This window comes from Rhyacophila brunnea, unplaced genomic scaffold (genome assembly GCF_057557595.1).
Source record: "Rhyacophila brunnea isolate RB1 unplaced genomic scaffold, BYU_Rbru_1.0 scaffold_7, whole genome shotgun sequence".
Taxonomy (NCBI): Eukaryota; Metazoa; Arthropoda; class Insecta; order Trichoptera; family Rhyacophilidae; genus Rhyacophila; species Rhyacophila brunnea.
The window spans coordinates 46,063,946-46,294,408 of NW_028233339.1; the positions used below are offsets into that span (position 1 = coordinate 46,063,946).

A 230,463-nucleotide genomic window follows, 5' to 3' on the forward strand; every position below is an offset into this window, starting at 1 on the left:
TTTTTCGATACACAGTGAAATAGTAACATGTCACAAAAATGTGGGAAAATATTAAATGCAATGCAAAAATATTTCAATAATTATTTTATGGAATTTAAGATTCGTTACATAATTGCAAGCGTGCATGGATCCACATGAAAACACGCTAAGTGCTGAATCTTGGGTCATATGGGTCCAATTACAATTCTAAACATCTTCCTTTCAAAGATGTCCTCAGTGATTTTGAAATATTTGCATTGTGATCAGCATTTTTTTCTATTTTCATGAAATGAAGGACAAAAAATAGTTTTTTTTTAAAATTACTTCTGTTCCGTTACAGCTTTAAAACTACTTGACTAATATTGATGAAATTTGCACAACTTATCAACTATATTGTCTGTACCTACCAATTTAGTAAAGTTTCATCTCGATATCTCTGCTCCTCGGTTAAACAGTTACAAAATGAATGAAAATAATGTGCTTGCAACAATTCATCATAAATTAATAGGTAAACAAGTCATCAGATAGCAGTGATGGAGAGATGAGGTGAGGGTAAAGTAGAGCATGTCTAGAGGTGCATTTAAATCCAACCGTTGTTTTTTCGATTGATAATAGGATGAATTACATTCATATTGAATTCGCATTCTGTATATTGTCCACATTTTTTTCCGGTATCCACGAGGGTGAAATTGCGAGTGATCACTAGTTCAAATTTTACAAATGACTGTTTTGAATGATTTCAAGACACCTTTCTATTTGATATACCGATTTTATAAAACCTTTTACAATAACTATACATTATTAGTATTAGATAATTACGGATTTTAAATCAGTATTTTATTTTAAAAGTGTATTACTCTACTCCTGCGAACGGTTCAATAGTACACTGCTATGAAATCATGTGATCATTACTGTACCTGTGTGCAGTAGATTTTTAGGTCTGTAGGTAGCGGCCGCGGAAACTGCTCTCAGAAAATTCTCACAGTTGACTACTAAATTTATTTAGTTTTAAAATTGGCAAAAATTATATGTTATCATGAGAAATTATTTATTACAATATGACTATAAACATAATATATTCATGAAACATAAGAGAGAAGGGTAGAGGTAGGCTGTTCAGATCCGACATAAATAGTGTTTACTAAACTTTTTCATTCAAACGTATTTGTTTTCATTGAACTAAGACTATAATGTGTAGATAGTGTTTGTTAATTCTTGTTTAGGCAGGGTTTAATAATTGAATTTTAAAAACTAGCCAGCACCATCTGCAAACTGTATGCTTAGTTCAATGAAAACAAATAAGTGCAACTAAACAAGTTTAGTGTAAACTATTTATATCGAAGCTTAACAGCCTACCACCACCCCTTGCCACTGATAAATAATCGGCTTTTTATCAAGAAACCTGAAAAATTAATGTGACATGCGTAGTTATTGGTTAAAAAATATATGTGTATATATCGTCGGTGTTTTGTAAAAAGGGCGAATCAACCATTTTGGCGAAATCGAGATTTTAATGAAAATACAATATGTACCCCACTAGCTTTGTTGTGTAAAAACGGCGAATTTTTATCTCCACAGGAAAGTACTTAAAAACGATAATCGACTAAAATTAAATTAATTAAAATTACGAAATAAAAAGCAAATGTGACATATTAGGCCTTTTAAAATATTATATAATAATACCTGTTATAATGACAGTATTCTTTCTAAGCTTTATTATAAATTTGTTAAATATTTATAATCATCTACAGGTAAAAAACAAAGAAATGTCAAAAGTTAAAAACCCTCCTCCTGTAAAGTAGCATTTTGGTTAATTCGCCCTTTTTACAAAACACCGACGATATGTGGTACTGGTGCATTATACACATACATACAGTTTAATCTAGCCAATATAATATAATACATAATATCGACACCTCCTACATATAAGTCCGTAACTGCAAAATGGTACTTTTCAGTTTTATGATTTTAACAAATTTTAATGACCTAATTTTTAATTCTGAAATCGTAATTTTTTAGTTGATTGACATATTATATTGATTGAATTTTCGTTTTTTCTTCGATTATCATTGTTGTATCATCTTTTAAAATTATTTAATAAAAGGGAATCAAGTCAAAATAACCAAAAAAGCAGTTACGGCCTTTTACGTAGGTGTCGATATGTACTTATTTTTAAGTGATGTTTAGTTGGATTAAATAATCACATAACATGTTGTGTCAGTATAATGCACTAATATCATTTATTTCTAAAACAATTAACACGTTTTCTAATATTTATCTTATCAGTTCGAAGACAATTCATTAACGTTTCTTTTTAGTTCCCTGACGATAATTCCAACATTAAAAAAAATGAATATGTATTATTTTAGTTTCAATGAGCATGGCTTATTAAAACTCGACTAGGACATTCCAATGAAAACACCTTAGGTACCTATTAAATGTGATCTTTTAGTATTTTTTTTGTGATCCAACAACTATCAATTTAAGAAGTGTCAAATAACATCAAAAGCCAAACTTTGTTTCAGTTTCAATACTAATGAAAGTTGTTCCTCAAAGCCAAAATAAATAAACATTATTGTAACATTATAACATAAGTTATACTTAATTTATTGTGGATAATGTATACAAAGAAATAATAAATAAATACAGTATGTACTATGAATGTTTTATTTATTATTTATTTACACAAAAACTACATAAAAATTTTACACTACTTTGACTATTCAGTATTTTAAAGCCACGATGTCTTTGCTGTGTAACCCTTATATTTCTTCCTGTACTTCAAGCCTGTGACAATAGTTGAAGACTTCGGAAACGCAGAAACTCCCCCAAACATTGTGTCTGTTTCTGAAATCATGAATAATTACCATTTTTATAATGTGAATAGAATTTAAGAATCGGATATTAAGAATTGTGATGTGAATTTAAAATTGATGTCAGTTCAAAGAAAAATAATTTTCGCATTATAAAAAGTTATTTAAATAATGCTCTATCGAGATTTAAAAATTCTATTCTGAAAAAAATAGTTTATATTATAATCAATACAAATTAAATATGTCATAATTTCACATTCTAACCCATCACAATGACGAAGGTAGGCTGTTAAGATTCGACATAAATAGTGAAATGGTCTTTGTCGTCAGACATACATATTATTTGTTTTCATTGAACTAAGACTAGGTACAATGTGTAGTGTTTGTTAGTTTTTAAAATTCAACTGAATCCTGCCTAATCCAAGCCATGTCAAAAATTGACTAAAGCGTCAATTACATTGAGCTTCTTTACGAGCTGTTTGTTGGTGAATTTATAATCTGCCTGTAAAGTCGCATAGTGTAGTCATCGAACAAGCTAATATGTTCGATGATTACACTGGGCGACTTTACAGGCAGATTATAAATTCGCCAACAAACAGCTCGTAAAGAAGCTCAATGCAATTGAAGCTTTACACACAAATTGAAAAACTCTATGTGTACTTGCCAGACCCAAGATTCGAACCTGAGACCCACGATATTATAGGCAGACGCTTAACCAGCGCGGCCATCGTAGTTAAATAATAACTTCATTAATTTATATTCTACAAAAATGATGTAATTTGCCAATACCTGTCTGTAGGTATGTATTATTTGACTGCTGGCACTTACGTAGGTATGTAGCTATTATAAGAGACACACAATGTCAAAACAAGTGTCATACTATCATGTGACCTGAGGCTTTAGGAATTTAACCCTAATTGGCCCTCCAGTCCACACAATGTTTGTAAAATTATACTTTCATTTTGACACACTTGCTCGATACCGAAACCGTCTTACGGTCTAAACGCCTGACTGCTGTGATATCACAACTTTTTATCCCAGGTTTGAATCCACGGTTAGGTATTACCTTTCTTTAATATTTATCTTAGTGCGTGTTGTCTTTTTTTTAATGTAATATCTATTATAAAAATGTAAAATAATATTTTTTGTTCAGTAAAATATTGAATATGAAATTCAAATTCAAGTACTGTAAATATGGCTGTCCTAAGATTTTTTTCCAGTTATCTACCACAGCTTACCTACCTTCAACGGACACCCTTCGCGACTGCAATAGGATGCCAACATAACGATCTCACGAGCAACCACTAGCTGAGCCCTTCAGGACTGTATAAATTTGACGACACAAGTGTGTTTTGGGATCGATCAATATTTTGTTTATTAAATTACCTGGATGGAAACGATGATATTCGTACTGAATGTGTAGATTCTTCGGCAGTTCAATGGACTTCATTCTATCCAGAGGCACGGTTACATTAATTGGTGTGTTATAGAAATCTAGCAGATCACCTAAAATGTAAAACACGTTATAGATACACCAAGAACGGCATTTTTTTTTTTATTCATGACAATAAACAGAAGATTTTTAAAATGCAATACATTTTTATTGAAATACATACAGGAAACTTTTAATCGAGTGAGATTTGAACATTTTGTCTTTTGCTTTGGGTGTTCTGACTCAATTAATAATTTCGTGTTTCCTGGGTAATATTTCTTGTGTTCATGTTTTGACGAAAATGAGATACTGGTGAGATTTCTATTTCGGGTTGTCAACGTACATTTCTCATTTGTCTTTCTTGACATATTGGGCTAATGTATTGAAGTGAACAGTTGAACTATTGAACAGTACACTTTAATATTTTATGATCTCTTGAGAATTGCATCTGCGACGACCCCCAAAACGTCAAAGAAATAATAATGTAACCACACGGTGACAACTCAAAAACCAAATACGATAAGAACCACCCGTGAAAGTCTCTAGTGATACATGATATTTTAATTCTATAGTCGTACGGACTACTGTTTTTGTTATTGTATAAAATTGATGTGTTGTTGCTGTTGATATGTGACAATAAATAGTTCTTTCTAATGGTACATTTACATTTGACACTTATATTGTCATATTTATGTATGACACCATATTCACTTAGTGTAAACAGTAATTATATTTGTATCAGCCACTTATTTTGCGTGTGTCGATACTCACCTGTCATTTATTCTAACTACTTATATACGCAAATGTAAACACCGCGTATACGACAAGTCCAAACTTGCAGCGATATATCATCGAAGTTGAGCTGCCGTTTACTTTTATGTCAAGCATCTGACACATTATTCGTAGTTTGACTGCTGGTGAAGTTGATATTATTACGGAAACAGTATGCAATAAATTATTATCCATGATGAGTGATATTATTTAATATTATTAGACTTCACGGTAAAAGTGCACTAAGTATTCGGAACGGCCCTCAAAAATCAACTTTTTTAAAAGTAACTGCTATAAACACTAGATATATGGATAGAATGACATTTTGGCGCTTTATAAATATACTCAATTCATAAGGAATAAGCATCAATTTCACGTAGAAATATAGTTTCTCCAAGTGGACTCATCAAAATGATTGATTTTTGAGGGCCGTTCCAAATAGTGCACTTTTATCGACTTCACATTTTAAAGTTAATTTAAGTGGGTAGGTAGGTATGTAAAACTATCGATTTCAAAAACTATACCTAATTCATTAGTTTTTCTTAAATTTTATATGTAGTAAGTACATATAATATTTTATATTGCCAAGATAACTCTCCTTGAGAACTGTCAAAATATTCTCAAAATTCTTCTCGTACATCTTTTGCATCCAAGGAATAATTTATTATTACTTCCTTGCTGTTCTAGAGGTAAAAGGTTATGTGTTGATTCCTCATTTCGCCAACTTCCATTTTCTATTTCACCTGTTTCGATATTCTCTTTATCAAAAAATATTGATAAGAGAATACAACTGACAACGTTTTTGAGAAGTATACGAAATAAATGTCCGAATAATTTACAATGCTATATGTAAACACCGCATATATTTATTCCAATGTTGCCATTGAATAAAGTGTCGAGACTTTATTTCAACGAGAAGTATACGAGAATTTTATATCAGATCCCTGCAGGTGTAAACAGTAAGTGATATTTTATGTCAGACACATAAAATAAGTATAACGGTATAAGTGTCAGATGTAAACGTACCATAAGGCTACATTTTCATAATACTAGATAACACAGTTAATTTGTTTAAAAGTGTAATTTTGTAAATGGATTGGTTCCAGTACACAACGTGTCCGGAAATGGTCATGTATGTAATATTTAATAAAATAATAACATACATTTGCAATAAATGCAATTTTTAGGGTTTATCTTGGAATTCGCTGCATATTTAATTAATAAACTTTTTTTTATTCAGTGAATAATTCAGAAGATTTGAGAGTGTAACATTCTTTATTGAACATACATAATTTAAAAAATCTCTCAAATACTAACTACACACAAACCCACGTTCACTGGATTCGTGCCAATGTGCTATACCAATTAAGCCATGTCCGTCCTATCTAATTATCACGATGATATCACGCAGTTTTTACACTTTTGAAGAGAATCATAAATTAACTATGTTGAAATCGGATTTTTGACAAATGCCAGACGATAATAGTGTGAAGTTTACTACAAATTAATAAGTTTTGTAAAGCAACTTGTGGCTAATTTACGCATTAGTCTAACAAGCTACGTCTACAATTATTCGCTTTCGTCTTCAACTTCAACTTTGAAAGTGATGAGAGAGCATACGTTCTGTGATGGGTCTAGTGAACAAAAAATGCATGAATATATCGAAAGTTCTTTTTTCGAGCATGACTTTCATCGTGTCCGGAAACTTGTAAGCATGCAGTTTGCCGCATCACACTTCACCGTGAAATGATGTATCGGAAATATATGGCCGTATATTAAAGATCGTCCAATCTCTTTAGGTCGTATAGTACTGATATAAAATTCATGTCTAAATACAACACGGTTCTTATCGGTTTACACTTTACAGGATGTCAGCAGCAAACAAATTTTCAAAAAGCCGATATACTGGATTATTTGTTAGGTTTTCATTCTTGAATTCATGAATTTTGCCCGTATAGTATACGGTCATCTCTTTCCGATAAGAAAGCTCATGGTGGCCACTTTCATAATATGTGTATATAGGTTCCGTCTAGTAAGGATCGTATTCTTCAACAAATGGACTTCTGAAAAGAATATAGATTGAGGAAACAAAATATTCTCAACAAACGCAACTCACCCACTGTTTCAATAGTATGTAAGATTGAGTTTGGTACACCGTGATGAAATTCACTGTGGCAATCATTCAATAGTGAAAACCTTACAGCAGCATCTTCAATAATTGATGTCTCAGGATCTTCACTCACTCCAAACTTCGCAAAAATGCTTGACAAAATACCGCTGACATTTGCTGGGGGATCGTAAGGCTTCAGAGATCTTAAAAATCTGAAATTAGTAAGTAATACTTAATAATAAATAAAACTATTAATAAATCGAGTCTTGTCGGCTAATTAACTTTCAGTCAAATTTCATTTTGCTGAATGGGAGTATAAATTATGCTATAGTACATGTTACGGCGGATATCTTAATGACAATTAATTATCAAGGAATAATAATATAGTTATTATTTGTAAAATCCGTACCCCTTTGATGCAATTGATACACGTGTTGGTTCAAATTTAACGTGTTGACCAGGTTTGAGGTCGTTTTTACCACGACCTTTTACAACAACCTTACTGTGTTTATTTGCACATAGTCGGACGGTTACCTTTGGAAATAAAGTGAAAAATATTTATTAATTTATCATTTTTTGAATAGAGGTGTTTCATAGGCAACATAATCTATAAACTTACATTTCTAGAAAGAAGAAAACTGACAGAACTAAGCCGTTTCAAAACATTCGCCATGATTGATTGTCTCTGGTGTCGCAAGGGCAAGAATGGTGGTGATATGTAGAAACTTCATTGCAGTGTCAATAGTAATTAGTAAATTTTGTTATCTCTCTCTGTCTATAGTATGAAAATAACGCGACACGAACAGCGTACGTATGTCTTACCTTGTCGTCGTAGTCGTGAAAAATTCCACTTTCTACCGCGTATCGGCAGCACTATCGGCTTGGCTTGTTGTTTCCTATCCGCCATTTTCCAGTCGCCATTGAAAGGTGAAAACTCCTCTGGATGTTCGCGATAATTTCAAAAATTTAAGTGGTTTACTTTTATTAATAACCGTGTTAAGTGTTGTGAAATGAAAATGAAGTGTTTAGGACTACCATGACGCATCAAAACCACCCAACTAACGGTGCTAGTTTGGAGGACTGCCACACAAACTTCTTCGCCTTGGTAAGTTACTTTTACATCGAAGAATAACTGACTTACGTACGTATTTCGAAATACAGTACCGTTCTTTCCCGTGCGTTTTCGTTTTCCGCTCATACCATTCTGAATGGAAGCTAATGCGTACTTTATATTATTTGTGATACGTTAACTGTCGCCTGGTGTCATGCGGGAAGGCCGAGTCCCTAATATCATTTCACTGTACGCAAATCTCACCTTTTGAGAACGGTGCCCTAGTTTGACGAAACGTTTAGATTTCTGTCAGAATACCTAATCTCAGGGAGCATTGTGCCGTTTGCGTGCAATATAGTGTAATTTTCCAAGCGGAAAGTGTTCACAGTGGCTGCTAACGTACTTACGTTTCGGATATGTCAAAGCATTTGTCAAGTATGGCCATATTATGCCTACAGCTTATAGAGGTCATTTCTGTTGGCTCACTTCACCTGGTCGGAACTAGAACCGCTACTCTCGCGACGTTAGGATGTCGCGCGGTGGAAGTGAAATTTCATCGAGGAATGTTTCGTCAGAATGTTTCGGTTAATTCGCAGCGAAAGGTCCTCGATCGTTTCCATTATCTTATCTGCCGTGTATTAGATTTAGCATTGCCGCGGCGGGTCGTTGACGCTTCTCCGCCGATGCCTAATGCTTTAATAATTTGTGTTATTGTATTGGAGTGGACGTCTTTCGGTGGGTCGGGCCGTGTGTGAGTCGTAATTATGCAGGATCGCATCAACCATCAACTGTCAATTTATATGTCGTCAGAATAGTCAGTTTAAAAACAGTCCGGCGCGTACACCTGGCGACGTTGCCGGACCGCTCTCTATAGCCGCCTCTCTCTCCTCTCTCCGCACTTCTCTTGGCTAAATTTACGGAATTGTCGTGGAATTTGGAATGTCGAAGTAAGCCAGTCAAGTGAAGTGATGATTTTCATAATGTATTTTTCGCTTACCTGTGCAATACAATCGAAACGAATTACGGTGCATTAGTTTCTTTTATAATACACGCAACAAAGTCAACCGGTAAAACAACACCTCGGTATCTTTAGTTTCAAATATATCGTATTTCAAACGATGTTTACAAAAACGATCCTCGAATATGACAATCCATAATATTATATTTTGCATTATTGTAAGTATTTAAAAATTAACGCAGTTTTAACAATTTTATTTGCTTTTTACCTAGTGATCTATTAATAATACCCACGTATCATTAGAGACAAAGAAATCCACGCACATACCTATGTACATACATATCTGGCATTTGATGAATTCTTATCTGATCTTTTAGATACATTATGTTGTGATCAAATATGGGAATATAGACAAATTCAAATATCATAATTTTATTGCAACTATATATTTATTAAGTAAATACATTTTATATTATATTAATTTACAAACAACATTCTTAGGTAATATAGGTACCGATGCATAATTTTTAATGCATGTACCTAGGTACTTCAATAATTGTATTAGGTAAATTAGGACATCAAAAAAACATTCAATGAAATGAGTTAAAATAATAATAATATACCTACTCTACTTATTGTGAAAAATGCAATGTTATCAGCTGCCAATTGCTTTCTTTAAATAGTTTATATTAAACAATAAAACTGACGTTTTTTTGTAATTCAACTGATATAAGATAGGTATAATTATTAATTTTTGCTGCAGGCCGAGGTATAATTTCCTCACAATACAATAATCATCCGACTTCTTACATTGGTAAACAATGCTTTTCAAGTTCAGCGGTAGCCCAGTAGCCCGCGAAGCTATTTGTAAAAAATTCCAAAATCTTTGACGTATTTTTCACCATCTGAGAGTTTTAATTGCAAACATAATAAGTTGTCCTCTCAGTGGAACTCGTATTTTTTACACTCGCGGCGGCATATCGCACAGGCTAAATTTCTCAAAGGGGCATCAAACTTCTCATAAAATACGAACTTACTTATTTAATGTTTTATTTTTATGTACCAAATTATGAAATTAAACTTATAAGTTTCTTTAAGTATATATATATTTTTAATAAAACCCCTTTCGTCGCAGTAGTGTGAATTCGCCTAATCGAACCGAATCTATATCTATTCTGCCTACTTATACTAACCAGAAAAAATATATTTAAAAAAAGCTATCCTAGGTAGGTAGATCATCGATACAGTAAAGTGAATTTTCCTGTCGAATCAATGAATTGTTCATATGTAGTGGAAATGTTCATAATATTGTTTATTAGGCGGCTCTCGTGGTGCAGTGGGTAAGGCGCTCGCCTTCCACCCTAGAGTTCCTGGGTTCGATTCCCGGTCATGACAAAAACATTTATGTGTTTTTCTCAAAGCCCTGGGTGTTTGTGATTGTTCAAAATTACTAACAACCACCTTGTACGAAAAAGCAAGGATATGGTTATTAATAATTCTAAAAAAAAAAAAATATTGTTTATTATGTACCTATATCGTTCTACTGTATGAGAAGATGTCGATTTTCTACTGCTAAAAACATCAAAGAAGATTTCTATATTTTTCTTAGGCAATTAGATTTTAGAACGTAGGTACCTATCTTGGTTAGGTACCTTTATTAGTGTTATAAGACGAATAGTAGGTAGATTACTGTACTGTTGGTGTTGCCAACCGTACTATAATAATTAAAGTACATTGACCTACCTATTATAATTTTGAAGAATGTTCCTGTACTGTTGTTTTTTTTTTTTTTTTTGAAATACTACTTAGGTATAATGTTTTCATCTTTGTATTATAATCAGCTTAGAAAAAAATGGCAACACTGAGTACCTAAGTATGTGATTTGTATTAATATAGGTTCATACCTATTATATCGTTACAATGTGGATGATATGTATGTTTATCTGCGTCGTAAATTATCAACAGAAATTTCTTATCGGTTCCAAGTGGCTACTGCATAAACACGAATACATACTTCAATAATAACAATGCATTTTTTTGTATTATACTGTCATTGCCCGGTATTAATTCGCAATTATTAAGTACATGTATTTATTTTGTTTTGATAGATTTTATATTATTTTGTAGATTCTAAATTTTTTTCACACTTTCTGTGTAAGTACCTACATATTAATATTTATATCGTTTATTATAATAATCGTTGACCTGCATCCAAAATACAGTCTTTCCCACGGCTATGGGTTTCAGTGGCGAAGTGTGCAGGTAGGCTGTTAGGATCCAACATAAATAGTGACCACTAAACTTTGTCAGTCAAACTTTTTTTTCTTTGAGCTAAGATCCAATATGTAGGTAGTGTTTGTTAGTGTTTGCAATTCAATTAAACCTTGCCTAATCTAAGCCATAGTAGATAATAGTCAAAAATATTTCAAATTATGCCATTGAACATTGCCGACTCAAGTAGAAAGCCGATACATTCACAACGACTGGTCCTACTTTTTCCGCCACTCCCTTTGTTGTATATGTATGAACTGTCATTGTTCTATCTATAGGGTGCTCATGCTGACGCGTCTGTCATGTTCACACAGGGAATGGTTTGATTTGAATAGATGGATAAGTTATATGATAAATATAATACACTAGCATGAACACACCTTCTACAATTAATGAAATGCTACATATTCTTTGGAAATCGATATTACCACTGGTTTTTGCGTGTGGAGGACTAGTCTGACTTTGACAGTGCTGATGAATAACAGGAATGTATATTATTTATTAATATCGCTGATAGTTAATATATATTTGATTGAAGATTTTTTATAATTCAATTTGAAACGAGAAAGGGCGAATCAATATGTCAAGCAATCTGGGATCTGATTTTGACAGCTGAAAATTGGACCACCCGTTCGTTGTGCAAAAAGTTATGCACAGGCTTTATTAATCTAAAGATGGCGCTGCATTGAACCACTCATAATTTTAGATACTTTGTAGATAGAAGAATATTTTTATCCACAATGATTTGGTTAGGTTAGGTTAGGTTAGGTTAAGCTTTTAATGAATTTGCAAAAACTAACCAACGCCATCTTTAATTCTTGTATTCTTGATTCAACGAAAACAAATAAATATGAATGAAAAAGTGTGCACTATTTTGTCGGATTGCCAAAAGCAAACCCAAACTATTATCATTTAGTTTAGGCAGGGTTTAATCGAATTTTAAAAACTAAGGGCACCATTACGGCAAATTGTATTTTAATTAAATGAAAACAAGTATGACTGACAAAGTTTAGTGTGCACTATATATGTCGAATCCTAACAGCCAACATCCACCTTTCGCCACTGATGTATTTACTGATAAGATTTAGCCGTGGCCAAAAGTAGGATTCATTTAGGTAGATTAAATTAAAATTAAATAAAACTTCAGATGTTTTAAAATACATTGTTCACTGTGTGTAATTATTATTAATTGATTTTGTTTACGATATCTTCGCCACTGGTAGATCGTCAGTGACGAATTGGCCGCGGCGAACAGAGGACTTCGTTCTGAATAACTTTAAACTTTCCCCGGCTTTGAGACAGTCAAATTATCTTTTACGCCAGCCGGTCTATCGAATCGATTGTAACTTGTTTCGCACTGATTCGGCACCAAGTATGCGTGCGATATAAAAACGGATAGAGAGTGAGAGGCCGCCCTCCCGGTAGAGATAGCGAAGTGTCAGCGGGCAGAAGTTGATAAGGAAACCAAACCGTGTCTGCGCCGCGATGCATGGTTACCTACTATTATAATACAGTGGTGTTTGCCAATCTACACTAAATCTCTCGCCATGTTATTTAATGTATTATGATGGAGTAACGTCTGCTTTGCAAATAATAATACTATTATTTCACAACTGAACCGTACGCTAACACTAACCAGTGTTGCCAACTGCCGTTGATAAAAACTTGTCAGACGGGGTAAGAACACAAAGTTTTTGGCAGGAAAAAACGCTAGATTTTGTGAGAGTAAATTTATTTATTCTACCAAGAAAGAAATCAATACTTTTTCTTTCGCGTATCAAAGAAAGTGCAAAAATCTCTATACATGTAAAAACCACACATTTTAACAAACACGTTTCAAAATTGACAACAAATGCCTGTATTGTGTCAACGCCGTTTATGTTTCGTGTCACGTCATACCGATAATCGTCAAACCGATGTCACATTCAATTATATTAAGATACCATTTCACTACGAGGCTCCTATCGTTTCAACGTGTTAAATTATGTTGTTTTATATCTCACGCTACTAAAATAGGTACCGACCTACGAGTACCAGCATTAAGTAGGTAGGTATCTGATATTCAGGAAGTTGATGCGCATGAAAATAAATAAACTAAATATCTAGCGTACTTTCAGCACATTTGAAGCAGTTGGAGGCATCAAAAAATGCTAGTAAAAACGCCACAAGTCAGATGCATTTTTTTACAAGCTAGACGTGTATCGCGATCCGGCAAGGAAAACGCTAAATTGGTAACGCTGACACTAACCCGACTTATGTCGTCATTTCTCGCATATACATACCGGTTTATTATAAAGTGGATCTGTTCCATGGGTATATTTAAACTTGTATCTAGGTATAGATTATATTTGATAGGTAAATCGTATCTTAACATCTTACGGGTAACAAACTAACAAAGGGTTTGGACTATAACTTGATAGAATGAAAATATTATTTTAACGGTATGGTTGAATTGGTAAGTAACCAACTTGCTACAGTGGAGGCACCCCCTTATGCGATAAACCGCCATTATAATACAACAATAATTATGTTGTGAGGATTTTTTATGCTTAAATTTATTTTTAAACTAAGATGTTGATAGTTTCTTTACCACAACATTATCTGCTTTATTGAAAACCGCTACTGCTCTCAAAAGTTGTAATATTTATATTCGTTCCTTCATTCGCCTCCCTTATGCAACGCATCACCTGCCTACCCCCACGGGATGTCACTGCCCACTAGAGTGTGCGTGTTTCCTATTATGATTTAATCTATTACGGTCAAGCAAGAGAAGAAGGGCCTGGCTCGCCTGAAGACGCCACAAACTTTGGAAGCTGATGAATTATTCCTCGTAAATACGAAGTGGCTATGGTTAGTCGGATCGACGAGAGATGCTCTTCTGTTTCAAGTCTCAACTGACATTATTATGATAGGTAAACATAGAAAGACGGGTGCAAAGTCTTGGTCGCTCAAAAGATAATTCTAACTAAGATGGTCACGATTTTCAGCCATGAAGGAACGACCAAGAAAAGAAACATAGAAAAATCTTCTCTGCTTTGATGGCGTCGTTTGTAAAAGAAACTGGCGGTCTGTTTTGACTACTTCGCACCAATGACGTTTAGTCCATAGATGCTGTAAATGCGGAACATGGCTAAAATAATCGATAATGTGGTATTGTGTATTTATTGAGCTATTCTATGATTAATTTGACTTAGCTATAATTCCTCTAATGAGTAATATGGTTCCATAGTTGTAATTGGGTGAGTAATACAGTATGTATTTTTCAAACATCATCCCTACAACTAAAAGTCACCGCACGCCTCATTTATGTCATTTTCGATACAATTTTAACTTTTATAGGCTTGTAATAATTCAAGACATTTTTTTATCTCACTGCGGCGTGAATGTTGCTACAAATTAATCCGCAATGGAATTTCATGATCCCATGTATAATTCAGATTCCACCTTCATAAGGTTGTACCTACATACTTTAATGCCTAGTGCTAGTATTCAATAAATATGTCATCAAAACAATTGAAGGACGGTGTAGTAAAAAGTGACTGCTATGTACATCTTTATCTTATGTAATTGTTCAATTATTGCCTTCGCCTAACGTTTTTGATTTAAAACAAAAAAACTAAACGAAAAAATAAACGTCACGAAGCAAGACTACCGGTGATTTCAGATACTGAACAGATTATTGTCTTAAAAATATGTATTTTTTATTGTGCAATTAGCGGCTTCGTTTTTATGAGTTTTTTTTATAAATGTCAAACAATGCAACTATAGTTATTTTAAATGTTGATATAAACGGACGACGGTACCTACCTGAATATATTTAATGATCATTGCGATCTGTAAAGAAATCATCTTATTTTTGTCATGTCGACCCGTAATTCCTTATCGGAAAGTCCAACAAAATATTTCACTATCAGTGTTTCTCACTATCGGAACTTTCCCAATGATAATAGGTGTATTCTAAAAAAATATTCTATGATAATTATTATTAGGTACTGATAACGTCCCTAAATAAATAATATGTATGTGGGAAGTGAATAGGCGTTGATTTAATATTATTTCACGGGTGTCCTGAAATTTCCACTAGGTATGCGACAGGTATCTAATTAGTAATTAGTATCTATTGTAATGTAATAATCCAAGTTGTTTATTGATCATAATGAAAATGATAATAATATTGAGTTAATAACGGTCTGGACTACCTGCTATTCCAAACACATGTAATAATTAATATTACCTGTTCAAAATTACCACAATATTGTCACCGACAGGGACGTGTTAAGTGTTTCGCACTATGTAAGAATTTGTCCAGGTATCCCTTCCTGGAATTCTCTGTAGAACTCTCAACATAATCTAAACTGGTATTGAACTGGAACGCAATCCTAGTAATATAATACAGTGTATGGATCTTTAAATAAAATTTCTCGTGAAGTTCATGAATATAAATTTTGCTGCCAATGCTTACTGACAGCCACGGTGTATTCGGAAGGGTGGTGAAAAGAAACCATGTGAGACCAACAGAATGCTCTCCTTAAAGCCCCTAAATCGCTAGCTTGAAACCTGCTACGATTGTAATTAACGTGTTGTTTGTTCAATGCGTTGATCGTTGATCCCAGAGAATGATATGAATAAATGACTATAATAACCTCGACGATTTTCCATGAAACAAATGAGGCGGTCCGCTTCATCAGAAAGTATGAAAATCTTAAATCGATGCCTCTTTTTCACAATCAATTGAAGCATAAACCAACCAAAAGTGTAAAAAATCCGGCACCAATAATATTATTTCTGTATCTGTAACCATGGCCCCCACAAGGGGGGGCTGACAGGGCTCTAGCCTGGGGGCCCCGCGTGGCGCGTCTACATTATCAAGTGAGATAAACACTCATCACAAATTTGCTCTAATGGTAAAAAGTCGCCTGCGGCGCTATTTTGCTTTAAGAATATTACCATTTTAAAATATGTTATTGCGTGATGCAAATTTGGAATATTATGTGTCGATATTAGAAAACTTCATAACACAAAAAAATTTATTGAAAAATACAAAAAATCGATACATTTAAAACCCTTAGTTTTACCTGGAATATCATTTGGAAAACGTTTCTGTAGAGCGTCTGTTTTTAACCCTAGCGATAGATAGGGGGGCCATGTCTGTAACACATACTAATATTAACTATAGTTTATCGCAGATACAACATTTTCACAAGTATGCCTGCAAACCTTGCCTTCAATGTCTCCGCTCTCGTAAACACGTATGTTAGGTATTAATTGAATTAACTAGGTAGGTATAATATACTTTACCTAGGATGACTCACATATATATGACACTTGTGTAAAGTAACCTACGTGTATTTAAATATTTTACAATAAGCTACTTTTATTTTTTAATTTTATTAATGAAACCAGAGTAGATTATAAAACAGTCGTTAAATTATTACATTGTTATTCACTTGCCACTGGAGAATGCGATCTATCCGGATAAGCTTATATTATTTGAATCTCGGGGAAAGGGAAAGAACTTTCATTGGTACATTACGAAACCAGCCCAACTCAGGTGTGTTTCTTTAGCTGTTATAATATTCGAGTACCTGGGTGTGTTTCCGAGTTGACATTTTTGCGGAGGCTTACCGGTGTCATCCTTTTCCGCACTGGCAGGCGCATTTGGGGCGAATGTGAACTTTGTTGTATGGTTCTGTTCTGGGTGGGGGAAACAGGGGCATGTCACAAAAGATACCTGTGCCCCGTGCTTCCGTGCGAACGATACAACGCGGCTATTTGAAGAGGTGTTGGATTAGGGTTGCCACAAACGTGTCCCATTATGAAAGGAAAAACCCTTTGGAATCATTGGTACACGATACACCCTCCTATTCATTATCTCTAACACCAAAATGGACACGTTTTTCAGAATAGGACATCTGACGAGCATTTATAAAAACACCTCATTGAAATGTAGGTAAGGTTAATTTTAGAAGTACCTACAAACAATATGCATTTTTTATAATAAAATCTGCTGGTCGATAATAACGGTGTATTTTAAATGAACGTAGATTCGCAAATTGACTCTTATCGTAATGAAGGCAGAGTTAATTTCTCTTCGTTCAAAAAGTTTGCGGCATTTTACGGCGAGCGAGAAGGTAGGTATATTATCATTGAGGATTGTCCGTAATATTATCAAAATATAAATCACGCACACTGGTGCACGCTAACCAAGGTATTGGGAAAATGCTCCTTGGACACTCAGCATAACTTTGAAGGACGTCAAACGTTCGTTACACAACGGTATATAATAAACGGTTTGTAATGTTTCATGCCGTGAACGTCTTAAACTTATAATTTGTAATGTCCACAATACATTAAAAAATAAATTGAATTGAATGCCTGCGTAATGGGCGTGGAGACAAGGCGGGTGGTGGAGGGAAAGATAGGTTAATTTTTCAAACACTTAATCCCTATTTGTATGTTTATGAAATAATGACATTCGTAGGAGCGTATTCGGGTAGACTTCGTATGGGACAAAGGACCCTCTTAATTTTCATATTTCTTAATCTCTCTGCTCTAACTTCTTTCATCTGGGTAGAATCTCCTGTATAGCCCAGCCGTCTCACTTTAGATGTTCTGACTGTCTTATCGATTTTGGTTTTGAGTGCCTTGATTGGGTGCCGTTCATTCATTCTTAATAAATAGTAAACAATCGACGGATAATAATTATTATACAATCCAAAGTTTCTGATTCCGGGCTATATACTATCTCTGAAGATGATTCCCAATATAATCTAATGAAACCAAAGATGTTGAAAAAAATCTTATATACGAGGGTGGGTCAATAAGTCCTTAGAAAAGCCGACAGGTGGCGCGACTAGTACTGTAAGCGGTTTGTTTTCATGCAGCGGCACTACCGATTCAGTATGCTGCGAAGTTTCAATCAGATTGGTCGGGTTGTTTTTTATTTTCGTACATTTAAAAAAAAAATTTGCTTGTTTACAAAAATGGAGAAAATTGAGTTTAGAGCTGTTATTAAACATTTTAATATAAAAGGGTTAACAGCAAAGGAAATAAAAAATGAGTTGGATTTAGTTCACGGCATATCTGCTCCTTCACTTGCAACTATTTATAACTGGTTAAATGAATTGAAACGTGGTCATACATCAACAAAGGATGAACCACGCTCAGGACGTCCTGTAGAGGTGACTACACCAGAAATGATCAATAAAATCCACGATATGGTGTTAAGTGACCGAAGATTAAAGTTGAGTGAGATAATTGAGGTTACAGGGATCTCAAAAGGTAGCGTCATTTCTATTTTACATGACAAATTGGGCATGAAAAAAATTTCTGCAAGATGGGTGCCGCGTTTGCTCACAGTCGACAATAAACGCAATAGGGTGGTGGCCTCTAAAGCCCTGTTGTCGCTCATGCAACGCAATCCGGATGAATTTTTTCGTCGCTTTGTGACTGTAGATGAAACATGGATACACCACTATACTCCCGAGACGAAAGAACAGTCAAAGCAGTGGATTGCGAAAGGCGAACCATGTCCAAAGAAGGCGAAAACCGTAAAATCAGCTGGTAAGGTTATGGCTACTGTATTTTGGGATGCACGTGGAATTATTTTCGTTGACTATTTGGAAAAAGGAAAAACAATAACAGGGGATTATTATGCATCTTTATTGGACCAGCTAAAAAACAAAATTGAAGAAAAACGGCCTCATTTAAACAGGAAAAAAATCCTCTTTCATCAGGACAATGCCCGTGTTCACACATGTTTACGATCAATGGCTAAAATTGAAGAATTGAAGTTCGAATTGGTCGACCACCCACCGTATTCGCCAGATTTAGCCCCCAGTGACTTTTTCCTTTTCCCAAACTTAAAAAAATGGCTAAGTGGACAACGTTTTTTTTCAAATGAAGAAGTCATCGATCGGACAAATGCTTATTTTGAGGACCTTCCGAAAACTTATTTTTCTGACGGTTTAAAAAAATTGAGAAACGTCTAACCAAGTGTATTGAGCTCCAAGGAGATTATGTTGAGAAATAAAAAAAAATACAAAAATAAAAACTGTTTTAATGCTTTTTTCTAAGGAATTATTGACCCACCCTCGTACCTACTTCGAGCAGGTATAAAAAACGACTCAAATGGAATAGTACAGAACTTGAATCCATTAGAATTTAAATTCAAATTCCATCAAGTACCGTCAGTCGATAGTATTAATATTTAAATTAAGTTACAATTATTATAATTGTTTAATGCTACGGTGTGGGCAGAAAAAGTAAAATTCACGATGATACTAATTAAGACGTCTATTCGAATGAAGTATACAGTACATAGATATATATATATATAATTAAATAGTTATAACGCAACGTTATATCACAAGGTGAGTATATTAATTTGTCAACGATGGATTGATAGCCGCATTGGCAACCCTACACCTTGGCGAGAGCATCTCGAGTCTCGACGGGCGATGGCTGCTGAGTTGAGTGCAGATTAGTCGCGTTTGCGACGCACCGCTCGCCAGTGGTCGTTCTCCCATTCACGCCGCCAGAGACCTCTTCGCTCTCGGCCTGCTCACCTTTGCCGCGGCATAATAGACACCGGGTACTAACCAGTTACTTACTTACCTGTCTGTTGGGTGAATGGGATCGAAAGTCTGGTCTCGTGCCGTACACAGACGGGCCCTTCCCTGCAGGTAGTGATGCGCGACATTGCTGAATTATTAAGATTAAAGCTACTTCAACGTTTCATTGATCGTTTTGTATAATATATTTTGGTGTTTTGTATAACGTTGTTTGCTGTGCATTCATCATTACCTATTGGTTGGTCATTTTCTACGAATACTATTATTTTTGCGATACGATTTAAATTTTGGCCCTTTTGAGTGAAACACACGATTCATTTAGGTAAAACTGGGATTGGGATTTAAAAATATATATTATTGGTTATCCGAAAATTAAGTGGGTGCCGCTGAATGTTCGGCAATTTTAAGAATGTTATGCAATCTTGATTCATTCCGCTGGATGGATGGCGGTCATAATGCAATAATTGCAGTGTGTATTTTATGTGAACGTTTTTGCATCAAAAGAGCATGCTTTAAATAAATTACTCTAGATTAAATTAAAAGAACGATCGAGTACCTAGTGCTCTAAAATAGACGTCAATTTCAAACAATGCTTTCTTTAATGCTGCAAGGTGGCATAATATATTATTATGTAGTTACGTTGCAAAATAACTGATTTTACCAGCTGTAATAATATTATTATGATCGTTAAATCTGGTTGAGTTTTACATATCGGTCAAGGAAGAATATCGGTCATATTTTCAACGATTTAGCTTTACTAAGCTGGGTTTTCGGGGGTATTTTTAAATGTATAATTTGATTTAATTTATCCAAGAAACTGTTGAGTAAGATTCCCACTAGTGGCGAAGGGTGGAGGTAGACTGGAGATCCGACATGAAAACTTTGCCGGTCGTACTTATTTGTTATTGAAATTGCAAATTGTACCTATGGGTTAGTTTTTAAATTTCAATTATACTCTGCCTAAAGCAAACATAATAAATATAAGTTTAAAAAATCTTCTTTATGGTCTATATTATCTAACAAAGTTTTACGTGTACTATTTTTGTCAGATCTCCCCAAGCCTATCTCCATCCTTCGGCACTGATGCCTGCTAATTGGTATTACCCATATATGGCGCTATGAAACGAAAACGTTTGAAATACACTGGGTTATTCTAATTCAAATGCACATTAAAAGTATGATTATTTATTGTTCGACTATAGTTCATTTTTTACCGTTGTAATGTTCCAGATACCGTCACGTGAATTTTACTGAAATTAATGAGTGGATTCAGTATCTTTAGTTCTATTTGATAACTCGATTGTTTATTTACATTTGAATTTAAAATATCCAAGACTGTTTAATACTATCGAAACAAAAGATCCGATGGTATCGGGGTAGACAAAGAATAATTTTTAAGCGATATTGACTACAGTATTTAGTAAGATAGTTACGTTAAATGGTTTATCATAACTGGTTTTGAAGTAGGTTCACATATCCAAGTTAGTTATTGTATCGCTACTTGCCCCCACACACAAATTCGTCGCGTGGCGCCTTCGGGTGTCATCGTGACGTGACACGTCTTCCCTTGTATACTGCGATGCCACCACTCGACTCAGTACTGTCTGGTGTTGTAGTTTTTCAAGCGAGAAGAAACACGTTGTCAGTGTATGGCTGTACTAATGTTCACCTGAATCTGATCGATTCATGAGAAAGCCTAACTGAAGCTCACATGGATTGTTTATTTATTTGACGATTAATAAAACTCTGTTCTTCCATGACAACAAGTAGTTATATTTTCCCGTTCCCAGTCTCGTCACGTCTTTAAGTATACTTTAATTTATTATTTAATGTTCCTATGGGTCTTTTCCATACACAAGGCGGCTATCAACGGTAGTTTATCATATTTATGTATTGGGGTGGTTAAAGTGTTACAATAAGTTAACCGTCTAAACCACAGAACAGATAATAAATAGAATTCCGATAGGCTATATACTATACCAATACAGTAAATTTTGATGCAGGGTTTTTAATTTGTGAGTGTCCTACGAAAATGAATCACACATTATAGACGTGCAATAGTGTGAAATACACCAATATTAAACCATAAACCGAGAGCAGTTGTCAGTATTCGACGTATTCTTGACAATCTTGACACGTGTCTAAATTTATCCCGCATTCTTCCTTACTCGGGATCCGTTGTCTGCTTCTCCTTACCCGTTAGGTATTTCAGTTCCCTGGTCTAAACTGTCAAAAAGTGCTATGTTTTAACAACCCCTCTTGGCTGTGTTGACTTTTAGAGCGAGATGGACAGTTTAGACGGCTAACTTATTGCATCAATTATAATTAATACCTCAATACATAAATATGATACTACCGTCGACAGCCGCCTTGTGTATAGAATAGCTTCGCTGAAGTGTCAACAAAGTTTAAACAATATTTATTAATAAGTACCTACATGTATTATAATATTCGTTTTATAGTTTGATATCAGTGGCAAACGTAGCAGAGGTCGACGCCGCATTTCGTGGCTCTTAACAAACGCCGTGATTGGTACGAATGCAGCTCCACTGAACTGTTTCTTGCAGCAGATGATAGCGCAAAGATCACCCTGATGGTGGCCGACATCCGTAAAGGGGGGCGCTATTAGAAAAAGAAAACATAGTATCATAATTAATTATACGTATAGGTACTCATAAAGCTCGATGGATGTACGTGGCAGCGAAGAACTAGGAACCGAAAAGAATGGAAGGAGCTAGGAGAGGTCTTCTCAATTAAACATTTAATTTTTTCATTGTCTACTAATCTCAAGTATATTTTTCTATATTTATGAAGAATTGTTTTTGTTGCGGCATTATTTTGAGTTTCGTCGTATATTGTGTGGCGTATATGCCAAACACTGCAATTGTTCAATATTTTATTTAATACAATAAACAAATCGTACAATTAACTTACTAGGATGTGGGTGTGAAGTAACATTGTCCTTATAAGTTTTGTAACTCAAAAAGTTTAAAGAAAACTCGGTTGCATTACTTACAATGGTATTATATTATTTAATTATAAAATGTAAAGCTATGCTCGTTAACATACAGATGTCTCCGATTTTCTGGAAACCGACATGGCTGCTTGTACTGTCTGTACATACATGCAGACTTTGATAAAATATATTTTTTTTAAATAGCCGTCGACAGTGTCAACGTTGCATCAATTTATTTATAGTTTCGACGCACGCGGCACTCGGCGAATACGCATTTTAATTATGTGACACAAAACCATGGCTTACGTCGTACACATACTCACCGACGGTACTTGCTCGCTATCTATGCGTCGCTATCGGCCGCTTTGTCAGTCTGATATGCCGGCAGGAAGAAGCGCTGGACATGCTAATTTATCCGTGTGTCATTTTTTTTTTTATTTCTCCCGAACGGCGTTACTCAAGGAACTGCCGCGCCCAACGTTTACTTTTACTAGTTCCATTCGATCATAACAAAAACTCAACAACGAAATGCCAATTTTTCGAAATAAGTTTTTTTTTTTACATCAATCGATTCTCTATGAAATTTCCAACATTTCTGTATAAACCTAAATGCATATGATTATATTGAATTTAAGAAAAAAATATTTCCATGTCTAATCTTATCAATTCATAAGTATTCTAAGTGACATTATTTGCCAATGTATTGAGTTTTTTATAAATTTGCACATTTTATGGTTTGGCGTTTGGGATAGTTCAGAATTGAATAGCCAGTGTTCAGAGCCGAATTTAGACTTGAAGAGGCACTCTCTTAATAGGTACCTACAACCTACATATCGGGTGGTCCAAAATATTGTTACATTAAAAAGTATTTATAAGCTCTTAATTTTTTGTTCGAAAAATCACACATTAAATTTAACGAAATCTAATAAATTCAACAATCTAGTAATCAATGTTGAATTGTTACTTGAATGATTTCCAGTTGGTGGCAATCCGTAAAAATACATCACACTTTTCAATTAAAATGAAAAACCATAAATATGTTCCCGATTTTCTTGGGGCATAGGGCAAGCACAAGTTCGCGCCACTTCCCTCGATCCATCGCCAACTCTTGCGCCTCCCGCCATGCCAGACCTGCAGCGCGTAGATCGTTTTTGTAGCACGATAAGGGTGAGAGAGGGCCGGCCACGACGACGGAACCCTTCAGGCTGTGCCACAAGGGTACGATGTGTCGCACTCTTTGGCGGCATTAGATAAGGGCTACACGCAGATTATTACTTTAGACGAAATCGTGGCTGGATACACCATTACCGTGAGACCGTACGTGGCTGCCATAAATTTATATTATCTACAAGCATCTTGATAATGGTGTTCCAACCAAAATAGCTAACGACTTAAAAAACATCTTGAATAATTAAAATTGTAATTTATATTATCATTTTATAAAATGTAATTCTCCTCAATTAATATTTTCATTTTGCAGTAAATTGCATTAAATACGATCATTTTTCGCATGAATTGTATAATAGAATTGTGCATAGGTACACATCGTATTTGATTTTTTCACCTTACCTTCTCCGTAATTTGTAATACAACACCGTGCAGCATTTCAGGCATGTGGAGTAAAACTGTAATTAAAATTTGTCGACTTCTCAATTTCACGTAACACTGAAGTTATAACGATTTGCTAATGACTGTTAAATTCAAATTATACATTTAATATCTTGGGATAAAAGTTTTAATCGCGTTTTATTAATTGTTAGTAATAATATTATGTTCTACCAGAGTTTCAACTAAATAGTGAAACTATCGAACTCAGTATTACACCACTTTATAGCGATCACAGGACGACCATTAGTATGGTTGCATTGTTGCATATAATAGTTTATGTTATTTACTGCTGACGGTACACATCGTATTTGATTTTTTCACCTTACCTTCTCCGTAATTTGTAATACAACACCGTGCAGCATTTCAGGCATGTGGAGTAAAACTGTAATTAAAATTTGTCGACTTCTCAATTTCACGTAACACTGAAGTTATAACGATTTGCTAATGACTGTTAAATTCAAATTATACATTTAATATCTTGGGATAAAAGTTTTAATCGCGTTTTATTAATTGTTAGTAATAATATTATGTTCTACCAGAGTTTCAACTAAATAGTGAAACTATCGAACTCAGTATTACACCACTTTATAGCGATCACAGGACGACCATTAGTATGGTTGCATTGTTGCATATAATAGTTTATGTTATTTACTGCTGACAGTACTGAATATTTATAGTAAATAAAATGCGAATAGCTGCCTGCTTTTTTTCTTACATACTTTCTGTTATTTGCGATTTGGCCATAATAAAACTAATACTATTTCGGGTTAAACATTGTGGCTGTGTACCATTGTATTACATTGTCTATCGGTACATATGTACAAAATTATGTTAGTGAAGTGTATGTACCTGCACATTTCACAGGGGGAATCGCCGAATGCTCACCGATAATAAATAATCAATTTTTGTTGTCATACGCAATCGTAAGAACATCAGAAAAATATTAAATTCGTTCATTTAACCAGCTAGCTGCTAGACGTTCTGGCACGCGAATGGCTTCTAATAGTCAGTGCCACGGAAGTGCAGGCAGGCACTTGTTTCTACGCCGAATTTTATGATTGTTATCTTTTCTTAAATAAATAAAAAAAACTGTTTTACTTCTACGTTATTATCTATATTACAATATTATTTACTCCATTTAACCCATGTATGTATTTCCAAGATTGAACGTACACAATATTAACATTAAGTTTCTTAAATAGTATAAATTATACAAGACATTTTCACCGATTTTATCAATACTATTTGTATGAATAACATAACATTGCTTCGGGATTTGATTTCCTACTTGCGAACTTGCGATCAGCCATGGTATTAATGTTCCTTACCCGGTGCTTTTGTGCTGGTTTACTACTTGGAATCCTAAACAGTGAGAAGAGATTGGGGATTTAATTATTGTCATTATAAAACCTTTTCACTGGTATTCTTTTCTTTTATACTATCCCGAAGCCGGGTAGGTACCTACTTATCAGTACTTTTTCTTTCGTTGTGCCATCCCTACTTGCACTTCCACCTTCTTTGTTTACAAGTGTGGTTCGCGGTTAGACGAATGCTAGTGTCAAAAACAGGACTTAATAAAAAATATTAGTTTATTGAGGAAAACATATATTTTTATAAAATGATAATTTCATTTTGTAAAAAAGAATTCTACCTAGTGAATTTGGGAGATTTGTAATTTCATTAGATAATATTATACAACCGCTGCTTTTATATTTTAATCAAATATAATCCTACCTGTTACTAACCTTTTACTTAAGGTGGAATCCCACGACTGTTATAATACTTAGGACAATAATATTTGTCACTTATCTCGTCCCCCTGGTTGTCTGTATGTTGAACAAGTCACAGTACGGTGAGTAAAGTCATGACTTCGGCACGAATATTTCCCAAATACATCAGCCGTGGAACAGTTCACTTGTCGCCGTTTTAAGTTATAACTTCCACGTGATATTTACCTAGCTATTGATTAGTTTAAAACAATTGAATTACCATTAAGTATCTAAATATACGTTGAATCCCATGAAAATATGTGTTATTTATTAGTATGAATGAGCGTGACACGGATCCGTATGCAGCCACATCCCTCCGTCTCCGAGGGTCGGCCCGTTGTCAGAGGGACGCCGCTTGCTAACTTCTCGAACTCCACAACCACCCGCCCCATAGCGAATCGACCCCCCTCCCGGCGATTTGTGCGCGAACTTTTCGCTCTTCCACCCCTTCCAGTTGCTTCAATTAGTTTCTAATTTTCGAACAAACTCAGTCAAACTGGTCAAGCGGGGTTTTTTAATACCGGTACCTAGCCTTCTTGGTTATTTTCCCTCGACCGTTACGTTATCACGAAATTAATTTATTTCTACCAAGCACTACTGCAAAGTTTACTGTCATTAATTAATTTTAAAGACAGTGAAAATTGAATATCCAAATTAGTATGCTTGCTCACTTATACAATATATTAACGGCCCACGTGCTCGTCGTAGGTCAAAATTGAGTTTTTATCGTATTTTCAAACCATGATCCTGGACACTCCTTAAACGTTGTAGATAATCTATTTATATAATTTTGAAGCCTTATTATCCTTTATAGTTATTTTAAACATTTGATGACTGCATAAAGTATTTTTGTTACATAAAATAGTATTCTTTTAAACCTCTCGCTCTAATGTTTTAGAATATAGTCATATTTCGGTACATAACTGTGCAGTGGTGTTAAGATTTTTTACATTTATTAATTTTTAAACGCATTTATAAAACCATTAGTATAATTTATTACGAGATAATTTTTGTAAAATATTCACGATAAAAAATTATATTGATAATCTCTGTGATCCCAAATTTGACAAGAATTAGGCATTTTATTATTAAAAAAATCGGCAAGATTAACACATTTGAAGATGATTTTAAAGATACTTATTATAAGCTATGTCTTTGACCATTCAAGTGTGATAAACATCTTATGAATAATGATTGCTTTATAATAATTATTGACCTAAGAATAAGTTAGTGTTTTTTTGAAATACGCCATTTCTTTTGTCATTCCCCAGTAGTTAAGCTACAACATACGGCCGTAGCCATAAATTGACAAACTAAAATTAAAGTAGGGAGTAAAATGATATTGACGCGCGTGTTTGTACATGTACCGTTTAAAACAAAATAAAAAAAAATCGGTTATGTACATGTTCAAACACGCGCGATAACTTAATTTTACTCCTTACTTTAATTATAGTTTGTCAATTTATGGCGACGGCCGTATGTTGTAGCTTAACCACTGGGGAATGCCAAAAGAAATGGCGTATTTCAAAAAAACACTACCTTATTCTTAGGTCAATAATTATTATAAAGCAATCATTATTCATAAGATGTTTATCACACTTGAATGGTCAAAGACATAGCTTATAATAAATATCTTTAGAATCATCTTCAAATGTGTAAATCTTGCCGATTTTTTGAATAATAAAATGCCTAATTCTTGTCAAATTCGGGATCACAGAGATTATCAATATAATTTTTTATCGTGAATATTTTACAAAAATTATCTCGTAATAAATTATACTAATGGTTTTATAAATGCGTTTAAAAATTAATAAATGTTAAAAATTTTAACACCACTGCACAGTTATGTACCGAAATATGACTTTATTCTAAAACATTAGAGCGAGAGGTTTAAAAGAATACTATTTTATGTAACAAAAATACTTTATGCAGTCATCAAATGTTTAAAATAACTATAAAGGATAATAAGGCTTCAAAATTATATAAATAGATTATCTACAACGCTTAAGGAGTGTCCAGGATCATGGTTTGAAAATACAATAAAAACTCAATTTTGACCTTCGACGAGCATGTCCCCCCTTAAGTAACAACTTAAAAATTATTATGAAATAATAGAATGATTTAAATTAAATATCAATTACTTACCACGTTCACATGTATTGAATAATGTTGTGTTCATTGAACTGACCTGTTGTGTACGATGTACGTGATTGAACTATGATTATATCGGAGAATAGTAAACACAAAATCATGAATGTCAGCGAAAAATTTACTCGTAACTTACCATGTAGTACAGTGATGGCGAACCTATGGCACGCGAGAAGATTTTGCACGGCACCCGAATGTTTATGTTCGAGGAAAAAATAGATATATTTATCCGTATTTTCTTTTATGGTATTTAATAATATTTTTACCAATAATATTTACTAACGACGAAATTCATGCCTAAATGACAGGTCGCATTGTATAAAAAATAGCAGGCAGATACTCTTAAAGAATAAGGATTACGTTTAATTTGAATTGCATATGTCGGTCCTTAGGTTTTATACGTCACACATAATATTATCGCACTGATCTCGACAGGCGGCGCGGGAGACCCCGCCGTGAACCTCTGATTTTGACCGATTTATAATTATTACAATTAATGCCCTATCTGAGCGTAAAGAACCAAAATAACTAACACAGTAATACTCAAGAACTCAATTATATATTTTTTAACTTTTTTAATAGAATCCTTTTAACCATTTTTCCTTTTTTCTTCTGCTCGGCACGTCATACAGTCAAAAAATAATATTTGGGAAATTTTGGCACGCGTGCGTAAAAAGGTTCGCCAACCCTGGAATAGTGTAATGTATTTTGCAAAACGTGTTGGTAAAGTATTGTCGCGTCTGTTTTGTTTTATTTATTTAATTAAAGTTAAATATTGCACTTTTTTAATCATGGGTATTAATGAAGAGACTTGTCTTCCTGCAATGTGGCATATTATTAGATAGTAATAATAGTACCTAAACTATCTAGTCACTACTCACTATGTGGATGTATCATTGCAGACCAACGATTAATCACTTATTTCACACACATCAAATATTGCGCGGTCACGGGCATGGGTCCGATGACGTCACAATACCTAATTGAAGAGCGCATCATCCCGAATAATGGTGTGACGTGTCAAGGTCGCCGCGGTGCACCGAGCCCCGCTGCAGCTACTTGCGGTGCGCGCGGCTGCACTTCGTTGTTGCGCATCGCTGCGTGCGCACTTCGGGTGCATATTTTGTGCAACTTCTCACTCCGTATGAGGCGTTCACTGCCGGTGCGTACAGTGTACACCCTGATGAAGTTACATTTTTTATAATATGATAGTGCTGGCTTTTAAATAGGTTAGAATATTATCGGCAGCTGCTCTCCAGACCGGACAGGAGGAAAGTGTCTGAAATATTATATCTATTATTCTAACGCTAACCAATTCAATAGTGGTCAGAATTCAATAAAATTGTTTTTTTTTAATAATTGCAGAATGTTGTTTTTGACTTGTATCGATAGTTTGAATGTTTTTCAATGCACACAACCATTTTCAAGTGTAACGGTTGTTAACAGTATTGGCATATTATGCCGGGTCCACACTGGCAACATGTCGCGCGACAACCTCGTTAAATTTTACGATAATTATCATAATTGCTTAAGAAATTTTACTATAATTATCATACTTATCGTAAAATTTAACGAGGTTGTCGCGCGACATGTTGCCAGTGTGGACCCGGCATTACGTTTTGCGTAACCGGAATTATCGGAACTTATTTTACTTTCATAATAACCCAGCGTCCCTATTGGATCGGCTTGACAGACCATTTTACTAAACTAAACACGACTAAATTTGTCTGTTCAGACACGGTTTTTTACGAAATCACTCGCTACTTTACTAAATCACTGGCATAGTCCGTACAAGGCTTATGTCACAGTCGATACATTTCATTAGAGGAAGTCCTTATCTTAAATTGACAATTTATAATTAGTTTACAGCTAAAATCGACGACTAGTAACCGGTATTATGCAAGACTTTTATTTACCAATGGGTACAGCGAATGACCAATAGAAAATCTGAAAAGGTATGTCGAGATAACCTGAAACCCTATAGGTATGCTCCGCGTTGAAGCGGGTATAGCAATTTACTTTTATATGCGTTCTTAAAGAAGTTAATTAACTATTTTGTTGTTGAAACTGCATCGTATAGTAAGTATGAATCTAACCTAACCCAAGGTCTGAACAAAAACAAACAATAAGTGCAAGTGAGAAAGCATTGGCACGCTTATATCTCCGCAATATACGTTGGAGTAAGATAACATTTCTACGGCTGTATTTTTTTTTTTTTAGAATGACTGCAGTCATTAAAAAACTGTGATGCTGAAATTTATTGTTTTTGTGTTAAATATAAAGTTGGTAGTAATTATTTTTAGTTAATTTAGTAGAAAATATGGTTAACTAAGGTAAATGTACCAATTATCGGCACCAGAAGGAAAATGTGGTCATGAGATCAAAATAATAGGCTCAGCTTAAATATATTTGTATATTTCTTTTTTTTGTATTTATATTTACAAGTATTGTTAACAATAAAAAAGTTCAATATCAACAATATTTTAAGTTAATTATTATTTTTTTTATGTTTTAACAACATAAGGCCAATTGGTCCTATTATCGGCACCTGAATTAAATTTAGGTACTAATTTCCGGCACCTTATGTTCGTATTATCGGCACAACTAAACTTATACAGGACATTTCTATAAAGTTAAAAAAACTTAACTGAAAACATATGTTTAAAAAATGTAGGTACAACAATTACTTTGTAAGTAACATTTGTATTTTTCTTCATTCATATTTTGCTACAATATAATATATACAGTAGAACCTCGATAAATCAAAAATCGATAAATCAATTCAATTTTAACCCCCAAGAATCATTTTTCATACAAAAAGTTCGTTATAAATCGAAATATTCGTTATTTCGTAATTCGAAATGGAATTTGGTCCCAAAGGCCATTTTTATCCATATAAATCGAAATAAATAATAGCAAAATACTTATTTTCTTGGAAAGTAATAAATTTAATGACTGCAATTAAGTAGGCAAAAACCTGCAAATTTACTGATGGAGGCAAAACCCCAAGTTTAAGTTGTGGAAATACCCAAAAACTCCAAATGTACTATGACACCAATTGCAGTGAATGTCAATCAAGGGTTCATTTACTTGTCATTCGTGTAAATTCAGAATCCATTATTTTATTAATGTGAAAAACATGTTGTTTTACAAGGTAATCTTAGCACATAGCCATTAAATGGTTTTCAGTGAAAAAAAAAATATTTATTCACAAAATTTCGTAATTGTTAAGTACTTAACTAACTTGTGACATTTTTTTATCACTGACAGAATTACGTTTTTAATATTATGTATTTTAATAAACAATGAGTTTCTTTTCTTTTCAAATTTAAGTTGATAACAACTGAATGTTTAGATTAAGCTGACAATAATGAATACAGTGACCCTTTGTTTGACAGGACTAGTTCACTAATTGACTTAATGAGTTCACTTGACATTTTTATTATTGTTTATAGAATATTAAAGAATTTTATTTTAAAGCGGCTGCTGCTGTATAATTTTCGCACCTTCTTCATCATTAAAATAAAAATGTTCCAATTATCGGCACCATTAATGCCTATTATCGGCATACATTGTAATCGTATTTTATAAAGTAAACTATAATTTAGATTTTATTTTAAAAAGTTTTAAATTAAGAAGGAACAGTATTTCTTCCTAAAATATCTGCTACTTGTGTAATCAAAAATAATTTAATAACAGTATTTAATATTTTTGCATAATGATCGATATCTCTTATTACCGGCACACTATGTGCTAATTAACGGCACACCAAATTTTTAAAGTTATTATTCGATTTTAAAAGATTATTTCTGATTCTCCTGATATAAATTTGGTGTGCCGAAAATTAGCCAGGCGATTAATTAATATTTAAATAATTTAAAAAGATTTTAAAATATTAAATTATTTAATTTCTATCCAACAATAATGTGCTTTTAAAAGTTTGTTTGCATGTCCCTATTATCGGCTTTTTGCCGATAATAAGAACAAATGCAAATCGTATCGGTGCCAATTACCGGCAGCAAAATTTACTTGATTTTTAGATAAACTAACCGCTAAACACACAAAATATTTTACAATTTCGGCAAAAAAACAATTTAAATATTAAAATATAACCATACATCTAATACTTCAGCTTAAAAAATGTTTTAAAATGCTTAACACTAAATATTCTAAATGTTTACTTACTTGTCAAGCTTTTGTCTCAAATATCACAGTAGGTCTAAATCACTCGACATGTGGCAGAAAACTATCAAATTTCACGAAGTACTTACAAGCATTTAACAAAAACTTTGTATCTTTCTATCGCATACGAAATATGGATTTCGGATAACACATTTTTACAACCATAGAAGTCTTGCCATTCTTATTTTTTTGAATTTCTTCTAAAATTGCCGATAATTGGAGCAGTGACGGAAATTGGTACATTTACCTTATGTTGTGTTTAAATTTGGTAGCCGTACTAAGAAGCAACATGATAGTATAACGATTCGTAGTTAAATTGATAATAATACAATTGAGGTTCTACTGTGCGTTACACGCAAGAAACACGGCTTCATTTTGACGAATAATACCCACTCTCTTTGAAGTATTACTCTGAGATATAACCTAACCAGACTTCTTGTTAACAACTAAAGCTTAAAGCTGATCGACTATTCGTATCTTTATATTTCGGTGTATCCATGTTTCATGAAAATGTATTTATACCTAATCTTACTTATTCCACACACTCTATAAACACCATGTGAGTATTTGTTGTTCGACGATTCGTCTGAAAAAAAAGCGTTCTATTTGCATGTACGATAATAAGTGACTATAGTAGCCGTAACCATGCCTGGGGATTACCAACCAACCCCTTTATCGTACAAACGGTGTGGGCAGAAGCCCGGTCGCGGTTGGGTTGATGTAGTCAGCCCGTTAAAATTCTATTTGCCACCATTTTAACCCCCTTTAAACGGATTTGACTGGCCCTTTTCGTTTGACCGCGTGGCGCTTTTTTACTCAAATATTTTTTTTTTTTACTTTGAATTATTTAATGATTTAAAAATGATAAACCTGCGCGACTGATGATGAGTCGTTGTTGCCTTAAAAGTTATAATTACAATGACATCCTACGTAATTCTAGGAGAGAGAATAAATGCACCTGGCATTAGTTTCATTTGCATTGCGAACTAATTACATATATGGCAATATTGCGCTGAGCATGATGTAAACACGTCCAATCTAACCAAGTATATGTTGCGATGGGCAATTAAACATTTTCGTAATGAATTAAACTCAAATTTTACGCAGTTAATTAATTAATCAAAATATAAACTGTTTGGCGCGTGTCGAAAGGATTAATGGAATATGTGAGATAATATAAGGATTTCTTTTTAGGTTAGTTCTGCGAACATTGAAGATCATATTAGGATTAAATGAAAACAGTCATTTTTTGGTCCATGGGCATAACTATGATATTCGTTCTTGGTAGCGTTAACATAATATGTATAAAAAAATGTAATATTTGTGTGATTATATGCGTGATTGTGTGCGTACATTGTATCCGGTAACTTGTCCGTGTTCAGTTCGCCGTATCACACTTCACCGTGAAATGTTGTATCGGAAATATATGGCCGTATATTAAAGACGGTCCAACCTCTTGTGTCGTATATAGTATCTACTGACAAAATGATGTCTAAATAAAACACGGTTCTTGTCGGTTTACAGTGTTTACACTTTACAAGTTTACAGGAAGCCAGCAGCAACAAATTTTGAAAATGCCGATATACTGGATTATTTGCTGGGTTAGGACGGTTAGGTTATGTTAAGGGGGAGACGCATGCCAGCAGAGAACCTAGCGGAAATATACGAAGCTTGCAATTTGAGATTTTTTTTTGATAATTTACAATTTCAACTGTATTATTTAATAAATATGTATCCGAAAACATCAAAAAGATTTTTTATTTTTTTTTTAACTTAAAGATAAACTGTAACAATAATTGTAAAAAAATGTAATAAAATGTGAATTCGTTGCAGGGTCAAATCTTATTATTGCATTATATTTTATGGTCATAATTATCATTAAAATTTAGTTTATTAAGTTTTAGATTTTATGTGGTGTAGATTTTTGACTAATTCATCGTTTTAATATTTTTAATATATATTTTTAAAAACATCGATTTTTATAAAAATATAAATGTGTATACCTTAAAATCCTTTTTATTTATATCAACTCGAGCTTCAATATTGTGACCATGCCTAAAATAAAATTTGATATAAATAAAAAGGATTTCAAGTTATACACATTTATATTTTTTTTTAAATCGATGTTTTTTAAAATATATAAAAAAAATATTAAAACGATGAATTAGTCAAAAATCTACACCACATAAAATTTAAAACTTAATAAACTAAATTTTAATAATAAATATGGCCATAAAATATAATGTAATAATAAGATTTGACCCTGCAACGAATTCACATTTTATTACATTTTTTTACAAATTGCCAGTTTATCTTTAAATTTTAAAAAAAATAAAAAATCTTTTTAGTGTTTTCAGATACATACATATTTATTAATTACTACAGTTGAAATTGTAAATTATCAAAAAAAAACTCAAATTGCAAGCTTCGTATTTTTCCGTTAGGTGCCTCTTTTCGCCTCTGATAGTATAAGCATCCCCCTTAATGAAAATTGATACAATTGACATGTAACCGTGCGTACATATCTGATAATACACTGAAAATCAGCTAAAGCTGTGCTATGGTGGTGCCGCTTAACAATTAAAGTGTGCAGGTCCGACTTCTTCCCGTGAGCAGGAAGAAGACGGGAATTCTGTGTTTGTTGTATATGGTGACTATACGCCCATATTACAGAAGAACCACGTTTATAAGGATGCAGGGGAGAGTAGGTACGCAATTTGATAGATGTTGTCAACTAAATGACAATTAATAATTGACAGGCATGCCACTCGGAGTTGATGACCATTGGTCAAATGACGGTATATTGTATCCAATAGTGAGTCCCTAAACGGTTTAATAACGCTGGAGCGACCAAGTGGCTCGTTTCGCCTTGATGATAATGACGTCATATTTAACTATATCTGCAACCCCTTTCGTATGTGCATAGACTCACTACATTGCGAGCGTATTCGTCCCCCATTCCCTATGACAGCAGAGTTACACATTTACCCCAATTCAGATCATATCACGGTACCCACACCTAACTATAAAAATGCCTACTAGCATTGACAATGCGCGCTTGTGCATATTTTGAGCGTATTGTGCAATCACCTCCAGGGAGGAATAGGTTAATTCTATATTCGGATGACCGTGACCCGTTCACTCTGTTGTCAACACAAACTTCTCGAGTGCGGTTATTAAGAGACCCTGTAGTTATGTCGTACGCGATGTTATAATATAAAACATTTTCTTTTGTTGGGACGGTCGATGGTTGGATGGACTTGTTTTATAAATTCTTAAAATGGACTCTTGATTCTTCAGTATATTTCTTTATATATACTTATATTTGTTATCTCACTATTTACATTGTGTTTTTTATTTTTCATGGCATACTGTGTACCTACAACTTGAACTTCTAATTTATAATATTCACTCGTGTACTCTACTTAAGGACATACTGAATCTTTCCTTATGGTAGTGATAATAAAATGAATTTTCCGATTCGTTTTCTTCTGGATATGTTATCAATGCAATTTCTTTTTATTTCGCGGGTTCATTTACAAGTACTGGCAAATATTAATTTTCATGTTCCCACCAATATTACTCGTAACTTTACGGTCTTCATGATACCCCGTCGACCCCATCGCAGGACGGATGTGATGTTTCATGATGCTGTGTATCGTGCGATTAACTTATATATAAAGGTTGATTTATTTTTTTATTAACTATATCATGTTTGTGGACATGTTAAATAAGTTAAATTTATAATTGTATTTATCATTTTTCTTTAATATCTACACATACTTTCTTGTTATATTGGTTGTTATTTGTAATTCAGTCATTTTTATAAATTGTATTTATTACGTATTATGGCGCATTGACCAATCGCTGTAATTCCTTAATACTCAAATGAATAAATAAATTAATAGATAAAGAAAAATCTTACATTTTTTTTATTCGATGAATAATTCACAGTATTTAAGAATGTAACGTTCTTTGTACATACATACATCGGAAACAGAAAAAAATCTTGGGTAAACTATTTAAAAAAAAAAAAAAAAAAAAAAAAATACAAATCTTGCCGACATACCTATGTATTCTAAAAACTTAAATGAAGTTTGCACCCCACGGAAAAAAACGAAAACGTAATTAATGTGAGAGATAAATATATTCACTGTCTCATAGGTTGTAATTTTGGATCTCAGTCGCTAAAATATTAAAGGGTTCCCATCACTAAAATTATTGAGAGACGCTTGTATAGTTATAATATTTTTCTATCTATAACTCGTCGGTGTGGTGTTATCACGGTATAGATAATGTTGGGGGTAATTGTATGATGAGGATAAATTTGGCTCTCGGTAAAATATTTATTCAGGAAATACGAAGGCTCTCAGACGATCACTATTTCCACAAATACGCATTTGGTGTTTTTTACAGATCCACTGAACAATATATAATTTCATACAGTCAATATTTAGGAACTTTGAACTGTAAGTTGGCAACTTGAATAACCATACACACACGGTGTGGAATGCGAATCGATTGCACTTTACGTGGCAAGTTGATAACAGGACTTTCGAGTGGAACAATGGATGTTTGATCTGGATCACAGACAATTTCGCCTGCCCCAGATTTCTATAATCACATAGGCAACATAAAGAAAACTCACTTTCCGAATTTTTGTTTTCAATAATTCATTCAGGTGCTGGCCTTCATCCAGTAGATTGAGACAGGCTGATGATATCAATTTTTATGTGGTTTGTATGTTTTTGAATAAAAAGTCAACCGTGATTTAATGTACTTATGCAAGTTTAGTGTGGCTGTTTGAATTATGAATATTTCAATAATGATCTTATATACAAATAGCAATGGTTTTAAAGCGTTTTTTTTTATTAAAAAATCTGTGGATTTGTTCTTTTTTGAACGGTTTGTGTTTTGAGTGAGACGCGGTCAGGTGAATAATAGTGGTGGTGATTTGGGAGCGGGTTCGACAACCTCCGAGCGTTTTTTGATTGTCTTGGCTCTCGAGTAATTTTGACTCGGCTTTATCAGCGTTTCTATTCTTAATGACAAACTACGTGTAGCGATTGTTTTCGGTACGAAGAAAAATACCAGAGTCAAATAATACTTAATAATTGTGCCGTCGACACTAATGACACCAAAGGGAAAATATCACGGCTTTGTGCACTTGTGATGAATTGTCAGGATTGTGAAAATAGCGCGCTGCTCAAGTGCTCACCTGAGACGATTATGTATTAAACTCTACCTGAACAATACGTTATTTGAAGGAAGAAAAAACCATATAGAATAACATGGGCAGGGTGGGTGCTCGTATCACAAAGTTTGTAGTCATTTATTGGTTGAATTTGAAACATTGAGATAGCGAATAAAATAAACTTTTTGTATAATAATTATAATTGTTCACTTTGTAGGTAAATCGTTTTGACCGGAAAAATATATCCAGATTATCCGGATAGTATTCGTTTCGGGTGCCTACCACCACCTTGAAAAACGTGGTAACCTGGAAAATCATGAAATGTATTAACTAAAACTGTCTGAATATTTTAGAAGTAATTTATAAACATACGTTGTTACTTTATATGCAATATTTACTGTACAGTGTACACAATGTTTAATAATCGGAATTCTTGTAATTGGAAATATATTAAGTACTAAAAATACAAATCCTAGAAAAAAACTTGGACTACTATCTCTGCTGGTGAGTGCTTCATCCATGTAGCTACTGAACTAGGTTCTAACCACTAATGGATAATGAAAGTCAGGATTTTCCAAGATTTTTCTATATGGTGTGTTTTTGAGACTAAACTTGCACTATGTATCTATTTCACATTAAAATGTCGCAGTCATTGGTTGTGCAACTATGTTTTGTCACAATTGTTTATTGCTTGATTTTTTCTCGCGTTGCGCTAGCTAAAGAGAAAATGTATACTTAATTTTCAATGTAGTATTTACAAATTAGGTTATAGGTACAGGCAGTTGTTTGTTTACCTAAATATTCTTAATTGAATATTATAATATCATTTTGGAGGACCATGACATCGAGGGCGCGACATGATACTTTGATAAATAATCGTTGGATGTCGTATTAGTCAATGCATTCCAGACTGATTGGTGGTGTCGCGAAGGGTGGACAGTGGTATATGATTATTGATTACATTATAAAAGTGGACGCCAATGCATCGACAAAAAGTAGTATAATAATGTTGACCGAAATGTTCTTTCTTTCAACCAAATAACAAACTTGTGAACAATAATCGACGAAACCCTTCAACTACTAATAGAAACTCGAGGGTTGTAATTCTATTTATAGGTACATTATATTGTCGTGTGCCGATAGAACCTATTTCAGTATATATTTTCTTTTTACGCCCAATTCTTTTTTCATGTGGTTATAGTATAGTATAGAAATCTACATTAAATATAGGCAGGCATTGATAGTTTGTAGTAATGATTTATATAACATAAAATGCTGATTTTTATTTATAAATTTGATTATCGAATGTGTAGAGCTAGATATTATTTAACTTATTTTTTATATATTCGGTGTGGCGTTTACAGAGCTGTGTATATATTATATGTGTGAGCATGGTATGCCTTGGTGGGGCCGCGAGATGCCTCCGTTCGTTTGAAGTGCCATCCGCGACCATCTCCGTCGCGATTCGCGCTCGCCGATCGATGCGAGGGGGCGCGACGGCTCCGGCGGGCACCGTCGCTCGCGCCCCCGGAGCCCCAAACCAGCGCCCCGCGGTACAGCGCGATGCACTCACTTGGCCGTTTTTTAGTGTGTGCAGCCGCAGGTTTTGACTCGCCCCCTTCGACCGAAGTAGCCACCCTGCATAATACGCCCCCCGTCATTTCGTGTGGCCTGCGTCTTTTGCCATTCCTGAAAATATTCCCTTTGTCAACGACTGTTGTTTGAGATATTTTAATAAATCGTTGCGAGAAACAGAATTCTATAATAGGTGGTGGTAGTTGGTGGCAACATTTATCGTGTTTTGTACATGTTTGCGTTGATGACTATTCTCTATATTTAATGTGGATTCTTCCTTTGTATGGCCCGCGCAAGGAATACGTTCCAATACAGGGGAATAATGTTACTAATAACTAATTAACGGAACGAGAGGAAATGTAGTGCTGAATGATGAAGCTGGGGGGGGGGGGGGGCACGCCAACTTATAGAAAACAGACTTCTAGTTACATGCAGATAGTAAAACTTTATATTGAAATTTGTAATTGACTAGTAATTTGGAATGAATAGCATTGAACCATTTTAAGAACCATATTAATTTGCTACATACCCTCGCTATTAGATTGTTTTTTTTTAATATTATAATCTTAAATTGTTTTCTTTAGCGTTCAATAGTTGTATCTGAATGCACCATGGTAAAAAAGCGAGAATTTTTTTATAATATAAAATATGATTTTATAATGACACGCGATTTTCCATTTATTCTCGTCTTGAAATTAGTCTTTCCCATCGTCTACCTACAGCACTGATCACGCCCGCGCCCTCCATATAGTTATGGAATTCCCTGATACTTTCTGTATGAATATTACGAACAGACTTCTTCAGTGACTGTTAATAATGTGTAGCTGTAGATGTAGATGCATTAAAATTACGTAGTGAATTACATCAGATGCATTACGAACAATCGCGCAGTATTGTAAAAAATATATTATATTATTTAATAGCAAGACATGATCAAACAATAAAAGCAAGTAATAAAATCTTAACGTAAAATATGCAAAAATTCTCTTGTTAAGTGTAAATACTTGCACGCCAGTGCACGGCCTGCAGATTAGAATGATTAAATACAAACTTTGTAGGTAAGGTATTATATATGAGGTGTCTAATTACAAAAAGCGACAAGTCCACAATTCAATATTTTTGGGAAACAACGTTTTTATGTTTCAAGCTTAAATTATTTGTTTTAACGTGAGATTATTCTTATAAATATAAATAAAATATTTATATTAATATAAATAAAAAGGATTTCAAGTTATACACATTTATATTTTTTATAAAAATCGATGTTTTTTAAAATACATATAAAAAATATTAAAACTATGAATTTGTCAAAAATCGCTTAGGTGATGCTTAGAAAACTTAATAAACTAAATTTTAATAATAAATATGACCATAAAATATATGTAATAATAGGGTGCGGACCGATAGAACAAATTCACATTTTATTACATTTTTTACAATTGTAAGTTTGTCTTTGACTTAAAATAAAAAATATTTTTATTTTTAATGTTTTCAGATACATATTTATTCATTAATACAGTTGAAATTGTAAATTATCAAAAAAATGTCTCAAATTGCAAGCTTCGTATTTTTCCGCTAGGTGCCTCTTTAAAAAAGGCTCAGTGAAGAATTCGCCTTAATTTAAAATTTTGAAATTGTAAATGTGTCTGAAAGTGTGCGAACGGTACCATATAAATTTATAATAATAATTATAAATGAATAATTATTATGAACTTTAAATAATTTATCAGTTATTTTATCACATTTATTTTATAATTCTACTGTACGAAAGGATAGAGTATTCCCAGTAAATATTTCCATTTGGTGGCAATACATACTGTTATATTATGACTAACTTCACTTCAATCACTTCTATTATGAGATGTCAAAACGGAATAAAAATATTTTGTAAACAGCACGACTAGGAACTGTTTTTAAAGTTCGCAAATGTTTTACAGAGTCTACAAAATTAACGAGGGCCTCAAGCAAACGTTTGTTGTAATGAATGCATTATTTAAATGACATTTGAAAGTGACATATAAAGCAGCCATTTTGAATGTGAATTGACGGTTAATACTTTGGACGCTGAAGACGCACCTGGCGCGTAATGACCAGGCGGCCGATCGATGTAATTGACGTGCATTTTAAAGGTGGTAATTAAAAAATCATTATCTTGTCAGCAGCGAATGAGAATTATATATTATAGCTTATAAAGAATTTGGGAATCTCATACATACGGCCCATAGTAATGTCGATTTATTTCTCTCGTCCATAACACCAACAGCATCTTAACAATGGTATATATTAAACATGCATAATTTTGAAAATACTTCTGAGAAAATATATACAATATATCCAGTATTTTTTTTTTTTTAATACGACACCCAGCAAGATCGAACCTGCTTCTCTCGAGATTCGCGCTGACTCATCGACCACAATGCTATATGCATCCTATCTAATTGCGACAAATTTTAACTAATGGCTTTTACAATATTCTCAGCGCTTTCCAAATTGATTTACTATCGGCAATCGGCTTTTTTATTTTAAATCAAAGTAGGTATTAATTAATTTAATTACGAGGGTGGGTCAATAAGTCCTTAGAAAAGCCGACAGGTGGCGCGACTAGTACTGCAAGCGGTTTGTTTTCATGCAGCGGCACTACCGATTCAGTATGCTGCGAAGTTTCAATCCGATTGGTCGGGTTGTTGTGTGTTTCTCGTACATTTAAAAAAAAAAAAATGTTGCTTGTGGAAAATGGAAAAATGGAAAATGGAGAAAATTGAGTTTAAAGTTGTTATTAAACATTTTAATATAAAAGGGTTAACAGCAAAGGAAATAAAAAATGAGTTGGATTTAGTTCACGGCATATCTGCTCCTTCACTTGCAACTATTTATAACTGGTTAAATGAATTTAAACGTGGTCGTACATCAACAAAGGATGAACCACGCTCAGGACGTCCTGTAGAGGTGACTACACCAGAAATGATCAATAAAATCCACGATATGGTGTTAAGTGACCGAAGATTAAAGTTGAGTGAGATAATTGAGGTTACAGGGATCTCAAAAGGTAGCGTCATTTCTATTTTACATGACAAATTGGGCATGAAAAATATTTCTGCAAGATGGCTGCCGCGTTTGCTCACAGTCGACAATAAACGCAGTAGGGTGGTGGCCTCTAAAGCCCTGTTGTCGCTCATGCAACGCAATCCGGATGAATTTTTTCCTCGCTTTGTGACTGTAGATGAAACATGGATACACCACTATACTCCCGAGACGAAAGAACAGTCAAAGCAGTGGATTGCGAAGGCAAACCATGTCCAAAGAAGGCGAAAACCGTAAAATCAGCTGGTAAGGTTATGGCTACTGTATTTTTGGATGCACGTGAAATTATTTTCGTTGACTATTTGGAAAAAGGAAAAACAATAACAGGGGATTATTATGCATCTTTATTGGACCAGCTAAAAAACAAAATTGAAGAAAAACGGCCTCATTTAAACAGGAAAAAAATCCTCTTTCATCAGGACAATGCCCGTGTTCACACATGTTTACGATCAATGGCTAAAATTGAAGAATTGAAGTTCGAATTGGTCGACCACCCACCGTATTCGCCAGATTTAGCCCCCAGTGACTTTTTCCTTTTCCCAAACTTAAAAAAATGGCTAAGTGGACAACGTTTTTTTTTCAAATGAAGAAGTCATCGATCGGACAAATGCTTATTTTGAGGACCTTCCGAAAACTTATTTTTCTGACGGTTTAAAAAAAATTAAGAAACGTCTAACCAAGTGTATTGAGCTCCAAGGAAATTATGTTGAGAAATAAAAAAAAAAATACAAAAATAAAACCTGTTTTAATGCTTTTTTCTAAGGAATTATTGACCCACCCTCGTACTAACCAACGTCACGGATCAATCACTCCAAGATTTTTTGTTGTAACTTCATCTTGCTAATACTTAAATTGACATTTTTTATTTAACGAATAATTTACAAGATTTAAGAATGTAACATTCTTTTTAAAACTTAAAAAAATCAAAAAATACTTAATATTGGTTATAAGTATATTTTCTCAGAAGTGTTTTCAAAATTATGTATACCTATAATAAAACGAATCTTGTGAATTATTTGATGAATAAAAAAATAGTTAATGGTTTGTAATATGTTTGTGTTCAGTAGTGTAATATGTGATCGGCAAAACTTGTCTTAAGTATTTATTTTGGTCGTGCATTAAAGTTTTCCTGCAGATAAGAATGAACACCTCATGATAATTATTTAAGATACTATAACGTGATGGTTATGGCATTGGTAAATAATTATTTTTATTGGTTATTTATCTGTTACATGCGGTTTCTCTTACCGCATTATACTGATTATTTTTCAGTACAAAACAACAATATTATTGTTTATTCCATCACTACAGATATGTATTAAAAATAGTATGCAGTTATTCTTCTCTACGTAACACTTTTTTTATTCGTAAATTAATATACCTATAAGCTGTTTAAGCCAGCCTACAAGACGTAAAGATATTATATCTATTTGCTTCGAGCCGAAACTCGGGATTTATATTTTCTTTATTAGTAATCGCCCTCTTCTCCGAGTGACTGCATCATAGGACGGGATTAGGGTATTTACTGATTCCTGTCTCTAACTCGGGTCTAGGAAGATTTGGCACCGGACAACTGGACGCCACGGAATTCGAAAATAAATAGACGTTAGGTACTTATAGGTACATTACAAAAATATATTCAATGTTATTATTTATACTTCAATGATTATATTATGATTTAATAGTTAGTAAGAATGTAAATATGCAGACGTAAACAATGATTTAATCGTGCATATGTTGAAGTTCCAACAAAAAAAGGTTTTTTATTTAATATAAAGCCTTAGGCATGGTAATTCTCAATCCGCGATAAAGAATACATTATATTAAGAGTAAAATAAATTCAAACTACTAAGTAGTAGATAGAAATTGATTAAAATACCTCGTCTACACGTGTCTACGACAGTGCGGCGTCCAATCGTCCAGAGGCCAATCGTCCCATTCCCCTCTAACTCTAGTTCCTATTTTTTATTCGATGATCTTTGTCAGTATATCATATAGTTACGATCGATATTTTAGTAGTTTTTTTTTTTAATACATACTCTGATGAATGTCTAGCATAGCTAATCAAATCCAATTGCATATTTTAATGCAGCACTTGTATATAGATATACATTTTTGTCTGATTATTCACGGATATCAATGTGTAGTGTCATTACTTGTATGTTTTCCGTTGTACCCTTGCCTTCAATCGCGAAAATTCGTCAGCACATTGTCGGTATGCGTTACTAATCTTAAATCGCCCACAGTGGTTGAACGCTCGCCTCACGCTACGTAGGGTCACGGGCTCGAAATCCTTCACGTCGTGTTTTATTTTGTAATCAATCATTTAGATCAGGCACATTGTACTGGACGAATGGCCAGCGACCAGACCCACTCTGGTAAAAAAAAAAGCTTTTACACTTGAGGACCATTTCATCAACACTTAATCTTTATTACGTAGTTGTAGTACTTAACCCCGATATAAAGGACTAATGCGGGTGGATGGGTGTTCGTTAAGCCGAAAGTCCATTATATAAAAACACAAACCAAATCCCGTTTATTCGTCTTCAGATGATATATTTGAGTGTCACCTTTATCTACTTCTAACCATTGTAAACTTATTGAATGGAGTAATAAATGCATCCATTCACTTCGAGTAAACAAATTAAACTGCTGTGCAACTGTGTGAATTAGCGGCCAGCGTTGCAAACATCAGGACCTACTTTATGCTCAGTGTACGAGCATGACGGCATTATGACACGTTTTCTAGTGCAAGAGGTGTGATCATGCGCTGAACATTGTTTACAAGCGGTGACACTTGAATTTAAACATGTAGGTACAATATTGACAAGTGTTTTTTTTTTTTTTTTAATAATTTTCACATTTGATAATATATTTTGTCCGTTATATCGAGGTTCTATTTTACCAGAACGATTTGATAGACATTAGGAAAATTATTCCACAATACTAAAACCACAGAACATATTAATAAGATAAGATAGCTAGCCAATCGCCATATGCCATGACTTTGAAGTCAGATTAATTGATTTATGAAATAGACAAATGCAACACCCGCTTAATGTCCTAAAATATTTACCAATATTTAATTCGCCTTTCGTTTGCGTGATAATGCAGACGTAAATATTGGAAATAACATATGGCTACTCTTTAAAGCGTGTTTAAGTTTATCAGCTCCCTTATTTTTGTGTTTCATGACAAACAAATACTCTGCTCAGACCAAAGGTATTGTGTAGGGTTGTAGACCGAACGGCGCGTCAGTTAGCAATGAGCATAATTCATGTCCCAGCAGCCTTGCCTTGTAGGGTTTCGCGTCCATTTTAGGGTAAAACCACATACATTTGTGCTGTGTCGCTGTTTGTATACTATTTTATTCTCACGGTACACGTTTTAAATATTCTATCTATATTATTATATTGGGTTATAATAATTATATTTTTGTTTACTGTTTGTTTTTTGAATTTTACATAAATGCCATAGTTCAAAAACAAAATAATGGTTAAGTCTAGGGATTGCAATACCGAATGAAAATACCAATACCGGTATTCGTGAAATATATAAAAAATAGAAGTATCCAGCAATAAATATAGATATAAAAATATTAATATGTATCATATTAGGTATAACACAGATTATAACGTAACCCTTTAAAAATTGGTAGAGGTGTTGATATTTACAAATACTTAGTATTTGAATGATTGGCACTTTCTTCTTCGAATGATATTTCACCTAATTTTTTATTAGTCTATTGCACTTTTTACACTTACACGTCTGGCAACGGAAGTAAACTAGACATCGCGTAATCCGACAAAAATGTACAGTCCTGGTAAACTTTTATGTTAGATAATACATTTTGTCCCAAATTTCAATACCGAATTTATCGGTATTGTGTGATTTTTAAAACCGGTATTTCGATATCGAAAAATACTGAGATACCGGTTTTAAAATACTGGTATTGCAATCCCTAGTGAAGTCAAAGTAAAAAAAAAATAAGCTCGAAGCACAATCGTAGTATCATTTTTTTTGGAAATTAAGGAAAATAAACGTAACACCCAAAACATGTTACCTCAATGGAAACGATTTTTATTTATTGACGATTAAAAAAACAACACGTGACTGACATATTCGCGTGATTTGAACTCATCGCTGATGTGTCAAAGCGAGGGGTTAATTATCCGTACAAAACTACTGTTGAAACTACAAAATTTATGGAAAATAATAAAAAGGGTCCCAATTTTATTCAAAACACGAGAATATGAGTTGTTGGATTATTTATTTTATTTTTACTAATTTTATGGAACATTTGTATGCCTATGTCGCAAACGCAAGACATGTATTGTACCTATATTACGTTTTTATGCAATGCAACTAACTCAATAAAGCTTTTTATAGAATGATATCGGAACGGCTATACGACTTTTTTTTATCATGGCGTGACATCTAGGCAAACCGGTGATCAGATGTATTCATTCAGACAAGCGACACAGACGTTCTTCAGTTTTAAATCAAAGATCTTTGAGGAAAACAAATCAAGACCAGAGTAATAACGTCACGCAATCTTAGGGCGGAAGGAATTATTGCAAAATCGTTTTTCCCCGCCCACTTTCAAGTGGGTTTTTTTCTCTCGATATGAATTTATTTATTTTGTTACTTTGAATGTAAATACGATTAGATTCATCGTCAAACTAAGGAATTTCGAGTATTTTCACAAGAATGGCGCTTCAAAAATTTCATTCTTTCTTTCGAGTCATTCTGTAATTGCTTAACACTTTGAATAAATTCTACTGAAATGTATAACGTATGAATGAACTACCTACATATAAACTACAAATATATACCTAATTCATAAAGAATGAGTAACAATGGATATCGTCAGACATTGTGAAGTATTTTTAACGTGTTGTAACTCGTGCTTCCCAAAATATATTCACGTTCTATTCTAGTCACTCTATAATCTATATCAAATTTGCACTAGGTACGATAAATTCTGTACTCTAGTCTAATATTAGAATATGACGTATTGGCGAAGGATTAATTGGAAATATTGTATGTATTCTTCGAGTAGTTTGTATCAATTTCCCGGTACTGGATCGATTTTAATGGGTTATCGTATAATTCTCAATCGTTTGCGTGTATAGTTAGTAAGTATATCATGTATGATTGGAGATTAAATGCCTTTCCTTGAGGACTTTCTACCATCCATCAGGCTGATGACAACACTCTGGCATGAATTATTATTACTTATAATATAGATTTATTAAGTAAAGAGGTTTAGCGTGTATCTATAATCCATGCTTGACTGCTGAATTAACTATTTTTGACAGTATGCTTTTGTGTCAGTGACTGTGGATTTGTTTCTGTGGATATTTCTATATTATCGTTCATACGAGTGATTGAAAGAAGCGAAAATGAAAACGGTCCACTTCGCCAATCGCCAAAACCTACCACAGATAAATTCGAAGAATTCTAGATTAAATCTGCCGGCGCAGAATTCGTTAGTATTCAATGCCGAGTGTTGCCAACTTGTCGCTTTTCCGCGAGGGGGCAAAAACGTAATTTATGTGTGTAGGAAATTGCTTCGCACCTCTTCTGTAATATAATAATAACAGTGTTGAACGGTGCGCGAGCTAGAATCGTGTGCTAGAATCCGGCGTGAGTCACCGATTCATAGTCTCTGAGACTAGAGATGAGCACGGGTAGGAGGCGAATCTGTGTAAAAGTGCTGCCGGCAGCCAAGTTTTTATGCGCGGGTCTGCCCTTCGTAGCTGACGACTATCGCGACTCATCGAAAGCACGTCTCTGGCGCTTTCTCACCCGTTTATATTTTTTTGTTAGGATTCAAATAATTTTTCTTTCTCGACTGTAAAAACGCTATACATACAAAATAATTTAGGTGGTAAGGATTAAAGTATTAAACCAATGCAAACCGCACCGGTAACCAAATTGAGAAAATTCTACGCAACCGTTTTAATATTCTGTAAATGAGGTCTCGTTCTCAAATGAACCCTGATGTTTCGAAAAAATGTTGATATTTCTATGTTTGGAAGATCAGTCAGTCGAGCCAAAATATTTAATCTAGGTAGATATATACGGTTTTTATGAAAGTTTTAGTGACATTTTACACATCGTGTCCATGTTCGGATTAAAATATTTTTAATATTAATACTATCGACCGAAGGTACTTGATGGAATTTGAATTTAAATTCTAATGGATTTAAGTTTTGTATTATTCTATTTGAGTCGGTTTTTACGACCCGGGTTTCGCCTTTCGGCATCTTCAGGCACTGTGTACACTCACCAAAAGGCAAACACACATTGTCTGTAGAATATTTATTATAAAATTTACATGAATCTTGGTTTCACGCGTAAATAAGTGGGTAGGTAAGTATGTGGTGATTTGAAAACTGCCCTAACTCACTTTAATTACATACCATTTAATGGAATGGAATGGTGAAAACGAATAATCTGCTCTAGGTGCTGCTAATTATTATTTTTGTTAAATGGAGTTATTCAATTATTGTATCTATTGATATTTAATATGACATAAATGATTATAAGCACATGTTGGAAAATTGTACTTGAATAATAATAAATTTACGACCAAGTCCGCTTCCATGGGACGATGTCATGCCAGTCTCCCATGGCCGCAACTATATAGCGACATCATAGTATTTACAATCAATTGACGAATAAATCATGGATTCAAATTGCGCGTCGCTCCCGGGGACTTGCCTAACTCCTCGTGCGTTGTCTCCGGATGACCAGGCACCGCAGAGCAGCGCCATTGTCCCTGCCTAATGGGCCGCGGCCGCCAATAACTTACTTCCCCACCTTTATTGGGTAATATTCAGGTCGTAAATTATCCTCGCTCCTGGTCGTACACGGGATCGGTAACGTATCGACTTAATTAAGGGTTACATAAATTAAATGCGGCCACAGCGCGCTGATAACCGCACGCGTGATAGTACCGCCCGTTCAAGTCTAAGCGATTATTTAACTTTTACCGTAAAACATATTTAAATATTATGAGATTTGGTAGGTACATCGCATTACGTGTTACTTCTTCTGTTCATCGCTCCAATAAAATAGCGACCTGTGTTGATTTTAATCAGTGACGTCCCTAGACAAAATGCTGCCCCTGGGCAGCGTCAAAATGCCACCCAATTTTTTTATACAGTATTTTTTATCACCCATGTCGTTTATGTTTACAATGGACGTCGAAGGGCGACGGACGTAAACTAGACGTCGGAAACCCGACAAAAAATACTGTCTTGTTAAACTAGTGAGTTGAACTGTTTAATGGAAATATATTTTCGTTACCTATTACTAAGTTTAGGTAGCTATTTCTCTATGTACCAAATGATTCTCCTCGATTTGCCGCCCTTCGAGTAACTGCCGCCCCCAAGCGACGCTCAATCTGCCTACCCCCACGGGACGTCACTGATTTTAATAATGGTGGTAGATCAGTGTTTCCATATTTTTGTCACCGGATTATATATAGTACGCAGACATACTAGTTATAGTATTTCGGCCTAAAATATGGTACTCGTTGAATAACCGTTACTTTTCTGCATTTTCAAAAAATTACACAGTGATTAACGAGCGCTTTTTTTAGATAAATTCTTACCGGCAAATTGAAGAGATTCGTTTCAACTCAGGGCCGAAAGCTTTTTTTTGCTCTCCCAAACAGCTTTACTCCTACATTTCATCTATTGCACACTTTTTCCAAAATTTAAAAATTATAGTATTTTCGGACTTTAATATCGTACATAGATCGCAGGCCAAAAGTATAGTACAAATATTATAATTATTGTACGGTTAGCAACACTGGTGTAGATAACCTTGGCGAAGGGCGTAGGTAGGCTGTTAAGATCGGACATAAATAGTGCATAGTAAACTTTCGCAGTCAAACGTATTTGTTTCCATTGCACTATGACTACAATGGATAGATACTGTTTGTTAGTTTTTAAATTCAAATTAGAATTTAAAAATTAAAGAAATTTAAAATTTAAATTAGTTTAATAATTCAATTAAACCCTGCCTAATCCAAGTCATAGTAGATAATAGTCAAAAATATATTCGTTTAAGTACATATCTATAAAATATCTAAAATTATGCCATTGTACCTTCACAATTTTAGATATTTTTATAGATGGAAGAATATGTTTTATCGATTATGGTTTGGTTTGGTAGGGATTAATGAATTTAAAGAAAAAACTAAGCCATTTCATCTGTGACATGTATTATTAATAATTGAACGAAACAAATGAATGACTGACAAGGTTTAGTGTGCACTATGTACGTGGAATCTTAACAGCCTACCTCCGCCCTTCGCCAAGGTTATTTACACCAGTGTACTTTTTGTATTTTAAAATAAATCCATTTGAATTATTGACTTCTCGGCACTTGTTTTCATAATATTATGTAGCAGTGATCGCGGCCCCGTTTTGTGGTAGCCAAATAACATGTGACCTTACGCCATTTTGGATAAATAGACATCAGGCAACACACTAAAAATAGTATTAAAAAATATCATTTAATTATATCAATCACCACATCACATAAAATTGCATCGCACGGCCACATATTTTAGAATCCTAACTATTTTAGTAAATGAGCAAATTCGTGATGTGTTCATCTCACTCAACTTGTCGACCCGTCACGCCGGGCCACCCTTAAGCCCGGTCCCCCAGGATAGAGCCCTGTCACCCCCCCCCCCCCCCTTTTGGGGGCCATGGCCATAATATTCATTTAATAAATAAAATATTGTTTTTTTGTTAATTCTACAATAACAATTATTGTTAAGGTTATACTTCAGTTGAGGCATGGTCTAAAAAGATCGTGGCTAGGCGATGCGCGGATTGTGTAAATGACGCGTGCCGAATGAAATATAATTTGTCATAAAAATCCAACATGCGTCCATTTAATGTTATGGTTATTGTTATATTACTAATAATAAAAGTATATTCAATGACATGTTTTCTTTTTTAAGTACGTACGAGTTTTTTAGTCATCTTTACACGATTTAAGAATATTTTCATCCGACCGAGAGAAATTTTGTCGCACCTACTGTTGGAAATTATTTGCCGTTCCACTGAAGTACGCTCGCTCTTAAGGGGGGACATGCTCGTCGAAGGTCAAAATTGAGTTTTTATTGTATTTTCAAACCATGATCCTGGACACTTCTTAAACGTTGTAGATAATCTATTTATATAATTTTGAAGCCTTATTATCTTTTATTGTTATTTTAAACATTTGATGACTGCATGAAGTATTTTTGTTACATAAAATAGTATTCTTTTAAACCTCTCGCTCTAATGTTTTAGAATATAGTCATATTTCGGTACAAAACTGTGCAGTGGTGTTAAGATTTTTTACATTTATTAATTTTTAAACGCATTTATAAAACCATTAGTATAATTTATTACGAGATAATTTTTGTAAAATATTCACGATAAAAAATTATTTTGATAATCTCTGTGATCCCAAATTTGACAAGAATTAGGCATTTTATTATTCAAAAAATCGGCAAGATTAACACATTTGAAGATGATTCTAAAGATATTTATTATAAGTTATGTCTTTGACCATTCAAGTGTGATAAAAATCTTATGAATAATGATTGCTTTATAAGAATTATTGACCTAAGAATAAGGTAGTGTTTTTTTGAAATACGCCATTTCTTTTGTCATTCCCTAGTAGTTAAGCTACAACATACGGCCGTAGCCATAAAACGACAAACTATAATTAAAGTAAGGAGTAAAATTATGTTAACGCGCGTGTTTGAACATGTACCTAACCGAATTTTTTTTTATTTTTTTTTTAAACGGTACATGTTCAAACACACGCGTTAATATCATTTTACTCCCTACTTTAATTATAGTTTGTCAATTTATGGTTACGGCCGTATGTTGTAGCTTAACCACTAGGGAATGACAAAAGAAATGGCGTATTTCAAAAAAACACTACCTTATTCTTAGGTCAATAATTATTATAAAGCAATCATTATTCATAAGATGTTTATCACACTTGAATGGTCAAAGACATAACTTATAATAAATATCTTTAGAATCATCTTCAAATGTGTTAATCTTGCCGATTTTTTGAATAATAAAATGCCTAATTCTTGTCAAATTTGGGATCACAGAGATTATCAATATAATTTTTTATCGTGAATATTTTACAAAAATTATCTCGTAATAAATTATGCTAATGGTTTTATAAATGCGTTTAAAAATTAATAAATGTAAAAAATCTTAACACCACTGCACAGTTATGTACCGAAATATGACTATATTCTAAAACATTAGAGCGAGAGGTTTAAAAGAATACTATTTTATGTAACAAAAATACTTCATGCAGTCATCAAATGTTTAAAATAACTATAAAGGATAATAAGGCTTCAAAATTATATAAATAGATCATCTACAACGTTTAAGGAGTGTCCAGGATCATGGTTTGAATATACAATAAAAACTCAATTTTGACCTTCGACGAGCATGTCCCCCCTTAATAACAATACAATTAACGGCACACGTGCTCGTCGTAGGTCAAAATTGAGTTTTTATTGTATTTTCAAACCATGATCCTGGACACTCCTTAAACGTTGAAGATAATCTATTTATATAATTTTGAAGCCTTATTATCCTTTATAGTTATTTTAAACATTTGATGACTGCATAAAAGTATTTTTGTTACATAAAATAGAATTCTTTTCACGATAAAAAAATTATATTGATAATCTCTGTGATCCCAAATTTGACAAGAATTAGGCATTTTATTATTCAAAAAATCGGCAAGATTAACACCACATTTGAAGATGATTCTAAAGATACTTATTATAAGCTATGTCTTTGACCATTCAAGTGTGATAAACATCTTATGAATAATGATGGCTTTATAATAATTATTGACCTAAGAATAAGGTAGTGTTTTTTTGAAATACGCCATTTCTTTTGTCATTTCCCAGTGGTTAAGCTACAACATACGGCCGTAGCCATAAATTGACAAACTATAATTGAAGTAGGGAGTAAAATTATGTTAACGCGACTAAAACCTGTCTAGGTAATAATTCTACGATATGCTGGGACTTTCTAGCATATTTTTCATTTAGTCTGAGCTGTAGGTTATGCTCTAGAATTGCCATCAAGTTTCTACAGTTAAGTTTATAGAATTGTGTGGCGATAGAAAAGGGTAACCTATTTTCAGAACGAGACAGCTGGTAAATTTCTGTATGGGGTGGGTATATCTAACGGGAAAGACATGGAAGAGTGGGATGAGACAATGTTAGGGAAACATTAAAAAATGTTTTCATTCCTTTTTTGTTTTTTATTTTACTGGTTTATTTAAGTTTATCAATGTTAGTGGAGGTAGATGAGCCGATATTTACTTTTACATGCTAAATAAAATATAACATAGTCCATTTAGGTTACTAATATAATATTTTATTTTTATTTTAATGTATCAACATCAGTGATTCTCTGCGCCCGGGGCACGCCTTTTAGGGAAATACTTAAAATAAAGCAAACACATAATTTCGAGAAAACTTTTCCTATTCGGAAGGTGGATCAATAAATGCTAACTGAAAATCGCCAGGCGGTACCGTACTGTACGATAATACCCAAACAGCTGATAAAAAAATAAATTATTTGCGACAGGTAAAAATGCGCGAGATTACGATTGTAGTTGTGGGAATTGTTGATATTCGCCTGCTTATCGCTTTTATGTGGAACTTGAAAGTGCAATTTTAACCAATAATGGAAACTATTGAGTATATACTAATGACTCTGTACCATTGCTATGCAAAAGGTCCTACTTAATTTATTTAGTTAATATAATAGTTTCTGTACCATGATATTGTATATAGGGTGAAGTAAGGTTATTTGGTGATAATTTTTATAAAATCTCAAATTACAATCTTATTTGTTTGTATAGAAAAATAAAAGACGTCGAAATATCAGGACAATATATAATTAAATCCTTACAATAATTACATATTACACAAAAGCCAGGGAAATACACGATTTTTTTTTGGTTAAGTAGTTAAGAACAGTATAAGTAATTCGGTGATAGCATAGGTAATTTGGTGATGGTGGGTATTTAATTTGGTGATAATGTATGATTTTGAGTCTTTTTGAAGATTTGACTACCTATCTACCTATTTATAATGCAGCATCATAATTTTCACAAAATTGCACATGAATACGTTGTCAATGGCACCAGTTTGACATTTTTCATGATATTTTTCCATACAAAACAACATTCAATCCATTTTGCTCCATTTTTTACTTAGTGTCATGAGAATTTGTTTTCTCAGATATTCCACAAATTCATTCTTCGTCACTTTGTTGTGATTGGTTTTTTGAAGTCGCTTGCGGAGGAAGTGAAGAAACTCAAGAGCATCCATGTTGTTTTACCACAACTACTCGTTCTTCTGCAGCTACGTTTGGCTGCTCCTCTCCAACTGGAGTTAGGCATTTTGCCGAAGAATATATTTTCTTTTTCACAGGCACACGCACTGATAAACTATATCTAGCTCAGCACTCGAAATGGAAAAGTTTACGAACCGGAGCGCTCGACAATTTTTCTGAAGATATTTACATCGAATTAGGTATCAAATTTTATGTGTACTTTATAAAAGTTATGTAGCCTATCTAGCTCAAACGGTCAAATAATTTTTTCCACGAGACGGAGCGATAATTTTACCGAGTTCACGAACCGGAACGGCGCTCCGGTGCGCTCCAGCCCATTTCGAGCCCTGATCTAGCTTAAAATTGACTCCACCACCACTTACTGGCTGAATCACTTTCCGAGCTTAACAAAGCATCGCGACCCACAGACTTGGATTTTTTATGAGCCATCTCCCTTATCTCCAAAACGGTCAATCCGAAGCCCAACACCTGCATATTATTTATATATGTGAACAATTTTTGCTCATTTTCTACTGTCAATGGAAAAGGCCTTCCTATTTTTTAAAAATTCTTCGTTGAATTTCTGTCTTCTCCCTCGTTCTTAGAAATAAGTTGTTTTAAAGACGACCATGGAATACCCATGGCTTTTGCCGCTATATATAATGTAAATTTTTGATCCCTCACCAGGTCTGCCGCTTTTTGTATATCAACAAATGAATACGTTCGGTAACATTTGTTGTCACCTTCACTTCTCTTTCCTCATTTAGGTGCAAACAAAAATGTGGTAGGTAATTTGGTGATAGTCTATATAACCTGGAATTATCTTTTAAAACATAATTAAACACCCGTAAGACAATATAAAATAATTTGTTCTAATTTTTTTCACTGGATTATTCATTTTTAAAAACACCTAATAGTGGCCTAAAAATGAACTGTCGAAAAATGACAAATCTAAAATTTCTATGATATTTGTAAGCATGTAAAGTTTAAATTCACTAAATAATAACAAAATCGTATTAATGGAAAGATATAATAAGCCATGCACTATGAAAAACCATTATAAAAACATAAATAGGGTAAATATTACCTTGATATAGCTTAAATGTTGGAAAAAGAATGATTTTATTTGAAAAATGTGTCAATTCTCCGAAAAGCGTTCTATTCAAACACGTGTACGTCAACTTATAACTGATAACACTTTGAAAATATTTTTTTCAAGTCAAAGAATAGTATATACATCTATGACTTATTCTTGAAAGTTTTTGGACCGCAGGTTATTTGAATACACGTTATAATACAAACTATCACCAAATTACCTGTATCACCACTTTACCTTACCTTACCCTATTATTATTAATATAACTGATATCAAGATACGACATACTGAAGTATGTATTAAATTAAAATTTATAAATAAAAAAGGTACATAAGTGATAATGAAACAAATATTTTTTAAATAGTCTCTTGAACAATTTTAATATATTATAATTTATAATATAGCAATTTACTCATTAGAGTTGGGCAGCTTAACGGCGAATTTGAAGTAACCACCGGACAAAAGTACGCCAAAGCTTGGATTTTATCGCGGCTATCTTCAATAAATCGTCGGATGCATTTAACAATGTCTATATTATGTATTTCCTGACTTCGAAATGTATATTTACACTGATATTGTGATTCTAACTCATATTATGAAAGTTATATTTCAAGGCCGCTGGAGGAAGTGGTTCATATTGTGCAGTGCTACGATAACCAATTGGTTAGTTATGGTAGGACGTTCTTTATACGAGTCAATTTTTCATTGACATGTAAAGGTTTATTTATTAATGGTGATAAACCGTTAACGTAATCATTTTGTCAAACCATATATACACATTCTAGTTCATACAGACACCATTAAATTATAATCTTCTGAAAACTATAATAATATATAAAATTGTAGTGCTTTTCGATTAAGTCGCGGTTGTTAATTTAAATTATTAATTTCCGATCCAATCTTAACGGTAAAATGTAATTAATATATATGTAGATTATATAGTAGTTATGAGTATGTTTGAGATAACATTGTATTATTACTAATCATGTGGTACCTAGACAAACCCGCGTCGCGACGACCTCTACGCGTGATCGGCGTCGGAAAACTCCGCCGGGGCGCCAATCCAACTACGTAGACGCTACTTTTCAAGCGTAGCGTCCAATTGATGTTACTGTCACACGATTGTTGCGCATTTTAGATGCGATTTGTTCAAGTGTTAATCCAAAATCTTTGGAGGTTTAAAAGAAATAATAATTTAATGGCTAAATTATAAATAACTTTTGTTTACATTTAACTTGTAATGTAACTTACCTTGGCGGGCCGACGTTGGACTGTAAAAATGCCCCTTTGTATGAGTAAAACCGGTTTTGATATATATACCTAAAACGATATAAAATGGATATTGTTATTAAAAGTTTCAAATTTCTGTAGGATAGAGGTACTGCAAATTGAACGTCGCTGTCTAAGAATCGTCACAATATGTCGAAATAGAATAAGTATAGAATGAAAACTTGTTATAAAATCATTTTGAAATAATTCCCGTTTAAAAATTATAACGTTACGCCATTGAAGTCAGTTAGCTCAGTTTCGCAAGATTCCCCGAGAATTTGAAATCGTCATTGATCCACGTATTGCAATCTATGAAGAATACAAAATACCTATATGTCATATAGGTACATAATCATCCGAGTCGTCTTGTGTCTCATTTAAAATCAAGTGCAACACGGCCTGCAATCGTTCAGTCAATTCAGGGTCACTAGTAAAGCTCGATCGTACCCTTCAAAATACATACGACAGACTGAATAAAATTATTTTCCTATCTCTCTGTGGTATTACGTCATATTCACTATTCTCATTAAACTATTAACAATATGTACCTACATATTAACAACATAATTAATTTATTATTTGATGAATTTTAATTTTACAGCATTCATTTAATACGGTAACTATTTTCTTGCGATGGTTGGGCAATAATCTAGACATTTCGCGGTTGATAATTAATTGTTATATGTTATATCTACTTTAAATGTGGTTTGCGGTTCTGTTCTACAACTGTAACGTTGTTATAGCTTCTAACCCATCCCGTGGAAGTCTGATAATAAGTTAATTGTATTTATTATACTACATATTAACTCACCACTGGGGTAGCTGCTATTTTCCTTCAGATCTAATGTCACTATTGGACACCTTTAACTATGTACCCAGAGACAAAAATAATAGCGAAAATCCTTCATGGATACTTAAGATTAATATTTAAGGACTAATTGTCGTATGTTTACGACCCATGTAATTGTGTGATAACTACGAGGTCATTGATCGCATTTAATCGTGTAGCTTTTTATTACTCCCGGGTAATTATTCTTCAATCATTCGCAGTGATAGATTTATCGCGCAACTTGTCGAGAGATCCCACCAGAGTCCAGTTAGAACGAGCGGCGAGCAGCTGTCAGTGGAAATGCCACTTCATCCGTCAACCCGTTTGTCTTGTCCCACTTGTCAAGGAGGAGGTGCACTCACTAGGCACGTAGCATTGCAATACTTTGCATAGGCGGCGGGGGTCCGGGACCGCGCGATTCAGAGGGCGGGGGGATCGCGCCGCGGGTCGTTGGCCGCTACGCCCCCGCGACCCCACGTTACTCCTCCAATGTTTCGTCTAGCGAGCGGCTCCGACACTTACCTCGTTCGACGCGTCTCGGAATACATTATTTTTTCTACCGATTTCGCTCTGCAATGATATGTGAATTTGCAATGGAAAACGCACGCCATTGTTGCGCTGTGCAGGGGTCTACTAATGTCGCGTCGGCTGGTGACGCGTAGCTCAGCGGTCCCAAACCGTGAATTATCATTCCAAATAGAATCCTATTTTATCAAATCGTCAGCTGAATGCAGAAATATTCTTACTCATATTTTTTTTTAGAAGGGAGTTCTTTGAAACAACCTACTTCAATTATTTATTATGTACCTATATTGTATATAAATAAATGTATACATAATTTACTAGAACTGCTGATGAATAAAATGTTGTATACATTTGTTTATATAAGTAATAAATAACTTAAGTGGTAAAACACTTGTGAAAAAAGAAAGTGTGAGTTTGAATGGTTCTGCGCAACTCCGCGTAACATTCAACCTTAATTCAAATTATAATGTAAACCTTGCAACCCAACATAAAACCAATGTGGTGGTCCTTTATTAGTGCCGTGTTTGTCCAAACTTTATATCTACAATATAGAAGCAAGAAAATACCACCACTGTGTATTATTCATCACTACCCGAATTTACCATATCACACACACACTCAACGCAACCTTATAAATAAGATAATCTTAACATCGGGGCTACATCAGCATCCTCGATAACCCTCGATAGTATAAGTCAAACAAAGCTCCTGTACGCGGTGGTACACGTTATTGACTACCGGGGACTTGATTAGTTTTTTTCTGGAACATTCCCAGCACAACTTTGAAGGGCACCTCTTAATCGTTAGGCCACGGCATATCTGAAATAGTGGAACAGTTTAACCTTTAAATTGCGCAGATTGCGATTTCATCTACTGCGCACGAAGTACATAGGGTAAATTAAATTATTGGTACCTACCGTTATTATTTCTACTTTGAAACAGCTCTTACATTAAATGAAGCCTATTGCATCGTTTTCTTTCGCTCGGCATCGCTCTAACTACGTCATATTATTTTCTGTTTAATCCATCGAACTTCATGCGTTTGTGTTGTTTATAAATTGAAAATTGATTTTTTGTCAGTAATTTTTTTTTATAATCGCAGACAATGGTGTAACTACACTGCCAATTAATTAATAATAGTTATCCTACTATTCGAGAGATTTGACATATTTTACTATTAACGGGGGGGGGGGGGGGGCTGTATAATTATTATATTACTTTAGCAATTTAGCTACTAGAATCAATGCTGTTTTTTATTTAACCAGTCTTCAAAGTACTGCTTGGTTAACTAGTATTTATTCACATTTTGTCTCAGTGAAATCTAGTGATATATTCATGTCTCAAATGCTTCTACATTATTTTCCTATTGCTTGTGCCGAGGGTTTATGATTCTACCCCATATAATAGGATAAAACATGACACCTGACCCAATCGTAGTGTCAGTTACATACATATATTTAACATATTTTGTGAACGTCGCCCCTTTACTATTTACTGTTCATAAGACGATACATAATCGATATGTACGACAGTCGCACGCATCCTATCGGTGGGCGTCCACTGTCTTGAACACCGCTGACTCGTAGTGCTATTTGACGATTGAATAAATCAGTAGCACATAAGCATTGTGACGTGTGCTGTTGTTTTATTGCTCTCCGCTTGATTGCAATAAATTTCAAGCATTTTTCTACTCGTTAGGGATCGTTCAGACTGGATTTTTTTTGTTCGCTTTAGAAAGCAGAGCGAACTCGAATTTTATTCTGTGAACCCAATATTGATAATAATTAATGCCTGTCGATAATGTTTTTAATATGTATTAGAAATAATTCACTCAATATGTATTTAATCATATCATATAGATTATAGAACATACTTGTAGGGTAGGCGGAAAGAAAGATCATTGTCACATTAATTCAGTTTTGAGATAATGTGAAATACTTAATAATTTCCTTGTTGTTATTTATTCAACTTCAACTAAAAGTTATCTTACATGTCAATTTAACATTAATTACAATCACAATTCACTCTTGTTAAATATGTAGTTTTGCACAAAAATTATTATTATTAATATTCTTCGTCTATTAATGTTTGTGATTGATAATGATCTTTCTTTTGAATTTCAATGTTTTATTTCTGAGGTCAGTGTTTGGACTAAGTATGTCATCTAATAGATTACAAAATTCTCCACAAGAGGGCATCATTAAATAATTTTGCTATCTTTGTGGACAATGATCTTTCTTTCGGCCTACCCACACTTATTATAGCCGATATCATGAAACTCTCCTACCAGGCTTTCGTGGGTATTTCTTTTAGATCATCCTCTCAGTCAGCATAACATTTTGACCATTTAATAAAGCGCATAGGTAATTAATGTAATAAAAACGTCTTGTAAGCCAACGAATTAGCCAATAAACAATTCTCATCAATGATGATGGTGTATTTACAATGATTTAATCATTGAGTTACATTCAACATGTATTTTAAGTTATTCTGACATAGTAATCGGTCGCCACACTTTGCGAATTACGATGATAGTGCTAGATATTGATTATCTTCGAATGCGACGCTGTAACCCGTTCGCAAGAAATGAAGTTTTGTCGTTCAAATTATGACAGTTTATTTCCAATATGCAACAATATTATAATCGTATTGTAATCGAAGTATGAGCAATAACTAGCACTACCATCGAAGTGTATACAGTAGCTGCAGTTAAACTAGTGCAGTACGAGCGCGTTATTGTCATTGTTTGCGACAACTGAACTATAGATTGTACATACTAGAAACTCATGACATGCTAGTTACTAAAATATAGTAATTAATAAAATGATTTCTTTTTCTCTCCAGACCGAGTTATGCGGGATAAAATGGCGTAAGCTGATATGGGGCGGCGGCGGCGGCAACTGCACCTCGCCCATGGACGATCCCGTCCTGAGCAGCTACTCGCGTTGCCTGGCCGTCGACGTGTTGTGCGTGTGGCGGAGGGTGGCCCACCAGCCCAGCCACTCCTCGCTCCACCACCAACTGGAGCAGCACGGCGAGGGGCACCCCTCCGCGCAAACCCCGCCCGCGCCGCCGCCCCTCAGCCTGCAAGCCGCCAAGGAACTCTGGATCTTCTGGTACGGCGAGGAGCCCGACCTCGGCGACCTCGTCGCTCCCGAACTCATCGCCTCAGGTGAGTCTTTATATTTTTGTCACACCATATCTAAAAAACTGAAATGAAAAGTCAATGTAGAAAGGTCTTCCCATGACAATTCAATAAAAAAAAAAATCAAAAATATCTTCAACGGGTCATAAAATCAAAGAACCCTTTCTGGGATTAGTCATTAATTCATTTATAAACAGAATTGTCTGGGTTGATTATTTGTTAAACTATAAAATTTCATTGTGCATTGCTAAGATCATTTGAACTAAACAAAAGCACTTACTCCAAAAATCAATACTTTAACGTTGAAATGAAAATTTGTGCACAAATTTCAAACACCATTTATCTTAAAGACTTAGAAGAAGGTATTTTGGGTTGTTTCCATAAGAACTAAGGTATCGAAATAATGACTAAATGTAGGTAGATGCATAGATGTTGCCGTTTAATAAAATTTAGCTAATAACGCCTGTACATGTGCACGGATTTACTGGCACCAATAGTGCGTCAATTAAACTATCGCGATAATAACTGGTTACACGTAAACGTGCCGACTGCCTCGCCAATCTCATTCTTCAAGCGTAAGCGAGACGCATTGTTGTCATTGTATGGGTGCTATTTTACTGGTTTTGAAAAATTTTAATCGTCAAATTGCTCTGCACGGTGTAATTCGTTTTTTTCCCGGTAGATTCGCCATTATCGTTCTACTGCGCAGACTACTATATCGCACAAATTCCATCTGTCGTGTGAAAATTCAGAAGCTGCTGAACTTTTTTGATCCATGCATGCAATCTTGCAACTTGCACGATAATACGTGTTTACACGTGTAATTTCTTTTTGTGGCTGCGTTGATACGCATTGTCAACAGTAAATTCATGCACGTGTAAACGGGGTAGTTATAAGGGCCAAATGCTTAGTCATACTTATGTACCCACATACGTCGCCCTAATTGCAGCGCTGCTACATTTAATAACACAATCGGGAAACGTAAATGGCAACTGCTCTCAAATTAGTCAAGTATACTGTTCACAGATTTCAAGCAAAAATAGTATAGTATTTCATTTGAATTGTACACATTCTAAAAAAGAAGATACCTACACTATGATTAAGCAGGATGTACCTATTCGCAACATACAACGAAATTCAAACAAAATACACCATTATGTTTGCTTAATCTCTGTGATGACCTGATGATTTTGACTGATGCCACTCGCATTTCTCAATTCCCCCATCAACTGTGGTAGCGTTAGTCGTGTGCAATGTGTAAGGTTAGTTTCGTTGTAAAAATAATGTTTTCAATAATTAATCTTTTTGCCATGAAAATTCGTGGTATTGCGGATCGCCCGCCGGTCTAATACTTGGCTAATGAAACCTGAATGAAAACGCGAAAATGAGTAACACCTACGACGATAATATGTACAAACAAACAAACATCGCGTCGTTTTGGCGTTACGTGGTGGTTGTAGTCGTTTCGCCGCGTTGCCGTGGTGTTACGTTAGGAATTGAAAGTGTGCGGCTGGCGTGAGGCAACTGCTGGCGCGACCCGCTCGCTCTCGAACCGTTTCCGCGGCCGGCCCCTGACCCACTTACCCCGCTCTACTCGTATCGGCCGGCCCACTCGAGATCATCTTGTATTGTTGTTTTGGTTGCTGCTAGTTTTTTCTATAATCGTAGTCTCTAGTACTAATCGTTTTTCAGTACAAATTGTACCATAATATGATACCTATGGCAGTGGCATAACTATCGACAGATAAAAACGTTAACGTAACCACGAAAGTATATTTAATTAATTATTTTTGAAACGTTGTCAATATATTAATTAAAAAAAAACTAAGCAACGTATAGTACTTACCACATATTGTGTTTTACGTTAATTAATACAATGTATTTCCACCAAGATTTGACAGTTATCACGTAAAGAAGATGTCATGATGTCAATATTATTAACTGATTCTGGGGCTGTGTTCGATCCTTATTCTGGAACTTTGCCCTGACTCTAAGATTATACATACACTAGACCAGTGCTCCTCAACCGGTGTGCCGTGAGACGATGCTAGGTGTGCCGCGGCGCATTGTGTCAAAAAATGCAAATAATTTTGTATATTATACAATACTTAATGGCCAAATTTGCGTGCATGGCTGGTAATATATTTGAGCACCTGAATAAAATTAATAAAAAAAATGCAAGGTCAGAATGAAAATATATTGATATGCTTCACTACCATAGGGATATTAAATAAATTCACTACCTTTCAATGGTAGTGAATTTATTTAATCTTAATTATTTATTTAAACAAGCAATGAATTTTGGGTCCGGCCCAAAAACTTATAACTTTGCTGCAAAAGAAATTTCATCATTACTTTCATACAATCAATACGACTGGATTCGAAACCCTTTTGCAAAAAATGCCGGAAATTCTATAGAAGTACTGTAATTATTTTCGTGAGGAATTTTGTTGAATTGAGGAACGACGTGACGCTAAAAATGAATTTCGCCGATGTTCCATTGGGTATTTTCTGGATTTCGGTTAATAAAGAATGTCCTCGGATTTCCGGCAAGGCTATCGCAGTTCAGCTCCCATTTTATACGACATATACCTATGTGAGCAACTTTTTTCAACTCAAGCTATAATTAAAAATGATAAGCAGTCATACTTGACGGGTGACAAGAACTTCGGGTTTTTCTTTCATCAGAGCTCTAGTCTGGGGGGCGTGGCAGATCAACCAGATAAGTGAGATAAACACAAATTACAAATTTTCTCTAATGGTTAAAAAAAAAAATATTTTTGAATATGGGATTGGGGAGTGTTTGTATTAATAAATACAAAAAATAGCTAAACATACAATGAATACCATTAATTTTACCTCGAACACCATTTAAAAAACACTACCTACTTTAGAGTATCACACTGTATTTAACCTTAGCGATAGGTAGGGGGCCCGCTTCAGCATGTGGGGTCCATATTTTGATGTATAATTTGTTTTACCTGTGGTGTGCCGCGGAATTCTCGGAATACCTTTGGTGTGCCATGGGTTTGAAAAGGTTGCGGAGCACTGCACTAGACGACTAGCAGTGGCGAAGGGTGACTTTTGGAAAGAGGTAGGCTATGGAGATCTGATAAAAAGAGCTCACTTGTCTGATACGTACGTACTCTGTACGAGAATAGTACGATATTTACTACTAATGAATAGGTACACACTAATAAATGACAACGACACACTAATTCAAAGAAACTTCAAAAACTCATTGACGACATAAAAATGAAGGATGTGTTCAATTAATTACGTATTTTTCAAAACATTTATACCCATCAAAAATCATTAGATAAAATTTATTTTTATTTTTAAAGACAATCTATACTTCTTATTTATTAATCTTCGATGTCGTCGTTGAAATTATTTTTTTAATTATCTAATTATTAATGATTTTGGACAATGTGCGCAGTCGTGACAACAATATTATGCGCGAATGTTTTAGGCTCTACGATAGGAGCTTACCTTATTTCATACAATCCAACAGACTTGCTGAGGTTACGAGACGTAAAGTCCTTACGAAAAAAATTCAGAATTATTTCACACATAATCGGAAATTTATTTACGTCCAAGATAGATGGCGCGCTGTGGTATATTTTTTAATACCTTTTCAGATTGTTTTGTAAACTGTGTAATACTGTAATACATTCCTACATATACGACATCTCTCGTCGGCAAAATAAATTATTTTTATAGAACATAAAATAATGAAGTAATAAGTATATAAATATGTCAATATGCAATTAAAAAATATTTTTCTTAAGAAGATAGGCTTTAAATAATCGCATAGTATGGAGTCTTGGCCACTGAGAAGACATATCTAGAATAGAATATCAGCTGATTAAGATACCGCTTTCGTATTACAATAATATTGTATATAATTTATAGTAAAATGACCAGCTAAAAGATCACATTCAATTCTATACTAGAACTTCTTGTCTACGTGTTTAAACTGTGGACTAACAATCCCCTCCAGTACATTTAATTGCATTTCTGTTTTCAAAGGAGGAACACCCTCAAATTATTCATTTGATTTTACGCTCACGTGGTGTACGGATCTATCAATTTACGTAAATTTAAGCTTTTTTTAATAATAAAAATATGTCTAAAGCAATCAGAAATGATTTTAAAATTATTATTATATTATATATTTGTATTTAAACAAACCCCTAGCACGCGTTGCCGCCGTGACAGGTACGTCAAAATGCAGTGTTGCAAAACGCGACTACAGCGTCTTCCTGCTATCACCAAGATCTTGTTGTCGGACAGTAGTTCGTACATTTTTGGTCACACAATAGTTCTTATAACTTTAGATAGTACTTGATAACACACGTTATTCGGATTTTTTTCTCTACTTAAAAAAATATTAAATTGTCGATACGAAGAGATGGCAAAGGTTTTTAGACAACATTCTTCAAAAAGTTAGATTAGATCAAATGTTAGGAACTTACAAGTATCTTTTTATTTATGTAACTACCTACTGTTTAATAATTTTGAAACGGGTTTATTAATACAGGAAACTTTGTCCCGCAAATAAGGCTGCGAGACCTTTGTGAGTAGTATCGAGCGTATTAGTGCAGGATCCCATAGAATTTTCGTATACATAATATGCGGAACGCATTCTGACAATTGGAATAGGTTTTAGGGGTCACCAAGAAATATAATGTCGATGTTGCCAGGCGATATTAGTGGTAATTTTTTTTTTATTGAGGTTTTAATTTTTTTTCTTTTAACCCACCAAAAATTGTTCTGAGTTCTTATATAAAACCAAGACGGGATCAGGGATTGATTGAAAATGCAATAATTGTACCATGCCATCGGCATGGTCGTAGAACGGTCCGTCCCGTTTGAAAATGTGTTCAAAATTATCGATTCTTAGGACCCTTCTTGGCTTAAATTATATTATTTAGTAGCATTTTTGTATATAATCACCTAAATTGGTTTCTTTACTATATCTATGCATATGACATTCGTTTTAGTATTATGGTTAATCCAGAAACAGTGTAGGTTGCATATATAGGTAGGTGAATAAATGAAATAACGATAACCACTAACCACACTAAGTACCTACATATTTATTAAAAAAAAGAAACAAGAAGTCAAGTGTTCAAACTGCTTTAGGTATCATGATCACAGTTTTTACAAACAATACTTACACATTTGCACAATGATATTCGTGTCAAAGCCGATTTCTTATAACTACGTGATAATGTACGGCAGTTAGAATTACATTTGCATGGTTTAACCAAATAATTTGGCAGAGGTTCATTCGTCATTTGTCTTGGATACAAATTATTTTCTCATAATTGTTAGAAGTTGTAGGAAATCAATAGGCTCAATAGTGGATCAGATGAGCTTTTCCATAAATAAACTTGTGCTGCAGCCCTTAAACAGTGTAAATGCTTATAATATCTAAGCCTTGGAGATTGTCCCTTAGTGTATGTAGTAGGAATGTGGTGGATTAATTGCAAAGATTTTTTTGTGAGCCCTCAAAATAAATTACAGCTTGTTAAATGTATTTGCAAAAATGCTCCCACATTTGCAAAAATCAACGGGAAAAGTGAGCTGTACATTGTGGTGGATTTGACGACCCCACACAATGGTTTAAATTGCAGGGATCAATTTTCACTGACGCCATTGATTTAAAATCAAAATCATTTAGAAGCAGACTCTGGAGTCTAGAATGTTCTGTCATATATTTCATGCTGTAAAAATGCAAAATTTGGAGATTATCACAGTCCCGATACAGATGTTTTAATTTTAGGCATTCATTTCTGGAATAAACTTGCAACGATTGGTTGCCATGGATTATGGTTTGTGGGATCTCAGAAGAAATTCCATGTTTTAGAATGCCAATTGGCAGCTGAACCTCTTGGCGAAAATATTTGTAATATTATACCAGCATTACATTGTTTAACCGGCTGCGACACCACTAGTGACTGCATATGTACAAAGAAACCAGCTTTAACCATCTCGTCAACGAGTTTTGTTCAGGATGCACTTTCAGCTTTAGGAAATGGTTTATTGGAGACCACAGCAGTTTCAAGACCTGGAAAAAGTTTGCACTTACTTATTATATAAACAAAAACCAATAGCGAATGAGCTTCGGCATAAATTTATTTCCCAAAATATTGAATTTAGTTTAAATTTGTCAAGAGTGATAGGCACATATGATTCATTGTATTTACACTGTTTAAAGCCTTCAGCATAAGTTTATTTACGGGAAAGCTCATATGTTCCACTATTTGAGCCTCTTGATGTCCTACAACTTGACTATGAGTTACGAGAAAATAATTCGTATCCAAGACAAATGACGAATGAACCTCTACCAAATTATTTAATTAAACCATGCAAATGTAATTCTAACTGCCGTACATTATCACGTAGTTATAAGAAATCGGCTTTGACATGTATATCATTGTGCAAATGTGTAAGTAGTGTTTGTAAAAACTGTGATCATGATACTTAAAGGAGTTTGAACACTTGACTTGTTGTTTCTTTTTTTTTAATAAATATGTAGGTACTTAGTGTGGTTAGTGGTTATCGTTATTTCATTTATTCACCTACCTATATATGCAACCTACACTGTTTCTGGATTAACCATAATACTAAAACGAATGTCATATGCATAGATATAGTAAAGAAACCAATTTAGGTGATTATATACAAAAATGCTACTAAATAAAATAATTTAAGCCAAGGGTCCTAAGAATCGATAATTTTGAACACATTTCACTACCCGCTATTTTTATTTTTTTAAACGGGACGGACCGTTCTACGACCATGCCGATGGCATGGTACAATTATTGCATTTTCAATCAATCCCTGATCCCGTATTGGTTTTATTGAAGAACTCAGAACAATTTTTGGTGGGTTATAAGAAAAAAAATTAAAACCTCAATAAAAAAAAATTGACCACCAATATCGCCTGGCAACATCGACATTATATATCTTGGTCACCCCTAAAACCCATTCCAATTGTCAGAATGCGTTCCGCATATTATGTATACGACAAGTCTATGGGATCCTGCACTATATATGTATAATGTTTTCCAGCCGCTTAGGAAAACAAAAATACATCGTCATTTGTATCTGTACGTATTTAAGTGTTTGGAAACACTTTTCATTTGTTCACCGAACCGGTGAATCTTGGTCTGGACTAGTCATACGTAATGTTACTCTGTCGAAAAACAATTATTTGGATTGTACGGCCTAATGCCAAAAATATATATTTGATTTAGTCTGTTTACATTACCAAAAGCAATTTATGTTCTTGTATTTTCAATAGGTATAATATTTTGAATCTCTAATGGTATTACGAAGGATCACAGCAATAATGCTTTTATCAATTTTAGTCAAAACCACCCCCGCTTTTCAAATATCAATTGTTCAACAATCGTTTTCCCCGTCGAATCGAATTAACAAGCTCTCCCACCTGTTGAATCGGATCCATTGATTGGTTTTAGTATTATTTAACAGGTGGGGTGGCTAACCGCGGATTATCTACGCCGCACCTAGCGCCCTCGCCCCCTCAGCCCATTCGGAGCGCCTTTTGTTTCGCTCGGTAGCATGTTTTTGAAACCCCCAGAGGGGGCCAAGAGCCACTTAATTGACCCACATTTGCAACGGCATATTCCTCGCATTACTTTATTGTATGACGAGCACAATCATGACTTGGTATAGTGCATTATTTTATTCTCTATGGTCATGTTTATGTTTTATGTCATTTAACCTTTACAATATAGAAGCACAAACATGCGTATTAAACAAGGAACACGTATATACTGGAACTGTGGTATGTCTGCACTGTGGTATTATACCTTTAGTTAGATTTTAAGTATTTCATAATTTAAAAATAAAAGATTGTGTACTTAACTGATCAGAATTCATTACGTTAAATTTTAAAAAATACTCGTTACAATAATATTTAGTACGTTACCCTCAAATGAGAGAAAAATATTAACATAAATAATGTTTTTTCTTTTATTTTGTTAACTGTCAATTCATGGTGGAACTGCATTGTATTGTTGTTTAATTTAATGAAACGCAATTTTTTTGTAGTACTTATTCCACTTTTAATCAATAAATTAGAACCGGTTTCGTTTTCGAAATGTTGACGAAACCGGTCCTACTTTATTGATTAAAAGTGGAATAAGTATTATAAAAAAAAATGCGTTTTATTAAATTAAACAACAATAAATAATGTTAACAATTAGGTATATAAAATAGGTTAGGACGTCACTGGAAATGTCGTCTTACGTCATAGGGAGCGCATTGTCTCGCACTATTCGCTAATGGTGCCTGATAAGTCAAGTCTGGCTTAAGGAAACTGTTCTGATCTAGAAGAAGCCATGGGCTGCGAGATCACCCGGTTGGGAATCTCAGGATTAAGCGTTTATTTGTTGATTAATTTGATTTAGTCATGATGATTTATTTCCTAACATCTCTATTCCGTGCCAGTTGGGGGGGAGCGATCAAATCAACCAAATCGTTTCAGATCATGTATGGCAATACAACCTCCTCCACTCTACCTTCGCCGGTCTCCAAACTTATCCTGGACGATCCAGATATCTTAGTTTTTCGCCGTCCATGTCTTGCATTCAGCCACATAGTACCTACATAGTCCCTCAGATATTGATTGATATTATATTCCACTTGCGTGAGGTGAGTTTAGGTGGACTAGTTTTATAGATTCTTAAAATAATACGATCCATTCACTCCCCACTCGTATTCCGCGTATTTTTGTATGGTTTATATTAAATGTTCCTACCCTTATATAATCATACCACATTAACGTGATGTTTGATTGTGTAAAATCAAGACATAGTCGGAGCGGCGCCGAGTGAGTGAAAGCGATGCAATATGCTTGATGTTAATGCAGGCAAGAATAGCAACCGCAACAATAATCAAATTCTCTTTGCCTAACTCCTGTGCACCAGAATAAATGGCGTCTTCGCATGTTCAATACTGTATTGATTTCTTTGTTTTTTATGTCATGTTGCGAACATCTTATGCCGGGTCCACATTGGCAACATGTCGCCGGCAAACCTCGTTAAATTTTACGATAAGTAAATTATCGTAAAATTTCTTAAGCAATTATGATAATTATCGTAAAATTTAACGAGGTTGCCGGCGACATGTTGCCAGTGTGGATCCGGCATTAAATTGATCATTTATTTTATACTGTTCTCTATTTAAGTGAATACATTTTAATTGTAACTTGTAAATTTTATTGCTCTCCTGAATTGTCGCATTACGTGGGTCTTTTTTCTACCACATACATATTGACAATATTTATTAGTCGAACTTGGTTATTACGAGGAAGATGGGACCGACTCAATTTGCTCGTTATAAGCGTTACTCGTTATTTCAGAGAATAGGTATTTTTAAATGAGCGGTCACATAACACAAAAAGTCTAAAATAAAAAATCTGAAACCATCGATTGACAATATTTATTAGTCGAACTTGGTTATTACGAGGAAGATGGGACCGACTCAATTTGCTCGTTATAAGCGTTACTCGTTATTTCAGAGAATAGGTATTTTTAAATGAGCGGTCACATAACACAAAAAGTCTGAAACCATCGTAAAAATCCCTGAAACCAAGCATGGCATTCATAAACCACAAAAGAAGTTGTTTATTGTAATGAACGCTGGTAGGTACCTACTGACTTCACAAACCTTAGATTTTTTTACTTATTTCAACCATATGCGTGGATACTTTTTCAATATTGTCGGCGAAAACACAAGTTAGGTAGGTACTTAGACACTTAACTTGTGTTATAAACGTAATGCGATCCCGGCGGCATCCTGTCCGGTTGGATTGTATTGCTTAGGATCGATATGTTTTTAAACGGTCAACGTTAACAGTTTTAAGAAAGTTTTTGACCATATTTAAGCTCGGTATATCCGATAAGTTGCTCGTTATATAACAGTGAAGAAATGTATGGAGAAAATCATAAACTAAAATGTGAACGAATGTTTCATCGTTACATCCGAGATCTCGCTATATCCGTGATCGTAATAACAGAGTGTGACTGTATTGCATAAACTTTAAATGTTGGTACTCATAACTGAAGTAAAGCCAGTGATAGTAATGATGAGTAGGTTAGAATGAAATCGTCAGAACTGGAGATTATTCGGAAACCTCGTCGATTTGCCAATTTTATTTTCCACTCTGCCGGATTTCCCTTCGCGAAGAGCCGAATCGCTCGGAAGCGAGCAACTAAGTAGGCACCTCCGTCCGGCTTTCTTCGTGTGCATCTTAATTATTGTTAGCGCTCTGTTTCAAAAGAGAAAGGAGGCATCTGAGTGGAAAAAACGTCCGCGACGAAGTGGGGTCGAAATGCGCGTTGGCTTAGAAAGTATCGCGAATCATACCATCATAGGCAGACCGACGAAAATGGACTCCATTTTAAATTCATTCTCGGTCTGCTATGGTGGTCTTACTCGGGCTCTACTGCCGACTTTGACCTAATATTTGGGACGGGGGGCAAATCACCCACCCCGTGACGTATTTATTCCTTGTCGCCATTTTTACGGCACAGATATACCTACCTACCTATTTCAAAATTGTTTCGTTTCGTCAAAACGTTAAATGGCATTCTTAATACTTCATACGCCGAATTTATTGATTGAAAATAAATATTAAGACGATACATCAGTGAAACGGCAAATAATTTTCAACTATAGGCGCGACGAAATTTTGGACTCGCTGGCAATCGGAGAGCGAACGTTGAGGTGTGAATACGTCAATTTGTTTCGTGATGGCGACGGGGGTATTAATTCTTAAATCGTGTAAAGATGTTTAAAAACGTTACCCATTTACTTGTAAAAGAAATATCAATGAATATATTATTATTGTTACTAATAGAACAAAAAACAGAACATTAAATGGACGCATGTTGGATTTATATGACAAATTATATTTCGTTCGGCATGCGTCAGTTGCACCTGCAATCCGCGCATCGCCTAGCCACGATAGCCTTAAATATAGTGGCCGGGAATTGAACAAAATATATTTGAATGAACTTTTTAAAGGGTTCAGGTGGGCGGTTCATTTAAACAGATGCTTTTACTCTTTCACAGAAATAAGAGTCGATTTTATTATAAGGTGGTTTTAGGCAAATTTTGGTAAAATAAATCTCTAATGTGCATATGAAACGTTGACTGGAAATATTGTGCACATCACTGACGTTTAAATCGAAATGTTATCATTGTTATTGGTACATATTTACCAAGACCTTGTAACCGGAGGGAGTTTTCTGACCATTTTCTACACGGCAACCATATAAGAAATGAATGTCATTTTATGATTAACTAGTGCAGTGATGGCGAACCTACGGCACGTTGATTTTGAATAGAAAAACATATATAAATAAGTATGTATGTATAATATATAATATAAAAAAAAAATGATGACATGCCATGCGTATTTTCTTCGATTTTTAATAATATTTTTACCAATAATATTTACCAATCGATGCATAAACTGAAACTATGAAATTCATGCATAAATGACAGACCGCATTGTATAAATCATAGCAGGCAAATAGTCTTCAAGAATAACCATTAAGTACGTTTAATGTAAATATATAACACCCACGGTGGCCGCGCGGCTTAAGCGTTGGACTATCACGCCGTGGGTCTCAGGTTCGAATCCTGGGTCTGGCAAGTACACATATTGTTTTTTCAATTTGTGTGTGAGTCAGGGTATGCACCTAATAGGTTGAGGAAGTGGCTGACATCCATTTCTCGTAAAAAACAAAATATGTTAATACAAACCTCAACCCTGTGGAGGCCCATATGATCCTATTAGGATCAGACATGGTCGGGAAAAAAATATATATAGGTATATAACCAGATAGATTGGATAATTAAAATATAAAAATATTCAATCAACAAACCTAATGAAATTTATCGGCAGTCATTTAAATATAACATGTAGCCACTTGTTATTTTGCCTCAAATATTTTAAAATAGAATTCTTAAAAAATATTTTTTCATTTTTACCCATTAAAAATTGGGCACGTCAGTCAAACAATAATATTTGGAAAATTTTGGCACGCTTACGTAAAAAGGTTCGCCAATCCTGATCTAGTGTGTATGATATGACTTATTCGCGGTATAAATGAGTACTCTGATATCCAGTATTGACTTGTGTGTCCCTGATGCAGAACTAACCAGCCATTGTTGATGCCAATTGGGAGGGACAATAACTCTGCTCAAGTTTATTCCATCTACGAAGAATGAGTATGGGTGGACGTTGAATAGGATTTATACTTATTTTTTTTGTATTTACTCTTTATACATACTGTTTTAATACTATTTTCTTTGTTTTTAAATGTCATGTTGTGAACGTTTTAAATTTATAATTTGTAAAGTCACTATATTTAAATTAAAAAAAATAGAATTCTAAATGATATCTATTCTTTTTCCGTTTTTTATTGTTCATATAAATACTACCATTTATTCATGACAAATTGATATTTAAGTGTTCATCGTGGCAATAATATATTGAATTTACGAATTAAGTGAATCTAAAATTGTGTAAAAATGTTTTCGGTCTGTGGGTAGATTAATGTGAAGTTTACAAGATAGCAATACTTGATTGTAAACTATATAATTTATAACTTTGTAAAGTGGAATTCTACCAAATACCTACCTTAATTTATTCTAACTCAGTAAATATAAATATGACGTTTGTTACACAGTAATTTAAAATGCGAAATGCCATACAGCTTATTTAATTATTAGGTTCATCTTATCTTCGTTCATCGTAGGTGACATTAATTCGATCTCCCTTTCGTTTATTTCGACTACATCTATAAAACGAAGGTTTTCTTCAACCTTATTAGTATATACCTACTCCCCAGTGTCTACATAATATTATTATGTTATAATATTATGTAGTGTTAGTTAAGAATGCTTTTGAAAATTTAATATATTTCCTTACGTTATTTTATTCACATCGTGACCTACGACCTACACCACACAACCACATAAATGTGTAAGTTTTTCAGACGTACTTATTTGTCTATATAAATACGGATAATAATTTTTATCATGTTGCGTGTAATACTGCTCACCTCACCTCCCCGCAAGCCACCTTGCCCCAACTCCGCTAGTGATAATTTTTTACCTCGTTGTCGATCTACAACAGTATCTTGCGTAAAATATAGTTATTTTCAAGGCCTGACTAAAGTTATAGGGCCTTGAGTTATTTTTTAACCGTCTGGCGACTGGGTTGAAATTTCACAGCCTCGAAATATTTTCCGTTCTCGTATGGCAATTTAAAATTATCCTGATTGCGATCCGTCCGGATATTTGAATTTACTACGTCTATCTTTACAACGTTGAAACTAATCTCGTTAATCCAACTGATGTATCGCACATTTAAACTGTCACCTCGTCCGTGTCTATGGAGAGTAAGATCAATAAATTTCTGACCTTCATTAGATTAAAATTACCAGAAATTCTGTAACTATTTCTACAGAGATATATACCTATAATGGAAATATTTTAGCTTACAAACTGTAATAACTATTTCGATTGTGTTTTATCGGAGTTTGACAGTTGTCACCCCTTTGTAAGAAATTATAATAGGCATTAGGAATTTTTATTGCGGTGATTTAAAGTTTGACAGTTGTACAGTTGTTGGGCACAGTACCAGTATCACCTGCGTGTATATCCTATCCAGCCAATTCGATAATTATTCACCATACTATTCCACGGCGAAGTGGCATAGCTTCCCTAGAACTGACGGCATGTGGTGTAATCCGAGTGATCGTTTATACTCTATTTATATACCTATTCAATTTAGTGTCGCCAACTTTCAAAATCAGCTAAGTCCACCTTTAGGTATTTTGACTTTTTGTGAATTGCTGAAGAACTACTGCTTTCTAACATTTCTGCATTATCGAAATGTGGCACTTATTAATTTTAAATGCTTATTCTATAATCGAATTAATACAAACTTTTACCCTCATGACTGTGTACCTACTTGAGAAAACAAAAAAGCTGTTTTCTCGTATTCATCCATTATGGACATGGCTGATTTTGAAATCTAGCGACACTCTGATATCACTATTCGCGAGCAGTGCTGCTAATCTTCATTTTTCTAACGGAAACCGATTAAGTGCAGTTTGTTGCGTTAGTTTGTATGTAAAAATAATCAGCTTATTGGTAAATATAAATCCCATACTAGTTTATTTTAAAGTATTTATTCTTCACGATGAGATCATTGCATATTATAAACTGAAGACGTTCACAACATGACATCAAAAAACACACTGTAAAGAAATCATAAAAAATAAAGAAAGTATAGTTACCCAGCGGGTTGACCCTATTTTAATAATCTATAAACAACGTTAACCCAAACTACCCCACACGCAAGTGGAAAAATCAGTATCCGAAGCGATTTGGTTGAACAAAGTTATTGTCCACCCAGATTGCCATCACCAATGGTAGGTCACCGTGTCAGAACAAACATTGTTTCTGACAATGTTTCTACGGTGGTCGGATTGTTCCAATGGTAGCAACAAGTAGATTGATCATCTTAGCCAATTATCAACTTTAACTTTGATTTCATACATTCTAACGACCATGGCCACACAAGGGAGGGGCTGACAGCGCTCTAGAGCTTGGGGGCCTTGGCTCAAGGGGGGTGGTGTGGCAGGTCAATCAGATAAGTGAGATAAACTTACATTACAAATTTTCTCTAATAGTAAAAAAGTTTCCTGCGGCCCTATTTTACTTTGTGTGAGTTTATGATATTTTAAAACATGTGATTCTGGAATGCAATTTTTTATTGCTTCAATACTAATTATTCCTAACCCAACCACTAATCATAATTCAAGTGGAAGTATTGAAAAATATAAAAATACACTGAATACCTACCATTAATTTTACCTGAACAACTGTTTGGAAAACGCTACTCTAGTATCACATTTCTAGCAATAGGTAGGGGAGCCCGCTAAAGATTCTGACCTAGGGGCCTTCTGCAGGATAAAACATGATAATGATTTTAAAATAAATATGTACTAAAATGCTCAAATGTCTTTTATTAAATGGACTTGTATATAAATAAATTGGTCCATCTTTTTAATAAATAAAATCTTAATTTTTTCAATCACAACAAAATTGAAATTTGGTGCAGCCACCAGACGTTTCCATAGAACTGTTAACGTCAATTGTGCGGCCACATTTAAATTTCACGTGAGAACTACTTGTGTATACTATAATGGCATGTGTATTGAATTTTACTTTCGCCGTATTCCTAATTCTCACAGAGAAAGGGGGTGTCCTGCATTCGGCACTTTGTGTTGCAAGTTGGGTCATATTGTTTTTCTTCCGGCGTTGTGGATGTGGGTGGGGCGCCACGTGCCGCTCGGGAGTGACTTGGACTCGCTTCCTCGCGCCTCGGAGGCAGGCAGGCGGGCGGTGTACCCCTCCCTCCCTGCGTATCCTCTTTCCTCCGCATACCCTTTTGTGCCAGCGCTAGCTGCAGTGTTCTGCGTACAGTCAATGATATACATATTTAACGCACTTCCCTTATTTGTTAATTTAGTAAGCAGGTGTTCATATAATTATAATATGATGTGAAGACGTTACGAATATCGAATCGTGACATTCAGTAATCGCTAAGCGCCTTGTACCTACATAAGTATAATGATGCTAACTATTTGAATGTATTCGTATATCTATATATGTACCAGTGGCGAAGGGCGGAGGTAGGCTGTTAAGATCCGCCATAAATAGTGCACACTAAACCACCCGTCCGCCAAGATGCATTTAATTACAAAACCTTAGGTAAATAATATTATGTAGTAGGTACCTCATTACTTAGTATTTTTTTAAAGTTTTAAATATATATTATGTATATACAATATACATATTATATATTCTATTCAGCACTACAACGGGCCATAAAGCCCAATGACAGTAGTGTAGTAAAAAAAACTAAAACAATCACAAACACGCTTTGAGAAAATCATATTAAATTAATAGGTATACTGTGACCCAGTAGCGAAGGGTGGAGGTAGGCTGTTAAGATCCGCCATAAATAGTGCACACTAAACTTTGTCAGTCATACATATTTGTTTTCATTGAAATACAATGGTGTTAGTTAGTTTTTAAAAATAAATTTAACTCTATGAAAACCAAGCCATAGTAGATAATAGTCAAAACACTCGTCTATCTATAAAATATCTAAACGTATGTACTTAATTAAATCATACATAATATTGGATACTTTATAGATGGAATAATATTTTTTATCTATTATAGTTTGGTTTAGATAGGGCTTAATAAATTTAATAAAACAAACCAACAATATGAGCAGTATGTATTCTTAATCCAACGAAAACAAATAAGTATGAATGAAAAAGTGTGCACAATTTTGTCGTATTGCCCAAAGTACCTATACCAAATCTATTATGGTTTGGGTAAGGCAGAATTGATTTTTAAAAACTAACTAACACCATCTAATCTTAGTTCAATAAAAACACATACATACGACTAACAAAGTTTAATGTGCACTATTTATGGCGGCTCTTAACAGCCCATCTCCACCCTTCGCTACTGAATGTACTAATTTGTCATATATTAATTGAAACGAAACGTTAATACCCCAAGACAAGCCATAATCCTACACTGCTTGGATGGAACACAAGATGACTGAGATTTTTAGACGATTGGTAGGAAACCAATCTCTCACTCAACCCGCTGCGACTTTTATTATAGCATTAATCTCATGTATTTGTCATGCAGCTTCTTGATGTAGTTTTCAGGGAACTATTTTTGGATTGTTATGATACCTGGTGGGTTTATAGGCCGAACCAACTATCAAGGTAAATAATTAAAACAACAAAATCAACTAAAAGTAACTCCTTTAAAAAGACTCCTAAGTAGTATTTACAAATATAATTAATTTCTTTGTGTTTATTTGTTAAACTGTCAATTTATTTTTGGTGGCATGACATTGTTTTAATTTAAAAAAAAAGACTATACCTATACATGATTGATCATCAGTTGATTATGTGTAATACATAAATGAGTAGTCAATAGTGTGCATTATTTCAATTAATATACAGTCGATTTCGCCTAATTGGTACACATTGTGCATAGAGCATTTTGGCATAATTAAGCGGTTGCTAATTCGACAATGAATATTTTTATTGATAATCCAGCTACATCATATCTTTTGCCTCCTAGTTAGTCACAGGGACAGGTCTTCATCTATTTTTTGAAGTTTCGCTTTAATGACCAACAATTCCATCTTTCATTTTCAGAGACTTAAAGATTATGTAACATAATATTATGTACCTACCAGGGAACTCATAAATAATGGGAACTGAAATACATAACGGGTAAGGCGATAGCAGGTAACCGACTAGAGTAAGGAAGAATCCGGGTTTAACTTACACACGTGTCAAGAATACGTTTTACGTCTAATACTGAAAACTGCTCTCGGTTTATGCATTTACGCTCATTTAAAGTTGGTGTATTACACACACTATTGCACGTGCATAATGGGTGCTTCATTTTCGTAGGACACTCACACATTCAAAAGCCTGCATCAACATGCGGCGTATTGAATATAGCCTATCGGTATTCTATTTATTATCTGTTTTATGGTACCTACCTTAAATTTACTGTCCTAATTAGGCGATGTAAATTACTGTCGGTTTCTTGGTTTGGTTTATTTTTTTTTGAGACTTGGCTCAAAGAAGCAGCAATTGAGCGGAATCGTTATTATATTATTTAATAATAAGTACCTAAATGAACTGGATTGCCAGGAATAGGTCTTTGAACCACCTCTTCGTCTACGAGTTTACGTTTTGAACTTTAAAGAGTACCTACTAAATATGTATAACATAACACCTACACACAAAGCAAACAAATGGTATAATAATATGTACAATCAATATATAGGTAGGTACTTATATATTTTTTTTAATGTATACGCCTTCCAACGCACAGTGAACAATACAATACATTACATTAGGAGGACGAATCTCTTTGCGGGAGAGGGTAGATTCGGGGTAGTTTTTCTTTTAAATTATATACTTTATAATAATATTATTTCGATTTTTGTACAAGAAGTCTAAGTGTAATTGAATACAATAAACAAAAAGAACGTTTCCATTACAAACAGAGAAAAGGGACAACGATATAATGATTAGATCAATAGTTTAACTTATTTATTGAATGTTTTTCATAATTTTATTATTTAACACCAATACTTATACGAGGTATAAATGAGAACTCTACCATTCTGGGCAGTGTTGATCTGTGTGTCCCTGATAACTTTATTTTTTGTAAGTACGTATATATTTTAAATGTACGGATAAACATTTTATAACATTGTTGAAAATAATTCTTGCTATTGATATTAAATAGTTGAATTTTAGTGTTTCAAAGAACTCTTCTATACACCGTGTAATATGTGACGTAGTTCTTGCGAATTTCGAAAAAAACTCTGCTGCATTATTAGATAAGTTTACGAGGGATGCACTTGACTCATTGCGACATGACATTTGTTGCAACCGCACCAACACAGGCGAAGGCGATCGCAATGTCGCGCCGGCACCGCGCTCGGAGGGCGGCTTCGGCGTCGTCAATTAGAGGGCGCCGCGGCGCGGCTCGACCTTGCCCCACATACCGCCGGGCGTGGGAGCGGGCCAGCGCCGCTCGCCCCCTCTCCCTCTGATCGATACGAGACGCTGCGCCCTCGTCCTGTCTTCCCCCCGCCCGACCCCGCGACCCTCTCTTTCGCTCTCCGCCGTATTATTATGATGCCGCTGGTGTATTTTGATTTTGCCGCTCAATATCATTTTGTATTTCGATTACTGTACTTATTTGTAATGGTTCGGTGATGACTGAGGTATTGTCTTTTCGGTTTCTATCGAAATGAATACCTTCTATCAAATTATTTACATTCAAGACTGGAATGTAGCATCATTTCAAATTATGTTGGTAATGTCTTTAAATTAAATCACAATGAAGGTAGCCAATTATTGACATTATCATAAAACCCAGGATAGCGTGGTTGTTAAGTATTATTCCGAAAAACGATACTTGGGTCGGTAGTCTAATTGGTTAAGAGCACTCACTGAAGCGCAACACGTGTGGTCGAAAACATTTCGATGACCCAGTATTGAACGGTAACAAGTCAAAAATTCGACATTTCGCGATATTGGAATCAAAATACTCGTAAAAATGAGCTCTTGTCGGTTTTGTACAGAAACGATTCGAAAAAAATAATTTAGATACCTTGAGAGCCAAAAATCCTATATGAAATTTTACAAACTTTCAAACAAACCCAGTTTTGTACAGAACCATTTCGAATAGTTTCCATTTAAAACTGGCGATTGACCATAAGTTTCAATTTAGAATAGATAAATTCTGACATGTATCCTTTTAAAACTTGTCAAATCTTGTGTAGGTATTGTAAAATATTCAAAATATTAAAATACGATTATCTCAAAACTACGTTTTTTGAGTTGTTGCTGTTTAATACTGGGTCATCGATTTATATTTTATACTGTCCAAATTTCAGATAATACGTAATATATTTTTAAATAATATTTTTGTGGCCGGCCCTCCCTCACCCTGCAGCGGTGCTACAAAAGCGACCTACGTGCTGCAGGTGTGACATGGTGGGAGGCGCAATAGTTGGCGATCGACCGAGGGAAGTGGCGCGAACTTGTGCTTGCCATATGCCCCAATGCTGGGTCGTGACAGGGTGGAAGAAGAAAGAAAATAATCAATCCACTTCATCACGCTCTACTTCGTCAGTCTCAGATAATTTAGCCGACCCTTCTTACCATATGCACAGGCACGGGGTTGTGTTGATTGAAAACCCGTGGCACTCTTGATTTGGTTCGTCCATCTTCTCCGACATGATATGACCTGACCAAATATCATGATGTTTTCCAGATTATCATCCTCACTTCAGTAGCTGCCAATTTATTATGTAGCTATTTCGGCTGTTTCACTGTTGTATCTATTATAAAAACAAACTCTTAAATAATAATAAATATATAAGTTAATTTCGTATTATCAATACTTATTATACTGATGTAAAATGAAATTCTACACGGTAAATCTTATCTCAAATAATACAAATAAACTTTTTTTTGTATTTAAATAATAAATGATTTCAATGTGCTTCTTACGAATAAATAAAGCATTTTTTTGTAGATCTTATTGACGAAAATATTTTAAACAAACATAATTATTGTACTGACTCGAATGGCAACTATCCCAAATAACTGTCTCGTTCCTTAAATTTGATGCATGGAAGTGCAGTCATAACAATACGCCGTTAACTTTGCGTACCAATAATAATTATAGTCATACAGTGTTGAATCTTGGGAGGATTATAAGCAGCGCGCGAAAACTAACTCGTTCTTCCCACGGTTATTATAAAATTATTTGCCTTCTTGTCTACTCTTCTGATACCAGCTGAAGGGGAAACAAACAGGAGAATAGATAAACAATTACATCTGTAAACTAAACTATTACATTTCGCACAAGGATAAGATAACGGGTAACAGTGTTGCTATCTTCTTATACTAGTGACAGGGGTTCGCAACGCTGCTCGTTGATGGTAGGTATAAATACACCAGTAGCGTGCGATGACTTTTGCTTGTAAGTATTCTGTGGGAAAAAAATACATATTGGTCCTGTGCGTAAGGTTCTGACCAGGGGACTCAGAAATATTGGGAACTGAAATACATAACGGGTAAGGCGATAGCAGGTAACCGACTCGAGTAAGGAAGAATCGGGGTTAAACTTACACAGTGTTAAGAATGCGTTTTACGTCGAATACTAAAAACTGCTCTCGGTTTATGCATTTACGCTCATTTAATGTTGGTGTATTACACACACTATCGCACGTGCATAATGGGTGCTTCATTTTCGTAGGACACTCACACATTCAAAATCCTGCAACAAGATGCGGCGTATTGAATATAGCATATCGGTATTCTATTTATTATCTGTTCTGTGGTTCTGATCGTTCATTCCGAGTCTCCGTGTTCGATCCCGGTGAGGTCACAGCAGTGACGAAGGGTGGAGGTAGGCTGTTAAAATCTCCAATAAACAGTGCACACTAAACTTTGTCAGTTATACGTATTTGTTTTCATTAAAATAAGACTACAATTTACATAATATGGTGTTGGTTAATTTTTTAAATTAAATTAAACCCTGCTAAAATCAAGCCTTAATAGATAAAAGTCAAAAAATACTTGTCTATCTATAAAATATCTAAAATTATACAATTAAATCTTACATAACATTGAATATTGTATAGATAAAATAATATTTTTAGCTATTATAGTTTGGTTTCGGCAGGGCTCAATGAATTTAAAAAAAATGAACCAACAATATGTGTAATATGTATTCTTAATCCAAAGAAAACAAAAAAGTGTGCACAATAATTTTGTTGTATCGCCCAAAATATAGCAAACCTATTATGGTTTGATTTAGGCAGGGTTTAATTGATTTTTAAAAACTAACCAATACCATCTGTAAATTATAATTTTAGTCTTAGTTCAATATTACTGACAAAGTTTAGTGTGCACTATTTATGGCGGATCTTAACAGCCTACCTCCACTTTTCGCTACTGGGTCACAGTATACCTATTAATTTAATATGATTTTCTCAAAGCGTGTTTGTGATTGTTTTACTTTTTTTTTTACTACATTACTGTCATTGGGCTTTATGGCCCGTTGTAGTGCTGAATAGAATATATATGTATATTGTATATACATAATATATATTTCAAACTTTAAAAAAATACTAAGTAATGAGGTAGATACTTACTACATAATATTATTTACCTAAGGTTTTGTAATTAATTGCATCTTGGCGGACGGACGGTCGATGGAGAGAAGTATAGTGTAGGTATGCATACTGTATGATATTGCATCGTGGTAACTCTGATACTATATCGCACACTGAGATCTATAGGGTCATAACTGCAAAAAATCCCAAAAATGACTTATGAATGCAGTTCGATAGAAAAAAAATCCATGTTTTAATGCTATATGGCATTAACTGCTCTTGGAAGCAGTGATCTCCGACACAATTGTGTCCGTGGTTATTTTATATTTAAAATTTTAATTTAGAGCTATATAGAGAGCATTATCTTACATGAGGCCCTTTTGCCTAAAAATATTTCATCTTTGGTACAATATTTATTGTGCTAGACCGCCATATTTTTCAGCAGTCTACTACAATTCATTAATTAGATTGTAGTTAATAATTATTTAACATTCAAACTCAAATTACTCAAGATCATGTTATTTTCAGTTATAACCCTATATATCTCAGTGTGTGATATGAATATTTACGTAATATTAATTATATAGAACCTTTATAAAGGAAGTGTTTGAGTAAAATCTACCATTTTATTTATTGCAGAATATTATTAATTGCTCAAAATAAATAGTGAAATTACCTCGTGTTTAACAATAAACAAAATGTATTCACCTACAGTCCTACATTACAATCATCTCTGCCACTGTCGATCTGCTGATGGATGAACGTCTTTACTTTCTGCCTCCACTCTTCTGAACATTAGTCTCGTTGCTACGTACTTTCGATTCATCGGACTCTTGATTGCCGTTTAGGTATTTTAAACATCTCTTCAGTACCACTAGATAAAGTAATTTGTCTATTTCAATAAGGGTGTTGATAGTGACAATTCGCGTCCACGTATGTCCATCAACGCTGTCATATCCTGCTAACGTGTCCCATTTAAAATTTAATTATTCCTACATTACAATAACATCAATTCTCATTCATGTCTTTGACCTAAAATGGTGAAACTGGTAAATGGTTTTGTTTTTTATTTGTTTGCGTGTTTGCAGTGATGTTTGGGGTTTTACGGAATGTTTTGTCTCTACCCAATAAGTCCACAATATTATCATTAATTCGAATTAAATATCGGTACTAATTAAAATAACCGGTTTCACAATCCCTAAGACGGCACATCTGCATGCCGCCGTGTCAGAGTGTAGATACAGCAGCGGAAAGATGATGATCCGTGTTTGCGGAGATTACATCTTGTCGGGACGGAATAATACGCGATGTCGAGCTCGCCCGCCACATGTTAACACCGCCTATCAATTCGTTGTCGCCCTGCCGGATTGCTTACACGCAGTCATTGCCAACCTAGTCGACTACGAAACTTGACATTATTTTTGGTGTTCTTCGTCACTTCGGGTTTATTTTACTTATTATTGCAAAATGACAATTTTTACTGATTAATAGTGTAAAGTGCATAGAAATTTTCGAAGTTAAGAATGTGGTCAGATCATGGCCCCCACATCCTGAAGTGGGCTCTTAGGCTAAGATCTTTATCGCCCCCCCCCCCCCTATATATCGCTAGGGTTAAAAACAGACGCTCTACATAAACGTTTCCCAAATGGTGTTCCAGGGAAAATTATGGGTATTCAGTGTATTTTAATATATTTTTTGTATTTTTCAATAAATCCACTTAGCTATGAAGTTTTCGAATATCGACACACAATAATCAATATTTGCATCACACAATCACATATTTTAAAATGTTAATATTCTTAACTTAATGTCTGACTTTTTTACCATTAGAGCAAATTTGTGATGTATGTTTAGGTAGGTAGACGCGCCACGCGGGGCCCCCCAGAGCCCGGGCCCCCAGGCTAGAACCCTGTCAGCCCTCCCTTTGTTGGGACTATGGGTCAGATCACACTTGAAAAGAATGAGCGAAACTAGGGTACCACCAATGTCTGAACTAAAACTAACCATAAGTGCGAGTGAGAAAACATTCAGTACGCGTATAAGTCTCCACGATATAATGTTAGAGTAAGCTAGAAGATTTATGAATAAAGGAGTTGGGTTTTACAACGTGAATCCGGTAAATATTAGTTTGACAGATGCGCTTAGGGCAAACACTGGGAGTACGTGTAAAAACGGTTAACTGTGTTATGTTAAATGTTGCTATCCGTACTGACAGCAAGTGATAGTAAATTAATAATACTACCTACTATTAGGACCATACATAAGTGAAACGGCAAATAATTTTCAACAGTAGCTGCAACGAAATTTCGCAGTCGTCGCCAATCGGAGACTGACCGTCGAGGTGTGAGCACGTCAATTTGTTTTTTGATGGCGTCGGAAGAATATATTCTTGTAAAGATGACTAAAAAACAATCCGCATTTACTTGAAAAATAAAACATGTCAATAAATATACTATTATTATTACGAATACAATAATAAACATAACATTATAAGGACGCATGTCGAATTTTTATGACAAATTATATTTCGTTCGGCTCGCGTCATTTGCACAATCCGCGCATCGCCTAGTCACGATCTTTTTAGACCATTAAGATTTTACTGTGCGTCATACGCAAAGAAAACGGCTTCATATAACCGGACAATACCTTACCCAAATGATAGATATTTTGGGACTTTCTTTTCGCAAAGATTTGAAGAATCATAATGAAAACAAACCTAACAGTCTATTTTTTGGCTCTACAAACTGATGTGGATTTGACTGCCTCATGAAGAGATTTCGTGACATATTTTTGTTTTACGAGAAACGGATAGCCACATGTTCAACCTATTGGAATCATGCTCTGGGTCTGGCTGTGGGCTTGATGGAAAGACATTGTTTTAATTAAAATAAATCACTTACGTAGATCTGTTTTATTTTAATTGATGCGGAGAAAGTTAACACTTTTAAAAGCTTTTAGCAACATATAAATCAATTAAGAGACGTAACCAATTGAACACATCCACGACAAGTTAAATAATTTAAGAAAAATATGTAGATTAACCTCAGTGGGTAGAGCTATCAAATAATAACGCGAAACACAATCGCTCTGCAATGGTGTTATCTTGAACAATATGTAAATGACTATTTTCTTACGAGTAGGAATAGGACTGTAAATGATTTCACGAATAATTAGAAGGAAACTGTGTGCGATAAATATCGGGAGATAAGTTTCAAACCCTGGTAATTTGTAAATTTCACACATTGATGATTTGTTCCTATTCAAAATTGTCCAAAATTATATTTCCTTTTGGCTAAATCCAATCACCACCATTTTGTAAAATGAAATTCTTCCAAGTAGATTCTAACTCAATTAACTTCTTTTGGTTGTCACAATAAGTAGCAATCTGAACGTTTTTCTGTTCTGCTCTAAGAGTTTTCTCCTATTTTCCGTGTACGCAGAGACTTCCCTATTTCGCAAATGCGGTAATAATACATTCTATTAAAGGTATTTTTAATGACTCCATTGATCTGAAACCGTCACTGGTGGGATGGGTTACAAATATAAATGTAATTAAAAACTTGGGTGTCGTCGATCTATTATTCGAGATAACGGAACACATTGCATTAGAACGTGTCGTCGTTTTGCGTGTGGAACTGCCACTTGATGTTTACTTATATCTTACTCGTTACTATTTATGCGTATACTATAAAGGTGTCAGTAAATTAACGAGTAAATTAATTATAATACTGTACCTTTAGCGGTGGGACGGGGGGGGGGGGGGGTCGTTAGTAAAACCGCGATCACGGTAAACAGAGCGCCGAATAAACTCAGCTGCCTGCGAAACATCCGGTGTCACGTAAGTTTATCAATAAGACTTCTCGGCATTATAACAGCGCTTAAAATGAGATTAAGACGATTACAGACTTTTTAAAATACTTAAATAGATACTTTGCAGTAAGGAGCGCAACTTTAATCATTTTTAAGCTGTTTTATAATAGATATTTGATAATTAATTACTGTTTAATCAATTTTCATTTCGACTACAGATTTATATTTTTACTATTTTGTTCACATAAAATAATGTAAATGACATTTTTTTTTAATCTAATTTAGTGTTCCGTGCTCAATACGCATTTTTTTAAATAATTTTCTTCGGTCCAAAAGTAACATTTAAAATAATTAGTAAGTTAACATTTTCGTTTATATGTAGTAGTAATTAATATAGGCTTCCACAGTGTTGACTTTTTTGCACGGGGTCCAGTCCGCTTTTCAGCGAATAGTGATGATGACCATACTATTATATTTTTCTCTGTGGTTAGCACACACGTGTGTTTACTTGATTGCATCAATTATGTACCTATAAAAATATTAATCGAAATTATAAGCTTACAAAAGTAGGAATTACTTGATGGTTTTTTTTGCGTAAAATATTCGACTGCGCATTACCGCAACAGATCTGCTTAAATCCCCGTAAATCCACTCCTTAATCCTTTCGCTCGGTATGGCCATCCGTCACGATAGTATTTTGCATAAGCATTAAACCTCCGAGCGCTTTGCAGACAGAATCTGTCATGCTCTTCACTTCGTATATTTTTCTCGACTCTTCATACAAACATCAACTGGCGATATTATGTGAGTACACCACACGCGCCTTGATTGATTATACATTCACCATTCATTTTATTGTTATACCACATCTATGGTTATACCTTATCTTATCACTTACATATTCGAAGCTTCGAGAGTACATATTTTGCGAATTGACTGACTGGATTGATGATTCAATTTAAGAGGATTCGTCATTCGGAACACGTCAAAAAAATTATCAATAGGTCATGGGTCTGAGATGAGTATCAACTATCATAACTTTTGTTTTGTATTTGAAACAGTAACAATGGAGAATAAACAATCCTTTTAACCTTCTCAATAGATTCAGCCGTTAGTTGGTGCTATTTCGTGATAATTTATTAATTGATATCCCATTTTATAAAATCCTTTTAACTGTTAATAATAACTGACAAAAGGGAACGAATTACTTTTGTAATGCTGGCCAAGTTATGAAATTCTTGAATACTTTGGCGGAATCGAAAATGTTTTGAATAACTTCCAAATACACGTGGGAACAAGTTCACAATTTTATTGTTGGTATATTTGTCAATTATCGAATACACTAATCGTTGGATTCTGCCTTTCTACGTAATTGGGCTGACCTATAGGTACTTCGTCTAATTGAAGCAGGTTGTTATGTAACATGCGGCCACCGATTAAATGAAACATGCAAAATAACTAGCATACCTACCCTAATAATTATCTTGAATATGTTTTCAGTGAAACATGGTAAAGGGGGTCGTCCATAAATGACGTTACACAATTGTCGGTTTCTTTGACCTACACCACGCCTCGGCACAAAATCTTTAACCTATCTGTCTTAATTATTTCACATTTTTACAAAAAAAAATAATTAAAAAAAAATGATGCGATTTCAGAAATATCGTGAAATTCCCAAAACCACAAGTGCCCAGTTATTATAAATGTTATTAGCATCGAGTGCAGTATCGAGTTGGGCACAGGTACGCAGGGGCAATATTGCGAAGGCGGCAGGCAGGTGAACGAACCTACGTGAGATGATCCCCCCCCCGTCCAACTCCCTACTACCCGGCGGTATTCCAAAGAGATAATAAATAGCCGCTAATGTCCTGCATCCATTGTCTCCTTGCCTCGTTAGTAGATAGTGTTTTATATACCTACATCACAATAATTCATCATTGCTCCAAGATTTCGGGACTAGCTGATTTGATGTGATAACGTACGTCACTGGTCACGGGCTCCGCGAGAATTCGAATAAATTCTGATAATTTAATATAAGATGAAGATGAATGAATAAAAAAAATACAAATTGAGGTCAATAATGCACCTCTCCCATTATAAACGTTTAGTTTATGTGAAAGTGCTTAACATATGTACGCTGACGTTACAGTCACATATAGGCTACAGCAAAATATTGATTTATTAAGGTTTAAGATAAGTACTTAGTGTAGAAAATTAATATTTTTTTTTCAAACGTATTATGTTATCTTTTACTGGTGATTGACTGACTTTCGCCAGTGATGTCTTGTGTAGATAGGTAGATCATACTTAATTTATATATATCTACATTATTACGTGGCGGAAAATTAATAATGGAATTCAAATAATTCTTTTCAGAGTAGATTCCGTGGCAATAACGATAATTTCGCCTGAGTCGCTAACATTCGTTAAGTATTTGCGGATGTGTAGATATATAAAAAAATTGTGAAATTTGTTTAAAAATAAAATGCAGAATGTAATGAAATTATTTATATACAATGGGGCTACGGCGCGGCATTTTATTTAGGGATATAAATACTTGCTGATTACAGACTCTTTTGTACCTAAACCCTTTTATATGTGTCACCCGGGGAGGGCTTCCCGAAACTTGACAAAATGCATCAAGGTTTTTGCGAATCAAAAATAATGGAAACCACTGGATTAACGATTAGAAGAACGTAGACGTTGGGCCATTAGGCAAGTGATCTCCTCATAATGTGCTTACGGTATAATTAAAATAAATAACATTTACCTTGACCATGGTAAAGCAGAAAGCTGCTTATTCGTCAATTACATTGAGCTACTTTACGAGCTGTTTGTTGGCGAATTTAATAGCGGGCGATTCAGCTACTGCGATTATGGTGATGACACACAAAACTTTCCATTCGCTGAGAAGCCACAAGCCAGCGACTATTTTGACAGAACGTAGTTTGTTTTTTCATCGGGAGATTGCTACTGCGCAGACGCAGTAGGCCCACACGCCGGCGTGCAGCGTGTAAAGTTGACCGGCTTTCAACTTTTCTCGGTAGAGTTTTTACAATCTGCCTGTTAGCTTGTTCGATGATTACACTGGGCGACTTTACATGCTGATTGTAAATTCGCCTACCAACAGCTCGTAAAGTAGCTCAATGTAATTCACGCTTTATCACTGTCCGCTTTTATTTCCGTAATGAAATTGCGAGAAAATTATGAATACTTGAGAATGTTTATGAAATAAAAAGAAAATGTGTGCCGTAAAATAAAAATAAGTGCAGTTCTACTGTTTGGAACCGATACGATTGCCGCTGATGTGTTGATAAGATAATAACCACACAAAGACAGCAGTAATGCGCCAATCAAATTGATCCAGATTGATATTGCATATTTACTGCCAGTGTCAACACAAAGAAAGTGGAAACATTTGCTGCGTCGGTGTGTTCTGTGTGTACACAAACGGCTGTTCGTATAATGTTCGTACTAAATGATTGTATGTTTGATGTGTAAACAAATAGAATAACACAAACATACTAATGGTCGGCGCTATGCAGAAAGCCCATAACCCACACACTCCCTCTGATTTGAAAATAAGTGAAATAAATATCCAAGATAATGTTTATTTTGATGGTGTTAACTGTCAATTATGGATGGAAAGACATTTTATTGATATACATGATTATTCCACACATTCAAAAAATATATTTGGACCGCTAAATAATAAGACATTCTCATCAGTTGATGTTAATTCCTGCTAACAAAACCGGCCGTCATCTTTTTTTAAAATTATGTGGAATAAGTGTTATAACGTGATTTATTTTACATATTAGGTAATACCTTCATATATTTTGGAAAAAGCCCGCGGGATCATGGTTAAACTCGGTTGCTTGGTTGGAGCAACCGTCTCTTCAAGCAGTTCGTCGTGGTTCGAACCCGCGTTTAGCGACAAAAAATGCTTCCAATCAATGGGATAACATTCTCCTAATGAACTCTGTCAATATAACTTACACTTCAGAAGTTTCATATGGACAGCTTAGTAGCGAATATGGCACCCAGGTAATACTTAGAATTTAGAATGTTACGGATTTATCACTTTGCCTTTACCCCGAATGTGTATACACATTTCGTAGTATGTACATACTATACTTTTGAAGAATACAATACTGAAAACGTTTTTCGGTAATTATACTACTTATATTGTTTACGTTTACACCTTTGTACTATATTATATACTCAGCATCGAAAAAGATGGCAACACTGCACCAATCCGCACGATTTTAGGTAGAAAATAACTGTTTTCGCTCCAAATCAGAGCATAATGTCATTAGAAATCTGTCAACCGTATTGTCCAAATGTACCTGAAATAAAACAACAAAAAAAATCGGTGTGTGTACTTATGTACGCGCGTTAGAAGCTATACTTCTTTGGCGTAACAAAACAAAATAAGCCGTTATCTGAGTATTAATATTACAGTGAATTAGGTTGATGAAAACGCACGTGATTCATCTGTGTCTCATATAGCACATGATAATTGTAATTTAATTATTGTATTGGATCAAAACTCAAAAAACAAAAGTGTCTATGATGAATTAATAAAAAATCAAATTTTAATATATTTTTTAAATTATTTACCAACTCAACATTCACTAAATATATTTATTTATTGATAGCACATGATAATTGTAATTTAATTATTGTATTGAATCAAAACTCAAAAAACAGAAGTGTCCATGATGAATTAATAAAAAATCAAATTTTAATATATTTTTTAAATTATTTACCAACTCAACATTCACTAAATTTATTTATTTATTGATATATAATTTTACTCATAAATAACACTTACATAAATATAGCCTCAAATCTTGATATACAATATTTACATTGAAAAATAAATATACACTCCAATATATTTAAATAAAGTTTTATGAATATAAATTAACAGTGTAGAAATATTGGTTATGTTTACAACACGTGCTGTTTACTTGGTTGTATTGAACGACTAACTAAATAACACTGCGCATGTACCCTCGAGACCGAAATGAATATAATCATAATAATAAATTGTGTTGCATCGGCGCGCGCAACTTCGTCACACGACAAAAATACACTATGATCATTAGACTATACTCTGATCTGTTTTCCCAAACGCGCGTAAAGAAGTATAACTTAAATTAAAATTATGTCTTCGGAAAATGCGTAAAATTTTGCTTTTGTTAGCTAGTTCATTTCTGCACAACGCCGTCCGCTTGCACAGATAAATGGCGATTTAACTCGGCGCAATTGATTCGAAGCGGCTACTTGTTGGTTTTGTTATTGTTATTACATACCTGCATGCACTCCTTACCGAGTGCAATGTATTATTTTTTACCGCACTTTTATGCCGTTTTTTTTCTATTTATGCCGCGAATTGGTATGCAAAACTGTTATCATGAATAGAAAGCAACATTGATAATAATAGTATAGTATGTAGTGTCTGTTTTTTTCTGATAAAGCGTTCGTACGATTGCCAATTACCTGTTGAAGATATGCAGTGATTTTTAATTTCTGTAGTGTTAACTTATCTCCTTCTACATATTGTATTGATTTATTATTAATATGTTTAACTCTTAGTTCTTGGTGTCAAGCTATCGTTATATTTATTAATAAACCACGACACAATTTTGTTTTTAACCTGTCCCGATATTTTAGTTATTCCTATTTCATCGATAAATCAATTAGGAAATAATGAGTAATATTAAAGAATTTTAAAATAGGCGCTGTTCTTGAAATTGGTAGTTAATGCTTCTTTTACTTATTACAATTTTGCCTCTATGTCTCCGTTAAAGCACACTTGGATGCTTGACGATGCCAGTCTTGGGTAAGTGCTTCCGAGACATTCCCAGTAATATAAAATACTGATGCTTCACATCAAATGTAGGACGTAGGACCATGCGATACGCTCGACTGAGAACGGGCGTGGTTTGGTTGACATTGCCAATGTGTGATTTTTCTTATAATAAATGCTAAAGAACTAACTACCACTTGACAACAGTCGTGTTGTGTATGAAACTCATTAATGGCGATACTTTGAGCTCTGAAAACTCTTATCGATTGCGAAAATTATCTGATACATACCTATGTTAACAAATCAATCGTATTATTCATTTAAACATATTAAACCACTATACTTACTTATATTTATTTATTTATTGAATTTTATCTCTATCCCTCCTGAATAATACAGCAACCATAACGAAAACATTAAAAAATCGCGGAATAAAAATATTATTATTACTTTATCTGCATTTTCTACGGCGGAGGTTATTTATTGGTGTTATGAACAATATTACGTTCCAGTAAAAATAGTTTTGTATCGGCCGATATTCATGTTTGAAAATAATGCACAGTAGTGGATCCATCAGATTTGATATTTGGCTCATATTATCGTTATTATTGTATCGGTAAAAAAATATCAGTGTCGGTCGATAAAAATACATCGGCGGGCGTATCGCAGTTTGATCGACAAAACTAAACGGCCGCAGGGCAAGAGGGGAAGCCGACCGGCTCTCGATCGCTAGTGCTAGTCATCAACGTTCCGTACAAACGTCAAATTTCAACAGAATACTCCTCTCCAGCGTTGACTGTAAACTCGTCGTATTCCATAACCGTTAATAACCCATGCAAATTATCGTGTTATTCAAGCCGATCGTCTGGCTAATCTGTATCGTCGAATTATTACTAATATTTATATGTACGCGTACCGTGAGAACTGACATCTGTCAAATTATACTTTTGCACTGATTTAATAATATTGATTCCACACATCCTGCACGTTTCGCTGATAGTGGTCACATTAGTTGTGAACATTCGACAGGCGAATCTAGGAATATTAAATTGTACTATTTATGTATTTATTTACTGAAATCAATAATGCAATAATTACTTAAAATCACTTTTATAGTACCTTCATCCACGCGTAGCAAGCCTGTGGTTGCTGTCTTACCTTCTTGGTCGTTACTTCGTGGCTGAGAATCGTGACCACCTTGAAATTCTGTCATCCTTTGAGCGACTAAGACTTTCCACTCCTCTCGATCCTCTGCTTCTCTCAGGGCAGAGTGAATGCTGCCTCCGCTTCGCCTTCCCTGGAGGCTACCCCAAACTAGCAGGCTTTCCAGGTTATCCGGTCCGTGTCGAACAACATGTCCAAAGAACTGTAGGATGTATCTCAAACGTATTGTGAAAGCCGTTCCTTTGTGTCATATCTATAACTACGTAATATGTGGATGATAAATAACAATATTTAAAATATTTACTTATACTTACACACTCACTTAAACATACCATTATACATACCTACTCAAAATTCGGTAGTTAAAAAATAGATTTGATGCGAAATAACAAAATATTAAATGATGGTTTAATTTAGTAAATCTAGGATATTTTCTATATTCTATCAATCTATCACAAGGTTTGGATACCTACTCATCCAGCGTAAATTTTCGTGGAAATGCTTTCACCGATACGGTAGCTTTATTGATCCGTTATTTTAGTAATATTTTCGTCTAATTCATAGGTATAGCTTACAATAATAATATGTTCATGGTGTTTCGATTTCACGATAAATGTTTCCAAATGCAATACGTATTTAACCAATCAGTAGCTGTCGGATAGATACGTTTTGAATGCATTCAAAATACTTCCTGCGTCAATATTTTTAACGCGATAAGAAAGTTTTACATGTTAATCGATATTTTATACGGCATAGAAAATAGTATTTATATACAACTATCATGCATACATTATAATCAGGGCCTATGAGAAATGCGGAGTCAATATTTAACTTCTAGATAGAAGCTAGTATGCAGTAAATTATATTAAATATAAATGTTGTCAATTAATCTGTGGTTACTCATGCTCATTTATACCTGAAATACCTACACGTTGTGTGGGTGTCGTCGTATTTGAGCTGAAACGGTAATTACTTACTTAGTGGAGTACCTATCTGACTATCTATTTCTTTTTTTTTATATACCTAATACTGTTTCAATAATATTTCTTTGTTTCTAAATGTCATGTTGTGAACGTCTTACATTAATAATTTGTAATGTTCACTATATGTAAAAAATAAATAAAACATTTGAGTTTGAATTGAATAACTATTTCCTAGTTTATGCGCCATAATAATATTATGGCGCATAAACTTGCTTTTCCCTCCACCACCCGCCACGTCTCCACACCCGTAATTCAGGCGTATACCGTGGCGTAACGAACGATAGGCGCTGTTCATTTGTGCCGAAAGTGTCCCAGGAGCAACTTCCCAAGACCTTGGTTGGCGTGCACTAGAGTGTGCGTGATCCCTAATTCCATATAATGTATTACGGTCAATTCTCGATGAGAAAAGACCTTCTCGCTTTGCCGTATAATGCCGCAAACTTTTTAAAAGCTGAGAAATTTTCCCTCGTAGATACCAAGTCGCAATGGCCGACCGGTCCAACTGAGGGTCGGACCGACTTGAGAAGCTCTTCCCTTTCAACCGACATATAGGGACACTCCCAGAGGATGTGATCGGCATCCTGCAATTCGCCACATAAGAAAGTCGGAGATTCTATTAGGCCAAGTTGACAGAGCTTGGAGGCAAAACCACCGTGTCCGGTTAAGAACTGAGAAGTCCAATGGTCTGGAGTCAATCTGGTTATCTCCATGCGCCACTTAATATTAGGAAAGAACAGATGCGTTTGTCGGCGCATAAACTACTATAATATTATTATGTTACCTAATATAATTTCTATATATTATTTTTATCCTCATTCTTTGATTTTTAAATGCAATATTACGTGACATTCCGACTGTTGTATGCATGAAATTTAATGAGGTTACATTTTAAAATTTATATTCAATATTGTTTATGTATAATTTTGTTTTTTTATTACTGCAAGTCGTTACGTCATGAAACTAGCAATTTGCTTGTACATAGATAAGGTAAATCGAAATTTTCCATTCATTCATGATTGACACAGTAAAATCTTCAGAATATAAATAAGAATGCCCACCTTGCCTCGGAATATTTTAAATTGTAAAGTGTAACCCTCCCTATGTCTTTTTCTGTCTCGGCTGTCTTGATAGACTTCTGAAGTAGTCGCTTTCATCGCGCATATTATTAAAGAAAGTTAATATTTGATTACTACATTCTACCACGCTCCAGCATCGGAGCGGACTGCATCCACATGATCACAAGATCGCGCTAGTTTCCTCGGTCCACCGTTACGTACCGCGTATCTTGCACACATGTCTTAGAATACTTTGTAGCATCGCTGCAGGGTTAGGGACGGACGATCACAGCGACAGCATCCAATTGTTTGTGCCACAGAAGCGCGGAGTGTCGTGTCGTACCCACGGAAACTTGGGCATATTTCCCAGCCACGTGGAACGCCCCTTTGTATCGAATCATTTCAAAGTATTTGTAACGTGGTACAAGGTGGCAGGAAGGCCGCCTGAGGATATGCTGGATTAACGAAATATTAAGGTTCGATCGAATTACTTGAAACGGAAGAGAATAAATTGAGTTTAAGGAGTCCTCATCTAGCAATGTATTGAAACAGACTGATGATGATACAAGGAATCAAATATTAATATGATTCTTTGCTTTATTTTAGCAATACAAGTCGCAAAAACAGCTAAATTTTAACATTGTCGTAAAACAGTTTTAACTTACCAAAAATGTGCATGATTCATTTTTTATGCAGAATTTAACGATCTTTATTTCATCCCTGAATAAAATTTCCGTAACAATAATGGTTATTGAAAATATTACCCAAAAACTGTTGTTGGTCGCCATTTTACCTAGATGGCGTCGTTTGCCCAATGGTGCCAGAGAGCCAGAGAGGCATCCGGCAGAATCAGTCCCTTTGTCCTTCGACAATATCAGGTCATGCTACTTTTTTTGGGCTGGCGGATAATGTGGGTCGGACCTCAGTTGAAAGACTACCGTCGTCGGTCACTGGCATTTTTGCAGCATATTTTATTAGTAGATATTTAAACATAATCAAAACTATCAACAAAATAATGCGCAGAGATTTCTATCAATCGTCAGTGTGATATGAAATTCTATAATTAAATGCCAATTCAACTAAGACGCATCGAAATAAAACGTTGCGGTTGCTGTTATCAAAATTTGTCACAAAATATCACACTCAATGTATAGCCTCCGTGATTTGTGAGGAATCCACTGAAATGAATTCCTGTCCGGTGAATGAATCGATAGAATTATAGCATGAATGCATACATTTATTATGTAAATATTTCTTTCGATATTGTTTTTTTTTTTAGATAAAATGTTCTTAAAACTGGTTAATTTGCACTATAACGGTAGGTAATAATTAAGATTGAATTCAGATACGCGTGTATAAGCATAATATAATTATTTTAACGGTGTCCAGGATAATGGTCCGTGGGTTCATGTTTTAAATGCTGTGAACGGGTTAACATTTCGGAGAAGAAGTGCTATGTGTAATTGATAAATCAGTCGTGTGTTATTGGACTAATACAGCGATTTCCAAACCGGGAGGCGCGGAGTGTTGCAAAGGGAGGCGCGAAAAGTTTAACACAATTAATGTAGCCACAGGTTTGCAGTTTGCAAACGTATATTTTATAAAACGCCTCTAGTTATAAACTACATAAAAAACAGTCCTATAAAAGATTGTTTGCAAACCTGTCTGAAAATATGGAGACTAATTTTATAATACCTCACTTCTATACTATTGTGAAGCGCGCTGGCTATCTCGTGAAAAAATGAAATAAAAGGGTAAAATCATCATATTGAAATTTGAGGCAAATTTATTTAGGAACGATAATTTTGTGGTTAAACTTGTCTATTTGGTTGAAATTTTGAAAAAATTGAGTTAATAAATCAATGCAAGGACAAGTAATGCATTCACTGATATAAAAAGACAAAGTGAAGGCATTCATAAAAAAATGAAGCTATGGAAATCAAAATTACAAAAAAAAATAAGTTCGCCATATTTCCACTTTGAAATGATTTCTGCGCCAGATATATTAAAGCAAACAAAAATCTATTTACTGAGTTCTTGGTTAGTTTGTTAATGCACTTTTCACATTATTTTATTAACAATGAAAAAAGTCGCCTGCGGCGCTGCTATATTGGTCGAACGTTACGATTTGATGTGATACCTATGTGATGATTGATATACTTATATGATAACCCCCGTATATAATTTAGGAAACACTACATTAGAGCACCACACTGCCCTTAACCTCAGCGATAGGTAGTTGGGCCCGCCAAAGATCCTGGCCTGGGGTTCCGCTTCAGGATGTGGGGCCCATGATAGTATCCATTTGTCAATAAACGATGCTAAATTTGGATTGACTACTACTGAAATTGATTGTGCTAATAAACAAGCACAATAATTTAAAAATTAATATAAAGTAGTAAAACCTTGTTTATTTTTTCATTTTTGTATTAGTACATTGTTGACTATTTAAAAAGGTGTCTGTATTATTTAATGAAATAAAGGGGGGAGGCGCCAAGATTAGATTTTTTTTAAGGGGGGCGTACTAAAATATAGTTTGGAAACCACTGGACTAACGAGTGAGGCGAAATGTTTTATGTGTGTTTATTATACTTTATCGGTACTAGGTCAAATGCCACATGCGGAATCTTGTACCAAGATATTGCACCGAAAGCAAAAAATCGATAAGCTCGGTTTGAAGTCCTTTCGTTACTTTTACTGCTTGGTTATCGTCATTCGCGCACAGAATAATTTTACTGATGTAAGATCAAATTTTAGTTTTAAATATTGTATTGTCTAGTGTAGTTCCCTTAGATGTGTGCATTTATCACATCTCGAACTCTTGGTACAGCTTTAGTAATTTCACGTTCCGCGTTGAGTTTTTAGCTCATATTATGACAAATGCCGCGGAAAATCTTGTTTTTTAATGTACTACCGCACAAACCTCTCATATTTTAAATTAGATTGAGATTAGGCCCCGAGTCGGTCTTACACCCATGTGTACTTTTACATAATATTATCGGCTTTTAACAGTTTTTTGAAACTGTATTTCTAACCAGAGATGGGTCTTTTTTAAAGACTAACAATTTTGTTGGTGCGGAAAATAGGGTGTACGTGAAAATTTAACGCACACGACCGAGCGGAATTCAATCAGTTTGGAGATGCCTTCATCAAACTATGTGTTGATTCAGGCTGTTGCTATGTATATATTCATATCGCGACATCATTTTAATAATAATTATACATGCACGAAACAGAAACGCGATGTCACAAAGCACACACAAATTCAAACCCCCAAGTCTAGTGTCATATTGTTTAGTCCAGGGGTAGTCACCCTTTTTATACCTACCGCCCACTTTTGTATCTCTGTTAGTAGTAAAATGTTCTAACCGCCCACCGGTTCCACAGTAATGGTGATTTATAAAGTGGGGAAGTAATTTTACTTTATAAGTTTATAAAGCAGAGTTACAGCAAGTTAAATCATATACATAATAATTACTTACCAAATACTTTATGTCAGACTTTCGCTGAATTTGGCAGAATATTTTTTTATAAAACAATTTCCTGTAGGTAAATCTGTCTTTTTATTTATACTTTGCATACATAGAAGCATAGTCAAGCAAGTCTGATAAATTACATTGTAATGAAAATGTTTTTAAAACCCACCATGAAAGCTGGAATATTATTTCATTACGTTAAATTTTTGCGGCATTTGTGTTCCGCCGCATTTAGAACAACGTTATTCGACAGTTATCTGTTACAAACCGTGCTGTGAATCCTTTGAGGACCAGTTGTGGACTCACGATAATTATATAATTTGTCCGTCGTATCTTAGTCGTCCTCGATTCAATCCCTGATATTTTACTCGCGTGTGTAAAAAACTTTATGTTCTCCCCAACGCCTCTCGTAAAACATAGTCGTTGAACTCGAGCGGGCGTCGATAGCGGGACACCTTGACGTGACCCACATGCGCCACTGTAGCGATCGCACCGGTGCCGATGGGGTGGCGGACGGCGATGACATGACAAGCGAGGTGTTCCTCGCTCGTTTGTGCGGCGGTGTAATGCATCGCCCACCCTAGCAGGTAAACTCGAGTGTCAGCGCCGCACTCTCTTTCCGATGTGGTCAGTTATAATGTGAATGCTTATATCGTGTTAATTTAAAAATTGTCTACATTCTATCTATTCGTACAATTTTTCTTATATCTCATATTTTCGCGTGGTTGAGGTTTGTGATAAGTAGGCTTAGGCCCGTTTTAGACGGGACACCGGTGTCGCGCTCGATATAATATACGAGGCCTTTTAACTCATTAGCTCTGGGGCGTTCATAAACATAATACAAAGTCCCCTTTATTCGAATACAAAGGCCTCCTTATTTTATACGAGCGCGACACCGGTGTCCCATCTGAAACGGGCCTTAGGATTATTAGGTTTTTAAATATTTTTTTTGAGCAGCCCCACGACAAAATATCAACAGTAGGGGAACTGTACCGAATACTGGATACTTTTTGTTGAACAATAATTAAAAATAGTAGTAGATATTATTAAGGCTTGAATTTTTGCATACATGTTAGGAATTTAACCTATAATCACATGTGACATTAATCAAAGTGTTAATAAGAGGCTTAGATTTATTGTTATTTATTTAAGGCATTTGTAGGATAAAATTGTCAGAAAAAAATGTGTCCCAATATTGGATATCCAGTATTAGGAGCTGTGTTCCTAATACTGGATATCCAATATTAGGAAACAACTTTTTCGCAAAAATAAGAAAACATGTCACTATATTTATTTATCGGAGAAAATGTTTTATATACACAATATGTTGTCTTATAATAATGATTAGGTGATAAAACAATGAAAATGCTTACTAGATCAGGCATATTTCACAAATGAAGTCAATCACACTGTTGTCTACCCCAGCACATAACTCATGACACCATCTAAAAAAGCAATGCATCGTATCCATTTCTCTCCGGCAACGTCACTTGAGTACGAACTACTACAAAAAATACATTCAACGTCCTCATCATTAGTATATTCGTCACCACTGTCGAGAAAAATCAGTTCTTCATCTTGACTTTCTGATGAGCTTGAGTCTGCACGTTTTCGTTTAGGTTTTTTAATAGCTTCCCTCTTAGAGGCTTTCCTTTTTCTATCTTCACTGGAGCTTGTTTTTTTGTTATTTGTATTTCAAATGAACTCAAGGATGCTGGTCTCTATCTGAATCTGCCTGCTGTAGTATGGGATTTGAGTTGAAGCACTGGACTGATATCTGCAGGAGTAATGAAAGCCGAAAAAAGTCCTGGTGGTAATAATTTAGGAGATGCTACTGTTGCTCCTTCGATTTGTTTTTCTTCTAAGTCTGAGCTGGCTGAACCAGTATCAATTGCATCATCCACATCAAGATTGCTCGTGCCCAAATTATATTGGTTTTGAAATTCTTGCACGGCGAAGTCAGAATCATTTATACAATGTTCCACGAGCAAAGCCTCTAGCTCTGCGTTGAACGTTGGTTTACGTCCCAACTTTGCGTTTATCAATTGATTAACAGTCATTGTTTTCTTTTTAACATAACTTTTTAATGTCGAGCGAGGTACAACGATGTTTTTAGATCGCCCATTTCCTTTTTTAATGGCATTATAAGCGTTTTCCATTGCCTCAGTGCTCCACTTTTTCTTTGGTTTGGAAACAAACAACAACAAAAAATAAGCTTTGTAGACTAAATTAAATCCCCATAATGCTGTATCCCAATACTGGATATCCAATATTAGGACGCACCTAGTATCCAATATTGAGAACCATGTACGCCTAAATGCAACTGTCATTGTTTTTGTTATGAATACGTTTTCATACTTATAACATACCCTAAACCCATCCAACATATGTATACTATAGCAACAAAATCATAATAGTACTAATTTAAGACTTACCTGTATCAAATCGTATCTAAAAGGCCACTATTTCAAAAACTCTGATGACGACAAAAATCTGTAAATCACCTCGTGTCACCGTTTCTCACAAATACTTCGATATATCTAAGCAAGTCGTGTTATTTACCAAGTAGCAAACGTTATGTAAACTTTTCGGTAGATGATACTGCTTACTTCTCCAGGAAGTCTGGTATCCAGTATTAGGAACGTATCCCATATTCGGTACAGTTCCCCTATCTATCTGTTTCAAACAATTTTGAAACATTTGAGCCCTATTTGTTAGCACCACCTATTTTTAAATATTTTTGGATAATTACATATTTTTACATAATATTCTAATGTTAAGCACATATTTTCACATAAACACCAAATTTCAATCGACCCGTGATAACTAGGTGGGAAACTTGGCTTAGTGCAGTAAATTACTATACTGCTAATTTGGAAAAATTACAAGAAATTATGGAGATGCTTGATGAGGAAGATTCCAACTCTATTTCAATAGCAACAGAAATAATGGGAAACCGTTCCATAAAAAAATGAACTATCGTTCATCACTTCAAATAAAATTATGGTCATCTGGTAAACAAAATTGATATGTTAGAATCGTCTATACAAAGTCACTACATAGAGAGGCAAATTAATATTTTAAATAATACTGCTGCTAAAATAAGAAATGTTCCTGGACCAATTGGAATAAAAATAAGTACAAAGTTAAATAGTGTTTTAAATAAAAATACCGGACTTCAAAACGCTGCAGAATATTAAAGCTGTTTTGGAAAATCCATCAGGCCTCAGATGTTTCAATTTTTTCTACTTCAGAAATAATTTCATTTACGTATGCGATAATCTGTAGAAATGGAAAGAAGTTTTTCCATGTATAAAAATTTGCTCAGATCAAATCGTCAAAGATTCACTTTCGAAAAATTGAAGCATTATTTTATTATTTATTGTAATAAAGCGTTTTCTGTTTGTGAATAAATAATAATTTAAAAACTTGAAATATATATGATTTATTCTAATAGGTACTTAATTAAAATTTTAGCACCTATTTTTGTATTTTAGCACATAATTATGAAATTTTAATAACATATTTTCCAATTATATCTACATATTTTAGGTACCTATTAATCATTTTTTAGCACCTAAAAATCCTAAGCGTAGTGATAAGTTTGAAATACATATTTTTTCTAAGCGACCAAGACTTTTATCCTCTTCCTTCACTATCAAATGGTAATCAAGATGAGTAGGTAGGTCTTTTCGTATTTTGTATTTTTTAACAATAACCATCGGCTGAATATCTAACCATGGTAAATTACCAATCTACACCTACTCAATTGTTTTCTATTAGTCACGTGAAAATCCTGTTTTTTTTTCAATTGTACTGTAATCACAAATTTTGCAAATTTTAGTATAACCCCGATACGAGTTCTATGCCTGTTTGGGAGTCACATTTAGTATCAGATATGACATTGGCGAATGCATCTTAAGATAAGCCATTTAATTTTATGACGTGACTAAAGATGTTAAGTTTTTCGCTTTTACATTATTTTTATGTGTTTATGGAATCAGTTAATTATATTCTTTCAGTTGTGTTAAATTTATAAGTGTGCCTAGTGTGTAAAACTGTGAAAGAAATACTTGAATGAAGTCTGTAAATCTGTGACATCTTTATTGGGGTCGCTAGGTCAGAGGACGTCGGGTTGTTTTTTTCCACCGCCCCTTGCCTTATCGGGTGTTCTATCGCTATCACATTTTACGAATAAAATGACCACTCCGCAGTTAAGTGGACGAGGACGACACAGTATAAACCGTGTCCGCAAACCTGCCAATGGGCCGCCGGCAGTGATCGGGGGTAGTTCGGCGGTGCACCGATGCGCCCGCCACCCTCGGCGATAAATCAATTTGATTCCGTTGTAATTAACGCTTTTAGCGACGTGAAATTGAAACCGTATGTAGGACTAGTAGAATGAAGATATCACGTTCTTAACTAAGTACCTATACATATTTTAATTCTTTTGAAAATAATTCCTATGGTCAATTAACACATCACATATTAGTCAAATTAATGGGAGAACGCAGAAATGATTATTTCGAATTTTATGATGTTTCATGCATGATATTATGTTTATCCAAATTTATCCTTTTTAAGTAATATAAAAAAAAACATTGCAGTGTAGATTTTTTTATAAATTTATTAGCAATGTGTCCATTGCAGAAAATTATAATAAAATGCAGCTGACAATGAAATTACATACATTTTGAATACAGGCAATTTGTTATTTTTTGTAATTTATCCAACTTAAAATCTAAATTCCCGGTTTTTGATAATTAAATGTTCAATTATGGACTCACATACATTTTGAATACAGGCAATTTGTTATTTTTTGTAATTTATCCAACTTAAAATCTAAATTCCCGGTTTTTGATAATTAAATATTCAATTATGGACTCGATATCAGCCAACTATGTTGTCCGTACTTTGGTTATTGGAAGTGTCATGTCGCTACCTGAAAGCAACAGTGAGATAAGTGATAGGTACAAGTCGACTTTGAGATAAGTATGCCAATCGATTGCTGAAAGCTATACATACACAATGAATCATAGATTTAAAAAAATGTAATTAATACAATTTAAAAGAAAAATGCCAACATCGCACTTATTTTTTAGTCATTACAAACTATTTGATTTGTATGAAACAAACAACATTGAAGTTCACTTTTATTTTTGGTTTCTTTTAGGTATCGATGTCTAATAATAATTATTTTTACTTTCTCGATGCTTGGTGTGTGTACCATGGGAATTTAGCAGAGGGTCAAGTGTGCTGCTGTTGTAAAGAGTTTGAAAAACACTTCTGTAACTCGCTACTTATTCGTTGTTGATACGTTTATTCTTGTTTTTGGTAAGTGGCGGTGAAAGCATTCCTACCTGATCGCGCGATTACCTGCGAATTTATTGACCTTATCTGGTGCCAGTCGAGTTACAATAATGTGCCAATCTGCCCACGGGTGATTCAATTCCTTCCGAAAGAGTGGAGTGCCGAACATGTGGGGGTGGCAGAGTGGTCGTAACGTGGGCGGGCGATCCCCCTTTCGCGGGGTGCTCGTCCGCCCTCTGCGTCACGTCGCGTCGCAGCGGACCGCAAGCGACGCGTCTCGAGTCGATGGGCGGCATTGTCGTAGATAGGCTGGCGGTTTTTCGGGCGGGCGACGATGATGCCTCTTGCTTCGCGGACGAAAGGCCAAACGGTCATTCTAATAATACACATTTTATCGGAGATGCGCGTTTGGTGCGCGATTTTTTCATTTGCATTCCGCCTACGACATTAGACATTACGTTGATTACACATTAATATACTCACTCATGTATGTACACAACTCCACAAATTCGCTGTAAGATTGTTAATTTTATTCTGTGTCGCATGTTGAGTTTCGACGTCATGTTTGACTTGCCTTACCAGGCGTTTAACCCCGTATAAAACTTGGAAAGTTGGAACAATTGGAAATATTCTATCAAAATTATCTCATTAGCTGGCCACAGACGTACAGTTTTCGTAACAGGTTGTACATGGCACAGACAATAACTGTTCAATAACTGTACGTTAGTGGGCACACCACCGATCACTTTAACTACCCCATTTAAATCTGTCGAACTGTCAACAGACGTGCCCATATACGTACAGTTATTGTCTGTGGCAGAGCAAGTGTCAAAAACTATGGAGGTTAGGTTCGCGGAGATATTACACAGGGGTATTGTTTAAATTAGTTTTAGGTGGGTATACTTGAACGATATTGATACACGAATAATTTTACTTTGAATTTATTATGGTTATAATTGTTTTTATTAGAAACAAATTGACATAAAATACACACCTATGACGTTGGTAAAATAAATCATGATTTCGCTAGTGGATTGTGTATTTATCGATTCACCGAAACAATATTATACACATTCGTGTAAATATAAAATATAATCTTTTCTTTTGAATAAATTATTCCCTTTAATGGACAGTATTAATTAAGTAAGAAAACGGTAATATTTATAAAGGTATTGATTTTATATACAATAAACTTAAACATGCCACAAAATTATATTTACATCAATCATCAGTATAATAATTAATTACTATGATATTATTAAAATACATACTTAAATTTTATTTAGATTTACCGACATTGTCATTCACAATTAGGTATATTAATTTATGTCGTGAACGTCTTAAATTAATAATTTGTCATATTCACTACATACAATAAATAAAATTTGAGTACTGAGTTATTAGTCTATATTTTCACAATAACTTAATACCTATTTATAATGCTCTGTAAAATGTTAACATTTATATTATACTGTATAAAATAATATGTTTACATAAATAACTATAGGAACTTTGTTTTACTCTCGTAAAAATAAATAAAATATAATATTTGCGATCTCCGCGTACATGATATTATTACATTTTTAATCATAAATGAATTTGTATTTTATAACAAGCAACACCAGCCGCAGTTGTATCGCGCGGTATATTCTACTTTACGTTACCAACATCTAACGTCACCCGAGAACTTTCGGTGAGTTGAAATTCCAACAGTTTTACAAAAACACGGGAGTGGGGGGTCGCTGGCAGTTTGAACCTGGCACACATCTGGCAGGTCGAAAACTGTCCGTCTATGGGCCCAGCAGATTATCTACCAAAGATAACTGTATGGCCGCCATTACGTATTAACTGGCATGTTCAACCTTTTACGAAAACTGTACGTCTGTGGCCAGCAATTGTTGTTCGCCAAAATTTTAACCGAAAACCTACAAAAAAGAACATAAATAATACCGACTCCTCGCATTATTTAGGCATACTGCATTCTGAGTCCTAAACGTCTGTGTTGAAAATTAAAATTGGCTGAGCTATTCACACGCTGACTTGACCACAATTATATAGGTATCTTATATAACTTATAACAATAACTAATGGTTCTTACAATACTCTCTAAGGATTATTTCTAGTTCGGTAATATTGACGACTACATTCTTAAACCTTGCATATTTTCATTGAATAAAAATTAGTTCGATCAAACATTTATTATTGTTAGTAAAATCCTAGGTACGAGTATTTTAGTTATTCGGGATCTCCATTTTTCATATGCCTTCTTGGGCGTATACCTCATGATTGAGGATCACGACATATTTTCCACCTAGCTGTCCCCACAACGTGTGGTAGAGGAAGGACAAATTCTTTGTATACCTCATGATTGAGGATCACGACATATTTTCCACCTAGCTGTCCCACAACGTGTGGTAGAGGATGGACAAATTCTTTTGGCATTGCGGCCACTTTCCAACGGTATTAGTGTAATTTGTAAGTAACGACACCAAAACACCTAAATGAGTCGCCTGCATTACCAGAAGAATATGACACTATTCTATGCCTCGTGTTAATCAAATCAAATAGAATTAACAGGGTGGTTGTGAGATATCTGATTTCTTTTTAAAATTATGTAAGAAACATAAAATGTTTATTTTATTTATGCTAATATATTTTATTTCTTTTATTTCAGGTAAGTTTCTTGAACGATCGATGAAGTGCTTTGAAATTGTGCGAAAATCTTTTAATTGCTAAACCATACCAGAGTAAGGTAACATTTTTTCATATTAATTTATTATAAAATAGTAAATATGTACTTATGGACTTAGGGTAGTTGATAGAATTTGAATTCTATTTTTAAGTAGTGTAGGTACTATTTCCAGTTCAAATGGATTAATGCAATACTCAAAGTCAACGATTTTTTTTATATTTACTCACCATGTATTATTAAAACATTGATAGTGAATGAATTGATTATTATAAGAAGATGAAGGTATGGTATACACTGGATATGTACAGGATACATACTGTGTGGGTGGACAGAAAAACACAACCTTCAAAAATATCTTTAATCTACCACTTGTCAGTTCAACTTCTCAGACTTTATTTTCTTTTAAATAAATAGATAAAAATATTATTGGAATTATTAGCTACAACAATATTACGTTTAACAGTTTAACCCCTTTTTTCCATTCAAATTTAAAGGTGTCCATGTACAATTTAAGGGCATTTTAATTAATAGTATAATAAAGTCGGTTTCGCGAGAATACAATACGTTCTGGAGAAGCTGGAACAACTTACAGCCGTTTTGAAATTGAGCAAAAAATTACCACAGCTTCTATTTTCCGCGTGAAATTTGAAGACAGCATGTTGGAAAATCCCTCTTCTATATTGGATGTCTTCAAAACACTTTTAGACGCCCCATCCTGGCTTAGATGTATTACAAAATATTGACACAATGTTTACGTGTATGTTGTAAAATGAAAATGTCACATCATTTTTTTATCCCCATGATTTACTGTAACCAAAAAGGTTGGGAATAACGGCTGTATGAAAGGTATATATACGTTTTGTTGCCACATTTTGGGGAATCAATCTCTTCAATTAGGTACGGGGTGACGGTTGGTTGTGTTTTGCACGGTTTGTCACTCAGCTCTTTGCCCTCCGTCGCGTATCTATTAAATTTGTGCAGCGCAGCGCAAAAGCGGTCCACTCGCCGCTAATGAATAAATAATAATTCCCGATAGCCGCGAACGTAAACAATCCGAGCTTTTGCCCGTGTGGGGAGCGGGCGGCGGAGGGGCGAGGGTCGCACGTGCGCGGCGGCACTCCCCGCCCGCCGACCGCAGGCTCATCGATCGGCGCCGCTTTTTAGGCGGGGGCCCTGTCTCTGGCTCCGCTCGCTTTGACTGACGGCCGTGCTCAGTGCTGCGCAGCTGCCGCGAGCGCTATCGCTTCGTCAGGTCTTCGGTTTCTTGGGGGCGCAACCCTGGGCTGAGAGCGGAAGCGGTTTTGGAGCGTCGGTAGTTGTCAGCGGAAGGTTATTAACGATCAGTCTTTATTGTTGTTGCGGAAAACGGTACCTAATAAAAAAGACGGAAAGAAGTCTTAAAACTAACCCAAAACAAATTCATAAATAAAAATCTTTTCCAAGAGATTCAACATTGACTATAATAATATAGTAATTTACGTTAATTTACAAAACGTATATGCACCACGTAGGTATATAATATGAACAGCGATATGTACTAGGTCGCTTAATAAAAATTTAAAATCTCAATTTATTGCTCTCTACTCACTTAACCCTATTATGCTTAATTATTGTAATTTGGGAAAACATATTATCAGCTGTCCCTTTCTCAGATTACATTCAACTTTTCTACCCCCACTTTACAGTATTTAACAATAATAAAATTATAATTAACGAATAATAAATTGAACATACATAATTTTGAAAACACTTCCGAGAAAATGTATTATAACCAAGAGGGTGACCCAAGAGATGCAGGTTCGATTCCTGCGGGGTGGGGTCTTACTTTTTTTTCAAAAAGATTTTTTCTATTGGTTATAATTTATAATACATTTTCTCGGAAGTGTTTTCAAAATTATGAATGTTCAATAAAATTATAATGTTTGATCATTTTTCCAATATGTATTAGATATTCCAATTATAATCTTGCACCAAATTTAAAGTGTCACATTGGTGACTTATAAAACACTAGTTAATAGCCGGTACAATGGGTGAAAAACGTCAATAGACAATTTACTATAATATATATTGTATATATTATTATATTATAATACACGACTGTCAAACTAATCCTTTTTTTATATAAATAAAAATAAAATCCGTTTTATTAGATTTTGAACACACTAACTTTTCTACGGGATTCTATTAGGTCCTACTGGAATCTTTAGGGCCAGACTGTGGCCTGCAGAGTGGCAAAGAGTTCAATTTAATCACACCGAATTGACGAAGTCAAACCGTGCTTATTTCACTTGATGGACTGGGTAACTCTTTCTTTAAATTAATCATATCAGATTCTAATTGTATTTCTACGTCGGTATTATTCAATTATTAATTCCTTTTGTAGTGACTTTAATTTGGATTGAAATATCTGAAGAAGTAAACGAATTATGTATTTTAATTTCTTCTTTATCTTGTAGTGTGCATTGTTTTATGAATGACCAATCATGATGTCTTTATTTATACGGCTGTAAAATGTCCACAAGAATCTTATCTTGCGAGAGTACAATTACACAGAAGTGTAAAATGTTTAAAGTGTCATTTAAATAATTAACAGGTGCATTTATGTACAGTGAATTCATTTAAATGCAGATGTTAATCGCCGATGAAACAATGAACGTTCGAGATACGCAACATTGGAACAAAGGAGTGCAAGGTTGTCAAAACACACCACAGGTGTCGCGGCTCTGTCACAACGGAATGCGCTTCTACATATTGTGTGCATCTGTGCAGTGTTTTCTTGCATACATTGATTGCACGCGCTGTTTTATTTAGCGGCTTACCACTTACCTATCAATATTATTTTATGAATCAGTTATATCTGTAGAACTGTGAAGCAGCGATCGGATGGGAGATGGAAAGAAATATCTTATACAATTAATCTTTGTAAAAGATATTTAATTTATAGTGAGAATATTGACGTAACAATAAATTCAACATTACAACATTTAAATTGCCTTTATTTAAAACACATCACCATTAACATTAATGTTCAGTTTATATTAAAAACGTGTAATACCGGGGTCAATCAACTGCTGGACGAAGGCCTCCCCATGCTACCACGTTATTCCGTCGATCTTAATAATGAGTTCATCGATCCAGCGGGTTAGGACCGGCACTGCGGCTGTTTAGTGTTCCCACTTTATCCGTCGAGGGCCATGTCCAGTCGATTCCTATTCCACAAGTTTCGCGACCTTCACGTATATCACATTGCGGACTCTTGTCTACTTCATTATCCATTTGTATAATGTTGTGGTTTGCATTATGCCCAATTGTATTTCATACCAAGTTGCGTTACTCTTCATTTTTAATTTCTCTTACACGTAAGTTACCGCTGGTATCACCGATTGGTTTAGTATTCTATACTTCTGACACAGAGGGAAACCAATTTTGAAAATACTAAATAATAGCAAATAAATAAATTAAAAATTTCAAGATAAAAAGAATTTTTTATATACTTCAACGTTTTTGAATTTTCTGTTGAATAGTATAAACTTGACTTGACTAGCTTAAACGATCAAAAAAAAATGTACTTGATAGAAATAATACTGAAATGTCATTTTGACATGTCATGTTGATTTCCATAGTAACGCATGTTTATAATAATAATTTAGTTGCTAGGACCCCAGACTCCTAGCAACCAATAATGGTGTCGAAATAACTTTTGATACAAAACAGAATTAACTGGAAATTAATTCAACTCTCGTAGTATATTCTTGGGTTTTCACCGTGTCTCCTTCTTCCTTCTTTACTCGACGTTTCGGGCTCGTTGCAGAGGCCATTATCAAGAGATATGTTTTATGATGAAATGTGGTATTTGTAATTCAACTCTACTTAAAGATAGCTAAAAGTATTAAAAAAAATGCATTGGCATCGTGTTCTGATATATTCTAAATGTTTCAAATGTCTAGCTAGTCGGGAAGTTAGTTAAAAATCGATTGCAAGATTTATACCGGACAAATAAGAATACGAGCTAAGAAAAACGTTGTAAAAATAGCAATAGAGGGGAGGGTGTAGTATTATTTGACGACATGATACGATATACTCTTCTTCATCATATAATCAAGGAAAGATTTCTGGTAAGTGAGAATATGGCAGAAGAAAAATATCCTGACCCAGAAATCTCATTAACAAGTTTGTGTCCTGTCTTAAAAACAGCTGTATATAAGAGAAAAATGCTTAAGTCATCGCTGACGTTTCCGGTAACCGATTTGACACAAATAAAAAAACAACTGTTAATAGTCAATACAAAATATTTGCTTTGGTACCTACTTAATTAACTAATTTATGAATTAATGCACCTACCTACGTGTGGTGAATACATACATTTGAATAATCACATATTTCAACAGTGACGTCTTCCACGAAACTAGATTACAGATTAACAGCTGATCGCGATCGACGCCCTTAATTTCCCGACGACGTAGTATATTTTCAATCACTGAGCACACCTGTATATTGTAGTCTGAATAATAAATATTCGCCTTCCCTACCCTCGTGACGATCAAATCCAGTCGAATTCCCGCCGCTCGTCTATTATTTGTTTGCCCTTGTAACAATGCCGGAATCCTCTCTAATCGGAACTCTCTCCGGTCCCCGAAATGCCTGTTCCGCGCAGCCGAGTTCCTACCCAATCGTCGCCGACGCCTCCCCTCGCCTAATATTAAATTCCTTCTGCCGTCTTACTTCGGCGACGGGGGGACGGTATCCTACACCCAGGGGTCGCAGCGCAAATATGTTATACAGTCGAACTCGGTATTACAATCACGGAAATAGCGAGATCTCGGATGTAATGAGGAAACATTCGTTGACATTTTAGTTTATGATTTTCTCCATACATTTATTCACTTTTATAACGAGCTATACTTCTTGGGTATTCCGAGCAAAACTGTTAATTTGTCGATCGTTTAATAACAACATTTTCGACCCTAAGCAATAAAATCCGACCGGGCAGTTAACTAGACCGATGCCGCCGGGATCGGATTACGTTTATGATTTAATTACTTATTAATTATTATAATTATTTTAATTTTAAAAAGTTTATTTTTTTGTATTTTACACGTGTAACCCCTTGATTTCCAATACACACACCTATTTGATGGATATCTGTCATCATGCCATATTAAATTTAATTCATTCCATTTCTCATTATACTATTGCGTTATTGACATTTCAAGATACAGCGGCCCCATACTTTATACTTCATGCCTCGCAAGCTCTCGCCGTCCGACAGGCGAGGCGAGCGGGTAATACAGCGAACAGTATCGCGATCGCTAGACGTCGTCCCGTTGCCTCCGCCTTGCGTTTGTGTCGCGGGGGGCGGCGGAGGGCTCCGGCGGTCACTCACCTCCGCGGGCGCTCCGCAGCTGGCGCCGGCCCTCCCGAATGTGTGCGCCGCGGTGTGGTGTGTGTGCCCCAATAATTCACGCCACCCCTTTGCGCCTAGAGTCTCTTGTTGCTCGCTAACTGGATTACAGGACTCTTCGAAACCTATGGAGGATATTATTCAATCTATTCAAAAAATGGTATATCCATTATATTGTCATTATTACTATGGCCAATGTCATTCGCTATAATGATTGATTATCTATTAAGTGTTATAATGCATTTGGAATTACGACACGGTGCTAGCTGTACTGAAAATCTTTACGTTTGATTTATATTATTATTATTAATCACTTTTAATCTGTGTTTGCTCTTGTTAGACAAGATGCATTTTTAAAAAAAATTATTTAATTATTCCTATTGACAGTAGATGTCTTAATGTCATTTTGATCCAAAGACATTGGAACTAACCTGTAATTTTTAACCAGATTATGAAATACTTTTGGTTTCCGCGCAAATTTGCAAAAGCTTGCGATAAAGTTAACTTGTCACCTTTTTTATAGTTACTAAATAAAATAAAATTATTCACATGACGTGACCTACTAGTGTTTTTAATAAAAAAATTGAATTTCCACGTCTGTTATTGCTGGAAAATTAAATTGAAAAAAAAATGTTATCACTAATAATTATTATCGTATGATTTACCTAAGTTAACATATCTCCCGACCAAAGAAGTGAGGTATTTGAAGATTATTTATATTAGGTATTAAAAAAGTAATTGCCAACCGTCATACTTTGGTAATATTATGTGAGACTCCTGTGAAATTTACTTTATCATTTTGTTAAAATCATTGAGTATCTACTTGCTGGAGAAACGCCTTAAGGATGAGTAGAAGGACTCATTTCGTTCATAATCTTTTCACTAAAACATACCTCCAATACGTAGCTCCAACGGCCATCAAAATGTATTATATTCAATAGGAATAGATTATAGCAACGATAATAAAAGCGTTATAATTATATCGAGATTGCTCTTTGGGAATATGCACGCATCGCTTCTTGCAGTGAGCACCTGTATTTTATTGAATAACTGTTTATTGGAGAGGATCTTACGTGATTCGTGTTCACAATATTCAAAACGATGCTCCCAAAGGCCGTCCACATTGAAATTATTGTTTAGCAGTAGCGACACGTTTCGTGAACTCGGCTGGCTTCATCCGCCACCGTTATGTTTTCTTCTTACTGGAAAGTAAGACAACCCAGCCGTTGTCGGTTTCTATACCTGAGGTAATGAAGTTCTACCAAAATATTATCCGTCTTAATGTACTGATGTATAGTTTGTCAAACATGAAAAAAGACGATTTATTTTTCATATGGTTAAATTTTAATATTATGTTGGGCAGCCAATTAAAATTTTCCCTTTAATTATTCAATGCTGATACGAAAGATTTAAGAACGATTTAAATTTATTTATTTTACATATTGTAATGAACATGACAAATTACATATTCAAAGTGTTCACGATATGGCATAATAAAAATGACATGATTCCTATTATTGAAAATACATAATTTTGAAAAACTTAAGAAAAATGCTTATTTAAATAAATCATAGTTGGATTGGGTTGGGATTAATTCGCATGACTCTTAGGCTGATCGATATATCACAGGATAAGAGCACTTAACCGGACATTGAAATATGTGAGTTAGAATCGTCTTCTCTGGGTTTTTTTTTTTTTTTTTTCTTCAAAATTACCTGCATATTTTTAACAATCTCCGTTCAAAGTCTGATTCGACGTCCTTTTTAGGTCTTTGTCTTTCTGATTGCCAAACTTTTTTTTCCTTTCAGAACTAGACAGAGTATAGGGTAAAGGGTTTTCTTTCGTATCTCATATGGACGTCACTTATTAAAAAATATATATATATATTATTATAGTTAGTAGATACTTTTATGGATTAATAGAAAACGAGGATATAGGAGAAGGTGGACGGAGGACATAACGGTAAAGGAAGTCATGTGAGACACCTGTTACCTATATATATTGCAAATCCCACATCTTATCACACCATCGATTTTCGTCACTCTGGTCCCGGGCGTCTCACAAACCACTCCTAATAACTAAATATTGTATTCGTAAACTTTAACTTTATAAAATTATTTTTGATTATATGTTATTATGAATGTACTTCAGTGATACAGCAAATAATTTTCAACAGTAGGTGCGACGAAATTTCTCACTAGTCGCCAATCGGAGACCGATAGTCGAGGTGTCCGAACGCCGATTTGTTTTGTCATGGCCGCGGATGAAAATATTCTTAAATCGTGTAAAGATGACTAAAAAACTTTACGTATGTACTTAAAAAAGAAAACATGTCAATGAATATACTATTATTATTAGTAATATAACATTAAATCAACGCATGTTGAATTTTTATGACAAATTATGTTTTGTTATGCAGGCGTCGTTAGCATAATCTTCGCGTCGCGTAGTCACGATCATTTTAGAGTTTAGACCGTGGCCCAGCTGAATTAGGTATAGCCTGAACCGATGGACTAAAATGTGTTATGAATTAATATTGTACATACATATTTTATATTGGCGATCCATCACACGCCATAGTATGTATTTAGTTTGGTGGTGATTATCAGTCGCACTCACTTACCAAAATCAGTTATCAAATCCAAATCAAATGACTAAATATTTTACAGGATAGTTATTTGAAACAGTCGAGTTAAATTATTTATTATTTGTGTAAATAATTAATGTACGAATTACACATTTTCAACAATATTGTTTTAAAAAGTTGGAACAGACTTACAAACAATAAATATTTGGCATTGTTACTACATAACTGTAAACCGTCCATTCGTTGATTGTTTCTGGCGGCTCTCACCTAGTTTTCTGCAGTGTTGTTCGCCGCTTCCGCTGACTTTTCCTCTCGCGTTCTCACGGATCTGCCGCGTGTTTTTGCCGAAAATTTATCGCACTTTGCGAGCGACATATAGCGACGATTTATCCGCCAGGTAACCGACACTCGACGCAACATCGTCACATAACACACCTCGCGCAAATCCGTGGGAAATAGATTTATTTGACGCCAGAGATTCCTACGGATGAGTAGATGGCTCAACTTCGCCACGCATGGCCAGGCCCGCCATAGAAGCTAATAAAAAAATATGTAAGGAACAAAAATTGATATCATTTTATGTAACCTTTGGACGATAGGCAACTTTTATGAATGTGAAAAACAGTGAAAACACCACGTTTGATAATTTCCTATTGACAACGTTTTTAAGTCGCGGAAACTTTGACACTATCTTCTACTTTCACTAGGCATAGGGCAAGCACAAGTTTTCGCCACTTCCCTCGATTCATCGCCAACTCTTGCGCCTCCCACCATTCCAGATATGCAGCGCGTAGATCGCCTTTGTAGCAGTTGTGAGGGAGAGCCGGCCACGGCGACGGAACCCATGGGGCTGTGCCACAAGGGTACGAAGTGTCGCACTCTTTTACACTATACCGGGTTTTCAATCTAAAAATTATGTCATGTAAGTACATGGGTTTATATCCTATTTCGTTGTGAATAGGGATTGCAATACCAAATGAAAATATCAATACCGGTATTTCGGTATTTCCGATTGAATACTGGTTTTAATGCTGGTATTCGTAAAATAATTGGTAAACGTATCTACCAATTAATATAAAAACTTTTCACCGCTGACGGCACAGCTGTTGTGCCCTCGTTAGTTGGTCGTTCGATATAATTAGCATCTTATTTAAATGTTGTAATTAAATGCTCCGCGGTGAAAGGGATAACCCTAAATATTAATATTTTATGGCATGTCATTACCGGTCGCCAAGAACGATGAAGTGCCACGGAAATAAACCAAACATCGCGTAATCCGATAAAACTTACAGTCCTGTTAATCCTTGTATGTTCATTAATACATTTTGTTTCCACTGTCAATACCGAATAATATATCGGTATGGTCTGATTTTTGGAACCGGTATTTCGGTATCGAAATATACTGAGATACCGGTATTGCTATCTCTAGTTGTGAATAGTAAATTATATCTTATAGATTATAGAATCAACTATGTTTGTCGATTAATTATTTCAAATGTATGACTTTTGTGTCTATCCTCGCCTACAATGTCTATTAAAAGGACGTAGTAAATAAACTGTTAGTAGAGATCGTTTATGGCACGGCAGCAGATATGCTAAGTTAGTGAGAACTTTTGTATTAATATAGGTATATTTTTAGTTGCATAGAACATATAGTTTAGATAGATCTGCATCATGTACATAATCCTTGTATCTTGATGACTTGCTGCCATCCGCCTGGCTAAATTACTACAGTACCTACGTACTTTCATTTGCAAAGGGAAATAGTCAACACGGTTCGACTCACTCATCTTAATTCTTTATCTGTTACCGCAAGTATTTAACTTCAATCTTCAAACTCGACTAAATCAAAACTAATAATTCTCAAGACAGAACTGAGGTGCCGATGTGTTGCAATCAGGTAGTTGACATTAATCATAGTGTAATTTAATATAAACGTATTTTAGGTGAAAAACCTGTAATGGCTAAATGATGTTTGAGAGTTTCTTGAAGCCCGTCAGACGAACGTTACTTGTTTCGTGAAATCACGGCGATGACCTCCTTATCTGCGCTTGTCCCACGTAGCGTAACAGTCAGCGTGGTGCTGGAGGTGGGTACCTACCTCTCGGCAAACCAGTTTGGAGCTGCCCTCCCTCACCGTAGAATGCGTGTGACAGTCGACAGATGGACTGCTACGGTACGGTATGCCGGTGTCTCGTTTGTTTCTCTCCGCCCCGGTTATAATAATATCTATGAGAGAGTTTTCGTTCGACTTATGATTTAAGACCGAGATGCATAGATCGTCTGGTTACGTTAAATCGAAATAACGTCAGTATAATGTATACAAAAATACAATGACAGTTACTAATTAATTTTTTAAATATTTATTTTTCCATACTTACATCATTTTAAAACATTGCAGATATAAAATTATATTCCTACTAGAAAAAATCTTTGAAAAAAATATACGACGCCCGACTTGACATAAACCCGTATCTACTGAATTCGCGTTAATGTGCTTTACCAGTCAAGCCATGGACGTCTCATATAATTACGTCAAAAGTAACTACTTAGTAGTTTTTACATACTGAAATGTTTATTAAATTATTTTAATTTTGTCTATCTGCCTGTCGGCCGTCGTATTTTTCAGATCTGATGTTTAATCAATATAAAGAATGTTACATTCTCAAATCTTGTAATATATTCGATGAATAAAAGAAATAGTTTATATGGATTTCCATTATGGGATGGCAAAAGTATCCAAACGGCACGATACAAATTATTTAATAATTAATATAATCAGCGGTTAAGATTCAGTTGACGCATGTTTTTTTTTTTAATAATATGGCAATAAAATCAATCTTTTTATGTTTTAGATGTCGCAGCGAAAATGATATAAGAAAATACGTTACTTGCAGTGTTTCGTATTTGCGCATTGAATCGATACGCAATACAATTTTCTTTTGACGGAAACAAAACATATTTATTTAATTTCTTCTTCAACACGATAGATGTCACATTTTTCATGATATCGATATCCGGATGATTTATAGTTACATCAATGTTTTGAACGTAAAGTGTTTGTATTTTTTAGCCATCCGTTTATTAATAGCTGATGTACAAATAGTATTTAGGCGATTCGTGACATTCCATGCATCATCAAGCTCTAGAGAAGAGTTTGGTCTCCACAGCAATAACTTTTTGCTCATTTTACTTTTTGCCATGTTCTATAATCCAGATTAATATTTCCATATTTTATTTTGGCAACTGCTTCAGTGTTACCTTTTAATATAATTCGAGTCATTATATTATGATAAGTTAATTATATATTATATTATGTATCTATTATAACATAACTGGCAATAAATTTTGAATTCCTCATAATTTGCTTTAGATTCAATTTAGTAACATTTTATATAACTTGAAGTAGGTATATGTACCTACTACTATTATAGGTATTTGTTTTCTGAAAAGACAAGAATTTAATCATTTTTTTTAACATACGTTTCTAAAATATGTAGGTATATTTAATTTTTGTTCATGTCTTCAATAGATGACTGTCTTTAAATGCAATAAATAGTATCTATCAATAGCTGTAACATTGTATATTTTGTATCAGTTCAAAATGTCCCATTGGCGCGGATGAAATCAGTCATGATCATAATTAAATTATGTGGCATAAGCACCTATTGCATATTATAACAATAACATTTATAATATGTTAGTATATGTATATCTGAAATTCTACAATGACACCATGGTTACAGCAAAAGCGAATCGCATTTGTATTGATACGGACGGCACCCATGATGTCGTGAAGCCATAAACTACATATAAAAATCAAGTACTTACCATTATTATAATTGTGTACAAGTCACTGATTGTGTACATATGTGTATATGTGTAAAATGGTGCGCATTCAATAAACAATGCTACGTGTCTTAAAGTTTGGTGTAAGAAAGTAAGGATAGATTCATCGAGGAAATTGCTCCCATATACATAGTCCATTATATTAATTGACCCCCATCATAAACAGGTAGCGTTTAAATAATGTTGCAATCTGTAGGAAAATTCGCGAAAATTATTTTGTGTTTGCAATTTTTATCAACGTTTAAACTCAGTTACCCAACTAACCAATGTTACTATGAACTCTGATTGCTGCTTTCTATAATCGTTGTCGAAATCAGTGCAACTCGGTAAGATTTTTCTATTTCTGTTACTATAATACAAAAGTAATTTGGAAATACCACATGTTGGTATAATAATGCTGTATCCTAAGGTGAAATATTATAATTTTGTTTGAAAGTTTAGTGCTACGTTGCCCGAAACCTGTCTCGAACGAAACGCTGTCTTATCAATCACACACCGAAGCTGAACGTAGTTGCCGTGTTTTATTTACATCGTATCGCGGAGAAATATTATAGGCACAACCGCCAACTTCCGGGTGGGTCGAGAAACCTGTCGCCGGCGGACAAAATTTTTGTAGGCACCGTGCTAGAAGTCAAACGAGTCTAATAATCATGGTACTGTGTAGGTATATTTATTTACCTATTTGTTTTCAAGGTTATCATTATTTTATTCTCTCCGAGACCGCTCCCATTCGGCGAATCGTATTATTATGAATCATGCAATTTGTACAAATTAATTTTAATTTTTAAAACTAGTTTCTGTCTGTAATACATTTCCACACTAATTCCACGTGCCGGCGAGTTTTGCGTATTTTGTAACTGAGTACCTACCTAATCTTATAGGTGGAATCATCCCATTCCGTATATTATATTAACGTAAACAGCGATTTCCACCCCCATGGCAGAATACATACACTATAATAGTGACTAAATATTATTTACGGCGTCATTAAAAATACTAAAATGTAACTGAGTTTTTAAATAACCGCATATCGGGGATCACAAAAATAACTAAACGTGGATTACCTTCTGGGTGTGGTTGTAAGAAGGTAAGTGTGATTCTCAAGTATTGAGAAACATGTGATAAACTTAAAAACGTGCATGTGTATCATCTGTATCGTAATATGCCAATGCCGACTAATATCCGAGCCGGGTTACGAAGCTGTAAATTTCGATCATAGTGCTACTTTTTGATTATTTTTCGAATGTCATGGTTAACTAGCTGTGAAATGTACAATCGAAAATCTTCACTTACTTCGACTGCATTGCATTCGAAGATAATCAATAACTAGCACTACAATATAGTAACTCGCTATTCAGTGCCCAGGCCTGACTGTAGTCGGCCTTAATAATATGCACTAAAGTAATCGCATTCAATATTAGTAATATTTGAGGACATTCAGGGGTTCTGTATTTTTTACGTTTAATTGCTTGCCCTTCATTAAGTCATAAACCAAAACTGCCTTGAAAGTCTTGATCTAGGAAAACTACTGGCTTTTGCATTTTTGTTTTTATGTAATCTGTTATGTGGCGGAGATTAATCTTTACAAGAGATTCGGCGTATAGGTACTTAGGAATAATAATTTATAATGTTCATCATAATAATAATCTTATTAAATTCAAAAATATTCGAGTATGAAAACGCTTAAAGAAGTAAACACAAGAAAGCGAATGCATTGACAACACAAACATAGACTCACTAAACCGAACCGCCCCGCACCACACTCGATCAATCGAGCGTATCACGAAGTCCTACGTTTAGATGTGAAGCATCATGTGTTTGTTACGTCCGGGAATGTCTCAGGAGCAGTTACCCAACTTGACCTGAGTTTAAATTGACTTCTTTAATAAAGGTGCTCATGGGAGAGGGGAGCACGGAGAACTTATAAGTAATACTATTATAAGTTCAAAGAAACGGTATGTAATACAAAACTAAGCTAATAAAAAAAAAACTAACGAACATTCTATGTGAAGAGAACTTCACGTCGCAATTTTTTTTAAAAGCAATCAAATCGGCCTTTGTGGTGGCCAGGTCGAATGGCCCGATGAGCCCAATAGTTTGTTGGACCGACTTGAGCATCTCTTCCCTCTCTTTATTATCTTAGTTCCGAATGTACGTAAGGATGTTCTAAGAATCTAAGCTAAAATAATATTGTGGTATTTCAACAATTATTATTGTTAGATTCATTTTAATATAGGCAGTTCAGTTCACATTATACATGAGTTCAGGTTCAATTTAAGCCAAGACCATTACAGCTCAAGAAATCTCATCGACTGGCTTGAGCTCGGCACTCCCAACACTTTTCAAAGGAACAACAAACAAGGCATACATTTGCAACATCATCACCGACATCCGATAAAGGATATGGCGCTAAAGATGGAGAGGTTTCTTGTCCGAGTACTTACAATATACTATTATAAAGCACGCACTGCATAATGTATTTTATTGCTGCTACATTACGAATGCAGTGCGATACTCTATTTCGGGATGGCATGCATTTAAACTTAAAGCGTGCTATTTATGAACACTTATGCCATTGCCGCCGTGCCACTGCAGTGCTTCTGTAATCTGTCATCTCTCCAGAAGGAAAGAAAAACATTTTGACACAGTGAGAGATAACGCGTCACTACGTCAAGCTTTCGGTTTTCGTGTCGCGGCCACTGCCATTTTTCGCGCCACTGACAGGGATTACGATGACGGTATTTTTTCGCGCACTTAATACCGCGTTCGAATAAAAGGTTACAATATGTAAATTGTACGTAAAACATTTCACGGTGGCACAGTTCGCCGTGAGCTTTCTTATCGGAAAGATATGACCATATACTATACGGTGTCCAATTTTATTAGATTCAATATGAACATCAATTCAATTTTCATAGCTGATTTTGGCAAAATTTGTGAATTCAAGAATGAAAACCTAACCTAACCTAACCTATCAAAAATAATTCAGTATATCGACTATTTTCATAATTTGTTTGCTGCTTCCTGTAAAGTGTAAATCGACATGAATTTTATGTCAGTACTCTACGACCCAAAGAGGTTGGACGGTCTTTAATATACGGAGTATATTTCCGATACAACATTTCACGGTTAAGTGCATACGTACAAGTTTCCGGACACGCGAATAAAACACTGAAGATAAACTTAACACCATATTTATTACAAACATAAACATAACCGGGGGATATCAACTAGTTTTCGGAATGTGTATGGTATATTTCATGGACACTGCGATGAATATTAGTTTGATACTTCAGTCGTCGCTTTGAATTTTAAATTGTCCTACCCCGACCTATAAATTTGTTAACTGCAAGGCTTATAACCTACGCTTGATCGAAGAACTTCCCATTCCTGATCAAATATACCGTTGCATGTATTGATAGATTAATCAAAACAAATTTTATGAACGACTAGAACCGTATAGAGATAATAAAGACTTAAGAATAGACAAATCTTTAAAAGTAACGTTTGTTATCGTTATAAGTTTACAACGCAGTCCAAGTTATATTAAATTTAGTTATAAAATAACGTCTTTATAAACATATAATATGATAGGATGCGATCTCTATTTTCCAAAATACAGCAGCAAAAAATACGAATAATACCAGCATTGCATCGCCCCTAACCACTGTTGTCAGTCCCTAACCACTGTTGTCAGTAACAATATTAGCAGCTACTGCTATTTTTACGCCATTCCCTCTGACCAAATTTAGATTATTATTTTACGTAAATATACTTTGCCATGTATGTGCTTACACGTGCTCACCTATTGTATTGTTGTGTATAATTCACGTGGCCTCACTTTCGGCTCCATTTATAAGTATTGGCTTATATTATACGCGTCGGATATTGACTTTTCGTGTTTCATTCATTCGTACGTTTTCATTATTAGATATGTATACAATACACTATACGTCCGACAATAACATAGTGTATTGAATTTTTATTTAATTCTCTTCGTGCTTGAAATATATCATGTTATCATTAATTCATAGATTGTCATTTTAAGGAGTGATCGTAAATAGATAATATATAATAAACATATTAGGCAGTACACGGTTAAAGTGTGAAGATGTTTTTAATTAATTAAACCGCATACGCTGCTAGACAATACACACATCGGGTATGTATATATATATATATATACCTATAGCATACATAAGGGAGGATTACATCTGTGTGAGTGCGGATAAATTAAAATTACTGAGCGTGTGTTTGAGATCTGCGTTCTGTACTGTAAATTTTAGGTACCTTTCTAGTGATAGGTACTTAACTAATTCTTGACAATCATTATATTTTGCCTTGGTGACTGGATATTTTTATGTTGTTGTCTACACCCTGCCGCCACACGAATGAATGAATTAGCGACAATCGTTCGCTTGAAAATAATTATCAAGATTAACTTTTGTTTTATTTATACAATGATATAATACCATTTCACTCTTCGATGAATGCAATATGGTGGCTTATATTTTAGTCATTTCTTGGAAGAAATTAAAGTATCCATTCCTTACGTCATGGATATGGCTACAATCATGGCCCCCACATAATGAAGCGGGCCCCCATCTATCGCTAAGGTTAAAGGCAGTATGATCTTATAGTAGCGCTTTCCAAATAATGGTGTTCACAGTAAAATTATGGATACTTTGTGTATTTTACAACGTTTTTATTAGGTCGTATTCTTATTTGCCCGGTGGTTGTTTATCCAGTACAAATCTTGCAATCGATTTTTAACTAATTTCCCGACTAGCGAGACATTTGAAACTTTTAGAATATATCAGAACACGATGCCAATGCATTTTTTTTAAAACGCTCTTAGCCATCTTTAGTTAAAATTGAATTCATTTTCAGTTAATTCTGTTTTGTATAAAAAGTTATTTCGGAAGAAATGCGTAAAAAGTAAACCGCTATTATTGGTTGCTAGAGGTCTGGGGTCCTAGCAACTAAGTTATTAATATATACATGCGCTACTATGGAAATCAAAATGAATCTTATACGCCAGAAAATGCAATTAGAATTTCTCTGTTTTACCTGCCAAGATTGGGTGCCCATAGTTACTTTGATTAAATAAATTATATGTGCAATTATTAGATACTTAAAATTAATGAATTCAATAAAATATAAAAACTGTCATAATGGATATTCTCATACACTTTAAGATGTTATTGAGATATTTTCAATTGGTTCGAATTTGTCTACGCCACGCGTAGAGGCAAAGCGTAGACAGGAAAAGTCTGCATTGCGGGACGCCACGCCACGGAGAGCGCGAACGACCCGATTATCTCAGCGCGGGTCGGGTGGGTCTACGCAAGCTTACAATAAAAGCTCAACATCTCTATATATATAAAAATCTCGTGTCACGATGTTTGTGGTCGAACTCCTCCGAAATGGCTCGACCGATTTTTATGAATTTTTTTATGTATATTTGTTAGGTATGAGAATAGGTCAACAAGTATATTTTATACCGCTAGGTGATTAGGGTATCTCTATCCAGAAAAATTTTCTTTAATTTTTTTGACAATTTTTTTTTTGTATTTTTTTTATTATTTGGCATAAAAAAACACCTATAACCTCAAATTTTCACTTACCTACCCCCATCCTCCCATTTTTTAATCGCGATTTTATTATTTTTGTATGAACAAATTTAACCGTCGTTCGTATTTCAAACAGAACGAAATTATTTATGTGGTTGAATGACAGATGGCACTACGTCCGAGAAGAATTCAAGAGAAGCGTCGCGTCATTTTGACATTTCATTCGGAAAATCACAACGCAGTGCGTGCAAAATTTTGTACGATTTATTTTAATTTATCTATTTTTATGTGCGTGTATTACAGTGCACAATGCCAGCAAGACGCAAGGGGGGCCATTTGGGCCGTCGAACGAATAAAGCAACAAACATGCGAAATAGTAGAGTAGAAAGAACAGACGAACAAATCCAACAAGATAACAAAAACATGCGTGTAAGCATGTCGCAATTGCGTGCATCTCAATCACAAGAGGCACGAGCTGAACGAAATCAACAACGACAATTGGAACGGAGCCAAGCGCGCCGGTTCGTAGTTAACACACGCAGAGCAAATGACCGACAACGCCAACAAGTACATCGAACATTTACATCCGTGTTTTTTTTTGTGCGTGTATTACATACAAACAAACAAAAAGTGTAAAGCAACAAACATGCGAAATAGTAGAGCAGAAAGAACAAATCCAACAAGATAACAAAGACGTGCGTGTAAGCATGTCGCAATTGCGTGCACCCCAATCACAAAAGGCACGAGCTGAACGAAATCAACAACGACAATTGGAACGGAGCCAAACGCGCCGGTTCGTAGTTAACACACGCAGAGCAAATGACAGACAACGCCAACAAGTACATCGAACATTTACATCCGCTTCGTTCCTTCGTTTCGCATTCGAGTACGAGCCAGATATTGAATATTCCGCTCATGTTCTCATGCTATGGACAAAGAATGTCCCCATTGTCATGCGCTCAAATTCAAACATGAGTCAGCCGGGATGTGTTGCGCATCAGGAAAAGTGCAACTACCAGAAATTGAGATACCACCAGAACCATTGAACAGCTTGCTCATTGGCACGGTTCCAGATTCAAACCTGTTCCTGAAGTCCATTCGCACATTCAATTCATGCTTCCAAATGACTTCGTCCGGAGCAACAGAAATAGTTCACAATACTGCGGCAAATGGTCAACAATTCCATTCTACGTTCAAAATCAAAGGTCAAGTATACCACAAAGTAGGCTCATTGCTGCCAATGCCAAACGAACCACATACATTTTTACAAATCTACTTCATGGGTGCGGCGGTGAGGACATCAATCATGTGGATGCACGTTGCGGCTACAATAGCCTCAATTCGCCTAATGCCAGGCGCATCGTCGGCGAACTGGACGCCCTGTTGAATGAGCACAATGAATTATTGAAATTCTTCAAAGCACACATGCACGAATTGCAAAGTGACAATCACGCTATTGTCATCAATCCTGATAAAACACCAGCTGGAGAGCACGTACGTCGATTCAATGCGACTGTTGTTGACGATATTGCTGGAATCATGGTTGGCGACCGCACATTGACGCGAGAAATCGTGATTCGAAGAAGAAACAATAAGCTGGAGTTCATCGCTGACACACACCGTTCATACGACGCTCTCCAATATCCGCTAATTTTCTGGAAGGGACAAGACGGATATTGCATAAACATTAAACAACGAGATCCTGTCACAGGTAATTCATTCATTATGAACATCATTACTCATTTTGAATTGAGAAAATGAATGGTTGATGTTTTTTTGTTTTTATCGGCGGTCATCGTCTACAGTGCTCTATTCCTCTTTCTGCCATAGATCCCATCCCCACACACTTACGATATATTCGTTACTTTTTATTTAACAACCAAAATATTCACTAGACATAATTTATATGGCAGAACAACGTTTGCCTGGTCAGCTAGTAATAATATATTTTTCAATTCGTCCCTTATTACTAAAATAATAAGATTTTTTAAAACTTTCGATGAATATGTATACTCTGTGTTTATTTAGTGGTTGGTTAATCGAGACAACTTGTATAATACTATTGTGATTTTTAAATATATTAAATAATAGATAACTTATCAGCTTCATAAGCCCGAGAGTCTCGCGTGCGAATCCCGAATCTGGCAAAATTCGCATGTTATTTTAGAATGTGTGTTTTTACCCATGGCATTGACCTAATAGGTTGACCACTTACGAAACCACTTCATGAAGCTGACAAGATCCACATCGAATAGCAGAGCCAATTTCCATTCATTAGTTCATAATAATATAATATCATTAACTGATTAGCAAGTATGTAGGTAGGTACTGTTATAACATTGTAGACCAGAAATTGAAAGTAAACTTATGCTTGTTGAAGTATTTGTCTGTTTTTTAGTATTATATTCCACCACTACGTACGTATTTATTTATTTTTTGTTTTCAAACTTGGTGTTGATTTATCGTAACTTTTTGGCTGATTGACGTTTCAATACAATGATTTATGGATAACTGAAGTAATTGATTATCTTCCTACACATGTAGTAACTGATATATTATCAAAACATATCACAGGTAACAACATCGACAATTATTATTAGCTAGTGCTAGAAATATTAGGAAGAACTAGCTTACCTGTCAGTCGTAATTAATTATTTACTCCTCTTAACATCAACGACGGGCTGTAGGTAGGTAAGTATTACATACATAATAGTGTACATATTCATAGATTATATAGTAATGTTACAATACTTTATTTATATTATGTACCTATTCCGACGACATCGTTTTAATTCGCGGGTCGTTTTCCGTTGTCACACACTGCCGGACGATCTCGGCGTAGAGTGGGAAGCATGGTTATTTCTGTCCCTCTACGCAGCGCTCACGTGTAGCCGCAATAACCACGTGCCGACGTTTTGTTATCGCTGGTCTCGGTCCTGTGGCGGGACGGGCGAGGGTACCCCCCAAATCGGCCACCTATATTGTACGCATTAATCCGCGGGGACTATTATTTAGCTATTGGATGGGTTAATGATAATAATCGGCTTTGTGAAATCAGCTTTTGACAATCGTAGAATATTGTTTCAGATTAAGGCATGGCAGTTGTTATATTTGGGATGGGAGACTCAAATTGTCAAATGAAATGCATGTCACGGCGGCAAATTTAGTCTATGGTTTCGTCATTTTGCAGAATATTTTGAACGATCACCACCTACCTCTAAATTCAATTATACAGAGTGCCATTGTGATATTGTTACACTCTTTGTACCTACTTAAATTTATATTTTGAATAGTAACTATTAGGTAGTCTTTAGTCATTATCTCTTGTAATTCCGCATCGTAAACTGAAATTAAAAACAAAAATATATTTTTGTAATATAGATTAATATAGTGGGGGATAATTGAGCACAACGCCTGCCCAACTAGCCCCGACCCGACCTATCAAAATAAAATTAAGGCTATGTGAAAAATGGTAAGACTTATGTGACTATACGGCTATTTTTAATCGAAGGCTTAAAGAATAAGTAACATTTCAATACTTACGTGATCGTAGACAGCTGTTTTCGTAAAATGCCAGGCGAAGGGTAACAGGAATATTTTTTACTTTTTGATGTCAAAATAAACAAAGCGTCCGTGCACCCCCTTGTCCGCAGGATGACAACTGGCGATCGCGCGATTTGGTCCTCCCCTCATACCCTTTTTTCCGCTATTTAAAGCTTTGGCGTGTGTTGCTTAGTTTTTGAGATATTTCAATTGCCCAACTTACTCAACTAATTTTATTGCTTCATAATATCGGTAAAGCAAACAAAACCGTTTTTTTTTAATGTGAATAAAATAAGTGCTTTCAATGTAAGTATATTGTTTTAGGTATCAGTTCATGCATAATATAAAAATGAACGCCACGTTTCCAACTTTCAATCTATCCGCGAAGCAAGTCCCATTCCAAACCGCTCGGCCCGCGAGAGAGATGCGAGTTAACCCGCGCGCCTTCGCGGCCAGCGTAATCGCGCAGCCATCACAAGGCGGTGGACCACTCTCGGCTTTTCCACTCTCCCCCTGCCTCGCCCCCAAGTCTCGCTACGCCGGCCGGCGAGCGGTGCGCGCGGCGCTCTGACGTCACCGTGACGTAACGCTCCGGCTGCGGCGTGACGTCACGGAGTCCCGACCCCGCCCCCCTTGCCCCGGCGCTCGCTCACCCTGACATCTGGCCCCGCTTCACGGCGAAATCATTTTCTCGCTTATCATTGACGTGTTATTTTATGACAGCTTATTTGGGCATTTCATGCACGTATTATTTTGTATGTAATTAATACTTGATTGAATTCAACATAATTATTATGATATTGTCGTGTTGACATGTATTGACTGGAGAATAATAGGTACATATAATTATTGTTAAATTGCTTTTTTATTTTTGTGCTGTTACTGTCGTACCTGGGCGATGATACTGGCAATCTGGTCCCTGTCAGACGCTGGCATGAACAGGAATGTACCGGTGCCAAATTCGTAGTCATACTTAAGTGGCCAGGTCGCACATCTAACCTCGTCCGACTGCAACACGTCGGATAATAATATGTTGAAGTGACTTTGTTGGTATTCACAAAACACATGAAATTTAGCTTAGGCCCTCGTTTAATTTAAAGGAGATTTTCAATTTATGTAATAATCAATATTTCTTCCACATATTAAGTAAGTTATCTCCGAAATTAGACCAACATTGAACGGGTAGATATTTATCAGAATTATCAAAAATCATATTCAACTCTATGATTTCTACCTCTTTCCACTCTTCTCGATCTCTGGTTCTTCACTGCCATGTACCTACATTCTTGAACTTTATGAATTTGTCTGTGTAGCGGGTTTTAGGCCGTCCATGTGGTCATTTAGTGCCCACTTGGTACCACTGTACGACAGTATTTATCGAGGTTACATGTAAATTGTACGTAAAACATTTACCGTGGCACAAATCGCCGTGAGCTTTTTTATCGGAAAGAGGACCGTATTGTACGGTCTCAATTTTTATTAGATTAAATGTGAACATTAATTCAATTTTCATAGCTGATTTTGGCAAAATTCATGAATTCAAGAATGAAAACCTAACCTAACAAATAATCCAGTATATCGGCACTTTACAAAATTTGTTTGCTGCTGGCTTCATGTAACGTGTAAACTGACAAGAACCGTGTTTTATTTAGACATGAATTTTATGTCAGTAACTCAGTACTATACGACCCAAAGAGGTTGGACGGTCTATACGGTCATATATTTCCGATATAACATTTCACGGTAAAGTGTGATACGGCGAACTGCATACGTACAAGTTTCCGGTCACGATTTATCTAGCGGGTTGTCCACTATCTGAATCCCTAGCTAAAATATATGTTTAAGCATTTAGTGGTAATTAATTTAATTTAGTAGCAATTGGTCAGGGACTGTTTACATCGTCTAGTAGTACTTACAACATGTATTGATACAATTTGAAATGTATACGCATACTAGTATAGTGTGTAGGTATGCTTATTGGATTGTTTAAATGGCCTCTTGTGAAAGTAGCGTAACGAAATATCCAAATTATAAGTTGTAACCAGTCTAGCGGAGACATTGTAATTAAATGCACATGCACGGGTATATACGCCGTGAAATTAATTGCAATCGCGATAGCTTCTCCAACGCCGCGCGCCCGACGGTGTGAGCGGGCCTCAATTTGCCGCCAGGTGACCGAAAGAATTGACCGCGCGCACCTGCGTGGGCGCGATCTTCACTCGACTAATGTCGCATTGCTGCAACTTGCCGCTGCACAAACTGCGCTCGAGCGGCGTACGAACATATCTACACCTTTCACTGATAATAATATAACATACAGTCGTAATGTAAACTTATAATAATATGAATCGATTAGCATGCTCTTGCAAGCAAGCTGACATTGAACTCTAAGCATTTAACATTGATTCATTAATACTTTTTTTCTTCATTATTAGGTGTTAATCAGGCTTTTCTTATTACTAGTATTTTTACTCCTTATAATAATAATTGTCTGCTTATAACGCAATTCTGGACAATTCGCTAAATCATTGTAAGCATGTGTTATTTATAATATTATATTATCACTGTTAAAGGAAATAATTAAATTAAACGATGCCACATTTTTGAAAGCTATGTCAGTCAAACTCATCGTGTATTTTTAATTACTTAACTATTTTTTTATTCAACGAATAATTCGCAAGATTTAAGAAAGTAACATTCTAATTATTGAACATACATAATTTTGAAAAAACTTCTGAGAAAATATATTATCCGCCCCTTAACTGGAACGTATGGACACCACGCGGCGCCTCCAAGAATCCCTGTCGCTCGCCAGTTTTCTTGCTTCGTTCCAGGTCAAACCAGCATCCCGTAGCTCTGCCGTATACACTCTGTAGATTGTATTTAGCGGCCTTCCAGGACGCCGGAATCCGGTCGGCTTGAAGAACAGGCAAGCCAGGTTGAAGTTCTCTTCTGGCATCCGCAGCACGTGGCCGAGCCAGGTCCAACGTCGCCTCTTCACTTTCAGCGTGATGAGAGGCTGCTTGGTGCGTTCTCTTATCTCCTCGTTGCTCCTTCCACCGCACACCCAGTATTCGTCGCAAAAATCTGTTTTCGAAGCTCAGTATACGGTTGCTCTGAGCCTTCATAAGGTGCCATGATTCGCTACCGTAAAGCAGCACCGTTAGAATGCAAGCGTCGAATAGGCGGAATTTGGTTTTGACCGAGTACAATCGTGAGTCCCAGACATTCCGCATCGAGTTGAATGTTGCTCCGGCCATTCATATATATTAATATATTATAACCAACAGAAAAAATCAAAAAAATATTTTAATTAAAAATTATTAGCAAGTTCAAGTAAGTTACAAACAATAAATCTTGGGAGTGATCCGTGACGTCGGTTAGTAATTAAAGTAATATGTACCTGCTTTGATTTAAAATACAAAAACCGATCGCCAATAAGTAGGTCAATTTGAGAAGCGCTTCAGTGATTATTAAAAAGCCAATAGTTTAAATGTGTCCAAATTAAGTATGACTCCTTTAGCATAGTGGACTATGTGCGTAGGCGCGATATCCGAGAAATGTAGGTTCGATTCCTGCGGGGTGTATTATTTAAAAAAATATCTATTAGTTATATAAATGTTATAATTTATTTTTTCAGAAGTGTTTTACGTTAGAATTTGAGTTACGGCAGCAGCTGTTTCAATAGTCATAAAAAACTTTGTGAATGTCGCCCGCATTGGTCGAAGAGATTCGACCAGTCTGAGGTGAAGGATACTGAAGGCGCCGTAGGGAAGAGGTTACGAGAGCGTGCGCCTTTCTAGATGGAACGACATCACGAATTGTGGCTGAAGTTACCAGATCAGGACCGCTCTTGGTTCAAGGAGATAGCTGGCAGTGACTTTACTAATAGTAACGAGTCGAAAGGATATAAAGACAGAAGACATAAGTATTTTAATGGAAACACACTGAACCCTTCGCGCATATTACATTATTGCCTTATATATTATAATCGACATCACATTGTTGTTTTGTCATAATACGATTATACGCCCAACAATGAAATTAATATATTACCGATGGTCGTTATTTTATCTTTCTGTTTGTATTTACGTAGTTCTGTTTCCTTAGTAAGTTAAGTTAACAATATCTACCGAATCCCCGTCACTTGACGTCAAATCGTATTTACATAGCCATCATTTATTTTGTGGTTATGCCAATAGATTGGATTACATTCGATATTATATTGTTCAATAATTGAATTATCGGTAGCAAAGGCTTGGTCTTGTAAGGACAAATTAGTTTCAATGACCTTGACACCCTGGCAAAGATCTGTTCATCTGCAATCTTCACTTCACTTCACTTCTTGCCTTCGAGTTGTTTTTGTAACAATGCTTCCGCACTATTGCAGACAAAGCCAAAAAAAATTAAAACAGTCAATACAACTTTAATTATTGTACCGCTTGTGAACAATGCTTATCGATTAGTGATAGGTTAGGTTAATTCGTTACAGTTTTGAATTCAATGCGATAAAATACAAAAACAACTGCCTTTTCTATTTATACTAATAGTTTACCGATCCACAAACAGCAATCGCAAAATCTACCTAATTCATTTTCGTCGGTATTTTTTTCATACCATGACTACGTGTGATATTGTTAATAATTATTATTATCATCATCATCATCATCATCATCAGCCTGGGTCGATCCATTGCTGGAAGATAAAGGCCTCACCTAGCTCCCTAGTTCTTTAATGCCACGCACCTACGTCCTACATCCACTTTATGAGTTTGTCTATCCAGCGGATTTTAGGGCATATTGCCCGTCGTATACCACTGTATGACGGCATTAGTCCAGCGATTGTCCACTCGCCGAGTGATATATCCAGCCCATTGCCATTTAATCTGCTTTGCGACCTCTATCACATCGCGTACTTATCTGCTTCTTTATCCATTAGTTTCATTTGTGATCTTTACGCGTGATGTCCAACATTCACATTTCCATGCCACGTTGCGCTACTCGTAATTTTTGGATTTCTCTTACATTTAGAGTCCATGTTTCACATGCATACGTGTGCGTTGGTTGAACACTACGCTTAAGACACTAAATATATTGTTTATATATATTTATCTGTCTGTTACTAAAGAAAACAGACTTAACAATGGTGTGACAACCGAGATAATCTTATCGATTAATAAAGTATCAAATAGGTGTATTTTAATATAACTTGTTGTATAATGGAATTCTGCCACCTAAATGTCAAATTCAATTAACATACCGTCCTCATAGCTGTCAATTTGGACGTTAAATTGAACATTTCAGATACTCCAGTCAAGTCACTGTCCACTCTGCATGACGTAGATATTACGATTTACATCGTATATAGGTACAATATGGAATTCAATGTGAGTGAGATCGTTGACATGGCAAGCTGACAGCAAGCGTCTTGAAGCCGGATTCATTGCATAATATGGTTTTCTACCCTTAGCTTTTAGCTTTAGTTCAAGTGGTTTAGTAGTACCCACTCCCGAAAAGACTTGCGCATAACGCAGCTTTCTTATGTATGTGCAGGTTAATATAGTTCAGTGTACCGCTGATGAATGAAGTGCATGGCTTGAGATAAGCAATTTGTTTATTGTATGGATTGCATCACGATGATCACGGGTATCTAAATATGTTACATCGATAATGGGTCAACTCAAAAGTGAAACCAGTGTTTGTTTTCGCAAGTATAGTTTTGACATATTAAGTACTCGTCATGAGATTATTAGACAATCTTCCTTCTCTTAGTTATTTAATAGCAGTATTTTTATCAAAGCTATTCTCCATTCATTGCAGCCTCAAAACAACTGCATGAATAGAAAATGTGAGGGCCCAGAGCAAGTTTTTCCGTTGCTCCAAATTGCGCCATCTGTATTCCCGGTGTAGTACCTAACACAATAACCAGAGGGCCAATGTACTTTTCCATAAAAGTGTACAGTTAGTCAGTCGGTCGCCGTGGAGAGTGGTTTCGCTTTACAATAAACAGTAAGCGGTGAACGGCGGACTATCTGAACTCGCAAAGAGTCAACGACCACAAAAAGTGCCTGCTCGATGGTCAATCCAACCGACTCCATGTTATTATTATGTTATACTTTGGCTAACTTTTAAATCCACGCCGCGGCACTCTTACAAATTTGTCCAAGTGGAATGAAGTTACTCGGTATGATAATAATATGGATATCTTTATTGTTCATGTTGGCCTTATTGCACCGTGGGCGTTGTGGATTGATGCAATCACGGCTCCGTATGATACAATTGTTATTTATATGAATTTAATGCAATAATCGTCAACGCGATGACGAATGTCCTATCAAATAATTGTATTTCCGTGATTTTTTTGTTTGTCCTCTCCTCTATTGGTATTTTGACAGGTTACATGTGATTTTTACGAAGAAAAATTGGCCGAAACTATTAGAACGATTCACAATTGGCAGGAGGGCATTCAAGTCGAATGTATTTTTTGCCTGTCAGTATACCTATTAGTATCAGAAAATTGGACATACATTCTACATACTTCACCACCAGCCAGGACGATTCACTGATGGATTGGTCTTCCCGTGGTTACTTCCACTCTTCTCGGTCCCTAGTTCTTCGTTGGAACGTACATCCGCCGAACTTGTTGAGTTCGTCAATACATTCGGCTTAAGGTGGTGGTCGTTCGGTCCACCATTGAATACCATTACATGGCTGCATTTGTCCATCAGCTGTCTGCTCATCGAGCAACATTTCCTTTCCACTACCATGTCATCTGCTTAATTACACATTTACCTACTTGATAATAATTACGATGGATATTTACTTGCCGTTTAATGTTTAATCATCCTGAATGATTTTGTTATTTTAATTCATTTAGAACACTTTAAAAGCAAGGAAGTATCTAAGCACCCAACGTATTTATTATAAAATATTTATTTCTAATTAAATTTCAATTCTCATACTTAATCTCTGGAAAATCATTGTTTTCTAATAAATCCTACTTTTTTTTAAAATTCGTGTAGATTAACGCTTCGATAAACTGCCGTTCGATAAAACTTCTTTCTATTCGGCTGCAAAGGTTTTTTGTTATTTGTGAATCTGCTTGGTGGGTCCGATCAATTTTCGTTTCTACAAATTACCGGACACAATTTTGACAGACTTCCCTGGACACTAAATGAAATCACAGTTACAAAACTAGCTGTTTTAACGATAGCGGAGAAGAACGATTGGTAAACGTGCATAACTGCATTTATTCAAAGTTGTTCATAATTTATTCACCCCGGTCCAAATGTCGTCACTTGGATAGATTATCGATAAACTCTCCGGTAGCTTTACGCGTTGATTTCTTTCACCTGGTTATGTGACTAAAACTGGTTATATTTTAATCTCAATAAGATCTTGAGTGTCACTGAGAAGTTTCGGTGGTGGTATGGTTAATGATTTATCTAATCACAGTTCGCCGTATTTTATACCAAAAAAGATTGACACAAATATTAGGTATCCACAGTCACACGCTTATCTTCTCCCTCGCTTCTATATAAACCAGCGGTGAATAACATGCGGCTCTCTAGCTAGATCTTCAACGGTCTTTTGACTGAATTCAAAATTTGCAGAACAAAAAATCGTATAGAACAGGTGTTTTATTTTTGTGTGATATCAATATCATCTTCAATCAAAACGACTTCAAATCAAACGAAACTACTTAAGGTAAAACTAGGGCTATATAATATGCTTCCAGGGTTTTTTCGGATGTTACTGTATTACAAATTCTTTATAATTCCTTAGTAAGAAGCCGGCTCGAGAGTGGGTCGATTGTTTGGGCCCCGCATCAGTTGAAATATGACCTTATGGTGTAGCGAGTTCAAAATAAATTTTTGAGACTCCTTTATTTGAGGTTATATGGATACTATCCGTGGCTTTATCCAACTGACTTTCTCTTAGGTATGCTCAAATACTGTTGTTTAAATGCTAGAAGATACGATATTAATATTTGGGCACGTATTTTTTCGACTTATCAGTTGTTTGTCCTCCCAAGGAGCAGTACTAACCTGCCATTGGTGATGCCAATTGGGAGGGCAATAACTCTATTCCAACCAAATCGCTTCGGATGTTGATATATTCCATCTACGTTAGGATGAGTATATGTGGACGTTGTTTTATTAATTCTTAAAATAGGGTCCACTTAGCTCATTCGGTGTGCTTCCATGCTTTATAATTTATATTTTTTATACCTATTTAATTTTTTTTTATATAATTTTGCACCTTTTACTTTACTTTTCGTTCTGTTTTTGTGATACTGCATATATTTATTTCTTCTTTACACTGTTTCTTTGTTTTTAAATGTCATGATGTAAACGTCTTAAATTTGTAATTTGTAAGGTTCACGGCATGTAAAAAAATGAATTTGAATTCTTCAAAAGAAAATTTAGAATGAACATTTGCCTCAGTTAGCGAAGGTCATTGTTTGTTATACTGATTATTAATTATAATTGTTATTATATTCGAATCATTTGCAGAATACGCAATTAATTGTTAACTAGCTGAGCCAGCTGGCTCTCACCAGTCTGTCTCGCTAGGTCTTGCAGACAGCTTTTCGTCATAATGACATGGTGTTGGATTTCAATATAATTGTAAAGTATGTATAGACGGCGCCATAGTTTTCCCTTATAGTTTTACGTCAGACATTTTGACATTTCGCTGATTTGTTAGTTTTGCGATTTGCATGTCGTCACTGCCAATACAAATTTGGAGTCATATGCGTAGTCTATTCTGGAGTCAGGCCTTTACAATATTACCTGACACCACTTCAGGCTGCTAGGCCTAGCAGAACAGCTGGCAATCAACGATTGCTGCCATTGACATTTTAATTTTAATACATTATATGTGTAGGTATGTGCATTTAAATATGATAAATAATTATACATCTCATTCATTCGAATATACAGCAATATTATGAGATTATCATTAAAAGCGATCCAATATATCCCAATATTAATCTCTTTCGGGTCCCATTTACATAATAGAAAAAGATTAGTAGCATTAAAAACAAATTTAAACATTGTTTTGTTTCATTGTCTATAAAAAATAAATGCTTGCAGCCATAGAATAATATTGAAAAATCAAATTTTGAATTCAAAATTAACCTTAACCAATATAGTTTCCCTGTGCGGGACATTTATATCGAGACAAATGTTGATAAATAAGAAAGCAATACATATTATATCTGAGAGGAATAGACCAATTTTGATAATAATAGGAATTTATAAAACCTAAAAATGTGGAATCAGCTTAAAGAGGCCTTCATCCAGCAGTGGATTGATGACGATAATGACGATATAAATAGGTTGGTATATAAAATCACAAATTAAAAAAAAAATATAGCAGTTTATATGACTAAGAAGAGTAGAATTAGGTTGGCATAACCTTCATCCAGCAGTGGATTGATCATGGTTGATGATGATAATGACGATATTATGAATGGGTAAATATATTATCAGCAATTTTGATAAATATAGCAATTCATATGATCGACAGAAATACAAACAACTTAGAAAGGCCTTCATCCACCAGTGGATTGATTAAGGCTCATGATGGTAATGGCAATATAAATAGATATAATATCACAAATTTTGATAAATACAGCAATTTAAATGATATAAAGGAGTAGAATCAGGCATGGGATGCCTTTATCCAGCAGTGGATTAGTTCAGGTCGATGATGATAAGGACGATAGAAATAGGTATAATATCACAAATTCGGTAAACCTATATAGTAGTAGAGTCAGATTGCGGAACCCTTCATCCAGCAGTGGATTGATCGTGGTTGATGATGATGACGATATGAGTATGTAGATAAATATAACATCACCGATTTTGATAAATACAGCAATTCATATGACAAAAAGGAGTATAATCAGGCTATGGGAGGCCTTTATCCAGCAGTGGATAGGTTCAGGTCGATGATGATAAGGATGATAGAAATAGGTATAATATCACAAATTCGTTAAACCGATAGTCGTAGAATCACGTTACGGAACCCTTCATCCAGCAGTGGATTGATGATGATGATGAAATTCAAGACTATCAAGAATACAATCAACGTAGAGAGGCCGTCATCCAGCAGTGGATTTATTAAGGCTCGTGATAAAAATGGCATTATAAATATAGATAGTTGATAGATGATTTCCATGTGTAAGTAAGGAGTATAATAAAGCTGAGGAGGCCTTCATCCAGCAGTGGATAGGTCCAGATTGATGATGATAAAAATGGTAAAAATAGGTAGATATTATACAATATCACACATTTTGTTAATTATAACAATTCGTATTAATTTATTTCATTGTTTGCAATGGCAACTTAATATGACTATATCTATGGAAATTAGTAGCCTAGGTAATTATTCAATAAAAAAATAGTGCGTAAACAGCCACAGTATTTAAAAAAAAATCAAATTTGTTATTAATTAATAGAAAACTCATCTTACAATAAAAATGTCTTGATTGAAATTGATTATTTAACATGCTAATAGAAATGTCACATTTTTTCGATTAATTCTGCAAATTCTAAATTTGAATTCTGATACGTCAAATGAACTTGTTTTGCGAAAGAAAACAAATGACAATCTAAGTCTATTAGTTTGACAGATAAAAAGCAGTGACATGGTTTTAGATTATATTTTCGTAGTAATTAGTGAGGAAAGATGTATTTATTTCTTGTAGCACGCCAATGTGCTACTTACAGATTTGAATATTTTGGTGGAATATTAATTCTGATTTGTGAAATATCGATTATATAAAAAGTATTAAGTGACAATATAATCAATTTGCCGTAGATGGCTAGCAAGATGCGAAAATGTATGGTGACGGATGTAAAACGCGATTTAAAAACGATATTATCTGTGATTGTGTTGAGTTATATCAAATTTGTGCCCGATTCAAATGGAAGTAGATTCGGGACTCCAAAAATTGAATTCCTTTAATAATCAACAAAACGGTATTTAAATAAAAAAGTCAGTGGGTTTTCCAAAATCTCTTAGGATAATAATATATAGGAGATAATATATAGGAGATTATATTTAGAATGTTATAATGAAAGATTCGCCAACTTCGAGGATCATATTATGAAATCGCACTCAAATTACTATTTTCAACCTCACTTAATAAATGCACCTGAAGAATTACAGGTGGAATCGATTGAACTCTCAGTAGATAACATTTTAAAAGCATTGTTTGATGCTAAGGAAGTTACAATTGGAATTTGGTAATAAGCTGTAGAATACCCGCTCGGCAACGTGCCCGAAAAATGCTTTCCTGCAAAATAATTTCCATTCCTACATTGATGATAACCCTGCAACAAAACTGCCTGCCTTCCAACAAAAAAGGCTCATTTACCCTTGATATTATAATCTACTAACTATTTAGGTCTTCAGTTTCTTTATCAAATATTATAATGATTTTATAAACACTTATAAAGCTAGTCGTGATGAAAACCGCTACATGAAACGCCGTATGTCAATTCCAGGTCATTTTTTTTTTTGCAAGCTAGTGAAAAATCCTAGAAAAGCGCTAATTTTGCCAGCGTTGACCGTTTGGTATCGCAATAATTATTTTAATAATATTATCTTCGTAAATTCCTGATTCTCATGCCTGACGGTGAATTTTTTGTGTCTATTTTTTTCGCTGACATTTTTTGATTATGCTGCGCGCCATTGTTAATCCGGTGTCGGTGCCGAGCGAGAAGACCTTGCCGATGGATATTTTTGTTGGAAGTCAAAGTCGCGGGTCGCGGCGATACTAAAATAAAAGCATCACAACGACACCCCTGCGTTGAGATAATAGATCACTCGTAGACTTGTTTCCATATTGTATATGTTTTTAGATAAGACAGTTTTGTTTTAAATTGATTAAAAGTCTACTATACCGCTCTATGTCCGGCTATCTTAATTTTGCGACACCCTCATCGTGATCGTGGGGGACTCTTGCTTTAATTCAGAGCGTTGGAGAGGAGCTCGGACCAGGAGCACGGAGCACTGGAGCAATGGAATTTTACCTGGAGCACCGAAAATTTGTAGGGCTTCACTGCTCCGGATGTTTTTTTATTAGTATTACATTTTGGTCCTAATATCCTATGAAAATAGTATATTTTGACACTCGTATAATATAATATGGTAACACTGCTGAGTGATAAATAACCTCATCTTTTTGACAGAAAATGCAAATAATGAGAGACGATTTGCTGTCTGGTTTTGTTTAATGGAATTAATAATGTAAATGACGATTATTAACTATGTACCTACCTACTTTTAATTTTTTTTTAACATTTGTATAGATATAATACATTTTACCCGGAGCGGAGCCGGTGCAAGTATTAGGTCCCGGAGCGGAGCAACTCAAAAAAGGGTCCGCTCCAACGCTCTGCATTAATTGCTTCAGCTGATTCTAACTCCACCATTGCTGTCTTCTTTGCCGGCGATATTCAGGATAGTTGGAGAACATATCTAAGGAAATGTGTCAGGAGCTGACATCCATTCTGCCAAATTTATCATTTCGCATATTTCTTATAAGTGCGCTTAGAAGTCTTGGAACGATCAACTATGACAAGAGGCGCGCTTATGTTATTGCACATTGGTTTGTGTTATATTATAACGTATATATCTACACGGTCGAGAGATATTGGGGGAAAAGAAAGTACTTATGTAGTGTTGGTCCACAAAAAAAAATCATGTTGGTTTTATGTTATGTTGTATAGAAAAAAACATCGATAGAACTGCTACTTACAACTGTGTTTATTCTTAAATAAGAGAAAAGACCCCTTTTACCGTTGTTTTTCTATCGAGTTTTTGATTTTTCGCGCCTTTTTTTGAAATTGTTACCGTGGGTTGCTCTCTTTCGGAAAACGGGATATTTCGGCGTCTCGAAGCTGTGCTTGGGGACAACGGGATAGGCTACCTAAAAACGGGACGTATAGTCACTTTATATATACCTACTCCCTTTCCCTTCTCTTTAGAATCTAATTAGATGTTTCTCTCATTCAACACGCAATGGTAGATGTTAATGTTGCTATTGAATATATGTAATAATAATAATATGTAACTCATGCAGAATAGGTATATTTACGTAAAATTTGATATTCATAAAGTACTTACATATAAGCAAATATGTGAATTTTGTGAGAAACCTTGATAATATAAAGAGCGCTCATATTTCACATATTGTTTTTTTTCTCATTCACGTTTCTCGTTTTTACCTGTCGACCTTTAAAATTCTTTACAAAAAATGACCTACCGTAGGCTGATTCTCGCGTGTTGTAAGCTCAAACAGTTCTACGATTTTAGGCAATTCGTTGTTCTGTACACATTTGCATGATGTATTTATTCTAGTTACATATTTATATCCATTGTATTCATCCCGTCTCCCGCACCCCCGGCGTATGTTAATATAAGATACACCTGTGTAGTATTGAGCAGTCCTAAATTAAGTTTGAAGGATCCGGTTCTAGGTTTTAGGAATTATAAACATTTTTAGATATACCTATACCCCGTTATTATTTAGGGTTAAACGGCGTGATGTGGAAAAGTAACAGTGCATGGTAAACATGACGTGTGATAACAACAAATTATATAATTGTATAAGACAACAAGCAACATTATGCAATGTAATGGTTTGCCAAACCCTTTAAATGGATATGCAGAACGCGATTCGAATAGGAGCCGATTAATAGGCAATTTTACAAGGTAAACTTCGATGCCGCTGGATTGGTTCTGGTTGGCAACGCAACTGCCAGGAGCGAAAGAAAAGGAATTCTCTGGAAGAGGTCTCTTCGTCCAAAAGTGGATTGATCCAGACTGATTGTAAAGATAAGGACTCTTTTATTGCTAAATTCTTCAGTAACTTGGCATTTATATATTGTACTTCTTGCAAATCTGTCACAATTGCAAACTGGCGATGCATCAACGATCTATCTGAATCAAACACTTATTGAGGAAACAACGTGTGGTTTCTTCTAATCACGGGATTCGAATCCTCCCCAGCCGCTCACTAACTCCACCGTGGGGCTATAAAAACTGCCATCAAGGTGTTGTTTCTCCCACCATTCTATACACACATCCTTAATGTAATTCGGATAGTAGTTAATAATAATTGGTTGTTAAATTTGCGGTGTCCGTAATCCAGTGTTAATAATTTTTCGCCCAGTTCTCTGTTTAAGGTTTTTTTCTCCTCCATTGAGTGTTACATTGAATTTGCGGTTTGAAGTTCCGTAGCATTGAAAGATGATTGCCCAACCAAACAATGCCCATGGTTGCTTATAGATAGATGTTATCACTTATTATTAGTCCCGTTTCTATCATTCCGACAAAAATCGTTAAATTTATAATTACTTAATTCAGTACTCGCAAATTGCACTGGTCATTACCATAAGGATAAGAAAGTTGACGTTACGTACTAAATAATGATAATTCAAATAACTATGAAAAGGCGTTTGATTCCATCAAAAAATTCTCAACTATAGACGCCCTTAGCAACTAAGGAATTTCCAGACGCTACATAAACATATTGAACAGTATATACAGTGATGCCACAGCACGCATGAAACTCCACAAACGGTCGTGTAAATTCCCCATTAACAAAGGTGTCCGGCAAGGTGATACCATTTCACCTAAACTATTCACCGCTACTCTTGAGGACTTATTTAGGAAACTTGATTGGGAGGAAAAGGTGTTCCAATTAACGGAGAGCACCTCAGTCACCTGCGCTTTGCAGATGATATTGTTATACTCTCACAAGACCCGAAAGACCTCCAAGGTAGAATGCAAGAACTCGCGGATGTCAGTCAAACGGTCGGTCTAAAGATAAATGTCTCAAAGACAAAAGTGATGAGGAACTGTTTTTCGGACCCTGCGATTATCTGTATTTCTGGCACCCAACTCGAGCAAGTCCGCAGCTACATCTATCTCGGACAGGAGGTGTCCATAGACGGATGCATGCACGATGAAATTGCTCGAAGAACAAAGCTGGGATGGAATGCTTTCAGACGTCTAAATAGTATCTTCAAGAGTGACCTACCATTATGTCTTAAGCGTAGGGTGTTCAACCAATGTGTGCTACCCGTGCTCACGTATGGCTGCGAGACGTGGACCCTCAACACGAGAGATGTCCAAAGGCTAAGAGTCACACAGCGAGGCATGGAGAGGTGCATGTTGGGCATCACGCGAAAGGACCGTAAGAGAAACGAATGGGTTAGGAAGCAGACAAGAGTACGCGATGTAATAGACGTTGCCAAACAGCTGAAATGCGTGTCGGCTTATAATATTTTGGGACCCAGGTTCGAATGCTGGGTCTGGCAAAGACACATTTTGTTTTTCAATGTGTCTTTGGAGTCGGAGTATGGACCTAATCGCTCGAGGAAGTGGCTGGCATCCATTTCCCGTAAAAAATCTGTTAATACAAACCTTTACTCTGTCTACAACCTGACATGGTATATCAATAAACGAGTACCGCAACGTGGCATGGAAAGGTGCATGTTGGGCATAACGCGTAAATATCACAAAATAAACCAATGGATAAGGAAGCAGACAAGAGAGTACGCGATGTGATGGAGGTCGCTAAGCTGATGCCGTCATACAGTGGTATACAAGGGCCACTAAACGCCCACAGGGACGACCTAAAACCCACTAGATAGATGAACTCATAAAGTTCGGTTGGATGTACGTAGCAGCGAAGAATTAGGGACCGAGAAGAGTGGAGGGAGCTAGGGGAGGTGTCCTTAATCCACCAGTGGATCGACTCCGGCTGATGAAATTGATATAGGTTTTATGCGATAGCCATTTAGGCTCTTGAATGTGTAAAATTTAATACCTACTTATATTTTTTTTATGTGGAGACCAAGACCCAAGACGCGAAAATTTTGCATGTGCGATAAAACCGCACATGGAAGAACGCTTATTATAATGACATGAAATTGATCCCTTTTCGTTCGCGAAGTTAAATCTCTCACGGGGTGGCAGGTTATCGCCGCGTCAGCCGAGAGTCGCGAGCCGTCCGCTAATCGGCCGTTCCCGCGCGCGACCGCCGAACCGGCAACGCCGCTTCCCCCCTCTCGCTCGTCCGCCTAGCTCCGTCCCGCTCGCGACCGTCGCGCTCTCTCCTTGCGATCGAAATGTTTCGAATATTTTCATACTTACACAATGTTGTGATGATGACAAGAATTACGCTCGAGCGAAGATTATGAATCGGTTCTCCGTAAGTACGAGGCGCGATTATTTGCACAACAGGCCGCGGTGCAGCTAGAAATCCTACCAGCAATCGTGTTTGTTGCTAAACATACCCGATTTGACAACAATCATTACATTCTGTGATATCCAATATTTTATACAATAGCCACTAACAACCAGATTTCTTTTGATAGTATTGGCTTTTAGATATCAGGACAGTAGCTTACATACAAAATCTCAATATTAAAATGCACATGTTAGTTGTTAGGAGAATAATTGGTCAAAGACAATCACGATAATCAACCATCCTTATTACAATGTATGTAGAGTTAATTTTTAACTTCATACCTATCATCGGTAAAGCATACTGGCCGCCATCACTGCTTGGTGACGGTTTCTCCTAACTCTTTCCACATTGCACATTAATTCTAAGTACATTACCATCAGCCGGGATGATTCACTGATGGAAGGTCTTACCATGATTACTTCCATTTTTCTCGATCACTAGTTCTTCGCTGCCACGTACATCCACCGAACTTTATGAGCAAGTCTAGTCTATCCAGCCGGCTTTAGAGTGTCTATGTGGTCGTTTAGTGAGCGGCATTCCAGCCCACTGTCATTTCATCTGCTTAACGACCTTTATCACATCGCACACTCTTGTCCATTGGTTTATTTTGTTGGTCTTTTCGCGTTATGCCCAACATGCACCTCGCCATTGCGGATCCATGTTTCACGTGCATATGTGAGCGTTGGTAGCACTCATCGGTTGAACACTATATGCTTAAGTGTTTTGCTGAACCAAAAGTGTTCCTCATCAATGGCACTCAGATCGGTCGGATCATCAATTTATTATTAATGTCAGTTACTGACGGTAGTTATGTATGAGAAATTGCTCGCCGAGCGAAACTGGCACGTAGCGCATTTGGACATTTTGAATAGTATCTTCAAAAGCGAGCGACCTCCCTTGTCTTGATATTCAAGCCAAATATCGAATAATCATAATATATTGAGCAATTACAATTAAATTGGAATGAGAATTTTATTGGACATGACTGGATCGAACTGATTTAATTGGTGTTTACCAAAAGAAATAGGCAATATGTCTGAAATCACTACATTTCCGGTCCCCCTCCGGTAAAAGAGATTATGGATAATTTCGTTTGGAAATGTTTCATTATGTTAAAATTTCATTATGTGAAATTTAGTACTTCAAACAACGACAATTAAACTCCTCTCTTTTCTGGGTTATGCATGCTTACTTCCCTATTTTAATTTTAATAGTTTATCCCCTTTTTATTTCGCACGAAGATCCTATTGCAATCTTGACTCTTGTACCCACTTACATATAACTAATTAACAAAACTAATCCATCCTTTATATTTAAATACACGCCTTCTTCGGAATAGCTGCAATCTCGTTGATTGGCTATGTGCTGCTTAGCACGTAGCCAAGAATTCTTCCTTCACCGTCAGCTCACCTCGGGACAAAGTGGAAATAAGCATTGCGACACCTCAACGCCCACTGTGCAATACACATTATTTGCTAAACTATTGTTTACGTATGAATTGTTGCACAATTTATTTTTTACTTCCAAAACCAAAAGGAAAATTCAATACTTAGGTATATTGTTATAATTAAATTATTGATTTACTGTCCCCCCACAGAACAGATTAATAATATAGAAATGTGAAATACTGTTGCAATAGACGAAGATTTTTAAGCCAGCTTTGGTATTTGAGTTAATGACGGTCGAACCATAAAACACAAGAAAGACAGATCCTCTTGAGTGTCCTCAAATACCAATATTGAATGCGCGTTTCATTGATTTGACTACCTTTAATGGTATTATTATGATACGAACAAAAATATTGAAAATAACATAAATTCCTTTTATGGCGTGAATATGTCGGATATGTCTAAATTATTAGGGCAACTATTTGTAATGTTGGCATTCTGTGGTACCTAAATCAAATATGTTTTAGATGATTTTAAATTTTAGTAATATGCTGATTTACCACGGAATACCAACCTTGCAAATTTAATAGCTGCCCGAGAATTTATGTTTTAGATTTAGACTTATCAACATATTCACGCCATTCACGGAATTATTCTTCAACACGCGTTTATTTCATAAATATCTCCACACCATTCAATTGTTCCTTGGTTGCTCTCTTTGCTACTTTGGACAAGTAATTTGAATAGGTACCTAGATATATTATGTAATTAGTAGGCGAGGATCTCTAATCTGAGGGATGTCTTTATTGAATATCAAGCTATATTAATATGCTATGCTATGCTAAGCTATGCTAATGCTATGCTAATATATTATTTTCTCTTGAAACACTTTTGCTTGTTGAAGCGCGACGGATGGTTTCCAATCGTGGTGTCCTAATAAATTTGAGTTTACATGCGCCTGCCAATTACCTGCGTGGTCGCAGTCATGATATATTCTGGATCGGAACCATTTCCTCGTGTCAAGCCTATCAGACACCATTAGCGAAGGGTGCAAGATTAGTAGATGCGCTCCCTAAAGATAAAGACATTTCAGTGATGTACCTACCTACTTTGCATTTTGTTTTTGAAACTTTATTTTTCTTTGTAAAATTGTATCTAAGTTTTTTGTTTTCAAAATTTTATTTCTCTGTATTAAATTGTACTTAAGTATGTTTTGATTTAATTTGTTTTTCTGTTATTATTATTATATTCTATATTGTATCTAATATGTGTTATAATGTAAATCTCATGTTGTGTACGTCTTGAATTTAGATTTGTTATGTCCGCAATGTTTTGTATTCTTAAATAAATAAATTATCTGTCATTGCATTTAACAACAATTTCTCATTTCACAGATGCATTTATAAACTTCATTTCCAGAACCGATGTGTTTTGCAAATACGAAATACACCCGATTTGTAAAAGGAAGTCAATTGAAACTGCGGTATCTATCCATCTCCGGTTTGAGATGCGCGTGTGTAATGTTGTCTCGGTCGCTCGCTACGCGGCGAACACGTTAATCAGCATACGCCTCTCGCTCGCACGTTTTACCCGTTATGTGGCGTTGCGCCTCTCTAACTGTATAGCACTGTCTCTTTCTATTGCACCCATTTCAGCGAATTCCGAACCACAAAATAGAGACAGAAGCGGGCCGCCGGTCACGTGTGAAGTGTCAAACTGCAATTTGGATATTTTGATAAAAAATTACCATCATAATAATACCTATTTACTTATTTTTTCACCCCATAATGTTTCAACTTCGGAGGTAACGCAGTTACGACGTCGCGGGTTTCCTCTAGTTAGCATCCGTGCAAACAGTATCAAGCAGTATCAACAGCTAAAAAAGTAAGCATGATACTTCGAACAGTGTCCAAAAATGCAACGGAAATATTGGGCGTAAATTTATGATCGCGTAAGGGTTTGCATTATATTTTAGTCTATGGACTCTATGACAGCCAATGACAGATCAAGTTAACATGTAAAAGAAAATTACCTAAAATATGGTAGTAATGACATGACAGATCAAGTTAACATGTAAAAGAAAATTACCTAAAATATGGTAGTAATGACATTATCATATTTTATTAGTAACCGTTATAGTAGCATTAATAAAACGACCTATTCTTACGTAGCTAATTTATCTTTATAGAAGCTACTTTCGTCTATTATTCACCTTATATGTACTTCATATTTACTCTACAATGGTAAATACGACAATGTAAACATAATGCCGGGTCCACACTGGCTACATGTCACGTGACAACCTCGTTAAATTTTACGATAATTATCATAATTGCTTAAGAAATTTTACGATAATTATCATACTTGTCGTAAAATTTAACGAGGTTGTCGCGCGACATGTTGCCAGTGTGGACCCGGCATAACTCCCGATGTATTTTAGAAACCTAATATTAATAAAATATGTATTTATTTATATTACAAAATAATATAACCTTACGACGTTATGTTACGACATTCAATTATTCGATTTGTCAAAATCCAAATGGATGACCGCCAGTAACACACTGGCGCCTCTACTGGTGAAGCGTGTGAAACTCAGAAGCCTCCGCGACTTTTAGATGCAGTTGTATAAATCGACGCAGAAATAAAATGTCTCATACAAAATCGAAGCATGCTGCTTGAATAGCTTAGATACTGCTTGATTAAAAAAATGACCCTCCAAGCCAATGACATTAATATGGACGAAGCATCTAGAAGAAAAAATGACACTCACTTTTTTGTCGGGTCTGCCGAACGGCATAATCTGTTCATTGATTCATTTAATGAACATTGATACTAGAAACACTGTTCTAACGCCATTGCAATAAAGGTGATATTGGTATAAATTCCCGATGCTTTTTGTCGGTCTGCTGAATGGTTCGGTTCGAACGGGTTCGCTCAAATGAACATTGACACTAGAAACACTGTTCTAACGCCATTACAATAAAGGTGATATTACTATAAATTCCCGATGCGTGATATCGCATAATGGAAATTGTGTGACATCTACCTATACATGAGCGAATGTCGCTATGCGCGAATTTACTTGCTAGCTACTGTATTGAGTGCGTTGTCCATTAATAATGTCATTGCTCCAAGCCAACGACGATGATGCCATGGATTCCATAGTCGTATATCACTTCAAAATAATCGTTATGTTAACTCTTTGCCTTTGACTTACTGATGGACAGCATCTGAAGGGTAAAAAGATTCCTCAAAAGGACAGATAATCATTCGAACGAATAAAGGTCGGAACAAGGTCTTCTAGCTTTTAACTCTCTTGAAGCTCGTAGGTGACGACTTAACTCATTCTCATCTGCTCTCGCGTGTTATGGTTTTTACAATCCCGATGTGATTTAAAAAAAATGTATATAAATTACCTGTGTTCTCACTGATCACAGTCACTTATGACATAACCCATTCTGGACCAAAATTGCACCATCGTGTGGGGCTTATCAATCAGGCACCAACAGCAAAAGTTGCGATACTCACCAATGCGCCCTCCCTAGAGATTTATGTTGTGTATTTTATTTTTAAATATAATACTATGCGCTGTATTTATATCATAACTTAAAAAAAATCCAAATGTCATGTTGTGAGTGCCTTAATTTTATAATTACTGTCATATCCATAATATGTTTATCCTTTAACTGTACCTACAGTAATTTACTGTACCTACTTAAACGTATAGGTTCAGGTCAATAATTAGCTCTGATATATTCATATAATTGAATTATTGATATACAATCATAAGTGCTCTGATACCGATAGCATTTCAGATTCCTTCGTTTAATAACTGGTCCACGATCCCACCGCTCGTTGGTACCTACACACATTTCGGTTTCAGTCGCATAACCATCGAATGCATGCGTACGTTGTAGATAGAAGCATCCGCGCTGTGATTGTATGCAATGCACCTATGCACTCACGCATACGCGGGCCGGCGGTATGCGGGGAATGCCGCTGCATTCTACGTTCATCGACACTTTCTTTTCCTTTGACCGAGCCGCATTCGTTTGCTACTGCCCCTGTATCATAAACGACATAGATGTAATCCGCTGCAAGTATGACATTACTACTTCGATAATATAATTCCTACTAAGCTACTGTCTCCGTCTAATTCATAATTTTATTGTCTTCCACTGATATTGGATAATGTTCTTCTAATTTAGTTTCAACAATACGAGCAGATCTTTTTCTATAAAGTCTTAGCAGTTATCGTTATTATTTGACATTTGACGGAACCAAATATTTTTCTGAGGTTGTAGCAGCCTATATCACAAAATCTATAAAAATATACATGGGTACATAGAATATTTTCTTTACTATTGTTTATTATGTTATCTTGCTGCGGTAAAACGGTTAGCCAAGGTTTTTACTAATAATATTATTGACATTCGACAAGATAACATCTATCTGCCCGCAAACAAATAATATGAAAAATATTTTTAACATTTGTAGGTTTATTTACGTATACCTTTTAGAAATTGTCATTTTTTTAGTTCGTCGCGTCTGAAATATGCAGTTACAATCGAGCAACTGGTCATTTTTGTTTTTGTGGTTTTTTTTTACTGTTCCATCGAAGGAATGGGTGTTGTTTTGATTGAAGCGTGACAATTTGTACGTTGTGGACAATCCAAACTATATTTAATTTTGTAGCAACGTTTGCAAATGTAGACATGCGATGAGTTTCAAACAAATGATTGTGTTACACTGTACGTGCTTTTCTGTAGCGAGATGTTTAAAAAGCATTGCATAATTTGTTTGCTGACTTATTATATTGTTGCCCTATTATGACTGCCAATTGGATGGAGGTAAACAATTATACCTGTACGAGGTACCAAGACTTTTCGACAGAAAAGTTATAGGTAGGTATCCTCCCATTAGGTTCGAAATTTAGTAGAGAGGGAGATGCTTGTTGTATCTCTTTAACCTTTAACGGCAATAGTTAACGACAGTATGTTCGTATATGGATGTGGCTACCACTAGTTGTAAGCTATTGTCGAAGCGTTTGCAATTTCCTAATAAATTGTGAATTTAATTATATTTTAGCACCAGACGCCGCATCGGTTTTTCTTACATTTATTGAAACATGCGTATTATAGACGAAACACTTCATTGACTCCATGAAATGTACCACGGTTTGCGCGCGCTGTGCATAATATTTATTATTTAAATAAAACGAATAATTTGATTTGCAATGTTTGTAGTACCTACACACAATGTAATTTCATATTACATATTGTGGATAATAAGCGAAGTAACTTTACCAATCAGACCACACGAGTTCATAATAAATATGTAGCGAATTCCAGTAAATACTAAAGCATATTGATAATGTTTTTTTATTTATAATCTAACTGACCGCGTCTGTTTATGTTTGTTTTTTTCTTCTGGGGAAAGTGGCCAGCTACATTATTCTTAATTTAAACTACACTCGCATCGGTGGGAGTGTTCCGATTCACGTACAAAATAATACTCGGACCGGTGTGTATGTGGGTATGTCCACCCGTAGATTCGTGCGAGTGTGTGCGCGAATGCGCTTATTTTTCAAACACTGGCGAACGTGGCGGGCAAGTCGTTCCATTTTTAAAAATACGCGTTCCATCTTCGATCACACTCTCCCGTATGGCTTGCATTCCTGTATTAAATTTACTAGTAATTGTTGTATAATTATTAGTTAAGCATGTATTATTGTGAATAATTATTATGTCTAGCTGCTAGTGTTTACTGTACGGAGATTAACTAGAATAGTTATGTTAAAAAAAAACCTAATTAGCGACAACTTATAATGAAATCACTAAAACCAATGATCAGCCTAAAATAATAGAATACATGGATAGATCCAATGTAGCTTGATTTTTTCGCTACTCCATAATAAGTAATCAGTCGATACCTCATTGGCTACATACCGTTTCTTACCAATGCGCGGCCGGCCAATGAAAAGCTTCGTACGCTTTACAAACTGCCAAGAAAAAAAACGTGTATGCATCAAATATGTGAATTTAGCTAAAAATCTATCATCATATAAATATGGTAAACCAATGGATAGATTCATTTAACCTGAGATAGTTTTTAAAAAAAGTGGGATTGCACAATTTGTAGGTTACACATAGGTACATGTACCTACCTATATTGTGTGTTATCATGTTTTCTTGGATCTACATAAACGTATCTTGATCTGTAATTGCATAGGATCCAGTTATAAATATTTGTAAGGATTGTCCTGCTTTAGAAACAAAACCTACAGCAATATAGTTCCAACATTAATGCTGGGCGTTTTAAAACACGGAGTGCCGCCCTGGTAATAAAATTTTCGAGTACAAAATTGTTCAGTTTTCTATTAATGGCGTCTGCAATGCGTAATGATTTGAAACTAGTTGTATCATTAGCCTTAGAAATCCTTTTTCCAGCTTCACAGCCGTTGAAAGGTATAACCCATTCAACTAACTTTTTATTGCTATGTCATCAGTAGATCAAAAACAATGATTTATGTTGATTTGACAGACCGCCAAGAGCAAGGAAATTTATTATGAATTGTTCAAAAAATAAAAATCGAAAAAAATATTTGTTTGATTTGTCTCTGTCTGTGTGGAATAAGGTTTTCATCAACGTTTTAGGTAAAAGAAGAATACTTCAGAACAAGAATACCTTTAAGATGAATTTAATGTTTTAAATGGCATAAACGTAAACCAAAGCTCACATAACTATTATTGACAAGGTCGTGCGAAAACAATACAATTGAACTGTCTGCCTGGACCAATGTTGATGAAACTTGCACAGCTTATACCTACGTAGAAAAATATCAGATGACATTTGTCGAACGTTGAAATTTTGACAGCCATCTTGGTATTTTATCGCGTTCCGATATAAATTATCCATTTTAAACTCGAATTAGTATTCAGTACCTACCATTAAAAGCATGTCTGTAATGTAAATGAATCAAATTGACGATAATTATGGGAGAATTGTTTTTTTTCGCGCCATCTTGTTTTATCTGTCATCTTGCATTATTTTTTACGAATGTAAAATAATATTTATTTACTTATATAAAAACAAAAACATTCTTTACATAACAGATCCGATTTTAGGACGGTCACAGCATGACATTGAAGTTAACCATGTTTAATTTGATGATTTAAATCATTGTATCGTATACTTTAATCGTATTCTTCTACGGTGTCAAGCGGTACACTTGTCCTCTCTTGGTACGCCAATTTCGGTCGTTTTTCTATACGCAATTTAAAACAAATAATCCCTATATAGATGACATTTTAATCACTCGTTAGTGTTGCAGTTATAATTATTGTTCCGACCGCAAATATCACTGAAGAGTTTTTCGGTGAACATTGACCCAGTTCCACCTGTTACGGCGGGGCCGCTCTAAAATGAAGTGTGCAATAATAATAATATAATCTAATGCCTGATCATGATTCACTTCTCTTTAGAAATAATGGACCGAGCACACGGCACAGGTGTCTTTAGTATAATATAAAGTGGCCATGATCATATTTATTCGTGTCTCCATTTTTTTGTTCGCTTACTTACACATGTGTATTTTTTTACTCGATGCTCGAATGTCACGATCTGTTGATATTTTAATCCATGCTCTAAGTAGATAAGTACTATGTAAGGATCTACGTACTAAATTTTGTTTATCTGCTCAAGGCGTGGCTCTTAAAGAGATTATACTTAAATATAGAAGTTACCGGGGTGATTTGACCGCAGGGCTGCAGCCATCAGCACACATACCTTGCATCAGTAGAAAACCAGTGGCGTTTTTTTTTTAATCTATGCCGACCATCTGGGGGGAGCTTTTACAGTTTACACCGTCCTCTCCTACCTTCAATCTGACCCAAATATCACGATTTTTAGGTTGTTATCATCGCTGCTGAAAACTACGAGTATCCGAATGTCAAGTTCGCTGACGATATTCTTGTTACCACGAAACTCGTCATTCGCGTCCAACACCTAGTAGGTACGTCTAGCCGGCCTTCTCGCTTCCTAGTGTTTCAAATTGAGATAGAATGGATAGATCTTACTAGATGCATTTCAATCGTTTTGGCAATGCTTTTGCTTTACCAAAGTGATTACAGTTACGACATTTTTTGTGTTTGCTAGGATTATTATCATTTGCATAATATTTTACATAACGATATAGGTGTTGTGTTCAAATGAAGAGTCATGGGAGTTGGTGACAGATACCATTACATCAAAGGCGGACGGGTCTTTGAAATATTCAGCGTTTACCATACTTGATCATTTTAATTAGCCGAATGAAAAATCGGATTCCTACAGTTCACCCATTTACCAGGGTAAATGAAAATACGCCCCGATAACCGAATCGATAATGTTTTTGTTTCATTTTTTTAATCGACTTATTTAACCGGCAGGTTAACTAAGAGTCAACTATACATTGTATAGTTTATTTATCTCACGGATAATCGGATCCGCCGCTAGGCAGATGCGTAATAAGTTTTAAACAAAAACAAAATCTGGTGTGTCATGCCCCCCCCCCCCCCCCCGTTCATGAGATAAATGCACTATATTACCAGTGTCAAAAGGAATTAAAAAATAATACATAATCTTTAACATAATAAATAATTTCCAATGAATAATGTTATGAAAAATTGCTCTGAGTAATTTCTGTGTTTCGTTTTTACTTTCTAAGTGTTATATTCGAATTATCAATTTGCAGTTAAACACCAGTTAATACATACTTATCTTTATACATACGTCCCGCTCGTAATTAATTTTATTACGTGTTGGATAGTTAGATTATTGGTTGTTATTATTATTACGTTGAACGTTATGCCGCTTGCAGCATACGTAGTAATAATGAACTAAGTGACATTATCAACTTACTTACATTATTTTTGTTGATGCATCGCGCTGTTTCGCGGGCGGGTGTGAGGCGCGTTTGCAGAGCGGGCGGGGGGAGTGTACTTGTTGCACCAAGGTCGCGACTCCGCCGCCGACGCGGGCTGATATCAAACACATGGCAATTATTGGCAATCCACCTCTTACATTATCACCACTATTAACTGCTTCTAATGAACGTTAGCAATCTGCATCCCCTTCCTTAATAAACGTTTTCCAATGTTATTTTAACCCTTTAATAAACGTGTTTCGAAAATGGAATCTGCATCTGTTTTTTGCTTTAATTGAACCTGAATCATGTTTGATTCAAATTGAATTGCCTATATTAAAATGAATCTACCAATAATAATTGCTGAAATATCCCTATACCTAATAGACTTAGTTCGAACATCCTTACATACATTCGGAACTATGATAATTTTAACTTATGCTTTTGTCAAATAGATATTTTTTTCTGTTATTTTAACGGATTAGTTATTTTTCTTCCGGTGACACTATAGTGTATAGTATACATAGGTCATATTAGAGCCTTGCTCTCCTCCACCACTTTCTTCCGGCCGGCGCGACCCTCACTAATTGGGTTATCACCAATTTTGTTGCGTTAAAAAATACGGAATTGAAGATCCCTGCATGTCTGCATTGTTTTAGCTTTGTTTTTGTATACGTAATTTATCAACTGGGATCATTCTTTCTGTTGGTTCACCACGCTCCTCTCTCCCATGCACACTTTTAGTAGAGAGTCTCTTTAAAATCAGTCAAAGCACATTTGATTGAGTGCGCGGTGACATCGGTTTTGGGTATCGACTTGAGACAGCCCAGGCGTAAAAAACTGCTGATGCTTCACATCCAAAAGCAGTGCCTTGTGATACGCACGATTAAGCCCGAGCGTGGTGCGGGGCGGATTGATTTGGAGGGGTCTATGTTTGTGTTGAATCAAATTATTTTATTCCAAAGATATTAGCTAGCTTGTCGATTTTTTATTTTTTTACCTTACGAATGTTTTCCACCTCGCAGCATTACTAAATTTGTCTAGCGATTGTCTTTTCTTCTCCTTGCTATGCACTATGGTCTATTTAGGGTTAGCAAACTGAAACAGGGTCCGTCCACACTTGGGTCCAATTGGCCACGACTTGATATCAACCAAGCCCAACTTTTAGGTGTCAGCTACCCTGTCAGAACCCTTGAACCATTCTGCTTCAAGGGTTCCTCCGACCCAAGATGGTTTAAAATCACTGATATGAAATTTCGTCTTATACTTATATTAAAAATATAGTCGATCTTTCTTGGAAATAACAATGTCACGATAAAATCTTTTTGTTCTGTTGATGTTTTTTATTATTATTAAATCCAGTCATGGTCTCTCGCGTTTCAGCGTAGGTAGGTATTACAAATTACAGGTTTCTAGAAAAAAATCCAAAATTCAATGTGCATTTACAAAACTATTAGGCGGACATTTTAGTATATTTTATCAAATTCCAAGATAATCAATGCGGATTGCTTCGCTAATGTTGTGTGTATCCTTGGAGAGCAATTTATTCCTAATATCCGTGGAGAGCCGAATACTCTGAGCGAATTGTTTCCTACGTTCATGGCGATTAGTTTGCTAGCGATGGATAGTGGTCTGCTAGTTTTTGCCCGACTGTCATTAGCGTGTTCCAAGAAATTTTGCGCGGCTGGTAAAAATCACACATCCGCCTTCGGTCCGCTCGCGCCCGTCCGGCACCGCCGCCATTGCTCGCGGAATACAATAAATTAGACACTTTATCGCGCGTGCAAAATTTATAATGTAATTGAATATACTTACTTACCCAGCCAGCAGTCATCAACTTTGTGTGTGTGTGTGTGTACAAAGTAAGCGGAATGATCTTCTTGCAGTATTCTGCTTTTTTTCTGGCACTACACCCTGGTATGGACCCTGACCGTCTCAAGTAAGCTCCTCCGTTCTGATCGGTCTCCTGCGCATCTATTCTATACACAAAACTGCTATCGAGGGTAGATTTTCATGTTTGTGTCGAAGTATTATAATGGTTACAATAAGTTAGCCGTCTAAACAGTCAAAAATGTGTATCTCGCTCTAAAATTTAGCACACCTAAGTGGGCTCGGACATCAGAACTCGCCGCATGCGTCTTACGACGAATTCGTCGATGTGACGTCATCGTAAACCAAGAAACAAACGTTATCAAATGGAGCTTCGCAGATTGCCGGTGCAACTGCGACGCGAGACGATCCGCAGATGCAACATGTCGCATTTTGGTACAGCCTGCATGTTTTATCTAAAAAAAGTCGACTCCGCGCAAGCGCACAGCTGCACAAACGGCCATTTCTCTCCAGACTGTCGCCGCGTTCGGAGCAGCCACGATGCGGCGAATGTCGATATCGCTAGGCAGATGTACGAGGCTTTATCAAGGAACACCGCCTGCCCGTTCTCGGAAGCTTTGATTTATGGCGGTTAGGCACACGAGGCGAGTTGTGATGTGCGAGCCGGCTAAGAGAGGTGCTGTTAAAACATAGCACTTATTGTAACAATTACAACTAACTTATTGTAATTGTTACGAAAATTACCTACTAATACCTCGATACAAAACTACCCTCAATAGCTGCCGATAGCAGTCCTGTGTATATAACAGATGCGACGTTCTCTTCAGTCTCCTAAATCAGTGATAGTTAAAGTGTGGCATCTTAGAGTGCCGATGACTGTTTAAAAAAAGGTCCAGGCCATCTTATTCAATGCGCGCATTTTTGTTGAATATAGTAATTCGACTCTTATTAATTCCAAATTCATACGTGAAACTCTCATAGGCAGATACCTACTTGCCAGGTCAGAAAAACTAAAGAAGGGCCTCACATCTAGCTGCTCATAAAGTACATTTTAGGGCGCCGTGAAAGAATGTTTGAAAACCCCTGATCGCCTGTCATTATTTGCGAATTTTGTATTTGAAAATAGATTAGGTATTGTGCATACCTCATACCGAACCTTCGTTGTACTTACATTTATACGGCCCTCTTGGTAACATGTAAGGCGCTGGCATTTCATCCGGGAGTCTGGGTTCGATCCCAGCAAGATCACAATCATAGACTATAGATACATCTAGACGCCACCCGTTGCATTGCTAAATGAAGCCGCGTGCCGTGCGCTTGGTTTGTGGACGAGCGAACGCATTCGTCTACAAATGTTCGAGACCATAGATCATTTCGCTAGTGCTCGCACTAGATGCTCAGAATTAAAATATAATTTTCTATTTTTTTTACGTTATATAGTATTTTTAAGCGGTCAAAATGCAACCATTAGATAAAGATATCCATAATTTAAGTTATTTTAAAGAAACACTAGGTCACTGATATTAAAATATATAATAATATACAAATAAATTATCACGAACATGTTGATATCAACTTACCTATGAAACGTAATACCATCTTTTCGCTTATCAGTACGGCTACCATATTTTACAACACACAGAACCATCTTTTCTACTTAATTAACTAAAAATATTTACCACTGATTTTATGTTTAACACAAAAATAGCAATTTTAGCAACACGAGCTCGCAGGTTATCGACGCTAAGTGAAGCGATTCGCCACGATTTTCCGGCGACACTTTTGGAAACAAACTCACCTTTTAAAGACCTTTTATCTTACTCTGTCGCAGAGATTATAAGGGTGCCAAATACTTTCTCACTCGCACTCATGCATCGTTTTTGTTCAGGCCTTGATCACAATATATTTATCGCTCATGAGAAAACAATACCTCGTATGCCACATGACACTATTTGTACTTGAGATGAAAAAAATCTATATAATCTCTATGATTCCATCAAATTATTACGTATTTTTCTTATTCTAATATTAATCTTAATAGTGAAATACAAAAAATTATGAATTTATAATGACTATAGAGAGTTTTCTTCATCTCGTTTTGTGGCATACGAGGTATTGTTTTCTTATGAGCGATATGTGTTTTTCTCAAAGCCTGGGTGTTTACGATTATTTTATTTCTATTATAACACTATTGTACTATTTCACTACACAACTATCATTTGGTCTCATGGCCTTTAGTACATAAAAGAATACTTAAATATATACATATATACTGAAAAATATGATCAGTGGCATAGCTAGACATATTGAGCCCTATGCAAAAATCATGTGAGGTGTTTCCAAAAAACATTCGTTCATAATTAAAGTAGATAGTTTTTTAGCCTTCCTTTCAGATTTAGAGGGAATCGCACGGGATGAAGTTGCTGTGGTACGAGGGTGGGTCAATAATTCCTTAGAAAAAAGCATTAAAACAGTTTTTATTTTTGTATTTTTTTTTTTATTTCTCAACATAATCTCCTTGGAGCTCAATACACTTGGTTAGACGTTTCTCAATTTTTTTTAAACCGTCAGAAAAATAAGTTTTCGGAAGGTCCTCAAAATAAGCATTTTTCCGATCGATGACTTTTTCATTTGAAAAAAAACGTTGTCCACTTAGCCATTTTTTTAAGTTTGGGAAAAGGAAAAAGTCACTGGGGGCTAAATCTGGCGAATACGGTGGGTGGTCGACCAATTCGAACTTCAATTCTTCAATTTTAGCCATTGATCGTAAACATGTGTGAACACGGGCATTGTCCTGATGAAAGAGGATTTTTTTCCTGTTTAAATGAGGCCGTTTTTCTTCAATTTTGTTTTTTAGCTGGTCCAATAAAGATGCATAATAATCCCCTGTTATTTTTTTTCCTTTTTCCAAATAGTCAACGAAAATAATTTCACGTGCATCCCAAAATACAGTAGCCATAACCTTACCAGCTGATTTTACGGTTTTCGCCTTCTTTGGACATGGTTTGCCTTCGCAATCCACTGCTTTGACTGTTCTTTCGTCTCGGGAGTATAGTGGTGTATCCATGTTTCATCTACAGTCACAAAGCGACGAAAAAATTCATCCGGATTGCGTTGCATGAGCGACAACAGGGCTTTAGAGGCCACCACCCTATTGCGTTTATTGTCGACTGTGAGCAAACGCGGCACTCATCTTGCAGAAATATTTTTCATGCCCAATTTGTCATGTAAAATAGAAATGACGCTACCTTTTGAGATCCCTGTAACCTCAATTATCTCACTCAACTTTAATCTTTGGTGACTTAACACCATATCGTGGATTTTATTGATCATTTCTGGTGTAGTCACCTCTACAGGACGTCCTGAGCGTGGTTCATCCTTTGTTGATGTACGACCACGTTTAAATTCATTTAACCAGTTATAAATAGTTGCAAGTGAAGGAGCAGATATGCCGTAAACTAAATCCAACTCATTTTTTATTTCCTTTGCTGTTAACCCTTTTATATTAAAATGTTTAATAACAGCTCTAAACTCAATTTTCTCCATTTTTGTAAACAAGCAAATTTTTTTTTTAAATGTACGAAAATAAAAAACAACAACCCGACCAATCTGATTGAAACTTCGCAGCATACTGAATCGGTAGTGCCGCTGCATGAAAACAAACCGCTTACAGTACTAGTCGCGCCACCTGTCGGCTTTTCTAAGGACTTATTGACCCACCCTCGTAGTTCAAAATACACATATTGGATTCTCACTGGGATAAATGATAGTCTATTTATTGACTTTGTTGTCCTGTCAACTATCGAATCACTACTTTTGTTGTTACTCATTGACAGGTAACCATGCACAAAGTTGTGTGTATTTTGTACGTAACGTAGTTTCGGTAGAATCACACTAATGCGAGAGATAGACAGAGTAATACAAGATTTCAAATCGTTTATGTATTCACAAAAGTGGTTATTTTCTGTTTTAGAGGTAATGTTGAAAGTTAAAAATTTCCCACAGAAAGAAAATCTTCCCACGGTGCGTGGCAGCAAAGTGTGGCACGGCGGCTCGATCAAAACAAAAAGTGCGCGCGCCGCGGAAAATGATCCCCGCCCTCTTTTGCTGTGGCTCTCTCCCTCGCTCGGCAGGCGCGTCGCCGGCGTCGCGCCGAGCCGTTTTCCCGCGCTTATTGCCGTCATCTGGCGTCGTTTCTTCTGTTTATTGTTGTTATTTGGCTTTTCGCTGAAAGCCAACCAGCCAGCTCTCCACTCGGCTGTCGTCGACAATGATAATTATTACCCGTGGCCGTCTTTTGTTGGCGCGTGTCGGACTGTCGCGTCTTTTCACATTATTTGTTTGGAAAATTTATTCATTTTCACGATTGTACGGACTTGTCGGCGATGGTTTCGTTGATTCATAAATGCGCGCGTTTTCAATAGAATCCAACCAATTTTCTACAACAACTTCATCTATGGATACGTGAATATGTAGAGCTTCTCTCCTTTTTTCATTTGTACGCCAGTGTCTTATGTTAAAATTAACTCTTTAGTGCCAGAACCAATTGCTCACGTTAGTGTCACCCGTGTCCATATGGACACGCAATTATTGTAGTACAGTTTACTTTGCCTAATTGTTATTTTAAAATAATAATTTGGTTTATAAACGCTAGTCAGTTGAAATAAGTACACTGCTTCAATTGTTTGTCATTTGAATGATCTAGCTGACATAATAAAATCAATATCAAGTGTCAAAGTGGCCATTGATTTTATAATCAAAAAATGATGGACTTATGTTAAAGGTAACCATGGTTTTCTGATTATATTGTTTCAAAGAATATTATTTCTGTCATTGAATGCATTATAAACGTGTTCAGTTTCATGATATGTAATTAAGACATGAAATTATTTTTGTTTATGTGGTGTTATTGCATAATGAATTAATGCGTGTCCATATGGACACGCGTGCCACTTAACACTACAAATTTAAATTATGATTTGTTATCAGTGTTATCACTATATTTTTTATAAAATTTATTATTCTCATTTTGTCAAATTATTTAGTTTCTGGGATATGTCTAAGATTGAAGAAAGAGAAATGCTGGTAAATAATGCATTTAATGCAATTTATGAAGCTAGTGATGATGATAATGTCGACGAATATAATATTATTATTTATCTCACCACCGACCAGATCCTGTGGTTTTAACAGATGAGGATGGTGGTGGAACAATCGATAATCTAAATCATCATAGACCATTAAAAGCAGATACACAAGTGAAATCTAGGAATGCAAGAATATAGATAGACCAATCTGATATTTTATACTGCAACTGGAGATTCTACACGCAATTACACCTAGCTGTAGAAAATATTCGGGAAAAATGTGGAAAATAAGAACGCTGATGGATCTTGATAGGATGAGTATTCAAAACTATGTACATCAAAATCAATGGTTCTAGCATATACGCGATTATTTAATGGGTTAAATTATTTTATTCAAAAAAATAGAAAAAATCGACGCTGTGACTGATTTTTTTGAAAGAAAAAGAAACATCTGAAATCAGAACGCAGTGAAGAAAATGCAATATTAGCTTGTGTGTAATGTGTATTTAAAACTATCATACTTTATAGTAATTCTACTAATAAACCATACAATCCAAAAAAAAAAAAAATTGATAACATAAGTGTCACGCGTGTCCATATGGACACGGCTATTATCTCAAAACTTAAAAACGTTATGAAAATTTTATTTTCACAATTCATTCTGTGTTATATTACAGATACATAAAAAATGTAAATAAACAATTTTTGAAACAAATAAAAATTCATGTCACACCATCAACAAAATTGATATGTCCATATGGACACCTGTGCCACTAATGAGTTAAACTTAATTACTGTATTATTTTTAATTTAGACAATAGTCAAGTTAGTACTTACACCCTTTTAAGATAATATAATAAAACTTATGATGTCCTTAAAACCCCCTCAAAATTATGTTATTATTTTATGCGCAATGTGTAAGTGATGGAGAGAAGCTGTTTTGTTTTTAACCTACTGAATTGTCATTTTCAATGTTTGCAAAAAAAATGTTTGCGATTTTGTAGAACCATGGGCGGCAATCATGGAATAAAAAGTAGATATTATAACATTAACATAAACATACTGTTTTGTAAATTAAAAATGTTCTTGTAAATTACTCGACCTTGTCCTCAATTCAGGTACAATATTCAATATACATACCTGTTTATCTATGTTCAAAAATATCTAAAATTATATATGTAATGTACCCATGACGTTTTCGCAATATTGCTTTCGGTACTCAGTATCTTCATTACTACGTAGATAAATATTGTCTAAACCAGTGGTTCTCGCGTGAAATTTAACTGTGGCCGCACAATTGACATTGACAGTTCTATGGAAACGTCTGGTGGCCGCACCAAATTTCACTTTTGTTGTGATTGAAAAAATTAACTTTATTTACTAAAAAAATGGATCAACAACCAACTGGCTTCGATATTTTTTTATGAACTGAATGATCATTCACAGTATACAGTAGTAGGAAAAATCTGGCTTCGATATTTTTTTATGAACTGAATGATCATTCACAGTATACAGTAGTAGGAAAAATCGACAATATTAATAGATACTAATACTAATGACTCTTTTCCAATAACGTATATTTAACGTTAGCCCAGTTAATTAAATCAAATACTGAACATGATGTTGGTGGCCCCGCACATGAGAACCACTGGTCTAAACTAAACTCTTACGGAAGACGCCATTGTTTTACTATATATAGGTACGTATGTGATGGGTCTTTTAAAATATGCATTGGTTTAAACGCGTATGTACACACGTTCCGTAACCCCCGTTTCAGACGGGACACCGGTGTCGCGCTCGTATATAATAGGGAGGCCTTTGTATTCGAATAAAGGGGTCTTCATATTATGTTTATGAATGCCCAGAGCTAATGTCCGCTGGTGTCCGGAGCGGTGTCAAGAGCGGTGTCCCGTCTGAAACGGGCCTATGACAATCGGTGAGTTCATTAGCCGACCTATTTGTATTATATCGTTAAGATACAGGTGAGTCAAATCTGAAAGTGGTTCTGTACGATTTTTACGCCGTATACCGTCTTAGGGCAGCTAATTATGGCCGGTTATAAACAAAAGTTTATAGCCGAGACTTGATATGAATGCGACAACGTGCTGAATTTTATACCGCATAAAAATGTGGGATAGCCATTATGTGTTTTAAGTCAACAAGTTCTCTAGTTGTCCGATTTTATAAAGACAGGAGACCGTATAAGACGTTTCGGGTATCCGACAGCATTGCAGTGAAACACCAACGATTCACGACAGAAGTGAGATGTAGGAACAGGCGGCGTGCATACCACGCGATACACGATTCCGGCGTCAACATAACGACGCCGGGTGGGGAGAGGATGACGCCGACGCCCCCCTACCCTCTCTCATTATCGCGATGGCTTTCCCACGGCCGTCGCTAGCCACCTAACTACCTACCCTAATTCAACCGACAAACCCGGCGGACCTTTTACTCGTAGAACTGATTTTTATACTCGATATTCATTTACCTAACTATAATATTTAATAATAATATTATATACTTATACAACCTATACACATTTGGATACATTTTAAATTTTTCCTGAGAGTACGTAAGTTTCATATTATTATGTTTTTCAATGTAACCCAATTTCCATTTATTTCTCGATCTTGTTAAATCTAAATTAGTTTGAACGAAGTTTAGTTTTTGCTTATTTATTTCCCCGTGCGCTTATGCTTATACATCTGGATATTTTTAAAATCTCGGGTCTGCATTCTGGTGTATATCTTGATATCGGTTCCTGTGAAGGATTTGTTAGTAGTAGACTTAAGGTTTGTACTAAAGTTGTCAACCTAATATTATAATATGTAATGTATTATACAATTAATCCATAAATTATTATTATTTAGTCAGTAGGTAATATTCTCACTGTCGAAATAAGAAACGAGATTTAATCTGTCGATCCATCTGATCGAGCCTGTGTTGCCGATCGTATTGCGTTCCCAACTGGTGCCAGGCCTTGCGGATTTAGAATCTTGCGTTTTATCAACTAGTTAACATTTTTATGAACTGAGAGTGGGTAATTTTATTTAAGTTTAAACAACGGTTCATATGAATGAATAATATGAGTTTTAACCCAACGTAGCATTTATACCATTCTATCGCTATCAAGTAACCCATGAGTGTTATTAGAGTTAATTCTGACGTATTAAATAATGTCTGTCCGCCGCATAGCAGTAATCTGTTAAATTTGCTTATTATAATCGAATTAAAGCACGGCTAAGCGGGCTATCCGCCCCCTCGGGACATCATCCGCCGGCCACCATCGGGGCACGAGCCTTCGGTTAGTTTACAGGGGGAGGTGACGCGGCGCGACCTTGCGGCGGGTGAGATGGGGGACCGCTGTTTGCACGGCGATCGATCCGCTGCCCTCCCCACAACAAAACACCCCCTTGTTTCTTCTCACTATCGGGAGTATTCTAAATATCAAAAGTATAAATCCTTTTCACACGAGTATTATTTTTATTTCCTATTATCGAATCACCAGCTAGGTATCTAGAAATAAAAATCATAGATTACCTAATTATTTCGATTGCAGCATTCGTTTATTGAACTGAATAAAATTACCAAATTAGCATTAATACCTTTTAGATATCGACCGAGAGTACTTTATGTAAAAGTAAAAAAAGCTCTGATGCATGTAATGTCGACATAATTAGTAACGATGTATAGATATTAGATACCAGATAAGAAAAACAGTTACTAGTATGGCAACGTCGCTTCCCGCGATTAATAGTGTTGTAATTTTTTTTGTTTAAGATTTTCCGTAAATTATTATATATTTTAAAAACAATAAATTGCTTAATTAACAATTAATTATACACGTTTAAGTAGTTAATAACTGTTACTTCATCAGCGTTTTAATTGTAAATGCACACGTCGTGGATAAAGTATACCCAGCATTATTTTTATTTGTTATTAAAATGGCAACACGCTCTCGCTTCGTTTAAGGATGGAAGTGGTTGTAGATATACAATATACATTATATTAGTGGGGAAACCCAGGGCAGATTTACCAAATATGCATGATTCGCTAGCATGGATATGGAAGTCAACCTTTATTTGTTTCGCGAGCAGGTAATTTGCGGATCCATGAAACTGTGTGACAATAGTGAAAATCACTCGGCGAATTTTATCGGCCTTTTATAATATCCTAAAATCAACTTGTTAACTTTATTATTTGAATAGATAATATATCTACCGTTATGTTCAATGATTCTTAGCGTCGATCAAAAAGTAAATACATTTCCATCATTATTTTTCTTGCTTGTTCTCTCATGGCTGAGGATTGTGACCACCCTGAAATCCGGTAATCTTCTGAGCGACTAAGACTCTTCACCCCTCTAGGTCCATCGCTTCTATCACAGTCGAGTGAAGGCTGCCCCCAATAAGCTCCTTCACTTGGTCGCTCTAGCGCGCCGACGCTCTTCCTCTTTCACCCCTCTAGGTCCATCGCTTCTATCACAGTCGAGTGAAGGCTGCCCCCAATAAGCTCCTTCACTTGGTCGCTCTAGCGCGCCGACGCTCTTCCTCTGCTTCGCCGTCCCTGGAGGCTACCCAAAACCATCTCAAGGTTATCTCTGCAGAATGAGTCTCCGACATATTGTCGAGAGCCGTTCTTTTATTCATGATTGACTGGTTCGCGCCGAAAAATATTACCAACCCTTAGTGGATCAGAATGAGCCTCCTCAGAGTGAAATTTATATTAACAGACTCATTACAAAGAATACTTGCCTGTCATTCGTCCAACCTTTCGGGGTACTTGCTCTGGATCAGACACACATTGGAATAGCAACTGTGATTTTTGCGGAATTCGAATTACTTTGTACGAGGGTGGGTCAATAATTCCTTAGAAAAAAGCATTAAAACAGTTTTTATTTTTGTATTTTTTTTTTTATTTCTCAACATAATCTCCTTGGAGCTCAATACACTTGGTTAGACGTTTCTCAATTTTTTTTAAACCGTCAGAAAAATAAGTTTTCGGAAGGTCCTCAAAATAAGCATTTGTCCGATCGATGACTTCTTCATTTGAAAAAAAACGTTGTCCACTTAGCCATTTTTTTAAGTTTGGGAAAAGGAAAAAGTCACTGGGGGCTAAATCTGGCGAATACGGTGGGTGGTCGACCAATTCGAACTTTAATTCTTCAATTTTAGCCATTGATCGTAAACATGTGTGACCACGGGCATTGTCCTGATGAAAGAGGATTTTTTTCCTGTTTAAATGAGGCCGGATTTCTTCAATTTTGTTTTTTAGCTGGTCCAATAAAGATGCATAATAATCCCCTGTTATTGTTTTTCCTTTTTCCAAATAGTCAACAAAAATAATTTCACGTGCATCCCAAAATACAGTAGCCATAACCTTACCAGCTGATTTTACGGTTTTCGCCTTCTTTGGACATGGTTTGCCTTCGCAATCCACTGCTTTGACTGTTCTTTCGTCTCGGGAGTATAGTGGTGTATCCATGTTTCATCTACAGTCACAAAGCGACGAAAAAATTCATCCGGATTGCGTTGCATGAGCGACAACAGGGCTTTAGAGGCCACCACCCTATTGCGTGTATTGTCGACTGTGAGCAAACGCGGCAGCCATCTTGCAGAAATATTTTTCATGCCCAATTTGTCATGTAAAATAGAAATGACGCTACCTTTTGAGATCCCTGTAACCTCAATTATCTCACTCAACTTTAATCTTCGGTCACTTAACACCATATCGTGGATTTTATTGATCATTTCTGGTGTAGTCACCTCTACAGGACGTCCTGAGCGTGGTTCATCCTTTGTTGATGTACGACCACGTTTAAATTCATTTAACCAGTTATAAATAGTTGCAAGTGAAGGAGCAGATATGCCGTGAACTAAATCCAACTCATTTTTTATTTCCTTTGCTGTTAACCCTTTTATATTAAAATGTTGAATAACAGCTCTAAACTCAATTTTCTCCATTTTCCATTTTTCCATTTTCCACAAGCAAATTTTTTTTTTAAATGTACGAGAAACACACAACAACCCGACCAATCTGATTGAAACTTCGCAGCATACTGAATCGGTATTGCCGCTGCATGAAAACAAACCGCTTACAGTACTAGTCGCGCCACCTGTCGGCTTTTCTAAGGACTTATTGACCCACCCTCGTACCAACACTAACTTTTCCAGCTTCGTCTAACTACCAGTTACCTACATGCTTCTCATAGCATAATAAAATGGTATTGAATGAATATCACGATTGTAGTTACTACTTGTCTAATATCTTTTTAATCTTCATTAGATGTCACATGAATTTATTTTAACACAGCTATAAAAGTGTTGGCATATCAGACGGTAAAATAGAGGAAACATGCGCTGAGCATAATATGAATATTATCATACCTGATGCAATGTTTTACAGCACCTAGTACCTACACAAGTGAGAAAATATAATGGTATTCGGTGGCTCTCGTGGTGCAGTGCGTAAAGCGCTGGCCTTCCATCCCGGAGTTCTGGGTTCGAACCCGGTGAGGTCAAAAATATTTACATAATCTAATATGTAAAAATTCCTCAAGCCTGGGAGTTTTACCACTATTATTGAGCTTCACGGCCTGTTGTGGTGTTTAATAAAGAACGTAATAAAAAAAATAAAAATATAAAAGAATACATAAGTAGTTAGATTTAAAAAAAAAATCGTCTCTGTTCTGGCAGAACACACTAACTGGAGAATACTAGTTTTGAGTAATTTGACTTTGAAGTTGTTAAAATGTTTGAAATGGTCTATCATGTGATTTTATTAAGTAATCGTAAAAAGGATGACTTTAAAATAAAGACTGTTTATTTATTAAGAAGGTTTCCAGACGGTAAAGTTTGAAATAAGGAACATTTTGGTATAACTAACTCAATATGTCATTTTTTCGAATTAGTGTCTTCTGCCAGAACAGTGACGATTTGCACTTAGAATGAATCAATAAACCAGCATTGTATTGTACCCACTGTCAATGTTCGCGATTTCCATCGATAAGTCAAGAAGAGAGATTTGCCCTTTCGCCGCGATATAAATATGTACGTCGGCGGATTCTCCCCCTCCCCCATGCTAAACGGTGCTGTAAATGATGTGGGGCCTTCACCACCTAACCCCCCCTCCACCCTATTGGCGCACTACTCACCTACATATGTACAGCATATCGGTGCCACTTCAACAGTGAGGACTTTGGAGCATAGTTCATGCACAGACGAATTGCTGATAATATATCGGTGGATCGTACGGGACAATGCATCGATGAGCATGCATTGTGAAATACGCCTATTTAACTGACCTTTATAAAAAAATAATTAGGATACTGCTTACATGAAACAGTGATTTTGCTTTAGTTTATATTGTGACACCTCTTTTATTTGAAAGTTAATTCGATGCAATCACTATTATGGTCAATATTAAGTAGATCGATTTTCATATTATTCTGAAAACATTTATTAGTGACTATGTATATTATTTAAAATGTTGTTATTATCTCCGGTCACACAATAAAATCAGTCGTTTTATTTAAACTTACGTACCTATTAGGTACATAGCGGCTTTCAAAGACGGGTTTATTTATTTATTCAGAGAAAAGAATATTATGGCGTTAGAGCGAATTGGCCAATGCGCTATAATACATAATCAATGCAAAATATGTAATTACAAATGACAACCAATATAACAAGAAGTATCTTCGTATGTAAATAATAAAGTAAAATGATAAAAGCAAATATAAATTTAACACATTTCACGCATCCGCATCCTATGTTACCACCATACAGGTTAATCGCACGATATACAGCATCATGAAACACCACACCCGTCCTGCGTCGGGGCATCATAAATACCGTAGAGTTAACAGTGATAATATATTGCTGGGAACATGAAAATTTATATTTGCCAGTATACACAGATTGTAAATAGGTTGTCGCGTTGCGCTTGCAATCGATTTTTATCTTATTTGAATCCCCGCTGTCTGGCTAAAATTCAAGTGTTTTCTTGAATACAACTTTATCCTATCTCATTGATTATGGATTCACCGATTGGCTACCAACCAATCTTCGCTAAAAATCTATACATATTTTAATTATCGCGATATGTAGTCAGTAGTCGGTACTCATCATCAGCCTGAATCTATCCACTGCTGGATGAAGGCCTCTTCAAGCTGCTTCCACTTCTCTCGGTCCTGTGCATTGCGTTGCCACGTACTTCCGCAGAATTTATCATTTCATCGATCCAGCGGCCTCTAGGTCTACCTTGCGGACGTTTTGTACTTCTTGGATACCACTGGATGACTAGATTTGTCCAACGATTGTCTCTTCTTCGAGCTATGTGTCCAGCCCATCTCCATTTAAGGCTTTTAATAAACTCTATTACATCGCAAACCCTTGTCTGCTTCCTTATCCACTCATTCCTCTCTTTGTCCTTTCGCGTTATGCCCAGCTTGCACCTCTCCATACCACGTTGTGCTACTCTAAGTTTCTGGATCTCTCTTTTACTTAGGGACCATGTATCATACGCACATGTGATCACGGGAAGCACACACTGGTTGAACACTTTGCGCTTTAGTAAACAGTGGGTACTATTTAACCAATAAATGTTTTTATAAAGGAAAAATAATCACATATTTTAAAGGCGATGCACGTACGAGTTATTTGTTACTAATTATTGTAATGATATTTTTTGACATCATGGACAATATTTTTTAAATATATTTAACAACTCAATTGCGTTTCAGTGGTAGAAAATCATTACTCCGTTTAACTTTTAATCTTAATTATAATTCATTATTGTGTATGAATTTTTTGTTGATATTCTGACTGTAATATAATAATATAGTATTATGTATACCAATATATTATAAAACAAATTACCAAGTACATCGATGACACTTGCGGTAATAATATTATTATTGAAATGATGACACGACTCGCGTAAGCGAACAGTCGATAACATGTACCTAGTAGCACGTGGGATTATCAATGGATTACGATACAAGTCAGTGTGCGTATTTTTTTGTAGTAGGTAGGCGTATGTTTTTCATTGTTCTCACATCGTGTCGGTAGTTTTCTTTACGCGACTCTTGAATGGCCGTCGTTTATGGTCCATCTTTTATCACTCGCCGGGGCAAACTTTTACTGCGAACAAATCTCTGCCATCGACTGGGGCAATACGGTATGATGGCATCGTGAGTACACATACAAGACAATATTATCACAAGAAAACATGAATTTGATTAAATTGATAATTCTAATTGTCATACATCCTAAGTATATTCTCATTGCTTGGCGTCGCGATGTTTTTGTTGATACACTATTTTTATGCACTCCCTAGTATCCTGGAACTGGACATTATTAGCCCGTGGCGTTCTTGCTTCAAATTTTAGTCAAGCTGAAATTCACCCAAAGATGTAGGGTAGACGAATATGGCCATATTGTTTATTATGGAAGTCGTTCGATTTTTCAATCTTATATTTTTTTAAATGCAACACTGGTAAAGATTCAGGTGCGGTGTCATTGGCAAAAAAATAATCGCATAGTTTTAACAAACAATCATAACTAGATATCATTAGGTACTAGTTAATATACCTACTATAAAACTAGAATTAATTCTTTAAGTCTGATTTTTTATACCGCGATGTATGCATCCAGTTTACAAATTATGGATTGTACCTTAACATTTTTTTTTTATTAGGTTAATTTCCCAACACTTACGTAGTTCCATTGTTTAGCAGTAGTGACAATTTAATGCGCTTACTTGATGTGTTAGTAGTGAGTTATGATTATTTATATTCAAAATTTGTTTTTTATACTTGATCCTTTACAGTTTACTTGGTAGAAATGCCTTCTTGTATTGTATTAATTTATTATATACCTATGCGAGAATTAACTGTATTTACCATTGGCGGGTGCGCATAGTGCCCGAAGATGCCGGAAGGCGAAACACGGGTCGCAAAATACGACTTTAAAGGAATAGTACAAAGCTTAAATCCATTAGAATAGGTACGAGGTAGAATAGGTTCAATCGTAAATTGCTTTGTATGTTTTACTGTACAATGTACATGGATATATTAGTAATAAGATAAGTAATATAATTTACTTCCTAAGTAGGTACTTACATATTATACGATACAAAGTATTATTTATTTCTGACATACCTACTACATCGAATCAATGTAATCACCCTTTGATCGCAATTCGCATTCCCTGCGCCATCGTAAAAACTGCATCGATCTGTGTGCATGTAGATAATAAATAATATTGCACAGCATCGAGAGTGTCATTTCCCCGCGAAGTAAAACGCCAGTCAGAATGACAGCGCTTAATCGGCCATAAAGCGTTATGGGTGCATCGAGAGTTCGATGCGTGCCCTAAATTTACATTTGTATTGTGCCGCTACAACCCTACGACCGACGTCCGCGCAGCCATTGTCTTGTTACGCATTCAGCGGACGCCGGTACCGAGCGTCGCGGCGCCGATCGCCGTACCAGCGATAAAGCGACGCCGTGATGTGATAAGTCACCACTTGCGCCATTCTAAGAGTTAATATTTCTTTGTTCTAACATTGTTATATTTAAATTTTGTCGTTATTTGACTTACTTGCATTCTTTCCTAAAAATATACGTTTCGTCAATAATATTTATTTATCACATAACTTACACTATATTAAAAAGTCTATAACAGTGGTATAATGGAATTGTATTAACTATCAAATAGTCTTGGTGGAAATGTATTGTAGGTATCTATTAATTAAAATAAATCATTCTAAAGCTCAAATTACATTGTAGATTCTCAGACCAACCGTTTGCCACGATTACCCCCGATCGTGAAAAGTCACCTGAGTCGTGAGCGAATTGGAACAATTCCTATTTTTGTTAACGATCGCGTCAATTAACATTTAGCTTTCATGAGTGGCCGCGCGAGCGTGTCCTGTATTACGTTTGACATAACACATAACACAAATTTGACGTTTACATAATGAAGGCTGTCTGACTATTCATTATTTTAACAGACAATAATAGTATACAACAAAAATAATACTCTGGTAAATACTCTTACTTAGCAACTCTTTATTTGTCCAAATTTCATTTGTTGCTTAGCTTATAATTTTTCACACTAGCAACTGAGCGTATAATATTATGAACCAATCAAATTAAGCGCCAACACGATTGAGTTGGTAGCTAAATCGTTCCGTGTAATTACTATTTAAAGTCAACAATCGTTGAATCTGGTTGGCTCGGTTGGTCTAGTTAGGCCTTAGGGAACTAATACATCTTCTACATGACATTATTAACCAGTGGCGAAGGGTGGAGGTAGGCTGTTAAGATCCGCCATAAACAGTGCACATTAAACTTTTTCAAACATACATATTTGTTTTCATTGAAATAAGACTACAATTTACAGATAGTGTTGGTTAGTTTTTAAAATTCAATTAAACCATGAGAAACCAAGCCATAATATATACTAGTCAAAAAATACATGTCTATCTATAATATATCTAAAATTATGCAATATAATAAATAGAATAATATTTTTTATTCATTATAGTTTGGTTTAGTCAGGGCTTAATGAATTTAAAAAATTAACCAACAATATGTGTAATATGTATTTTTAATCCAACGAAAACAAATAACTATGAATGAAAAAGTGTACACAATTTTGACGTATTGTCCAAATTAGACCAAAACTATCATGGTTTCGTTTAGGCATAGTTTAATTGATTTTTAAATACTAACTAACACCATCTCTAAATTGTAGTCTTAGTTCAATAAAAACAAATACATATGACTAAAAAAGTTTAGCGCGCACTATTTATAGCGAATCTTAACAGCCTACCTCCACCCTTCGCCACTGTTATTAACTGATATCAGTACTAGTTTATTTGACGATAATATGTTTTTCGGTTATAACACCATACTTAATACATACTGTGAATAATATTCAAATGTTTCATTCAATCATTCGTAATATAATACTTAATTAACTTTACTAGTCTTGTAGAGGTCCATCAGAAAATGGCTATCGACTTAAAAAAAAAAACTGCCAATAATAACACCTACTATACCTATGTTGGCGTTGGCTCTTCCTTGCTCTGGAAGAGTGGATGTTGGGAAGCAATTTTGGAAGCCGCCAAGGCCCACATCGGGCGCTATAATCAGATATGGATCTTGGCCGCCCCGCAAAGAGACTTCTTAGCAGACCCCTTTTTACGTGAAATGAATGTTGGCCACTTGCTTAACCCATTACGCACAAACATACAATACTATTAATTTGTTCGTGGCAGGCGCCAATATTTGAATATGGAATTCTACTATGGAAGTTAATTTAAATGCTATCAATGAATACTACTTAATACATTTATCCCTATTGCTAAGAGGCGCAATCTCTATTGAAAGGAACATTACTTTCGTTTTGCTGTCTTCTTTAATAATTCACGATTCCAATTATTTAATTATTAGTAGGTATCTCAATACTTTTATTTATGTGGCCATTTTAATACAGTGGCGAACGGTGGAGGAAGGCTGTGGAAGTCCGACATAAATAGCGGACTCTAAACTTTGCCAGTCACACTTAATTGATTTCATTGATATGAATTGCAGATGGTATTGATCAGTTTTTAAAATATTAACTCCTGCCTAGACCATATTATAATAGAGGGAGGCTAAGGAGAGATTACAAAAATAATGCATACTTTGTCAGTCGTACCTACTTATTTGTTTTCATTGATTACTAAGAATACGAATTGCAGATCAACCCTGCCTAAAGCAAACCATAATAGAAAAAAATATTCTATACGTACGATTGAAATGCCATGGAATAATTTTAGGTATTTTATAGAAGAATATCTTTATTTCATATCTATTATGGTTTGGTTTGGTTTAGGGATGGTTTACTTTAATTTTAAAAACCTAAATAATACCATCTGCAATTAGTATTTTAGTTCACTATTTATGTCAGATCTCCACAATCTATATACACTCTTCGCCACTGTTATTCGCCAATAGTACCTATACTGATTATGGTAGGTACGTTAAAATAAATATGAAATCGCTCTTACAATATACTTCAACCTTACCTAATCATGGCATGAATATGTATTTCCTATAGTTTTAGAAACTTTCAGAATAATATAGCAATATTATGAATATAAAACGATATTATTAGCACCTGGCTTTACGACATTGTGCGTCTGAATTCGATTGACAATGCGATCTCAAGATGAAGTATATCTATGCAACGATAATAATACGTCGTCATCCGTAATTAGGCATATCGTTGGCGTTCTCAATAACAAAGCGCCACTTACCGATATCGTATCGCGACCCTCCGAGCGCGTGCTCCGCGGAGCTGTAGCGAGCACATGGTCACGGCCGGCGGGGGGTCGTGGGGGCGCCAGGAGTATCGATCTCGCCGGCGAGCGGTGGCGTCGACCCCGCCCCACCCCACCCCACGAGACCGCAAGCGGCGCCCTTCCGAGGGAAAGCGGGACGCCCGCGACGTCTTGGCGGATTGAAAAGCGCGCGCCTACTTACCGCGCGGCCCGCCAGCGGTTCCATTGTGCCATATCACACACCTTCGTCGCTTATCGCAGGTGTAATAATTTACTTTCACATTGATAATGATAATTTGAATATTAAATAAACGTACCGGGAATTCGACCACTTAAAAGAATAGTTGACATATTTATAAGATTTGATACGACACAATGTTTCCCTCACGTATTGAGATTTATCGATAAAGTTTATTTCATTTTATACAACGTTATATTATTTTGATTGCGTCTGTGTATTCTCAATGTACCACATCCCAAATTTTCTTAATGTATTCGGCTTATAAAGTCGAACCTACATAATCATGAAAACACTTCTGACAAAATATAATTATTATAACCAATATAAAAAAATCTTTTTGAAAAAGTAAGACACTCCACGGGAATCGAACCTGCATCTCTCGGGTATCGCGCCCACGCACATATCACACTATGCTAAAGGAGTCATACTTAATTACGACAAATTTTAACTATAGGCCTTTTAATACTCGCTGAAGCGCTTCCCAAGTTGGGCTACCATTTGGCGATCGGCTTTTGTATTTTACAACGTTTTTCTTAGCTCGTATTCTTATTTGTCCGGTACAAATCTTGCAATCGTTTAACTAACTTCCCGACTAGCTAGACATTTGAAACTTTTAGAATATACCAGAACACGATGCCAATGCATTTTTTAATACTTTTAGCCATCTTTAAGTAGAATTGAATTCATTGTCAGTTAATTCTGTTTTGTATGAAAAGTTATTTCGACACCATTATTGGTTACTAGGGCTCTGGGGTCCTAGCAACTAAATTATTAATATATACATGCGTTACTATGGAAATCAATATGACATGTCAAGTACATTTTTTTTTTGATCGTTTAAGCTATTCAAGTCAAGTTTATATGGTTCAACAGAATTTAAAAACGTTGTACATAAAAAGTTCTTTTTGTCTTGTAATTATTAAGTTGTTAGTTACCACCTTAAAAATTAAAATAATGAATGTGTTTTTTTTATTATCTTATCCAAAGTGTCAAGTGGTTTCTGATTGTGCATTTCTTTGATTAGATTATAATTATTATTGTCAACGTACGTGTAGGAAGTAGCTATGAGATATTATACTGATTGATAAATCAAATTCGTAGTCCGGTGAAGCGTTAATTGACCTTCTACTTCCCCTTACCGCCGATGAATCGCGTTTATATTGTCAACAATTGTAACTCCACTTTATTTCCGAGTTGTTTACATTGAGTTAACTTCTTTCTACTGTACATAGTTATAGTCGATCCGATGTTACGACCACATTATTTATGGACGAGTTCGCAAAACAATCAATAGTGTAATAACACTACAGAATTTGATTAATTAGTATTAAATACTTTTCAAATATTTTTATTTCTTTTTTTACATAGCCCCACGCCCCGGCTGAACGCTAACCGAGAGAAATACTATGTAGTTAATTCCTAGTTTAATATAAGAAAACATATTCAAATAACTTTGTTAGTCCTCTTGGGTAGTATCTATTTTTTAAAATTTTAAGTCATGACAGTGACCATAATATCTTATAATATATCTACAACTTTCCTCGTCATGTTGTTATTCACAGAAATAAAAAACAGATGTCGATACGATTTAATTAAATTTGAAAGAACTGATTCATGTTAAGGCACACTAGTAATCGTTTGTAATAGTTTCTTCTTACTTCTATCAAATTATATGACTACTTCTTGTTACATCAATACATATTTTATGCATATTATAGTGTACGATTTGATGCACATTTATATGAATATTTGTAGTTACTTATAAACAGTTGAAAAGACCTGCGTACATAATATAATTACTCTCTTCCCCTCTTTTGTATAAAATAAAAGAAACAACTTGAAATTGATATGTTAAAATATGCTCTTGAGACATTTTTGCCCCTCCTGACGTCCTAAGACCCCAAACCATGTTGAAATTCTTTGGTTTTCATCTATCTACCATCTACCAAGCACTATTAGCGAAGAGTCTAAGACTAATCAATGCACTCCCCAAAGACATATACATTTTCCGTGATGTCCTGTGTATTTTGTTTTTGAAATTTTATTTTATTTTATAACATTGTTTTTTTTTATATATTTTTTTTTCTTCTTATTGATTTGCTATATATTTCATATAACTTGTTTGATGTGAATCAGCTTTTTTTTCAATTTAAATCTCATGTTGTAAACGTCCTGAACCCTGGCTTTTTATATCCACAATAATTTGTTTACAAAAAAACAGGTACTGTCCATAAAAAGACGCACTGCGCGTATGTATATTGAATGTACAATTCACCTAGATAGTGTATCTACCATAATACTTTCATTTCAATAATAATTGTTAGGTAGCGTTATTTTGTGAATGATCGGGCGAGTTATAGTGATCGTGCCCGATAGTCCTATTATAAACCAATCAATCAATGTCTATCAATGACTATCGTACGCTGCGATTAATAATTGAATTAGGCAATCGATCTGACGTGTTAATTATAATGAAATTGTCCTTGTAATCGTTCATGTAATCATCACAATAAATACCAACTAGTATTTAGAAAAATGCGGCCATAAATACTTAGGTACCTATCAACTGACATTTATTTAGTTTGTTTGGTGCCTATATGGATCAGTATCAAACTTTTATGGTATTTAGTGTAAGTAAATTAATGTACTTACGTTATCCGACAATAGTACGATTATTAATAACCAAAATACCCTTACAACTATGACGTGAATTATTCAGACTGTTTCACTAAGGCCCTCCTCCCACGGAGCAACTGAAATGCGACGGAACTGAAACTAAAATTCCAACCGGTATCTAGCTCCCGTGATGACATATGCGTGTGAAACATGGACCCTTAGTAAAAGAGAGATCCAGAAACTCAGAGTAGCACAACGTGGTATGGAGAGGTGCATGCTGGGTATAACGCGAAAGGACAAAAAGAGGAATGAGTGGATAAGGAAGCAGACAAGGGTTTGCGATGTAATAGAGTTTATTAAAAGCCTTAAATGGAGATGGGCTGGACACATAGCTCGAAGAAGAGACAATCGTTGGACAAATCTAGTCATCCAGTGGTATCCAAGAAGTACAAAACGTCCACAAGGTAGACCTAGCTGGATCGATGAAATGATAGAGTTCTGCGGAAGTACGTGGCAACGCAATGCACAGGACCGAGAGAAGTGGAAGCAACTTGAAGAGGCCTTCATCCAGCAGTGGATAGATTCAGGCTGATGATGATGATGATCTAGCTAATGTATTTCAATGGCGGCTCGCTGACGGCGAGACTGGAATCTCTCAGTTTCAAAACGGTCGCGAAAAGACGCGACATGCTTTGCTAGTCGCGCGGTCTCTCAAGTTTACAGTCACCGTAAAACAGTGGAACCAGCATCAGTAGATTCGGTGAAAAATCATATTTTCTTACCAAAATTGGTAGCACTGCGTAACAAGCGTCATGCTATAAAAACCATAACAACCCAAGACGTAAAAAGTACAAGATAAGCAAAATTGAAATAACATAGTTGTATTCGAGTAAACGCAGCAGCGTGCGTGTTGTCGGTTTTTGTACAAAACAGCTGATGGTCCAGTTTGACAGTTTGAGGTTATGTGATTTTTATTTCAAGTGGGTTTCAGTAGCACCGTGTGCGAAGCATCACATTGGTCAGTTCATGAGTTCCATCACCAACCAGTTCCGTCAGATTTCAGTTGCGCCGTGGGAGGAGGGCCCAACAGTTAGCTGAAAAAATAAATACATGGGAATATTCAACCTAACGTGTATTTATAAGATAAAATGACCCTAACACCATTATGGAGTGGGACAGATCGGATACAGCCAGAACCGAATGTAGGTACATATGTCGCGATTCGTGGATATGACGACACTTGAGGCATCGCAGGCAAGACTCTCATAGATACCACTTTTTCCCACAATACTTGATAGTCAACACCATTAAAGTGAGCCATACTATAATAATAAGTATAATAAAATTCCATAAATTAGTTTTTAGTCGATAACTATTCCGGTTTTCACACCATCACCATTATTGACAATGGTGTAATAACCGAAACAGCCATCGACTAAAAGTTAATTTGTGAAAACTAAAATATGCAGATATGTAGGTACCATTGTAAAATAAAATTCGTCCATGCAAAGAAATAAATATTATGGAACTACTTAATACTTACCTATGTACATATATCATTTGACAAACTATTTTTAGTAACGCTAGGTATTTGGATCTTATCTTTTTTATTGGAATGATACTCCTGTTTTTGACAAAGTTTACCAGACGTGTAACAGACGAAGACTGGGTAAATATCTAAACTTCTAAACTAAAAACATAATAAGTCCTACTCGTATCAGGTTGTATGCATAATTTTCGGGAGCACGGCGATCAGCGGGTTTTCTTTTCAAAATATGCTCGACCCTAGTTTCGCACACCCGATTCACATTCGCATTCCAAACTTTTTTCTTTGCTATCCACATCTGAATCTGACCCACTAGAAGTTCGCAAATTTCTCGGATACCTTTATTAATACCATCAGAACCAGTTTTTTTTTTTTTTTGCGACATCCTCAAATGATTGTATTTAAATTATGTGGGATAAGTATTATAATATATTATATTGTATCTTATTTTGTTACATTAGAATAGCTAACAACATCATAATAGCATTCATTGACTAATTTATACCTATAATAAAATTAATACACGCTGGAATGAATTTGTTTTGTATAATCGCAAACGGAGTTTAATTAAATAACTAGAAACAAACTTCGGTTGCACACTGTGTTTCTCCCTTTTGTTTTATAATCGCGTCAAAAAGCGTGTATTGCACAGATATTATAATTTTAAAGGTCAACGCCGTTTCGTTTCCCCTCGCCTGGCCAAATTGCACTTTTCACGCGCGACGACTTGCAGTGGCGGCGAAGTCGATTGACATTTGCGGGGCGCGCGCGCACTTGCAGCACGCCGCCCGCTTTTTTCGAAGAGAGCGCGATTTTCCCACGGCTCCCAGCGTCGTCTTGTCAATCCGCAAACTTGGCAACGCGCCAGTCGCGGCCAACCCTAGGCCCCCTTTGACATTCGTGCAGTCAGTTAACCGCTAAGATGTTAACGCTTCGCTATGAATACATTCTGTCGTCATTTTCCGCTTTGTTACTAAACGGATATCATAATATAGCCGTGTTATAATTAATAATTGAAATGCAGAGGTGTATTGATGACTGAGTCAAGTTGAATTGACTTGTGAGTAATTGCGATCGTAAATTCTACAAACTACAAATTAGCGTGTGTGTGACACATTGTGGATATATGCAATATGAACGTAGCGATACACCATGGCCCATAATAATTAATTTGAATGTCAAAATTCAACTTTTCTATAAACTAAAACATATTTCCTAATATACCTACTATATGTATGTAAATATCAGATATTAAATGTTTCAGAGCCAACAGGCATGTAAATTCATATTATCAGCACGTAGGGACGATTACGATCTATGAATAAGTTACATCAAGGTTTGGGACACAATATGTGAATTGTTAATGTAAAACAATGGATTATAAATAAAACCATCTTCATATATATAGGTTGTCTCTTTGCTCAATGCTTCAACGTTCACTTATCCATATAAAAATAATATGTAATATTATGATAGTGACTTTTTTTTTTAAATTAAAATTCTAATTCATTTCAAGGTTAGGAATAAAATACGATCCTTATTTGCGGAAAATATACAATATTACGGGTGATACACAATCGAAATCCCAATTCAACTCGATGACCTGTTCTTCGCGGTGGGTGTAAAAGTATCGTGTAGTAAAAGGTACGTAGGTTTGCACAATAGAAAATAATGATGATTTCATTGTCTACCTTTGTTATAGGCATGATAATATTGTTTACTTTTAATGCCTTTATTAAATAAAATTCTAATTTCCTATCACTTTTATGTTAAAAGTTAACAGTTACGAGTTGTTCACGACTCTATTGTTAGGGTTTAATTGCCTGTTTTAATGCATGCGTTAGCGCCGCGCAAATCCACTTTCCCGAACGACGCTCGTCATTTCAATACAATGTGTCCGATGCGGCGTAGGCGTCAATAAACATAACGTAACGCGTGAAGAGTGAAAATGATAAGAAAGCTCTTTATGGCCCCCATAAAGCGACAAAGCCTCGGGACCTTGACTCGGTTAGGCACCGCCACCGGCAATCCATGTCAAATCAATACGCCATTACGCATCCACAGGTAGTCGAGAAAATTACATTCAATTCATGATGTCTCGCGGTGGGGAAGGTAAATAAGTTAGTTATTCTCTCGCGCGATAAATTTTGCCGGCTGTTGTTTCGGTGGGCGGACATTGCTAATTTTAATGCTGTGACCGCAGGTGGCATGTCGAGAAAAATATTGTGCTTTTTCCCGCGTAAAATCCATTATTGACAAATTTACCGCGTTTTTTTAAATGACCGTAATAAAATAAAACAAACAATGCAGAGTTATGTACAATATTACTGGCCTACATATTTTTTGATGGCATAAATTGTTTTTAGAAAGAATTTTGTTTTATTATTCCGTGACTATTTATTTCATCCTGATTTTGTAATAATTGATAACAATATTTACAATGTAAATATCGTAATCGTTTTGTGTAGGTACAGGTTTCAATTTATTATGAATGCGATTCGGATCGTTTTATGAAACCTCCTTTAATTAACGATGTTACGATATTACCCGAATGGAAACAATAATTAGTACGGTATCGTTAATGGACCGTAATTGTATTAATGTGGTTAAAGGAATACAACTGTAGAGCTCCATCAGTCAATATAGAAATGTATAATAATTATCTTTAATGAAAATGTTATGAAACTTTATACTAAATATTCGTTTTTGTTTCAGATGGAGACCAGGGATCCTGGGAAAGCGGCTTGTCCTACGAATGTCGGTCGCTGCTTTTCAAGGCCCTTCACAACCTTATCGAGAGGTAAGCCAAGGGGATGCCTTTATTATTAAAAAAAAAAACCCCCTATTAATAAACACAAACAGCATAATATGTACCTATACCAACTGTTTTGTTATCTAATAATTAATGAAAATTTTCCTACTTCGTAATATATTAAGTACCTATTTAAAGTTTACTTTTTTTGTACAAGCTGTGTGTCGGTCAATTAATAAAAGTTCACGAATTATTTAACAGCATACCATTTTTATTGAAGGGTGGAAATTACCATTTATTTTCACATTTACGCGGATCACAGATCAATAGGTCGGTGGTGGTTATACTCATTAACATAGGTACTTTTTATGACGAATGGTAGTTAGCCATTCGCCTAATCCTAATCCATTGAGTCCTTGATGTGGATACAAAAACTTGAAGAGTTGATTATTATTGTATTAATAATATCGTATTTGTGGCTCTATTCTATAGGCTTCTAAAGGCGGCTATCGACAGTACTTTATCATATGTATGCTTATTGAGGTATTTTAATTGTTACAATAAGTTAACCGTCTAAACTGTCTACTGCTATTGTCAGCTAACTTATTGTAACAATTATAATACTCAATATATAAATATCATAAACTACCGTCGATAGCCGCTGATAGCCGCTTTGTGTATAGAATAGAGTAGACCCACTGACGTAAGTATGGTAGGTAATAACTGCCATCCTACCATCAACAGTTATCGTACTCCCTGAATAATATCAATTTCCAAAGTTTTTATTATATTCATTTTGATTTTGGGAAACACAGTTGTTGACTTACGTGCCGTATCTGTACCTATAATTGAAACAACCCTTTTCCGTATTGTTATTATTATATGTATTAATTATAAATCGTTAGGTTGTGTCGGTTCCACTAAATAATATTGCAGCAATTATGATATAAATCCTTCGCGGATGCGTTTAGCTGGTTGGAGGTGATGACAATGACAACTTCATGGTGACTGTAATTGTGACAGGTGCAGGTAGCTAGGTGATTGGTTAATTACTGTGGGAAAAACGGCATTGCGTGTTAATCTGTCGACTTCCTATAATTATTTGCCTACTTAACTATCGCTGTCGCCGTACAACAAATTACAACTTGGATCGGTTCTCAAAGAAAGTTGACGATTATAAGACGTATTTTAAACATTTGCGCATATATTATATTATGGCATGAGTCGATAGAAAATTTGCATGATAACGGTAAACGATATTTTTAAGGCTGCAAAAACCATATCGTCACTATAGGTACAGGCCAATAAATTATTGTCGTAACCCTCAAATATCAAATTGTTCAGGAAGTGAAAAAAACTATGGACATTGAATTTTCTTATTATTTTATATAATATTTATTTATTATCTTATATACTTTATTATTTATTATTATTTTATTACAAATTGAGTGGCTTACGCTATACGCACCCTGTGGCATACGTTTAGAGATGGTTACAGCATTTGGCTAGAATAATTTGGTACTGTTCGGTTAAAGCGGATACAGCGGAAAACGCATTTTGAAAATAGCCGATAAACTGGATTATTTGTTAGGTTAACCTAACCAAACCTAACCTAACCTAACACAACCTAACCTAACCTAACCTAAACTAACCCAAACTAACAAATAATCCAGTTTATCAGCTATTTTCAAAATGCGTTTTCCGCTGTATCCGCTTTAACCGAACAGTATCAATATTTTATGTCAAGTTACAGATGGCTTAAAAATAGTTTTTAATTATTTTGATATGAATTATTTTTTGGGATTTATGATACTTGGCCAGTTCGTGTAAGAGTATGCGATAAGTCCATTACCATCAAAATGTCACTTTGGTGAAATGTGAGGGCTACGGCAATAAATTGGTCGCACAGTGACAATGTATATAGTGCATTTATATCTAGTGCTATTTGTTGTTCATAATGTTGTTAATATAATTTACTGACAAACGCAAAGGTTCCAAAAATGTAATTAGAGAAATTTGAAATTTTTACGCAATATAATTTGTTCTAATTTTATAAACATTGAAACTGCACTGTACCTAATTTTATATAACGGTGAACAGCAAAGAAGGGTTGAGATGAGCTGTTGACCTTATTATTCGAGTCTGCTGCTCGCTTCTGTTGGCTCGGATTAAGTTACCTGCAGCTTGTAAAGTTTTATAAGCCGACTCACCTGGCGCGCCTGCCATTCACCAGTTGACACCGTCAATGAACGACCAGCTCGCAGATTACCGGGCCAGTGATGAATAATTACTTATCGAACAGTTATGATCTTTATTATAATTGTCTATCTGCTCGCTCTCTGCGGGCTGGTATTACCTATTTGATGGTTTAGATCAGGGGTAGTCAACCTTTTTATACCTACCGCCCACATTATTTGTATCTCTGTTAGTAGTACAATTTTCTGATCGCCCACCGGTTCCAATTAATTGTGATTTACAAAGTAGGGAAGTAACTTTGCTTTATAAAATTTATATAGCAGAGTTACAGCAAGTTAAAGCATATAATAATACTTACTTACCAAATACCTTTATGTCAGACTTTCGCTGAGTTTGGCGGAATAAATCTTTTTAAAACAACTTACTGTAGTTAAATATATCTTTTTATTTATACTTTGCATACATAGAAGCATGATGTCTGATAAATTACATTGTAATGGAAATGTTTTTAAAACCCTTAGCGCCCACCATGAAAGTTGGAACGCCCACTAATGGGCGGTAGGGACCAGGTTGACTACCCCTGGTTTAGTCTGTTTATTCATTACCTACGTTAAATTTTTGCGGCATTTGTGTTGAGTTCTACCGCCGCATTTGGAACAATGTTATTCGAAAGTTATCTATTACAAACCGTGCTGTGAATCCTTGGAGGACCAGGTTGACTACCCCTGGTTTAGATTAATTTAGTTATAATTTTGATTAATAGTCAAGGTGAAATGTTCACCCCATTTTTGTACACATTAATATGTACTCCGTAAATACGGCACGTTAAAAACCTGTGAATTTCCCAAGTGGTCGTAAAATAAGTAGGTAAATAAGTAATATCTCAAAATTATTTTCTTACATTTTATGTGAACGTCTCAAACTAATAATTTAACACTCACTTTAAGAAAGGATATTACACGGATTGATACACGGCGATATGCCAATAACCAAATCATAGTAGGTATATTGCTGGTAAATTTGATTAGGTACCTACTAGTTACTATGTAGTGCCATGTGGTGGTACCTTCTGAAACAGTGGTTTCGGGATAGAATCTCGCCGACTGGGGAACGTGTTGGTTTTTCAATCAATAGGTACAATGGTTCCTATATTCCCACCCCTGTATTAGGTACTTTGTGCTAACGATTCACATGCAGCATTAAATCAGTTAAATACCCGGTTATCACATAATAATGTTTGAAGGTTAGATGTCGACAAACAAACCACATATATTTTTGCGAGAAATTGGATAACTACTTCCACCACTCGCGAGCATAAAACATCTTCACAATTCGCGTTTGACGTAACACACAAAGCTTCTTCTTCCTCTCCCGGGAGCTCTTTATGTCGCGGGAGCTCTATCTTTTTCCATCCCCCAGCGGGCTCTGGCGGCAACGAAAAGAGTTTTCCGTGTTCGCAATTTCCCCCCACTTCATATTATATCTATCTGTCACGCTTGACATTCAGCAACATTGTAATTTTACTCGATGCCTTTTGAATTTGGCAACTTGCGCTATGCTTTTGAAGCCTTGAGCGTGTTTCAATTCAGTGCTGAGTGAAGTCCTCCCCAAACCTTTTCCACTATTCTCGGTATTTCGCTTAATATGTCGTAATAATTGAAGACTTATTTGGGATATGGATGAATCGTGAAATGATTTCTCAATGTGTAATTGAATCCTAATTATTCACGTATTATGCAGTCTCACGGATCCAATGAACAATCACATACATGTCAAACGCGTAAGGCAATTCTATCGAAAACTAAAAACATGGATGGCTGATATGGACAAGTCGCCATGTTTCAATATTTCAATCCGCTAAATATTGCTAAAATAATATACACAACGGGAAATAATTCTCGCATGATATCATCTGCCCAAAGATGATTTCCCATTCGTCAATTTTATAGTAGAAATATAGTAAACGTTACGAGATCATTGCTAGTAGTGAAAGTGTACGTAGGTTCAAGATATTGTTAGGCAATTTGAAGTGAGCGTAGGCAGCGATGATCGTTGACTCTCAGTTGCCGGCTAGTCTGCACTTCGCGTCGACACCGTACAAGGAGCTATAACGAGGTCGAGCCAATAGGACGTATAATTTCCTCCAAGACTGTTAAGTATAGCTGCTGAACGAATGTTCAGCAATTAATTATTCTGATTGACCAACTTTCCACCCTTGTTTGGTTTGAGATCTCCCAAAACTGCCTGCGGTATATTCACTAGACGTGTCGGTCCGTGGCCGGCTAAAAGCAATTTAATACGTTTGTATTAGAGTGAATTAAACTATGCGAACTTGCAAGTGTCCAATCGCGCTTACATTAAATTTGTTGACTCATTACTGAGGACTTCGTGGTCATTCATATTCAGCTTACAATTATCTTGGAGATGTTTCAGGCCATTGATAAAATAAATATTCTGTTGCATTCTTGATTCGATCGATCCAGCGTGCGGGCGTTGCACACTGTCAACAGTTGACGACGCTGACAATCGCGCTTTCAAAGAACTGAACTGAGTCCATCGAAGAGAGATGATTGAGAGTCTGTCTTTTCTCCTTGGCTCTTCAATTCAAAGGATCTCAACTCATACGTGGCCTAGTTGGTAGAGCAGCCATCTCTAAACCTGCTGGTCGCATGTTCGATCTCGCGCCTGACATTGCATGTTAAATGTGTTTGGTCTATTGCTAGGGCCCAGTTGGTAACCACTATTCTAAGTAATAAGGGTTCTTTGATATTATAAACTCCACCCTATGGCACGTATGCTCTGTTTCGGAGTGAACATTTTATAATTTTGGCAATATTAAATTATTTTTACATTACGACAAACTGCAAAATTTAATGCAATATGGCATCGTCAGTTTCGTAACATGTTGAGGTCGAATGATAAGATATTGAGAAAATGTCCATATGAATGTGTGATGTCTTGTTAAATCAAAACGACTTAAATATTTATTCGCAGAGTGAAACTAAATTTATATGTTCTAATGGATTTAAGTTTTGTACAATTCCATTTTGCCACGACCACTTCCCAGCCTAGCACAATGACTTTTCGTATATATCTACTATCGTCGTAAGTAGACGAATCACAAAAGGAAATGCGTCTCACTCAATCCATTAAAATTTTAATTCAAATTCTATCAAGTACCTTCGGTCGATTATAAATCTATATGTGGTAAAAAAAATCCGAGCATTCCTTTTTTAAATACACTTCTCACTCAAAAAGAAATTTCTGATTAAGATTTTTCCCAGTTAACGAAGGTTATTTATTGATGAGCAAGATTATGTATGCGAAATCATTTAAAGAATACGTAGCACCTGTGATAGACATACTTATTAATTATTGTAGAATACAATGAAAGGTTCACCAACTTTGAGAATCATGAAATCGCACCCAAATTAGCATTTCAGCCTCTCCTAGTTGATGTCATGAAGGCACACAAAGAACTATAGATTGTATTGATTGAGATCTCAGTAGACAACATTGTTATTTCATTGTTTGCTGCTAAGATATTATGTCTAATTGAAATTTGATCATAATAATAGATAAATGGACACAGCCTTCCAATAAGAAACGGTTCCCTACCCCTAGTTTAACACATCAAAGAAATACGTATACGTAATAATTATGCTGTATGCCATAATTTATGATTTAATCTTAATGCAGTTTTCGTGAAGCGGTCAAACCAAATAATAACATCGCAATAATGTCCCGAAGTAGAACTTCGCGGCCGAGTTAGTTTTCCGCAACTCGGTCTCTTGGCGACTTGAACTTTTCCAAACAAAACACTCACGCGTTGCTCGTGTAGTGTTTTTCTTCTACTGTTTTGTTCGAACTTTTGCTTCCCACTTATTATTTGAATATAGTCTGAGGCTTGCGGTTTCCGGTTCCGCTTGCGATCTTCGCTGTGATATAACAAAACAATTTTTGAAGATACTCAATTTCGCGGAGAGAAACGTCGACACATTTCCAATCGCATACAAATGACGAACAACGTTTATTAGTAGGTACATACAGTGCCCCGCCCCATTATTCTTCTATCGTTGAAGTAAAACTTTCCCTCCTTTATTTTTGTAGTTTGGTATTGATAATGATTTATTATAACCAACATAGAAATAAACATCTCAAACTGTGCGGCAGGTCATCAACGACTGCCCTATACTAGAAAAAGAGCGATGGACTCTCAGGACTCTGTGTAGACAGCACAACCACGAAATTGACCTACAAAAACCTTACGAAATACTAAACAACAAAACAACACATGGACACTACACAAAATATTTATTTCTGACCATAAAGAAAATTAAAGATATAAATGGAGCAACATAATTAACTACACATCAATGCAACTAACCCTCCCAACTAGGGAATCCAATCCCGAGCCAAAATTCTGATCCCGGGATTTCGGGATTACAGTTTGACAATCCCGGGATTGGCATTTTTTCCATTGTTAATAAAAAAAAAATATATTTACAAATAGCATTGCTAAAATCGGTCAAAAATAAATCTAGTATAATTTATACTATTTAAGACATTTATTGTTAATATTGTATTCGTTCAATCTTAGAAATACACAAGTTTAACGGAGTAAATAATATTGTAATTTAAATAATAATGTGAATTTAATAAGAGATTGCTGTTTCGGATAGTAAAGACTTAATGAATGGGTTAGCGAGATTTAAAATAGTAAAGCAAATAATCATGGCGTACTTATGGCCTTTCCGCTTCATAAATGTAATTAGTCAGACAAATATGAAACTGCCGTAAAACGTATGATATCATGGTGATCACTTTGTGAAAAGTGCGAAGCATTGTTTTTTTTTCCAATTTTCCATTTTTAATAATTTATGTGAAAAAATAAAATGAATCGGCAACCTACACATGGGTATAAATCAATCTTCATTCAAACTCAGTTTATTTCTAATGTAGTTGTAGTAATGTCTATATTTTCGCTTTTATTCTATTTTCCATAAAAATTTATAAAAAAATCAATCCCGAAATCCCGGGACTATGTTTATCAATCCCGGGATTCATAGGTATCGAATATAGCTCGGGATCCCGGGATTGGAGTCCCTACTCCCAACCACCTTGTACGAAAAAGCAAGGGCATGGTTATTTATATTAAAAAAAACGAAATGGCAACCAACTAATAAATCAATATATTATATAGAATTTATTGCACATACCTACATTGAAATGATTTCCCAGTTAAGCCGACTTGGCGGAACAAATTAATTGTCGCGCGATTATATATATTGCAGGTGTAATATACACACTATGCTATGAACATGGTTATTTTTTTAGTTTGTTAAGTTTGCCTTCCCTCCACTGGTGTTTTAGTAGTAGGTACCTACCTAAATTCTTTTTTATGCTTAGAATTTGACTGCTTCTCGCCTCTATGAATGAGACCCAATTCTGTTGGAAGAACTTTACAATTCTGTAGAGGTATCCTGTTGTTCCCGATGCCAAGGAATATATTAGTAGGTGTCTCTAAGGAGATCTACAAGTTGTAACTACACTCTGTGCCGCTTAAATTTGGGGCAATTATAGCACTATGTCTTCAATGCCATCACATCCATACGCTCCAGTCCATGGTATCGCATTTTTACCCACACTGTGGCCCGATTTTAGTAAATGCTAGAGATTATACTCTACATATCAATATACCCAAATACAATAATATGTAAACTTTGAAGTCAGATAGGTACCTACCGGTGGAGAAGGGTGGAGGTAGGCTGTTAAGATCCGCCATAAATAGTGCTCATTAAACTTTGTTAGTCATACGAATTTATTTTTATTGAAATAAGACTGCAATTTACAGACGGTGTTGGTTAGTTTTTAAACATCAATAATTGAACCCTATCTACCCAAACCATAATAGTTTTGGTACGAGTATATTTTGGGCGATACGACAGAATTGTGCACACTTTTTCATTCATACTTAGATACTACTTGCTTTCGTTGAATTAATAATACATTATTTTTGGTTATTTTTTTTTAAATCCATTACGCGCTGCCCAAACCAAACTATAATTTATAAAATATATTATTCTAGTTATAAAATTTTCATTATGTATGATGTAATTGCATAATTTTAGATATTTTATAGATAAACGAATATTTTTTTTACTATTATCTATTATGGTTTGATTTCGCAAGGCTTAATTGAATTTTAAAAACTAACCAACACCATCTATAAATAATGTTAGTCTTATTTCAACGAAAACAAATATGTATGACTGACAAAGTTAAATGTGCACTATTTATGGCGGATCTTAACAGCCTGCTTCCACCCTTCGCCACTGGTACCTACAGTGCCCTTTCGTAGTAGGTATGTACATGTGAATATTTGTAGTTTTTATCAGTGCATACACTTGTTGGGGAAGTATTCTCATCAAAACATCGGAAAATATCGTAATTTACTGAATTTTAATTGTAAGAAACATATTTTATATTTCTCTTTTCCGTGTTTTCGCCAAATAGACCGGGGATCGCAAAAGAAACAGCGTCTGTCATATTATGTAGATGTAGACGAGACACACAGCAGTGCACATGAAGTACAAAGTTGCGAAGGTGAGGAGTGGGAACCACGACCACTTCCCAGCCTGGCGCAACGACTTTTCGTACCTATATATAGGTACTATCGTCGTAAGTAGACGAATCGCAAAAGGAAGTGCGTCTCCCTAATTATGTATACTAAATCGATCACAGCACATGGACTAAAAAATGGTTTCGAAATAATATTATAGATATGGCTGTTATGACTGACTTGCACAATATTTTTTTATGCTGATAAAATCATTACATGCATTATCACGTCTTTGTTTCAAAATAACACATAATTTGTCACCATTATGACTAAATATTTTGTTATTTTTGTGACTAATAAAATTACCTACGGAATACAAGACGTTTTCAGCGTTGTGTTTATTGCAACTTGCAATTGGAGCAATCTAATTTTATTTGTAATTTCCATTTCCTCAAAGCAAAAACCAGTACCTACGCAAATACCAATTATTTATCATGATTGTTTTTCTTTCTTTCTTGATGTCTCCATTTGTCTTCAGATCAAACACCATGATAGCCATGTAACGTGTTCTTGATTATTTTTATTGTGCTGCTACTTTTACTACAAAAGTACCTTATCGCATTGTAAGTTGAGTAAGGTTCCATGGTTTGGGCAAGAACACTATCTTAGAAAGAGTGGGAGGGTCGCCGATCGAAACAAGGCAATACAACAGGCGCGATATAACAAGCCCTCCAGATGTTACGATTTCGTTAGGATTGGGACTAAAATTTGGTTCGTATTAGTCGTAGTTCGTCGAGGTAGGGTGATGTTGCCAAGCGGCCCTGTCAAATCGTTTCCTTACGATTTGACTGGGAGTTTACGTTTAATAGTAGATCATACATTTTTGGTATATCGATAAAAATAAGCAAAAATAGCTTCCCCGTGCGTTTGAAGCAAGGTTTCAACAGACAAAATATAAACATCAGCGCATCTATTCTATATACAAGACTGCTAGCGGCAGCTATTGAGGGTAGTTTTGTATCGAATTATTAATAATTGCACTTATTGTTACAATTACAATTAGTTGAAATTATTGTTGCAATAAATGCTATGTTTTAACAGCACCTTTCTTGGGTGTGCTAAATTTTAGAGCGAGATGGACAATTTTTACTGTTTAGATTGCTAACGTATTGTAACAATTGTAATACTTCGATACAAAGAAATGAAAAACTACCCTCGATAGCTGCCGATAGCAGTCTTGTGTATAGACCTAGATGCGCTGGTAGGAATATTATGTTGGCCAACCAAAGCAGAACTCATGAAATGAGACGTTTAAATTCTGTCGGAGATAGCGACCGTCGAGTCAATAAACAGAATGGTCCCCCGCCCACTTCCTGCGTAAGCGTAAGGGAAGGAAGCCTATCTTTAACCAGCCTTGCAATCGTTACGCATGTTTTAAGTTTACGTTTTATTATTCGCGAGTAGAGCACGCGTTACGAATAGTATTTTCCACGTAGGTATGTCATTTTTACCTATAACTATTCATAAGCAAAGCAATCTATATAGCCTTGATTTGGTAATAAATAATAATATGTAAGTCAAGTTTAGTCGAGAGAGCAAGAAAATAATATTATACATATTTGTACAGCCGGCGATGAACGATTCGAATGATTGTTATACCGCTCGGCTAATTTATCGTTTATCACGTCGGCCGTTTACCGTTTATTAAAACAACCTTAAATTGTAATTTGCCGCGTTCGACCATCGCATCACATCGCAGTCATTCATTGTAATAATAATAATATTATACATTAGGTTATTGTAATCTGACAAAGAATGGTTGTAGCAGTATGTATCGCCGTTTACACTGCAGTGAAGTTGGTCGCGCGGCGCCCGTTCGCGATCGCGACGCCATCTCTGTGCGGCTGTTTGAATTTCGAAGCGGCTGTCGCTTTTCCCGCGAAAATGTTACGTTCTGACAGCTAGGGATTTTCCGAGAATACGCGCTACGTTTTCCTTTTCAATAATATTTACCAATTATTGTTTAGTATGGCGCTCTCCTAATATACGCAGTACATATCGTCGGTGTTTTGTAAAAAGGGCGAACTAACCAAAATGCTACTTTACAGGAGGAGGGTTTTTAACTTTTGACATTTATTTGTTTTTTACCTGTAGATGATTATAAATATTTAACAAGTTTATAATAAAGCTTAGAAAGAATACTGTCATTATAATAGGTATTATTATATAATATTTTAAAAGGCCTAATATGTCACATTTGCTTTTTATTTCGTAATTTTAATTAATTTAATTTTAGTCGATTATCATTTTTAAGTACTTTCCTGTGGAGATAAAAATTCGCCGTTTTTACACAACAAAGCTAGTGGGGTACATATTGTATTTTCATTATAATCTCGATTTCGCTAAAATGGCTGATTCGCCCTTTTTACAAAACACCGACGATATTAATAACAGAACAATTAATGGAAATATGCATTTTTTATTTTTAAATATCTAATCTAATTACATAATTAATAATAATCTAACCTTTGTCGTTTTTTTGCTTTGAGAAAAAAAATGTATTTTTCCTTTTTAAATCTTAATACGATCGATGGCAATTAAAAAACCACTCATCATCATCAGCCTGGATCAATCCGCTGTTGGATGAAGTTTTTCCAATCTGATTCCATTCCCCGATTGTGTGCGTTACATTGCAAAGTAGAGGTAACTCATTCAAGTGGTAGGTATCATAGGCGATGCCAAAACAACTGCCAATCGCTTTTGTCGTACACATGGTGCCACTGTAGAATGGTGACTACTGCAGAATTTTAACTATTCCATAGATTCAGCGGCCTTGGCTTTGTCCACCTTTCGGACATTTTCTACGTCTCAGGTTCCACTAGACGACAGGATTTATTCAGTGATTCAACAAATTTACCATGAACCAATTAATTATTGATGAGTTTACGACTTGATTTCACATCCTACCTTTCTTAATTGAATCCGATTTTGCTACGAATACAATGATAAATAATTTGAAATTTCATTAAGAAAATCGTCATCGGACCATCCACTCACTGGATGCAAATACAGTGGAACTCGGTTATTACGATTACGGACATAGCGAAATCTCGGATGTAATGAGGAAACATCGTTGACATTTTAGTTTATGATTTTCTCCACACATTCATTCACTTTTATAACGAGCTACTTATCAGATATACCGAGCAAAAATATTGTCAAAAATTTTCTTAAAACTGTTAAATGTATCAATCATTTAAAAACATTTTCGACCCTAAGCAATAAAATCCGACCGTAGACTGATGCCGCCGGGATCGGATTACATTGATGACACTAGTTAAGTGTCTAAGTACCTAATTGGTGTTATCGCCGACAAACATTGAAAAAGCATCCACACATGGTTGAAATTTCATGTAAAAAATTCAAGCTGAAGTCAGTAGGTACCTACCAGCGTTCATCACAATAAACAACATCTTTTGTAGTTTATGAATGCCATGCTTGTTTCGAGGAAAAATTCTAATCGTGTATTTTTGTTTGAATTGCGACTTTTTGTATTATGTGACGCTCATTTAAAAATACCTATTCTCTGATATAACAAGTAATGTTTATAACAAGCAAATTCAGTCGGTCCCATCTTCCTCGTAATAATAACCAAGTTCGACTGTATACCTAAAATGATCACCATCTCAAATGGTCTGCCCGCATAATATTGTTAGAACCCCCCTCCCTCTGTTAGACGGCCTTTCATAATTTTTTTGTCATCCCACATTATGTAAAATAAAGTATCGGCATCGATATCTCTTGAATAGGTGTTTCTTGTTCTTTCCATGCCTCACTCATGTGTCCCCACTGTGGTGGCAATGCATGATAAATGCTTGGAAAAATGATTTTGTCGGTGTATGCTATTCAAGCACCTCGGAAGGATATAAGTACATGTACATCTACTCAAACTTGCTTCCCATTCACTTCTCTGTCACAGCGCCTTGGGCCAGTACCTACTGTAAACTGTAAAGACTGCTTGTATTTATTATTTTAAATAGTAAACAGCCGTTATGTGCACCCCTACATCCAATTACTGGATCAAAGCGTCCATATGTCCCTACGAATGTATCCTGCAAAATAAGCATTGATGTTTTATATTTTACTCGGTGATAAATTTCTTTCCTCTTTTGTGTTTCAGGTGTCTGCTGTCCCGAGACTTTGTTAGACTCGGGAAGTGGTTCGTTCAACCTTACGATGGCGACGAGGAAGACATCGCTAAAAGGTAAATTAGTTACTATTCAATAGGTCAGAAATAACATGGAAGTTAACAGTGTGCGCTTGTTGCCCCTAACTTGTTCACAGCTGGATGTCTTGAGCTTCCTATATTAAACTCTTGGAGATCTCTGTGTATTTTTTCTTAAGTGTAAAATTGTACTTCGTTCTCCTCCAAACATTTATTTATCATCTAATGTCACTATTTTAAGGTTTAAATACTTTCAAAATATATATATATATATATAATATGACGTTATTATTGCAAGCTAAGTTTAATTAACATATTTGGTTAATTGTGACCCTTAACAACTAAAATGAACTTTATTCATTCGAAAGAATTGGTTTAAATCAATGTTTATTTTTGCTTCAGCTGCTGGCATCTATCATTCTCGTTTGCATTCTTCGTGCACGGCGAAAGCACGGTGTGTGCTAGTGTGGACGTCCGCCAACATCCGCCCGTTCGGAGACTCACCAAACTACCGCCCGATGCCCATAATCCTAAAGGTAACAGAAGACTGTTTATCTAATCTTTAAATGGCCTCTCATACACAAACTCGGCACGACTGCAATTATTTGTCATCATTTTGTGTGATTTAGCTACCGTTCGCGCTAGCAACGTGGTTGAAAATGTTCTACGCAAATCTCATTAAAGGGTGTAGTCCAAATAGTCAGTACCACCGTTTTGCAAAATGCACAGAATTCACACTACGCATAGTGCATGTGTCAGTTTTGGCTTCAGTTCAAGTGGCCTGTCAGATCGCACAGAGCTTGAAAATTATTTTTTCAATAGGATTACTTACCGAATAGGTACCTATGCCAAGAGATAATAGGATATCTTTATTTTTAGGCTTTTAGTGGTTGAAAAGAAAATAGGTAAGTATGTGTCGAAAATACGATGAGTGAGCTATTATTACAATGGTTGTTTTGATTCATGCTTGTAAAGTAACGGAAAGAAAAAACTTTTAATGTATGGATAATATTTCTAAAACAACTTAATTTATTTTAATAATGCTTCCTGTCACTTTTTTTTTACACCACATAATTCCGTGCATCATTCATAGTATAGTTTGATAGAAAATTACATCGCATTATAAATCTGTTCACACAATATGTTACTTATATTTCAGTGTAATGTTTTTGTCACTCAGTTATCTTGATGTTTCATTTTCTCTGTAATGTTTTTGTCACTCAGTTATCTTGGCTCCCTTCGGGTTGGCGGGCACACTGGTGAGCCAGAGTAGCAGTTCACCCGTGCAGAACGGAAGCAACAGCGAGTCTGGTGCAGCACGTCTTCTAGATGCGTGGCGCCACTTCTATCCCCTCGCAGGGTGCGGCAGCGGCACTGATTCGACCGTGGAAGTGTGTGTGGGAGGAGCTCGCATGCGGTACCCGATCGGCTACGTTCTGCTTACTGAACTGGATGAACCTTCGGCCCCCGCTCCCGCGCCGGCGCCTCCCCCCTCCGCCCCTGCGCCGCATCTCGCACACCTTGCCCTCACTCACCTGGGTCTCGCCCAACAGGTCAGTATTACACTAATCATAAAAGCAGACTCAATGACTAATGTCGTCGACCTTAAATAGCAATGATTCAGATAGCATTTCAATCGTCTTAACGTTTGTTTTGACTGGGACATAGATATGTAATGTTACTAGCAGTGGCGAAAGGGTGGAGGTAGGCTGCGATGATCCGACATAAATAGTGCACACTGAATTTTGTCTGACATACTTATTTGCTTTCATTGAACTAAGAATACAAATTGCAGATAGTGTTGGTTGGTTTTTAAAATAGATAAAAACCAAACCATAATAGATAACAAAATATTATTTTATCTATAACAACAAACATCTAAAATTAGTTATGATTTATTGGCAGACTTTTAGATATTTTATGGAAAGAAGGATACTTTTTATCTTTTACCTAGTATGGTTTGGTTAGCAGGGTTTAATTAAATTTTAAAAACTGTCCAACATCATCTGCAATTTGTATTCTTAGTTCAATGAAAACAAATTAGTATGGCTGACTGAGTTTACTGTGTATTGTTTATGTCGAATCTAAACAGCCTAACTCCACCCCTTGCAACCGGTTGCTAGTGATTTTTTATAAGTAAACATAAATTAATATAATATATTGGTCACTTCTTAGTGGCTACACTGTACAGTATCCGTTCATATTTTCTTGCTTGTCACCACAAACTATTGGAGATTTTATTTGAACGAGTATTGAGTTACAAATTGAATTTACTGGCATTTCATGTTTTTGAGGTAATCTATCACCCTGATCATGGCCCCCACAAAGGGGGGCTGACAGGCTCCTAGTCTGGGGGCCCGGGCTCAGGAAGGGCCCGGCGTGACGAGTCAACCAGATAAGTGATATAAACACACGTCACAAATTCTCTATAATAGGTGCTATTTCTCTTCAATAATGTTGCTATAATTATGTGGTTGTAAGATACAATTTTTAATTTTGTATCGATGCTCGACAACTCCATATTTTAAATGGATGTATGTATATATAAAAAAACACATTAATTTTACCGCATACACCATTTGGAAAACGCTACTGTAGAGCGTCACACTGCCTTTATCTTTAGCGATAAGTAGGGGGCCGCCAAAAATCCAATTTGGGGGCCCGCTTCAGGATGTGAGGGCCATGACCCCTATTGTCGAGATGGAGACACGTAATTTAGGAGCAACTTTGTTTGCTGACAGGGAGGGATATCATCATCGGGATTAAGCGAATTGTTCTAAGTTAAGAGCAAGATTGACAAACATCTCTTTATAAAATTAATAATCCATATGTCATCACTACTTGGGTTTTCAAAATATTATCAAACACGGGCCACTTATCGCTGCGCTCAAAAATTTAACTTTTTTTAAAAGACATCTCTGATACCGAATACCAAAAGCATTGTTGTTATTTTGGGCATTCTATTTTTTAAATAAATCAGTTCATGTTTTGTTTCGTTGAGACATGATTGATATGCAAACCGTTACAAATCATTAGGTCATAGTTAACTACATAATTAACAAACAAATAACTGCTTAAAATTTAATATTTTTTTTTCCTTCCAGGAGCCCGATTTAGTTGGCGGCAATAATGTTATGATGGACATTAAGCCCACCAAGGAATGGGAATTCGTGGAAACCACGAGGAGGACCAACTGTACCTGTTCAAAGTAAGCCTCGTCAGCTTCCTCCTCTCTCCGTGATGTAGCGTTATCTTTCTTTTATCTAAGACTTATGCGATATACCTATGCCGTGTACAGTTTTTAAAGCTTTTTTATCAATACATTACATACTTCTCGGTTATTTCTCTTGGCGGTTGTTTTAATTTTTTTTTTTTATAAACGGTTTGTGTAATATTATATTACTATTCATATCATACAGGAGCATCTCCACTTATGAACTACAACATATTGCTTTTTAAAATAGACGATTGATCTATTACTTCTGTCACCATTTAAAAATGCATAGAAATTGTTGCTAAAATTAACAAAAATATATGTAATATTAACACATTGCATTGAATTAATTATAAGAAAAGCGGTTTGTAATTGTTTTTTTTATATTAGCCTTTTAAAAGCCCAAATAGCCGTCAACTTGTAATCAAAATATTATGTCGAAATTTATTTGGTAAATTATAATTCTACTATGCAAATATAAATTCAAGGATGATTGTTCAAAATTGTAGATGTCAATTCAGTTACACCGTAGAAAGTGCTAACACTTGCACTGTTAAGAGTTTTTATTATTATAAATAACAAACACTTTGATATGTTTAGCTATAATTTTATTAGTAAATACTTCATTATTTCACAATAATTTCATTCTAATGGATATTTTCAATTGGTTTACGGTAGTTTTTATTTTATCATCCAATGGTTTATAAGCAGCGGAAGCTCCTGTAATGTCATTTGTGTAAAAATTCAATCTGCTTTCTCTTATTCACAACAGGCAAACCTTTGCATGTATATATCGCATAAGCTTTCAGTAGACATCTGCGTTGTCGATTTTTACTGTCACGCGCCGCAGAATCAGTTGTTTTCATTTAGTATCTTTTGGGAATGGTAGATCGCGGATTTCGAGCGAGACGTACATTGTGTGTGTGTGTATTGATTGTTATTTGATGTTTAGATGACAAGAAAATTGCGAGAATGCAGTAGATACATCAGTGTTAATCATTATCAAGTAGAAGTTAGATTATTTAGTGTTATTATTACTTGAAAGGCTTTATGTCTGATTATTTCATTATTTTCGCATGACGCAAACTGCAAACAATATAAATATTTTTTTTCCTTTACTTTTCAAATATAATCCTATTTAAAAGACATGTTTATTATTTTACAGTAAGCAAGTTGCATATTTTTTATCATTTCACTGTTGTTTATTAGATGATAATATTATGTTATGGTAAGATAAATGCGATCAAATCATTTTTGTTGAGCATGGTTTTTGTTTTTTTATAGTAATGTTAATTAAAATTATTTTGTTAGCTGTGGAAGTTACTGCGAACCCCCGAATGATTGTAAAACAGTGATCTAACTATTTTAAGGTCAAAAGAGAAAAACAGTTCTGCTGTAAGGTTGTTCAGATGGATGTATTATGGCATTGTAGGTTATATTCACGAGTTCATGTTTGCGGTGACACCTCTCAGATATCACGGTGAAATATGGGTCTATTATTTATATAATGATAAATTTTAATAGTTTTCTGATATTGGGTCGTTGACGCATTGGGTCCTCAGTCGGGATGAAACTCAAATTGAAAAAATAAAAAGTATGAGAATTGAGATTTAGATTAAATTTGTGACTCATAACTTCAGAGATGGACATTGCCATATATCCACCACAGATAGGCGACTAATTAAAAGACAAACTTATTCAAGGGAATATATTGTGGATGTGGAAGCCATTCTCAGATGTCTAAATATTATGATTGTACCATTTCATTCACAACTGTAATTACTGTCATTTGTAATAGTTTGTTCTGGAAAGATAGTATTTAGTTTTAGTTACATGATTACATGCTGTTATTTTTCCTGCTTGTGATAAATTTCTATAGACGAGATTATAGATAGATTATAAATATGATATACCTAAATAGTTACAATTGTATAAGAATGGTGAATATATCGGTAAGAAAGCAATCGGTGGGTGTTTACAATGAAGTGAGGGCGGGCTCAGGAGTAAGAGTAGGAGTGTAGTGTGTCGGCGCGGATGGGTAGCCGAGCCGGGTGTGAACGAGCTGTGGTTGGTTGTTGCAGGTGGCGTAGAGGCCGGCGCGGGGAGCGGCACGCGCGCTCCGCACCTTTCCACTCCTCACGCAACAAACACTCTTCTACGTGAGTTACATCTCTCTCGGAAATGACATAACACCCCCCCATCATTGTCTAACCGCTGCTCTCTGTCACTCGCATTACATCCTTTCATCCGGGGTACTCAGTCCGCCAGACATATATTTATTCTCTATTCTCAGCCTCTTCCGTAGGTATTCATTCTATGGGACGGGACGACTCTTGTGGAATTAACAAAATTACAATTTGGCATTCTTCGGTTAGTGTGGTGTTATGATTTGTATACCTCTCTCTGCCCTTCATCATTATTTATTGTTTCCGAGATCAGCTGAAAGAGTATCGAATGGATGCTCTCACAAATTCACTGTCGGTTTGGAATTGTTCCGTTACCGCCTGTTTACCGCAGAGTGCTTTTGCTAGCATCCCCTTAGACCTGATAGATACCGTATCACCTCTTAGTTAATGCATTGTGGTTATTTCCTTTGTATTGCAGGATAGCATGCAGCCCACTCCGCCTGTCCTCATGTTCATTTTTATCTCTCCGTAGCGATATATCGCCTGCTTTGTTTCTTTATTATTTATAATGGCACCCGTTTGCTTCTTTCGGCTCCTCTCTTAGCACGCTTTAAGTACGAAGGTGAATGTACACCAAATTTATTTGAGTAAATTTGAACAGAGATATATCAGCAAACTGTTCACTATACTAGTATTTACAATTCTCTCCTCGGATAAATTTAATGAGATGGATTGATCGAGTAATCTCCGCTGTACAAATAAATAATCATTACTGATCAGTTCTAGTTTGCTGGTATATCTTCAAAGGTGATGGGAGTATCTATGTCTTTAATCGATCTATGGTTATTCTCTGTGGCGTATACCTGATAGGTACCTGAGTTCACTTTAGTTCAATATTGTGTTACCCATTTGTCGGAGTTGGCTGTAAATAATGAAAACATTTCCCTTACGGTGATGGTTTTTAAAATAATAATTATAAGAAAACCATTATTAGCTCTAATAAGACCTCTCGTTTATTACTATTGTTATTCGGATACAGTAAACTTTTTATGCTTCTGAATACATATTTATGTTCCAAACTCATTCAAGAATGTGAAAAGGCATTCATATATTTATGAAAAGGTGTAGTTTACTTAGATTCAATACGTAATAAACCATTCTTTCATAATTTGGAAAGTGGTGAAATTTATTAACTATAACACGGGAAAGCTCTCGATTGTTTTTTATTATAATGGTAAGAAACAAGTTTCAATTAATTTACAATTTCATTTTTTTCACTTGCGATGGCCGCGCGTCAGTTTAAGCGTCAGCCTATAGCGCCGTGGGTCCCAGGCTCGAATTCTGGGTCTAGCAAGTATACATATTGTTTTTCAATTTGTGTATGAGTCAAAGTAACAAAATCTGTTAAAACAAACCTCTACTCTGTGGAGGCCCATATGATCCTATTAGGATCGGACGTGGTCAAAAGAATGAAAAAGAAGAAACAAGTTTTAATTAATTTACAATTTTTAATAGGAACACTCGCGTCGGAAACATGTATGGGTTTCTTGCATCCTTTGCATGATGGAGTTTGAAAATATTATAAAGATAGGTCTAGTAGAAGTAGACCAAATTAAACACTAACAAATTTGTTTTTTACCAAGATACATCTCTACATTTATCTTTTGATTTAATGGATTATTCTTTCACGATATTACGTGAGAAAAGTTCGATAGTCTGTTCTGTGTGTTGAGTGATGGTAGTTTAAGACAAAATAATAACGGCCCGATGATTTGATGTGTGTCCAGGTGCATGAGCGTAGGCGGATCGCAGGGCACTCCGGGCGGGGGTTCGCCGGGCAGCTGCGGAGCGCCCTCGCCTGCGGTGGGGAGCGGGGGTAGCGGGGGCAACAGCTCGGCGGGGGCGGGGGGAGGGAGTGGGGGCGCGGGGGGCAACTCCTCTCCCGCCGCCCCGCCCGACTCTTCCGCTGCCCCCTCAACCCCCCGGACCGCCCCGCCGCACACGCCCCACACCCCCCACCTGCAGATGCCGCACACCCCGGCCCCCACCCCGCCGCTCGCCCCCCCGCACACGCCCCAGACGCCCAGGCCTCAGCAGGTGACTATCGCACATTTCAATAGTACAATATTATTGTTTATAAAGCCCCGAGATTAGTTGTAAGAAATATGGAACGCCTTAACGCTGCCAAATTCATAATAATGTGGTTTTTCAGTGTGTGTTTGGACCCATCATCCATTTCTCATTAAAAAATCTGTTTTTCGTGAGCCGGACAAGATCCACATCGAATTGTATTCAGTGAAAATTACAAAAAATATCTAATAACGTGAGTCAGCCATTTTGAAAATGAGACAAAAACCTTGTTTTACACGGAATTGTTATCATATATTTTTATCTCCATATTGTGATTCATCTGCAGTTTTTTTGCATGGATCCTACACGGTATTGATTTTAGCTGATAACAAGACGTTGGTCGATTCAGAAATTAATACACCAATCAAAACGTCTCATCATTTTCAATAGAATGAATAAAAAAAACATTTTTTTAATCTGGCCCTTGGTTTTGCAGTACCTATTGATATATTTATTATTTAATGCTCAAACACTCAAAATAAAGTCATTATGTAAATTCAGTATACGGAGTATACTATTATATTATTTCAGTCGACGTTAAAAACGATATTCTGTTAAATCACGTTAATCATAAGATAATTTATAATTTCTTGTATCCAAAAATATCTTATTAGTTTCTGTAGCTTGTGTATTTAGATTTTTTTTTATGTCTTAGACGTGTGCGGAATCACCTGGCGAGAGTTTGAAGCGGCCGATACTGGCCCTCCAAGAAGTGGAACCTGATCCTATGGAAGAAGAGAGATCGCTCGATCTACTTTATGACTATTCTACCTTACACGCTTGGTGAGTTGCACATTTCCTTCACGTGCATGTCTATTTAATTTATGTGGCATTATAGGGTATTCGAGGTATTCTGTGATAATGAATCAAGCGATAGTATATTCAAAATGATTGAAAACTGCCAAAAATATTGTTTAATCTATTTACCTCAAACTAATTTAGCAAGCGCGCAATGTCTAGATCACGTCATATTCACAACCTTTTTTGAGTCATCCATTTTCTAGAAGCCAAGTGACCCGCGACCGTGACCCTGATAAATTGTATTTTACCACGTTTTCATTAGCTCAGCTCTTAACCAGCTTCAAAATTCAACGACCCATTGGCTGGGAACCTGTGCTCTAGATAGTGCCCCTAGATTGGTGGGACTATTGTCGTAACAAGTCTCTAGCAGTGGCAAAGGATGGAGATAGGCTGTGGAGATCCGACATAAATAGTGAAAAGTAAAATTTTATCAGTCAAGAATATAAATTACAGTTGCTATTGGTTAGTTTTTAAAATTCAATCAAACCCTGCCTAAAGCAAACCGTAATGGAAATTATCCCATAATTTAATATGCCATTAAATCATATATAATTTTAGATATTTTATGGTTAGAAGAATATTTTTTATCAATTATGGTAAAACAATCAGCAATTTGTATTCTTAGTTCAATGAAAACAAATAAATATGACTGACAAAGTTTGGTGTTCATTATTTATCTTGATGATCGATTAGTGATGGCAGACCCTAGGGCCGAAATAAACATTTTCACTGACTACATCTATTTCCTTCAGCAACGGACTGACTGGGTGTTATTGTGTAGTATATATTATTAAAATCTATGACCATAAATTTTATCTTAGATTTGTTTATGCCTATCGAACTTTTGTTTTTCAACCCGGTAAAGGAAGATGCCTTTTTCTTGAGCTGATCTTGCAATGAGCAAATGTGTCATCTTCATATCTGAAATTGAGAGCTTTTTACCTGCAACAGATGCCCCCCGCACAATTTATAAATATGTAACATTAATTTTAAAATGATAATAATATGCAAGCTTAACAGAGTTTACGGCAATGAGTATTCCGTAAATAATCTTTTTCTTGCTACATAAAAAATAGTTATTTGATTAACGTCCCGCTGGGAAACACGGCTATGATTTAAAGCCTGATTAACCGTGAGACAGCGAGGGATACAATAATGCATATCATATTAAATACACCGAGTAATATTGTTACATGTTGCCATAAATGTTATTTACTATTCCAGGCTCAATCATCCTGTCAAGAAATTCAAACAAGAGGAGGGGTTTGCGGTGGGAATGGACTCGATAGGCTTAAGTGCCGCCGCGTTGGGCGGATGGGAAGAACCTTCGCCGTGGAGACGAGGCGAAGATCTGTACGCGGGCCACACCCACACCAAGATGGCCCCCGTCGACCCGCAGCCGTGCAACGGACCTCTGCCGCCTTACATCAAGGGAGAGTCCCAGGACCCCAACCAGGTAAAAATGCATGCATGGAATTATAGTAGTTATAAATGTAGAAATGTAAACATAGGTGGAGCATTTTGCCCCCATGTACTTGGTTGAATCGGTTATTAGCCCTTCACTCTCTCTAAGATGTTGGCAACTCCACAGACATCCTTGCAAATCCATAAAATTATTTTGATTGCGGAGGTAGGGTCTGTCAGCCACTGCGGGTAAGTCGGTAAAACATCAACAATCCGGGTTCGATTCCCCGCTTGGTCAATGAGAATATGATGGAAAAAATGTTTATTTTCAGTAGATATACTTTTTGTACTTTTGCATGAAATCGTAAGTTTTTGTCTATGGTAAAGTAGAAAGTTCATATCCGTCTGCCGCGGATGTCGGACGTAGAACATTTTTCACAGAGTAATAAGCATGTCACACAAATAAACTCAATTTTTTACGACACATTTTCAACAATCGATATGTTCTACAGATATCGTTTCACCAATTAAAATGTATAAATTCAATCACAATATGTAAATGGTCTCAGATATCCAATAATAGATTCAAACAGTCCTACGAATGAATGAATAGTAACCATATCGAAACCCTCGTAAGACTACGTCACCGTTAGATTTTGTAAAGAGTTGATAAACCTACCTTGAGACATTTGATAAGCAAAAAATAAGAATTATGTTACTGTTAATAACAGTTTTAATAAATTACCATCGTAATGCAAAATTTCAATTCAACCAAGCAATTTTAGTGGATAATAATATATTTATAAGCATTGAATTAAGCACCCGGGGATGAGGTGTATGTGTTCTGATAATTGTTTGTTTAATTAGCTTAATTAACTGACCTGCAAAACTTTCTCATTTTGACGCCGAGATATTGTTGCGAATGAACGAATACGTACGGCACACCGTTCGCTGTCTTTTGTAATGCTTGCCGTATAATATGCCCCGCAATACACTTTGTATTAGTCTGTTTTTATTTATCGAAATGGTTGCCATGGTACGGCATGCCATGGTATCAAAATTATTGAGCGTAACAAAGCAAATTATGGCGTAACATTTAATATAACCTCTACTAGATGGAGCTTAAGCTCATCCGCTCACGTGAATACTCAAAAAAGACGACACTGAAACTGCAGTATCTAGCTAATGTATTTCAATGGCGACTCGCTGACGGCAAGACTGGAATCTCTCAGTTTCAAAACGTCCGCGACCGAAACCGAAGAGACGCGACGTGCTAGTCTCCCAGTCTCAGTTTCCAGTCACCCATAAAACAGTGATACCAATATCAGTAGATTCGATGAAAAATCATATTTTCTTTCCAAAATTGGTAGCACTGAACTGAACTAAACAAGCAATAACAAGTGAAAACGTCAAAAGTTAAAGATGGGCGAACCGATTTTTAATTTAAAATATGTGGCAGATGTTGAGAAATACTCCTACCTGTATGATTACAGGCTGCCAGCATATTCCCGTAAAGATATTACGGAAAAAGCTCAGAATGAAGTAGGAAAGACAATAATGGGTTTGACAGTTTGAGGTTGAGATTATTATTGTTAGTAGATTTCAGTAGCGCCGTCTGCGCAGCATCAGTCATTGGCCAGTTTATGAGTTCCACCAGCAACCAGTTTATCAGATGTTAGTTTCTCCGTGAGCGAAGGGCCTTAAGATAACTTCTACTAGATAAGGAGCTTAAGTATATGAGAGTGACGCAAAACGATTGCAATTCATTTGTACCAGACTTCTGCAAGCAATTTATGCAAATATCAACACAACTTAAGATTTATTCCCAATTCATTTAGTTATAGAATACATGTAGTTTGAACTTTAAATGGCATAATATGTCGATACAGGCTGTCCTGAAATGATTGGATAAGGGTGAATCATCAAATAACTTCTCAATATGGAATTGAAATATAATTATTCACCTATTAGGCAAGTATACGGATTCTGCACATGTATAGATTTTGCCATAGAATACGTAGAAATGCGTATGTCATTCATATCAAATAGACAAAACAAAGAGGTTATTTTACAGCCGTTCACAAAATATTAATTTGCTCTCGTTATCGTAACTACCACACTAAAAACCTTCCAGAAAACCCATTAAGTGTTTTAAAATAAAAATTTCATAAGGCTCTGTCTTGTTATAGTCTCCGTCTTTGGGTTATCGATTGAAATATTGGGTGCAATTTGACACGGTCTTTTCAATTGTGGTTTTTAGGACGATGCCAACAAGGAGAATAAAAACTTGTTCACATCGGACGGGCTGCAGGCGTCCTACAAGGACCTGGACCAAATATTTGACAACTCTGACGACACGAGTGGTGACGAGACGGTAAGACTTGTGAGTGTTGCCCGTGTTCTTTCTAATTATTATAATCATCATCATCATTATATCTTCTCTTCTCTTTAACTCCATTCCATTTTTGTTCATCATCTTCTCTTCTATCTGTCTTGATCATGCTAGTTGAAAAATATTGGGTTATATTTGTGTGTGCATTTTACAATTCATTTATACGTATTTCTTTTGCCCCTTTTTGTATTAGTCCTTTTGTTTTGGTTTGTGTTTGGTTTTGAGTTTTTTTTGTTTCAGCATTTTAAATATAGTTGCTATTGAACTTTTTTGAAATTTAATCTCGGTCCAAAGATTGCCTGCTACTGTGTTAATTGCCTAATCCATGTAATCCACCACTACAATGTAATGGTGGATCAGAAAGGCTGCCTCACATTTGTAGAAATACTTGTCATTTAACGTAACGTGTCATTTTATCGCTTTTATGGTAATGGTAATAATTTTATTGCTACAAATGGATATAAGTTTCTTCGTCCCTTTGGACGATATTCAGTTGAGAATGTCCTGTTAAGCAGACCATACCAGTCCAGAATGTTAAAATCTCATAGAATTGGGAAATATGTAATGGTAATTCATTATAATATTATGTAGCAAAGTAACTTTCATTCATTTGGTTCATTAGTTACAATAAAATGCATCTTTTCTTATTTTTAGTTTGTTACTCTCTTTCATTTATTTTTTTCATTTTCAATGCACGCATCATATTAAATTATAATAATATAAAGGCAATAATTAATTCTCGGAGACATGATGTGTAGAAAATTAATTATTGCTACCGGATTGTGTGTAAAAAAACATTTTGTGTGCAGTTGCAAGTCCACACCCCGCCGGATTCGAACAAAAGCGGGGGCGGTTGCGGTCTGGACGAGAGCACCACCACCCTGCTGGGAGGACTAGCGCGCGCGGGCAGCCGGCAATGTGGCGTGCGGCCGGAGGAGCTCTGCAAGATGTTCCCCACGCCCCCCTCGCTGGAGCACAACCCGCAGCCCTCGCCGGGCGCTTTCACCTTGCCAGAACTCGAACAGCCTCCGCACAGATCGGCCTGCGGATCTCCGCCTCAAGAACCTATAGAGGTAAGTTTATCACGGCTTATTATCTTTAACTGCAATAATTCCATCATCATTTAATTTTACAAGCTTCTGTTTGTATTATTGCAAATAAATTCAATAAAGCTAAAATAAGTACAAGAAATGAAAATATATATTAAATTCTACAGGTTTTTTTATAAATAGCTATCGACAAACCTTTTTATAAAAAAACCTGTAGAATTTAATATTAATTATATTTTCATTTCTTGTAAAATGGAATTCTACCAAGTAAATGCTAACTCAATTACTAAAATAAGTAATAATAATTGAATAGATATTTTCTCTCATTTAATTTACCCTCTCATTATTTAAAGATATGTGCATATTCTTTCTAAAACAAGACTACATAACTTTTCTGGTATAATGTAATGGATTGCACCGAGAGTAGAATTTTTGTATAAAATGTGTATTTTATGTGGATATTTTATAAGAACGTTTGTAGAAGTGAATCGTGGTTTCTCATGTCAATAATTTGCAGGACTGGTCGTACGTATTCAAACCGCCGACGATATGCAAGTATGTGGGCTCCTCCAAATATGCGGCGCTGTCCGGCCTAGCCAGCACGCCGCCCCCCTCCAACTGCGTCTACCGACCCTCCTGGCAGCAGCAACCGCCCTCTTCCGACTCGCGGCCGCCTACCAGACCCGCCGCGCCCAGAACGCCTCACCACATACCCAACCTCAACAGCGTGGGCACCATTTCTCAGCCCGCTTCTGTCGGCTGTCCTTCTGCTCCGCCTCCTCCCCTGGCCCCCCTCTCCACGCCTTCCCCTGCCTCTTCTGCCCCTCCGCCACCCGTACCGCCCTCTTCTGGATGCGCCCTCTTGCTCAACCTCTTGCTGGCTGACACGGCCCTCAATATCTTCCGAGACCACAACTTCGATAGCTGTACCATGTGCGTCTGCAATGCCGGACCCAAGGTATGTTACATATAATATATTATACAGTATAACCCTGTTAATTAGGTAGTGATGAAAAATTTATGTTATTTGGTATTTACCGAATAGTGACAAAACTAACCGATCATACTAATATAATATAGTGCTAGTGATGCAATAAAACTACAAACCGCAAAATAAAAAAAGTATGCAAATTCTGCAGTGATTTTCGGATCCCGATTTATCTCGTGTGACTTCGAGGAGCTCGTATTTATACAGTCCTAAGGTACTTGGATAGAAGGTGTTGTCTCATGCCTCTCTGGCGGAGATGCAAACCAAACAGATGAATATCATGACACTGACTCAGAAATGCTGCACTGAGGGTAGTTCAATTCGTACATTGTAAACATTTTAAATAAATAATAGTTACTAAAATAAAATTTTAATCAGAATTCATTATATATTGAGTATATTATTAAGCTCGGAATAGAATTACGGAATGCTTCAGATTTACATTACAACATTGAAATATATTTGACTCAACTCTTTTTGCGCAGGTTGTGGGTAACATCCGCGGTGCAGATTCAGGAGTTTACCTTACGAATGGAGCCTCGTCGCCGCTCTCCCCGGGGAGTCCGATGGGAGACCCCTCGCCGCCTCCCGTGCCCCCCAATTTAGGAAGTAACGGTCTCGCCCTCTTTGAGGAGGAGCCCATTCGGTGTAACTGCGGCTTTAGTGCCGTTGTCAACAGGAGGTTGGCTCATCGAGCCGGACTCTTTTACGAGGATGAGATGGAAATTACAGGTTAGTACAGTTAGTACAAAAAAAAACCTCGTATACGAATACGTTGAAATAATCACTCTTATAGCAATGTAAGTTGAGTTTATTTACCAACTACACAGAATATATGTTTTATTAACAAAAGAATGAACTTTGTGTGAGCGAACCCTGATGTCCATGATATCATTTCATTTTTGCAGGTCTTGCGGAAGACCCGGCAGAGTACAAAAAGGAGGGCGGAGCGTTCAGCGATCCGGATAAAAGTTACGCGGCCGCCCTCGTAGAGTTAGTAAGAGAGCAGTGCAGCTTGCTGGGAGGCGGCAGCGCCCTGCACGTGGCCGCAGCGGAAGCTGCCGATGCCGCCTCACCTGAACCTCGACTTCACCTGCTGGAGTACGCGGACTGCGGAGAGGCGGCCGCCTTAGCCCTGGAGGCTGCGGCCGGTCGCGCTTCGCCTGCCGTCCATCGCTGGCCTTTCCTCCGTGCGCCCGCTCCCCGTGCAGGACGAGATGTGGTGCGAGTGATGCGGCGGTTGCAGCCCTTACTGCAGGACGCCATCCAGAAGAAGTGCAGTACTCGTATGTGGGACGCTGTGGCGGGCCCGCTCACCTGGCGTCAATTCCATCGGCTGGCAGGACGTGGCACGGAAGACCTCTGCGAACCGCAGCCCGTCCCACCCTTGCTGGTGGGTCACGATCGTGACTGGATGTCCCTCTCTCCATATGCCCTCGGTTACTGGGACAAGCTCCTTCTGGAGCCGTACTCTTACTCCCGGGATGCCGGCTACGTAGTGCTGGTACCTGACACCCCTTCGCTCGTCCACCGGACACGGGCCTTCATGCGAGACCTATCGGCCGCGTATGAACAGTGCCGCTTGGGCCGCCACGCACCCGTCGCCCGAATATCCAAAGACGGCCTCCTCCTGGTGCCCAAGGTCCCCCGACCAGAGCCCCTCGACAGTTGGTTTTGCAAGCTGCCTGAAGGGACTTCTAGTGAAATACTCAAATTATATGCCCAGGTCTGTTTTATTTTTATTTCTTGATGTCGGTTGTAACTTTGTAATGTGACTTTATAATGATACTATTATCAATCAATAGCAACTCATGTTTTGTCAAAAATACACTTAGAACCTTGTAGTGCTGGGCTCGCAAACTGTCAACAAATTTATTGTAAAGTAGTAAAAGAGTTCAGTATATTTAACTTTGTATACACACCTGTGAACTGCGACAGTAACGAGCATGACGCGTACGAACAATTTTTTTTCCTTCCACAATTAGTAACCGCCAACGACAATAGACAACGCCACCATGAATTTCTTTGTGTTCACTAAAAAACTGTCAACACGTTAGATCGGCATAACTTTGTCCTGCCCACGTTCACATTCGCACGCAAGGTCTACTCTGCACAGGTGTGTACGGTTCATTATATTTTGTGATTATGTTACTTATAACTTACTTGTATTGCAGATGTGTCGAGGTGTGTTAGGGCCAGCGCTGAGTGGCGTTCAGCTGGATGCCACGCTACTAGATGGGGAATCTTCGGGAGGGAGTCGACCACCTCCTCCCGAGAGAGCCGCCCCGTCCCCCATGGCCCCTCCTTCCACCCCTGACCATCCGCCTACTCCTACGCCTGCTGCCACCCCCAGCACTGACCATCAAGGTAATTATACCATATCAAAGTACCATGTATCTTCTTTCAGCTCATATCAAATTATTTTGGTTATTCCTTACTTCAGTCAGTCTACTGTGAATCTTTACTAATGTGATTGTACTTGGATGTCAGATATTTTGTATTATATAATGTGATTTTTTTGCTGCTCAGACATGGAGACAGGCAGTTCAACGAGTGCAGGCAACCCGATCGGCCTCCCGGGGTCGGGCAGCGTGCCCGACACGGGGAACGAAGAAGAAGAAGGAAGCGCCCCGTGCATCGTGGTCTATCTTGTGGAGCCGAGCGCGGGAGAGGACCGGCGGACGTCCTGTCTGGGAATGTTAAGAGCCGCAGCCACATTGCTACACTCCCTGCCTGACCACATCAGGTCCAATGTTACCGTTCAGGTATGCAGAAAACTCGCCGCATTTAAGTTCACTATTGCCGTCTATCGAAATACAATTGTTATACATATTATCCAAACTCAAATTTATATTATAATGAACATGACAAATTCAAAGCAAGGAAAAAAAATGTTAATATCTAAATAAAAGACAGTAAAGCTAAGCACGCATGAATGATTAATTAATTGGACGATCATACCCAGTCGATAGTAGCGTAGACCGTTTTTCTATCGGCAGATTAACTTCAGCGCGGTGCAAACAATAATTAATTTATTAATCAGCCAATATGCTATGGCAGAGTACGATTTCAGTCATACAATTATGTTATGCGTGTTACTCGTATCAGTAAGAGTACACGGTAGCACACCTAGTTGTTTCTATGAATCAGCCTTCAATCATTTGATCATAGCTATAATTATCTCCCATACACACTCTGTTTTTACTCAGTTTTCTTGTGCTCTCAACTTTTTAATGTTGAAAAAAATGTACATAAATAGTGGAATTCAATTCTTCAAAGGCATCTTATAAATATAATCTTAAAAAATGAGTACAATCAATATAACTAGAGTTATTATGTAATGCATACTAACTATAAATCATTTGATTGTTTGCAGTTGATACCGTGCGAGAGTCTATCGGACGTGCCTTCGAGTGGCAGTGGAGGCACGCGCGGCAAGCGACGTGCGGCGCAACTCCGTTCGCTGGCGTTCGGCGTGTTCTCGCAGTGTCGGCGACACCTGGCTCACACCACTAACATCAAATCGCTCACCGGATTCGGCACTGCCGCCAATGCTGACCTCTTCCTCAAGAACAAAGATGTGAGACCTCATTAAATCCTATTTAACCGTACAGATAATGCTTTGTTTCAATCTACCCCTGATAAAATGGGTCAACAGTATTTTTAAAAAGATACATAATTGTTCCAAATCAATTTATTCAAAATGAATCAAGATTCTGAGGATTGATATCACCTCATATGTACTTATTTATACAACATAGTCAAACATGTAACTGCTTTCTATGAAAAGTTATAAGGAATTTATTCGTAACAATAATTAATTCTTATTAGATTACAATATAATATGTGGGTATTTAACTTCTACTTATGTTTTGGCTCAGACATTAATTAACATATCAATGGTGAGAAATTGATCACTCGTAACCCAGTTTTTAGCCAAAATGGACTATGAATGCCAACTTGTACAGATTTTCAATACCTACCTATCTGTTGACTCAAAGTTACAAGAACGTCATAAAACTGGTCATAATAACAAAAGTAGTTACCTCGTAACCATAATGTCCAGTGTTTAATGGAAAAAGTTAAAGTTACAAGGAATCAACGTTACGGCTTACGAGGTGTCGACATTAAATATCTTAATTGCATTGTAGAATGATGCATTTTAAAAGTTGGTAGCTCTCGTATGTGACACGTTTGGCAGTTTTTTCAAAATTTCAAGATTTGCAGGAATTAAAAAATGTAATACCTGAAGAATGCCACGCATTCTATGATAGGCTCCCTCATCACAATAAATCAAACTGATTGCGATGGGATTGAGAGGTTCCATTTAGTATGAACTGTTTCCACGTATCATAGAATTAAGCTTCTTTTGTTGTATATTGTAACCTCGTAGATATATTTTTGCCAATAACTTCTGTTTCATAAAAATGTTAACATTATCTGATAAATAAAAACATTGTTTCACTATTTAAACAAAGTGTATTTTTGGTTTTGCTTTATTTTCAATACTTTTCGTTTTCTTCAGTTTTAATGCTCCCCTGTAAAGTAGTGAAAATGGTGGTTACGAGTGGTCAACTTTAACGCGAAACTGGGTTACGGTAGTAAATTTTTCACTATCGGTATAAAAACATCAACATTCCTTAGAATAATGTGGGATCATTTGAGAGGAAGACCTCATTTACAGAATAGCACAAACCATGTAGCATGTACTATCCCGTATTTGGCTTTGAACTTTTACTGAGCTCGGTGCAGTCACCGGTCTATATATATTACTGCAATACAATAAAAGGCATATTTCTTGTTGGCTCTACAATCTGATGCGAATTTTGGCCGCCTCGAAAGAAGTTTATTAGAGATTTGTAACAGCAAATTTTAAATGGACATTTTTTTATGTCATTCAGGAAAAGAACCGTATGCCTTACCGCCTGTACGTACCCCCGTACGTTCTGGCACCCCCGCGGCCTTTGAAAGACGTGGCGGAGACATTCGGGCAGGCCGCGCCCGACCCCTGCTCTGTCCTCTACCTGTCATACTGCCTCTCGGCTGACCAGAGCTGGCTGCTGGCCGTGGCCACGGACGGGCGGGGTGAACTTTTGGAGTCTTGCACCATCAACGTGGACGTGCCCGGCAGGTCTCGCCGGAGAAGGGCGCCGCCCGCCAGAAGACTGGGACTCACCAAACTAATGGACTTCACCCTTGGAGTGATGAGTCAGTCAGTTCAGCCGTGGAGGCTGGTCGTAGGACGTATCGGGAGGATAGGACACGGAGAACTTAAAGGTTTGGATATTTTCCTTCATTCTCAATTTGACTCTTATTTGTGACTGGATAATAAATAATCAATCTATAAAACAGTGGTGATTCTCAAAGTAGCAATTTCTAGTGACGCCCACATGTTGTTTGTAAAAACTTGACACGAATCCAAATGTAATATAGTAAAATGTTGTAGAAGTGCATAATAAATTTGGGACTAAAAATAGTAAGGGACAGTACTTGTACGTGCTCACCCATCCCAACTGGTATTTTAGGCATTTAGTAATGTACTATGGCATAATAAAATTTGAAAACCACTGCTTTAAAGAAATGCTATATAACAAGACATTTCTGTTCAATTAATTTTATTGACCTGTAACACTAACAATCTAATGTCATAATAGGCTGGAGTTGGCTGTTATCACGGAAGAACCTGTTGAAGGCGTCGACAGCTCTGAGAGATGTGTGCGCTAGCTGCGGTCTGCTGTACCCCGGCGGCGCCCCGTGTATCCTCAGTGCCTGCCTCGTATCCACAGAGCCCGACTCTGCCCTGCGACTCATGTCCGACCAGTTCACCCCCGATGAGCGCTTCAGCCAGGCCTCCGTGGCCAGCCAGCTGAGCACGCCCCAGGACGTTACCTGCACCCATATTCTTGTCTTCCCGACCAGCGCTACCACTCAGGTGGGTTTCCCATTCTTGTTTATCACTAGGGAGCGGATTTATATGCAACAAAAAACATGATTATATACATGCACTTAAAATCATTAAAATATGCACTAAAACCAATGACGTATTAAATGGACAACTCATTTCATATCGGCGAGCTCGAGAAATAGTGCACGAAACTTATTCACAGATGTATAGGTAGACATCACGTGATCATATGACGTTGCATTTCCATTATACGATATCAAGCTTCGAGAATTTAGAGTAATATAGCCTTTATTGTAACGGCGTATTAATGTCATCGCGTTAGAATTCTCGGGTTACTTACGTCTTCCGGAGATTCAGCGAAACGCTTCCAGGCATTCAGCGAAACGATTCCAGACGCAAACTGGGAATTCTGCCCTTAATTAATAACTTTAAATATTTTTGTAACTCGTTATTTATATTATTATTCTTTTTGTTGTGTGTATAATAAATACATGCCTTTTATCAATTAACCCTCCTCCCGCTAACGGCATCTAGAAATGCCCATGATAGTTAAACCGTTCACCGCTAAGGGCATCCAGAAGTGCCCATAAGTTTCTACCTCCGTTTTTTCGTAATTCGGCGAGTAATACAGTCGAAATTTGTTTGAAAAACTAGCTGGGTTATTCCTTTACTGACATCTGTGACTTTTTTTCAATAAGACTTCTTAGATAATTCGAAATTAAGCAAAGACACATACCCTGTCGATATTGGAGTAAAACAGATTTCCAATGATTGGTTTCAAAATTTACCGCTAGTTGCTTTGCGCAATTTGCGCCGGCGCGAATTGATGTTAATGATCTCATACATGAAATCGGCTAGTGCGGTGATAATTTTCAACAGTCGATTGCTTTCGTGTTGTGATTGATACATTTCAAAGTTTTTTACGGTTTTCTATAAAATTATTATTGATGCGCCATTCTGTTAATAATTAATTATGTGCGTTAATTCTTTAAATGAAAAGTGATTTTATGAATTAAATCAGTGGTTGTAAAGTGAAAACGAAATTATTAACACATAAATAATTTAAAATTCCTATAATAAATCTTTTGTACTGTATGGAAATACATACGAAAAATTGAGAATAAGTAAATAATAATCTGTAAAATATTTAAATTTAAATTAAAAAATGTAGAATAGATTTTCAAAATTCACGGCCACTCATTTTTATTTCAAGGAAAGTGATGATTAAAATTCTTCTCATTTTAGTCGAATAAAGAACTAAGATTAAAATTTAATATTATTGTGTAGTGAATTAAAACTTTAAATTTCCTCAAAACTGTTAAGTTATAATAGCATATTTAGTGTTTAAATAAAAATGTCTATCCCTGATGTTGAATGTTTGGATTCGGACTATGAGATGGAAAGTGATAATGAAGAAGCTGCGCTAGTAGAACATCCCGACGATGTTGACGAGCCTTCCAATATAGGCAGTGATGAAGGAGTGGCTGAACCGTCTACCAGTGCAGCACCAGACAGTTTACTCCAATCGTGGACTGCGGGTCCCTTCGTGCCGATCACATACGATTTTGATAGTTTCAACTCAGGCGTTAACCCTAGTGTACAGCTCAATGAAAATTCCACAGAAATGGAATTTTTTCGTCATTTTCTTAACAAAACAATAATGAATACCATAGTTAACCATACAAATAATTACCACAACCATATGCTCAACACACAAGCCCACACTCCGAATGCAAGGATCCATGCCTGGTATGATACATGCCCAGAAGAGATGTATGTTTTTTATGCTGTATCAATGTTGATGACAAGAAATCGCCATCTCACAATTGAAGAACATTGGAGTGCTGATCCATTATTAAATTCTAAAATATTTGGCCAAACTATGATAAGAGATCGGTATGAGTTGATTCTACAAATGCTACATTACTCTGATACCCAAATCCCTACTGGAGATCGTCTTTATAAAGTGCGCTCACTTCTTGACCACTGCAGAAAAATATTCAAAGAAACAATGCTACCAAACGAAAATCTCTGCATCGACGAAAGTATCATTGTTTTTAAAGGGAGATTAATATTCAAACAATTTATACCGTCAAAAAGACATAGGTTTGGAATCAAATTATTTGTGATTTGTGATGTGGAAACCGGTTATATTTTAGACTTTATTATTTATTGTGGTGTAGAAACCGAAATAAGTGATAGTGTACTTTTGGGAATATCTGGGGCTGTTGTCACCACTTTGATGAAGGATTATTTTGGTAAAGGGCATAAACTATTTTGTGATAATTGGTACAGCAGCCCAGAATTATTTCAGTTTCTACATAAAAAAAAGACAAATGCTTGCGGCACGGTACGTAAAACACGAAAGTCAATGCCAAAATTTGATAAACTGAAGAAAGGACAAGTAAAATCTCTTAACCGTGGCCCATTGCTCGTGTTAAAATGGCATGATAGGCGGGAAGTGCATATGATCAGTACCATGCATGATGACTCCATGGTACCGACAGATAAAATTAATAGGGCCACAGGACAACCCATTATAAAACCACAATGCGTTGTGGATTATAATAAAAATATGGGCACGGTAGACAAAGCTGACATGATGTTGAGCAGCCTCTCGTGTATGCGAAAGAGTCTTAAGTGGTATAAAAAGGTTGGATTCCACATCATAGATTTATTTTTATTAAATAGTAGCATACTTTACAAAGTTATCACCGGTAAAAAAATTAGTTTAGCTGAATTTCAATTAAACGTAATCCGGCAATTAATCGAAACATATGGCAGTGCCTCAAGACCATCGACATCACAAATTACTCGTGTAGTTAATAACCCAAAAAGAATTTTAAAAACAGAACTCCTAAGACATTTACCCCGTAAAATTCCTCCAACAGTAAATAAAACAAAACCATATCGAAGATGTCGTGTGTGTATTGCTTCAACTACTAAAGATAAAAAAAGAAAAATGACGAACATTATGTGTGAAGCATGTGATGTCGCTTTATGCTCTGTGCCCTGTTTTTATGACTACCATGACAAAATCAATTTTTGAAATATAGTTAAGCCATAAACATTAATTAGGTGTGACTGAAATATGAGACCAAGTTGTAAGGAAATAATATAACAATAACGATTGTGTGCGTTCTGTGTTGGTGTTAAAAAACGTGTGAACATTAATCATCGGCGCAAGTGTCTACCACTTATCCGGTATCATAGAGGCCACTTCACTCTGCGGTATGTACTCCAAGCGTGCTTTATTATGTATGACAGAATTTCTTAAAGCTGTGTTGCTTAATTTACGATCTTTTTGTTTATTTTCACATGCTGTAAAATTAAAAGGAATGTTTTATTATAGCTAGAGCCACTCAGTGGATTTTTAGGTACATTTTTAATGACGTTTCGGTATGATTTATGAATCGTAAAAATCGCAGCGCGCCCGAACAAGTACATGAGCGAAATTATGTCGCGATAAAAAGGTTAATAACACAGTTTCGAAGTATGAATACAGAAGAAAGTAGGTACCTATGATAATAATACAAGAGAACGGAGGTAGATAAATATAACAAAAAAAAATAGTCAAACACAATTAAATTTTTATTGAACGCCATTTATTCGAGATAAAAACAAGTTATAAAAATATATTATTATTTTATGTTTGACTTATGTATCTTCGTACATTTATTTTCAAACAGGCGATACCAGTTTCATCATTACGACATTTTCAACTGAAAGTTGATCCGTGGAAAATGTTATAACAACGATACCCGTATATTATAAAATCATGGTAATGATAACAATGGTATTGTTAATTTAATTATTATGACATAAACAATCAAAACAAAAAAATATCAAGAAACAAGTTATAAAAAATACACGATAAGCAGACCAAACGTTGCTTAGGGGCGCCACATTATGAGGGGCGGCAAATTATGGAAGAAATACGAATATTACGTAGTTTTGAGAAAAGTTGTTTGTCTAAACAAAATATTCTTTGCTACGGCGCTAACAAACCATACAGTGTACAAATAAATATCAACGAATATGTAATTAGATTTTCACGTTTTGATCATATTGCTTTGCTTAAGATGTTTGAGATTAAACAATAACATATTATGATGGTTATTGAATTGCAATATAATAATTTGGTATAATTTGAAGCGGCGTTTAATAAGAATATTTTGAAACTGAAAATTGATCCGTTGAAAATGTTTTAATGACAAAACCAGTATCAGTTTATTGGAGAAAATATTATTTCAGCATGAAAATGATACCAATTCTATTACTATTTATTTAAATATTATAGAATCACAACAAGAAATGACAATAAAATCAAGAATGAAGTTATAAAAAATACACGATTAACGTTATATTATAGGTGCATGTTTTAATAATTCAGAGAGCAAGCAAACAGAGAAAACAACAGAAAGTAAATAGAAATATTCATAAAAAGTAAATGGAGCACATGATATGAGATTATTATCTTTTGTTAACCCGGCCGGCGCCGATGTCACACACCTTGTACAAATCGGCCAAATTCGCAATGCGCATGTGTATAAATCGATGTCACCGCGTCCATATTTATCATACGGGACTGATTTTTTCACGTAAATTTGGCCTGATTTGTCCTTCTCCTGCCACCTATGACATATTTTAAAAGCATTGGTTCTAAATATAAAATAATCACCAAAGTTTCGAACCAATTCGTACGGCCAAGTTTTGCCGGTCGACAGAAATCAGTTTGAACTGCGCGCCGCGACTGCGCAGTATACGACAGACTTTCAACCGAGCGGGCCATTGCGCGGGATTGTATTTATCGCATACAAGTTGAATATTTACCGCAATCGTTGATAAATACTTTTTTTGCTGTCTGGTGTACTTATCACATTAAAACTGGCATGATTAACTATTGAACGTATGATTTTATTTTACCGCGATTTTTAAAATACTTTTTGTACTGTCTACCGTGTCCCATTTTAGTGAATGTGAAAATTAATACTGATATCAATAACTATTGTGTGTGAGTTTAATGGTTTCTGTGATTTGGCGTTCCCTAATACTGTAGTTAAACATTTTAAAAACATTTCATAGTTTTATAGTGCGTAAATATGGAGGAAGAAAATGTGCGTACTAATGAGGAATTGGACTCAGATTATGATATGTCGGAAGAGGAATTGGAACAGCATGAGACTGATCATGACGTCGACGATACGGACTCTGACGAGCCAATTGAATTTTTGCGGTCGTGGAGAACTGGCCCGTATATTCCAATAGTTCACGAATTCAATGATTGTCGATCTGGCGTGACATCGAACGACTTGAACGAATCCTCTCCCGAATGTCTTTTCTTTGAACATTTTTTGAATAAAAATATAATGTCGGAAATAGTGAACCAAACGAATACATTTTTTAACCATTCGTACAGTGCGGGAGACCTTGGACCGAAATCGCGATCACACAATTGGACAGACACGTCAGTGCCGGAGTTGTATACATTTTTTGCCGTATCAATGCTGATGACTCGAAATAAGCACACGTCGATAGAGGAACATTGGAGTACCGATCCTTACCTGCATGCAGACATTTTTGGGAAAATAATGGCTAGAAATCGATACCAACTTATTTTACAAATGCTTCATTTTTCTGATCCTAGTGTGACCGCCTCAAATGATAGACTAGCTAAAATTAGATTACTGTTAGAACACACAAGAACAATTTTTAGGGAAACGATGATACCGTATCAGAATCTTTGCATAGATGAGAGCATAATCGTGTTTAAGGGTAGATTAATTTTTAAACAATTCATTCCTTCCAAAAGACATCGATTTGGAATAAAAATGTTTGTGATGTGTGACGTAATGACAGGATATATTATTGACTTTATAATTTATTGTGGGGAAGGGACTGACATACAAGACAATGAAAATCTCGGTATTTCCGGTGCGGTAGTGACAACGCTAATGAAAGACTACATCGGGAAAGGTCACACCTTATGGTGTGATAACTGGTATTCGAGTCCGGCGCTTTTTAAATACCTTCACTCTCACAAAACGAATGCTTGCGGTACAGTGAGAAAAAATCGTAAAGATATGCCAGAGTTCAGCAAACTGAAAAAGGGAGATACCGAGTCTAAGTACAATAGTCCACTTTTGGCTCTGAAATGGCACGATAGGAGGGATGTTCACATGCTATCCACCCTCCACGATGCATCATTTGGACCAACGGGAAAAGTGAACTATAGAACTGGCGAAAACATCGAAAAACCAAAATGTGTTATAGATTATAACAAAAATATGGGTACGGTAGATAAGTCCGACATGATGCTTAGCAACTTGTCGTGTATGAGAAAGTCGATCAAGTGGTATAAAAAGGTCGCATTCCACATGATCGACTTATATTTATTAAATGCTTTTTATTTATATAAATTTATTAAATGTGACAAAAAAACATTGGGCGATTTTCAACTCTGTGTAATAAAACAATTAGTGAACAAATATTGTGTGAGAATTTCAAATGCACCCCTGCCCAAGCCGACAGCGTCAACTAGCGATAATCCCGTACGATTATTGCCCAAAAGTGCAACGGGACATTTGCCAGAATACATTTTACCGACACAAAATACCGATAAGCCTAGAAGGAGATGTTTCGTATGCGGGAATTCTAAAAAAAATCCGAAAAAAACAAAACTCTCTCGCTATATGTGCCCAACGTGTGATGTTGCGTTATGTCTGTCACCTTGCTTTAAAATATATCACACGTCAAAAGAATTTTAAAATAGGTTTATTATTGTATTTGTTTTTTTTTTAATATCTGAGTTCGTGTTAATTTATCAATAATATTCAATAAGTTAAGTGTTTGTGTAGTTTAAATATATTAAAAGGGTCCCCTTTATATTTGTTTACGACTCAACCCGAAGACATTAATATGTGATTTATCGATATGCACTTGAAAATTAGTAACACTTCAATTCGTGGGAACGTAATGCACAAGTGTCGAAATAGTACACACCGCGCAGAGCTCTAACTATTGGCTACAAAATGGCGTCTTACGGTGAGTTCTTTCAAATTTGGATAGCATTCGTTTGTTCGAGTGTTTCTGATATTATAACTGATTTATTACGGTTTTTTAGTGTGTCGAAATTATTTTAATGGTTTTGGGTTCTCGACTGGAGCTGTGACATATTTTTTATTGCTTTTTTTAGTATAGAACAAAGACGATAATGAAATTCATGCGTAGTTATGGTGCGTCATACGATTTTTGAGGCAGGTGCCGGGTTAATCGACGAAGTCCATTCCTTGTCGTGATGAAATGTTTTCTATCAAAATGATCAGAACATATTACACATTCATCCGATGGTGTCCAACATGGATCGCATCTTAATACTCTAAGTATATATGTCCAATGTAATCGCCTTTCTGCTTTGCGAGGAACTCTAAAATTTAATGAGAGATAATAATGACAATAAAACCGCTAAATCCATTGACATAATACTACTATTCTCCCTTCTTCATTATTTCACTTTTTAATTTGTAGCGATTCAATTATAAAAATATATACTTCACAATACATTTATCGATTTCGCGACAAAAAGTATTTTAAATTAAACAAACGATGTCAAAAAATATGTTTAATTACATATAATAAATTGAAAATAATATTACCAGTCCGTTCATGCAAATCAATTAGCTGAAGTACGGTGCAAACAGTACTACCATATTTGAAAAATTGAACGAATATATACCTTACTGTCATTACAATACGGACCAAATTTATAAATCACCATTTGTGCGTTGAGCCCTTATAGGAACGGAGAAATCATCGCTGCCTGCGTAAAAATGTTCGGCCATTTCTGTCAAATTGTTCTGTCATTGAATTGCATCGATATTTTGTATGGGCAGACCCAGCGGTGTCGCCAGACCGCTTGCAAGCGGAATGTTCATTTGAGCGAAGGATACCGATATTAAAATATGAATTTCGCCATCCGGCAGACCCGACACAAAGTGAGTGTCATTTTATTTTCCACATGATTCGTCCATATAAATGTCATTGACTAAAACCAAAGAAATATGCAGTGCAGTGCAGAAAAAAAAATAGTAAATACCCACTTCACCCAATATTACTGATAAAAAATCTAATAACAAATTAATAATCTAACTGGCGTATGCATAGAACAGCAAACTACATTCAAGCTATTTAATGCAAATTTACATGCATAAACCTAAACAGACTCTGTTGAATAGTGACGTCACATCTCTGACGTAATACGCGTCATGCCGAGACTAATGTTACCAATTTTTAAATTTTGATATCCCGATAATTAATTTAAAATATTGAAATTGTGAATTGGTGTAAAAATGTGCAAACGGTACCATATAAATTTAATAATTATAAATGAATAATTATCATGTACTTTAAATAATTTATTAGCTATGACATCATATTTATCTTATACTTCTAACAATATAAATATGCATTTAGGAATCGAGTGGCCACACTTTTGTCTCGCAGCTAACTTCATTTATGTTATGAGATGACATTTATTGACTGCGAGAATCCTTCCTAATGTACCATATAGAAATGAAAAAGGATCTAATTATTATCATATACCAATCAGCCTATGACAGTCTTACCAGTGTGTTTGAGATTTTAATCTTGTTTATTACAGTTTAGGTGATATTTTGAAATAATGCAGACTGCTTCCAATTGCATATATAATATCTTAAATAAAGCAGTAACTACCTAGTAGGCTCATATATTATTATGTAGTACCTATTTTATCGTAATGTTACATAATTCCATCTTATCCATGGGAAATACTACATTTTTTATGACGTCTTTAGTGAGTAATCGAACCATGCGAACATTGTATCTAGACTATGGATTAAAATTCATGATGCGTTTTTTAAACGGCACAATTACTGTTTAAAGTTCGCAAATGCTCTACCGAATCTACAAAATTGATGGGTTCTCAATTATAATTATATGTATTACATATATTATAGTATAATGACAATTCTAACCAACAAAAACTTGTAATAAATTCATTTTTTCCGACTCTTTACGTATGTATATAAGTATGCTCCTGTCATGTGTCAAACTGACAGGAGAGGAGGTAGACGCCGCCATGTTTCATTTCCGTGCGCATTCCTGTGCGCATCTCATTTTTTATAGGTTTCTTATTCGGCCGATAAACCACTGACTGCGTTGAGCGCGGTTCAAAGCTGCATGAATACGGCTGTTAATCAATATAATACAATAACAAAAAAACACAAATAATCGATATAAAATTAATCAATTACAATTATTTTCAAAATAGTTTGTTTCAAGTACAAATAATTCAATAAGAAATGCGATGTAAACTAAGCACAACTTTAAAAAACAAAAACGACACACTTACTTAACTATTCCTAAATACTATTTACTGTGTTTTTTTGTCAGAACAAAAAAGTTACAATATTTTCTCAATATTGTGCTCTGCCATTAGTTTTTTCCGGATATCTGTCAGTATTTTGTTTTTATGTGGTAAATGACCTCCACAGAGGTGATTGCGCAAAAATTTAATAAAGGAAGATGAAACCGCGAGGCCGAATTTTTGGGCCCCTAAAAATTGGAATCTGGGCCCAACTTGACGCGGGGGCCCCGAAATGCTCCGATCTAGCTGAGCTTCTGTACGTGAACGCTAGGGGCCCTGACAGGCCCCGCAAAAATAGCCCGACTTGACTTCACTTTTTCTGATAAATCCACAGCTCGGGGATGCCATTAAAATGCAAGTCCATCTAAACATGCTAATCTATCTACCTACCTAATTTAGTTATGCGATAAAATAATTTAAAACAAAAACTGATTATAAATGCAAAAGCCCTAAAATATGCATTTATTTATGAAATATGCACCAATTTCTCAAATATGCATTTATATGCACAATAAAATTTTATTTTTGGATTCTGCGTCTTTCAAAACGGATTTCTGTGCAACTCCCATAGCTGTGCATTCACCCTAACAAAACATGCATTAGCATATAAATCAGGGCCCTATTTATCACATGAGTGCTGCTGATTTTGTGAAAATTTTCAATGTAAATCTGTAATTCCATTATCCCATTGGAGACAGGTTTGATTTTGCATGATCACTTGAAAAGGCATACTGATTACAAAAATCGATGTACCTCATATATTATTTATGTTTTAAGTTAAATATTATGTATATAAGTGGAATCAAGTAAATTAAAAGTAAGTTGTTTTTTTTAGCCATTTTTAAACAAAACGTCAAAAAAGGCCGTGACAGAATTAAATAAGTAAGATTAAAAAAAGACATACTAAAGCTGGAGCTAAATAATATAATATTCTTACATTTAGAAGCTGAAACAGCTCATACCTACCGAACTGGTCAACAATTTTTATAAATTTAAATTAAAATAGATTTTATAATTCAAATAATTATTCTCAAATACTATACATATCGTAATATAAGAAACATCATTAAATTTAATGATAGCTACATCTGTTTTAATTTTACTGCAATGCCAGCGATTAGCGCCGCCAATTTGGACTTATAGGCTGGTAGTGGCAGCGGATCAAATGATATGGCCACTTACTCCGAACTGAATTTAATCTCATTTTGTGACTAGTAAAAGAGGCCTACACCAGTCGATTATCCTTGTATGGAATTAACTATCAACTAATTAAACCATATTTGTGAATTTTAATATAGTAATTAAACCAACTTTCTTTCCCTCATTTCCAGTCGTCTCAGACAGCATTCCACGAGCAGCACATAAACGGCCCGGAGTTGGGAGACGATGAACTTTTTTCGGCTCTCAACGACGACGACATGGCGGACGGCATCGATGGCATTAACGACTTCAACGAGATCTTCAACGGGTGGGGCGGCATGCGAAGTCCCGGGGCCAGTCCCAAGAGGGAGGAAGGAGAAGGGGAGGGGGCTTCCCGGCCAGGATCGCCTGGCAGACCCGCCCAGACTCACAACCGGCACTCACCGCTCTCCGATGATGGGAATAATCGGGTTCGTACCAGTCATTACCACAGAGTAACAAAAATTTGATACTACCCAATTATTTAATATTTACTTGACATACATATTGAAATTACATGAAAAGCTAATTAGGTACATCTATAATTGGTATGAAATTGTTTGTCCGGTAATATTGTATAAATTATCTATGAAAACCACTAGTGCTGCGCTTTGGAGAAATAAGAATGAAAATTAGTTTTTTTATAAAAAACTAATACAGTCAAACTTGGTTGTTACGATCATGGAAACAGCGAGATCTCGGATGTAGTGAGGAAACATTCGTTGACATTTTAGTTTATGATGTTCTCCATACATTTATTCACTTTTATATCGAGGTTCTTCTCGGGTATACCGAGCAAAACTGTTAATGTGTCGATCGTTTTTTCGACCCTAAGCCAATAAAATCCACCGATGCCGCCGGGATCGGATTACGTTTATGACACTAGTTAAGTGTCGTAAGTACCTAATTGGTGTTTTCGCCGACAACATTGGAAAAGTATCCACGCATATGGTTGAAATTCCATGTAAAAAATCCAAGCTTTGTGATGTCAGTAGGTACCTACCAGCGCCGGCGGCTCACAATAAACAACTTCTTTTGTAGTTCATGAATGTGCCATGCTTGTTTCGGGGACTTCTACGATGGTTTTCAGATTTTTTATGTTCTATGCTTAAATAGAACGTGGCGCGAAAAATATTATATAACGTTATAACGAGTAATGCTTATATGAGCAAATTCAGTTGGTCCCATCTTCCTCGTAATAACCAAGTTCGACTGTATTTATCTATTTTCTGACATTTTTGTTTAAGCCAAACAAATTGCTGTGAGTTATAAGGGTTCTCCATTTCTTCTACTAATAATTTACCTCCATCAGACTATATTTATTATCTCACTAATTTCTAAATCTAAAAAATCTATAAGATCTACAATTTAGATCTCGTGGAGCCGGAGTCCCTGGATTATGCGAAACCCGATTGGCAATCGCTGCCTTGCGTCGAAAAAGGTACAATGATTTGGTGGATAAATGAAATAATGTCATACGATTTGTTCCAGTGTGGAGGCAGCGGAGGTTGGGAAGAAGTGGGGGCACTACTTCAGCAGCCTCTGGCGCTGGGCTACCTGGTGAGCACGGCTCCGCTGGGGCGCATGCCGCGCTGGTGGTGGGCCGCGTGTCCGCACGCGTCACCCGCCTGTCCCGCCTTCCTCAAGAACGCTCTGCACCTTCACTCCCCTGCTGTGCAGCAAAACAGCGACGATCTCCTGCAGCAGACCGCACCCACGTTGCCGCAGCACCCTCTCGATTCACACTTCACCACTGATGTTTTGAGGTTAGCAATTTAATTTATACATACTTATTTCATCCCAAGCTGATATCAATCAATACAATAAAACCTTTTTCTGTTCTTTGCCATACATTTTGTATTTTTTAATTCACCTGTTTTTTCGATTTTCTATCCCGTCAATTTTGAATTAAGAATGTTTTACTGTAGACCTTTTCAATAGTTTCGCTGTGTATTTGGTAGAATTCACTTTCTAGTTAAATATCTTCCCAATCCATATTCCTCAATTTTCAAAAACATTCATATTGCTTTATAAAAGATATTTCAACCCATACAATTTCAAACTTTGTAACCGCGATGGAACACAACATATGACGACACCGACATTACTCCTCACACTCGACAAATATTTAAACTCGGATGTGTCATTCATTTTGAATTAAGTCATATTTAATTCCATGTTATCGGTTCTTTTGAAACTACTGGTGTTTTACATTTGTAAAGTAAGTATTATAATGACGAGTATGTTCTGTTTTATCAACACTTTGATTTTTGAAGTGTATCTTTACTTAACTACTCATAAACAGCGGTTATTTTCTTTGACACAGTTGACGAAATCAATTCATAAGAAGATTTAACATGGGGTCTCGAAACTGTTCAAACCAGTCATACAATTATTATATTATTTCAAATTTTTTAACCAATGCATATTTCTTACAAATTGAATATAAAATATTACTCAAGGCATTACAAAAACCCTGTAACTAACATGAAATGGACAGAGCCTATAACATAACCACTCGAATAGATGCACACTTGTACACAAAAAAATAAACTGATAATATTATTATTCGTCATCACTGTCATTTCAATAATAATTTGATATGGCCTCAAAATCAGTCAGTATTTCAGGTCTCAAGTCCGTAAATCTGCAACTGTTCAATCAAATGGATGTTTTACCAGATGTGTAAATAATGGAATAATCAAATTTGAGAATCACTCCAAATACCATTATGTACGGCAACATAAATCTTCATTGTCTGAAATGCCTTTGGATTATTTCAATGGCAGATCATACAGCGAGGGCGCTTTAAATTTAATCACTTCCAACGAAGCCAGCCTATTAACAATTATTGAATTGTTTATTTCAGATATGTGCTGGAGGGCTACAACGCGCTGTCGTGGCTGGCGCTGGACTGTAACACGGAGGACCGTCTCTCATGCCTGCCGGCGCACGTTCAGGTGCTCATGCAGCTCTACCACCTGACGGCCGCGCTGGTCTAGCCGCCTCCCTCCTTCGCCCCACCCCCCCACTCAGACGTACCTGACCTCTCTTCTCTTCGCTTCGCTTCACTTCACCGGACATTACTCTTTGGTTGTTACCATCGTCCATCGACTCCTCGTGAACATTTTATATAAATGATCATGCTCATATGTGAACCGATTTTATATTACATATTATATTAATTGTTTAATTCTACCCTCCCTATCCACTGAGATTCAAGATTCAATTGGTTTAATGTATCGTAAACTTATATGTGTGTCTGTGGATAAAAAAAATATCATAATTTAATTGAAATCATGATAAATTTTGCATACATGTGAATTCATAATTTGTTGTGAAATTACTTGATTTGAGACTCACCCTTTAAAATCAATTATCCTCTAAATTCCGTTGAACTTTCTACATTTTTAGATATTCTGAACTCTGACGTTACAATTGTTGTTTCGGACCTAGTAGTATCATCAGTTATGAACAAATTATTAAGAAAATTGAATGAACAAAATGTTAGTATATGCCATATCAGGATCTTATTGTTAAAATGAACAATTTTAGTCGTGATTTTATTCCTACTTCGGAATACCTAAAAATGTATGTATTTCGAACAATTATTTATTAGTTTTACAGCGTATATACAAGACTATTTATCCAACTGGCAATCTGCTAGTGAAATGAAGTATGTACACTGATCTTCCCATTTACACGGTAGATAACGTTCCACGCGATACCGTATTAAAAAAGTATACACTAAAATACTTCAAAAAATCAAAGATAACAGAAATTATTCACTATGTTTCAGCACATTCTGGCCAAATTGGTCTCCAACATGCATTCAGAGTTGATGGCTTTGCACCGTGTTATTTCGAAATCGTGTAAAAAGGGTAATTCAGTGTAATTTTTTTTTTTTATTCCCCTTATTAGATAATTTTTTATTGTCTCATTTATTTAATAAAATAATAAATTATGTTTGATGATATTGTTGCCAATCATTAGTCTTCGGTTGTGCCTTTTATATCGTTGAATGTTCAATTTCCTGTTGTATTTTTTTTTTTTTGCTAGCAGAACCGTATTTTATCATTTTG

The 230,463-nt window shown here is 35.7% G+C and overlaps 2 protein-coding genes across 5 annotated transcripts; one reads left to right on the forward strand and one right to left on the reverse strand.

Annotated features, from left to right (window-relative positions):
- Window positions 1-2,623: 2,623 nt before the first annotated feature.
- mRpL50 (mitochondrial ribosomal protein L50) lies at window positions 2,624-7,782 on the reverse strand. The gene is made up of 5 exons (XM_085958362.1): window positions 7,725-7,782; window positions 7,515-7,639; window positions 7,112-7,317; window positions 4,179-4,298; window positions 2,624-2,826 (listed from the first exon to the last, which is right to left on the reverse strand). The coding sequence occupies exons 1-5, from the start codon at window positions 7,776-7,778 to the stop codon at window positions 2,711-2,713; spliced, it is 621 nt and encodes a 206-aa protein (XP_085814488.1). The 5' UTR covers window positions 7,779-7,782; the 3' UTR covers window positions 2,624-2,710.
- Window positions 7,783-7,993: 211 nt separating this feature from the next.
- Window positions 7,994-230,140, forward strand: skd (mediator complex subunit skuld). 4 transcript variants are annotated; one of them, XM_085958364.1, is made up of 24 exons: window positions 7,994-8,210; window positions 61,442-61,769; window positions 182,768-182,852; window positions 195,743-195,826; window positions 196,190-196,323; window positions 197,012-197,340; window positions 198,892-198,995; window positions 201,083-201,160; window positions 202,915-203,224; window positions 203,913-204,040; window positions 205,283-205,514; window positions 207,723-207,845; window positions 208,664-208,927; window positions 209,421-209,861; window positions 210,377-210,623; window positions 210,800-211,617; window positions 212,066-212,258; window positions 212,421-212,656; window positions 213,268-213,471; window positions 214,793-215,168; window positions 215,546-215,823; window positions 226,534-226,812; window positions 227,873-228,147; window positions 229,251-230,140. In XM_085958364.1, the coding sequence occupies exons 1-24, from the start codon at window positions 8,142-8,144 to the stop codon at window positions 229,381-229,383; spliced, it is 5,748 nt and encodes a 1,915-aa protein (XP_085814490.1). In that variant the 5' UTR covers window positions 7,994-8,141; the 3' UTR covers window positions 229,384-230,140. The 4 variants fall into 4 exon arrangements, with proteins under 4 accessions (XP_085814490.1, XP_085814491.1, XP_085814492.1 ...); XM_085958365.1 differs by having other exon boundaries at window positions 8,004-8,210; window positions 207,723-207,836; XM_085958366.1 differs by lacking the exon at window positions 201,083-201,160 and having other exon boundaries at window positions 8,004-8,210.
- Window positions 230,141-230,463: the final 323 nt, after the last annotated feature.

Excerpts from the sequence above, each read along its gene's own strand:
- mRpL50 (XM_085958362.1), bottom strand. The coding sequence starts at position 7,778 with ATGGCGAATGTTTTGAAACGGCTTAGTTCTGTCAGTTTTCTTCTTTCT. Across the intron at positions 7,318-7,514 it reads GTATCAATTGCATCAAAGGG|ATTTTTAAGATCTCTGAAGC; the intron begins GTACGGATTTTA and ends TACTAATTTCAG. Across the intron at positions 4,299-7,111 it reads ACATACTATTGAAACAGTGG|GTGATCTGCTAGATTTCTAT; the intron begins GTGAGTTGCGTT and ends TTTACATTTTAG.
- skd (XM_085958364.1), top strand. The coding sequence starts at position 8,142 with ATGACGCATCAAAACCACCCAACTAACGGTGCTAGTTTGGAGGACTGC. Across the intron at positions 198,996-201,082 it reads ACCAACTGTACCTGTTCAAA|GTGGCGTAGAGGCCGGCGCG; the intron begins GTAAGCCTCGTC and ends TGGTTGTTGCAG. Across the intron at positions 203,225-203,912 it reads AGACGCCCAGGCCTCAGCAG|ACGTGTGCGGAATCACCTGG; the intron begins GTGACTATCGCA and ends TTTATGTCTTAG.